This window comes from Tiliqua scincoides, chromosome 1 (assembly GCF_035046505.1).
Source record: "Tiliqua scincoides isolate rTilSci1 chromosome 1, rTilSci1.hap2, whole genome shotgun sequence".
In the NCBI taxonomy this organism is placed as follows: domain Eukaryota; kingdom Metazoa; phylum Chordata; class Lepidosauria; order Squamata; family Scincidae; genus Tiliqua; species Tiliqua scincoides.
In genome coordinates, this window is record NC_089821.1 from 229301678 (window position 1) to 229560502 (window position 258825).

At 43.1% G+C, this 258825-nt stretch overlaps 5 protein-coding genes and 1 non-coding gene across 9 annotated transcripts in view; 2 read left to right on the plus strand and 4 right to left on the minus strand.

Moving 5' to 3' along the window:
* Positions 1-84611: 84611 nt before the first annotated feature.
* Positions 84612-92339, minus strand: TOMM20 (translocase of outer mitochondrial membrane 20). The gene is made up of 5 exons (XM_066616966.1): positions 92095-92339; positions 90694-90740; positions 90184-90265; positions 87425-87567; positions 84612-85000 (listed from the first exon to the last, which is right to left on the minus strand). The coding sequence occupies exons 1-5, from the start codon at positions 92213-92215 to the stop codon at positions 84956-84958; spliced, it is 438 nt and encodes a 145-aa protein (XP_066473063.1). The 5' UTR covers positions 92216-92339; the 3' UTR covers positions 84612-84955.
* On the minus strand, positions 91179-91318 carry LOC136638403 (small nucleolar RNA SNORA14). Its single transcript, XR_010793623.1, has one exon. It is a non-coding gene; the product is annotated as a small nucleolar RNA SNORA14 (small nucleolar RNA).
* A 2755-nt stretch (positions 92340-95094) lies between the features above and the next one.
* Positions 95095-112671, minus strand: RBM34 (RNA binding motif protein 34). Its single transcript, XM_066611456.1, has 11 exons — positions 112570-112671; positions 108952-109123; positions 104715-104854; positions 103862-104084; positions 101641-101700; positions 99272-99315; positions 97219-97302; positions 96978-97041; positions 96848-96890; positions 96321-96439; positions 95095-95428 (listed from the first exon to the last, which is right to left on the minus strand). Exons 1-11 carry the CDS (start codon positions 112602-112604, stop codon positions 95147-95149), a joined length of 1266 nt encoding a protein of 421 aa, XP_066467553.1. The 5' UTR covers positions 112605-112671; the 3' UTR covers positions 95095-95146.
* Positions 112672-116314: 3643 nt separating this feature from the next.
* ARID4B (AT-rich interaction domain 4B) lies at positions 116315-230868 on the minus strand. 2 transcript variants are annotated; one of them, XM_066616978.1, is made up of 24 exons: positions 230610-230868; positions 229692-229757; positions 183057-183167; positions 179989-180054; positions 172513-172603; positions 171581-171660; positions 170949-171040; positions 168567-168705; positions 164857-164936; positions 164105-164178; positions 159824-159969; positions 158608-158680; positions 154976-155070; positions 152899-152996; positions 150718-150970; positions 146438-146601; positions 135712-135957; positions 129088-129172; positions 127417-127609; positions 122595-123788; positions 120208-120318; positions 119223-119438; positions 118654-118800; positions 116315-118051 (listed from the first exon to the last, which is right to left on the minus strand). In XM_066616978.1, the coding sequence occupies exons 2-24, from the start codon at positions 229695-229697 to the stop codon at positions 117921-117923; spliced, it is 3891 nt and encodes a 1296-aa protein (XP_066473075.1). In that variant the 5' UTR covers positions 229698-229757; positions 230610-230868; the 3' UTR covers positions 116315-117920. The 2 variants fall into 2 exon arrangements, with proteins under 2 accessions (XP_066473075.1, XP_066473080.1); XM_066616983.1 differs by lacking the exon at positions 135712-135957.
* Positions 230869-231259: 391 nt separating this feature from the next.
* GGPS1 (geranylgeranyl diphosphate synthase 1) lies at positions 231260-243477 on the plus strand. Its single transcript, XM_066611458.1, has 4 exons — positions 231260-231317; positions 233377-233458; positions 240768-240838; positions 241401-243477. The coding sequence occupies exons 2-4, from the start codon at positions 233389-233391 to the stop codon at positions 242160-242162; spliced, it is 903 nt and encodes a 300-aa protein (XP_066467555.1). The 5' UTR covers positions 231260-231317; positions 233377-233388; the 3' UTR covers positions 242163-243477.
* A 6674-nt stretch (positions 243478-250151) lies between these two features.
* LOC136641323 (geranylgeranyl pyrophosphate synthase) overlaps positions 250152-258825 on the plus strand; it is a 15726-nt gene continuing 7052 nt past the window's right edge. Inside the window, exons 1-2 of one of the 3 annotated variants that reach the window (XM_066617065.1) lie at positions 250152-250169; positions 258497-258581. In XM_066617065.1, the coding sequence (XP_066473162.1) occupies positions 258512-258581 (70 nt within the window). In that variant the 5' untranslated portion in view covers positions 250152-250169; positions 258497-258511. Of the gene's footprint in view, positions 250170-250244; positions 250433-251726; positions 251889-258496; positions 258582-258825 lie in introns of those variants that run through there. The other 2 variants (XM_066617050.1, XM_066617057.1) reach the window with 2 other exon arrangements.

Genomic DNA, 258825 nt, shown 5'->3' on the forward strand with positions numbered 1-258825 from the left:
AATTCTTGTCAGAAAGATGGATTTCACTTTGCTTGAGTACAAATGCAGCCCCAACCCAAAATGAGACTAGTGAAACATTCACATATTAGCCGTACAAGGTTCTGCATGTGTTGCTTCCTCTCATATGCAGAACCAATGCCCCGAGGCCCTGTGTGAATTTCCAGTCAGAATGGCACACCAACAAACTCGCTTCAGACTGGGAGCATTTCCAGGACAGAGTACATGAAGGCCACAATCCTAACCAACTTTTCAGCACTGACATAAGGGCAATGCAGCTCCGAGATAAGGGAACAAACATTGCCTTACCTTGAGGAGGCCTCTGTAACTGCCCCCCAACTGCAGGATACAGCACATGCCCCACTGGCACAGCTATGCCAGTGCTAGAAAGTTGGTTAGATTGCGCCCCAAGTGTAATAAAAATGTACAATTAGTGCATTCAATCAATTTCACTCAAACATGCACACACACATTTCATATATCAAAAAAAGGGCCCTTTTCATCAATAGATACTATTGATGAGGGAGAGTCTGCTTATGGAAACAACTGGCTGAGGTCAAGGGCAAGTTGTAAAAATACATGTATATTTGCAAAGTGTAGATACTTATCCTCTCACCCATACTTGATATTTTTAAAAAATTGCATGTTTCAGGTGTCTAGGAGTCCAGCATTACTAGGAAGGATGAACTGTCAAAAATGCTTTCCAATTGTTCACAATGTCCAGCATGATTATTTCTGGCAGCTGGTTTTGTCATAGCATATATTTTGTCAGCCAATCTTAAGCAAAAGTGCAGCTCAGCCACTTAGAGACCTGTCAACTAGATATAAACTATGCATTTAATGTTTTATAAGTCTGTTCTAGATCTGACCCTTTTCTGCCACACCGCCAGATACCAACAACTGCCCTTCCTCCCTCTTTTGAAGCTGTGACAAGATGACAGGAATTCTCAGGAAAGAGCCATCAATTTAAAACCTCCCTGAGTAGAGGTGGAGTTGTTTTCCTGAAGAACAAACTTTTATGACTTCCTGCCATAGGCAGTGACACTCACACTACCAGCTACACTGTGTGACAGACGTTTTTAAAAATTTACAAATAAATGAGAACAACCTATCCTGCTAATACTTAGAGTTCAACATAGGCATCTTTTAGTAATTTTATACTTCTCTATATTTAAATAATAAGTAGAATTCACCATATTTGCAGTGCTAGTTGTACCAACACATCTAGAAATCTGTCACACTAGAATAACTTACTTCCATATAAGATATTTAAGGTCAGGACATTGGATCATTTTAAGCACTTGCAACCCCATCTTAACCAGGCCTCACATGAACAGAACTGGTGCTCCATCAGCACAAAGCCCAGGCTGCAGGCATGGCAGCCACTGCAAGGCTCATGGGCCAGAACCAGCAGTACAAATGGCTGGAGTCCCAGCACTCACTCCAATGTACCGAGCCCCTGCTGGAGTGGGTAAGTCAATGAAGGGGGCGTTCAGGGGACGATCAGGGCAGGGATTAGGCCCAGTCAGATGCATGTCAAGTATGGGCCAAGGATAGATATCAACAGAAGCAGTCCTGATATCTTATGCTCCTGGCCTGGTCTTGACGTTCTCACTTGTATTTACACCAGCCAAGGAACTGGTGCAGATCTGAGTACGACCATTGGAGTGCAGGCAGCAGCAGAGTAACTGCCTAGCCCAAGGCCAGCCTATATCATGTAGTGGAGGCTGCAGTGGAGGAGGAAAGTAAAGTTTTATTTACTTACCTTTCCCAGCCAGCCTGCTCCCCTACTGGTGCGTGGAATTTGGCAGAGGCTGCATTGGCAGGCCTAAATCCTGCACACCAGTGAGGGATAGCTACTTGTGCCTGTATCCTGTCTCCTCTTTCTGAACCTTCCCCACCTCTTTTCTCTCCTTGACCTTACACCAGCAAAATGACAGGCACAAGTCTGAGAAGCCCCATAGGCAATCGGGGCAACCTACCTAACTTAGCTAAATATGTAAAACATATTTGAATTAAAAATATATATTTTCACTTACTTCCTGCAGGCCGTCTTGTCGCCCCAGCACCACCACAGCATGTACTGTAGCCTCCATTGGCATGGCTGCATGCTCAAATGTGGCCAGGGATGGGACTGGCCTATTAGTCAATTAATAACATGGAAACAAAAAGTGCACTACTCCTCGTGCATTACATCATCTTACTACATCATTACATCATCTCACTACAAACCACCATATCAATCATTTACACTTTTCTAGCACCTTTCCAGATGATGGTTTGGAAGCATTTGGCAGACACTACTGGCAAGCAATTGGCTAAACAGAAAAGTGAAACGAATCTGATGGCATTCAATTGAAAAAAGGAAATAAACTAGTCCTGACAACACAAGAAGTCAAATCTATTACAATGGAATATTGAGCATCAACAGCTCACTCCCTCCTCTCATACCATACTTACGAAAGTTCTGCAACTGGAGATTAATGAGACCCAGATGCCATTTTCTGGCTATTCTTTCACTGAGCAGGGAAAGAGAACAACCTGGTCACAGACTGTTGTTCATTCATTTATTTGAAATACATACCATCCAGTGTCTGTTTCAGGTTTCTGGGAGCTTGGGGCCACCTGTCTGTATGGGTCCCTTAAAGACAGAAGATGGGGCAGCCACCATCCTTTTTACCTACACAGGTAAGTCCTTGGAATCCAATGATTCAGTATCCACTAAGCTGACTTACCACTGATACCGAGGTCTACCTTTAAATGCCTTGTACCAAGGGAAAAAAGCACCAATATATAGTTTCCTACCTTTGCGCTGTTAAATAATTATAATTTCATTCCATTAGATTTCATTATTCACCCCAATTAATGGTTAAATGCAGTATAGCATCTACACCAATGCATTCTGGGATAACAATAGAGGAGCAAGAAACCTGGAAGTGGGTCTTTAAAGCATTTTTCCCCCCACTGATTTGGTATTCACTGATTTTTTTAATCCACTTGAGGTTCCGGAATGGAACCGCAATGGACAACAAGGCACGACCTGTAATTGTGTCACTGGGTAAACGTCATTGTGTTATAGGTGACGAGAGAAGCTGGAGAGTCCTCTTAGTTGCCACCACTGCTAAGGTAATTTCCACAAGCATTTCAGGGACGCTTTCCTTGTCAGTAGCAGTAACTGCTTTTTGGCAGCCCAGAAGTCAGACATGGACCCTTTCGCCAGTGTCAAGTTGGTAAACCCTTTATTCTGGCATTGGGTTACTGTCAGTGCTTTTGGGAATGGAGGATCGACACAGATCTCAGTACGTGTATGACAAAGTATGGTGTGGTTATATGTTGTATGTGATGGGGATAGGATTGGGGCCTTAGGGTCCAATCCAGAATCAATGATGGGCCAGTACAAGTCTCTTGCATTAACCCAACAGTGTCATAAAAGTGGCATAAAGCACTTTCAGTCACGCCACTAATTGAGGAGGGAGGCCTGCCCAAGCCCCACAGGGCCAGCAGAAAAAGTAAGCCCATGCCAGCAGAGTCAGGTGGGCACAGGGGTTTGGGGGGGGTGGGGTAGGCAGGAGGGAGGGAGGCAGGCATTCTGGGGCAGAGAGAGGGTGGTCAATGGGCAGGCCTGTGGATGGGTGGCAGTTGAGCAGGGGGTTCTAGCCCCATTCCCAGGCAGCCTGGAGCAGCTCTGGACTGCCCAGCTTTGCTCCACCTCTTGAGGTGGCACAAATCCAAGTAGCCATATTGGGGCTGCTGTGGTGTTACTCAGGGTAAGGGGAATGCATTCCTGGCTGAGCCACAATCAGCCCAAATCCTGTGTTGGATATGGGGCAGGCCAGCCGGCCTCCCTGTTCCAGTGCAGAATTGGATTGGGCTGCCAATGACATTGCATCGTGTTGGGGAGACGGGGAACCTCAGGAATAGTTTCAGTCAGAGTTGGCCATCCTAACAACAACAACAAAAAATTAGGGTTAGCTCAGAATAAGTGTCCACACTTTTCTTCTATTCTGGAGCACATTTCCCTTCCATCTGAGGTTCACCCATCATTAACAGCAATCTCCATAACTTCAGCAGTCTTTCTATTTATACAAGCTTGGTTCTTCATATATAAATAATCCAAATGGAAACATTAAAAAGCAGCTGGCGCCTCAAGGAATAATGAATAAAAAGCCTGTTTCACAAGCACGACAGCGACTATCTCATACATGTCCACATTTCTCACTGCTCATTCTCTACACTGAAGGATATTTGCATGAAAACAAAGGTTTTGTTTATTAAGTGTTCATCTGTTCCTGCTGTTCATTTCCCAACCTCAAGTCATAATCCCTTGAGTATGACATCACTATCATTTTTTTCTGGACATGATTATGAAGTCACCAAAAGCAGATTAGTACTGCCATTGAGAAGCCGAAAACAAAATTACTTTTAGATACAAATGTTGGCCTCCTGTTATTGCTGTTTTAGTTATGGGTTTAATGGATGAGAGCTATTTTTCTGACTATGTACCCCAAGCCAGTTAGGGGCCATATTAATGTGCATGCAGGCTTCCTTGTGCATCTTGGGCTAGGTAGTTAGAGGAGTTAACATGCACAAATGGGTGCTGTATACTGGTTTTGCTTCTTGATCCAGCTGCTGGAGCTACACACATGGACCCTAAAGGTAGTGGTTCCCAAATTGTGAGCCGTGGCTCCCTGGGGAGTTGCAGAAACCAGCAAGGGGAGCTGTGGAATCCTTGTGAAACCAGCAAGGGGAGCCATGGCTATTGGCCCAGCAGGACAAGGGTCAAAAAAGTTTGGTAATCACTGCCCTAAGGAAAAAAATAAGCAATTGTGCTCAGGAACAAGCAGCGGGTCTGAATATATTTTGCACTCACTCACCCACCAACAAGAAGATGACCACTTGCTGAGGACTGTTCCATGTGCACAGCTCAGGCTGTTGCAAATATGCACAGTTGGATGGGACCAGAGTCCATACAACCTACTGAGTCAAGATTCAACAGTTCGGCTTTAGTGAAGATATCGCTTTGTGCCAGTACATTTCATAATAAAAGAAACATGGAATGTATGCACATGTGGAGTCCATAAAACCATCAAATCTTAAACTGCATAGACTCAATAAACACAGAAAATGTTCCGTAATTTAATTAAATACATTTCCATCACAATGCTCCGAGTGCCTACTCAGAAGTTCAATGGGGCTTACTCCCAGGAAAGTGTGCATCGAGTACAGCCTTAGTCTCTTTCTTGATACAAAATAGTTTGCAGAAGTCTGGAGGTGCCTCTGAGTGTCTTGAAGCTTTTCGAATTCCACTGAATCCCCAACCTTCAGAAAACCATTGACTGAAGGCTATATATAGCAGATGGGTCTGAGATTTCAGCAGAGTTGCATCAGTAGACCAGAGTAGAATTTGGCACCAAATATACACACAGACTTTTATCACAGCACACTGTGCAAAATAATCTGACGGTCTTATTTTACAGGCCTGCTCACCTCTTGGGCCCCTCTTTCCAACTGTGCCTGTGTACACTTGTGCTTCATTCATTACATGCTTGGCAGCCATACTTGTTGGTATATTTAGAGCATCATAAACATCTGCTTGATTCTTACTTGAAGCATGACCTCAGGCTATTTTAAGGGTACAAAAGTATCTGTTTAATACCACTACAAGTAGTGTCACATGGCTATTATACATATGGATATCTACTTTTTTCTTTTTTGAGCTTGAATAGAACAATGTGATTGCAATCTGATAAACTATTGATTAATTAACCCACAATAAGGTTTATTTTATTTATCATACCGGCACCCCATCCTTCCTCTCAAGGGTTAGTTTGCATGTGATGTGGCTCTCAGGTAATTTTCCATTCAGGCATTGCTTGAGGGCTGTTCACATATTCAGTGGTATACATCTGCATACTTTTAGATACAGTCATTGTCCATTACCACTGTCAATAACCTTGGTAGAGTTATTCACATGTTCTGTTCACTGCAGCTACAATCTGTGTACAATGTACATTGATTGCTGATCTGTAAAAATGAGCTCAGTTCACCCAGAACTCACCCAGAACCAGGTGCCCATGTACAGACAGTTGTACCAACATATGAACAGCCCTTCAGAACCAAATCTATTCAGCCGAAATGCTGAATTATGTGCCTTCAGACAATTGTGGGCAGTTCTCTGGGATTACAAAAGCATGCCAATTTCATTTGCAGTGTGCTCATGACAACCAGGGCAGAGGGGGTGGGTCTCAGTTGTACCATGTTTTGCCAGATTCCCAGTCCAAGCTCCACCTGGAGAATTATGCCCACTTTAAGCTAATTAGCTCCCCTTCTTTCCTCAGAAATGACCCTAGTTCTGCCCTGCAGCACTGCTGGACCCCCACCACCAGAGTAGCTCACCTGTTCTTTGATTCACCTGTTCCACCTGCAGAGGCCCTCCTTCCTTCCCCTCTCCTGCCAGCAGCTCCTCCCACTACTATAGCAGCACATTGGTCCTCCACAGGTATTGGGCATGGCAGCCAAACACCAATTTCAGTGTCTCTAGCCGCCTCCAAAGTCCATTAGCAGTTCCAACCACCATTCATGTGGAAGACTTCTGCAAATACAGCTTGTTGGAGATGCTCAGGAATAAACTACCAGTTCATTCCCTGCTTCTTCGAATATACTTCCTACAGTACACCATTCCTTCCACGTGGGCCATAATAGCAGGAGACCCTTGCTGCTTTAGCTGCAAAAGAGTTCTGCAAAATTTTTGAAGACTGGTTGTGCTTCTTTTCATTTTCAAGCTTTTCCTAATTGTTTCCTTTTATATTGGAAACCCACTAGGAACAAGTTATTAATTTTTTCCAGTCACAAAAGCAAGCAACAATGGGCTGATGTTAATCAAATTCCCATTATTCTCAGTCAAGACTCATATAGCAAGGGATTCATCTATTGTAAGCAATGGTGACTTTAGTGATGTCCCTTTACTTGACATGTACAGTTATTTTGACATGGCTCCATAGAGACAAAGCAGTGGCTTGAAGTCAGCTTCATTTTCCATTCTGTATATAGCTGTGGTTAAGTTCTGTCCTGGCTGGAGCTGGGAAAGGCTTTGCTCTGGTTATAATAAAATTTCCAAATCCTTTAGTATTGGGGAGTTTGTGAATTTAGTACACAGACCTCTTTTACATCCAGGTAGCACACACTTATTCATAACAATTCTTTTTAAGCTTTAAAAAAAATAAAATCTATGGCTATGTTCACATGCCAGTTTCCTGTGGTCTAGTTCTCTGTTAGCAAGAAAACAATGGTGACTGTTTTCCTTGGATTCCATATGCAGTCCCGTCACCACACAGCACTTCCTCTGCAATGAGTGTTATTTTACAGGACACTTTTGATTGTCTTGGAGAGATGTTCTTTCAAGAGGGAGAGAGGGAGAGCTATATCAAAGTTGATTGTGTTGGCTGTTTCTGCTTATTTTCTCTAGAGATGTTGCTTTGTAAGCATATCAAATTTCGAATTATGTAAGATTGGGAGACAGACACAAAGCTATTGTTGCCGGCAATTGTATGGCCACCACGTTGGTCAATATCGGCCACAGGGAATGGATGCAACTGAATTAGTTCTTCGTAGGGCTGCTTTGCATGAAATGATTTTCCACAATTGCTGCTTCAGGATCAATATTACTTGCAATGAGCCTGGCCTAATGGCAGCACAAAAGCACCCATGGGCAGTTGCCAAGAGTACTGCTGATGTCCATCCTGCCCTGTGCTGATGACTGGGCCCAGTCAACAAGTGGCAACTACTCTTCTCCCTTCTCATGGTGGTAAATGTGGAGTTTCATTCTCAGTGGGCAAAAAAACATTAATGTATATGCTGCCTACCATATTCCCCCCCATCCTATGTAGTGTTGCAAACACTGTATGGACCATTAGGAACATAGGAAGCTGACCTGTACTGAATCAGACTATTGCCTCATGACATCACCATTACACCATCACCTACATCTACATCAATATCGTCAACACTGACACACTATTTTCAATACTTGGTAGTGGCTCTCCAAGGTTTTAGAAAGGAATTTTTCTCTGCTGTCCCAGGAGATGCTGGCAGTTGAATGGAACCTTCTGCATACAAAGTAGATTCTTAGTAATACGTACCCAAGATCGAAGTCTTCTGAATGATCCAAGGGGTTCTGAAGGCATTTACATTATGTATCACATGTGTCAGCATTTGTCAGCTGGCGACTATTTTTCATGGGAATTTTATGAACTTAGGAGCTGTCACTGATCTAGTGAAAGCTGAGCACTTTTGATTTCCATGGATGTGATTTAGGCTTGTGATTAATTCTCCCACTGGAATCAGTGAGTTTCACATGTCCATAACTTTAATTTGAATGTGTGGCTGGATCATATCCTGCTACCCCAGGCAGTAGCCACACCAAGGAAAATATGAACTGTACTGGCATAATTCATATGAGGATGTATTTGTAGAACAAGGAATTAGCATGAGCCTCACTGAGTACAAAACAATGGAGTAGAATCCTTTGGCTGCCCTCATACTTATCTCTGCCTCCGATTCTGGGTCTGATCACTCCACCCCCCTGTGGCTATCACCACCCCACTGTGCAGATATCCGCCGCCCCCTACTCACCAGAGGCTCACTGAGCCTCGCGCAACCTCCTCCCACGCCAGAGAAACCTCTGTGAGGTTCCCCAGTGCTATAAACTGTGCTTCTGTCAAACCAGAAGCACAGTTTCCGCCCCCATCAGGAGCCTCAGAGAGGCTTCTGCAGGGTCCTCGTGGCCGGCGCCTGGGGCATATGCCCCATCAAACCCTATGGCAGGCATACAACTGCCCCCAGGTAATCAGGTGCAGTACTCTTACATTGGCTACAACTACCTGCTCTTGCAAGGGGCACCATACAGGCTAAAAGCAAAATGCATGCAAAGAAGTCTTGACTTTTTTAAAAATGAAAAGCAGCCTTACAAGGCTGCCATTTTGATTGGAAGAGCACCAGAGGGGCTCTGAAGAGCACTGGAATGGGGGAGACTGGAAAGAGCCAGATGCTAAGAACAGCTGCAAACTACTGCTGTTGCCTGCACCACCAAAGAGGTAATGGGAAAAAAATCAAAGGAAAGGTCACAAATAAGAGGTTTTCCCCAAAACTTTATCAGAAATTCTCACAGAATCTCCAAAATGCCACCCCATTTTAGCCCCCTAAATTTCACTTGCCACCCAAATTCTAAACTGAAAGTTCTTATTCAGTGAGGACTTAAAAACCAGACTGTACACAAACATACAGACATACACCCCCTCACATTACTAAGCCTTGAAGTAGCTGTGCAAATTAAAGGATAAAGCTCCCTTCTCTGTGGAAGACATATGGCACTTTAACATGTGCCCCTAAGCAAAAATGCCTTTGAGCCTCTTTTGCCCTTTGTGCCCCACGTGAGTCCTGCTAATGCAGAAAGGAAAACAGAGGATGGAAACTAAATGTCCAAAATGTAGTGAGAGGAATGCAGGTTTTACGTTTACATAGCAGTTGAGTCCACCTCCTGTGCGTAAATGTCCTTACTGTTTGACATACCCATAAACAATCCCGCCTAGAAATCCAGCCAAACTACTGCTTTGTCAAGGTTTCCTCATCCTGTTAGAATCTGTATCTCAGCAGTGTCTACAACATTGATATGCTATATTTGCATGAGTAAAATTCAACATGGGGTCACCGGTTTTTCCCTCAAGATTTACTGTATGGTCAGTTAGTTCCATGGAAAATTGTGGCATTTGCATCCAGTACTCCAGAGGAGGGAAAATGCTGTGCCTGCTTCATGAGAAAGGAAAACAAAAGAATATGATCAAGGCCTACCTAGGCTAGCATTCTCTCTCCCACAGTTGGTAGCCAGATGCCTCAGGAAATGCAAAGCAGGATCAGAAGGTAATGACCATCCTGTGTTACTTGACTATGGCATTTGGTGTTGCCGCTGAACACTGAGGTTAGCTCAACAGGTCTAGGGAATGCTCTGAATGATGGTGTCGATTTGCTGAAGGTAAACAAATGTAGGTCTGGTCAGCGCCTGGATGGGTGACTGTCTGCCAATCCCACAGAATGGAAGAACAGTGGCTTATAAAGCTGACAAACAGCTTTCACTACCATTGCTAATGTATGTCGATAGACTTGTCCCCCATGAATTAATTCCTAATTTCTTTTTTAAAGCCATCTAAGCTAGTAGCCAGCAGTGCAAATTAACTCCGCATGTTAATTATGTGTTCCATGAAAAAGAATGTATAAAATTATGTTCTGGATGCCCTTCACTATAAAGCAAGGGTCTCGAAACTGTGGCCTTGGGGCCACATCCGCCCGCCACAAGATTTTATCTGGCCTGCAACAACTTAAAATATTTTTTCCCCAGACAGTGCTCAGACAGTTAACACATGCAGTTCCATCTGCTGTAATCCTTTACACATGGCATCAGCCTAGCTAACATTTTCAGTCACCTGGGCAATATACTTTAAGACCCTCAAGTCATAATTATTCAATGTTAATCTTACCCCTGCTGATAAAACAAATTGAGTTTCCACCTGCTGACTTTTCAACAATGCCGTAAAACAATCATGGTGACAAAATAGTGTCATTTTTGCATATGTGTAAACACCCCAAAGGATCAGGAGGAGACAGTGTGCATGCATCACTTACCTCCATCCTATATAAAACTGATTTTTTTCTGCCCACGGAAATGTGTAAAATATATGAAGTGGGCCTCGTACTGAAAAGTTTGGAGTCCCCTGCTGTTAAGTATATTTTTTCTGAGTGCTTCAGGTACTTGGGGTGAGCAGTAGCGATAAGCCTACTCATTAGGCCCAGATTGTTGGGCCAAATTGCATCAACATTGCACTTCGCTGCCTTGAGGAGCAGATTGAAGACAACAACTCTGCTGGCACAGAGGAAGATACAACCTGTCATAATTTGTTTACAGCAAAGAACTCCCATTCACTCCGTGTTGATCAGTGTTTCCATGCGTTGCAGGATAGGGTGGTCAAGCAGCTTTTGTGAGAACTTCACAGTGTAGCAAGTACTTAAATAACTTGGAACAAACCAAGATGCCTGGCAGTAGCAAGGCGATTACCGCGGTAAAGTGACATTAACCATACACTCTAGAGCATGAGGTTCATTTGTACATATCAGTTATAGCCTGGGACAGGCTGACACTCACTTCAATCAAACACTAAAAGGGCAGCTGTTTGCATAGTTATTCCTGAATGCCTTTCTTGCATGAAGTCCAAGAGAATTGTCTGACTCAAGTGCTGGCAAAAATGCAACGTTGTGATTACCACAATGCAGTCTCATTTGCATGGAGGAGACCTGGACAATGCCACAGCTGCAGAGCTGCAATCCAAAGGTGTTCTCTGTCCCTTTACAACTACCCATGAAAATAGCCACCGCTTCTCCTATGTGTTCCTTCCTTGGTCCTTTTGTTAGCACCATGCCTGCTGTAGCAAGAAGGTCTCCAAGTGTGTCTCCACCCTGCAAAGTGTTGGCCCTGTTGTATTTAGCAAGAGAAAAGCAATGGTCCTTATTCACTCCAGCATGGCATCCTGCCTAGTGGATGTTTGCTGGTGTTTCTTCTGCATCTTTTTCGACTGAATCTCTTATCCTTTGGGAATCTCTTTTCTTTTGGGAAAGAGATTCATCCACCCACCCATCCATCTAAGCAAACCACTTTAATGGCAATCCTATACACACTTCTCTGAGAGCAAATCTCATTGAACCCAATGGGACTTACTTCTGAGAAGACATGCGTTGGACTGTAGATAGATAGATAGATAGATAGATAGATAGATAGATAGATAGATAGATAGATAGATAGATGCAGGCTCCAGGTTGTACCTCTGCAGTACAGTATACACCTACCTCACAGAGAGGGTAAGCAAGCATGTCCTTTATAATAATATGCAAGTATTGTTCAATGTCTGAATGGCCAACACGTCATTAACTGTATTAGCTCTTCCTAAATAAGGTAATCCTTTGACTTCAAATCAGCTCTAACAAAATCTACCATAGGTTCTTCTTACATAAACTTATGTAATGCCACACACATACCAGCCTTATTGTACATAATACCTTCAGCTTGACTTTTACCAAGCCAACTTGCTGGGGAGCTTGAAAGTTGTTCTAAATGTGACACTGGAGGTGTGCAAATGCATCTCTGGTGTCTCTCTGTTTTTGCCAAAAACAGCTAAGGGGGCAGTTTGGATTGAGGACACGGTGCAGAGGAAGGGGAAGCTTCTTTAACCCACATCACAGCACTAGTTGTTTCAGCAAAAATAGATGCTGAAGATGCACCATGTCCAGTTTGGCCCTGAATCATTCATCAGTAAATTGAAATGGGGATGAAATTGTAGCTAAATGTTGCTTGTCAATAGCTTGGACAACACACAAATAAAACTTTAAAAGGAAGTCAAAGTAGGGCTGCGTACATTTAAAAAATTGCAGTTTACAGTTCAGAGCACCATTCCTTTTCTCCACTCTCATTTTGCTCTGTTTTAGGCCCGTTTGGCGCCTTTCATTTTAACCTTTGTAAATAAAACATGATTGCTTTTCCTCGGTGTTCACCACCATCTGTGTTGGGGGCAGCAGCAGGAGCGGCAGTAAGCAACTGCCTCCTGATGGTTGCCACCTACTCTCCTGGGGCACAGTGTTATTCTAAGGCAATGTAGTTAAAAAAGATTGGCTGCCTGCATGAAACGATACTGGCTGCCTATGTAGTAGCTGCCCTCGTGGTGGTCTTTGGTTAACTACACTGCTGCAGGACAATGCTGCATCCTTGGGCAATATCGGTCTTCAAGGTAGCATCAGGAGACAGCTGCCATTGTGGCTCCTGCCATCTCCAGCAGGTGTGGCATTGAAAACCAAGGAAAAGTAAGATTTAATAGGTAGGGAAACAAATTGGTAAATGAATGATTATTCTGAATATAAAGACTGTTTGTACTCATCTGTTCAACTTCATGTTCTTTTTGGGACACGTGGAAAATGGGAAAATGGATCCCATAGTTTCATTTTCTTTTATGTTTGCTATAAGTATATGGGCCAAAGGACTGAAACATGTACTTCAGGCAGGGCACGTCTGTTCAGGTGACATAAAGAACCCAAGAAACTGTTTCCTGCTCCAGAGTGAAAGAAAGAGTTGGGCATTTTGTACCAAGTTCAAGCATAGTTTTGTTCAGCATGATCAAATACCAGCATGCTTTGAAGGATATGCACGAACCAGCACAACTCTAGTAATTATGATAAGCCAAAGTATGTACCCCACAGCTCCGCTGCACATCAGAGCACTGCAAGAGTGTGACTGCTATGCAATGCAGAATGTGCACATCAGATAACCCCCAAAGCACTAGCAACCAAAGGAAAATCACTGCTAAGTATGTGCCCCATACTCTCTTACAAGCCCAAAAACAATCCCCCTTTCAGAGAGAGTCAGAGAACTGGATAGATCTCTTCTGTAAGAACCCACCACAACACCCATCCATCCATCTGTCAGAGATTACATATGTAACCGTGATCCCCAAAACATTTGAGACCAAGAACATTTGTCAGCTCTTGAGGAGGAAGGCCCGCATTTGCTTCCTTCACTTACAGGGCATGTTTTATTGCTTAGTCAGCTGTTACAACAGCATGCAAACTTTTTTGGAAGAGCCGTGGTCGAAAATAACTGATCAGTAAGTCAAAAGTGTCAAAGCTGTCTGGGTAGGTGGAGGCACTAACAGGAAAGCAGGAAACCTTGTCTGCAAGTTTAGAGCTTGTGGAAAGGAAATAGTTTCCATCCAACACAGAGATTGTAGACTAACTTTGACAGGAGGGCTCAGTCAAAGCCAAGAGCCATTTTTTTCTCCCCCACTTTAATGATTTCAGCTTGCTGCAGTTTAGCACTCAAGGGAGGAAGTGTGGCTTAGACTACATTTAATGCTTTTGATTGTTCTTACTATCAGCAGTACAGACATGGAGGGAGGGAGGACATGCGTGTGTACATATATAACACCCATTAATGGGTATGCATAAAACAAACACTATGTCTTAGCACAACTAGACCATAAATCTTATCTTGCATTTAGACATGTTTGCTCTGTTTTTAAAATGAGCACATTTACACATCGCACAAACAACCCAGCGGTATCAAACACACCGCCACATGGATTGAATTTCAATGGCAAGCCTCGGTGTTCCTATAAATAACTTTTGCACAAAGGAATTGGAAATCTGTAGCAAGAACATTGTAAGTCACAAAAGAGGCTCAGTCCAAGATTTGATCAGGGCTGAGGGAGGGCACAAAATGCTGCCCCCACCTCCCCATACCTGCAGCACATCAAGGTGTAAAGAACCACCACTGTTTCTGCTGCTTTCCTGCACCTCTGCCTCCCTTATTGCTGCTCATGGGTTGTTCTTCACCTTCTCTTCCTGTGCTCCCTGGATTTAAAAAGGAAACAAGGAACACGGAGAAGGAGCAGAACATATGAAAGAGAGTGGTGGGTGAGTGGAAAAAGACTCCCTCTAAGGTAGGATTCATTTCTGGACTCCTTGTACTAGCACTGCAAACAGGGTAGTAGAGATCTCATATAGCTCTTTCAACCAGCCCTAGACTATATGGATGGGGCAGGGACCAGCATAAGGTCGTAAGAATGTGTTTGGTCCCCTAAGCAAGCCCCACACAAAATTGCACTAACACTATTTAAAATGTGCTACGTTCTGATGTCATCACTTAAATTCCAGGTGCTCAGAGCAGTTCATATAAACTATCCGAACACTTGGAATTTAAGTCCAGCTCCTTTGAATGACTTCCCATGGCTTCATAGAATTGCTATGAGCCCCAGGAATTTGAGTTTTAGAGACATCACCCAGCCTTACATAAGAACATAAGAACATAAGAACAGCCCCACTGGATCAGGCCATAGGCCCATCTAGTCCAGCTTCCTGTATCTCACAGCGGCCCACCAAATGCCCAGGGAGCACACCTGATAACAAGAGACCTCATCCTGGTGCGCTCCCTTGCATCTGGCATTCTGACTTAACCCATTCCTAAAATCAGGAGGTTGCGCATACACATCATGGCTTGTACCCCATAATGGATTTTTCCTCCAGAAACTTGTCCAATCCCCTTTTAAAGGCGTCTAGGCTAGACGCCAGCACCACATCCTGTGGCAAGGAGTTCCACAGACCGACCACGCGCTGAGTAAAGAAATATTTTCTTTTGTCTGTCCTAACCCGCCCAACACTCAATTTTAGTGGATGTCCCCTGGTTCTGGTATTATGTGAGAGTGTAAAGAGCATCTCCCTATCCACTCTGTCCATCCCCTGCATAATTTTGTATGTCTCAATCATGTCCCCCCTCAAGCGTCTCTTTTCTAGGCTGAAGAGGCCCAAACGCCGTAGCCTTTCCTCATAAGGAAGGTGCCCCAGCCCCGTAATCAGCTTAGTCGCTCTCTTTTGCACCTTTTCCATTTCCACTATGTCTTTTTTGAGATGCGGCGACCAGAACTGGACACAATACTCCAGGTGTGGCCTTACCATCGATTTGTACAACGGCATTATAATATTAGCCGTTTTGTTCTCAATACCCTTCCTAATGATCCCAAGCATAGAATTGGCCTTCTTCACTGCCGCCGCACATTGGGTCGACACTTTCATCGACCTGTCCACCACCACCCCAAGATCTCTCTCCTGATCTGTCACAGACAGCTCAGAACCCATCAGCCTATATGTGAAGTTTTGATTTTTTGCCCCAATGTGCATGACTTTACACTTACTGACATTGAAGCGCATCTGCCATTTTGCTGCCCATTCTGCCAGTCTGGAGAGATCCTTCTGGAGCTCCTCACAATCACTTCTGGTCTTTACCACTCGGAAAAGTTTGGTGTCGTCTGCAAACTTAGCCACTTCACTGCTCAACCCTGTCTCCAGGTCATTTATGAAGAGGTTGAAAAGCACCGGTCCCAGGACAGATCCTTGGGGCACACCGCTTTTCACCTCTCTCCATTGTGAAAATTGCCCATTGACACCCACTCTCTGCTTCCTGGCCTCCAACCAGTTCTCAATCCACGAGAGGACCTGTCCTCTAATTCCCTGACTGTGGAGTTTTTTCAGTAGCCTTTGGTGAGGGACCGTGTCAAACGCCTTCTGAAAGTCCAGATATATAATGTCCACGGGTTCTCCCGCATCCACATGCCTGTTGACCTTTTCAAAGAATTCTATAAGGTTTGTGAGGCAAGACTTACCCTTACAGAAGCCATGCTGACTCTCCCTCAGCAAGGCCTGTTCGTCTATGTGTTTTGAGATCCTATCTTTGATGAGGCATTCCACCATCTTACCCGGTATGGATGTTAGGCTGACCGGCCTATAGTTTCCCGGGTCCCCCCTCTTTCCCTTTTTAAAAATAGGTGTGACATTTGCTATCCTCCAATCTTCTGGTACCGTGGCTGTTTTGAGGGACAAGTTGCATACCTTAGTCAAGAGATCTGCAACTTCATTCTTCAATTCCTTAATAACCCTTGGGTGTATGCCATCAGGGCCCGGTGACTTATTGATCTTTAATTTATCAATGAGGTCTGAAACATCTTCTCTTTTAACCTCTATCTGACTTAACTCCTCGGTTAGGCGGGGCCGTTCGGGCAGCGGTATCTGCCCGAGGTCTTCTGCCGTGAAGACAGATGCAAAGAACTCATTTAATTTCTCTGCCATCTCTAAGTCTCCTTTTATCTCCCCTTTCCCTCCCTCACCATCCAGAGGGCCAACCGCTTCTCTGGCGGGTTTCCTGCTTCTAACATATTTGAAGAAGCTTTTATTATTCCCCTTAATGTTGCTGGCCATGCGTTCCTCATAGTCTCGCTTGGCCTCCCCTATCACCTTCTTACATTTCTTTTGCCACAGTTTATGTTCCTTTTTATTCTCTTCATTAGGGCAAGACTTCCATTTACGGAAGGAAGCTTCCTTGCCCTTCACAGCCTCTCTAACTTGGCTGGTTAGCCATGCGGGCACTCTCCTGGATTTAGTGGAACCCTTCTTTCTTTGCGGTATACACCTCTGCTGGGCCTCTATTACTGTTGTTTTAAGCAGCCTCCATGCACTCTGGAGAGATTGGACTCTTTTTACCCTCCCTTTCAACCTCCTTCTAACCAGCCTCCTCATTTGAGGGAAGTCCGCCCGTCGGAAGTCAAGGGTTTTTGTTAGAGATTTGCCTGGTATTCTTCCCCCAACGTGCACGTCAAAACGGATCGCAGCATGATCACTGTTCCCCAATGGCTCAGTAACGTTTACATCTCTAACCAGGTCCTGCGTACCGCACAAAATTAAATCCAGAGTCACCTGTCCTCTGGTGGGCTCCTTGACTAGCTGATCTAAGCCACAGTCATTTAGCACGTCAAGAAATCCGGTTTCCTTATCGTGACCAGAACACAAATTGACCCAGTCAATATGAGGATAATTGAAGTCCCCCATGATTACAACCCTGTCCTTCCTTGTCACCTCCCTGATCTGTTTCCTCATTTCAAGGTCCCCATCCGATTTCTGGTCTGGAGGACGATAGCACGCCCCCAGTATTACATTGCTGCACAAGCCTAGTAATTTAACCCACAGAGATTCTACGGTGGAGTCGGACCCACCTTCAATCTCTACTTTGCTGGATTCTATCCCTTCCTTAACATAAAGGGCCACCCCACCTCCAACACGCCCCTGCCTGTCCCTCCTGTAGAGTTTATAGCCCGGGATTGCGGTATCCCACTGATTCTCCGCATTCCACCAGGTTTCCGTTATGCCCACTATGTCAATATTTTCCCTTGTCACCAGACATTCCAGTTCTCCCACCTTTGCTCGTAGACTTCGGGCATTCGCATAAAAGCATTTATACACGGAATGCCCCAGGATGGGCTGCTTATTCGCTCCTTTGTCCCCGCATCCTCTCATTGTGCCAAACCGTCTATCACATCCCATCACCCTACCTTTCCCAATTTCTTCTCCTACCCTGCCTTTGTCTTGTTGTTCTCTAACCTCCCCATCCTCATCCCATAGGGATGTAGCCTTGTACACCCCCCTGCTCATCTTTTTGACAGTGTGTAGGACGTTTAGAACCTTGATATTTCCTGAGAATCTCAGTACATTTTTTTCTTCATAAAACAAGTTTCTTGTCCTAATGTAAAAATTGTTGTGGGCAACATCTATTTAAGGATCAAAAATGAAAGAAAAGCTTCCAATGACCAAAGATATGTGCCTGGTAACTCCCACCCACGACTTCCTGGTCCTCTGCTCTCTTTCCCCAAGAAGACTGCCCACGTTCAATCCCAGTCTCCTCGCCTTTGTCTGCCTTCATCCCAGGCCTTGCCAAAATGTCTGGGAAAGCCAAGTGTTATAATTGGAATCTGTGGCAAATCTGCAACATGTATTCTAGGCACAGACTATTGGGTTTCTAGACTGATGTTGAATGCTATTCAGTGTGCAGAGAGTAGTCTCCCTATCCTATTTACAACCTGAGTTGCAAATAAGTAACCACAAAGGTGCAGCTCTGTTGAACAATTTCCCATGGTTTCCTAGAACTGATCTAAGCCCTAGAAATCAGAGTTCTAGACACACTGTTGTCACCACACCTGTTTCTGTATTGTCTTGCATCATATTAACTCCCTACACAGCTTGTGTCACTTTGTATCTCTTCCACATATCTTTTTTATGATTACTCCCTTCTGATGCTGTCATTGCAATGCCCTGAGATAACTGCCAAGACAACAACAAACATAAAGAATATCATCTGTTCGCATGAATTTCTGTTTGGCCTTGGTTATCAATCTTAATATTCATTTGGCTGAATGTGGGCACCTACCCTTGATTTCATTTTCTCAAGTTGTCCTGCACATGCCCGATCTCGTCTGATCTCGGAAGCTAAGCAGGGTCAGGCCTGGTTAGTACTTGGATGGGAGACTGCCTGGGACTACTGGGTGCTGTAGGCTTATACCATAGTCTTTCGAGACTGAAGGTTGCCCACCAAGTTGAAGACTGTGCTGCTCTGACCCCGGATACAACAGAAGCATAGAAGGACTTCCGCAACTTGTGGTTTACTTTCCACAATCTTAAAAACATACACACACACACACACACACACACACACACACAGAGACAGAGACAGAGACAGAGAGAGTGTGTCACATCCTGCCCAACATAACCAGCCCCCAATCCAATATCAATGGGGCAGAGGTTTTTGCAGGGGCCACCTGCCAAATGGTTATTTGTGGAAGTCACCCAAAGTGGAAACCTTTGTGGTTATTTTAGCTATTAGCAACTTGTGTTGTAAATAGGACAGGGAGACTGTACTCTCTGCACACTGAAATGCATCCAACATCAGCCCAGAAACCCAATATTCTGTGCCTAGAATACATGTTGCAGATTTGCCACAGACTCCAATTATAACACTTGGTTTTCCCAGACATTTTGGCAAGGCCTGGGATGAAGGCAGATGACAGCAAGGAGACTGGGATCAAGTGTGGGCAGGCTGCTTGGGGAAAGAGCAGCAGAGGATCAGGAAGTCATGGGTGGGAGTTACCTCTTACCAGACACATATCTTTGGTCATTGGAAGCCATTCCTTCATTTTTGATCCCTAAATAAACATTGCCCACAACAATTTTTACCTTAAGACAAGGAGCTTGTTTTATTAAGAAAAAATGTACTTTCTCAGGAAACATCGTCCAGGTTCCAAATCTCCTTCACAGTGACATAAAGAAAAGCAAATGCATGCCATGACTGAGGTTTCCACCCCAAGTATTATTCATAATTTAGATTAAGCAACATGATATACATAGTATCCCATATTCTTTTTGTATTTAATAATACATCGTTCTGGTCAGTCACCTTCATAATGGACAATAACTGTTTTATTTGCCACAAGTTGTTTATCAGCATTTGAGTGAATTTGTGATAACTAAACCAATCCACCAAGTGCTTGCAGATATCATATAAAAACTATATCATCTGGAAATAAACCTATAATCCAGGTATGCCCAATTGCTTATCAGATTCTTCTCTGATCATAGGCACTTAAATTCTGCATTTGTCTTCACAAATCATAAATAAAAGACAGGGTTGCTCTCCACCTGAATAGCATTTTCAAGGTGATTTGAGGTGTAAAGTGGAACGTGTTGTACCTGAGCAGGGGTGTGATATTTATGTCATGGAAAGGATGGTTTTCAAGGAAGCTTCTGAAGGAGGCACAGGAAACCGAGTACTCATCAAGTGGTTAAGAAGTTGTCTTGTTGTGCCTGTTGTCTTGTGCTCCCTGGGGTATTTGGTGGGCGACTGTGAGATACAGGAAGCTGGACTAGGTGGGCCTTTGGCCTGATCCAGCAGGGCTCTTCTTATGTTCTTATGTCCAGCTAAGGTAAACAATGTTCCCTCAAACTCCCCTTGTGGTGACAAGCATCATTTGAATGAATATCTGAAGTGGCATTCTGTTTGTTTCAGAAAACACTGGTCTCTTTTGTGATGCACTGAGTGATTTGAGTATTTAGTGCTGTTGGGTTTTTGTTACTAAAATGTGCATTTATTGTTTTTAAGTTGGTTTGTTGTCATTGTGAAGTATAGTTAGGATGATGCAGGATACAAATCTTTCAACTAAATAAGTAAATGAATCTTTTTTTAGAAAAAATGGAATATCCAAAAGTGTGAATATGCTAATTCTGTTCAGTATAACAAAGTTTAAAACTCACCCACTGATTTGCATTGAGAATGATCTAAAATAAAAATGAAAGAAGGAAACCGAAACTAGCAAAAACAGACATAGGTTTCAAACGAGCCCAGGTATCAACTGCATTTGTTGCAGGGTTTGTATAATATTTATATTTTTAGTATGCATAGAGTTTTTATATTGTTATTTGCGGTTAGTGGTAAGAAGTGGTTTAATTGTGTTATTCTGAACAGGGTGAAGATGATTGTAGTACTGTGCATCTTTTCCATTTAAGACTAACTCTTGACAAACCTGTTGAAAAAGAAAACCACTGCCGCTGGAACTGATGCTATGAGCAATTTTTAAAATGCTGGTTTACAGATTGTCGCTTCAACGATACTTTATTCCACTTGGTTCTTTTAAAATGTGTGTGCATGTGTGGCTATAACTTTATAGCTATATACGAAGCTGTAAGGCAGAGCTATTCAAAATAGGGCATCACAGCGCCCTAGCCTGAAGGCCCTGGCCACTTTCCCCTTAAGGGGCAGCAGCATGGGGAGGCAACTATGCGATCCCCAGGACCGCATCGCTAAGGGGGGTGCAAAACCTTGTTCAGTGCATGTCCAGTTTTGCCGAGGTAAGTGACCAAGACTCCCACTGAATGGCAGATCTGAATACTAATCATGGCCAATACTAAGTCCATGAAGGTCTTGTGTGGATGCCCTAGTTTTAAAAACAACAACATGAGCACAGGGGACATAGAAAAGCAAGGGAATAAATAAATAAAAAAGAAACATTTAAAAAATGGGACACTTTCATCACACAGTATATAATCCCATTCTCTTTCCATTATAAAGGAACCAGTATAGCACAGAGAAGATACTGAAAGAGGAAATCAGCTGGGACAGGCTTTCAGATGTGATACAAGAGCCTTGATTTAATTACTTTTCTAAATAGATAGCAGCAACTTGATTTTCCGAGGGATGAGAGAGGATAAGACTCAATTGCAGCAGTGAGAAATTAATCTCTGAACACATAATCCTGGTCCAAATCAGTCTTGCTTCATGCGCAGGAGACAATGTTTCCACTTCTTCCTTGAGGCATCTGCAGATTGGTTATCCAGAGCTCTTGGCAGAGCTCTTTTTGCTTTGGAGGACTTTCTGTTTGTGCGAGGTGTTTTCTTTGTCCAGGGGTGGGCTGGGAAGGGGCGGTTGACTGGCGTGAGATGAATCCAGCCTGGTGTTCGCTTTCTGTGTCACAGTATTTTCCACTCCTTAGTTCTAGTTCATCATTTCACACCCCCTCCAAAGCTTTTGCAGATAATGAGAACAATAAATGCTTTCCTTTCTGTTGTTATTGTAAAGGGCATGTGACCTTTGGCTGCTTCGAGGCAGAATCCACAGGATGATAATTGTTTTCATGGAAACATGATATTGTGCCAACACTTTTCATCTCCGAGATGCCTAAACTAACTCATGAGCAACTCATCTACCAACAGAATCTGGGAGTAAATTTAAGGAACAAATCTAAGGAACCTTTCAGAGCACTAAAGCTTGTTCACCACAGGCTCTCCCGTGATTTGACAGCAAAGTCCCAGGATGATGAGAAGTTATTCAAACAGAAGAGTGGAGTGGATTGAGGTCATTTTAGTGTTGTGCTACAAGACATAGGACGGCCATTTGCAGTGAGCTTTCTTACTCTGAATGCAGTGTGCCTGTATGCATTGTTGACTTCCCATATCAAAATGTATTCTGTCAACCAACCAATTAAACTTTGCCATGAAGAAAGCACACAAATGATGTGGCATTTAAAAGTGGGAAAAGCATGACTTGTGAATGATGGTAATGCACAGTTTCTGAAGCAGGGGAAGACTTCCGGGTGATCACTGAAGTGCTTGATAACAGTACTTCAGCTTTGATATCAGCTTTACTCTGTTATTGCTCCTCACCTGCCTCTTCTACCCCTAGTTTGAGAAATCCTATATCCCTCCATCAAGCACTCCCTCATTGGATATGTGTGGCTCCTTTTCTCAGAAAAGCCAGAATCATGTTCAAGGGTAATCCTCACCCTACCCTACCCAAAAGACAGGTTCTGAATAAGGCTGCGAGGACTAAGTAGTCTGAGAAATCAGTCCAGAAAGCCCAACTTTTTTAGAACAACAAGAACAAAGTTGTCTAGTCCTCTTGGTTTCAGAGAAAGTCTTGACATTGTGCTAGCACTTTCTCCTTGACAACCAGAGAGGTTTTATGTCTCAGGATATAAGCGGTAAGGGTTTCTGTATGCAGTAATTATCTCGTTTCCTGAATTGCTGCCTTCCCCTGTACGCTTGTTCCTCCCTTCCAACTTTTCAATGTTTTCAACCTCCCTCCCCATCTTAATACCTGACAAAGAGAGAGAACATACTTTAAATGTCAAAAATCCTACTGAATAAAATGAGCCGCAATGTGAGTGTCTAATTTGTATATATTGTTTGACTATTTTTAAGATACCAGGGGGCATAAGTCTTTCTGGACCACCTTGCTGAGGGGGATGAGTAGGCACTGTACCACAGTGGCTACGGTCCTTGAAGAGTAGTTAATGCTTCTAGAAGGTGATGCTGGGGGACTTCTGCTTGATCCCACAGCCATTGGCCTATGATATTCTACAGCGTTTCATTGTGTCCCCCATGCTAGTCAACATCTACATAAATCAACTGAGGGAGATCATCTGGAAGATTTGTCATTGGGTATCACGAATGCACCCACATGCAGATGACACACAACTTTAAGTCCCAAGCTGGACCATCCAAAGGTAGTGGAGGGGAGCAGGGAGAAGCAGAGCTCTAGGATTTCTCCTGCAGCAGCAGCAGCAGTAATGTTATTAGCAGGAGCAGTCAGCTTCTACCTTCTATCCAGAGAACTGAAACAAGAAGAAGAGGCGGGTGGCAAACTGAGAAATTTGCCTAGGCGTGTATGTTAACATCCAGGCCAGTGCTCAAGGGAGTTGGGAGCACTGTAAGTATGTGTAGGGAAGGGGGGAAGCCAGCAATGTGATCCCCAGTATTGCGCTCTGCCTGAAATGGGAGCATTGTGTTGTGTTTTTTTACTTACCTGCAGCCAGCACTTCAGTCCTGAGGAGTCCAGGGGGAGGTCCTGGGGGAGGGGGGTCCCCATACCTGCAAAAGTGTAAACGAAAAAGAAAAAAAGGGCACTTTCATTGCAAAAACTGGAAGTGCCCCCTTTTTTTCTTATTTCTTTAAACACTTTTGCAGGCATGAGGAATCCTGAGGAGAGCTTCTTGGACCCCTCAGATTCCCCAGGACTGCAGCACTGGCTGCAGGTAAGGAAAACCCACCCCTCCCAACCTTGGCAGCAGCACAATCCTGAAGATGAGGTTGCTGCCTTGCCCCCCTCCCCACCCCTTAAAGGGGCATTGGCCAGTATTTTCCCAGCTGGTGGGCTGCACTCCACCAGTTGGGGAACCACTGATCTAGGCCATCATCTTTCCTAAGGGCTACTACCTAAGAGACATTATGCTACATGCTTATTTATTTTCCACTAAGGCTACAATCCTGTGCATATTTACGTGGAAGTAAATTCCACAGTCAGACTGTATATAAGACTTGCTTCTGATTAACATGCATAACTTGGCACTATTTTGGGGGTTTTTTTAATCTCATTTTTTAGTTTTTTACATTTGTTTCAAGCTATTGAAACCCACTCCAAGAATTTGGGAAGAAATGAGTTAGAGTTAATAAAGTATAATAAATTTCAAAGCAGAAATAAGAGGCAGAAGAAAATACTTCAATGAAGAAGTTTGATATTTACCGTATTTTGGTTTTTATTATAGTCTTAGTGAGGCACGACTACGATATGGGGGTGGCAGGTCATGATGCACTCTTTGCTTTAATATTTACCATCACACCATTGGTGTCCTCTCTAGCTGCAGAAGCTTTGGAAGTTCTAAAGCGGTGTTTAGGAGCAGCGAAGGACTGAGTGGAAACTGCAATCAAACTGGGCCAAGACAGAGATTTCCCTGGTCAGGAGTCCCACTGATCCATCAGCATTTTTGCACATGGATTGGCACTCCCCTTGAAGAAGCAAGTTCACAGTTTGGGAGGTACTAATGGTTTTGCCCCTGGGTGTCCAGATGGTGGCTGTGGTTTGGAGTGCTTTGGTCCAGCTTTGATAGGAGAGCGAGCTGCATCCCTGCATGTGCCTGATCTAGTCTGATCTTGGAAGCTAAGCAGGGTCAGGCCTGGTTAGTACTTGGATGGGAGACTACCTTGGAATACCGGGTGCTGTAGGCTTATACCATAGTCTTTCGAGACTGAAGGTTGCCAACCAACCAACCAGCTGCATCCATTTCTATCTTTGAGAGACCTGCCGGAGTCCAATCCTAGGCATATCTACTCAGAAGTAAGTCCCATTTTGGTCAATTGAGCTTACTCCCAGGTAAGTGTGGATAGGATTGCAGCCTTAGGGCCCAATTTTACCCAACTTTCCAGCACCAGGGCAGCCGCAATGCAGCCCAGAAGTAAGGGAACAAATGTTCCCATACCTTGACAAGGTCTCTGTGACTGCCTCCCCACCACAGGATGCAGTGCACACCCCATTGGCATGGCTGCACCGGCACTGGAAAATTGGATAGGATCGGGCCCTTTGTCACTTTAAGACTGAATTACTGCAACATACTATATGTGGTGCTGCCCTTGGAGACCTTTCGGAAATGACCACAGTTCCAAAATGCAGCTGCTCAGCTTCTGACCAGCAAAAGGCTTTATGATCATATTTCACCTCTGCTGTCACAGTAAATTGCTTTCCAGTTTGTTTGCAGGTACAGTTCAAGGTGCTGATTGTCACTGTTAAAGCCCTACATGGCTTAGGACTCAAATACCAAAAGGACTGCCTTCCTCCTTATGAATCTACCATCTGTTGAGATCGGGGAGGGAGGCTTCCAGGCATGTTCCCCTAGCCTTTGAGGCTAGTCTGGGGATGACATATGAGAGGGCCTTCTTGACTGAGGCCTCCACCCTGTGGAATTCCATGCTGCTAAATATGTGTCTGTTCCCTTCCTTGCCAGCATCTCCCCAGAGACCCACAACTCGACATTTTCAACAGGTGTTTCTTGAGTGCGCCTGATTTCTGATCTCTGTTCCCCCTTGGATTGTTTTTGCTGATTTGGTTGTGTTGTTTCTTGCTTCAATAGGATTTCATTTTTTCCCTTGAATTGCATAGATTGTTTTTGGTGACATTTTGTAAGCTGCCTTTCTGGGGTGGGTTATGCAGTTTTTAAAAACGATGATGATGATGATGATGAGACATGGGTGTGAATGGAATAAGACCAATAATGTGGCTAGCTTTGCTGAGAGGATGCATCTCGGGCCCTACATTGGATCGGCAGCCTTGTGACAATTCCTAACGTGGCCAAGATGCATAAAAGAAGAACCATCTGAATAGTGGCATAGCTAGAGAGGGTGCAAAGTTTTGCAGAACACCTCTCAATGGCATGCAAGTGGTTCATCCCCTTCAGAGCCATTCTGAGCGGGAGGAGCAAAATGGAGGTGCATGTCAGTCTGAGCAGATGCCTCCATTTGTTCCTCTGCCCAGAATGGCTGCGAAGGGGAGGGGCCACTTGCATGCCAAGATGAGGCACCCTGCAAAACTTAGTGCTTAGCACCCCGCCTAGCTACACCACTGCATCTGAATGCCACTAACGCTCCAATTCCACTCTAAGTCATAGAAGGTTGCAAAGATTTCTTTGGAAAGAAGTGATTTTTGCAAACAGTTTATTTACCGGACTTTCCAATAATCTGAAAAACAGGTTTTTTCCAGGCTTCCTCACCAAATGGATACACACTTGGAAGGAAAACAAAATACTATAACTGTCTCCTAATGTCATGTGGGATGCTGATGAAAGAAGGTTGGAACCGCCACAAGACATTTAGATGCTCAGGCCTTGAATGACTCATGACCTCATCTGAGTCCTACTTAAGAGCACTTTAGAAGACAGGGTAATTGACTCACAACAATATGATGTAAACTTTGTTTTTCCTTTCTGGAAATGACGACTCCATTTTCCAAAGTGCTTTCCATTCTATTCATGGTGCACTTATGTATTAACTTAGGTTTCTATAAAATTAAATACAGTACTGTCACATGGATCCCTAGCACTCTGCACTCTCGACAATTTTTTTTTGCCTATGTAGGTGTTAGAACAAATGCCTGAATCATTCATTAACCAAAAGCAGCATGGTAGGAGAGAATATAATTGACAAGAAACTCTGTAGATGTGAATTCAACATATTCATAATTCTACTTTTTGGGAATGCCCCGAATTACAAACATTCTGGGATTTAATCGTAGAGAACAATACTAAATTCCAAAGGCCAGATTGAAACAATTGCATCCAAACTTTCGCTTATGAGCCTGTGGCCACCCCAAGCACTCCACACAGTGTGTGTTCTACTCTGGTTTGTGATGGAAGTGTCTAAGGCCTGGAAGCACCCAATGCTATCTATGAAATACCACTGAGACCAGGATACTAGAAGGACCCTTTCCTCCCCCCATAAGAAATAGGCCATCCTTTCAGATCATCTTGACTGACTTGAGACAGACCATCTCTGTGGAGGTGCTGTGAATCTTCCTCCCTCTTGAGCTGAGGTTTGCTCTATCTCTCCTGGTTTTCTCATGACATCTGAAGGGTTTTTTGTTTTGTTCTGTATTCCCTGATCTCCTGTAATGTATTAACTTTTCTATTTAAATGCTAGCTTTTGTTTGTTTTTATGTTGTCTGCTTGTCTATATTTGCATGTCAAATTATTATTTTCAGTTGTTAACCACCTTGGGTATCATGTTTTAGAGGGGAAAGGCGGGGTATATATCTTTTAAAATAAATAAATAAATTGGATAGTGTTATTAGTTTTTAACTGAGCACATTATGAACAGAGTCACCATCTGCTGAGTCAGTGGGCAAAATGAGCATGACATCAAGAGGCTTACTGTGAACGTGTAATCTTCAGTAGTTAAAAACTAAATTGCACAGACCACATCCTACATATGTTATTGATATTGTTATGTGCTTTCACCCCACTTCCCCTAGTGGTGAGAGGTTCCAGGGTGCAGCATTACTGGCTTCCTTTGTAGGAGAGATAACTGGAGGCTTACAGTGTTTGTGTTGTTTCATTTACAAACATAAGGGTGAGCATTGGAATGGAGGTAGAAAGAAGCACATTCCTGCAAGCAACAATGGGCTACATATGTTGTAGGCATCTGTTGAACCTGCTAGGTGCTGCTGCTGTCAGTTCCTTCTCTTAGCTGCCATTTTAGCTTCATATTAAATCACATCTGCCTGTCTTTGTCTGCCTCAAAACACACCCTTCAGTCAGCCCAGCCTGTTGCTCTCTCCCCACCAAAAAGGGGGAGAGGGAAAGATGGACCATCTTATACCCTCCAATGTGACCCCTCCCTCACACAGAGTTTGAGACACATCTCTTGAGACACTTTTAAAGAAAAAAAGCACTCTGTATCCTTCACACCTTTGTGATTTTTTTGTGCTGCCTGACAGCTCTCTAGATGTGAAAAAACAGTTGTTCAGCCAACATAGTTGGAACCCCACACTATCAGCTGATTTCACCATGGTATGGACATATGAAGCAGTCTTATGGACTATTGGCCCATCTAGCCTACCTTAACCAGCACCTGCCTAATCAGGTACCTTTCCCGTCACCAGCTATCTCATCACCAGCCATTGGAGGTCCTTTGACAGGTGGTGCTGGCAACTGAACCTGGGAGCTCCTGTTTGTAAAGCACATGTGCTATCTTTGACCAATGCCCCAGTCCTGATGTGGGATTGTACCCCAGATACACTCAGGGCTATCACTTCAGATTTCAGTAAAGAGATATTAATAGGAAACCAATATTCAGCAGTGGTCATTCAAAAAATGATTATTGGGAAAAAAAACTGGGGAAAAAATTATTGTTAATAGTGTTTGCTGTGATTTTTTTCATTGTCCCCCCCTATACTTCTCAGAACTTAGAGCAGCATTGTCAACATCAGACAAAACTGACACTGTTATTTGAAACAAAGGTATTTGTACCATTAGAATGCAAGTCTGGCACACAGAGTCATACTATACTATGCAACAATCATTACTCAGTGTGTAAAACCAGAGAGCTGATGAGAGACAGAGGGGAGCTGGTGAGGAACAATCATGTGTGCTCTGAACCATTCATAAGGGTTCTCCCCTCCCTAAATACCAACCCCCACAGGTACACTTTCTCTCCCTTTAATACCACCGCATTCACAGCAATTCAGTCTGGATTCTTGAAAGAGAAAAGGACTCAGCAATACAAACTTGGAACTATGTTTCGGTATTCAATCTTTTTTCCCCCCCTCATCATGCTCCACATGTTAAAGCCTAACAGGTTGTCTGACAGTGTCTAATGTATGATGGCTCTGCAGACACCATGCTTGGGACAAACTGCAAATAACTAGCTGGCTGAAACCATGGTGACAGTCATTAGTGTCGTAGTTCTCACACAATCTACTTCCCTTTGAGTTCCACTGCTCAGTGACTGCAAAAGTCATTGTACAATGGGAAAACACAAGGCTGTGTTAATCTAATCTGCATCCGCTGTAAAAGAGTGAAGGAGAGCATTGGCTTCTGAGCTCAAAGTCCTTTTTCCCTGCCTCACAGTGAGTGAATATAAAGTTTAATTTAAAAGAGCCGCAGCTGAAAGAAAATAAAGGGTTTAGCTGCGCTCTTTAGAGGTGGTAGGCCTGCTTAGTGTCTACACGGGAGGAGGGGGTATGGTGCAGGCACAGAACACCTTTCTAGATTCTGTGGGATGCTATTAACAATACTTAAAAGCTATTTTTGGCACTGCATTCTTACTTCTCTTTCACGCAGAGGCCTAAGAAGGAAAGCAATTTAGAGGGTTCTTTGCTTGTATTCATTACTTCTTTTCCTGATCATCTGATGTTCAAAGGGAAAGGAACCATAGCCAGGCAGGTTCTCCTTCCTACATCACCCTCAGGTGACCACACTGATGTCTACAGCTGTTGCTCCCTGTAATGTTTACTGTGCCCCCAGCCAGTCCTCTGCCTTCTCAGCACTGTCACTTCCTTCTCCAGGCCTCAGCCCACAGGATCATATACTGCTGACCTTTTCCCCAGCCAACGTGGTTGCCCCAAAAGGTGCGTACTGTATATCCAGTGGGGGGAGGGGGAGATAAGGAGGCTTGGTATGGGAAAAGGATCTCCTTGGATCCATGCCAGCTCTTAGCTGGCGTAAGTCTGACAAGAAGAAAGGGGCAGGGCACGCCTTGGTGGAGGGGATAGGATTCAGCACATGCCACTGCAGCTGGATCTACCCCTCTCCTGCCACCTCCCCACCCACCCCTGTCCCCACTGCTACCTTACCAGAACTAATGGGTGTGGCAGGGTCCAACAGTGAAGGGCTATGTGGTGACAGTTAAACCAAACTTCTAGTTGTGCTAGTGTGCATTCACATCAGGGGCAGAAGATTCCTGTGGCAATAATTACAAGACCTTAAAATGCACATGTGATTTGGGTCACAGGCAGTATGAAATGAGTCAATTTGACCCAAATCGCCCCTTTTGCATATTCTAGATTTTAGAAATATCTGAAACCAAATAATGTGGCTTCTCCTGTTTTCACTAGAAAATACAATACAACTACTGATGTGCTTTGGTGATTCCATCTCTATATCTTATCTGTGCTAGTTATTTAAAACTGGGAATTTTAGGAAGACTTTTTTCAAACTTCCAAGCTTATTTAATCCCAAAATGGCTGGAAATTTGGATCAATCATTTTGCTTTTGTGTAAAAAAACAACAACTAAGACTTGAAAAGAGACTATTGAAGAAAAATTCTGTTAACTAGAAGTCCCTTAAAGATGCCTGATTTCTTTCTTCTTTTTTTTAAAAGACCTTCAGTGACCAACTTGTACCTCTTTAAGTTCCTTCAGTAGGTTCCCAGCTAACAAAAAGCAGGCAGTAGACTTACTAAGATGCATAGAAACCTTGGGCAGCTCTTTATAAAAAATTTCCTTTTTAACTGCAATTTCCAAGAACTTTAATCCATTTAAACCATAACTTAAAAAAAAAAAGAGGTAGATGAAAAGGGAAACTTTTGATTTCTCATCTCTTCCGAAAGCTCCCTGGCCTGTTTCAGAACTTTGTCATCGTAACTGTTGGGTTTGTGGTTAACAGTACTGCCGTCCCATGATGCTTTGCGTGGTCTAAATCATTATAGTAGTAAGGAAGTAGAATCTCTTAACCACAAAGTCAGTTTCTTTTTTCGAGCCTTTAGTGTTGCTTCACAAGGGCTTTTTTTTTTCTTTTTTTTTTTAAACAAGGCTCTTTCCTGTTTTTGAAACTCAAGCATCTGCATGGTTGGCAGGTTACTCAAATAATCTTATCACTTAAAATAACATGGGCATGAATTTCAAAACTGCTTACTCCACTTGCCCCCTCCCTTTTCCACACATATATCTATTTACTCACAGGGATCCTTATTTACAGTATTCCCTTGCCAACTGCTGACACAGAAGAAACACAAAACCTGGTTACACATTAAGCTTTATTGTTAAAATATTTATGCCAGGTTCTGTCTAAACACTGTTTTCTGACTGACCTTAGGCCAAGGTAAAGCTGAGAAGGAGAACAGGTCCCAGTGCAATCTCAAACTATTATTTCTCATTGCTCTTTTGAACCCCCTCGTCTCTCTTAGCTAGACAGAGACTGTCAAGTTCTTCATGGCATGCAGTTTCATTTTTAGAAAGTGAAATAACACACAACCAGCTCCTTCTAAGGTCACCAGGGAAGGGTTGACTGCGGGGGTGGGGAGCAGAGGCTGTCTCTAGTAAACATCTCAAGAAGACATGAAACTGTCCGTGGTGTGAATCTTGACCTTAAAAAATATATACACTTTGCAAGTCAGGACATGTTTTTTTCCACTTCAGAAGAGAAGGGAGTGGGTGGAAGTCCAAGGATGAAAGTATGCATCGAGTCAATCCAGAAATTAGCTGCAATCTGTCTGTTTTGCACAGCAGCTTTGGAAAAAGCTGCCAAATATAACAACTTTGTTTGATAGACATCTCCTGGCTTAACTCCTGAGCTGGCCAGTAGCCATTTGACATTGCACAACAAATGCCTGCAAAATTAATCATAAACTCTCTGGTTGGAACTTCAAGTGCTGCTTTCCTGGAGTGTCTTGGGTCCAGGCAGGAGTTCTGCCAACAGATTTCAGATGGTGTTTTCTTGAATGACCCCGCCTGTGAGGGCAAAGCGTCACAGAGAAAACCAACTGGCTGAATGCCTTTTGTCCTCCTTTGCTTTGCGTTGAAAACCTTGCGGTACAATTACTCCGTGCAATCCTCCGTGCAAAGAAGACGGCAGATATCTGAACTTCACACTCTCTCAGTCTTGCTTGGGAGAATTAACACTTAGCTCAGGAAGACAGAACATGAGTTCTTAAAAAAGAACTGCTGTTAAAGTGGTTAATGCTTTGCCCACCAAACTTGGTACCAGTGCATTTTAAATAGTTGTCAATGCTCTTGCCATTTTTTAAAGTGATTTTTTTCCAATGACGTGTCAGTAGTGTTGATTGAAACTGGGCTGTTCTGCTCAGTGAACACGCTTGACGAACACACTCGTTCATAAACTCATTTAAATATGTGGGATCAAAATGAAGGGGGCCTGTTTCTTCTCAAGCAAGTATGTCCAGGACTGAGGCTCAAGTGTTCTTTAAAATGAACAACAACCTGCCAACGGGGCATGCACTGCATCTTGTGGTAGGGAGGCAGTTACAGAGGCCTCCTTAAGGTATGGGAACATTTGTTCCCTTACCTCAGAACTGCTTTGTGGCTGCACTGGTGCTGGAAGGTTGAATAGGATTGGGCCCTAAGGGAGATGTGTGGATTTCGCCCTTAACACTTGATTCTGAACACAAAACCAATCACCTTTGGTTAAGTCACATGCCCCTTTGTAATTCTACCTTCAGCATAGCTACGTCTATATAATGTGCAAGACTGCCCTGCTTAAGCAAATGGTTATTTTTCTTGCCAGCCAACTGTGGCCTATCTGGAATTCTTTGCTTTTGGATCAGTTGCCAGAAAAACAGGAGGCAACACTATTTTCTTGCTCTGCTATTTTAAGTAGAAAAAAAAATCTGTCTAGATTATGTGAACAGACCACTACTTTCCACTGAGCCTTGCTGGGCCGCCCACCCCCAAATCTCTCAAAACCCACTGGGTTTCATCCTCAGAGCCCCACCAAAAAGACTTGTCTATCCCCAGTCTCACTCTGGACTCTACCCTAGAGCTTGACATGGGTTGTTGTGAATCTAAGGGCGCAATCCTAACCCCTTACGTCAGTACTTTCCAGCACTGGCATAGCAGTGCCAATGGGACATGTGCTGCATCCTGCAGTTGGGGGTCACACATGCAGACCTCCTCAAATTAAGGAAATGTTTGTTCCCTTACCTCGGAGCTGCATTGCCCTTATGTCAGTGCTGGAAAGCACTGACATAAGGGGTTAGGATTGCACCCTAAAGGAGATAGGAAGCATTTTGTTGATTGAACTAAAGGCACAAGGGACAGTGCCACCCTACAAAGGTCATGGGTGCTGACAAATAGCTTCCCCCCATTACAATTTCATGGTTATTAAAAGTATCATTTTAGGTTCAATATATGATTCTCAAGGCAAAGTTGATTGTGGAGGGGAGAACTTTCTTTGGGGAATTCTTTGAAATTCTTTGGGGAATACATCATAGCCCTGATTGACCCTTTGCTCTGCCTTTGACTTTAGTTCCACTCAGCGTTGCTGTAAGGTGTAGATTTAATCACAGTTGCATCCAAAAAATCATGCGTCCAACAGTCATCAGGAAAGCATCCAATTAAAAACAAATCTAGATTAAGCATTATTCTGAATCACTTTCTCAAGCTTTCCTTTACCACTATAAGGATTGGAAACTAAAACCAGACAGACAGAGAGTTTAAATTTTAATGATAATGCTACATATAGTATAGCCCTCCAAATGTCATCATGGGGAACATACATTTAACCATGCCAAAATGCCAAAATAGGAAAGGCTTGTCACTCCTCAACAGAATCACGGAAAATTATGTTTGTAAAAATGCACATTATGTGAACAAAATAAATCACACAGTGTGATATGAAAAGAGAAAAAGAAATAAAGTACATTTGACACAATAACCAATTTATTGCTTGATGTCTTTTTTTTTGCAACATTTTAAATGAAGTAAGAATTAGATGGAGCACCTTCAGTCAGGAAGCAGCTAGAACTTTGAACTCTGCCATCTGGAGAGTGGAATTTGTGTTTTCATGGCCTCAGGTTACAGGTTAACCTTGCCAAATTGGGTTATTTGTGTAGCTAGCCTGGCCCGCTCAACTTTTTTGTAGACTTTGTCACTGGGAGGATTTCTATAGAGTAGTAAAGCAGAGGAGGTTATTGTTGCCAGGATGTTTGGGGAAGGGGTGGAGGCAGGGAAGGGGGAAAAACATCAAGGCAGTTTCAGCTCATCTAAAATTATCCGTTTTATTTCACGAGAAAAAGGGTTGCAACATTGGCTGGAAATTTTGCCTCACATTGCAAGTCAGCACAGACAGGAAGGCAAAAAGCTCCCAGCTTAACGGCAAAGATCAAGCCAGAGCGTGCTCAGCAGACCAGGCTGAACACGTGATGACAACACAATCCTGTTCCATCTGTTGATGTACTCCTGGTCCCCCTTGGGCACTTTTCCATCTAGCCTTGCAAGCAGCTGGATCAATTTACTCTTGCCTACGGTGCACTGCACAGGCATGGCCTGAATAATTACTCATGGAAATCCCCCTTCTGTTTCAGACCTTTGAAGAAGGAATCAAGTTGCTTTCAAGCTCCAGCAATTAATAGCCTTTTTTGGTGGAGGGGAGAGCAGCACAAACATGAACATTTCAACCCAGCCTGCCTGGCTTCGAGCAAACCAGAGGGGCTGAGGGGGGTTGGAGTTCAGAGTCATAGTATCCACTGCTACAGTGTGGATTTCTCTGACGTCAACAAGCCACTATTACTTGCCCAGTCTCTCTTCCTACTGATTCTTCCCCCACCCCACCCAATCCTATGAAACACAGGGAGGTTAGTTTAGTGACAGGGAAATATTTCAGGCACTTAAGAGAGACTCCACTTCTCTAACAATACAGCTACTGCTTACTCTGCCATAAGGTGACTTAGAAAAAAAAAAGTGAGTCATTTCAAATGGGGGAGGGTGAAAATCATTTGGAAATAGAACATTTGGAACCAACTGTACACATTTCTCCCAGTTGGTATGATTAACTGCTGTGACTAAGGAAACGCTTTTCCTGTGGCTAAGAACACATCCTCATTCTCAGATTTAGCTAGAAACAGTTTATTTGGAGCTATCCCTCTTCGCCATTTCTACTGGTGTCTGGCATAAAGTGTTCAAGATTGGATGTCCTTGGCCACCTGAGACATTTCCTTTCCTTTGGTAGTAATTGTATACAGAACCTAGGACCAGTCAAAGCTCAAACCATCTCACCTTAAATATTTTCTGCACAAGGATGTGCACCACCCCACCAGTCACCGTCTTCTGGCCAGCTCCCTAGTTTAGAAAGGATTGACTGAACCTGGGGAGAAAAAAAGGAAGTCTGTGGAAGAGAGTAGAGTGGTAGTGGCCTAAACCAGTGTTTCTCAACCAGTTGTATGGGTACCACCAGTAGTACTTGAGGTGGTATCTGGTGGTACCCACAGGACTCCTGGATACCTGTTGTCCAGTAGTGAGACCAGGAACACAACACAACAAAGAGTGATAGGAGACTTAGGCTGAGCTTCAAAGCTTGCTTTTCTGCACTCATAAAAGACCTCCCATCTGGTGTTGGTCCTCTTACTGGTGTTAGTCATGTTGCATCTGGCTTCCCGTCCCAGAAGTAACTGGCTATGATGTAATCAACAGCGACTTCTGATAATACTTCGAATAGGTGGACCATGTGAAGTGGTACAATGGAGGACAAACGTTGAGAAACCATCTCTTGGGAGCATCTAGGCCACCACCACTCTACCCACTTCCACATGCACTCTGCAGGTTCAGATGGTGTTCTTTAAACAGGTGAACCTGTTGGAAAATGTGGATGGAAGCAAAGGTGGGGAGGCAAGTCAAGGGGCTGAACTGGCTCTTTCTCTTGACTGTTGCTTTTCAGCATATCCAACAGGGAGAGCAAGGCCAAGAGGCTAAGTGCTTGCTCTCTCTCAACCCAGCTTCTGCTCCTGGCCCAAGCATTTGCTCACTCTGGCAGCCAGCTGAGATGGTGAGTGAGCAGCCTGGCAGAGACAGTGGGTGGCGATGGGGTGCATGCAGGGCATGGCCTGCCAGTCAGTCACCCAAGCTGGCTGCATCACCTCACCCATTAGCATGCCAGCAGTATGCAAACAGTAACACAGGCCAACACGCACTTTGCTTTCTTAAATGTTACACCAATTTCTGGCTATATTTGGGGTGCCAATTCCAAAAATGGCATCCGTTTTGCCCGATCACGTCTAGTTTTGGAGACATGGCATAGCCTCTTTAGTGAATGGTTCAAGCAGCTTCCTCATGAGAAAGCCTACACCATGGCTTCCTAGGGCAAAACAGATAGGGCAAAACAGATGCCATTTTTGGAATCGGCACCCCAAATTCATATCAAACCACCATAAAGTTTGGGAAAAACTTTGCTGACCCTCAATTTTGTAGGCCTGTGTAATCGTTGGCATTTGCATAGTGCTTTCAGGTGTTCAAAGTGCTTCAGCAATATTATCTGTTGCAATTCTGACAGCAGTCCCGCAAAGCAAGTCTTGCTATCCCCATATTGCAACTGGGGAGCTGAGGCTGAGAGGGGATGACTTGCCTAAGGCCATCTAGTAAAATCATAGTTGAGGCATGTTCCAGTTCATAGCTCAGTCTCTTCACCACTATGCTGAGTAACCACTGCACTGTAACACTAACCAGCTCCCACTATATACAGAATAGGATCCAAAAATTGTGGTACTCCCATTCCAATAGACCAGGAGAGCTTTAAGCCCCGTTTTGGTGTTCATTCATGCAGAATGAAAATGCTTAGAGCAGCGTTTTTCAAACTGTGGGTTGGGACCCACTAGGTGGGTCACAAACCAATTTCAGGTAAGTCTCCATTCATTTCAATATTTTATTTTTAATATATTAGACTTGATGCTATTGTGGAATGTGACTGCATTTGGGGAACTGTTACAGATCTGTACTCTTAACGGGCTATTATGTATATGCTTTTAACAGGCTTACTCCTGGGTAAGTGTGGGTAGGATTGCAGCTTAGGATTGTTCAAAATTTCCTACTTGATGATGTCACTTCTGATTATGATATCACTTCCGGTGGGTCCTGCCAGATACTCGTTCTAAAAAGTGGGTCCTGGTGCTAAAAGTTTGAGAACCACTAGAAAGAGGCAACATCACTATAGCAGACTCTAAATTTATGTGGATACATTAGAACATCTGTAGGGAGACCCCAGAACTAGAGCTGTCTGCATAAGAGTTCCCTACAGATTTTCTAATGAATGCATGTAAGTTGGGGGAGCCCCCCCCCCACTCCTTCTATACAAATGAAGGCTTGAAAAGGGCTATAGACTTGTGTTTTTTCTTCCCTGGGGCTGCACCCATTCCTGTGGAGCATGGCAAGCTGCTTTGAAACAAAAATAGTTTGTCATATGAGATAGGGCTCTGCTGTTCAAAAAAAGAAAGGAAAAAATTCCACTGGTCTCTCACAAGCCTGTAGGTGAGCCTCAGAGTAGTATGTTGGATCACAGCCAGTGGAAATAAACCCAAGTTCAAGTGTAACTACAGTGAAATGCTTATACTGTTTGTTTTTTAAATCTATCATTAACATAGTGCCTGTAATGCTTCATGTTCCATAATGCCTCTATGCAAAATAATAAACTGTAGTCATGTAGAGAATATGAGAGTTATATAATGCAACATTAAGGAGATCAACTGAAATCCTGCAAAAGCAAAATTATAAGCAAAATTTTTTAAAAAAATACTGTGTAGGTGAGCATGCATCAGTGATTCTGAAGTTGGAGCATAAGAATTTCCAAACCACTCAGAGTCAGGACAATCAGGGCCAGCTGATCCTCCTGATCTCTCTCATGATATCATCAGTTCAGCATGGCCAGATGTTTTTCCAAGAAAGAAGAAATGCAATTCCTAGGCACAAGCAGAATGCATTTCTCCATCAGCTTGTTGATCAACTCACAGCACAGTGCCAGAGAAAGAAGACAGTTGCCATTGCTCTGACACTCTTCTCACACTCAGGATCAGAGCACTAGGTGAAGCAGCTGAGTAGACAACTGGCTGTGAGAGGTGGTGGGTAGGCATGGAATACAGAGCTCCTTCACCAGTTCACTGCATCCATCTGCCTCAACAGCCCTCATGCATGGGTCAGCCCTAAGTACCCATAGTATGAGGTTCCAGAGGAGCTGCTAGGTGAAGCTCCTTCCTGATTCTGCCCCCTTCCCCAGTGTAGTGTTTGTGGTGGGCTCCATAGTGGTAGATGCACTTCTAGTTGCTGGAATGCTGAATGGTGGTGCTGAATACCAGAAGGGTGCTTCTTTCTTTAATGGGGTTTTTGCTTCCTTGAGTCATTAGTGCTCTCTCCTTATGTGTGTGTGTGTGTGGGGGGGGGGGTTGTTATTATGTCTTCATCCTGCACAACTCCAGATCTAAAATGAGAGCAAAGCAAATAATTAACAATTAAGTTGCCTGTGTTTCATTTCTGTAGATATTACAACATACAGTCATTGTGTACTTCTCCAGTTTGTGAATTATTACCACCACCGTGGTCAGCGTTTACGCCGCCAGCCTTCATCAAATGTTCCTAAGATGGAATCTTCTGTGACCAAACAAAGGTCAGAGTTTCGCCTGTAAATCATCAGAGCCAGCCGAGGAGGGAAATTCAGCTGACAAAGTCATCTGATCTATGCAGCTGTGTACCATTTCTGAACTGGTTCCACCTCTTGTATCTCTTTCAAGTTCAGCATGAAGGCACAGACATCTGCTAGTTCCTGAGTTACAGCACACTTGCATCAGTGGACATACCCAGCCCTGCTCAGCCTAGATGAATTGTTTTCCAAACTTTACATCAACTTCAAGCATCATTCAGCTAGCAGCTGAATCCCCTGAAAGCAGCTGGGAGTTTTGCTACAAACCTGAAGTTGTAATTTCAGCTACCGCTGTGCCCAGGTTGCTTGCATTCTGTGTTTTAAAAAATCATATATCAGGATTCTGTGCCAGAGTAACCCATATTTTGTGCCAAGAAAATATTTTGTTTGTTTTTGCATGATTCACTTTGTTTCCAGTTTGAATTTTGCCTCCAATACCACAATCTGAAGGGTTTTTGTGCTTTTGCAGAATGGTGGACTACACACAGCCCTATGTATCTTCCGCTGCACACTAAAGCTGCATCCAAACTTGATGTTTTGTTTGTATGATCTATTTGCATATCATCCCATGTCATTGGTTTGCACTCAATACCCTGCTTTTCATGTACACGAAAGAGGTGTGACACTCAATGAGAAAGTGCAATTGATCAGGGAAGCAGAGTTGTGCTGTTTCTTTCACAACCATTATTCATTCCTGTACCCTTTAAAAATGTCTTTAATGCTAAACTTACACTGTCACACCCTTTCAGTGTGTTCACCCATAGTGTTGTGCCTATTTACTAAATACATTTGAGCATCGACGAAGCTTGTCTACTTCGTCAGTTCCTTTTCTTCTGCACTGTGAGGCACCCCTCTCCTCTCTACCTCCCCCCACCCTTTATAAGTTATGCATGCCTTTGAAACTATTATTGGTATGCCCGAGTAAAGAAATTATAAAACTGATAATAATAATTTTTTTAAAGCTTGACATTTTCATGATCCCAGAAGTCAGCTGCCACCCATCTTTTTCTCCCCAACACACTGTAGCAAATGCATTTGGCTTGAAAAGAGTCATGGGTTCATTCAGGACTGGTCCATGCATGAGGCCAACTGAAGCAATTGCATCAGGTAGCAGACTGGTGAGGGCACCCATGTCTGTCTGCCTCCTTGCCTTCGCTCCTTCTCCTCCTTGGATTAGAAAAGGAAGAGAGGGATAGAGAACAAGAGAAATGTGGAGCTGAGGAGAATCCAGAACATTGGAGAATCAGAGAAGCAGAGGCTGGCACATCATCAGGTAAAGGGGGCAGCGTTTGACATGGTACCTCAGGCATCAGGAGATCTCCGGCTAGCCCTGAGGTCACTGGTGCAAATTCAGGCTTATTTCTCTAACACCATTGTACTTGGCCTGTCTTTTTAAGGTAGGTTACTTTAGTAGAAAACCATTGTTTCAGCATTCAGCATGCTATGGCTGATGTTTAACTGTGGTCAGCTATATTTTACATGCTTCCACATATTGTTATCTTCCTTGAGATTTCAGCCTGTAAATGTTAATCAAAAAACAAAGAAGTAAATGCACTCAGACTCTCTCCTCCACAGCAGGGCTCTGGGACACCAGCTATTTGCACTTCCTCTTTTTATGCTTCTGCATTTATATACCAAGGGAGAACTTGAACAACAGCCTGTGCTGCTGTTTCCTCATGTGGAGTTTGCACATATTGCCACAGGGACAGTGAGCAAATTGCTCCTTCAAATGTTACCACAGAATTGTCTTCCCCCCGCCCCCACACACACACCCTGAAAGGAAACCTGAGTGTAAGTGTTATACGACCTTTGCTAACAGGGTTCAAATGGTCCCACTTAGAAGAGGGGGTCCCTACAATGTAGCACAACAGAAATGTGTGTCCAGGCATTGTGGTAATGGCCCCCATCCACCCCTTGCCCTCTGCCCTGTTATCCAGTACTGCAACTCATTTGTTCTCAGTGCCTGGTTTGTAAACCTGCGTCACACACACCACAGCCCAGTGAGCCCCATTGTAGTGTGGCTTTGTGCCAATAGTGACTCATTTAATGAGTACAGCATTACTGAATCATCCAGGCTGCTTCCTGCAACATTTCCTTGCAGGTCTCCCATTTAACATACACCTAAGTAGCAGTTGTGTCTGGCTGAGGTTTTTTTCCTCCTCTAAACCATGTAATCCCATGAGAGTTCTCCCATTCATCTTCATTTAGCCTCTGCTGGTTTCGTTTCATTTAGTTTATCCTCTGCAAAGGAGCTGTTGTCCTTGTTGAAGTCCTCTGAATCATCTTCTGTGTATGTACGGCCATCCAATGAACCAGGAAACTACAGCACGCCAAACTTAGAAGCAGCTCAATACAGGCCTGGCCAGACTGTAAAATTCCACTCCTGAGAAACTGTCAATACATCCCAGGCCAGTGGCAAAAGTGTACAGGAGTGCATAGGTAGGGGATATGAGCAAAATGTTAAGATTTTCAACCAAAACATGACACTCACATTAAATACTGACCTCAGAACACCATGGAAGCAATATTAAGCAGCTTGCATCAGGACAGGTGGTGGGGAGAGTGGAAGCTTTGGGGTGCCCTGAGTCTGTCACCACCCTGAGTCTGCAACCGCCCCCTCCCTTCAGCCCACCATAGACAAATACCACATTGATTTGGTCCAGCTCACTAAACATAAGGGAGAATTGATCACCCTCTTCCCTCCACACAGAGTTTAAAGGGAAGGTTCAAGGAAGGCGCACTTTGCTAATCCATCCCCTCACTCTATACAGTACTTATATGGTGTTTAAAGTTTAAAGGGATGCATTCCTTTTAAACTTTAAGCTCCTTGCAAGAACAGAGCATGGTGAGGAGGAGCTCTTTTTCCCCTACTCCAAACTGTTTGGACCTGTGACACTCCCCACACTATGAAAGCAGCATGTGGCTCCTGGAAGTGACTGGTGATTATGTCATTGCTACTGACTTCTGGGATTGAAATGCAGCTGCAGATAGAGGTAAGTTGGCCACAGCGGGTGGGAGGGATTTTCCCGGAACACGAAAACCATGTGCTGCTCTTCCAGCTGCACTGCACCTGCAACTGCTGTTTGGAGTGGCACAGACTCCCTGCCAGGTGACAGGCATCCCATGACACCCTGGCAAATGCCATTAAATGCATCATAATAAACAGTTTGGGAACTACAGCCCTCCTTCCTCCAACACTACTGAAAGAGGGAGGGAAACTGCCATACTCCAACAAACTAGAACCAAAAGCCATTGTTTGAAGCAGTTCCTCAAACTGGTTTGTGCTAACTGGTGTTATGACAATTTCACACTGTGGATTTTCATTCTATTTTGTTTAATACAGGAGTGGCCAACCCACAGCATGCTATGTGCTACTTTTTATTCAGAGAATCTTGAATGTGCCACTCCATCCTAACATTGCTTTTAGTGATTACCACAATAGCTTAATAGAGTGCCCAAATCCAAGTATATCTCCAAGTGCCAGAAGATACAGAGCAAGAAACATGGGAGTGCTGTTGCCTATTTAGAGCTTTCCAAAAATTGCTGACTGCTGATGAGGCCCAAAAGATGACCTGCATGGATCTTTAGTTTGGCCCAGCTGGCTTTGTTCCAAAGTCCATATAATCTGCATTCATTGCCCTTCTGCACAGCCCAGTCCCCCTGTGCCTTCCCACCTTCCTGTCCTCAGAGATGATCTTAGATGGGATCTCTTTGCAGATGATTTACTTAAAGATGGTACCTCTGCCTGGTTGGGCCACCTGGGGTTTGCCAATCTCATTGGACATCTCTGTGCTGCCCTGCTTAGCCCTTGCTGCCTTCTACAGCCTGCCCCTCACTTGTTCAATGCTCCACCCATGCAATGCCCATTGCAGCATTAGAAACTGGGGAGGAGGGTGCCGTGTGAGGCACAGCAAAGAAATCAAGCAAATCATAAACTGCTGTGATGCTTTCTTTGTTGTCATGTAAATGTTTTTCAAAAAGATATATGCTGACATTGTTAGCTGCCACTTAGAAAGTGTTCGCATAGCACTAGTGGCACATGTGCCGCACATTGGCCACCCCTGGTTTAATACTAAGTAACAAATGTTGCTACTTTTTCCAGAAGACCTACAGAACTAGTCACTGCTAAAAGGGAGTAAAAATAAAACATGGTTATATCACCCACACACACACCCTTTAACTTCCTCACTCCCTAACACAGAGGGCAGATGTGTGGCTAGGAACCCCATCTTTACTTACAATTTATTGTCCATTTATTTATTTTATATCTTGACCTTCTTTGTCAGTAATGAACAGGGGGGGGGGGCAAATGATATCAATGCAAAATAAAAGCTACACAGTATCTAAAACCAGCAAAACAACACTGGCAACAACAAAGTTTAAGCCGTTTCTGCCCAATGTTCAATATATGCAACAGGGATCAAATGTGTGACCTGTGGACTGGGCAGAAATGGGTTAAAAATAAAATAAATAATTGCACAAACAGTAGATTACATATATGGCATGTTGCAATGTAACTGGTTTCAAGCCAAAGCAGCTTTTTCTAAAACAAACAAGTTAAAAAAAAAATCTGTCATTTCAAAGTTTACAGCACTGAGCAGATATAACGATGGTGAATTCCCATCTCTTCACCACTATTCCCATCACACAGGAAGTCCTAAAATTGGCTGTAGCCCAAAGTTGCTCATGAGTGTTCACCATGAATGTTTCTAGCTGTCATCCTCATTTCATCACTCGGTATTCCACTGGAAACCAAGCAGCCATAGGAGCGGCACCACAGAAAACAGAGTGCTTAGGAGCTATCACGTCAATACAGAGTCATCTCTGTATTCCAGAGTTCATCTAGGGCATCAGCAGAACCTGCAACCAAATCAGCAGTAAAATTCCCCAGAGCTAACGTGTCAGTCTCTGATGATGGACCTTTCTAATTGGTCACTCCATCTTGCAGAGTTGGGCCATCATCAAACATCTAAACCTGGCCAGGCAATGCTGATGTAGGGGTCAGGAGGCACGTGGGGAAGGGTGAATCAGCAGGTGAGGCTCAACCCAATCTGTCTCCTGGTTTTGTTTTGTAAGACATTTTAAATAATTATTCTCTCCAGCCATGCTCTGAAATCAGAAGTAAGACCAGCCAAAGGCGGGGTGAAGGAGAAGGGAACTACGTCAGAGGGTATTGGCAAGGAATAATTTCCTTGGGCAGCCTGATCCAGTCTTGTGACTGCAGTGCTGGTGGTGGGTGTCATTTCCCAAACAGTAAGTGGGGCCAGTGGGGAGGCTTGTGCAGCCATGTTGACGCTGCTGCAAGAGCACCAGCTGTCAATGGAGAGGAGGTGAGCGCAAGGGGGAATAGCAGAGTGAGGAGGGTGAAAGGAGGGTCTGGGTGAGGCATTTTGAAGCAGGGGAAGGCAAGGGGAGGGTGAAATGGGAGAAGGATTAACCCAGGAGGGAGCGGGACCTCTTCCATTGAATTCTATCTCCATGTCAGGTTTGGAAACCTGACATGGGGCTTCTTGTGCACAAGCTTTTTAGCTGGTACAAACTCAAGAAGACCCATTAAGCAGGCTGGGGCTTTACTCAGGGTAAAGGGACAAAGGTCCCCTTCCTCGCAGGAGTCTTCCAGCCTGCTTGTATCCAGCACAGGATACAGCAGTGGGCAGTTAGCACCGCTTGTCCTGTGCTGGATGGGACTGGGCCCTAAGTTTTATATCGACTGCTGTTTAATCACTGTTTCAAATTGTTGGGTTTTGTTGTTTTGATTTTGTCTGCTTGTCACAATTTATTACATTTGTAAGCTGTCCCGGCAATGCTCTTGAAGGGTGTTATAAAAATCTCTACCTAAAGAAAGCCCTCAGGCTAGGGAGCCATCCTCTCACCTGTTGAAAACTGCCATGCACATGGATGACATGGAATGCATGAACAAATAAGCACATAAATATTAACTAATGGGCGGGCTTAGGCACCTCAGCTGTCTGATAGTCCTCCCCAGCAAGCACTCCTTCCTGTTCCTGTTAGCTCAGCAAACACAACTGCTGATATAACACCTACTTCCACCCCTGCTTCAGCCCCCCCCCAACTCATGCATCAGCTCAGTCAGCAGGAAGGGGCATTCAGAAGTTACACACACTACATAAGTGCCACCATGTGGGCTTTTCTGGTAGTGTCCACCTGGGGCTGCCATGTTCAGAGCAGTCCTGAAAGCTGAGCAAGAAAAGAAAGTGCTTGACGCAAACAGCAGAACTTTCCCGTTGGCCTGAAACTGGCCAAGGAAGAATCTTCTCAGCCTATTTTGATCTTCTTAAGAACTGACTCAGAGGAAGAGTGGCACTTATTGCATAATCAATACTCCTTCCTGGAGCACTCAGGGATTTCCTTGAAGGTGCCCTGTCCAGATGATACTGAGAATTAACTTGATTACTTCTCAAGCTGAAAAGCGCTTTGGCTGACGTTCAGGCTCCTCCACCCGCTCCCGATTCAGCAGCAGGTGTGGCTCTTTTTGTTTCAAGCACGATCAGTGAGGTAATGGCCTGCGGTGCACACAAAGTCTCAATGTGCAACTCATTGGGACAATGCTAAAATGATTTAAACGCAGTTAGTCATCTGTAACTTTTATGAGGCGCTGATCAGCTGTGTGTGACAGAGTGTTCTTTGCCTCCTACCTTCCCTTGGTGATGGGGCCATCCTCTTCAAAGCCAGTGGAGCTGCCTTACATCAGCCAGCTAAGATAGCCAGCCCTCCCTATACCTTCAGATGTGTATTAGAAGCTCTGCTTCACCCAGAAACATGAACTGGAAGTGGTGGGAAAGCCACTTATCATTTTGGAGCCACTTTGATTTTAAGTATGAAAAGGAATGAGAGTCCCTTCCTTCCCCCCTTTCTTTTCTCCCCCACCATCTAAATGCTTTCTGGACACAACTTGCAGGGGAAGAAGACTTCTTTTTATGAAGTGCTATGCATATCTATGGCATTAGAGCTAAATAAATATAAATGCAATTTTACAGATGCTGGAAGACAATGTCTTATTAGGCTAATGTCTTAATAATTGTCCAGGATGATTTTTTTTTTTAATCAATGAGAGCAAATGACATCCTCCTGATAGCTAGGAATTTTTCACCAGCTGTGAAAGAGTGGGGCAGGTGCCTTCCTCCAGCTAGTGAGAGGGGGCAGATAAAGGGTTTGGAGCCAATTTGTAGTTTGAATTTAGAGAGAATGACAGAGAATCATACACTGGAGCTGTGAGTTACCTATAGTTGAAGCACCATGATGTTCTGGGGCACTCCTTGGGAATCGGGGGCAGGGTGGGCAATTTGCTGCCTGCTGGCAGAATTCTGCTTCCTTCCCTGTGCTCTGTTTGTATAATAGTTGTAAAGAAAAGAAATTACAAAGACACTGTAAGGCTCCAGTACTCTGTCACCAAAGGAAACCAAAGCGTTTGGCACTGACCCTCAACTTCTCACTGCTCTCGAAAATGGGGCAGGTATAACACTCATAAGTAGTCCAAGTTAAGTGGTCAGGGTTCAATTCTATCCAATTTTCCAGCACTGATGGAACCATGCCATTCCAACCGGGCACATAGTGCATCCTGTGGTGGTGGAGCAGTCATGGAGGCATCCTCAAAGTAAAGGAATGTTTATTCCCTTCCTTCGGAGCTGCGTTGTGACCTCAATGGCACTGGAAAGTTCCATCTTGCTCTATAACATCTCCATGAAATAATTGAGAGAAATCATCCAGAAATTTGGTCTATGGTGTCCTCAGTTTGCTGATGTCACACAGCTCTGTCTTTTTGAGTCTGAGCCAGGTGAGGTGGCGGAAATGGTGCTGAACCAGTACCAAGAAGCCACAATGGGTTGGATGAGAACCAAGAAACTGAAGCTCATTTGTGACAGGGTGGAGATTTCTGGGTGGGTGGTTTAATGTGTAAGCATTACGGGTGGCATTAACTGTGAAGAAGTCTCTCGTGTGCATAAATGAATGTTGAAAGAGAAACCCAGCCATTTCAAATTTAATGTCAAAAATAACTTGCAGCAGCAGGAACTCTTAGATTCACTCCCAACAGAATGGCTGTGTCTCATGTGGGTGAAACTCAGTTCCTTGTCTTAAAAACAAAACAAAAAAGCATCTCTGAATAAAGTCAGAGGGCAAAAGTTAGTGAAATTCAAGATACTGATATTGAGGTTGGGAAAAAGAGAGAGAGAGAATTTTCTTGTAGCTTTACCTCACAGTCTTCAGTGTCTAATCAAACTAGTTTTGTCTTGTGGTTTATTAATTTGTTAATTTAAAATCTAGCCTGGACAAGGCATATGCAAACATTCACTTGTGAGTCACACTGATGATGCACACAGAAAATAGTAAGGCTGCAGAGGGAGGCCAAAGCATCTTCTGAACAGCAAACATCTGGACATTGAAGTGTCTATGCAAGAATTAGAGTTGTGAAAGGGTGTGGGGGTTTCTGAAAAGGCTAGACATCTGGGTGGGCACCCCAGAGTTGTTGCTTTGATATCAGCTGCTTCCACAGAGGTCACTTTTCTAGAAAAAGTTGCTGGTGGGAACAGCAGATGCTCCGTTTAAGATCTCTGTGGTATGGAATAACTATTATTATCTTTTAAAAGCATGGCCTAAATTATGGTCCTCTAGTTCCAACTTGGGCTTTCGACAATGATGTTTTTCATCTTCTGGTTTTATAACACCAGCATAACTCAGCAACAGAATGGCAAGAAGAGTAGGATCTTAAAAGCTGGAAGCAATCCATGGGTCACCCGGCCCAACCCCTGCTGTAAGACAAGAGATGCTAGACTGAAAGTCTTCCTGACAGATAGCCATATAACTGTCAAAGTTACCAGTAGACAGGCTGAGGCCTGACTGCATAAGACAGATGGGTTCATTATCAGAGGGGTAGCACCTGGACTCCAGTGGCTGAAATTTAGAAGAATCCAAGAGAAGGCAGGCATTCCAGGGTACAAGAGTCAGACTTGATCTGAGAGCAATGGGACATTCCAGTCCTTGGGAGCTACAGGGCCCAATGCAAAATATTTTCTGCAGGGCCCCCACCCCTCACAGGGACCCCACCCACTGGGACAAGCAGCAGTGGAGAGCCCAGGGCTGATGGCACCCCATGCAAAGCGTGGTACCCAAAAATAGGTGGCAGTGACATAATGATGTTACTGCCAACTGCTTCTAGGGAGCCAATGAAGTCAGATTCATTTTGAAGGGAATCAGATTTCCTTATATCTTTTAACCAGCATCTACACTAAATCCTGGATAATGGTGCCAGTATAATACATCATGTATCGGTTTCTAGAGCAGTAGCTCATAATGATTCACAATATTTCTAGTTTCTTTCTTGCCTGTGCAAGGCACAGTATTAAAATCCACAAAATAAAAATCATCATAAAATTCATCATTATGCTCTATCATATAGTAATTGCATGGTGTTCACTAGTATAAACCAGTGGTTCTCAAACTTTTTAGCATCAGGACCCGCTTTTTAGAATGACTGTCTGTTAGGACCCAGTGGAAGTGATGTCATGGCCAGAAATGACATCATAAATTTAGGCTTCAACCCTAAACCAAAGGTGCCATTACAAAGCACGCTCACGCTGTTATTTTGCATTGCTCAGAATTCAAACATTCCGGCTCGGGAGTCAAAGCGGAACACAGACTTGGATCTTTCTCCAACCACACGGCCCTCCCTACTGTCCAACGCCCCATATTCCCACCTAATCCAGGGCAAAGATCACCATGATTCTCTCCCACCAGAAGCCCACCCTGCTCAACAGCATGGTACCTTCTATTTTTAGCTCTGTGTTTTCAGTGGCGGCTGAGATAGCCATTGCAACACACCCGAAATCTGCTCCTAGTGGGTCCCAACTAGGACCCTCCTAGTGGGTCCCAACCAACAGTTGGGAAATGCTGGGATAAATAATCTCACAAGGATTACAACTTGAACCAACATGCATACAGCCCAAATTGGAAGGACATTTCCTGTGTCCTTGCTTAACCAGAATTTATCAGTTGCCGACAAACCCAGCTACAAAGTTTATACATGATTTCAGCTCTACTGAAATCCAGTGATGTTTATGGAACTAATGACATTATATGTGAATATATGCAAATAATCTCTGATGCTTTTAATTATTCTTTTAAAAAGAAGCAGCTTTGAGAAAGGGGAATTTACCATAGGCATAGAAGCAGAAGGGAGGAAAGGGTGCTCAATTTGTTTCCTGCCCCTCTGCTGTTTCTCTGCTCTAAATCCCTCCCGGCAGCTTTCCTCTCCCCGTGGGTTTTCAAGGCATGCTTTCCCCAGCAATACTATTCTTTAAATTTCCTATATTCAGGCTGTGTTTTTTTTAAAAAGACATCAGTTGCACAAATTTGCGTATACCATGCAGTTAGCCCCTATACAGTCATCATGTTGTTCTTTGATGCCAGTCACTCATCCACAACATTTGATGTTCTGTCTCCTTTCTCTAGAGAAAGGGGACAACACTCAAAAATGTAGGAGGCACAGAAGAAGACCTTCCAATGTGTCCAAACTAGGGTCCCAATTAAACTGCTAAATATTCAGCAGTTTTTTAAAAAAGTCTTCCAAACCTCTCTGATCACAAACATGTACATCAGTCAGTCTGTCTGTTGCACTTTTAAAAAAACACATAGGCTACAATCCTATACACACTTTCCTGGGAGTAAGCCCAATTGAATAGCATGTGACTTCTGAGTAGACATGCATAGGATTGTACCCATAGGTATTTAAAATATACCAATCATATCTAGAGCATAGCAAATTATGTGAAATAAACTAAGGAGATAAGAAAAATAAGTTTTAAAACTTCTGTTGTTTTAATCAGTGAAAGTCGCATTAAAGCAGGCGTGCATATTTATAAAGTGAGCCACAAATATAATGCTTACATTGCACAATCCTGTGCCAATATCTGGAATCTTTTGTTGATGGAGAGAAGAGAGGAACAAAGAGATTTTATCAAGCTTTTATTTGCGGGTACAAACCTTTGATCAATAATAAATGAAACATAAGAACCTTCCCAAAATGCTGGGACTGACACTTATGCACAGTGACTGAGGCAAACACCGAGTGCTGATTCATGATGCAGCTTGCTTCATTTGCCAAAAAATGTATATAACTTCAGAAGCAGCAAGCAGTAGTTTGCAGGCAAGGGATACAAGTGCATTTTTGTGCTCCCCCCCCCCCCAAAAACAGTCAAGATGCAAAATCACACTGAAAGATTCAGAGATAAGTGTAGATTTCCCAATCAAATTCATGAAAGATACAGCTTTGTGGAATGTGTTTCTTCCATGCAGTGCTATAAAGCTGCAAAAACTGTGAAATTATCCTGGCTGGCCCAACTATTCAATGAATGGTCCATGTAACCATTCAAGGAGCCACAAGGCAATCAATTGGAAATATCATTATTGCTGTTGCCAAGTGTTTTCTACGCAGCTGTTGCCTCCTTCAAATATACAATACTTCAGCCCAAACCTCACCAACCTCAGGGAACACCAACTTCAGCCCAAACCTCAGGGAAATACTGTTCCCTGAATTGCAATGTTTAAGCTACTGTTGGATACTTTCACCCACCACACCCAGGTCACTTTGAAAATGGTTGACATAAATGGATCTTTCCATTGCTTAGCAACTATAATTGGATTACCATCTTCCACCAGACTAAGCAAAGTGGCCAGTCTAGCCAGGGATTAAGCATGGGGTCAGCAATAAAGTGACAGATAAGGGGAAAATGAGAAGAACCAGGCAAGAAGAAGTAGATCTGGTTCAAAAGAGAACATAAGAACAGCCCTGCTGGATCAGGCCATAGGCCCATCTAGTCCAGCTTCCTGTATCTCACAGTGGCCCACCAAATGCTTCAAGGACCTCACAAGACAACAAGATACCTGAATCCTGGTGCCACTCCCTTGCATCTGGAATTCTTTGTGGTAGTAGTAAAAGAAGAAGTAGCCTACTTCTAAAACCAGGAGGTTGCACATATCCATCATGGCTTGTAACGTGTGATGGACTTTTCTTTCAGAAATCTGTCCAATCCTCTTTCAAAGGCAACTAGGCCAGACACCATCACCACATCCTATGGCAAGAAGTTCCACAGATTACTATAGATACTCGCCTATAAGTCAAGAAATTTCTGCCAATTAATTCAGTGTAAATCCTCACGTCAGGGGTCAGAGCTGTTCAGGCAGCCAGGAGAAGCCCAGATGAGAGCAAGAGCAGAGATAATTAAGGGCTATTAGTCCCCAGGGCTTTAGAGGCCAGGCTGCCTACAGGGAGAAAAGGTTTTCCTTCTCCTGGGCTGTCTGATCACCCTCCCTATAACACGCAGTGTACACTCTATCAGCAGCCTTGCCTGCTATGGGCTCCTGTGGGAGAGGATTGGACCCTAAGAACCTAATTCTGGCTGTCTAGGTCTGAGATGGGAAATGTACATGCATGGTGCATGAGGGACTGTAAGATGAATGGATATTTCTTCATTTGCATCTGCTCTCCATTTTTCATTTTTCAGTTTAGTTTACTATTATTATGATTCAAAGACTGCTACAGGCAGAATGGCAAGCTTTCCCTCACCTGTCATTTTCACTCTTTCATTCTGCTGCACATTCACAATGTTGGTCATCCTCTTGTTTCCATTCATTTCCCCAGCAGCCCATGATTCAAGGCCAAGACAAGAATGCAAAGTTCTACAACAAACAGAACTTCCTTTCTACCCAACCACAGGGCCCTTGAAAAGTGGAATGACACATACACTACTATGGATCCTCTGTTTGACCAGAATCCCTTTACATTGGGCCTACAATTCCTAAGATCACTTCTGCCCAGGGCCAGCCTATACATGAAGCAGGCCGATGTGGTTTGAGTCAGTGGTGGGTAGTGAGGAGTGGTGGATTTGGAGTGCCATTTCATCCCAAGTCTGCTGCTGCCTCCCTCTAGTTCACCACAGACATGTGCCATATTGATCCATTCCTTCTTCCCTAAAAGTGAGTAGGAATTGGATTATCCACTTCCCTCTGTCCTCGCACAGGGTTTGAATTCTAAAGGGAACACATCTTTTTAAACTTTAAACCCTGTGTGAGAGCTTTGCTGTCCCTCTCCTCACTCTTCCCTCACATGGCATTTAAAGTTTAAAGTGACACATCCCCTTTAAACCTGGAGCAAGTGGAAGGGTCATGAAGTGCTTTGTCCATGCACACCATTTAAAAGGATTCATTCCCTTTAAACTTAAACTTTGAAGTCCCGTGTAAGGATGGAGCATAGTGAAGCAGTAAGGGGCTTTGGGGGTTGGAGTGTGCATGTTCAAGTGTGTGCACCCCACCAAAAGCAGCAGTGGTGAGTAAGGAGCAACAGTGTGCCATGGACCTGGTTGGGCCCTCTCTGCTTCTGCCTTTCACACTTTCAGGTAGACAGTGAAACTCAGGGAGGCAAAATTAACAGCATTTGCTCCACTTCCCACACCTTCAATGCAAAAGTCTTCACGTATAGAGGCTATATGAGGCAATGAACCAGGATGATTCATATGATAACAGCAATTTCAAGCATTCAGGTTCCCAAGAGGAGCAAGCAGCAGTATATGAGCACGAACTTGGTGTGGAAATAGATGTAGATGGATAATAGCATATCCCTACCCTTGTAATATAAGGATATCATTGAGCTACATTTCTCAATATAACCAAGTTACTAAATGTGATTGTGTTGAAATAATCAGAAAATAATATAACTTATTAACATACTAGTGCAATAATAGTCCATTCAGATTCCTGTCACCATCCCCGCTTAATCAAGTTGACTGAATAGTTACAGATTTACAGATTCAGACACCTTTATTAGGCATTATTGAAAATACAAACAAAGAACATACAGAAGTGCATAAGTATAATGTGGCAGACTACAAATGACACCTATAAACCAAGCACTTCAACAAGTAGGGGCATGCTTCAGATTAGTCGCCACAATTTGTAAGATAAATTTAGCTGAGAAACAATGTCAAAATCAGAGGAGGTTAATAAAAATTGCAGTATAGCAAAACCCACAGCGAGGGAGTTAAGGTGAAATTGGAGGGCCAGACTGAATAGTTAGATGACAAATACTTTCACAGACATTAGACTTGGTAGTTACCACTCATAAAAGGGGGAAGAGGATTAAACCAATTGTAATTCCCATAGCAAGTCACTTGTGAGAAATAAACATTCAATTTTCAAAGAAGAGTCATGCAATGGGTGTGTAGAGGAATGTTCCTTTATCAAACATCATATCCCACGAGGAGTTCTCCGGTTAAATTGAGTAGCATGGGGATTGCCTGAGCTGGTTGGAAAACAAGCCAAATCAGCCTCAGCTGGAAATAAGTGCTTCTAGATCTCCCAGAGTCAAGACTTAATGGAAGGCAAGACACAATCACTATGATGAAGTCACTAATGTTGTTGTTATACAAATCTTTAGGCAGCAGTTTAAGATCTGAAGGGGTGAAAGTTATAGGCATGAGAAAGCTGATATTTATTGCTATGACACTCAGGGAATGGAAAGAAACCCTTGTGTAAAATATGAATGGTTGCTGCTGCCAAGAAATGTATCATTGCTTTGGTTTAAAAAAAAAGAAAAGATTATTCAACTTCTCAACCATGGAGAAAAACGATTTAAGAGATACAACATATGGAAAGGGTAGCTATAAACTTGAAACAGCAGCCTTCACTTCTGAAGATCATGTCCACCTCAAAATTCAACCTGGTTTCCTTGTCATGCCTTTGCCCGAAGGAACCCTGGATTCTTGTTCAGTGAAGGGAACCAGCAATCTTTTTTGCAGGATCTCAGGACTGTCCCAAAACTACAACTCTCAAGTTCCCTTGAGAAAGCCATGTTACCATCAATGCAGTGTTTAGCTCTGCACACTTATTTTTTGTAGCTGAAGTATTAACCGTGGGGAGGTTTTCAGATGTGAGGTGATTGGGGCTTTAACCCGTTCCCTCTGCCATCGTCCTGATCCAGATTGGACTCTTGCACAATCACTTTTCCATCAGTAGGAAAGCTTCTGGATCATGATCATGGCAGAGGGTTAAAGCCCCCTCTCCACACCATGGTCTCAATCCTGATTCGCCACCTCCTCATAAAAAGCAGACATGGCCAAATTCTTTGTTTCATGTAATGTGTAGCTTGGCCCTTGCAATGCTTGTATACAGTTTCTCTGCGGCCACACAACAAACCTCTTGTCCCTCAAAGGAGGCCCAAGGGCTCTGCCACTGTGCAGAAAGCTTTAACCAAATGCCTCTGGCTCCACTCCAGCACATACGGCAAGAGGCCTCGAGACCACAAGCATTTTTGCATTTTGAACCCTTCCTTTTCTTTGTGGTGTGGTTCAGCAATGCATTCTAGGCTGCAAGAAAGCTGGCGTGTTGGACCTTGTTCTTGCTTGACACACTGGTAACTCCCCAGCTGTTGGAGATGTACCAACACTTCCTGCCAGGAACCTTTTCCTTATCAAGAATGTGACCTGATTATACCTTGTATACATTCCAAGGGAAGTATGAGACATCTCTGCTTCTCAGTGCTGGAGAAGGATCGTCACAGTATTACGATTTCTGTGCTGAGATTAAGTTCCTCAGCTCTTCACAGAAATATATAGTTTATATGTCCAAAGCAGTAGCTTCTGCCTGAACACCACTGCAGTTAATGTAGCCGTTTCCTTGGGTATTCCGGTCAGGATAGGGGGCTGCTGGTTGTGTACAGGAAAGGATAAAAGAGAAACCTTGGCCTTCATTTCATTCTAACCTACTTAGAGCCCAAAGATGGCTCATTGCGCTTGCTAACTCATCCTGTGCCTGTTGCCATGGCAACACTGCAATACGCCATGCAAGGCTGTAGCTCACGGATTATCACTGCTGAGGCTCTTTGAGAAAGAGGCACACAAACACACTTGATGAGTCACGAGAGAGATAATAAGGGAAACAAAACCAAGCATCGATTATAGCGAGGCCATTTTCCTGATGCTTTAACAGTAATAAATTAATGGCTTTTCAGCAAGACTCAATTGCCCTGCCTTTTGCTGCACATTTTTGAAACAAGAAATCATTTTTGAAAAACATTCAGAAAAAAAAAATTTCATCTTTAAATCTATCCTTGGTAGTAGATGAAATGCTTACTATTTTACTAAAGGAAGACTATTGAAATTAGACCCTCTCAAGCACATTGGGCCAAACACATTGGAGATAGGCCATAATCAGTACTTTGCCTGTGTGGTTATCTTGAAGTGTTTCTTCCATATAGGTGTAATTTACACTCAAAGGTAGGTATTAGGGATCATTTATTGTGCCCATACCTAATCCTATCCTGTCAACTCACCCTAAAACCCCTAAATCAAAGGCAACAATACTCAGTATTTTTATAGCACATTTCAATGGTTCATTCAAATAACTTCACATAACTGCAGATCTGTCCATATAATTGTTGTGGTGAAAATCCTGGGTTTCCTCCTATTTTTCTGCACATTTTTACCTAGTTTAGTCCCTCCTATCACCTGGGAGGCTCCCATTGTGTGTCAGAATTCTCCAGTGACTGCTAAACCATTGGAATATAATCATCTTTGTTCTGTTGTTGTTGTTGTTGTTGCTGTTGTTGACAATCTCTTTGGACTAGTAAACAAAGTATATGCCTTTCTGCAGCCCAATGAACCTTGAAACATTCCTTATGTCTGAGTGGAAAAATCAAGAGCTTAGATGACTCTCCCCTCCAGCATCCAGATTCATAGGTAAGGCCTGGTTAATGTCCTGAGGTTGTATGAAGTAAGGCCATGCACCCACCTTTACACATTTGCCCTAATATGACATCTGATGCTTTGATGGGAATTGTAAACCCACCTGGCTAAGGGTGGATGCAAGCCCCAAAATCGTCATCTGTGTATATAGTATCATCAGTGTTTTATTTTACATTCAACTTCCATTGCAATCAGAGGCAGCTCACCTCTGAAACCAAGAGCTTACACATACCAGAACCTGTTCTCACTTGCTGCCCAAAGCATGGAGGTCAGAAATCATGACCCATTCCCCTTCACATATGGACTGAACATGTGGACAGGAACATGAGAAGGGAATTCTGGAATAGCTTAACATAAAAACAAAAGAAGAGCCATGCTGGATCAGATCAAAGGCCCATCTAGTCCAGCTTCCTGTATCTCACAGTGGCCCACCAAATGCCCCAGGGAGCACACAAGACAACAGACACAATCTGTGTCCTGGTGCCCTCCCCTGCATCTGGCAATCACAGGCAATCAGAGCTTGCTCCAGTTTGCATTGAATTGGCCAAATTTATTCATTCATCCCTTAAAGAAAAGTGTTATCCCATCTTCCCCCAGTCAGTTTTCCGCATAATCTACAGACATTGTTAAAAATACAAAATATAAAACCAAAATGCAATTCTCAATTTTAGCAAAAACTTAAACCCAGAGCATAGCAGCAGCCCAATCAAACAGCAAAGAAAGCATAAAAAGAAAAGCAGGTGCTCATGTTCTCTCACTAATGGCTTTGGAGAACAAAATAGTTTTCATCTAGTGCCCCAAGGATAACAATGATGAAGTGGATTCCTGAAAAATATGCCTTAGGCAGAGCATTCTGTAGTCAGGGCACCATCATATGTTACTCAGGCAGGCTATTAGAGAAGACAGTGTGGATCCTCCTGACATACAAGGTCAAGGCTGGCCTTAGGAGCTGCAGGGTCCAATGCAAAGCATTTCTGTAGGGGGCAGGGGAGGCTACTCACCAGAATGAGTGGCAGCAGTGAGCCCAGGGCTGATGGCACCCCACACATAGCAGGGCACCCAGAAGCAGGTGACGGTGATGTGATGAGATCACTGCCAACTGTTTCCGGGCAGCAATTTCAAGCCAATTGACCCAGGGCAGACGGGAGAGCCATCCAGCAGCAACGCTCCGCTCACCGCACTCTTCTCGCAATGCCTCGGCATAGAAAATTCCTTGCTAGAGCTTCAGCTACAAGGCAAGGTGCTGGCTGCTGCAGCTGTGAGCACTCCACTTGCTGCCCCAATGCAGGGCCCCTCCAGGCATGGGGCCCAATTTGGTCAAACTGGTCAAATCGCCCTAAGGCCAGCCCTGTACAAGGCAAGTTATTTGAAGGAACACCAACACTATTTGGGACATTTCAACCATCTCACAAAAACCCTTACAGAGCTGGGAGACTGAACATGTGGACAGGAACATGAGAAGAGAGTTCTGGAATAGCTTAACATAAGAACATAAGAAGAGCCCTGCTGGATCGGACCAAAGGCCCATCTAGTCCAGCTTCCTGTATCTCACAGGGGGACTCACTGGCATGGTTGACACACCATTTTGCACAAGCAACTATAATCCAAGTGGTTCCCAGGCAGTTTGGGTTGTATCCTAAGAATGTGAAGTGAAAGAAGTTCCATTTGTGAAAGGGGGCAATGGTAGTTTTCACTAATCTCCTATTTTCTCTGCAGCCTCCTGCACTCCCCAGATATGCACCTAAGGATTAGGGGACCTTTAGGAGCAGATTTTTGGAGGATACAGAGGGCTACATAGGAAAGGGAAATGGCAAAATCACCAAGCTCTGTTTTGCAAATGGAACTTCTTCCAATAAGAGAAGAATCCTGTCGATACCTGTACACCTTATCGGTTTCTGGGCAGCAAGCATGCCACATCATGCCATAGCTGCAGGATCCAAGGAGGGCGATAGCCATTTTACTTGGTTGGCAGCAGAACAGATGAATAACTGTGATACTGAAATAGAACCTGCTGTTTAAACAATAATTTAATGCTTAATACAAAGATGGCCACCCTAAACCTTCTTACTAGTGGGAATCCAGTGGGACTGGCTTCTGCATAAGCATGTTTAAATTTTGGCACACTTTTTGAGCACTTCCCTTGATCAAAACATCCTACACTGTCCAAAGAAGCAGATTATAACTGTGACTTCAAGAAAAAGCTACAAGTAGGATTTCTGTAGGAATGTTAGGTACGCTGTGAATGAAGGATGAGGACTTAAAATCTTTAGCTTTCCATTTAAATTACATTTTTTTAAAAAATTGTTAAGATAGCTTCATGATAAAGATCTTAATGTGTCATTCACTACCATACAGTCTTTCCAAATGGAAGCTGTTACATAGCCGGTTAGGCCGGGCAATTTGAAACTAACTACAGTGTCGTTTCTAGAATAATCTGTAAGGCTTCATTTAATGCAAGTTGCACAATTGCACAAAGGCAGATAAGGAAACCAGACTTACAGAAAGAATTATAGAGAAAAAAGAGGTAAGTCTGGCATTTGAGAATCTGGCTTGAGTGCGTGTGCATGTGTGAAATACATTGTTGACACCTTTGTTATGGACAAATAAGATTTATGCACTACAAGTAATGAGCAACTTGCAAACTCCTGTGTTACACAAGGTGCCTGTAGGGAAAATATAATTTGAATAGTGTTCATGATCTGCCCCAAAATGGGTGTGTTGGGTTTTCTCTGTCCCAGATCTTAGTAGTGCCTCAAGCAAAGAGTTGCTAAAATTATCTGTCCCAGGATCAGGAGGGTTGTTTGCCATGTGTTACTAGACATTTCCTCCTTTCTCTATACTTCTAGCTTGGATTTTTATTAAATGCTGGCCACCAATAGGCAGGTGCATTAAGGATGCTTAGTCCTTGGGTGAAGTGCTGTTCTGTTAATGTATCTGACAGAAAGAGGGTTGAGGTGGAAAAAATGTGAGAGGAATAAATATGAAGAAAGGTCTGGTAGAGAGGAATGGCAGAAATGGACAGTTGTGAGGTATCAGGGATAGGGTCCAGAAACAAGAAGACATATTTCTCCACTGAAATCGAACATTTTGCTGTTCAAAGAACAAGTCTACACTCAAGGGGAGAGAAAATAATTCCTTTTCCAGACAGATGCCATAAGGGTCCTTATATTTGCTTCTCTATGACATATTTTATAGGACCTTGCTTTTTCATTATTATATCTCTAAATACAGGTTAATTTTTTATTAGAGAATGTTTCAATTTTACTAGCAGAAAAATGACTGGGTAGAGAATACAAGATTCTGGAACACGGCTACATACACTGAGAAAGTATTGTCAGTCACAAGCACAGAACATTCGAGCCTTACTACAGCCAAACTTGCCCAGCAACCAACACGTGACTGAAAAAGTGACAACTCCAATTTGCATGGGCAGAGCAAGTTGTTCTAGATAACCTCAAGCCAAGGCTGTCCAGCTATAGCATAATCATTCTTAACTCACCCTCCCACAGCTTATCACAACATTCTTTAAAAGCAAAGCAACAAGCGTCCTGTGGAGGTGTGAGAATCTCCACCTACCTAAATACTAGGCTGGAAACAACTGAGAAACCATTGTTCATGGTTTCCAGCCTAGTATTTACAATTAAGTGTCCTCTCTAGTCATTGTAGAGGAGAAAATTCATAAGGACCAGATTGGATGAGTAGAAGCAGAATCCCATCAGTGGCAGGTTTAAAATAAAATAAAATAAAAAATAAGTAATTGTAACTATCACCTGGGAGGAAGGCTACAGCTAAAAATTCTATGGCTGCAATCCTATACACTCTTTCCTGGGAGTAAGCCCCGCTGAATACAGTGGGAATTACTTCTAAGTAAACATACACAGGATTGTGCTGTAATGCCACACTCCTAAACATACTTATCTGGGAGTAAGCCTTATTGAATACAGTGGTATGTACTTCTGAATCAAGGTGACCAGATACAATGGAGGACAGAGTGCCTATACCTTTAACCATGGTAGAGAAGAGGGAATTTTGGCAGGTGCAGCTCAAAATGGAAGGGTTTGAAAAGCTGCACCTGCCAAAATTCTCTCTTCTATACAATTAAAGGTATAGGCATTCTGTCCTCCATTGCATCTGGTTACCCTGTTCTGAGTAAACATCTGTAGGACTGCACTGCAGCCCAGGGTGTTATTTCACTGGATGTAGCAAATGAATTGTGTTCATATACTCAACAATCAGGTTGCAGTTTTGAGGCTATTCCAAGGGATTACTAATACCTGTACTATACTAAAAAAAGAAATCTGCATGTAAGCCTAACACTCATATATTCCATCAATAAGCAGTTGGCCTTATTAATGGAGTGTGTCTCCATTCTCTGGCCTGGCACTCTGCATATGGACTGGATCAATCTCCACAGTTTCTTGTGAGTTTCTCTATCTTGTGCAAAGGCCTATATGATGTTGTTCTGTTGTCTTTTATGCAGTCTGCGTTGCTATATTTTTGTATAATTTTTGATTTGGTTTTAATGTTTTATTATGAATTGTTAGCCCCTTTGGGAATTTCAAGATGGGAAGGTAGGACATAAGTATTTTAAATAATATAACAAAAATAAATAATATTGGTAATGGACAGAAGTTGTATGTGGGCTAAAGACAAGTGTATATCAGTGGCACCTTTCTAGGCAAATTCTAACGCTGTTGCCAGTTCTGACACTAACTGAGGTTTATGACAACAAAATACATGACTAATTCTATGTATTCATAAGTTATGATGACAGATAAGATTTTGCCACACACCTAGGTTGTCAGATAGAGGAATTTTTGTAAGTGGTTCCATACATTCATTCCTCTGTGGACACATCATTCCTGTACCAGTGCATATGGCTGGTAAGGCTTTCTTGACTTGTGATGATGATCTACTACAACAGATTCCTTTGTCCCTTCTTTCAGACAGTTTACCATTCTTTGATTAGAGCCTCTAAGCAACCTCTCTGTTGTGAGTCTATAGTAGCACACTGCTGAGATTTTCTCAGAAAACTGAAGCAAACATGACCATATAACATAGTGGGTGTGCATATCAAACACCCACTATTTAAGTAATTAAAGGAAGCTATTACAAGGGCATCTCACTTACCGCCAACTCTAGTTCTTTACCTACTTGTGCAATAATGGGTGTTTGCAGACAAAAAAAAAAAAAGCCTTCTTTACCTAATGCTATTCAACCCCTGTTCTAATTCTGTTCTAATCATGCAAATGTAGTCCTATTAGTGGATTCCCTTTTTCAGAAGTCCTTTCAGAAACATCAGCTGTTCCTTCCCTAGGGCATCCTCCACTCCTGCTGCTCCAGGGGAACCTCAAGAGAGTCGAGACTTTCTATGTGGACATTGTCCCACCATTGTTCCTGCTCTATAGGGAGCAGAAAAGTGTCCACTCCTTAACTAGGATTCCCATCAGTCACTGCTGCTTGCCCACATCACTTTCCCACTCTATTGTTTTTCCATGGCAAAGCACCTGTGCCATTATTTCTATAATGTCCATCCCCCTTTGCAGTGGCCATAGAAATACTAACTGCCCTATAAGGAGGAGGAGAAAAGAGGCAAGCAAGGCATATTCTGCTGGCAAAGGAGGGCACCAGGATGCAGGTCTCTTGTTTTGTATCTGGTGGCCACTGTGAGATACAGCAAGCTGGACTAGATGGGCCTTTGGCCTGATCCAGCATGGCTCTTCTTATGTTCTTATGTGTCGTCCCTCCCACCAATATTTTTCTGTTGCAAATATTTCCTATTGTTTGATTTTATGTAGGCTACTCTGGGAGGCTTGTTGACTGATGGGTGGGGTATAAATGCTTTAAATAAATAATAATAAATACTGCTCTGTATAGACAGAATTCAAAAATAGGATAAACTGACATGGGGGGCTATCAATTATCATTAACTTTTGCACTGAGTCCAATGGGGGCCTGGCTGCAGAGGGGAAGGGAGGAAAGCCTTGTCAGTTCCATCAGAAACAGTGTTCCAGCCAGTACTGAAGCAAGGCTCAGCATAGCCTCCCTTTAATCTCTTCTGTCCTGCTACATTTTCAAGGCAGAACAAATTGAGATAAAGAGGTCTGTCATGTTGCCTTATTTTGTCTTGAAACTGTAGCAGGACTTGCTACAGTGAAGGTCAAGACTTGAGGCGATGGGGCAATAGCTCAATGGGAAAGAACGTGCTTTGCATGCCACAGGTTCGGTAGCACCTGGCAGCACCTCCAGGTAGGGCTGAGAATCCCCCAGCTTCAAATCCTGGAGAGCTTTTGCCAGTAGACCAGTGTTTCTCACACTGTGGGTCAGGACCTGTTGGAGGAAATTAAAATAGTTTCCTCTTTGGAATGGGGGGAAGCAGAGTAGCTTAAGCAGCAGACCCCTCCCCCCTTTTGGGTATCATCCCAGGTAATCTCCCTCACCCAACTGACTGCTAATCAATAAAAAGACAAAGAGGCAATGGCTTGTTAAAGTTGCAAAGAAGTTATTTACTAACAGTTTCATTGAGTATATATTTACAGCATCTGATTAGGATCAGAGGTTCAATTAATACTTAGGGATAGCAAGGCCCTAGAGCTGCCTCGTGCTCAAGATGGCGTGGGCAGCAGAGCCCTGGTGTGCACATCTTAACAAGTCGGTGATCAGAGGACAAAGAGGAGGTGCTCAGAGGAGAAGGGAAGGATAAAGGGTTAGGGCCACACCCCACAAGGATCACAGAGTGAACAGATAGAAAGGTCAGGGTCACTGTACCATTGTTTGACTCCTTTTTAGACAGCATCCTGCCCCCTCTGGACAGCAGACGGAGTTGCACCAACTCCAACAGGACCCACTAGGTGGGTCTCCATTCATTTCAATATTTTATTTTTAATGTATTAGACTTGATTAGGTCTGTGACTGCATTTGGAGAAATGTTATAAACCTGTACTTTTGACAAGCTACTGTGTATATTATTTTAACAATGATAGTAAATGGGACTTGGTAAATGTGGGTAGATTTGCAGCCTAGGATTGTTAAAAATATTCCTGCTTGATGATGTCACTTCTGGTCATGGCATCACTTCTGGTGGGTCCTGACAGATTCTCATTCTAAAAAGTGAGTCCCGCGGCTAAATGTGTGAGCACCACTGCAGTAGACGATACATTGGTCTGATTCTGTAGAAGACAGCTTTACCTATATACGGTATATGTATTCAAGTACTGTAGCAGAGGTTTGTCATTTTGGAAGAGGAAATGGTGGAGGACAACCAAGCATATTCCAAGCCACACCTGAGACAACAGCACAACATCAGTGAAATGGCTTGCACTACCATTGTGACAGAAGTCTTCCGAATAATTACAAAAATAGCACTTTAAAAACTTGGGGAAAATGGAAATGCAATAGTTTGGGAGAACATCAACTATCAGGGTAGGGAGAGCACATGAGCAATTGACAACCATATCAGCGGAAAAAGGAAAATGTGGAAGCACCCTATATGACAGTCATTGAATAGTGGTTGTAATAATGATGGGGTTTATTAAACACTAATAATAATAATAAAGGTATTTCTATACTGCCTTTCTTGGTCCTCAGATTTCTCCTCGGATTTTATTCAAGGCGGTTTACATAGGCAGGCTAATTAAATCCCTGAAGGGATTTTTACAATTTGAAAGAAGGTTCTATTTTTCAAGAAACCACAACATTCAGATGTTTCTTTCTGATCTGGTCACAACATTCTGGCCTCCATCCTCCCACGTTCAGAGCAGATGGAATAACTCGGCTCAGCTTGTCAGCTGCTTCAAGGTCGCACGGTGCCAGCGGCCTCGAACTGGTGACCTGAGGATGTTATCTTCAGGCAAATGGAGGCTCTACCCTCTAGACCAGACCTCCTGCCCACTATCACAATAATGTTAAAACAATACATCAAGGATCAATGAATAAAAATTGTAGCATGTACCACTTCCCCCTTGAAATGATACCATGAGAGTAGATACCCTCTTGTTCACTTATTTATCTCATTGGTTTTAATTGGTTTTAATTGGTCCCTGTACAGAGTCACAGATCAGCCAAAAATATGCAGAGAGGTTTTGTTTTTGTTTTTTTACTTACTGGCTGCTCAGTGTGGTCTAAAAGCATTCCACAAAAGTGGCTAGTAATTGAAGGCTTTTGGAAGAAACATTTCTAGATGTGTGGGGGACATCAGGAAAACAATGTAGCTATATTCACCCAATGATCTGATAAAGATAGTTAAAGCAGATACTTTTGTAGATAGCTCTTATGACTAAAGTAAATGGAACAGGTAAAAGAGGTACTATCTGTTAAGGTTAGCTTAGTGCTCTCATAATTTGTGGTGTTCTCATAGCAGGACACCTGGGAGACGTGAGGAGGACAAAGTGGAGTGAATGTGCCTGTCCTGCCTGGAAGACTAAAGCAATTGATGCCACACTGAGCTAAAGTTTAAAAGCTGTGGTGTATTTTGGGGCCTGCAGGGAGCAAATTACAGAATATAGCCAAGCAGAACTCCAAAGTGCCGGATGTTGAAATGAAGCACAGTTTCTCCTTTATCACTATTTTCCCTCTCTGAAGGACAACTTCTACATTTCAATAACACGGGAGCTGAGCTCTTGCCGTGAATCTAAAGATTTGTTAAAACAGCATGTTGGATACATGTTTCTACAAGCCAATCGCTGGAGAGACTCTGAGATAAAGAAGAAGCAGCAGAAGAGATGTCAGTTCCTGTAGTTGCTGAGATTAGGCTCTACCTGGGAAGACTGGATTGGCAAACCAAGGATTTGCCAGATTTGCTAGCAGTTCTGCTCCATCCATTTTCTCTACTTAGCTACAGGAGCTGACTGCAATATTTTTGCCAACACACAAATAGCCATTCAAAGTGGAGTCTTTGACTCTCCATAGCTTCAAAACTACACAACAAATTTTCCCTAGACAAATAGAAAGACGGATCTTTGAAAGCTGGAAAGCACTGACATAAGGGGTTAGGACTGTACCCCAAGATAGTGAAGAGTCTGGAAACTGTCCTGTGAGGAATAATGAAAAGAGCTTGATATGTTTATCCTGGAGAAGTCTAAGGCAAGATATGATAGCCTTCAACTACCTGAAGAGCTGTCACACAGAATAAGGGGATGACTTACTTTGTGTGGTCCCTCAGGGCAGAATTAAAATCAGTAGGTAGAAACTACAGATTTAGGCTAGACATGAGGAGGAAATTCTTAATTGTTGGAGTTTCCAGCACTAGAACAGTCAGCCTTGTGCAGCTGTGGGCTTTCCCTCACTAGAGGTTTTCAAGCAGTGGCTGGATGGCCATCTGTCAAGGATGCTGTAGTCAACTACACTGAGCAAGGAGCTGGACTAGATGACTTCCAAGATTCTTTCCTACTCAAATATTCTGTGATTCTAAGTGCAAGATTTCCTCAGTATTCTAATTTCCAGCACATCAGTTAAATGGATGTTCTACTTTTGGATGAAACTTGGGACAATATGTGCTATCTGGAGAACTGGATGGTTTTGTTCTGGTGTCATGAATTTGGATTCAATAAGATTTGGATTTCACAAGCACTTTCATCAGCTTTGATTTGTCTCTGATTTGTAGCCAAAGCCAGGATCTAATTTACACAAGGCCTAGAATCTTGATCATCACTAAGATAAGAACATAAGAACAGCTGGATCAGGCCATAGGCTGGATCAGGCCCACTGGATCAGGCCATAGGCCCATCTAGTCCAGCTTCCTGTATCTCACAGTGGCCCACCAAATGCCCCAGGGAGCACACCAGATAACAAGAGACCTGCATCCTGGTGCCCTCCCTTGCATCTGACATAGCCCATTTCTAAAATCAGGAGGTTGCACATACAAATCATGGCTTGTAACCCGTAATGGATTTTTCCTCCAGAAACTTATCCAATCCTCTTTTAAAGGCATCTAGGCCAGATGCCGTCACCACATCCTGTGGCAAGGAGTACCACAGACCAACCACACACTGAGTAAAGAAATATTTTCTTTTGTCTGTCCTAACCCTCCCAACACTCAATTTTAGTGGATGTCCCCTGGTTCTGGTGTTATGTGAGAGTGTAAAGAGCATCTCTCTACCCACTTTATCCTTTCCATGCATAATTTTGTATGTCTCAATCATGTCCCCCCTCAGGCGCCTCTTTTCTAGGCTGAAGAGGCCCAAACGCCATAGCCTTTCCTCATAAGGAAGGTGCCCCAGCCCAGTAATCATTTTTAAAGATTTTAAAGATAAAGATAAAGATTTGTGAACTCTAATAAGCCTGCCACTCACTCACTTTATTACTCACCCCCACACTTTGAAAGGGAAATATGGAGAATGAAGGGTTCTATACAAATAGAACAATATCTGTAAAAACCTCATTTGCTACCTATGTGCTGCCTACTCACAGTTGTAACATTGACAGCGCAATCCTAATCCCCCCCCCCCCAAGCTGGCAGTTCCGGCCGTTGCGAATGTGATGTAAAGCAGTTTTGCACCTACTCAGGAGGAGGCGAGGCCAGCGCATGTCCGTGCACCAACCTGGTTGCATCAGAGTCACACAGGGACAGGATAAGTTTGCATGGGCAGCATACCTCTGGTGCAGGGATTTGGGGAGGACATGGGAAGGGCGTTCCAGGGGGCATTCTGGGGCAGGGGAGGGCAGGTGGCAGGCAAGTCAGTGGGTAGACCAGGCTCCAGTGGGGGGGTCCAGTGAGGGAAACAGGATCTGACACTTGGGTTGGAACTTGACCCTGCTCCCGAGCAGCCTGACAGTTACATGGGCTACTCAAATCTGTGCTACCAATTTTGGTGGCTCAGATCAAGTAACCCCAAAGGGCTGCCTAGGGAGTTGCTTGGGGTAAAGGGAAATGATTTCTCTTACTCCAAGTTGCGCCCTAGCCGGCCCCAAACCTGCACTGGATACAGCACAGACCAGCTAGCCTGCCTGTTTCAGCCATTTTCACAATGGAGAGAGGTGAAAAGCGGCGTGCCCCAAGGATCTGTCCTGGGACCGGTGCTTTTCAACCTCTTCATAAATGACCTGGAGACAGGGTTGAGCAGTGAAGTGGCTAAGTTTGCAGACGACACCAAACTTTTCCGAGTGGTGAAGACCAGAAGTGATTGTGAGGAGCTCCAGAAGGATCTCTCCAGACTGGCAGAATGGGCAGCAAAATGGCAGATGCGCTTCAATGTCAGTAAGTGTAAAGTCATGCACATTGGGGCAAAAAATCAAAACTTTAGATATAGGCTGATGGGTTCTGAGCTGTCTGTGACAGATCAGGAGAGAGATCTTGGGGTGGTGGTGGACAGGTCGATGAAAGTGTCGACCCAATGTGCAGCAGCAGTGAAGAAGGCCAATTCTATGCTTGGGATCATTAGGAAGGGTATTGAGAACAAAACGGCTAGTATTATAATGCCATTGTACAAATCTGTGGCAAGGCCACACCTGGAGTATTGTGTCCAGTTCTGGTCGCCGCATCTCAAAAAAGACATAGTGGAAATGGAAAAGGTGCAAAAGAGAGCGACTAAGATGATTACTGGGCTGGGGCACCTTCCTTATGAGAAAAGGCTACGGCGTTTGGGCCTCTTCAGCCTAGAAAAGAGACGCCTGAGGGGGGACATGATTGAGACATACAAAATTATGCAGGGGATGGACAGAGTGGATAGGGAGATGCTCTTTACACTCTCACATAATACCAGAACCAGGGGACATCCACTAAAATTGAGTGTTGGGCGGGTTAGGACAGACAAAAGAAAATATTTCTTTACTCAGCATGTGGTAGGTCTGTGAAACTCCTTGCCACAGGATGTGGTGCTGGCGTCTAGTCTAGATGCCTTTAAAAGGGGATTGGACAAGTTTCTGGAGGAAAAATCCATTATGGGGTACAAGCCATGATGTGTATGCACAACCTCCTGATTTTAGAAATGGGTTATGTCAGAATGCCAGATGCAAGGGAGGGCACCAGGATGAGGTCTCTTGTTATCTGGTGTGCTCCCTGGGGCATTTGGTGGGCTGCTGTGAGATACAGGAGGCTGGACTGGGTGGGCCTATGGCCTGATCCAGTGGGGCTGTTCTTATGTTCTTACTGATTTCACCTGCAATGCCACATTGAAATAGGTTAGGTATTTATACAGTGTCATTATCTTACCTCTGAGCTACCTATTCAGAGTTGTAACATACAACCAATTAAAGATCAGACATCTAACGGTCAGACTATTGTATGACCAGGGACTGTGGCAGGGGAAAGGTTATAAATTAGGGTCAGACTTGACAGTTAGGACTTGAACACTTGATTTTTCTAGCATATTCAGGAGACTGGATCCCGAATGGGATTGCAGCAAGGGGAGCAAGCTTTAACCCTTCCCTCCCACCATGGTCTTGACCCAGATCAGGAGCCCCCATGGCTGCTGTTTGCCCCAGGAGAAAAGCTGCCTTTGGTTCCAATAGGAGCATTCCTCTTAATGGAAATATCAGCTGGGAAGGGCCCAATTTGGATCAGGACTGTGGTGAGGGCAAAATGTTAAATCTCACTTTCCCCCAGTTCCAATCAACATTGCCCCCCTCCAAGCATGCTAGTTATGTTAGAAAAGTCAAGCATGCAGGCTGAAATCACTCAGTAGGCATATAGTACAAACCAAATTCTCTAGGTGGATTGCTGTCCCCTGTCCCCCCCCATTATGAATGATGCAATCTGCTTAACAGCCTGTTCATCAAAGAATCTAGATGAGGAGAGAAAAATAATCCAAAATGTGGAGAATATAAGCTGTGGGGTTTCCCCTGCAGTATGAAGGTTTCCTGGTCTAAACTTTGACTCAGAAGAACATTGTTGCACCCTGGAATTCAGAAACAGCTTTCTTTGCCCTTCAGCCACATTGCAAAGGAGGTTAGTGGTACAGGTTTGGACTCAGCAATGGTTGGGGGAAAAAAAATCTCTGCATATAACCCTGCAGGAAGGATTACAGCTGTCTGCCTGTCACACAATTCAGTCTACTTTCTGTGATTCTGTCTGTACAATTGAGAGAGTGAAAGGTGCATTCAAAGAACCGAGTATATGCAAAGTAGTACCCGTGTTCCACAAAGCATACAGAATGGAATCTCCTCTAGGAAATGAGAATCCTCCATCCTCTGCAGCATGTTTTTAAGGCCAACCATTTTATCGCATATAGCTGTACCATGCTTCTTACCCTGTCCAGTGCTGTCTTGCCAGGCTGTCCTCCTTCTAATGAGAATCATTTTCAGGATTGTGAAATGCAGGGCATGACAATCCACCTAGAGAAATGAGGCTGCATACAGATCTATATAGTTAGAGTGGCCAAGCCACTGTGGAAGCAGGTTGCCCTGCTGCCATCACTCCCAGGAGAAAGGGGATCAGCTGCTTCCCAGCAGAAACAGCTGCGAACAGTGTTGACTGGCTAGGGGTTAGACTTGTGACACTACACTACACTCCTCTCCTCCCCAGAGCAGCTTTTCAGCTTAAAAAAATAAGAAAGAAAAGGGAAAAAAGAAAATACTGTTCTGTTGTTCCTCTCAAGAAAAGAAGCTACCTAACAAATGTCAGCATGCAGGCTTATCAGATAAGCATCATCTATGCTGCTGCTTTGCCTGAGCATCAAAGATCAGGCCCTCTTCCAGTAGTGTGGCTATAGTGGGTGGCACAGTAAGTATTGCAGGTGCCGCAACATGCCATATAAGCAACTGTGTTGCTGTTGCTGCCCAGAATGGCTCCAACAGTGAGTGGGAGGGGCTGTTTACATGACGCATTGTGGCACCTGCAATACTTACCATGCTGCCACCCCTGTTAGCAGCATTACCCTCTATTACCCTCTTCCCCCAAATTAGTGCAGGTAGCAGACTATAACCAATATTCTTTCGTAAGGCACTGTAGATGCATGAAGTTTCTCTTTCAAGGGATTGAGTGCTGTACTAGTACTGTGGGCTTCATATGGTCTTGTTTTTGGCATGTTTATATTAGTGCAAAAATCTGAGCACAGCAGGGGATGTGAATAAAACCTGGTACCTTTTTCAGAGGTGAAAATGGTGGCTCCTTACCATGCTGAGACAAAGGAGGGCAGCAGCAAATATTGTTGTTGTGTTGTTGTTCTTATTATTATTAACAACAGTATATACCACTTTTCAACAAAACATTCACAAAGCGATTTACAGAGAAAATCGAATAACTAAATGTTCCCTATCCCAAAAGAGCTCGCAATCTAAAAACGGTAAATGTATTGAATGATTAAAAATACCAACTATGCTTTGATGATGTGTTGTCATCTTCAAGGGCAAGTTCTACAAGATCTCCTGTATCAGAGACATGCAAGGTGCTGGACATTTTTATTCATTTGGCATAAGTTTGAGTTTCAAGTCTCTTTTTTATTTACTTACTATTTATCTCATACACTCCACACTGGTCCAACAGTTAACTTCCATTGCAATGTCAATGATCAGGGACAAAGGAGTGCACTGGTGTTCCTGGAGGGGGAAAACACTAAGTTTTTCAGCTACCAGAAGGCTGGTGAAAAGCAGCCCCTCCCCCTTGCCTTCAGAGCCATTTGGAGTAGGGAGAGAGAAGTGAAAGCTCCGAATGGCTCTGAAAGCCAGAGAGAGGGGACACTTTACACCAGCATTCAGGCTCCTGAAAAACTGAGTTTTTGCCCCCCGTCCAGGAATGCCAGTGAAGGAGAGATCAGCATGTATTGAAGTACTGGATGCAGTGCAAGTGTAATATGAATATAATCAGATAATCAGTCAAAGATTTGCCTTCACATTAAAATGTTTTGCCTTTCTGGCTTCAGGATCGTAGGTCTGGCTCCAATGTAGCTCTCAGTGGCATAGCTAATGATTGTGTAGCCCGGTGCCAAGCTCACAATGGTGCCCTGGAAGTGATGTCACAACCGGAAGTGACATCACACCCAGGCTTTTTAAAAAGTGAAAATTGGGAGGCACCCACCTCCTCCCCCCAGCAGTTCACCACCCACTTGCGCTGCTGCTTCCCCCCAGTCAGTGGCATAGCTAAGGAATCTATCTATCTGCTATGTGGGGTCAGATTTTGTAGCCCCCCCCCGCATGACAAAATCAAATTTAATTAAGTAAATAAATAAAAAGTTAATGGTTCCATGCTGTGTCATAACAACATCTCGGCACTCAGAACAAACAGTCTCATAGGTCCCTTTGGAGTAAAGCAAAGCCACTTTTTGTCCACAGCAGTTGTGTTTTCATTTTCTGGTTAATTGGCCATAATGTTTGATAGAAAACAGCTATTCCAGTGCAGTTTGTTTCATTGCATTCTGCATTAAATTACCTTTCCAATGATAGATAACACGATATACATACCAAGATTTTCACAATTTTGGTCACTAGTGTCAAGCTCAGCTTGCTGCCCCCCTAAAGCTTGATGCCTGGTGCAACTGCTACCCCCTGTACCCCCTTAGCTACGCCACTGGTAGCACGCATCTTGCCACTTTCCTCACATAATGTTTGCCACTCTGAGCTGATTCATCAGACTATTTGCAGTTATATGGGGTTTATGCAGTTACATCTGCAGTCCCTAGCTGATGCTTGGTGAGCAGGTTGTCCTCTCAAGCAAAACACTGCTGTAGGTGCCACTGGAATCCAATCCATGTGTCAGTCATGTGTCCCAGCCAGCAGAACTACTAAACTATGACCACACCCAAATAATCACATTTTCTTTGCCTTAATTGTTTTAAAGTCACACTCCCTGCCTTAGGTTGCAATCCTATATTTACCTAGAAGTAAGTACTATTGAAATAAATGAAATTTACTTTTAAGTAGCCATGCATAGGATTGTACTGTAAATCCCTCTACTCTCTCCCACATATGCCCTATTGATGGAATGCTCTTTTCTCTAAGGCACTCTGGTCTTTGCCATGCTGGAAAGAGGCCAGGTGACTTGAAAATATTTAAGTTCAGTTCATGATTTGATGCGATGGACCACATAGTCCTCTTTCTGCCAAGTAAGGAATCTGAAAAAAGCAAAACAGTAGGTTTGCTTCCAGGGCAAGAAAAGCATGGCAAGGAACATGTTTGGCATTTTGGATACAATAATTACCACTAGAAGACTTGGATCAGAGTATAGAACTAACATCCAGTTTGAAGTTCAAGCATCTAAGAATGAGACTGTACCAAATAACTACCCTGGTATCCACTCTTCCGCTAAAAAGCTCAGGGAAGCTTACATGGGGTTGCTTATTCTACATTATGAATACTGTACAACAATCCTCTCTAAGCTAAGGGCCCAGTTCTATCCAACTTTCCATGCTGAGGTAGCTGTGCCAATACGGCAGGGCTTTTCAGACTGGGGCGTTGCAATGCTGCAGCCTGTGGGCACTGGCCTGTTTCCCCTTAAGGGCCGGGGGCACCCAGGAGGCAGGGAGGAGGCAGCAGCATGATCCCCAGGATCGTGCCTCTCAGGGGGGTTGCAGGGGCTTGGACACACTTACCAGAGTCTCCTGCAGCCTTCCAGGGGTGCAGAGAACCCTTTACAGCTGTCCGCAAGGCTCTCCAAAGCTTCACAAGTGAAAGTGGAGTGATCGCACTCCACTTCTGCACTCTGCTAAACCAGCAGTGGAGTTGAAACCCAATGCTTCACTTTTGAAGCATTGGGGAGCCCTGTGGACAGTCATGCATGGCTCTCCGCACCCCCGGAAAGCTGCGGAAGGCTCTCGTAAGTGCACCCAAGCCCCTACAGCCCTCCTGAGAAGTGCGATCCTGGGGATCGCGCCGCTGCCTTCCTCCTGCTCCCCCTGCCTCCCCCCCGCCCCTGCAAGAACTTACTGCAGCTCTCAAACTCCTTGGAAGTTTGAAAACCACAGCAATAGGGTGTGCACTGCATCCTGTAGTGGTGGGGCAATCACAGAGGCCTCCTCAAGATAAGGGAATGTTTGTTTCCTTTCCTCAGAGCTGCATTACAGTTGCATTGGTGCTGGAAAGTTGGATAGGATTGGGCCCAAAGTTATGCAGAGATAATGACTAACCAAAGTAAGCTTTGTGATTGAGCAGGAATTTGAACTCAGATCTCCCTAGTTCTCCTTTGTAGCTAATGAAACTTGTGTAAGAGAAGAAGTCTGCACTTCTTTGAATTGGGTGCACCCAGGTCTTTGAATTGAAGTTTGTTCGGATTTTTAGTGGAAGACAATTCCTGGTGGAAGTTATCCCTATTCTTAGTAAATCTTGGTAAAAAATGAAACTAGCCTATTCCTTTGACAATACTGATCCTGAGTTTTATTTTTATTCAAGTTTTATTTTGGAAAGAAAGAAAGAAAGAAAGAAAGAAAGAAAGAAAGAAAGAAAGAAAGAAAGAAAGAAAGAAAGAAAGAAAGAAAGAAAGAAAGAAAGAAAGAAAGAAAGAAAGAAAGAAAGAAAGAAAGAAAGACAGACATCAGGCACTTGATGAGTTCAAAGTAGCTCAAATGTCAATAATAGTCCCCATAGCAAGTTAGGATAGTTATGAACAGGAAATTTCCCTGTTACTAATTATGAAAGAAAACAAATTTGTAGATAAATCATAAAAAGAGAAGAGGCTTGTATTGTTGCAAATGTTGCAGATGGACGGCTCCTGGGGGTATATTTAGTACTCCAGTGCCACAGCATGACAAGAGAAAATCCTGATTGCAGAGCCTAATAACACACTACCCAACACTCATCCAGTAATATCTAATATTCTTGCTTCCGGCTCAGATTTTCTGTAAGTCACTGAATACAGTCAGTATGAAAGTAACTCTCTTCTCAAAGTCTGTTTTTAAGAGTCCAGCTGGGCACAGTTCATACAAAAAGATCTTTGAAAAATCTGTCACATTGTCTTAAAAGGCAGGGCTTCTGTAGAAACAGAATTAATATTGTAATTGTATGCACATGTGTAGTGGGTGGGGGAAAATGCAGGGGAGGGAGTTATTTATAAGTAAACATTTAGAGGATTGGGCAGCATTTCCCCCATCTGGTCCGCTCCACCCCATCCCAAAGGTAGTTTAAATGAAAAGACATCAGAGGCAGTTTGCCAATGTGTCCAATGGGCAACTGTGCTGGATGAGTAAAAATATAAAAGAATGACTTGCTCATAGGATGGGAAAGGAGTAGGGAGTGGAAGAGGTAATTCTGTCTTCATATTGAATCACCTGGAAATGGGCCCTTATGAGCCACATATACAGATGCACAGTGATTGAGTCTGCCATCGCAATCTTTTTTTTTTGGCTGGCTGCCTGCCTGCTTATGTGGAGCAAGTGACCCTACCCAAACCAGGCTATATTAGCCACCACCGACTCCCATGATGTCATGAACCCAGGAACTAATACTAGGAAAGATGCTGAAAACTGGCTTTGAAAACCAATTTTCCAAAAATATAACATACGCAGCCAATATTCATTAGCTTTGTTTGTTTCCTCACCATTGGGGAAGACAAGACTAATTCTGAAATGAGATTTCATTCTGGCAGGGAAAGGGGTAAACATCTCCAGCAATTACATGGAGTTGGAGTCTTTAATCATACTCATTATAAGCAGAACACCCATTAATTTCACTGTATTTATTCCCAATTTTGCAGCATGCAATAGCACCTCATCTTCCACACTTTTGATTGAAAACTGATAGGCGCCAACCTCTTCGTACAGTTGAGAACTCAAACAATGTTGAAATTAGGGTTCCTGGCCTTTGTTTCTACCTACCCCACTATAAGGTATTCTGTGGTATGCCAGATGGAACCACATTCTGAACTATGAAAGATTAAAGAGATAATTATAGGTGCAGCTCACAGAGAAAACTCCTTTTATTTCAGAATTAACCGGGAAGGAGATGAGGTGGCAGCTGTCGTATTGTCATAGTCTTCACTCCAAGTTTGTCTCCTGCATCCAAAACACAGCAAACAGATTGAAGCTGGTGTTCTGCCAGTTCACGACAGTCACCCCTAGTGGTTGGAGGTCAATATTTTCCTTTACCAAGCCTGTAAGCCAGCTCAGCTGTCACTGGTCCATCTGTAAAGTGATTTTAGCTTTTAAAAAAAACCCACACACATGTTCCTTCTTGGGTTTCTGTGTAGTTGCATGGCATGGCAATGGTCATCTCACCATTGTGGCCACAGGTTATCATCAGGTGAACATCATTCTGTGATGCAGGTGAATTGTGTGATTTCCCATGATGCTTTGCTGGTGTTCTGTGTCCCATGATGATTCAAGGAGGAAAGGTTTTTTTTTTTCCTGAACACTATCATATTTTGCCAATACCTTGGACTCAATCACTTCTTTCCATGTTAAAAGCTGCCTGCTTTTTATATGATTCAGGACACAAGCCTAACCAGGTCTACTCAGAAGTAAGTCCTATTTTGTTCAATGGGGCTTACTCTCCAGGAAAGTATAGTTAGGATTGCAGCCTCAATCTGCCAGATGTGAACATTTTAAGTGACTGTCATGCCACTTAAGCCCATACTAAAGAGGCTTGTGGGGTGTAAGTGGCATTTGTTGCAAATTATATTACTGAATCAAATTATACTGGCAGGGTAATTCCAAAACCTATGAAGGCTGGTCTGGAATCCCAATGTGTGGGAAGAGGAGTTTCTTCTGCCTTAGTAGTATCAAACTACTTTTCAGTAGTATCACCCTTTCAAGAAGAGAAGGACGAGTCAGATTACTATCAAAAGCTGGAAAGCTGACTGAAAAATATTGCTTCTGGCACTATGAGACTTCCATATTGATTCAATTATTTAATGTGTTTAAGGGAGGCTGTTCCATGTTCAGATTCTCCAGTAACCTCACTTCCTCTCCTGGCAAGGGTTCTTCTAGGAGGCTTCTTATTTTTCCGAGGTCTGCAGCTGGGTCACCTCTTGGCAAAGTGATGGTGCCCTGAGTTGCAACATGCAGTATTGAACATAACCTTGCTTGCAATGCTGGCAAGCCAGACCACATCCCCACTTGGTTCAGTGGGAACTGTTTACCTAGAAGGACTGCCCAGTTAGCCCCTAAATAACTAATTTGACCCAGGATGACAGCCCATTGCTGCTCACTCAGCAAGCTTGCCAGCACAAGGCTGCTTTTCCCCAAGTCAGAGCCTCTAAAAGGACGATGACTTGGCTCCGGCATATCAGATTACTTTGCTCTTACAGTTACATTTTAACTGAGAAAGTTTAACAACTATGACTTATGGACTTCTACAATTGGCAGAAGAAAAATGAGCAGAGGAAGTAATGGAAAAAAACCCACAAGCAAGGCCATTCCATGCTCTGCACAAATTCTGGGCTCTTTGTCCAATTTGTGAGGGGGGGGGAGGGGGATTGTGGAAAATATTTTCCAGATACACAGGCCTGGCCTCACGAAGTACTTATTTATGCCAAGTTTATAAAAAGCAGCTGCGGACGGGGTTGAATGAACGGATTACACTGCTGTCTGCCTTCCAGAATGTGCTTTCGTTCACACCCTGTCCCTGAGAGAAAGGCTGATTTCTCAAACCTCCATAAATTCACTTATACACACTTAAAATGGGGGGGGGGGAGAACATCTCTCCTGCTTAGTCAGAGGGGTGTGTGTGTGAGAGATACTGTGTAATAATAATAGCTATTCCTGTATGAGAAACAGTCAACAAAATACAATATGTAAAGAGTTGTCAACTTTTGAGACTAATAGCCCAATCCTAGGCATGTCTACTCAGAAGTAAGTCCCATTCAAGTCAATGGGACTTATTACCAGGTCAGTGTGAATAGGTTTGCAGACTAAGGGGCCAATCCTATCCAACTTTCCAGCACCAGTGCAGCCGTAATGCAGCCCTAAGGTAAGGGAACAAATGTTCCCATATCCTGAGGAGGCCTTTGTGACTGTCTCCTCACCACACGATGCAGGGCATGCCCCATTGGCACAGCTGCACAGGCACTGGAAAATTGGATAGGGTTGAGCCCTAAATGCCCAATCCTATCCAACTTTCTAGCACTGATACAACTTATAGTGCAGCCCTGAGGTAAGGGAACAAACATTACTTTGAGGAGGCCACCGTGACTGCCCCTGCCACTGCATGATGCCACACACACCCCATTGGCATGGCCGCATCAGCACTGGAAAGTTGGATAGGATTGGGCCCTAAGCTTGATGCATAGAAATTAAGCAGAAAACCTGGTTTTATCACTTTAACGCCACACTGGAAAAATTCCCCAGCAAGGAAGTTAGCAGCCTTAGGGCGCAATCCTAACCCCTTATGTCAGTGCTTTCCAGCATTGACATAAGGGCCATGCAGCTCTGAGGTAAGGGAACAAACATTCCCTTACTTTGAGGCCTACTTGAGTGACACCCAACTGCACAATGCAGCACATGTCCCTTTGGCACAGCTATGCCAGTGCTGGAAAGAACTGATTCTTTTCCTTTCAATGCTCTTTGCTTGGCCCACATTTTGATCCACTGTGAGCTTTAGGAATTAATAGATTTTCAGGGCAATTATTTTAATACTGAACTTGGGCCTGGCTGTCCATCGTCAAAGCTAGTAAAGCTGCAATGTTCCTCTTCCTGTTTGCAGTTCACACTGTGAACATCTGCTATAGGCCACAGGCTCAGCCATGCATCCTCTGAGATTTATTTCAGTTTTGGATACCTAACACATCCACCCTGACTCCTGGCCCAAGTTGCAGTAGTATGGCTACTGCATCGAACAGGAGCAGATGTCAGAATGGTCCCTCCAACAGACCAGGTTCCCTTTCTAATTTTGATAACTATAATGTGTTGATGTAAGCCCAAGGAGATGATCTGCTGGGAGGATTTCATTGACTTGAATCTGTTTGGAATGGGGCAATGCCTGGGAAGAAGGGAAAGAAGGAAAGGGGGGTGAGCATCAAGAGGTTTGAATGTGGCAATCTATGTTATTGTTACTGAAAACAAAGCGACCCTCTGTTCTGCCTAGTGCATTCCGGTGCTTCAATGGATTTGGATCAGAAGTGGGTGGGGTTGTTGGCATCCTTCAGTCTCGGAAGACTATGGTATCGCGCTCTGAATGGTGGTTCTGGAACAGAGTGTCCTCTCCAGTGCGCGAAGCCTGGATAAAGTAGGTATGGAGGATAGACTGTTTCCCATGCAGTCAATCCCCCCTCTCCATGACTGTGTTCAGCCATGAACTGCCTCAGGGACTCCGGCTCCGTATTTTGCCTCGAGGTTGACTCCTGAAGCCTTTTCCATAACTGGATGTAGCCACAAGGCAGTGGAGGTTTGGGATCAGAGTTTTCCTTCTCTCAGATGAGCTGCCTTCCCAGGCTAACGAGTCCCATCTACCCGGTGGCTGTTTAGTCGCCTCTTACAAAAAGTACAGCCAAACTGAGGGCCTATTCTTATCCCCAGTCCCCAGTGGGTGGGGTGTGGTGTCAAAAATCCTCAGTCAGGTTCTAGTACTGTATAACCTTTGCAGAAGGCAAACTGTGGAATTTCCCCCAGGGGTCTGGTCAGTGGAAACATAACTTTACATCTCAATAGTGACTTGTCAGAGATTGATCAATCTGCTGGGCAGCTTAAAAGTCTTGCAAATATTGCAGCTATGTTAAAAAGGCAAAAGAATGACTCCTACAGAGTAGGAGACCAGACTGAGGATTGCAGGATATGGATTTGAACTCCACAGCTTTGACTCTCTTAGAACAACAACATGAACATGCCAAGAAAGCCAGCATTGCATCAGAAATATCGGCCAGGACAATATTTCCTGGCAATTGTTTGAGAAAAGCTTTTCTGAGAACTAATCGCTCCTCTGGGGGTTGCATTTACCTGTTTTTGAAGAGGGAGTAAGAAGAAATTCTGAGCCTCCGTTTCCTACAGTAAGACAAAAAAACTGGGATGGCTCCAAAAGTACTGCTATACTGGTCTACCAACCCTTCCCCCCTTCTTTTGATAGAGAATTGTGTGAAATAAGTTGTGGGAGAAAGATACAGAAGAAAAAAAAAATCCCTATAGTCTTACAGGAAGGGGGGGGTGTTTCTCTAACTGCCAGAGTGCCACATTGCCATCTAGTGGCAACAGTAGAAAAAAACAACAGAAGTTTGCTGCTTCAGACTTTATTACTACAGTATATTATTTATATATCCCTTTTCAACAAAAAGTCATTCATATAGTAGTTCGCATTGCAAAATAAATAAGTAAATGGTTCCCAGTCCCCAAAGGGCTCACAGCCTAAAAGGAGATGCAGAAGCGACACCAGCAACAGCCACTGGAAAAGACATCAAGCTGGAATAGAGGGACCTTTGCTTTCTCCCTACTAAATGTAAGAGAAGCACCACGTTAAAAGGTGCCTCTTTGCCCAGTTAGCAGGCATTAAGTAATCTCAGTTCTTAATGTGGACATAATTCCTCCCCCCCAAGAAAATGTTTGAAAGTGCTTTTCTTGGGAGAACATATGTTTGCTGTGACCCTTGTTTAATGATTGAGTCTAAATTATAACTTGACATCATCTTGGCTTGATGCATGTGCACTCCAGTTGTTTCTACACTGATGTAGCACTATCATGGCAATCTCTGAGATGCCTAGCTACTTACAGGAAAAAGGACAGTTTCTGCCATTATTTATGTTGCCTCAGATGGCTGCATTGCTTGTTCTCCATGACCTGCACAGGGATAAAGATCTCAAATGTGAGGGAAAACCAATGTTGCATATCCAATTACTGCTCTTTTGTTGTCTGGCTGTTTTTAGAACAGGCTCAGTAAACAAAAGTAGTGAAACAGGTAGACTTTTCTATTTTTAGACTTCTAGAGATGCTATAGGGTTTTTATTCTATTTTCAGTTGTGCCCTTGTTGCTTATAGAGAGTGCAGGTTGCACTGATTATGATAAAACTATTATAGAAAAAAATACTGATATAATTGATCACTTTTTTAAAAATGCAACAGCTAATGCACAAGGCCCTGAATGGTCCAGGCCTGGTATCCATAGAAGTATCTTCTCCCTTATGAAATGCCACATGTATTGCAGAAGAGTTTTCTATTGCAGTCCTCAAATTGTGCAATCCCTACCAAGAGAGAGGCTTGCTCCAGTCCAACATTATGGGCAAAGACATTGTTTCAGCGGTCTTTTAACTAGCCTTCACCTAGCTTGCTTAACTTCAATAATTAGATTGTGAACAAAGAATCAGGTTTATTTTATGGATTTGTGCTTAGATTAATCACGTTGCTTTGATCTCGTTGAATTGGGAATTTGATCACGTTGAATTGGGAAAAGCTATTAAGGAAGCTTGATGCAGACCTGAAAAGATACTTCTTCCCATTAGTTTCTGCTCTCCCACAATTATTCTCCCTCCTGCCATTTGGAGATCTACCTATTGGGCACAATAGTCATTAAAGCAATACTCACCCATGCAAGGTAGACCTGTCTGCAGTTTCCATACATGTGTTTAGGAAGCAATGGCAACAGATGAACCAGAATGCCTGCCATTCAGTATCCAACAAGGCTGTGCTCCTCATTACCTTCATTGATGCACAGTGTGAGTTTACCTTATCTTGCCACTGCAACTACATCTTTGCCTTGTGTGAGGCTCAGTAATCGTTGAAGTATACTTGTCAAGCCAATACTTTCTCTTCTACCTGCAGGGAAAGCATTGGGACCATGAATGCTCTGCCTACCTCTATTTCAGTGGTATTCAAACATGACGGCCCAGCCTGAGGGTCCTGGTCCCTTTTCCCTTAAGGGGCGGGGGCAGCCAGGAGGCAGGGAGGCAGCAGCGGCGCAATCCCCAGGATCGCACCACTCAGGGGGGCTGTAGGGGCTTGGTGCACTTGCCCAAGCCTCCTGCAGCCCCCTGGGGGTGCGGGAAGCCCTGCGCGACCTTCAGCAGGGCTCCCCAGGTCAGGGAAGATGACAGCGAAGCGATCGCGCCCCGCTCCGTTAAACCCAGAAGCGGTACGTGATCACCCCACTTCCCCTTTTGACCGGGCTGCACCCTCCAGTCCCTGCAGCAGCCATCGCTGGCTGCGGGGAGCTGGACGCGAGCACCTGCAGGGCTCCCTGGGTCAGGGAAAGTGAGAGTGGGGCGATCGCGCTCTGCCTCCGGGTTTAGCGGAGTGTGGTGCCATAGCTCCGCTGTCACCTTCCCTGACCCGGGGAGCCCTGCCGAAGGTCACGCAAGGCTCTCCGCACCCCCGGGGGACTGTAGGGGGCTTGGGCAAGTGGACCAAGCCCCTGCAGCCCCCGAGCAGCGCGATCCTGGGGATCGCGCCACTGCCTTCCCCCCGCCCCCGCAAAGACTTACTGTGGGATTCAAACTCCCTGTGAGTTTGAAAACCGCAGCTCTATTTTATGGATGCTTAATGGTGGGGTGACAAAGGAGGTGAAGGGGCCCTGCCTTGAGGCATGGTCACTCCCTGCCTTGCTTACCCATGTAAGATGCTTGTCTTTGAGGCCCTATTGTACCAGTGAAATTGGGATTCCAAGTGGGTCCTGAGACAAGGTCCTTAATGGAGTTCTAAGAAAACAAGCTTATAATCTGTCCTTCTACATTTGGGGCTAGTTTTGGTGTTTGGTGAAGATTTCCCCAAAGTCCTCAGCTGTGTGCCTGCAAAACAGTTCAGTGTAGTCTCACCCAACACACCTTAACATGGACTTCCTGACAAGGGATACAAAGGCAATAAGAACACAGATGTGCCATGACTGGTGGCAAAACATCTCTTTCGCATATTGTCAACAGCCATGTTATAAAACAAGCTCCCGCTGAAAGAACGTAGTGGCTCATTTTTTTCCCCTTTTAGGAATAATACAGTTTACGTTCATGGAAGTTCCCAATTTTAGACAACCTGTCTTTTTATTTACATTAAATTCTCACAGTTGCAGAGCACCCACCTTCACTATCTACCACTACAGAAATATTAAGAGATGGAGGGGATGGTTAAAAAACACATGCATGAAGGTCCCAGATTCAATCCTTGGCATATTCAGGTAGAACTGGAAGAGTGTCATCTTAAACCATTGCACTGACACCAGATAAGACAGTTTCATACGTTCATCATTTGTAACAAACCTTACCCTTGCAAATAAAAGTGCAAGATGTACACAAATTAAACACACAGAAGTTAATACCTTTTCACTGTATGGATTCCCAAACTTTGTTGGCAGGCTGGACACCACTGCCAAAGGACCAGATAAAAAAAAATCAGTGTGGTTTTAAATCCCCTTTTGAAAATGACCAGATTGGAAAATGAGAAACCAGTCCTATACAATCCTGGAAAATTGATAGAATTCGGATTAGGGTACATATTCTGAAGTACAGTGGTGCCTCGCATAACGAAATTAATCCGTTCCGCAAGTCCTTTCGTTGTGCGAGTTTTTCATTTTGCGAAGCGCGTTTTCCCATAGGAATGCATTGAAATTTAATTAATGTGTTCCTATGGGCAAGAAAAGTCAGAACAAAGTCAAATTTGGTTTACAAAGTGTTTATTAAGTGCTCTTTAAAGGCATACATACTGTACTGAGGATTTCAAAAACGGGGGGATGCTGAGTGGGGAGCTTGATTCCAATACAAGTGGGGGGGGAGAGCAGATCTCTATACAGACCAGTGCAAAAACAGGGGAAAGGTGTGGGGGAGGGAAGATCTCTAAATAGACATCACAGCAAGACCAGTGCAAAACCCCTTGCACACAGAACCAACAGATGGAAGTTGGGGGGGGGGGGCAGATCTCCATACATACCAGTGCAAAAACAGGGGAAAGGTAAGTCAGCCCCAGTAGAGTCAATGGGGCTCACTCCAGGGATGCGTGGACGGGAGAGAAGCCTCCCTGGGCTCAATCCCTGGGCTCCTTCCCTAGGCTCACTCCCTGGGCTCACTCCCTAGGCCAGTGATGGCTAACCTTTTAGAGACCGAGTGCCCAAACTGCAATGCAAAACCCACTTTTTTATCACAAAGTGCCAACACGGCTTACTTTCCTAGGAGTAAGCTTCATTGACTCTAATGGGGCTTACTTCTGAGTAGACATGCACAGGTGCAGGCTCCAATCCCAGGCACTCTTTCCTGGGAGTAAGCCTCATCCACTGTAATGGGGCTTACTTCTGAGTAGATATGCACAGGAGTGGGCTCCAAGGCTGCAATCCCAGCCACTCTTTCCTGGGAGTAAGCCTCATCAACTCTACTGGGGCTTACTTCTGAGTAGACACGCACAGGAGCAGACTCCAATCCAAGCTTGCAGAATGGGCAAAATTCAAAACGGAAACAAATGCAGGGCAGGTGGGGGTGAAGGGAGAGGAGGAGCAGACTCCAATCCCAGGCACCCTTTCCTGGGAATAAGCCTCATCCACTGTAATAGGGTTTACTACGGAGTAGACACGCACAGCAGTAGCTCCAAGGCTGCAATCCCAGGCACTCTTTCCTGGGAGTAAGCCTCATTGACTCTAATGGGGCTTACTTCTGAGTAGACACGCACAGGAGCACTCCAATCCAAGCTTGCAGAATGGGCAAAATTCAAAACGAAAACAAATGTGGGGCAGGTGGGGGTGAAGGGTGAGGAGGGCAGTGAGCACAGGGGGCGGAGGGAAGCAACCCGCCCTCCCAACACATAGGGGCTTGGAAAAAGCCTCAGTTTCCTTTAAAGGGACACGCCGCTTCAGCGCCCCTCCCCAGGCTGCCTGGTTCAGCGCTGTGTGCCAACAGAGACAGCGCTGCTGTGTGCCCTATCTGGCACGCGTGCCACAGGTTCGCCACCACTGCCCTAGGCTCACTCCCTGGGCTCACTCCCTAGGATGGGATGAGAGAGAGGCTGGGGTGCTCCAGGCTTGGGGGGGGGAGAGGCTGCGATGCTCCAGGCTTGGTGAGAGAGAGAGGGCTGTGATGTTCCAGGCTTGCGGGGGGGGGGGCACAAAAACAGGCCGGAGCAAGAACGAGCAACCCCTGACAGGCACACAGGAGCCTGCCCTATGAGTAAGTGAGTGAGTGAGGGGTGGTGAAGAGAGCATAAGTGTGTGTGTGAGAGGGAGGGAGGGATGCTGACTGACCCGCTACTGTGCGAGGAAACCCCAAGAACTCATCATCCTTCCTTAGGGTGAATGTGAGCATAAACCAGCATGACGATCCTCCCCCTTCCTTAGGGTGAATGTGAGCATAAACTGGCATGAAGATCCCCCCCTTAAGACAAACCAAAACCAAAACAAAAAAAATTCGTTATGCGAAGCATAAGTCATAAAAATTCATTGTGTGAGTTACCAAACTTCGCGAACCGCTTTCGTTATGCAGGTTTTTCGGTGTGCGGGGCATTCGTTATGCGAGGCATCACTGTACTTCAAATCAATATGCCATGCCTGCAGAAGAGTCAGCAGATGTTAAAACCCATTTCTGCCCAAGGTTGCATATATGCAACAGGGGCCAAATGTGTACATCTGTGGGTCAGACAGATGGATTAACAGCTTCCAATCACTAGCTTCCTAAGAAACATTTAAGCAGCAGAAAAATAGGTAATTGCACCTGTATGACCAGTTAAACCCCGAGCCATCAAGCTTTTATTAAACATAATTGGCATCACATTCAACATGCACCCTATAATATGTATTAAAGACACTTGGGCCTCATTGGCTCACTTGGGTAGCAAAACTGTCTGGGTACTCCTGCAATATCAGATCCATTCTGGCATACAGAGTTCCTTCAGGAAAAACATGACATGTCAGTTGAAGGAAGTTAACTAAAAAGAGACAAGATTCTTGTAATGAGATGTACATACAAGAAGTGGGATGGTTCTTTTTTTGAAGGGGGAAGAAAAAAGATGGAAGGAGCAAGATGATGCACAGAGAATAAATACTGTGAAGAATACAGAGGTCTCCAGTGTGGAAAACAGAAGAAAAGGAAAATCAAAGAGATGGTGCAGAAAGAGGTTAACGAACTATGTGATGCTACAAGAGAACAAGAGGGGTGTGCAGAGAAAGGCAGGATTAACTGAGAGGAATTGATAATCCTGTGCTAGTGCACAGAAGGCACACAACACTTGTGCAGAAAGTGGGCGTTCTGAGAAACTGACATTAAAGGACAAAAGGAACAGCTGACAAAAGAAACAAAAACATTTTCCTTTGTCTACCTCAGTAGTGTGGCCATGTTAATAAACATATTTAAAAGCAGCCCTTGGTTGCCTGAGTTTGTGCACAATAGTGGTAGAGAGTTACCGATATGCTGTTCTGCATTTACAGTAACAACTTCCGCCTTTTCATGTTTCTACTCATGCTTTCCACATTACTAAATTGAAAATAATCCTGGGGAGCTGTCAGGACATGCTGATATAACTTCACTAAAAAAAACTTCATATTTGAGCACATACACAGGAGCGCAGATAAAACTTTATTGTCTTAGCTTTGTTCTCAAAAAAGAGCATGGGGTATTCTTATGTTGTTTTACATTGGTAACAAATGACATTAGTGACACTTTTGATAACGCAACATGGTGTATTTATAAAATGAATTTATCAAAATACACTTTGCACTAGGATAATAAATAAAGTTCAGCCAAACCAACCTACTCAAAGTTAATTTTAACTTTGGTAGATTCAAATGTGGTATACAGTCCATTATAACTACTATGCTTGCTCCTTCACCCCACCCCCCACCCCAAATGATGCTCAACTTTTGGGCTAAGGAAACAATAGTTTTTCCTGCTGTGATTTCTCATTCAACGTCGTCTTCGGTCAAGCACTGTGCAGTTACAATTCTCTGAAAAAGAAAATATTGGAACAACTTTAGAACAGTGTTATGAATGGCATAACTCCTTGCTGGATGAATTATTAAGATCAGTTGCCACTTGCAAAATTAAATTTAGATTCCCAACACCACTGCAATAAAAAGTTTGAAAGCAGCAAGTAGGCACTAAGAATGAGGACTATCTAGCAAACCAATATGAAATATTTGGTCAAGCCAACACTGGGAAAGCACTACTTACCTTAAATCCTCTAACCACTCTTAGAAATATTGTTGTTGTTGGCTTGAAACTATCTGAACATGGCAGAGTACAAGATTAATGGAATTTAAAAAAAAAAAATACCAGGAAGGCTTAGTTATATTAAGCCAGACATGAAATCCAGAGCAGACTGTTTTCTGCACCAGCACAGAATTTTCCAAATTCTGACAACTGCCACAGAACCTTGAGGATCCCACATTTTTTTATTTTGTCTTCTTTTAAAAAGTACCTTAAGTTCTTACTGTTAAAGAGATGTTTGAAAGTTTCAGGCAGTGGCTCCAAATAAAAAACTCCTTTGATCAAATAAAGGATTGCACTCTTCCATTCTGCTCTGAACCAGTTTCAAAAGTTCTCTGATTTCAGGGTTTCAGCAGTGACTTATCAACAAGCATTTTCAAAAGCATGGTTATGCACCCTGTTGCCTGCATAAATCTTACCATGTGCTCAAGAGCAGCTAAATGCCATCAGCACATTGACAACACCTCATGCCAAGTTTCCAATCAATTTCTTCCAGCAGCTTCACGCAGATGTTTCAGATTAAGGGGAAACAAGATGGAACCTATCACACCCCCTAGGATTGATTCCCTAGGATGGAGCAGTCACTTCCGAGCACAACATCCCAGCCCCTGTCTGACAATCAAGAGTGGAACCACTGCAAAGCAGTGCTTCCAATACCCAGAAAGGTACCATGGCTGATGGTATCAAGAGCAGTCTGAAAGGCATAGAAACATCAAGAGGATCATATTGCCACTATCTTTTGGCATAAGGGAAATCAAGGTAACTTCCATCTGAAAACTGGATCAAAACATGTATTACCACTTTGTCCAAGAATACTGAGTCATTCAGTTATTATGTAAAGTTTGGGCTATGCAAGAAGAGCCACCCCTGCCCATCACTCACCATTCTGTGAAGGTCACCACTCACTTTGCTCTGAAAACTAGAATTGTTCCCAGCATGCTCTTTTTTAAGGAGCCCCTGCATGGAGGAAGGAGCAAGATCACTGCATTTTGATTCTCTAAGCACAGTGATCAGGCCCCTTGCCTTCCTGGAGGAGGATGGAGCAAAGTGAGACATAGTACCGGAACACTATTGCAAAGCATTTGTAATGTCATATAAGAAGTTTTAACTATTTCTCCACAAACGAAACACCACAGTAATTCAATGCTTAAATTCTCACAGCAGTGTCTACAGTTGAGCTCTTTGTGTGCAGCCTCTTAATTTGGAAACTCACAGAAGTTGGACAGACTAGTATATTACAAACACTGTCAATTTCTAGTTCACTTCAGAAATACTAAAAATATTAACAGATACCAATGTGTAATGAATACCTTGTCGTCACTGTCCTCCCCCTTTTTCTTCTGGAGCTCCCAGAAGTTGCTGTCCAGGTTCAGCAACGTAAAAAGCTGCTGGGACATCCTTTATAAGCAGCCTTTGCCTAAAACTCCAATATCTAGCTCATGTGCATTTGTAGACTGCGGAACTTCTTCCACATCTGGAGAACTGAGATTGGCATGTGCTTACTTAGTGGGCAGTCAAACCTGTTCATCTACATCAAAGGGTGGGATGGAGTGACCTAGGTGGATTCCAGTCCTTTAATCAGGTAACTTGATTTGCACAACTTGCCAAAGTTGCCATTAACTTGCTAGTTAATGACTCCCTTCCTATAAGGTACCATTTCACACCAAGAATGCAGTATTCCCTCTCATGGCTCAGGCCTTCTAAAAAAATAAACTGAACTCTGTACATCTAGTTCATAGCTATACCCACTGCTTAGACACTAACATTCCACTGCTCCAAGCAGTTTGACCTCCACAAATGTTACCACCGATGAACTTATTTGGCACCAAGGACTGCAAGAAGAAATGCAACTGGCACAAAAGCTGCGCATTCTGGACTTTCTGGAAAATGCCAGCAGTGTAGCAAAAGCACTACTTGTCAAATTCCAATCAGAGAACCTTCCTCATTTCAACATCAAAAGCAACTACTGACATGGCAAATTATCTCCTCCCTTGGCATAGAACATACATTAAAATAAATCATGTGCACAGGTTGGCAATCTAACTTGAGAGCAGCTCTGCTAAACTTAGTAAGAATTCTGGGGAAAAAATGTATAGGATTATGATGTAAATAACCTTGACAAAGCCTAAATCTACTTCAGTGTAAAATAAAGCGTTTTGTACCTGACTAATTGTTGGAAGTTTAGTGAGCAGCATCTGAAAAACTGGTGGTGGAAGAGTCTGCTGAAGAACTTGTAGTAATTGCTGTGGTTGCCCACACACAGCAATGGCATTTGTCAAATGATCAACACCTTTTTCATATTCACCTGTTCAAAAATAAAATACATCAAATTGCATGTTGCAAACTTGTGCAGCATAGATTTGGAAGCACAAATGATATCCAACTTTCATCTCCAATAACAACACATTTCAACAAACGAGGTCAATGTCCCCAAGTCATTTCCTTCCTCATAAACTGGTCACAGAAAGAAGCCACTCAAAGAAGAGGTTGTTAGCTTGGAAACTGCAAGTTTCACTTGTTGTCCTGCTTCCGATAGTGAAACTTGCTTTTACAATTTCAACTTTCTTTGAAAACCATACACCAATACAAAGGGAGGTTTGAAAGATACCTCCGCAGTTAGCAATTCTGTGGATAAAACTGCTTACATCCAACACGACAGATTCCACATTGTAAAGATTGGAGGATGAACCCCTTGAACTTGCTTATTCAACTATTCTGGAGTCTTTTAATCTTGAACAGCATGAGGATGTAGACAGGATTCTTGGGAAGGTACAGTTGGCTACATGCACAGCTGATCCTTGCCCATCTTGTCTAATAAATTCCTAGGAGATTGGTGGTGGGGTACAGGACTAGACAAGCAGGATGATTAATTTGATGTGGAAAAGGTGTGGTTAATCATGTCTTGAAAAGTCAGTGGTCTACCCTCTTCGGACCCCACTGCACCAGACTTTATCAGTCAGTCTCTAATTTTCTGTTTTGGGACAATATATTCATATATATATATGGATGTCCCAACTGCAATGGTATATGGATGAGATTAACTTCTTAGACCCTTTACAATCTGATATTTGGATGGTATCCAAAACAAAGAGCCTTGGACAATGTAGTAGACAACATATATATAAAACTAGGCAGAGACAGTGCATCTTTATTGGGTCTGCTGACCCTTTAAGCAGCTTTCAATACCATTGATAATGGTGTCCTTCCTGCACCATTTTACCGGGTTGAGTCTTGAGAGCGAGGTATAATGGCTGCTCCATTATTTCTTGGAAGGCCAAATCCAACAGGTGATACCAGGAGTCCCATGCTTAACATGGACCTACTGGGTTCAATACTACATGACCTATAGCAGCGTTTCTCAAACTGTGGGTCAGTACCCACTAGATTGATCACAAGCCAATTTCAGGTGGGTCCCCATTCATTTCAATATTTTATTTTTAATATATTAGACATGATGCTACCATGGTATGCGACTGCATTTGGGGAAATGTTACAGACCTACACCTTTAACAGCTACTCTGTATATGCTTTTAACATTGATAGTCAATGGGACTTCCTACTGGGTAAGTTTGGGTAGGATTGCAACCTAGGATTGTTAAAAATTGTCCTGCTAATGATGTCACTTCTGGTCATGACATCATTTCCAGTGATCCTGACAAGATTTTCATTCTAAAAAGTGGGTCCCGGTGCTAAATGTGAGAGAACTACTGACCTATATAGTTAACATCTACATGAAACCACTGAGAGAGATTTTCTGGGTGCCACAAGTATGCAGATGACACCCAGCTCTACATCTCCCTTCCATATGATGCTGGAGAGGCTATGGAAATCCTGAATAATTATTAGGGGTCAGTAATGAGGATCAACAAGCTAAAATTAAAACCAGTTAAGACAGAAGTGTTATTTGCCAAAAGACCAGAGATCCAGATAATGGATTGTCAGATTTTTGTGAAAGAGGCTACACTCCCCTTGAAGGACTAAGTTTGCAGTTTGGGGATGTTCCTGCATGACCAGGTTATGGTTGTATCTTGGGACATATTTTCCATCTAAAGGTGTGTTCAAATTCCATCCTTTCCTTCTCAAATCAGTCTTGGTTATGATTAATTTTGATATAACCAATGTGTGCGTAGACTACTTCAATTTGCTCTACGTGGAACTGGCCTTGAAGAATACAAACAGGTGCAGAATGTTGTCACATGATTCTTGGCTGGTGCCAGGCAGTACGTTTTTGTCACTCCATTATTATTGCTATTATGCAGGTTGCCAATCCATTTCCAGGTGCAATTCAAAGTGCTGGTTGTTATCTTTAAAGCCCTGAATAGTTTAGGATGAGGTCACCTAGAGGACCATCTCTGTCCATATGAAACAACCAGTCCTCTTGACATCTTCCAGAAGGGCCTTCCTCTGTTCCATCAGCAGTGAAAGCTAGTGATAACAAGCTGGTGATAAGAAGAGAGAAGGGTCTTCTCTATAGTGGTACCTTGTTTGTAGCATGCAAGAATTCATAACAGTGGAAATCAGAATGGCTCCCCCTTTGCTATCTCTCCACAGCAGTTGAAAACCAAACCCTTTTAAGGTCGTACTTGTGGTTAGGGTTTGTTTTTTTTGGTTTAATTCTGTTAAGGTTGGTGCACTTGTGTATTTATATGTTTCGTTATATACCAATTATTTCTTCATAAGATTAGGGGATAGGTCTATTTTTCTTTTAATGTTGCCTTCTATACGTTTAAGTTGGCTGTAAGCCACTTCAGGCACCTATGATTGGAGGAAGAAAGAAGGGATAAGCATTCTTTAAATTAAGGACATATATATTCAATTTGATTATTGCGGAAGCTTCTAAGGATATAATTTAAATAATTAATGATCTTAGTACTGAAATGCCCTTTATTTCTCCCTCAAATTTAGAGAAATATGCTACAACCTTGTGCAAGTAATTCTTCACCAAGCTGTATTTCTTCAAGGAAGAACTTCTGAACTGCTTCAGCATCTTTTAGATCAGGCAACTGTAACAAAACATGTATCCAATTAGAAATCACAGTACATACTTTTGGATGTGAAACTGAAAAATATTTACTTCCCTTATGGCTTATAAAACTGAGCTGACCAAGAAGACAGAATACACGAGGGAGGGGGAATCACATTTTGGTTTTTCAATAGTGAAATTGTTACAATATGGCAAGAAGTTAATGCCCCCAGACCACAACCTATCTCATCATTTATGAAAGAACACATATGAACATTTACAATTGCTAAATAAATGTATTGCACAGCTTTATTTCTGAGGCATATTTGGGAAGATATCCAAAATACTTACTAGAAAAGGTTGTTAGCATGATAAATTCAAGCCGAAGCCCATTTTGAAGAGAATTCTGTATCGCAGATAAAATACAGCACAGTAAAAATTGAACTAAATGTTAAATGGTATTGATACCTTTGAAAGTCCTGCTCTCTCTTTGGCAAGCTTCTGTTTCTTCCTTCCTAAGGATTAAAACATACACACACTGAATATATATGTTCTATAATAATTTCTAGACTTGTATTTGATAAATGTATCAATTTTCAAATTACAGTGCTTAATGTACCCACAACTGATTTTGGACCAGAAAAACACTTGATTATGCTATGAAATGTATAATCAAAGTTAAAAATCACACAGGCAAATGCCTCATTTACAGATCCGTTTTACATCTGGATAAGTAAGAACCAACAGAGACTGGTCTCTGCATACAGATAAATTATTCACAAGAACTTATGAAAAATTTAGGGAGCTGATTTCCTCAATAGTTACACTGCTTGGATAAGTTTCTGAAAATTGTTGGAGTGGAAACGGTTACCAGCTCACATCTGAGAACTAGTTTATAGATTTTTTAACAAGTTTATACAGGTATATAAATAAAGATTATATCAAAGTACATGAGTGTTTGTTGTAGAGGTGAAATAATACAGAACCATGAGAGAACGTTCTGCATTTTGGATAGCTCTACATGTTTCTCTTGCATTCATCCTTATCCTGGAAGTTATAACAGCAATACTACCAGAAGGGTTTGAGAATGCATCAGGTGAAACAGTGATTAGTTAAGGAGAACTTGGAAATTTAGGGCACAAACAAAAACGATCCATGAGCTGCTGGAGATCTTTGGCAGAGTGGGTAGTGACAGCTGCATCGTCGGCAAAGAGGAAGTCACGCAGACATTTCAGCTGGACTTTGCTCTCAGTCTGGGCCTGCTATGGGGGCACTATTATAGCCACTGAGGTTTGAGCGCTTGGTGAGGCTTTTTTTCTTTAGGTGGGCCCTGATGCTGAAGTTTGGGAAGCACCGTTCACACATATGCGCAAACCACTCCTCACATGTATGTGCAGGCATGTTCTCTGGATACACATGCAATGTGGGTATGCAAGAAACAGGTCTCTGCCGCTGCAGGAATTGTGCAGCAACTATACAACTCCTGCAATGGCAGAGACCTGTTTGTTGCATGCACACAATATATGTGCACGTGTATCCAGAGAACAAGCCTGCACACGTGTGCGGGGAGCAGAGTCGAAGACGTGACAGGCAGGACGCCTCTTGCACGGGGGAGCGCTTGAGGACAGCCCTGGGGGGAAGTGCTCGTCTCTCCCTCACACGGAGCGGGGCCTTTGGGGCTGCCCCACAACCGTAGGTGCTTCTGCGTAAGAAGGCAGTACCCTCTCGGACTGGAGCCTGCTGCGTCGCCAGAGAACCCTCTGCGGCTGGGGGGCGGGGCGGGGGGCACGTGCCAGAAACTCAGCGACCGTTAACGGTCGTCCAGAAGGGAGGGGCGCCTCGCGCGCGAGAAGCGGCCACGAGACTCACGTTCCCGCAGGCGATTCTTGAAATTGGGGTCGCTCCGCCGCTTGCGGTCGAAGTAGATACAGTAGCCGATGAAGAGGGCCCCGCAGAGGCCCGCGGCGATGGCGCTGGTCTTGCCTACCATGGTCTCGCCCTGTGCCTCACAGGCACCTTGGAGCCGAAGCGGAAGACCCGGCCCACCGCTCCACACGCACGCTTCAGCATGCGCCTAGACGCGTCATCGAGCGGCGACAACAAACCGACGCGGTTGAACGCGGCGAGCGCCGGAAGGGAAGCGGGCACGCGCAGCCCGCCTCCTGCTTCCACTGCGCATGCGCGCGGTCCGATTCTTCACCTGTCGCCGCCTTGTCTGCATTGAGCATGCGTGTTGTGCGCACGCGGCCCTCTGCTTCCTGTGCAGGAAATGGAACGTCCGTTCAGCCGGTCTGTGCAGCGCATCTGCTGATGAGCTGCGCGACGTAAGCGCCCCCCCCATTGCATTCCTAGGGCTGCAATCCCGTGCTCACTTTCCTGGGAGTAAGCCCCATTGAGCACAATGGGACTTACTTCTGAGTAGACGTGCATAGGATTGTGCTGTCGCTGAATTTCCTGGGATACTGCAGTGCTTCGTGCGACAACGACCAGTCTTGGAAAGGAGGAAGGGCAACTGCATGGTATAGTCCTGTCTGTACTGTGGTGGCATTGCAGCCCCACCAGAGACAAAGGGTGACCTAGTGGTTTGGGAGGTGGATTCAGACGGGAAGATCCAGGTTCGAATCCCCCCTCAGCCTTGAAGCTCCTGGGCGACCTTGGGCCAGTCACTCAGCCTCACCTACCTCACAGGGTTGTTGTGAGGACACAGGAGGGGAGCAGCTGTGTGCAGCAGCCTGAGCTCTTTGGAGGAAGGGCGGTGTGAAAATAAATAAATACACACTTGAAATACAACTATATACCTTCAAAAGGTGGGTAGCTAATCTCCCTGAGGCCGGCAGTGCCACAGCTGCGGTTGGAGAGAAGACGAACGCTTGCAGCACAACTGACCTGAGAATGAATTTTGCATTCACTTCTAAGGTCTCTCTAAAACAGTGATTTTCAACCACTGTGCTGCGGCACACTGGTGTGCTACAGACACTTGGGAGAGGTTCATTTATTATTAGGGCCACTGGGGGGGTGTTAGCCCCTTTACCAGCAGCATGGTGTGCCCTGACAGTTTTAGCAGCTTGTCAGTGTGCGCTGAGCTGAAAAAGTTTGAAAATCTCTGCTCTAAAAGCACTTCCAGAACAAATAAATTAAAAGACTGCTCGCATGGCTAACATTTTCAAAAGAGCAGTGTAGGAACAAGGAAGGTGCTGCAATTTGGCACTAGCTTCCTATGGCCCTCTATTCAGCATAACTCTTCCTTCTCTATAGCTTACTGTAACTTCCCAAGCTTATTAAGGCTGCTCACTTAGCAACACCAGCTATGAAGCAAAAGTACACAGAGAAATGTTCAGTTGCTTCATAGTATTTCCACAGCTGAGTGTACTCTGGAAGTACAAAAGGAGCAAAGAATGAGTTGGAGATTAGTGTGAGCACAAACCGTGCTTGGGATGCATTGCCTCAGATACAGCCAAACATATAGGGGTTGTTGAGCCTGCAATATCCCGTAAAAGTTTGGCAGATAGAGGGATTTTCTTTTCCCTCTCACATACCAGAACCAGGGAGCTTCCACTAAAATTGAGTGTCAGGGGAGTTAGAACAGACAAAACATTTCTTTACCAAGTGTATATTCTGTTGAACTCCTTGGCACAGGATATTGTGACAACACGTGGCCTATCTAGGCGCCTATGTAGGCAACATGTGGCATCTGCCTTTAAAAGAGGATTGGACAGCTTTCTGGAAGAAGAGTCCATCACAGGTTACAAGCCATGATGGGTATATAAAATGCAAACTCTTGGTTCTAGAAGTAGGCTACCCTAGACTACCAGATGCAAGGGAGTAGTAATAGGATGCAGGTCTCTTGTCTTATGCTCGCTGAGGGCCCAATCCTATCCAACTTTCCACAGCCAATGCAGCCTCGAAGTAAGGGAACAAATGTTCCCTTACCTTGAAGAACCCCGTGACTGCTCTGCCACTGCAGGATGCAGCGCATGCCACATTGACACAGCTGCATCAGTGCTGGAATATTGGATAGGATTGGGCTCTGAGTCATCTAGTGGGCCATTGTGAGATACAGGAAGCTGGACTAAATGGGCCTTATTTTGGCTAAGATCAAGCGAAACATTCTCTGTTAATCTAGTGGGGCTCCTGATGTCTTTAAAACATAGTACACAAAACTCAATGCAGTATTCCAAGTGAGATTATTAAAGCTTGTGGTCCGTTAGTCTACCTTGATCCTTTTTCATGTGCTTGTGGCAAGCCTGGCCTCTCCCAACTTGCTTATGTGTCTGGTTTATTTGTATCTATTTTGTATTTGTTTCCACTGAACTTCATTTTGTTGGTATGAATCCAATGACTAAGCCTGTCAAAGCTATTTGATTCTTGGTGCTGTCTTCCAGAGTGTTAGCTACCCCATTCCCCAGCTTTGTGTTATCCAAAAAGTTGATGAATATCCCCTCTATTTTCTCATCATCCTTTATTGTGAGGTAGGGGAAAATATGTATATCACTAAAAGTTTCTTGGAGGAAAGTCTCATGGCATGCATCTCCTCAACCCTCAACTCCAGGATTCTTCATACAAGCTGTTTGAACAGGCCAATTCCACCTTTCACCTGCCTACATTTTCATCTTTTTGTTTTGTTTTGGAAAGCAACTAATATTCTCAGTTCAGAGAACCCTAATCATTCCATAGGTTCTGGAAACCTAGACAATTTTAGTTTTTTTCCTTTTAATTTACAAATGTTTATATGTCTTCATACTTAGAGCGTCCCCAAAACACATAGACCCATTATCTGAGCTTTGGGTGGCCCAATTCATCTCCATGCTAACAAGCAACTGACTACCCAAGTTTGCTGTTGGAGAGAATGAGTTAAGTAGACTGTTACACAATCCATTTTATTTTTTAAAAAAAAATCCACATTTTGCAGTGTATTATGATTTCACTTGTGTTTTTTCAGTTTTTTCTTCATGTTTTTTGATTTTGCTTTTTTGCTCGTTTTCCCTGGAACTGCTTTTTCACCAGCAAAAGAGGTACTGGAGTTTCCTTTGGCATTTTTCAGTGAAGCAACTTTTTTGTACTTCAGCCCACCAGAGTTCTTTACATTCTTGTTTAAGCTTTTCTGTTCTAATTTTTCCTTCTCAACAGACCGTCGCACTCTGAGCTTTCTTCCTTTCAGATCAGAGTTGTTTAGTTTCAGAGCAAGGTGTACAGCATCTGTATTCTTTAAAGTTAATGAGAGTATAATAAATATAAACGGCAACACCTAAAATTAGACATTCAACTTTGACTACAATCACTTATGTTTGTCACACTGTACCACTTGCCAGTGATATATTTTTCTACAGTCAGTATGTGATATACTCATATTTTAAATATAGCTGGGTTAACTCACAGTGCACAGTTATCATGCCTGAGCAAGCACCAGAAGCCAGCTCTAGTTGGGAAGTCCAATTCAATAAACTCCAGGACACCTACTCTTAAAAGGAATTTTTGAACTGCAATTCTGGTTAATAATTAAACACAACAGAACAACTTAATGAAGTGTCAGTTAATAAGCTGCCCACCTGCCACACAGCCCCTCCCAAACCAGACAGGGCTCCTTTTGCAGCACTGCTTCCTTGTCCTTCCTTCCTCACATGGGTCCTCTAGGAATAGGGATTTCTAACCTTTCTCCTCATGATGGCACTGCAAAGGAAGTCAAGACTCTTCTGTAGGACCTGCTTGTGAGGATGGAAGATGAAGCTGCACTGCAGATGGAGACCCCTTTGGTATGCAATGGTGAGGGGCTTTGTTAAGTATGGTAAAAGCCAGCATATTTGGTTAACCTGCAACTCTCATTCCCTATGGATGCCAGTTAACAAATCTTTTACTGTATCTATCATCCTCGTATGAAGCCGCACAAAAATACTGTAAATAGCACATATAGTGCTCCAATGTACTTCAAGTCACTCTTATTTCTGCACAGCTTCTTCTATGTACATTGAAATACAATGGGTCATGACATCAGTCTTTGTGCACCTTTGAGTCAGACATCAATATGCTATGCATTAAATGCAGTATAAATGCAGTATCATGTTGTTTTCATTCTAGGTATGTAATAAAAGTTAATTTACCTCAAACAAAACATAACCAAACCCTTTGCCAATGCCTGTGTTCCGATCCCTCACAATTCGTACACCGATAACATTTCCACAGTCGGAGAAGTGCTTTCTTACGGTGTCATCATCAATTTCTGTAAACAGTTTTAAAAAGCATGCTGGTGAACAATTAGACCATTATTTAGGGTGTGTGGATCAAAATTCAAAACATTCTCATTTAAGATTTAAATAGAAAAAGGTTCCAACCTTTTAACCGCCTGCAGAAACTACTTTCACTTTTGAACACGAACAAAAATATTCTTGATAAATTCACAATTCATAATGACAATGTCTGACAGTTTGCAACAAAACAAAAAGGTCTTGATTTATATAAAATTAATATTTTTAAAAATACAGTACATATTTAAGTACATTGCTAATACTCTAGAAACCATCCAAATACATTTGTCTGCAGAAGAAACTGGATTTTACAAAACCTTCTGAAACAGTACTCTTACGCTAAACTAGTCTCTGTAGAGAAGAGTTCATGAAGATCTACTTACCATAAGGAAGGTTTCCCACAAATACAGACTTCTTGTTATCATGCTGTTAAACAAGCAAAGAACAACTGTGTCAGCAGCCTTAAGAAAAATATGGGAAGAAGTATCTTTCAACTTTATTTGAATTACTTACACAAGTGGATTTTGAAGCAAGGTCAACTCTGATGTGGAATCCACTGGCAAATTCTGATCCATTACTATTGAAGCCATAACAGGAACAAGGCATCAGAAGAAATAATTGCTATCATATTTAGGTTGTGCACTGCATTATTTCATAAAAATGTTAACACAATGTAACATTTGCATGCTTTCAGTTGTGTATAATCAGACACACAGTCATATGATTACTGAAAAAGTGATTCAAACCTACATACCGTTTTAAGGCATTATTAGCAGCATGTTCTTCCTTGAAAACAATATATGCGTTAACATACTTCATATTAGGATGTATCTTTCGCCTGAAGAAAAAAAACAAGTTTTTTCCATATTTTAGGCTGAAAACAGTCTAATTTTTACACATTTTTCACGCAAGGTGAACTCATAACTGAACAGATTTTTGAACTTACAGCATTATTCTCAACACGTTTACTTGTGCACGTTCTACTGCATACATTGTTATTTAGAAGGTATATAAAGAATTGTACTTTTCTTTTCCCAATGACTCGACCCCACTGTTAACAGTAATATACTGTACACCCTTTACTTTTTTTATCTTCACCCCTCCCCTCCAAGAGCATGCAGGGTCAGTCTCTTCTAGTATTACTGCATCAATACTCTGACTCAGTTGATATACAGCACAATTGGGCTGAGCTGAAGTGGACAGTGATCCCTTCTGCTCTTTCTTGGGGCATCTTAAGCCATTTCTACCCAACGTTGCATTTACACAACAGAGACCAAATGTGTACACCCGAGGGCTGGGCAAAAATGGCTTAAGAGGACTTTATCTCCCACAAAAGCTGTGCCAGTACAAGTTCTATATAATAGTAAGGGACTGAATATAAAGGACTTTCTGCCTTTCAATAAAGGCAAAATTTGAGTTGCTATTAGACTACAGCAGCTATAGTGCAAATTGCTACTCTGCCTTTTCTACTGATCTGTGAATTCCAGAGAGAGCTTAATTCCACTGGGGTCCAGGACAGTTGAGAGTTCACTGTATCTTTAGAAAAGTGCACTGCTGAAAGTGGTTATACATGTTTTCATATTTATGTACAGGTGCAGCCTATTTATCCACGGATTTTTTTATCTGCAGATTTGTCTCAACTCCAATGGGGTGGGGGTACTGAATGTCACACACCCCTTTGCCTCCTTTGCCCTACGCTGGCGTCTTAAAACACTGCAAAACACTGCAAAAAGGCTCCGCCTCACCCAGGCAGGGAATAGCCCTGGTGCCCTGGAAGAGGTTCCCCTTGCAAAGGAACAGTAACATTCCTGGAGCTCCTGAGCCAGCCGAGGCTGAAGAGGGGAAGGGGGGCAAGAACCTCTGTAGCCAGAACACATGCAGCAAGGTGAAGGTGGAGCTCGCTCTCACACACACACAAACACACACACAGGGGCAGGTGCTGTAGCAACAGAGGGGATTGCTTTAAAAAACTGAGGGAGTGTTTGCTGAATTTCTCCCCCCCCCCCCCATGGTGCAGGCTATCACAAAACCTTTCCACCAAGAAAAGCATGCTATTTACAGCCCAATCCTCTCCACACTTTCATGGGAGTAAGCCCCATTGACTGGATTGGGGCTTACTTCCGAGCAGAAATGCATAGGGCTGGACTCTGAAAAGCTCAGCATCCCACCTGTGAAAGAAGCCCGGCAGCTGGCAACAGGGGGGAGGCAGGAGGGGTGATTGCTTTAAAAAACCCAGGGAGTGTTTGCTGAATTCCGATCTCCCGAGATGATGGAGGCTCTTGGGAAGCCTTGGAGAGACAGGTGAGGGTGAGCAAAGAGCCGAACTACAAGTCTCAGAATGCTCCAGGGCAGAGGAGTTTCCATGATGGTGGTTGGAAGGTGTTGCAGGAGCAGCGAGGAGGAGAAGAACCTGCAGCGCTGTTGGGAGGCCGCTTGGGACACAGAGGCTTCCCAAGTAAGTTCACCATTCCAACTGTGAAAGAAGCAGGACAGCTGGCAACAGGAGGGCTGAGTATGGACGGGAGGGGAGGGAATTGAGAACAGCTGCCTTAGTTTCCTTCCAACCGGAAGTGTCAGGCTGCAGCCTATTTGCACTATGGGCTATAACTCTATGGACTCAGCACACTCTATGGACTCAGTTTTTTGTTAATTGTGCCAAGTCATGGAACAGAATTAACACGGATAAATAGGCTCTACCTGTATTATAAACATTTTCTACTGGAAATGGAACTGATTAACAAAATGAGAGAAAGTTAAATTGCCTTTTTTCTTATCAAAAATGAACACACAGAAATTATGTAACTTACTTTATGGCTGCCATTCTTCTGGACAGAGTATCCTCATCTGGAATCTTAAGGGAAAATAAAACAAAAACAGAAAAGTTAGTTGGGAGGACTGATTCAGCTTTATGCACATTATAAACATTTTAACGTGCCAGTGCACTGTTAAAAAAAAAAAGGATAGTGCTGTTTCCAATATTGCTAGTACCCACTTCACTGTGCAAAAACAACTGAACACACTTAAGAGAACAGATTAGAAATCAAAGATGTTAACAGCCCAATCCTATGGGCTTGTACCTCCTTTTGGCTGCTAGGCACTCTGGCAGTGAGCAAGGTAGCAAGAGGGGGTGGATCCAGCAGCAGTGGTGCACACTGGATCTTATCCCCTCTGTGGGCAACCTCCCTGTTCTTCTCTCCTTGGACTTGAGCCAGTCTTACTGATGGTTCAGGGTGGCTAGGTTACATTTCCACAGATTTGTTTGCCAGGGACAAGGGTCCTTGTTCAACACAAAAGCTTTTTTGTGTCGAGGTATGCTCCAAAGCCCAGCATGATACAAGATATCTAGTTTTCTTCCACCAAATTGTCTGGCGTGCACAGAAAACACAGGGGAGAGGAGTCAGTAGCAACCACAAATTGACTCAGCCAATATTTGTGAACCCTGAGGTAAATGTTCACCTCGATGCACCACCCCCACTGCAGTATTTTCTCTCCTTTTGCTTCTCCACCTTCCCATCCCTTGTCACATCATTGCGGCAATGTTACCACTGCCTGTTGTGGCCTTTTTAATGCCATAACAAGCAATGGGGGGGGGGGAAGCTGGAAGAAAATTGCTACCTGTTTGCTTGCTGAGGGCCAACAGCTATCCTTCTGACATAAGCAAAACTACATGTCTAAATTATGCTGGTTTAGGCCAATTTACACAACCAGACTAGGGCAATAAGTATGTGGGTGAGCTGAACCAGGTTAGTTTGGAATGCAGTGTAGTGTTTTTTGTAATTGTGTAACCTTTTATTCAGTGTGCAACACTATGCTTGTTTGGTGCACCATTGGCAAATCCACTTATAGCAGCCTTGCACAGACTGAACAGTAAGCTGAATTACTCAGGCATTCTCTTGGTTACTTATATCTAGTTTTGCAAAACCTGCTAGATCAGTGATTCCCAAAGTCCTCCTTAGGAGGAGAAAACCATTTGCTGGGATGGGACTGCAGCAACACAATCTCCATGATTGCGCTGCTGCTGGAGAGGAGAGGAGGATTTTCACTTACCTCCAGCCAGCACTGGAGTCCTGGGAGGTCTGGCAAGCCATCCTGAGGGCTCCTCAAGCCTCTGTAAGTATGAAAAATAGGAAAAAAATGGGCACTTCTGGTTTTCAGAACAAAACCAGAAATGCCAATTTTTTTTCTCTTTTTAACAGGCTTACAGAGGCTTGGGAAGCCCTGGGGAGGGCTCCCCAGATCCTCCAGACTTCCCAGGACTCCAGTGCTGGCTGAAGCAAAGTGAAAAACCCCCTCCCCTCCCTGGCAACAGCATAATTCTGGGGATTCTGTTACTGCCTTTCCCCCCTCCCTGCTCCTTAAAGTGACATAGCCCATTGCTTCCCTGGCTGGTGGTTTACGACTTGCTGGTTTGGGAACCACTGTGCCAGAGACTGGTTTTGTCATATCACACTTCTAGAGTTCATCTTTGGAACAGGATGGGCAACAGCTCTAAAGCTGAAGAATTTCTAATCTACACCATCTACACTTGTCAATTGTGTTACAGAAAACATTTTTTCCTAGAACAGTTTCTATTCTCTCCTGATGAGAAATTTCCAGCCATAAGACTGTGTATTCATCAGCCCCTTTCAACAGGGGTAGCTGTATGAAAACACAGCACCCCACAGGGAAAAGCAGAAGCAGTTGCTATTGTCCTGCATTTAGCACAACTCTGCCTCTGTCTAGAACAGGGATCTGCAACCCACAGCCAGAACTAGCATGTCAACCAAAGTTATCTGGCCCACAAGCCGAAGTCTGGCCTGTGCGGCTTTGTCTCCCGCTCAGTTTGCTGTGCACCCAACAAGGAATGGCAGCGTTGCCTGTTCAGGCTTGTGGAATCCTTGTGCCACCACACATCACAGGGACTCTTCAAGCCTGGTGGGAGACTCCCCTATTCCCCACCTGGCATACAGAAAACTGGGTGGGCAGCAAAGCCACTCAAGCTGAGCTCCATGTGGGCTGCTTCCAGGTACGTGACAATCTGGAAGTTCAGAGGTGACATGATGACATCACTGCTGAATGTCTGGCCCCTTTAAAGAAAAAGGTTGCAGGCCCCTCTTCTAGAGAATGGAGGCTTTCTTCCAATGAAACTTGAACAGCTACTATTAGAAAAACTGTAACAACCACAAAAGAAACATACCAATGAGCGGAAGCGAACAGATTCAATTTGTCCATATTCTTTGAAAAACACGATCAGCATCTAAAACAGATATTTTGTTCACTTTATTAATGCAAATATGAGTGATAACGAAGCCACAACAACTGCACCCAAACAGTTTGTAAAACTCTGTGTCTTTTTTATTCTTAATGCTATAAACTAACATGTTCCAAAAACTTAGTATGTTTCATGAAGAGAAATAATATTAAAAACTAAAAGTGGAACTTGAAAATCTGGCTTCTCTAAAGCTGAATTATACTACCATATTTTTCGCTCCATAAGATGCACTTTTCCCCCCCAAAAAAGTGGGGGGAAAAGTGTGTGCATCTTATGGAGCGAATACTGCAAAAAAAACCCCCCACAAAACTCTGCCCCGGCCCCGCCCCCTGCCCGCTCTACTCTACTCTTCTGCTCTACTTCCCCAGGCAGTCAGAGGCTGAGCTGGCGGGGGCTCCTGCCTTCCCTCAGCACCTGCGCAGACTGTAGCAGCGCCGGATGGAGCGCGAGGGCGATGAGCAGGGCTCCAAGGCACTGCAGCCCGCCAGAGCTTGAGCCTGGCAAGCCTGTGTGTCTACTCAGAAGTAAGTCGCAGAGTCACTGGGGCTCACTCCCAGGAAAGCGTGGGTGGGGTGGCAGTCTCACTGAGCAAGCCCGCATGTCTACTCAGAAGTAAGTCTCAGAGTCAGTGGGGCTCACTCCCAGGAAAGCGTGGGTGGCGTGGCAGTCTTGCTGCCCAATCCTGTGCATGCCTACTCTGAAGTAAGTCCCATTAGAGTCAGGGGGGCTTACTCCCAGGAAAGCCTCTCTCTCCCCCCCTCCAAGCCTGGAGCATCACAGCCTCTCTTTCCCCCCACCCCAAGCCTGGAGCATCACAACTTCTCTGTAACACAAACACTTTCCCCCCTCTCTCACACACACAGGCTGCCCCCTTCTCTTACACACACAGATGCTCTGCCCCCCCCACACACTCAGACAGCAGGGGAGGGGCGCTTTCACTCACCTCATCCAGCATCTAAATGTAAGCCCCCCCCCATCACAAAGAAAAAACTGTCTCCTTGGTCAGAATGCCAGTGTTTGCTTATTGCACAAGCCCCAGGTAAGGCTCGGTTCTCACCATAAATCCAGAGGTTTGTTGTGTCTTGAGAATTCAAGTTGTGGTTGGATTTTCCACTTGTTCATTTGTAATGTATTGTATGGGAACTGGCGAGGAGGTAGATGTGGTGTCAGCAGTGGCCCCTTTAAGGGTAAGGCCTGGGCATCCAGCAGAGTGTGCTGCACAGCTGCAGCCACTGGAAGGCAATAGGGCCCTCGGGGATATAAGGAGTACCTGAGGCAGAAAGGGTTTGTGGGTTTTGAAGGAGTGCAGGTTGGAGGTAGGAGAGGAGACTGACTTCATTGAAGTTGGAATCTGACTGTGGCTTGTGACTAGACTTGGGTACCCTGACGGATTTGACTGACCTACTGTACCTGGAACCTGACCTTGGACTGTAATTTGGCTTATTGGCTCTGGATTCTGATTTGGCAACTCTGATTGATGGGACTTATTTACTTGGCATCTGTGGACTGGAACTGGACTCACTTTTGCTTGCTGCACTGGTGAGTTGCACAAGGGGGACTGATCAGCCTTAATCGGGCACAAGGCCCAGTGGATTGGAATTTGGCAGAACATCATTGTAGCAGAAAGATAATGTGATCCCCTATTTGTGTGCACCTGCTTTTGTGAGCTTTAAAAATTCTGAGTTCTTGGGGTTTCCAGAAAACTAGAGTACCCAAACCTTTAAGTATCTCCATTTGTTAATGACGGTGATAATGGTTCTTAATGCCACTGTTGACTGCTGTTCACTTTACATGGTTCAAATGTTATTCTGTTATAGTTTATTAAATATTTTATTACACTATTTGGTTCAGAATATTTTTTTCCTGTTTTCCTCCTCTAAAAACTAGGTGCGTCTTATGGAGCGAAAAATACGGTATATAGTCAAGATGTAAAGGGGAAAAATGCTGTAAGCGGATAAAATCAATATCACTACATTTAAATTTAGATGCAGATTACCAAACAGCAGCCTGTTCCTAAGCAAATTTACTCATATGAATATCTCACATATCAATATTTATTCCTGAAAAGTGTGTTTGAGATCTTAGGCCTCCCCCCAGCTATTTGTTTTAACTGCCTAGGTTCAGATCCCTAAATTAAAGCACTTACCTGCGCTGTACAACTAACAGGTAAATTTCCCACAAAAATAGTCCTTTTATTTTTTAACTTTTCCTCAGCCCGGTTGACTTGTACTTTCTTCTGTTTTATTCTAGCATCTTCATCTGAAGCTAACAGATGTTTGGTCAACTGAGATGGTCTATTTTTCAACTTCTGTTTGATCTGTGTTTCTTTTTCCTCCTCTTCTTCATCTGCTTGATCCAAAGCACGCTCCCTTGATGAACAATGAAACATTGCAGTCAAACTATTAACAGGGTTTCCCCCTAAAAAAAAAAATCTATATAATTGACCTATCCACTGAAGTAACAAAACATCTACTGTTATAGAAGCGTAAATGAAAAGTAAATTAAAATATTGTACCACAATGAGAGTTGTTCATGAGCCACATTCAGTTAACAAACCTCTCAAATAAAAAAATGCATAAACAGATTACGAACACATTATACTCTTCATTTTTGTAGGTCTCTAACAATGCAATCGATACATGTGTGATCAGAAATGTCCCATTGAGTTCAATGGAACTTACTATCACGGAAATGTACATAAGACACTAACCTGTTCTGATTGAACATGGAGCTAATTTACATTTGTAACTACTATAACAAATATGTTTGTTAATAATGCACACAGATAGCAGAAAATTGAAAATGAGAATAAAGCAGTAAGACTTTGCTCATGCTGTTCTTCTAAAAACTCTAACCTCTCTCATCCACATCTCATAAATGAGGCTGGCTTTATAAAATTTAGGATGCAATCCTACACACACTTAACTGGAAATATGTCTATTAAAAATCAGCGCAATTTACTTTACAGTATATATTCCTAGGATTGTGCAGTTACTTACCTGCTTGCCACTCTTTCCTCTGCTAGAGAGAGATCCTTCTTTTTAGCTTTCTTCATTTTTTTCAGAGAGTTACTTTCAGTACAGGAACTCTGAACTTCAGTGACTGTTTCCACTTCTGCATGCTTGCGCTTCTTATTTTCCTTTTAGAAAGAAGAAAACTTATTTTAAACAGTTTGATTACATATGGTCAAATGAAAAAATAGCCTGTAAAATAGGGACAACTTCTGTTTAATGACTCCCTCCAAAGATATAGTTGTTATAAAAAAAATTATCCTAAACAACTTCTCATATTTCAGCTCCAATACATTTCCGTATAGCTCTTAAAGCATTCATGGCAACAGCTTAATTGTCTCACATTTTTGAGAAGAAGCCTGTGTTGTAATAGGTTATGATCCTGGAATTGGAGACAAACACTAAAATGACTTCAAGCACATGAACATAATAAGAACATAAGAACAGCTCCACTGGATCAGGCCATAAGCCCATCTAGTCCAGCTTCCTGTATCTCACAGCAGCCCACCAAATGCCCCAGGGAGCACACCAGATAACAAGAGACCTCATCCTGCTGCCCTCCCTTGCATCTGGCCTTCTGACATAGCCCATTTCTAAAATCGGGAGGTTGCGCATAAACATCATGGCTTGTACCCCGTAATGGATTTTTCCTCCAGAAACTTGTCCAATTCCCTTTAAAAGGCGTCCAGGCCAGATGCTGTCACCACATCCTGTGGCAAGGAGTTCCACAGACCAACCGCATACTGAGTGAAGAAATATTTTCTCTTGTGTGTCTTAACCCTCCCAACACTCAATTTTAATGGATGTCCCCTGGTTCTGGTGTTATGTGAGAATGTAAAGAGCATCCCTCTATCCACTCTGTCCATCCCCTGCATAATTTTGTATGTCTCAATCATGTCCCCCCTCAGGCGTCTCTTTTCTAGGCTGAAAAGGCTCAAATGCCGTAGCCTTTCCTCATATGGAAGGTGCCCCAGCCCAGTAAGCATCTTAGTCGCTCTCTTCTGTACCTTTTCCATTTCCACTATGTCTTTTTTGAGATGCGGCGACCAGAACTGGATGCAATACACCAGGTGTGGCCTTACCATAGATTTGTACAATGGCAGTATAATATGCCGTTGTAAAATGGCAGCACAACGTTTTGTTCTCAATATCTTTCCTAATGATCCCAAGCATAGAATTGGCCTTCTTCATTGCCGCTGCACAATGGGTCGACATGGTTTGTTTTCTTATTGTGAAAAGTATTTTAAACAGTACAATAACTGATGTGACAATAACAAATAACAAGATAAGTTTAAAATTATCTTTAGATGAGAGCTGACAAGTCTTCAGTTTGCCTATTTGCTAACTGAATAAGAGGCACTTTTCCAAGTGGGGGGTGCTCTTTTTTTTTTAGTAGGGGGAGAATAACTGGCCCTCCTTGCCCCAGCTGTGTCCTTTCTGGTGGCTGTCTGCTGGTGTTCTTTTGCATCTTTTTAGATTGTGAGCCCTTTTGGGACAGGGAGCCATTAATTATTTTATTTTCTCTGTAAACCGCTTTGTGGACTTTTGTTGAAAAGTGGTATATAAATACTGTTAATAATAATAATATTTCATATGAGCTAAGCACCAACTCAAGTGACACCACTGCATAATGGGAGTTGTTGCCCATGGACTAAAAATGGAAACAACTCTCATGCTATTTCATTAAACTATGAAATTAGGTAAAGGCATAACTAGGGCGGAGCCTGAGGGGCACCTGCCCCAAGTGCTATGCCAAGGGGAGTGCATGACTACCCCTCAGGCTGCGCCCTAGTTATGGAGGAGACACTGGCGGCTTCTTGACCCTGTTCCTTCTCAGGGGAGCCTCCACAGGAGAAGGAATGGAGGGGGCATGAAGCTGCAAGCAGTATAAAGCAGTCACTTCTGGTTTCTCCCTGGAGGAGGCACTAGCTGCTTTGCACCCTTTTCCTGTGGAGGCTCCCCCTTGAAGGGGGCACCCCTTCAAAGGGGAGCATCCACAGGAGAAGGAATGGGGTGGTGCAAAACCACTAGTGCCTCTTCCTCTGAGGAGAACCCAGAAGTGATGTCATGATGTAATGTTGTGTCATCAATGCCCTGGGCATTGGGACAGTGTGTTATGCCTTTGAAGTGATGTCTCAAAGAGAAGTGCCAAAGGGATCGTTGCATTACACAGAAAATTCAAAGTTGTGTTTGTCAATCGTACAATTTCAGACACCATGTCAGTAGAGACAGCATTTTTTAAAAGAAAAATCCATTTCTGAATAACGTTTTTCCATTCACAAACTGGAAGGTATAAAACAGCAATTGTCAACAAGGAATTTTTGAAGGTTCTGACGACAATTTTTGTTAGTGCTAAATTATGTGCTGCCGCTCCGTAAAAACGTCTTAAGGTCTGCCGATGACAGGGGCCAAATATATTATAACAGCACTTTGTTACATCATTCAAAGCCTGTAAAAACAATCACAAGACTTCATGGCATTAAAGACTTATCAGCAGGGTATGGCTGCAGCTTTATTTAGATTAATACGTCTTAGTATTAGATCTATGCTCTTTGGCCTGCATTACCACAAAGAGATGTATAATTGTAAACAAGCATAGTGTGAAAAATTAGACTACCATAATAAAATCATCTGTTCTTTTTCAGTGACTATACATGGATACCTAACATCCTATAAAGAATACAACATCCTTGTATCCTATAACATGGATACAAATCATGTCATGAAAACTTGTTATGCCAATGAAATAAGCATTGTAAGCATCTGACAGACTCAAATACAGGTTTGGTGGGCTGTATTCAAGTTGTTGGGTTATATGATGTACAGCAGTGTTTCTCAAACTGAGGGTCGGGACCCACTAAGTAGGTTGTGAGCCAATTTCAGGTGGGTCCCCATTCATTTCAATATTTTATTTTTATTAGACTTGATGCTACCCTGGTATGTGACCGCATTTGGGTAAATGTTACAAACCTGGACTTTAAACAAGCTACTATGTATATTCTTTTAACAATGCTAATAAATGGGACTTAATCCTGGGAAAGTGTGGGTAGGATTGCAGCCTCGAATTGTTAAAACTTTTCCTGCTTGATGATGTCACTTCCGGTCATTACATCACTTGTGGTGGGTCCTGACAGATTCTCATTCTAAAAAGTGGGTCCTGGTACTAAATGTGTGAGAACCACTGTTGTACAGGTTTACGCACAGAAACATTTCCAATTACAACCAAGCTTGTAAACCATGCAACTTGAGGATAAAATGATCAATAAGTGATCCACCTTGGGATCCAGTGTGTGGCAGGTATGAATGCTAATTCCATGCTTGGGATCATTAAAAAAAGGATTGAGAATAAAACTGCAAATATTATTATGCCATTGTATAAATCGATGGCACGGCCGCATTTGGAGTATAGGCTTCCCCCCCCATATCTTCAGAGAATGTGTTCCTGGCCCTATCTTGGATATAGGAGAACCGTATCTCTGTGTCCCCCTGCACAGGACATGGGTAATGGGTTGCCTGCACCCATTTCCTTTGTTTATGTTATTTATACTCATGCAAAGGAATTGTTACTTGCTTTAACTAGACACTATAAGCAGAAGGTTTATAGCAAGGCAAGCAGGCAAGCAATGTGCAGGTAGAGGGGACAACTCAGTGAACTTGCTTCCTGTTAATGTTAGCTGAGTCATCCCCTCTAGCTGCAAGTTGCCTACCTGCTTGTCTTGCTACAGGTTGATCACCCCTTATCTAGACTTCCAAAATAGGGAACTTTTTTGAGTGCCAACATGACTTTTTAAAACTTTTTTGTCTAAATAAAATAAACCGTGCTTAATGCACAAACCTTGTTTTATGCACAAAATTATTTGAAATATTGTATAAAACTACCTTCAGGCAATGTGTATAAGAGGTGGATATGAAACATACATGAATTTATTTATTTATTTAAAAAACAGTAAATGAGTGGGCCTGTTTAACCTTGGGGGTTACTAACATTTACCATTTCACCAACATTCTTCACCAATATTCAACATTTGTCTAAAACAGTTGGATAAATTATGGGAATCCACCAATTGAACCATTTAAGAGCCACTTGTAGGTTCCAATCTTAAGATGTGACCATTCTTTAGCCCTCGGCTCTCCCCTAACAATCTGATCACAAGGCTCCAATGACTCAGAGCTGGGGACTGAATTTGCCATCTTTTGGCTGGCCTAGGAAAAGAACTGTACTTACCCTTGGCACAGCAACATACACTGGCTGTGTTTCAACTGCAGGAGCACTGAAAAGTTGCCCCAGAACACTTGTACCACATGCTGTGGGCTTATTTTGATACAGGCTGTTGGCCACTTGCCCCACGATATAATCTTCACTCGGTGAAGGTAAAGCATCTTTCTTCTGTGCCTTGCTATAAACGATATAAAGTTAACCATCAGTCATTTAACACCACTGGCAATTTTATACAAACACTTTTATGTGGAAAGTTCTGCAATGCAACAAACTCAAGTGACCAATTGTAACATCTAGAAAATTTCAGACATTTCCAAAAATACATCAATGTGAAATGGCATTTTCAGAATGCTGCACTTTTACAGTGTTTTATTGAGGTGTCTACTGCATTCTGCGGTGGTGGGGCAGTCAGGGAGGGAACATCTATTTGCTTTTCTTGGGTAAGGTAAGGGAACATCTATTTGCTTTTCTTGGGGCTACATTGTGGCTACATCAGCACTGGAAAGTTGAACAGGATTAGACCCTATGACAGTATATTTTTCCTTCTTCTCACTGTTGCATTAAGTTCATTTGTTTTTGTTTCAAAAAGAAACATCCAGGAAGTCACCAACTTTCCAGCCACAGAAAGATTGGGAATCTGTGAAACTTAGATAAAAAGCCAGTTCGACAATTTCTACTCACCAAAGTGACCCTGATTAGTCCCAGTCTCCCTCCCAACCTTGAGGCAGGCAGTGGGGGGGGGGGGGGAATCATTTCTGTAATTGCACAGTATTTCAGACAATACTGCTTCCTTCCCAACATACACAGAAACTAGCCTTGGCCCCTCTTTCTGGAGCCAGAGAAGAGATCTGGGGTTGATCGGCTGCTCTGCATCAAGTCCCAGACTTCCTTTTCAGCTGAAACTAGGGAGAGGGGAGAATTGTGCCGGACTCATAAGAACAGCCCCACTGGATCAGGCCATAGGCCCATCTAGTCCAGCTTCCTGTATCTCACAGCGGCCCACCAAATGCCCCAGGGAGCACACCAGATAACAAGAGACCTGCATCCTGGTGCCTTCCCTTGCAATGACATTCTGACACAGCCCGTTTCTAAAATCAGGAGGTTGCACATACACATCATGGCTTGTAACCCGTAATGGATTTTTCCTCCAGAAACTTGTCCAATCCCCTTTTAAAGGAATCCAGGCCAGACACCATCACCACATCCTGCAGCAAGGAGTTCCACAGACCGACCACACGCTAAGTAAAGAAATATTTTCTTTTGTCTGTCCTAACTCTCCCAACAGGCATCTGTTTTCTAGGCTGAAGAGGCCCAAACGCCGTAGCCTTTCCTCATAAGGAAGGGTTCCCCAGCCCAGTAATCATCTTAGTTGCCCTCTTTTGCACCTCTTCCATTTCCAATATGTCCTTTTTGAGATGTGGCAACCAGAACTGGACACAATACTCCAGGTGTGGCCTTACCATAGATTTGTACAATGGCATTATAATATTAGCTGTTTTGTCCTGAGGCTACCCCTGGGGGCTGGGGATAAGAATAGGCCCTCAGTTTGGCTGTACTTGTCGTAAGAAGCGATTTAACAGCCACCAGGTAGATGGGACTCGTCAGCCTGGGAAGGCAGCTCATCTAAGAGAAGGAAAACTCTGATCCCAAACCTCCACTGCCTTGTGGCTACATCCAGTTATGGAAAAGGCTTCAGGAGTCAACCTCGAGGTAAAATCCGGAGCCTGAGTCCCTGAGGCAGTTCATAGCTGGCAACTCCTGCGACGCCGCTGGAACCAACCGTATTGGCCTCTGCCTTTCCATTGGACCATTTCAGCGACGTGGAGAGGGGGGATTTGCTGCATGGGTAACAGCCTATCCTCCATATCTGCTTTACCCAGGCTTCGCGCACTGGAGAGGACACTCTGTTCCAGAACCACCATTCAGAGCGTGACACCATAGTCTTCCAAGACTGAAGGATGCCAATGACTGTCCTGAGGACCTCCAAAATGTAGCACAAATGAGGGAACAATCCCCAATCTCATCCCCAGCTCAAGGCTTGGGAGCAAAGGCTTGTCCTTGATCTACCTTGCATTTCAGAAACATAGCATTAGGTCAGGAACAAGGTTTCATCCCTTGAAGAAGTGGCAGAGTCCCGTTGATCACAAATCATTTTCGCTACCATGACCGGAACAGCATTTTGTACATTAAGTATAATAGAAACTACAAATATTAGAAATCATCTTCATGTTCATTTCTAAGCAGCTACAGGTTATCCAATAATGTATTTGTCTTTAGACAAAAGTTGTGCAAATCTATCATAACTATAGAGAAACCACAGAGGCAGGGCTGGCTCAAGACTTCTGGGCACCTCACCACCACCACATTAAGTACCAACCTTTGATCCTTCCACTTCTTGGAATGGAAAAGGAAGAGAATGATGGAACAGAAGAGAAAGAGAGGAAAGTAGTGAACTAGCTACACTAACCTCCGTCACCCTCTTCCTTCTCCAATCCAGAGAGAGGGAAGGAGGGCCTCTGAGAGGAATTTTATCAGGGGGTATAAAATTTCTTTTGGGTCCCTTCCCAAAGGGGGGGACAACAGATTGGGGGAGGGTTGCAATGGTGGCGGGCAGAATATAGGTGAAACAGGGTGGCGACATTCAGAATAGTCTTTGGAGTCCAGGTCTACTGGACAGCCCGATGCAGAGCCCAGATCTACCTGCCCAAGTGGTGTCAACTAGTGGATTCAGCAATACAGAAAACCAAACAAACGTCAAAGACTCTCTAAAACCTTTTAAATATAGAAGATCATTGCAGAAAATTAGCATCGTATTAAGGTTCACAGTAGAGTGGAAAGTGTCCTTTGTGTATAAAAGCCTACTTCTGCAGCTGTGTCCCTGAGCTCCTCTACACTCGTTTGTGGCAAGTGTGGCTTGTTTGAAACAAGCCAAAGAGGCCAGTTTCGCCCCAGATTTCATTTACCACTGTGATAAGTGGCACGTCAGCATTCCTTAGCCTGGTGCATGTGGCTTGTGGCAGCAGCCACTACCAAGCCCCCAGTAATGCCCCCAGCATCCCACATGGGCAGCAAGTCCAGGCGAGATAGGAAAATGTAAGGCCCCAGGAAATTTCTGGATCCTGGGTCCCCTTTTTGACCCTGGGCCCAGGTACAAAGTACCCCCTTCTCATGTGCCCCGGTGCGGGGGGCATTGCAGACATTGGGGTGGATGGGCTGGGCACCCCCTGATCTGCTGCTTGATGTCACCACCTGAGTTGCCTTCCAGCCCTGGAGAAAGGAAGGGAGAACCCCCACTTTGGGATGCCAGATTCCCTCCTTTCGGTCAGCCTTGAAGCTCTGCTGCATTTAATGTTCCAGGACTCAGGCACTTGAAAATGTGAGAAGCAATTCTAAAGACAAGAGGAACTCTGGGCACGTGCAGAGCGCCCCCCTAGCACAACCAGGGAGCCCCACGAGGGGGAATTCCAGGCAAAGGGCGAGACTTCTGGACTCCAGCAGCACCACTGTGGAAAGAGCGCATGCGCGGTGCGGCAGCCAAGCGAGGACGGGAGGGAGCGGGAATAGAACGCGATCAGCATTCCGGATTGGGGGGGGTAGGCGGAAAGAGCCAACAGCCAGACTTACCCTGGCCGGACCTTGCCCGCCTTCTTGGACTTCATCTTCTCCAGAGAAAGGTCCCGCAGCGGCTCGCACTCTGCCGAATACCACCTGGTCTCCAGCGGGCCCGCCCTTCCGCCTCGAAGTCCCGCCCACGTTGCTTTCGTCTCGGGCGCGCTCTTGCTCCAGCAGCGCTGCGGTCAGTGGGAGCAGCTCAGGAGCGCCCTCTGGTGGGGACCGGCCGGAGCACAAGCTGGAGGAGCCTGCACAGACCCATCACTGCTTCTGACATGTGCTCCAGTGGCAGGGGGTTCCACAGACGCTGAGGAAAGAATATTTGCCTGCACAGGGTTAGGATATGGTGGTAATTGCTCTGGGAGCAGTGCAGTTGATGTGCTATCCAAATAGCAGTGGGCTGTGTATATTATAAAATTGAATCTATTTAGAAATTCCAAAGAGCTTTTCTATGCTCTCATCTTATTGTGCAAAACATGTGCTGTTCTTACACTTGAGGATACTTGAGGACACTTGAGTTTCCCCTCCTCAGCTTCTGCATATGTTGTGGGTAAATTCTGTTCTCCCAGTATCCCAATACCAATATTTTGTCATTGGAAACATGATCTCACTTTCAGGTGGTTCTGCTTTTGATGACTGGACCTATATGGTTCTCTTGCTCAGGTCTGTCTACAGTGCTGCAACATGCAGACTCAGGAAAGACTCATGCTTTACTCAGTTGTTCAGGATCTAAACGTCTTTCCTTGAGGTTGTTGTGAAGGATCCAGAACTCTTTCCTGAAGGCTGAAGTTGCAGGAACATTTTATTTAATAACCCACACTGTTTTACTACAGGGAAAATGCCATTTCCCCTTTCACTGCTGGTTGTATGACTATTACAGATCCCTGTTAGAGAGAATGCTCATGAGATCACTGATGAGGAGTGACATGGCTGCCCACTCCCCAGTGCCAGCTTTATTTTAGGATTCTTTTTGAAGTTCAGGGAAGCACTCTCTATCTCCCTAATGTACCATCTCAAAACTACTGAAGAGTGGTGCCAACTACTCTTTCACCCTCCTGCCAGGTCAGCATCTTCTCTTTATTTTAAACAAACATGGTTTAGGGCTGTGTCCTTCTCTGGTCTAACACAAATATTCCTGGAGTTATTACTGATACAATTTCCCCTGTGCTTGGCAAGGTATTTCCCTTCTACTCTGTCTCATTAAGTTGTATTTGCAGAAGGATCACACAAAAGCCAGTGGCCCAATCCTACCCAACTTTCCAGTGCTGATGCAGCTGTGCCAACAGGATGTGCTCAGCATCCTGTGGTGGGGAGGCAGTCACGGACGCCTCCTCGATATAAGGGAACATTTGTTTCCTTACCTCGGGGCTGCACCATGGCTGCATCAGTGTCAGAAAGCTGGATAGGATTGGGCCCTAAGCCTGTGGGGCACATTTCATATAACTGCGCACAGACAAGCCTTTATCATTCCTATGTTCTCTACAGCATTTGTGTTTACTTTCAAGTAGAAATAGAGCATACAAGGGGACCCCAACTTACATTCAATCTGTAAACATTCGATTTACAAAGGTGCTTGATCAGGGCTTTGAAGCAGGCACAACTGTGAAGACATTCACAAAACAAACAACAGAAGCTCTTTAGAGACAACTGAAGCAGCTCAATAACTTTGAAAATTGTGACCCTCCTTGCGGTGGCAACAGGGAAAAACAACTTCTCAAAAAACACGGAAAATCTGGGGACTCTTGGGTGCAGCAGATGAAGGAAGCAGCCACCTAGTTGGACACAGAGATATTGCAAGGTGGGGGGGGGGAGCATTAATATTGTATGAGAAAAAGCTGGCCCTGAATGGAGGCAACTGCAACAGCAGAACAAGACTCAGCCACCTTTTACCACTACCAAGCAGGAAATGGGGAAGGGTTAAAGCTGAGTTTGATCAAGGCCCCCTACAGCTGCCATTTACTCACTTTAAAAAACAAACACACAGAGAAAATCTTACCATCTTAGAACCCAATCCTATGCATTATAGTCCCATTATAGTCAATGTGGCTTCCTCCCAGAAAGGTATGGTTAGAATTACTGTCTCAATCTTACAGTTCAATTATGATTAATATGACTAAAAATTAGGACCAAAAGAACATTCTTTTGATGCCACTCTTCTGTGATGTAATTGCTTTGACCCAGCAGCCCCCTCCCCCTCTTGTTGTACTTTTGCCCACAGGCAAGTCTTTGGGATCACACTTTGGGATCAAATTACAGACATCTGAGTTATGGTCAGCTGCATTGGTGCTTTGGGGAAGACCTTGTATGACCTTCAGTGGTGCTTTCACGTAGGTGTGATTGTATTGAGCTGTCAAGGACTGGATATTTCGACTGAAATATGTTTAGACCTCTGGAACCTAACTTGTACTTTGGTTACTTCTTGAAGAACATGAGGGGGCACTGCAGTAAAATAATTGCCTCATCAGCAGGATTCTAAGGTTCTTGCAACAAAACGTGGAAGTGGATTCCTATTGAGGGGCCTGACGTAGGATGAGATGCAGACCACACCACCTACTTGTAGTATGCAAAAAATATGCCACATGAAAAGCATCTGCTGAAGCAATGCCATTTTCGAGATCATTACTTCTTTAAAATATTTGAAAAACATACAGCTAAGCAAGTACATCTAAAGGGGCAAACCAGTGTCAATCATGTTGGGGTAGTCCAGGCACCCACAAATCTACTCTCCAGGGATAAGTGTTCCTGGGCAAGAAAGATGTCCAGCAACACACATCTCCTCCCCAAACCCTTGCTTGTGCTGCTATCTAGAAAAGGATAAGAAGCAGCAGGAGTCACTTCCTGTTTCTTGGCTTTCCTATTCCTCATCACAAATGAGGAGAGTATGAGCAATACGAATTGGTTAGAAGCACAAATAATGTAAGCCAAATCAATATTTGAGAACCATGAAGCAGCCTTATTGATCTCAATGGAAACAACACATCCCTAGATTAAATTTACTTGAATTTGTTTCAGAGGTATACAGGTCCAGCCTTGTTATACATGGATTTTTATACACGGATTTGACTCAATGGCCCCCTGCAAATGAGAAGGAATGTGCTGAACCCTGGAGAAGGGGGAAAATGCACCCCTTTAAAATCACAGTTTAAAAAACTGCTTTTTACTGTTGCAGAGAGACAGTCATACAAGTGATTACAGGTATAAGTATCCACAGATTTTTCTATCTCAAAGCTGATGAGAAGGGCCCTTTAAGTAGAAGGAAAACAGTCATTTAATAATGCCAGAGAGGGCAACCTGCTGACAATCCATCAGTCATTCTCTCTGCAGGCTTGGCTTCTCCCTTCCACCTGAGCATGTGAAAGAAGGCTGAATGGCAGCGATTATCACCTTTCTCCCTTGCTGGGGCTCCTGGTGAAGGGAGGGATTGCTGCCTCCTAGTGAAGCCTAAGCTCCTGGAAAGAGACTGATTAACTCTGTGTGCATTACAAAGGTCATCAAGGCTGTTTTTAAATCACCAGAGAAAAGCGGCTTTGTTTTTTAAATGGATTTGCTTTAGTGCGTTTTTTTGCCATCCACTGTGTGTTCTTGGAAGGAAACCCTCAAAATCCTGGAACCGAATGAGTTCCTAATGAGACTCAACCTGTAGTTACAAAATAATTTGTCCCAGTATTACAATTGTTATGTATTAGCTAAGCTGGGGTTCTGGCTGATGTCCATGCATATCCTGTCTTAATTAAACTTTTAGAAACAGAATCCAGTATTCACAAACTATGGCATTTTATTTCAGAGGCCTTTGCTTACATTTGTACAATATATTACATAATTCCATTGTCTGCAGAACCTAATATATATTTGTATAGCTTTTCTCCATATGCCTTTCCTTCAATGTTTGTCAGCAATTTTTTTACAGTCCTGTACATATCTGAATAGCTTGAAACCATTTTCAATAAAATCAGTTACCTTAAGCACACACTACTAAGACTGAAAATGCTTTTCTTAGAAAAGTCGAAGGTAAAGATTCTGACACTCTAGCATCTACAAACAGAATGTTTGAAATTCTTACATGTTGTATTGCCAGAAAAAAAAGAAAAAACATGCCAGCCCCTGTAAGCCCAGCCAAAAAAAGTACACAGAACTACAATTAAAACAGTAAAACAATCTGTACAATAAAGTACTGTGTATTAACAGTGCCAGGTATTAAATAGCTTGAATGAATACTTCCGCAATATACAAATGTCTTACAAAGGTGTGTAATTAAATACAAGTGCCAAACAAGAGAGGGCCTGGGATTCATACAATATAAGATCAACAGAAGTGGAACAGCTGAGTTGATTTCGGATTCTGTACAAGGCATTTTTAAAAAGATAGATCTACCACTCAGCTATTTATATTCTAAACAACTATCTTTTTGTGGCAATGTTCTTCTCAGCAACCACAAATTATATTAACACCTTCTTGAAGATCTCTCAGTTGTAGCTCATAATAAAATAAGCATTACAAATGAAATTTGTTGCTTTAAACAGAAAAGAAACGTTTACAAGAAAACGCAAAAATAGAAGTGTTATAATTCATTATGAATAAATATACACTTTAAACTGGCTAAATACAATCTTTATACATTAAGATTTAATACAGTTTGTTAGCCATTTTCTTCCTTTTTCACAATGTATTTTTATCAAAATTAAAAAAAATACTGATTCATAGAAAAATGGCAAAGTACAGTAGTTTCATTCCAATTTATGGGTTATTAAAAACCCATAGGAACCTATTTAGCCTAATTCAAACCTGTAAACATTAGTCAGCCTTTTAAACAGAATCCTTATATTTGGTTATCAGGTCTGATGAGAAATATCCTATTAATGGGAGGTTTGGAATTAAATTACATGTGCTTGAGTTGTACAGTTATAGCCACCAAAAGGCGACTCAGTTAAAAACAATTATCTTGTAAAAATGAAAATAGGTTCATTTTTCCTAAATAATGGAAAAATATCAAACGCTCCAGCTTTAACAAAATACCAGGGAATATGTGAACAATAAGCCATTTTAACACATTACTTGAGCTTAACTCAACCACTGAACGCTTACCAGATTGATTCTACAGGCAGTGAACAGCCTCCATTTGCCACAGTGGAAGGCCTTCAATTCATTCAACATATAATTCCCGGACGAGTTGGAAACAATTATTGCTTGAGGAAAAGCAGTTTGTTGTACTTTTTCTTCATAAAAAGTGCACTTAAGTGCAAAGTTAGCTTGTCAAGAAACTTTTAAATACAAAATAGTGCTTGTCTGAAGTTTGTGCCACTGTGCAGTATAAAAAGTGGCTCTCAGCAGCCAGTAAGTGCAAAGTGCTTAGGCAAGTCTTGCTGTCACCTGCACTCGACTGACATTCCATTTTGTGATGAACTTGACATAGGTGGATCTGCTAAACTTAACATAACTGCCGCTGTAATGGAACTGGAGGAAGGTGATGAAGATGATGACGATGTGGTTGCAGCACCTGGAAGGCGGAATAAAAAAGAAACAGATGGTTACCAAAATCAAATAAAAGCTGGGACATTCTATTTTGCAAAGAGCTTCAAAGTATTTTTCTAGTTGCCGATTGTATTTTTAATGTATGTTGTTTATTAATCTTACAGAATTTTACTGTTGCTTTGATCCACACAAACTGACAAACAGTATAGCTGTCCCTCAGTTTCTGCGGGGGTTCAGTGCCGATACTGATTAAATACCAATATTAGCAAACACAGGACTCCCTTTTAAAAATGTTTTTAAAAAGTAAAAATCAGAAAGAAAATAGCTTTTCCCTACCTTCATGCTGCAAAACTATAGTTTGCAGGACAGTTTTCTGTGTTCCTGTAAGCCACTTCTGGGTTATACAACCCTCTCCCTTGGCCCTGGCTTGCCCAAAATGCATCACAATGCATTTCCCCAATGAAAATGAATCACATTTAATTCCATCTAATTAAGGATCAGAGTGCACAAGTCATCCAAGGTTCACCAAACAGAAACTAATCTTCAGAGAGAATCACGCCAGCCTTAAAATTCTGACCTCATTGGCACCATTAAACTTTGAGGACAAGGTCTAACTACTGTACTTACTTTCTCGCTCTTTTTTCTTCAGCCGTTTTCTTCTTCTGTCAATGGAAGCTACTTCAGATTTTAAAGACAAGTAATGCTTTCTGATTTCTTGCAGCTTTTCCTGAAGGACTGCGATGCGCTCTCCACTGCTCATATTTTCCAAGTCAGCTGTGTGAAAACATTTGTTATTTTAGCTAAAGTTATCATTCTTCCTCTTTATGAAGAAAAAACAAGGGATACAAAATGGATGCACAGGGAAGCAACAAAGAAGTGCACAACATTATACAATTTCCAGACCTGATACTTTCATAAAGTCAAATTTTGCATCAAAACTTCAATTCTGACATTCAGATTTTTACTAATAACTGGAGATAAGCCTGGAGATCAAGCTTCTGCCTTTAATGCTTGCAAAGTCAAATAAAGTGTACTTAAAATATGTAAAATGTAATTTTAATTTACATTATTTTAATGTAAATTATTTACATTATTTAAAATGTAAATAAAATATGTAGCCAATTCATCTAACTCTTGGACTTTCAAGCAAGTGCACATATAAGATTACAGGCATAACAATGGGAATCCACACTTACACATCTGAAAACTCCATTTGTAAAGTTTTGGCAAGCGATTATTCTGTTCCTTGAGATCTGAATCCTTCTCTCCATTTTTTCCACATTTCCCTGGAGACTGTGTTCTTGCTGGAGATTTGGTATGCTGAGACTTCATTCCTGTAGAAACTGATTTTGCTGGCTGAGATTTGGCAATACTTTCCCCAGCAGAAAGTTCCTCACTATCACTGCTGTTTGCTGAAGAAACACACAAAAATATATTATATACATTTAGTTTATTCTTCAAATTTTTTTCCTATCAGGAGGAGCATTCCCTCTTTAGAAGAAAACTCATCTCAGTTCAGACAATCAGCTAGCTATCCTCTAATAAAAACAAGATGGCAGACTTCAATATGAAAGCAAAAGCTTACACATGTTTCTGCACAGATAAGGGAGAATGTATCCCTGCTAGAGCGCTGGGGGGGGGGGGGAGAGAGCACTGCAGTCACACAATCTTCTATGCACTTGGCAAGCCTTCCAAACCATCTATGAAAACTGTTCTTCGGATGTTGAATTCTCTGTACAGTTCTCTATACATGCCTTAGTCTTCATGTAAAAAGGTATTTATTTTAAAACATTTATACCCCACTTTTCTCCCCAAAGGTGATCCATGGATTCCACTGTGAATTAAATAGTTTTCAGCAAAAACCAGGCCCAAGACTGACACAACAAGATATTTTAAAGCATCATTTGATTCAACTGGAATAGCTACAGTTAACTACTCAAGTGAAACATATAGAACTTCTAATATGTACAGAATGTCTACGATGTTATAAACATTGGGCTGGATCTGACATTTTTATCCCATGAGTGGAATGAGATGTCATTCATGAAAAGAAAGCGATATTCCTGAAACACCGTCTTCTGTTAATGGAAGTTCACAGAGTGAAAATATTGGAGCCAACGCATTATCACTTAATAATGTTATGAGTGTAAGTTTTGCTTTGGACTTAGTTGCCATACTTACCACTTTTGCTCTTCTTTTTGTTGTTCACAACAGACGTTTTGTGACTTCTTTTCTGCTTTTTTGTGGAACTTCCTCCCTGGACTTCTTTAAGCCTTTTCTGGCCTGCACAAACTTTAATAATAGCAAGAACAAGGTATTATACAAAAAATATATTTAAGATACCAGAGGCAACGTATGAAAATGAATTATTTTTCACATTTCATGATATTATCAACTTCCTAATTCAGTCCTAGCTCCCCAAAATAGAGAGGTCAAGACCCAAAGGAAGGCCAATTGCACATCAGAGAAAGCTACAAGCACGACACAAGCTTTGGGTGGTATTTCTCACCCAGCTCTCACTACTAAAGAGACTTCCAAAGACACTGAATTGACATTGTTCAGCTTAAAAAGGAATCTTTCTTCTAAAACAGTGGAACTAATGTGACAAAATTACTAGGAAACTACAGCTGTGTGTGTAGTCCTCCCCTACATACACATATCCCTTTTTAAAAATCCCAACCATAGAAAATATTATTTTTAGCTATTCTGCATTAAACAAAGACGGCAATGAGTAATTCATTAAAACGCAGAAAAGAATGAACAAAAAGCACATTAAGATTGCAATCCTATGCCAGTTTGCCTGAATACAATGGTACTTGTTTCAGAATACACATGCATAGGATTGCTCTGAAAGTTACGTTAAAAAAAAATTAACACATCAAGTGATATACTGTTCACATGACGAGAACAAAAGAGTAATGATCACTTTAAATTTAGAAATTCATTAGGAAGATGTGAGAAACATTCAACACTGCTGTAATAAAAAGCCTGCCAGGCTAAGGATAAAACTAACATAGGTCAATGTCACAACCATGACATCACTGTCTTATGATAGCAATAAGAACACTCAACCAAGCTTGTACATTTCTGTCAGCTTCATACATTTTCAACTTTTAATCTAAGTCTGCAATTCTATACACCATTTCCTAGGAGTAAGCCCAACTGAATACAATGGGACTTCTAAGCAGACATGCATAGGCTTGCACTGCAAATTTAAGACGCTTCTACATGTACATTAGGGCGCAATCCCAACCAACTTTCTAGCACTGGCACAGCGGTTCCAGTGGGGCATCTGCTGCATCCTGCAGTTGGGGGGCAGTCACAGAGGCCTCCTCAAGGTAAGGCAATGTTTGTTCCCTTACCTTAGAGTTGAATTTCCCTTACCTTGGTGCTGGAACGTTGATTAGGATTGTGCCCTTTACCTACATGTCTTCACAAGTCAAGTAAAACTATTTATTTTGAGCCAAAGATAATATGAAAGGAGATAAGGCCTAGGAAAGGAACAAAAATAGATGTGTGTGCAGCAATTCAGGATTGGTTAGAAGTTGACTACTGGGAAAAGATGATTATTAATAATAATAATTTATATAGCTCTGAGTGTGCCAAGTGCTTAATATATTTTATCAAGATGTTATTCCTATAACAATCCTACAATTATCCCCATATTACATCAAGGCTGATGATGGAGGAATTTGCTTAAGACCACCACCCTAGTGAGTTCATGGCAAAGGTGAGATTTGAAACAGAGAAGCCCTGATTCATAGCTCACACAATGTTATATCAACTCTGAATGAACAGTCTGATCAGCCCTGGCCAAAGTTCTGGCACTGCATGAGGCAGTGCCTCTCTGCTTGCCTGCACCAAACTGTTCCTAAGTGGTGGCAAGTGGCACCTTTTTTTCCTCTCTTTCCTTCAGCACCCACAGAGGAAGAGGTAGGTTGCTGCTGGCCTGATTCTATTCTCTCTTAGCAAGTGGAAAGTAGATCAGAGAACCTACTGAAGTGGGTCAATAGGTGGCAGGCTGGAAGGAGGTGGTGGGCAGGGTGCTGGGCACCCCCTTCAACTTTCAGTTTGTGTCATAAGTGGGTCAGTCCTGAATCTGATTCCCTTTTCAGTGAGCTGCATAATTTAGCGAAAGATAGAAATACTGTTCAGTAGCTAGTACTGTGTTGAAATTACTTGAAATGATTTTGCTGGATACTTCATTCTCATGAATAATTCTATCTACTAACTAGATCTTAGTCATTAAAGTGCATTCTTGGGATAACTTTTGGGGGGGGGGAATTTTGTGAGTTCTGAACCAATCAGTGAACTTACATCTGAAACCGAACACACTTCAGTATTATTATAAAGGTTTGAACAGTTCTCATTTCAACATCTCTGAAAATAGAAAAGAAGAGGCATTCTTTCAATTGCCAAACAAACCAACAACTGTATTCTGATTTCGGAACAGTACACCTTCCACAAAGGTGTATCATCCTTCAAATAAGAGAGAAACAACAATACATGAATACTGTAACCACATAATTTAGGGTAGAAATATATGCTAAATGGTACAATGTTTATACCTTTTTCAGTGTGTTCTGGTTGATTGCTGCTGCTGGAGCTAACGCTAGCATCAAACCCCGTAGGAGATATATTTCCTTCGGACTGAAGATCTTGAAGTTCCCCTACAACACTGTCCACCTCAATCGTGCTATCCGTTTCACTCTTAATACTTCGTACCTCTTCTTGATTTGGTGCCAATGTCTCAGTGCCAGATACACTGAACTGATGTCTGCTGGATTCCGCTACAGTTACAGATGGGGGTGACTCGGGTGTAGTGGGAGGGGTGTTTAGTACAGAGTTACTGCCACTACTTGGAAATTCAACTTTCTTGTCATTCATTTCAACTGGTTTCTCCTCGACAGATTTAGTATCTGTGCTGAGTGGCAAAGGTCCTTCACCTTTAGAACTGCACAAAGATGTTTCCTCTTCTACAAGAGTCTGCAGATGCTCTTCAGGTGCAGCATCCTCTGGAGAAGCATGTGGTGGAGAAGCTGCAGCTTCCGTGTCAGAGTCTGAAAAAAGTTCCTTGAGCGTTTTTTTAGGCCACTGCCCCTGAATACTTGACCATACATCTTTCCGATCCTTAGCTCTGGTATTTTGAAGCCTTTCATCAGAATTACTTAAAAGTTTTACTCTCTTCTCTGCTACTTCAGAGAAACCTGTATAAAAAGCATTTGTCCGCAAAGATTTTCTTTTGTCATCTAATCCATTGTATTTTTTAGTTGGCGATATCTTTAATTTATTCTTTACTTCATCTTCATCTGAGGAGCTGTTGCTACTGTTTTCCAAGCTAAGTGTGTCTTTGCCATTTGATTTTTCATCCTTAATATTAGGTGATCCAGTTTTTAAACATTCCTCTGTGCCACAGTACCTTCGTTTACTACGTTTTACTGGTGTTTTTGTTTTATCTGCTGCCTCCTTTTTGACCTCTTTCCTCTTCTTGGTGGCTTCATTCTCTCCTTCATAATCAGTATCATCAGATAATTCACCCAGTTCTTTCCGCAGTCTTTCTGGAGATTTGGAAATTGACTTGGATGTCACGGTGCCTGCAAAGGGTTTAGCATCTTCTAGAAAGGCTGAAGTGTTCTGCTCCTTTGGACAGAGTTCATTATCATCTTGGCTCACAGCCTCATCTTGAGGTTCCTCCTTAACAGTATTATATACACCTGAAGCACTTGGGTCATCACCCTGCTCACTGTCAGAGCTTTCAGAAGCTATAGGAAAAAAAGACACGAACAAATCACTGCACCAGTCACATTTCCAGATATACAGCACTTATATTAGATTTCAACTCCTTTATGGTCATATACCTGTCAAAAACATAAATCAAACAAAGAAAAAAAAAGGCAGGCTTCTTCTGATCAAATGCATTTTAAAAAAATAGCTACAGCTACAGCCACAGCTACACTGAAAGCAAGTCTTGCTTATTTACAATTATCTGTGACAAAATACTTCTGGGAAATTATTCTAAGAAACTTTCATAGTATTTTTGAAATCTAAAGTGCTTCAGGCCCTGATTCAGGCAATCTCTTACAGCACTGATCAGCTGCTGAATAGAATGAGGTAGCTATATTCCACCTTCAGCATGCGACTGGTGCTGTAAAAGTAGATAGTGCTGATCACAAGATTGGTAACACTTGAGATCTATGGTTGCCCCCTCTAACAGCAGCTTTTTACATATGCCAGATGTGATCCAGAAGGGTGACCCCTTGGCAGAAACTGTTCTGCTCAAAGTCTGCACTTGCCACATGCAATAAGGTTAATGTCCATATTTATTCATGTGTTCAAAAATATGAATTGTAATAATAAAGTAAAGGTTTAAAGCACTGTTTCTCAAACTGTGGGTTGGGACTCACTAGATGGGTCACGAGCCAATTTCAGGTGGGTCCCTATTCATTTCAATATTTTATTTTTAATATATTATACTTGATGCTACCATGGTATGTGACTGCATTTGGGGAAACGTGACAGACCTGTACTTTGAACAAGCTACTATGCATATTCTTTTAACAATGATAGTAAATAGGACTTACTCCTGGGTTCGTGTGGGTAGGATTGCAGCCTAGGATTGTTTAAATCATAGGATTGTTGTTCCTGCCTGATGATGTCACTTCCACTCATGACATCATTTCCAGTAGGTCCTGACATTCTCATTCTAAAAAAGTGATCCTAGTGCTAAATGTGTAAGAACCAGTAGTTTAAACTATTAAAACCTAACTTTATACTTCCTGTTATTCAATAGAGCTAAAAATACAATATGTTCAATACAAAGAATTTCAGATTAATGCTTGTGTTTGTTGTCTTCAAAGGGATGCATTATTTCTGGTATAATTCTGAATATTGCTATACCATCCCTATCGAACAGTGTGATCCTATGAATGTCTATTTGGAAGTAATTTCCACTGAAATGAATGGAACTTACTCCCAAGTACACATGTATAGAATTGCAGCCTTAAAGTCACTGAGAATATCACATCTGACATCTAGACTGAAAATAAATGAATGAGGCAACCTTTACAGGTGTAGGAGCTCAGCTCGAATGTGAAAGCTCTTGTGCTTGTAAAAAGAAAAAAGAAAAAGGTTGAATCATGGCATATGTCTGCACATAGTCAAACACAATACATAGATTCTGACATTTATCAGTATGTGGATTATTTCAGTTGAGTAAAAAAACTTATTTTCAAGCATTTGAGATAACTAGATGATCTGCAAGACCACAGATGAAAGAGATGCAAAGGAAAATACACTGAAGCAAAAGAAAATGAGGATGATTCTAGAAGAATTTATCAAACAAATGGCCTTAAAGAGGAACTACATTATTTTTTTGGAGGATAAATGCCACATCCAGGGTTACGTAGGAGGAGCAGAGTCAAAAAAGGGAGAACGAAGTTCCCCACCCCCAAAAAAGTTGTGCAGAGTACTTCTGTTTTGAAAAATAACAAATTGATATTGTACAGGACCATGCCTAGGATTCAAGAACTCTCATGCCTGGAATTCAAAGAATTTTACAACTAGTTCTATGTTCCAAGGGTCTTCAGACTTTATCTTCTTGCACAGCACTCTACTATGTCATCTGGCAAACAGCTTTGGAAATTGAGGGGACTTGCATGAAGGCCAGTTGTTAAACAACAGAGGGCCAAATCCTATCCAACTTTCCAGCCCAGGTGTAGTCATGCCAATGGGGTGCGTGCTGAATCTTGTGGTGGGAGGGTAGTTATGAAGACTTCCACAAGGTAAGAAAACATTTGTTCCCTTGCCTTGGGGCTGCACAGTAGCTACACTGGTACTGGAAAGTTGAATAGGATTGGGCCCACAGTCAAGAATTCTTCTGGGCACACAAACTCTTGGACTTGCATAAAACAGCTATTTGGATTCTGATCCTAAGTCAGGAATCCAATAATTGGCTTAGGATGGAATAGAGTCACCAAGGTGTGAGGATGTGATTCAGTACGAATTTTAAATAAGAGATCAGAGCTGTATTTATATTGCTATACATAAAAAATAAAACAGATTTGTAAAAAGATAGGAATAGATGAATGTGGAATGGTAGAAAAAGACCAAAAAAACTCTCCAAGGAGAGAACAAGGAGGCCACAGACAATGTGTCAAACAAATGAGGAAAGAGGAAAAGTATACATTCTGAAATCAAAAGTACTGGTAACACACAGACAAATAAGCATTCATTTTAATAAGAACAAATCATGGATGAGAATTTTAAAGCTGTGCGGAACAGCGAAGTCAGACTACAGCATGGTTATGAAACAGAAAAGCTATGGCACACCAGAGAAAGTAGTCCTTTCTTCCAGGATGATGAAAAGGTCTTCCAGGCAGCTATATTTCAACAGACCAGATCTGACACAATAGTTTCTTCATGCACTATAATTCTAAAGATTTACACTAGGGTGATGGAAGCCTGCTTGTTAGTAATATCTGGACACAAAAGCAAAGCAGAATTGAGCAGAAATTTTGCTCAATTTAAACTTTGGATCCACCAATGACACGTAAATGTGCAAAAGAGAACTTGGAGAACAGGCATCTGCTTCAAAAGGGGAAAAGGTAGAATCTTTCTTCTGGAGTTCAAGTTCTCTTTAACTCTTACATTTCATGGATAAACCCAATATAAAAGATGAATTCACTGTAAAATACATGAGACACAGAGTACAGAAAAAACTGCAACTACAAAAAATAATACTTAGTTTATTGTCTATTATTGTATGAAAAATATAATAGAGAATAAGCTGGTGTTATTTTTTGAAGCAAAAATCCTTGTGTTTCCCCTCATTCTGCCTATTTTTCCTCTATTTTTAAAATAATTTTTCAGCCTCCAAAGTTTTCTGTAATGGTTTAGTATCTGAGCAGCTGGGACATCTGCCAGTAGTAGTTTTGTCCTTTTGACTTCAGCACCATAATCGAAGGGCCATGTGGTATCCCAAACAAGGCTTACATGAATTCTGTCTCTTCATATTTAGAATACCCCAGAGACAAATCTCCCACTGAGACTGGCATGTGCCCAGTGATTAGGCAGTCAAGTTCATCTGGCTACGTCAGGGCTTTCCAAACCCCAGCCCGGAGGCTGGATCCAGGGTTTGGGGAAAGCTCTCTGTTCCCTGAGCGCAGCTTACCGTTCCACCTCTGCTCTGTGTGTATTCTGAGTAGATCTGGGCACTGGAACGCTCTGGACAGTCGTATCTGCCTGGACATCCTATTGACAGCCTTCTGGGACACTGGGCAACAGAGGCGACTGCCCAGAGGATCCCAGTGTCCAGATCTACTCAGAATACACATAGCTCTTTCATACTGATTAAACAGTCATACAACAAATTAGAAAGTCTGTGTACATTACCCTGCAGTCCATTAAGGATAGATGTAATTTCTAAAGATTTATTTGGAGCTGGTTCAGAGGTTTTGGTATCAGTGCTATCTGGTCTGGATGCCATCTCAGATGATATACTGGCATGAAAAGGTGGTTTTGATGAGCGTCGCAATTTAAACGTTTTAGGAGAATACTTCTCATCTTTCTCTTTGTCAGTTTTATTCTAGTTTAAAAGACAAAAACAAATATATATATATTGTTAATTAACCTATAAATTTGTCTCATATCAGAGTTAACATTCTGGACAAATAAAATGGCAACATAATGTACATGAGAGAAAATCTAATGGAACTGTTCCCTAGGGGAGAAAAAACTAAGACTCATTAACATAATGTTGACTTAGAAAAATAATGCATTGTTGTAAACAAAAAAAACCCCTTCACACTCACGTTTATGTTGTACAAGGACATTCACAACTCTTTTGTCCTGTAGCATCCTTTCAATTCCTGGCTCATATATATCCTATGCCTACCTTTGAGGTGTGTGCTACAGAACACACTACTAAAAAACCAACACCGCAGATAGAGATTATTCAAATTTTAAAATAAGTCATTTAAGATGCCTACTGTTTTCCCTCATGCTGTAAAAAACATGGGAAACGTCTTCACAAGTCTTTATTTGTGAGAATAAATGAGTAGGAAGATGTATGCCACCCTGAATGTCTTAAAGCAGGGTGGAGACTGTGGAGCCTGTCAGCATGTATGAAAGTTTGAGAAGGGGTCGTAGGACCCATAATAAAATGGCTGCCAAATGGAGCCAGGCCCATTACATGAGTATTTAAATGTTCTCTTTGATTAAAGGCCAAGCTAATTTTAGTTTTGCTATCAAATTTTAATTGCAACCTACCCTAATTAGCACTTGTCATCACATCAGATTCAGCTTATCGGGCTTTCCAGAGGCATCTGACCAGCTGCTGTTGGAAGCAGGCCTGACTCCCCTTGGCAGCCATTTTGTGAGTCCCTGCCACCCCTTCTCAAAATTCCACAAATACCCACAAGTTCCACAAGGTTGAGAATCCCAGCTTTAAGGAGTTTAAGGTGGCACACATAGTTCTTCACCCCTCCCATGTATCTTCACAACAACCTGTGAGGCAAGTAAGATAGAGACAGTGACTGATCCATGACTGCCCGCTGAGCTTAATCATTGAATGCCATTTTGAACTTAGCTCTTCACAGTCCTTGTCTGACATTTTTAATTCAAAGTATTTCAATGCTGTTCCCATTAAAATCCGTGGCCTACAATGCCCATCAGGGAGTTCACTGATTTTGCAGAGGCAATTTTCAGTTTAGCGTATCACACAAGAAAGTGAACCAAGTCACTTTCTTTAAATTTAAGGAGCCTAACAAGAATTAAAAAAATCCATACAAAACAGGTCACTCATGTAAGTCAGTCACACCTCAATGACTCCCTTTATTGGGAGGGGGGAATTTCAGAATTTAAAATATATGCAAAACCATTTTCTTAAATAGGTAAACTAAGCCACAACATAAATGAAACAGTCAGCTCAATCCTATCCAGTGGTGGTGAAGCAGGGCCATGTAGCCTGCGCTGTATCCAGCACTGGCAAGCAGCAGCCTGGAGGTCTCCTCAAGATGTCAATTTTCCACTCCCTATGTAAATAAAATTCAGAAGGAGACCAACCTTTATTTTCTTTCGATGCTTTATTTTGGGCACATTTTTGTCAGCTGGTCTCACTATTTTGTCTGCTTTTATCCATTCATCATACCTAAGAGGAAATAATAATGGAGAACAAGTTCATATAAAAAGTATATTATTTTTGTCATCACACAGCAGTAATGCTATTAACAAAAATAAATTCTGGGTACCATACTTATAGTGCAATCCTAACCATATCTGTTCAATGTATCCAATGGAGCTTACTCCCAAATAAAAGTGCTTAGGATTGCATTCCCAGTCACGCACCATTCATTCAAGGACCTTGAGACCTTACAGTTAGATACTTACTATGCATGCATTTTCTGCAATCACTATGCTGCACAGACTCAGTGAAAACTATGAGTTGTGCAGGAAGCAGTCTATAGGACTTAAAAGAGGCTACTTTGTATATTATGCTGCAACAAACCTAGATTTGCTACCAAATGTACAGCCAATCCTGGAACTTGTCAGAGAGTACCTGTTTGCAAACATGTATTTACAGTGTCTACATTTTACATGCATATATAGGTGGGGCGTCCATATCCACAGATTGTTCATTCACAAATCTGGCTCAACACAGATTCCCCAGACTTGGCCCAACCTGAGCACTCTGAAGGCAACTGAAGTTGTGTTGCCTCTGGAGGGCTTTCTGAACCCCACAGAGGCTACATGTGTCTACCTGTGGCTTCTGTGGGCTTCAGAGTGGCCTGTAGGGCTGATAAGATGCAACTTCAGGGCCAACAAGATGCAAAGTGACGTTTTTATGCCTTTTAAGGCATTCTGAGGACCAGGGAGGGCTTCTCCAGACCTCAGAATGCCTTAAAAGGCATAAAAACATCCACTTCCAGTTTTTGTAAGGAAACTGGATGTTGTGACTTTTTGACCCCAAAGCCATTCTGAAGCCTATAGAGGCCGCAGGAGCACACGTATGGCATCTGTCAGTTTCAGAAAGCCCCCTGGAGGCGACCAGAGCCGTGTTCACCTTTGGAGCTTTTAAAGGGCCTGAAATAGCAGATTTCATTATCCATGGCTTTCAGTATTTGCAGGGGCCTGAGAATAGATACCCTGCAGATCCCGAGGTCCCACCTGTACCAAGAAATACATGAAGTAGCCCTGTGCAGAGGCTGAAGTAAAAATGTGGTTGTGCTAACTGGTTCCCAAGCTCAGTATCAATTTAAAGACAATTCAGCAAAGAAAGCATCAGAATTCTAAACTTAAATATACAAATAGTGAAAGGTCATGTTAGATCAAAAGGGTTGTAACGTGTCCTTGGAGTCTCTTGAGAAAACACTGAAATCTAGCTAGGTATACAATTTAAGAAGGAATGGCAGATAAAAGCATGTGGGACAGATGGAATTTACTTACACTGCAAAGAAATATGTAATGGATTGCATCCAAACTTTTATCTCCATTCAGGGAAGAAGTTTTTGTTCATGGAAGGAGAGCTGCACTCACGGAAAGACCACTTTATTCTCCTTCCATGAACAGAAAATTCTTCTGTGAGGGGAACATATTTTATAAAAGTGTTCCTGGCTGTGAGGGAAAGTAGGGTCTGGCTCCATTACTCTTCCTCCTGCAAGCATCAAGGAACAGGTAAATTCAAGGTAAGTTGATTTCCTTCCATGATTGTGACAGCCATAGGAGACCAGACAGCAGCGGATCCAGTCCTCAGTAAGTCAAGCTTCTTCTCACCAGCAGTTATAGCACTGTCTTTTGGTTTAGGCTAACTGCCTTTCACTTCTTAGGTGGAAGTTTCCTGCCCTGTATTGCCTCCCTGTGCTTTTGTTTGAATTGTTTCTAAGATCCTTTCCAATCAAGTCAAATATTTCCTACAGCTGATACCTTTAGACTCAGCCATCAAGTAATTCTCCAATAGGTGGACACATCTACCTCACTGTAGCCCAAATCCCAAGGCTCTGGTTCAGCATTTCTTAACATCCGTCTTCTGCAATACCACTTTGCATAGTCCACTTATTGGAATTACCACTGAAACAACTGGTGGTGATGTCATCACCAGTTCCTTCTGGATTGGGAGGCCAGATGCAATGTGACAAACACCGGTAAGAGGTTGAAGATGGGAGGGCTTTTTCGAGTTAATGAAAAGCACGTCCTAGAGCTGTGCTTGCCAAGCTGAGCCTTCCTACTACTGCCTGTTGTGCTGCTGGTGTTGTTGCCCAGTGGCAGAAGTTTGGGGGTCCTGTGTATGCCACTAGACACCACCACAAGTACCACCAGTGCTATGAGTATCACTGGTTGAGAAATGCTGCTCTAATTAGATTGGTCAAGCATGTTGAAGGTGGATTAAGGTAAAGAGAATTGGCCAGGGAGAGTGACTGCTTTCCCCGTGTCCCTCTTCCATTTCCAGGGCAACCTGTTTTTGCTCCCCCACCCCAAGTCCACACAGCTGCTGCCACTGCTCCACTCAGGCAATGGACAGAGTGATGGGGTTGCAGACAACAGCCACAATACTAAACATGGGTGTAGATTCTGGAGTCTAGTATGCGTCCAGAATCTCCTGGACACTGCAGCTAGATTCACAGCTATTCTAATCAGCCAGGAGCGTATGTGCCTCTGCTCTTCCTGAATCCACTGCCTGCTCATGTGTGCCCATGCGCACTCCTCCTACGGAGGGCATGTAGGTAATGAGCAAGCATGCTTCCAGCCCTCCTTCCCTTTCTTTACAAAGCACTATGCAGCTTCCTCAGTTTGCACCTCTTTGGATTGAAATGAACTGGCACAGAGGATGCTGGGAACCTGGGAGTGCTAGAGGGGAAAGGAGGCTGCCACCACTGTATTCTTCTTCTGACTTGCACCCAGCAAGTGTCCAGTAGAGTAACAGGCTGGAGAGGATAGTAGACAGATATACAGGAGGCTCATCTGTTCAATTTCTCTCCACATGAACATTTCAGGTGGCCTGATGATTGGACCACCCCTATGATCAGCAAAAAGGAAAGCCAAGTGGCAACTCCACTCATGTTGATTATTGCCATAACTAAGATTCAGGGAACAAGTCTGTGATCTTGAAAAACCAGGAAAACCTAACATCATAAAGTTAGGAAGACTGTTCGCGTGCATGCTTTTAACATAACTCATATAAACAAGAACAAATATTAAAACATCAGAAAAAAAATCTAAACCTTACTGCATGCATTAATAAAATATCCACCAGAATTTTCAGTCATATTTGTTGCACTCAAAAGCGGGGGTGGGGAATGGAATGATGTTTAAAATGGGATGCACAAGTGAGTGCTCATTGTTAATGATGGGAAGCACTCACAGTTTGAAACAAGAACTCTTTCTCCACAGGAAGAGAGACTGGGACACAACCCACTACTCACAGTATTAAACACTAACACTGTACTAGTGAATGCATATTCACTGCACCAAACTAAAGACGAGCATATTTCAAAAAAGTGAATTTATTATTATTTTTATTTTATTAATTTATACCCAGCCTTTTTGCCCAAAGAGCACACAAGGCGGCTTACAAACAATTTAAAATACAACATTAAAAAAATCATTAAAACAATTTACAATAATTAAAAATCTAAAAAACAAACAAACCCCGTGGATTCTCATATAAAAAAGCAAGAACGCCAGCCAGCCTGTCAACAATTAAAAGCTTTTTGAAATAAAAAGGTCTTCAGTCCACGCCAAAATGTTAGCAACGAGGGAGCAGTTCTCAATTCTAAGGGGAGAGTATTCCACAGTTCAGGGGCCACCACCGAGAAGGCCCTCTTCCTGGCCGCCACCCCTCTCACATCTCTTAGTGGTGGCACAGTCAAAAGGGCCCCCCCCCCAGATGATCTAAGAGCATGGGCAGGATTGTAGGGAAGGAGGCAGTCCCTCAAATACCCCAGACCTGAGCCATAAAGGGCTTTAAAAGTCAAAACTAGCAGCTTGAATTGGGCCCGGAACAGAACCGGCAGCCAGTGTCGCCGCCGAAGCAGCGGCTCGACAGAGTCAAACTGACATGCCCCAGCAACCACAAGAGCAGCCGCATTCTGTACTAGTTGTAATTTCCGGACTGTCTTCAAAGGCAGCCCCACGTAGAGCGCATTGCAATAATCTACTCTAGATGTCACTAGGTTAAAGAAATCTTTGAATCAAAACTATTTTCTCTTTCTGATACCTTCAGGAGAGCAAGGTCAATGAACAGACTAGAAATTCCTAGCTGTCTTTTCCTTCACAGCTATTCCAATCACTAAATAGAGAATATACTTTTTGCTGCTGCTGGCACATCCTAAAAGGACCACATGCATCTCTAAGCATTCCGAAATTCATGATCACTCAGATTATGGATGGTGTACTATATCCACTACCTCTTCAGTCACAGATACTGTGTGAACTTAATTCTGACAATACAAACCTGACAATGCCTTGATCTGATTAGAATCAATTCAGGCTTACTGGTCTAAAAGAACTATGAAAATATCAATATACAATAAGCTCAAATTGTGTAGTCTGTCCAAAGTAAAAACAAAAAACCAACAATGAAATGGCTATAGTCATGATTCTTCATCCTAACAAATTACTAGATTAGAATGATTATACAAATCTGTACGATGACAGACCATGCATTCCATATTATTAGTCAAGGTACATAGCCTATCTCAATGTATTCTAGATGCATGGGGGGAAGAAAGGGGCACACAACAATGTATTTTCATCATACAACTACCTGCCCTTGGAAGACAATGAGAAAATAGAGGGAGCAGCAAAAGTTGTTGGAAGGTGTTCTGATTCCCCAGATGTCCCTTGGCATGGATACCACTACAAACCTCTTGCTCCTCTAAAGGCACCCACATGGTGTTCCCCACCATCACTACTACCACATTAGAATACATGGCAAAGTTTTGCTCCAAGCCCTTGGAGTTCGGAATCTGAGCCTGAAATGCCCAATTTATAGATTTAGGATTATATTACTTGTAGGAACTACGCCAGTGCCCACTGAGAGAGGAAATGTAAGCTATAATCACCTGTCTCTACAATACTGAGAAACTTGATGCATTACTGAGTACAACATTTCTTACAATAACACTCCAGTTAAACATGTCCTCCTAAACTCAAATACTTAAATAGCAAATTGTGTGAACAATGAGAACTTAGAATATTATTCTACTCTTCACCTTTAAGAGCTAGAGTTTCAAGCAGGAATAAATTTAAAGTTCAGGGGGAAACACACAAAATATAATTAAGACTTAATGGTCCCAAAGTGCTCACAATTCTGCTACTTCAACCTCCAAACTTCAATATATTGTAGATTCAATCACCACACTTTCTCCCCTTATATTGACCTATAAACTAAATTGAAAACTCAATTAGTATCATACAAAGTCTTCACTTGAAGCAAGTGAACTTTGCACCGCTCGGCTCCTATCAACGTCTTCTTAATTCTAGAGAAAAACGAGAACACTGCTTGAATAGACTAAGTTGTCTAATTGCACACCCCTTTCAAAAGTTCTAAGTGGGATGAAACCAAAGGCAAAAAACCGAAGTTCTTTGTGGCAACATGAAAGTCGCATGCTGTATTTGTGCTTTCTAAAAACAAATGCAAAATTCAACATTTTGTTCGCTCAATTGTGAAAACAGAAAAGGTAGCATGGCAAGGTTTTCCCGACTATGACTCATGCTGACTGACTCTGCCAGAACTAGAGAAGTCTAACATGGCCTCTCACCCTTCAACCTTCTTAGAGAAAGAGTACTATAAAAAGTAAGATCCAAATGGTAAGCAAAAATGATAAGCAGTTCACAGGAGTATTAAGGAGAATGTAAAGTTGGTCACAAAAGCCTTTGCAAAGAACATTTTCCTAAGAATCTCAGGATACAGCGATATGGGAACCACATAAAGCAGAAAACTTAATTAAAGGCATACAGACTACAAAAGTACCACTAATAAATATTAAAATCACAATTTCCCCAAAAATATTAATTATAGCCACAAGCCATAATAGAAAGATACAAACAATAATAAGTCAAGATGAATCCTCTTCAGAAGCACAAAGTAACATGAAGCCAACAGAAAGGCAATTGTTTACTGCCCATTAAGATGCACATAAGGACTAAGATGCAAGTAAAGACTCTGTAAAGACTCTGTAAAGATCAGTAAAGAAACTGATCATGTGGTCTAATGCGGGAAGAGAAATATGGATCTTGCATGCAATTGTCCAGAAAGAAATTTGCATTTCCAAATGAAATCTCACTTCATGTCCACTTCTTGGTAAATTATATGTTTGTTTTCCATGCTACACTTTAAGCAATGTCAGAGATCTATCTGCAATTTGCTCGACATGACATGACTGAGCAAAATTAACAGACAAGGGACCTACGTTATTATTATTATTATTTATTTATTCCACTATGATATTTCACTGTCAGGAAGTAAATTTTTAAAAGCTGAGGCAGAAGTCTGAACAAGATTTCCTTCTCTTGATCTACAGGCTACTGATTGCTAAGGATATATTCTATAATATAAATAATTTTATACAGTACAATGATCTTCATAGAGAAGCAATATTGAAAAAGTTCAATATTCACTGTGTTTTAAAATACACAAGTGTATTTTAGAAGTATTTTTAAGGAAGTAATCACTAGCTAAATCTCAATTACCTCACATTCCATCCGCAGTAGTGCACCAAGTAAAGGACTTCTCCACCTTCAATATCAGAATCTTTAATACTAGCTTCATACATTTTTTGATTTTTCCCTCGTCCATACCGCACTTGTACTTTCATGCCTGGTGGATAACATTCAAATTCTTCTTCCTCATTGTTGCCACTGTTGCCATCTTCCTCTTCTTCCTCCTCCTCTTCTGCTTCTTCTTCATCTTCCTCTTCTTCCTTAATGGTGCCATCGCTTGAAAGGTTTAAAAAATGTCAGTTAATAATAAAAATACTTGGGAAAAGTGTTCAGTGCCAAATGGCGTATACTGAATAATATTGTGGATGCACAGAGGATGAAGAACAGCAGGCTCCATATATATATATATATGCATATATATGAAATCCCTTAAAGATGAGAATTTTCTTATTAGTATTGTCAACTGACAAGAAAATAGCCAAGCAACCAGAATCAGTGACAGAAAGATGCTTCAAAGCTAACAGAAGATTTAAAAGATGACTTGATTTAATGAGAAATGTCTACTGCTATCTATGAAGACTAAGGATGTACCTATGAGCCAAGAAGGTATTGGAGTTGACTACTCTAGATATTTCAGCTTCCCCCCTCCATCTTGGGCCCATATTTCTCACTATAGTTACATAATTTTGCATGAATTTTTCACTGTGTGCTTTACACGTGACTAGTCTTCAAAGACTTTACTGGATAAATGTGTGATTTTGTTACAGGTGGTTAACTGGTAAAGGACTGCTTCAAAAGCAGATATTCTTAGCCTACTAAGGACTGGATCCAAAGAACTGAGCAACTAATTTCATACATCCAAGGAAGTGCCTTCTGTTCAAAGGAAACAGTAAAAAATCTCACAACCAGGTCCTTGGGCAAACCTATAGTAGTTCTTTGGGTCCTGCCTGATACATAGAAATATTTATGTAGTAGTAAAAGTTTTCAAAATTATACCTCAATCCAACACTTTAATCACATGCTTTAAGAAATTTAAAACTGATTTCATTTTGAGAGTACCTCTTCAGAAATATTGGGCAGAAGATTTTTGTCAAGTTTCCTATGGAATCTGGCCTAGTGTTCTGAAGGGGCAGGCACCCCAAATTAGAGCCTAGCCAGGATCTGAAGAGGAGACAAGCTGTACAAGAGAGAACCGCATGTGCAGCTGAAGCATTACTTTTTGTTTTGGTCACAGCAGTTTCAGCTGCAGAACAGACAAGGCTTTCTTCAGTGTAAAAAGCACTTTATCACTCAACAGTGGACACTGTTACAACAAGAAAAGACTGCAAAGCTCCAGCTATGCCTACAATTCTCTCTCACATTATGCATGCCCATTCTTTGAATGCCAGCCCTAACAATTATAAACTGGAGGCAGGAATGTATCTAGTTCATTGTATATAGCTAGAAAACATTTATAACTGAACACTATTTAGAGAAAATCTTAAAACCACACCATTTTTTAAAAATAGGTTAACAACTATATGGAGAGAGATGCTCTGCTTGAAATATAAAAATTCAAACTTTAATTTTTAATATTTAGTATAAACAAAAAGAAATGCAATTTTATTTTTCCTTAGTTGTTTTATAATATAGATTCATTAACATTCAGGTGCTTCTCTCACATAAATGGGATCAACCTACCAGAAAGGCCACACTAAATCTTAACATATAGCCTATTCAGTATATATCTGAGTTGAAGTTAACAAAGAGATGACCTATTTCAATATGTATTATGGCCTTTGGCTCCAGTCCAGAAAGTTTCTTTCAGCAGTGCCAAAGGGATTTTAAGCTTTTTTTTTTTTTTAAAAAAGAACTTTTCCCCCCAAACTGTATCCCATATTCCAAATATTATGGGCACAATAAAATCACCATTTCAAAACGGGTTTGCTGTGCAGCATGAGGGTGCAGTGGGAAAAGCATAAAGAGGACTATACCGTTAAAAATCATACTGGCAAACGCTATTGAATGTGCAGAATTAATCATGTTATTGTGCATGTGGGCAACTACTGGAAGTTATGAAAACTTCCTTTAGCTAAAAGGGCCCTGTGAACAGCTTCTAGATTGCAGCATCCCTCTCCTATCATCCAATCAAGTTTACATCATTCTATCAAGTTTACATCATCAGTGCTTTCAGGTTCCTACAAGCCAACTTATTAAACATAAGGCAACACTGATGATGGAGATCTTATTAAACAGATATGTCTAAGCAGTCAACTTGTATACTTTTTTTTTCGTATTTTCCTATTATGAAATCTTCACTGTTTAAATCACAGGAAGGCAAAATGCAGCCAGTGTGTCTCCCATTAGCTTCTCCTCAGTTCTCTTTTCTTTTGAAAGCAGGTTTCTAGCCTTCAATTGTTGCAAAGAAAAGCTTGAAAAAATTATAGAAATGTGAAAGACTCAGACTAAAAAGCACATAAAATTATCCTTAAATCCTCAGATCAGGCAGTAACATCTTCTTGAAGCAAACACCAGGATGTATAAGAAAGTTATAGCAGAGATCATTTTATATTTAAAAATGCTGAAGAGTGATTTGAAATCACAGATGGAAGATATAAAGATGCAACCAAGTCAAGGATATTCAGGGAACAGGAGAATGGTCAAGAATACATGCCTGTTTGGGTTTCCAATAGATCTGTATGTTTTGTAGATTTGTAATATGAAGATCATAGCATTTTATTCTCAGACTGAAAATCTTGTCGTACAGATAAGAAGCAAAGCACTGAACACCACGAAGCAGAAGTCCTTAGATAAAAGGAAGCCAGGGTAGACCCGTATGCTGTGGAAAAGCCTTACATGCCATGTGTGCGTACAGGCAAAAGCTGGATTTTTTTTGTATTCCAACTGTGGTATACTAATAGAAAAACTTTATGCAAAGCAGATGATACCTATAGGCTTTTAAATATGTTTCACAAAGCTGCAATAATATGAAGATTTAGGCTAAATGGTAGTACAAAAATGGTAGTATTGAATAGTGGACACCTGAAAGTCCACAGCATTAGAGCTCTACCGACAAGGTAAAATGAGGATGCAAGCTATTCCCAAATGTAAACTACCTCAAGCAATTTAACAATGTCCCAAAGAGCAGGAGTGTCCACCTTTAGAAAGAAAAAATAAAAGAAACCAGCCAACACCTACATTGAAATGCATATTGGAAACTGATAATACTTAATGATAATAAAGTAAATACTGTTAAAAGGCCAACCTAAGAGAAGTAACACTCAACATACCCAATATCAATTGCACTAGATCCAAATTTAGCGTAAATTCCCTTTGTCAATTCAAAACTACCTTGTTACATCTACAGTAGTGGCTTTCCCCCAGTAATGCATAAGACTGAGGGTCCAACCCTATCCAACTTTTCAGCTTTAATGCAGTGATGGGGGGCAGTTATGGGGGCCTTTTCAAGATAAAGGAATGTTTGTTTCCTTTGTGGTTACGTCGGCTTTGTAAAGGTGGAAAGGATTGGGCCCTAAATCATATAATTTCTTTCCTTACAAACACTTTTTGCAAGTCTCCACAGACACAACCCAGAGAAAGTTTAGCCCGCTTAACTTCTATATAAATCAATGGGTCTTAAGCCCATGGTTCAATACTTAAGCCTCTGTTATTTCACTATATCAATGATACATTAAAAATATATCTGTTACTTGCATTTTATCCCAAATCTCTTGAAAATGTCATTCATGCTGTAATCCTATACACACTTACAGGGGAGTAATTTCCACTGAATTTAATAAGACGACTTCTGAGCTGACATGCATCGGATTGCACCCTAAGTCTCCCATGAAGATTCTTCAGTACATACCAAGTACTTTATACTCAATGACAATATTAGGTAGAAATGAATGGAACTCTATCAGCATAAGTGATCAAGTAGACTGTTCCATTTGTTGTTGCCCCTTAAAGTATTAATCTTAGAGTGTTCTATAAAATGTTGCTATACAAATATTTTCCTAATGAAAATTCCTTACAATCATAACAAAAGTGAAGGATTACTTTCAAGCAGGTATTTGTTTTGAGTAAATATTTCGAAACTACATATTTCCACAATTAAATGCTATTTTAGAATTGTTTAAATTATTCTTTTAATAGACAATTACAATAAACCCTGGGTCTCTGCACTGTTCAAAATGTCCTCCTTAATTTATATTCAGTCATTACATGATAATTCCAAAAGCTTTTAAAAGCATAACTATATCATTTTTCCAAATAACTCAAAAGCTACATAGACAGAAGAGATAGCTCTATTATCTTTTGTTCTTTCATCTGAAAATAATACTTATATGATTAACATTAAGACTGTTTTTGCATCTGTGCATAAACCTCAGTGCATTTAAATCAAACCCTGTGGTTTGATGCAAACATAAACTTAAAGCACAATTCTGTAAACACAAAACGATGAAACAAACTGGTTCAAAATTCTGTTGCTCATTTTTCCTAAGCTCCACATGAACGGATTTAACCTTATTACATGCTTAGAGCATAATTCCAACTCTCTGTGTTTGATATGTTAAAATGTACAGGTTCCATTTGACTGGGACCTGTGTTACCACATACAAAAAGTACACTGCATGAAATCTAAATCAGCTATCTGCCTCTCTGCCTAGGACAGCCAAGCAATTAAGCAGTCCAGTGGTAAAGTGAACATTTCTACTCTCCCTCTGTTTCCCACAATGAGCAACAAACAGCAATGAGCAATGCATGTGGCTCTTAAGCATGTAGGGCCAGAAGACAGATTCACTAGCACAGGCTGCACTACAGTGTTCAGTTATAATAGCCCTGGAGAAAAGCAGTCATGCTGTGGAGGGTTTAAGTGCCATCTCTCTCTGCATTAAAATCAGGGGGGAGGGGCTCATAGCCACAGGGCGCAATCCTAATGCCTTATGCCAGTGCTTTCCAGCACTGACATAAGGGCAGTGCAGCTCTGAGGTAAGGGAACAAACATTCCCTTACTTTGAGGAAGCCTCCGTGAGTGACACCCAACTGCAGGATGCAGCACATATCCCATTGGCACCACTATGCCTGTGCTGGAAAGCACTGACATAAGGGGTTAGGATTACACCCGCAATTGTACAACAATGTGTTTCAACAGGAAGTGTAACATTCCACTTGTAGTAAGTTTGTACCACAAAGAGTGACAGGAACCATAGGTGGGAAAACATTGTGTTGTGCTATGACAACAGGCAGGAGAGATGCAAGCAACATTCAGGCAGGTGGGCAGAGAAGGCAACTACCCTCAAACAGTTCTCTAAAAGCCATTTTAAATGGTTTTTGAAATACATCACCCTACTGAAAACATATTAATCTCATCAGACTGAAAAAACCTACAGACAACCTAATATGCAAAATACATATTACTCTTTCCTGAAGTACAGGGTGGAAGCAATGCCTGCTCTTTAAAATCATGGGTTTTAAAATCACTGGTCATCTGCCTCTGAAACTTTCCTTCCTCAGAATGAATTCCCCTTCCTTTCTATTATCAGGCCCAACTACATCTGCACAGACACTTAACCACGGTTAATACTCTGCAAACTCAGCCTTCTGAAGTGCGTCTGAAGTCCCAGGTTAAAAGGAAATCTGATTAAAAGGGAATCTGGTTAAAAGGGAATCTGGTTAGGGGAAAGCTGATAAGTGAAGGAAAGGCAGAATCTGGACCAAAGACAGGAGCTCATGTTCCCAAGATTTACATGCAATTAGCAGACTATGATTTGCAGGGAAACAACATTACATCAGATCTGGTCCTAAAAGTAATATTGAAGAATGAACACCATTAATAAGTTTCCTATACTTTTAAAATATTGCCCATAAAATAAGAGAAAACATATTCACAATTATACCAAAAATGATTCAATCACTTTTTAGGAACTGAACATCCTTCAAAAGCTGTGAGGAATGGTGGTAGCGGGGACAGCAGGTGGAGCAACTCCAACAATTTTTATTTTGTATGAACTAGTTAACTCCAGTAAAATGATTTCCTTTGATGCAAACATACCATGACTAATCTCCACAATGAAGTACTTATGAAAGGATTATAGCGATATAGTGCTTAATAGATACTTTTAAAATCCCTATTATGTTTCATAGTTTTCAATTATGCTTTGTAGAGTTGTTCCTAACATTAGCTTTAGCAAATTGTCAACCGTAAATTTTAACGTCTCAATCTGTGTCCAAGCAGTACAACACCACATGAATCACAGGCACAAGGCACACATTTTACAAAGATTTAGAAGACAGTTCTCTAGGACAATAGGGTACCTGCCACTAAACTTTACAGTTTATGAGTCACAAACATTAAGGTTCAAGACAATATGTGAATAAACTCACTGCTTTTTTGACTGAAGAAGAAAATTGAGATAATGAAGATCTGATATGTTAGAAACTAACATATATTAATGAATAATAAAAGTGGCAAACCATCCAGAACACAAGCATTAGATACATAATATACACACTATTTCAAAACCATCTGTAATTGTTGTTGTTGGCAACTGTCAGTCTCGAAAGACTATGGTATCGCGCTCTGAATGGTGGTTCTGGCACAGCATCTAGTGTGGCTGAAAAGGCCAATTCGGGAGTGACAATCCCTTCCACACTGGGAGCAAGTGTAGTGTGTCCCCGGTCTTTCTCCCTGGCTATGGGCCTTCCTTTCTTTGCCCCAGTCTGTTGGCAAAGTGTCTCTTCAAACTGGGAAAGGCCATGCTGCACAGCCTGCCTCCAAGCAGAACGCTCAGAGGCCAAGGTTTCCCATCTGTTGAGATTCATTCCTAAGGCTTTCAGATCCCTCTTGCAAATATCCTTGTAGCGCAGCTGTGGTCTACCCGTAGGGCGCTTTCCCTGCACAAGTTCTCCATAGAGGAGATCCTTTGGGATCCAACCATCACCCATTCTCACGACATGACCAAGCCAACGCAGGCGTCTCTGTTTCAGCAGTGTATACACGCTGGGGATTCCAGCTCGTTCCAGGACTGTGTTGTTTGGAACTTTGTCCTGCCAGGTGATACCAAGGATGCATTGGAAGCAGCACATGTGGAAAGCATTCAGCTTCTTCTCCTATTGCGAGCGAAGAGTCCATGACTTGCTGCAGTACAGAAGTGTACTCAAGACACAAGTTCTGTAGACCTGGATCTTGGAATGTTCCGTCATTCTTGTTGGACCAGACTCTCTTTGTGGGTCTGGAAAATGTGGTAGCTGCTTTACCAATGTGTTTGATTAGCTCAGTATCCAGAGAAAGAGTGTCGGAGATTGTTGAGCCAAGGCACACAAAGTCATGGACAACCTCCAGTACAACATAATACAACGTAATACAACATAATACAGTAAGGTATATGGTTATATTTCTAGATAATCAAAACAATAGAATCACTATTTCAAAAAAGGTGACTTTGTATCTCATCCTAATAAATGTTCTTCATTACAACTAGATTCAGTTATAACCAAAGCTCTCTTTGCTAACTTAACAAGCTATACTGACCAAAGGGATACCAGCAATAGTAAAATCGTGGGCATCCATGGTACTGAGGAAGGGGATCCAAAAGGCCAGGAAACTAATGAAAGCCTCACACAATTCTATAGCAGCTGCCTAAGCTGGTGCAGTGGATTTGCTTAAAAATGTTAAGTCAGGTTTTTTTTGTTTTGTTTTGCTTACTCTCCCTTAATTTTGATGAATAAAGGAACTATACAAAAAGATCTATATTTTATATCATTGTACCCTAGATTTTAAAATTCCATATAGATTTTAATAGGACACATTTTAAAAGACATTTTAATGGAACACATATATAAGTTTGCATGTAGATATGAAAGACCAACCAAGGTCAAGGTTAACTTTAATCATTTGTTATGAGTACCTTTAAAATATTTATGGACTACAGGACCCTGTTGCAATCTTGACTGAATGGCAGTCATGGAACTGCAGCAGCACAATGGCTAACATGTTGCTGTATACAGCAAGGCTATAGCTTCAAAGACAAATTACTAAGTTACAAAAGTGATTTGCTATAGGCTGTTAACTGTATCAGGAGTAAACAATTTTCTCTTCCAGGTAGCAACACTCATAAACCATAAAACCCCTGAATAATTATATTCAGTGACAAACAGAAGTGCTTTAAAGACGGTTGTTTGTCTTTGCAAGATGGAAGAACAAATGAATGGAAGAATTGATGCACATGGATAAGAAACTTATCACTGAGACTCAAATAAAAAAGTTTAAATGTTCAATGGCAAAAGTTGTTTGAAACCATGAAGGTTAGGAACGTACTTCAAAAAAATATGATAGCTGGAACTCCCAAAATTCCAACATGACAGCATATACTGTAAACAACCACATGGAAAGGGTGTGTGTGTGTGTGAGTGTCAACATTAGGCCTTGAGCCACTGTGTTCTGATAACATTCTGAGGATCTATCCAACTGAATGCAATAAAAAGGAATGTACTGACTGCTACATTTTAATGGGACACTGTAGTGCAGCCATTTTCAACCACTGTGCTATGGCGCATAGGTGTGCTGCGAATGGTCCCCAGGTGTGCCACGGAAATTTGGGAAAGGGTCATTTATAAGTAGGGCCACTGGGGGGGTGAGCCCCCCCTTGGCAGCACAGTGTGTCTTGTCAATTGTTCAAAAACTGATGGTGTGCCTTGACCATTTTAGTGCCCTGCCAGTGTGCTGTGAGATGAAAAGGGTTGAAAATCACTGCTGGAGTGGATTACTTACAGTTGTACCTTCAGTCAAGATATTTAAGTGAAAGAAAGCCCAGAGCATGTGCAAGAAAAGACAGCATGCATATTTATACTTTAAAGACTTTTTGGGGCAGATTTCTAAGGTGCTCCTCAGAGATCCTTTTTCCCTATAATATCTATGGATATCCAAGGCATGCTTCTTCACTCACTTTCTTGAACACTTCCGTTTACCCTAGTCTCATCACATTCCAAACAGCTCCTCAGTACCACCAAACACCAAACAAAAGGCACCAGTAACCATAGAAACAACCTTTGCACTGAACTAATGCTATAGATAATTCTCACCACAGGCAAACACGCAGAGCTAAGAGAAACCCATACTATAGATGTAATCTGAGATGTGTACTAAGAACAATGAAATCTGAACTTAAAAGGCTTTCAGTCACCCTAAAAAAAAGTGTGAAAAGTAGATCCACAATAAAAAAAGTACACAAACCTCAATATGAAAAAAAATAATCAACTCTGCTTGATAGCAAAACTTGAAAGCACAGTGGGCTACTTTCAACATATTATACATATATTTTGCATGTTTTAAAAAAGGAGCGTACATTTATAAAACTGACTGATTAATCACCTTTCCCCCTGAAAGGGACCCACAGAATCATGCATGTCTGAGTGCCAACTATTCAGACAGACTCCAGGACCAAGGCCAGTCACATACATACAATATCCAGATCATAGATATTTCTGAATTCATTTCAGTTAAGTAATCTGGACAGAGATTTTTAAAGCCAACTAGCAAAATCAAGGGAGGATTGGAAGATTTATACATTGTTACAACAAAGTAGCAATATCAGTTCTGTAGATGCTGCCACCTTATCATGGGAATGAAATACAGCAGGAAAATTACACTCCTTCTGGTGGATACCAATTGTGCCAAGTCACTTAAACTTTGTTGATACTTCTATTACTTATTCTATCTGAAGTTATTTGGCAGTTATCCGCAGGTATCCATATTTTGCATTTGCCCTAATTCATTTCCTTTTAACCTATTCTGCACAATTCCTCTGGCTCCAGCTTATATTCTTCTCATACCCAAGATCCCCCAAATTCAAAAATTTCTTTGTAACTTTGCAAACTCTATGCCATAACCCATACTATGGTTCAACAATGTTATCCTGGCCAAAGTCAGAAACTGCCACTGTGTCCACCTCTCACTGGGAGATAGGGCCAGTGGCACTGCAGTCAACAGGGTGGTATTGCTACAGGAGCTGCACAGAAACAGTTTGTGTACTCCCTGAGGATGGGGAAACGCAACTTAGCTGCTGTGTCAGTGGTGATGCCACATCCAGAGGTAGAAGAAGGGGACTGGGACAATGAAAGAGTGATTGAGTGGTAGTGCCAGCTGTCAAGAATAAAATATTACCACAGAACAAGGATGAGGAGGCTGGACTGGGAGCAAAGGGAGCATGCCTGTTACCCTGTTTGCAGAGGGGCATGAGATGCAAATCCTCAGTTTTGAGGATGACGACTAGGGTACAACCCCAAACCCCTCCCCTCCCAAATTTGAGCCCAGGGAGGTATTAGATTCTGCTTGTTCACTGTCCCAGTCCATGTCTGGGCCAGTTAAGAATCTGTCCACTTTCCTACCCCTCAGGGGTCATCCTTGCTTCTTGGGAATCCCAGGTGCCCCACAATCCTCTCCTCTCATTTTCCAGTTCCCAAAGGTTTCTAGTTCTGACTGATTTGAATTCCCTATCCACTCTTTTCCGTGTTCTCCCTCCAGACATTCCTGATATCTTCTACCACCACTAAAGCAAGGTTACATGTCAACTAGACAGATAGACAAATAGTTTCCAGAAGGAGCTCCTAACAATGAGTGTGTCCTGATTGGAAATGTTAAACACGATCTAATATTAGAATAGATCATGAAGACAGTTGCTTTTTATTTTAAAACTTTCAATGATCACAATCAAACTGATCTGGAACCAAGTACTGTTTCCCACATGCAGTTAAACTGAAAATAAAGGACCCTTACTTTGATTTTTCTCTCTCTTCAGTCTCTGAACTGGTGTTCTCATTTTCCAAGTCTTTACTCTTCTCATCCTCATTACGTTCCATATTGGCTTGATCATCTGTTTTCATTATTTTGAATTCCTTTTCCTGGTCAGATTGACATTCTTGAAAACCCTTTTTGTTTCCCTAAGAGAAATAAATACATTGCAAGAATAATTTAAACACAGAAAGCAGAGCATTTACTTTTAAGTACAGTCTTCCCTCATTTTACGCAAGGGTTGTGTTCCAGAGTCAGCACAATGCTAAAATTGTGTTCAGGTGTGCATTCCTTGGTAGGGATAAATTCTCCAATCTCTGTTGTTAAGCAATTCTATAGTTATGAGAATATTCAGCCTGTTGCATTACATACTAGTCAATTTCACTCCATTAAATTACACAGATGCTATAAATGCATTCAGTCACTAAATGGGGCTGAATGTTATGGAATGTAATTTCTATTACAGTCATTCCCATCTAGTGGCTGATTGCAGCATAGTGCCTATAGCATATATTTACCTAATGCAGGGGTGGCAAACCCTGTGGGAAGCCCCCAGTCTCCAATGAGACTCTGGCCCTCCAGAGACTTGCTGGAGCCCATGCTTGCCCGACACAAGTGCTCTCCGCATGAGGGTGACTGTTCGACCTCTCGCGTGAGCTGTGGGATGAGGGCTCCCTCCACTGCTTGCTGTTTCACATTTGTGATGCAGCAGCGGCAGCGAAGGAAAGGCCAGCCTTGCTTTGTGCAAGGCCTTTTATAGGCCTTGAGCTATTGTAAGACCCTCATTCGTTCATATAAGTTCCATCTCTAATATATTCATTTATGTAAATTTATTCAAATTTGAAATGTTAATTCTTTTTTCCCTCTTGAGTTTTTTCGGCGAGGCCTGAAGACCCTGCTCTTTAAACAAGCCTTCTGATTCCATGGCCTTTTTAACACTTTTATACATCTTTTAGTTTCTTTTTGACAGACTGGATTCCTCTATGATTTTGCTGTTTTATGCTCTTTTTATTCTGACTTTATTCTGACTACTGTTTTTATGGCCTCTGTTAATGTGTTTTTAATATGTTTTTATCTGTGTTAAATCATGCTTTTTAAAATTGTTTTTTACATGTTGTAAGCCGCCCTGGGTCCCTTTCAGGGAGAAGGGCGGGATACAAATAAAGTTGTATTATTATTATTATTATTATTATTATTATTATTATTATTATTATTATTATTATTATTTCCCCGGCCCCGACACAGTGTCAGAGAGATGTGGCCCTCCTAACAAAATGACCTAATGGAATGAAATTGACTAGCACAGGAGTGTCAAAGTCATTTTATGCCAGGGGCCACACTGGACTTAAGGCACCTTAAGCTGGGCTCCTGACACCTCCAGAGGGTATTCTGAGGGCCAGGGAGGCCATGTGCCACCTCCCCAGCCCTGTGAATGTTGTTCTGAGGCCTGAGAAGGCTTTAAAATGCTACTTCCCCAGCCCTGGTTTTCAAAAAAAACTGGAAGTGGTGTTTAAGTTTTACTATTTAAGTTTACTTAAGTAGAACATTTTAGTGTTTAAACTGTTCTCCTTTGACTTTCTGGTTTGTTTCTTGGTTTCCTGACAGCTTGCCAGAATTCACACAACAGAATTCATGTAAGCCAACTGGGCATAAGATGAGAGGAAACTATATCTGTTCACAGAAAGGCATCACAACCTGTCATTTTAGGAAACAAGCAAGTGCACCTCCCCAGAAGCAGATCTATTAGATCTTCTAGTAAGGAAGAGGATAGCAGCCTAACGTCTGCCAGAGGACCTCCTTGCATGAAGGACTGCAATCTAGGTGACCAGAGATGTAAAACTGTTTGAATTTTTGAAGCCATGATGAAAAAAAAAATAATCATGTTTTACAAGGGAAAAAAAATGACATTTTGGGAAGAATTGAATGATATACAATACTTACTTTCTAATCAAACCTCAAAGTTATTCTACCAGCTTATACACAAGAAATGTATTAGGTGAACCACAGCACATCAAACTCTACTATTCGGTATATTTCTGAATGCCTCTTATAACAAATAATAAAACTAAATATAAATTATAAATATACCCAGAATTATATCTAAACTTTGAAACACTATGCTTAGAAATGTAATGCTTAGAATTTCTATGCTTGGAAACAGCAGCTTCATACTTCAGATTTACCATGTAGGAACAAGAAATTCCTATTTTTAACAAAAACAGATTTTTTAAAAATCATTTTAAAAATGACAGAAAATAAACATCTCTAACCAATAGCAACAAATGTGGAAATTCACTTAAACTTGATGGTAATATTGAACTCCCCAACAATATATCATCGTATCCACAATAAGGCTATAATCCAGGGCTTTTCAAACTGGGGCGCTGCGACACATCAGCCTGTGGGCCCTGGCCTCTGCTCCCTTAAAGGATGGGGGCAGGGAAGAGGCAGGGAGGAGGCAGTGGTGCAATTCCCAGGATCCCCAGGATCGCGCCACTCAGGGGGCTGCAGGGGCTTCGGTGCACTTACCAGAACCTCCTGCAGAGACCATCTGTAGGGCTCCCCGATACTTTAGAAGTGAAAGTGGAGCGATCGTGCTCCACTTCCACTAAACTGGAAGTGGAGAGCAATCGCTCCACTTTCGCTTTTGCAGCTTCGGGGAGCCCTGCTGATGGTCATGCAGGGCTCCCTGCACCCCTGGGAGGCTGCAGGAGGCTCTGGTAAGTACAGCCAAGCCCCTGCAGCCCCATGAGCTGCGCGATCCTGGGGACCATGCTGCTGCCTTCCCCCACCCCCGCCGCCTCCCCCTGCCTCAGCAAGGACTTACAGCGATTTCAAACTCCCGGAGAGTTTGAAAACCGCTGCTCTAATCCAATGCACACTATCCAAGTGAGTAAACCTCACTGAACACAGTGGGGCATGCTTCCAAGTAATTATGCACAGTATTGGGCTGCAAGTGTCATGGAAATGAACCCACATTTATTTATTTATAACCCACTCTATTCCCCTACATAATAAATACCTAAAAATACAGACATGTGCAAATACAATCAAGAAACAAGCTAACATGTGAAAGATGTGAGAAGTATGTGTCAGTTTATGAAAATCTTTCATTTTCTGAAGTCCACAAAGCCTAAAATGAAAGTTCTGAACCTGAAACTATGGATCCATCAGCTATCATTCTGATTCAGGAAATAAATCTGAGTTATACTGGGTTGTATCTGATGTTCAGTTACGTTTCTAAATCATGCCTAACTAAACCTAGGATACAAGCCATTAAGATTTTTAAACACTTATCACTGTATTCAACTGATGAAGAAAATGGAGCAATTTGAGGCAAATGAGGAGCCAAGCTATGTTCTACAGAGGTCTTGACTCCATGCTACAGGGGCCATATGACTGGCAGACTCAGACTGTATGCCCAGATCAAATACCTGAATATGTTCTGAGTTCTACAACATTTGAAAGTGCTTTCTGAATATCAAGAGCCCTAAATATGCTGTTTAGCTATCTAGTTAAATATGATAGCAATGCCATCCTTGCTAACATTATTACCATAGAATTTTGGATCCAACACATCGTTGGTAGCAAACTGGACGTAACAAAAGCATTTTAAAACACTGCTTTGAGAAGAGTTTCAATCATCACTCACAAAATATTTTAATTTTTTTTTCAGAATATGGGCAAAAAGTAGACCTCCCCCCCCGCCCCCGCCCCGGAAAAGTTTCCACAGTTTTGCTTCAGGCCTTCACAGCTGAATACAAAGCTGCAGCCAGTAGCCCTTCTTCATACTGGAGCTGCTTGTGCGGAACCCTCTGGTCTGTGGCAGACTAGAGCCTTCCTCATCAGTAGATCAACATGCAAGCACCTAGCATGGTGCTTTTTCTTGAATAATGGCTATGCCACTGAACATATATGGTATGTTCGGCACAAGGATAGTGAGAAAGGAACAGCCTTCCAAGTGAATCTGGACCACAATAGGCTGTGATCCCATATACAATAGGAGAAATGTAGTCAACAAATAATACCTAAATGATAGAATAAGGTTACAACCCTATACACACTCACCTGGAAGTAAGTCCCATTGAACTCAATGGGACTTATTTCTGAGTAGACATGCATAGGCTTGTACTGTAAGACACAGTGTTGACAGATAACAGATGATGTTAACAGATGCAGTACCAAACATGACTTCAGCTTCTACACAGAACTTCAATAAAATAAAAAGATACATTTTGCAATCCACAGAATGTTACAGCTCTTACCGAAGAGGAGGATTTATCATTTTCTTTCTTTTCATTTTCATTCTCAGTTGTTTTTATTTGTTGCTTCATGACTGCTATGATGTCTTTTTCTTCAGTTTCTACCTTTATTTCTTTTACATGTTGTTCAACTTCATCATTCTTTTTCACATCTTTTTCATGGTCTTTACAGGACTTGCTTGCTACTTTCTCTGGCAATGCCATTTTAAATTCAATATTAGCTGATGTGCAGTACTCTTCAAAACCATAAAGGTATCTAAGAGAAGACAGCAACATACAAAGGTCAATTTTCCAATCAGTTGAATCACTGACATTCTTTACAACTACCAAAAAAGTTAACTTGCTTTATAAATATGTGAAAAAGGTTAACAGACAACAACTGACATATTTTTAGATATTTAGAAGCATTTTTAGATCATATACAGCACAGTGTATTTATTGTTTATGGATTATAGTTCATAGTATAGATTGCTGATGGTTTATTAATATTTTTTGCATTTTTATGTATCTTATTAATACCATGTATTTTTTTTCCTTCTTTCCCTCTTTTTTGTGTTTGTTCTATTTTGTTGTATTTTTTTCTTTCACTAATAAAGGGAGGGAAAAAAACTAGCTTTATAAATATTTTAAAGACAGTTGAATTAAGTCTAGTCAGCCAAGTACAGTGGAAGTTCAGAAATAAAATTTATGAACTTCCAAACAAAATTTTTAAAAAGGCTTACTGGTACTTTCTGGGCTTCCACAAAAATAGCCTTATGAGGAAAGGTTACAGCGTTTGGGCCTCTTCAGCCTAGAAAAGAGGCGCCTCAAGGAGTACATGATTGAGATATACAAAATTATGCAGGGGATGGACAGGGTGGATAGAGAGATGCTCTTTACACTCTCACACAACACCAGAACCAGGGGACATCTGCTAAAATTGAGTGTTGGGAGAGTTAGAACAGACAAAAGAAAATAATTCTTTACTCAGCGTGTGGTCCGTCTGTGGAACTCCTTGCCACAGGATGTGGTGATGGCGACTGGCCTGGACGCCTTTAAAAGGGGATTGGACAAGTTTCTGGAGGAAAAATCCATTACGGGTTACAAGCCATGATGTGCATGTACAACCTCCTGATTTTAGAAATGGGCTATGTCAGAATGCCAGATGCAAGGGAGGGCACCAGAATGAGGTCTCTTGTTATCTGGTGTGCTCCCTGGGGCATTTGGTGGGCCGCTGTGAGATACAGGAAGCTGGACTAGATGGGCCTATGGCCTGATCCAGAGGGGCTGTTCTTAGGAGACTTGATCTGAATACTTAGCTACAACATATGGCATAACATAGCCAAAATGCAGAAAGACACCACAATTAAGATTATTATCTTTAAAAAGAGAAAAACCAACATCTATTTTGAGATAATTTCTTTTACACCAACTTGAACATAAATTTATTCACTGATTTCATTAGGCTCTTCAGATAAATATACTTATAGCCCAAGAAAGGATAGCACTGGGCCATTAGTACGGCAACTTTAAATTTAGTACAGTTGTGGAAATGTGTATATATTATTATTATTATTATTATTATTATTATTATTATTATTATTATTATTATTATTATTATTATTATTATTAACAACAGTGTTTATATACCGCTTTTCAACAAAAAGTTCACAAAGCGGTTTACAGAAAAAAATCAAATAACTAATGGCTCCTTGTCCCAAAAGGGTTCACAATCTAAAAAGATGCAACACCAGCAGACAGCCACTAGAAAAGGCACTGCTGGGGTGAGATGGGCCAGTTACTCTCCCCCTGCTAAATAAAAGAGGAGCACCCACTTGAAAAAGTGCCTCTTAACCAGTTAGCAGGGGTATAGATTTTTATAATATTAGATGGAATTTAGAATTTTGGCACAGCAGCCTGTCATCGCTGGAAGCTCCTCCCATGAACAGAACAGGTACACTCACACAAGAGGTCCTTGGGAAAGCAAAAGGGATCTTTTCTGATCATGAAAAGAACTTCTGCCAATTGCAAACCACTCCATCAAAGATATGGCCATCACCCATTGAAGTGAAAGATGTATTTCACAGTCTCCTTTGTAGGACAAAACATATATATTCTTTTATTAAAACAGAACACATATGGTACACTTTTTAAAGCTGAGACTGATCAGTCCACCCAAAAGGTCATACATACAGATTTACTTACTTTTTGTAAGCACATTTAACATTATATCCAGCAGCAGAGTTTAAAACAGGGATCCCCAGATCCTGATACACTTGCTTCCAGACTGCTCCACTTTCAATCTATAGAACAGAATGAAAATTGTTTCCTCATTCAGTACCAATCACTAAATAAACAAAATTTAAAGCATCTAAATTTTGGAAGGGAGGATATTCAGATGTACAATGCTGCCATCACATATACAGTAGTATTGTGTTTCATTCCATACTACAGTTCCATTTCTAATACTTTCATACCTGTACCCACATATCTTGAACATGTGCTCTGACCACACACCTAGCTCACCTAGCATACATAATGGGCTGAGCTGTATCCTAAAAGTAGGACAATCACAATGGACCAAGTGCAAGTTATCTTTCTTCACCCCTCCTCCCTACAGCAGCTCCTTGAATCCCTTGAAAAGCCACTCTTGAAGGGTGGGAGATCTTCAAGGTTTGGGAATCATAGTAGAGGCTGTTGTAGGAGAGAGAAATTTCAAGAAATCAGGCCCAGGGATCTTCTGCATGTTGAGCAGTGCAGGCAGCTTCCATCTCAGTGATGTTGCTGTCCCCCTGCACATACAGGGGGGAGGACCTGTATGAAGCCTTCCCCCAGACTTCATACAGGTCCTCCAACCTTCAGGGGAAGTTTGAGGACATAGAGGAACAGACAGGGATACAGTCTTCTGTGACCTTACATGAAGTTCTTAGTATACAAACTACAGAATTTAGCACTGTATAGATTGCCACTGCTGAAAAGCATGAGATGCCTCTGTAATAACTCTTGGCTCTTCATTTCAGACTAGCTCTATGAAAATTAGGCTAAGAGCTTACTTGTAGCAATACTAATATAATACAGTAGCAGAGTAGCACTTTAGCATCTGTTTTATACTTCACTTACTGATCAGTTTACTGCTTAGAGAATTACCACCTTCCTGTGAGTTTGCTTCATATATGACACAAACAGCATGGTGTATGGTGGAGATGCAAATGTGTATATGCCATTGCACGCAGAGTAAGTCACTCCCATTTTTAAACACAAAAACAGGTGATATTCTTCCCCTGAAGGCTGCTTTCAATTTGCAGATTATCTCCATAGATATCATGGTCAAATCTATCACTGAGTGAGTTATATGACCATTAACAGCCATTTAATCCTGCTACCGCAAAGTCTTGCATATTAAAAATCAGGATACTACTTTTTACCCTAACACAATCCAAAAACTAAATATATGGTTCTACCAAAACTAAATATATGGTTCTTTTAAGTACTGTATTTTCAGTAAAATTTCTATGCAGTCTTGGGGCAAGTGATTTGCATTAACACATGCACAAAATTACCAGAACGCTAGGAAGATGGCACAGCTGCATGTAACCACTTTGGGAGCTATACGTAATCTACACTATTTTATTATTAACAGCAAGAATTAAGAAAAATTAAACCCAGAAATTACTTGTTCAGAAAGTTGCAGCTGTGTTCTACGAATTAAAACAAAGGATGTATCAGAGGTGCATTCTGTCAGCTACTTGTTTAATGAATATAAATGACAGAACCAGGAATTTCTTTTCATATCTTACAGATTAATTACATAACACAGCACAAGGCATTGTCTCCATATTTTCAAGGCCAACTTTGCTATCATAAGAACAAAAACTTTCTTTTTAAAATAAACTAAAAACGAATGTTTATATTCTCAGGAAGTTAAATTCTGCATGCACCACCAAATTCTGAGCTTCTGCTATGCTCACAGGAAATCAAAGAACAGAGGCAACTCAACAACTTGTTTCAAAACTGCTTTGAAACAAGAACCATAACTTTATAACGTGGACACTGAAGAATGTATACCCAGCACAGAAAAGACACTCAATTTACGATTCAAATACAATAAAATGCTTTTTAAAGAAAATGAAAACAAAACATGGAAAGCACTCTCAGAATTGCAAAAATAACATGCAAAAGAGCTCTAAATGTTCCTCTGTTTTCTTTACATAACTATTTTCATTTTTATTTTAGAGTTGCATATTAACTATGACATTTTTCTATCCTGATTTATTGTACTCACATTATCAAATCCTCCAAGCTTATGTACCAGTCTGAATAATTTGAAGAGATTCAAGTTTCTGTATCCAAGTACAGGTCGTTTATTAATAGGAGTCCCTGTGAAAGAAAGTACTTTGAAGCGGGGGTTTTCCGCAAGGCAAAGACAAAGACAATATTGAAGGCAACGCACGTAAATATGTTCAGAGTTTTAACAGCACAGATTATATAGCACATATATACTGCACAGCCCAATCTTACACTCCTTTACTCAAAAATCTAACTTTGCAGTGGAGCTTACTCCCAGGTAAGTGACCAAATTTGGATTTATTTTCAGATACTTTCAATCTGGCCTATGATTGGGCAGCTGAACAAATGGCATTATGGGACAACAGAATATATTGAATATACTGTACACAGTGGTTTCACCTTATCTACAAGCTTGGCATCTGCAGATCTGAGCATCCACGGATCCTTAGCCCACATGTTCCTCAGAAGGCCTCCAAGATGTGACCAGAAGCTACTTCTGTTTCGCTCTGATGACTTCTGCTCACGTCTGAAAGGGGTTCTGAGGCACAAGGAGGCCACACACGGCCTCCCTGAACCTTAGAACACCTCTGGACATCATCAAAAGTCACCACCATGAACTAGAAGTGGTTTCTGGTCACGTCTGAGAGGACTTCTGAAGAAGCTGAGAGCCCAGCGCAATCTCCAGAGAGCCAGATGTGGCCTCCGGGTGAGTAACTGCAGCAATATGCCAGTGCCCCACAGTTTCCAGTATCCTCTGATTTTGGTATTTGCAGGGGATCCTGAAATGGATCCCACATGGACAGGGAGAGCCCATAGCACATAGAATATACTAAAATAGTATTTGTCCTGTAATAATGTTTATCTTCAGGGTTGCACACCCTGTAAACCACCAAGTCAAACACGAACTACTAGCCTTTTTTGGCAGCCACCTTGGGGTTGATAAACTTCTTGATTTGCTGCCTATCTGAGACTGTAAAGCACTTGGCTTTACAATAGTACATTACATTTACTACATAGTACTTTACTACAGTACATAGCTGGTGGGTCACAAGTTGAGTAGGGTAACTCTTATTTTTATTTTCTTTTACAATATTCATAACCTGCCTAACTTTCCAAATGGAAAACTCAAGGTGGCTTACATCCAACAAAATACAGAACAAAACAAATCAAGAAGAAAAAAATAAGCAAATCAACAACTGACTACAAAACTCACAAAAATCATAACCAGATAAAAACAAAGGTACCAGAAACAACAAAATAAGACCAAGTTGTAAACTAAAAAGCAGATACTAAGAACTAAAGTCTTGCTTAAAAAGAAAAGATTTCAAGGCCCTGTAAAATACTAGCACAAAGGGGTGGTCCTGATCTCATATGAGAGGAAGTTCCACAGACTGGGCGCAACAACAGAGAACACAGAGAACAGAGAACAATTTTCACAACTGAGAGAGGTGAAAAGCGGTGTGCCCCAAGGATCTGTCCTGGGACTAGTGCTTTTCAACCTGTTCAAAAATGACCTGGAGACAGGGTTGAGCAGCGAGGTGGCTAAATTTGCAGATGACACCAAGCTTTTCCGAGTGGTGAAGACCAGAAGCGATTGTGAGGAGCTCCAGAAGGATCTCTCCAAACTGGCAGAATGGGCAGCAAAATGGCAGATGCGTTTCAAAGTCAGTAAGTGTAAAGTCGTGCACATTGGGGGAAAAAATCAAAACTTTAGATATAGGCTGATGGGTTCTGAGCTGTCTGTGACAGATCAGGAGAGGGATCTTGGGGTGGTGGTAGACAGCTTGATAAAAGTGTCAACCCAATGTGCAGCAGCAGTAAAGAAGGCCAATTCTATGCTGGGGATCATTAGAAAAGGTATTGAGAACAAAACGGCTAATATTATAATGCTGTAGTACAAATCGATGGTAAGGCCACACTTGGAGTATTGTGGCCAGTTCTAGTCACCACATCTCAAAAAGGACATAGTGGAAATGAAAAAGGTGCAAAAGAGAGCGACTAAAATTATTACTGTGCTGGGGCACCTTCCTTATGAGGAAAGGCTACAGCATTTGGGCCTCTTCAGCCTAGAAAAGAGGCGCCTCAGGGGGGACATGATTGAGACATACAAAATTATGCAGGGGATGGACACAGTGGATACAGAGATGCTCTTTACCCTCTAACACAACACCAGAACCAGGGGACATCCACTAAAATTGAGAGTTAGAACAGACAAAAGAAAATGTTTCTTTACTCAGCGTGTAGTTGGTCTGTGGAATTCTTTGCCACATCATGTGGTGATGGCATCTGTCCTAGATGCCTTTTAAAGGGGATTAGACATGTTTCTGCAGGAAAAATCCATTACGGGTTACAAGACATAATGGGTATGTGCAACCTCCTGATTTTAGAAATGGGCTACGTCAGAATGCCAGATGTAAGGGAGGGCACCAGAATGCAGGACTCCTGTTGTCTCGTGTGCTCCCTGAAGCATTTGGTGGGCCATTGTGAGATACAGGAAGCTGGGCTAGATGGGCCTATTACCTGATCCAGCAGGGCTGTTCTTATGTTCTTAACACCCCATCACAAATTACCATCAACTGCACTTCCATGGACAAAGGCACCTACAACAGGGCCTCCTGAAATAACCTCAAAGGACAGGTAGACAGTCCTTCATGGTTGTAAGTCCCAGACCATCAAGACTTTTCTGAGACAAAATTAGTACTTTGAGGCCTTTTCAGCCACACTAGACGCTGTTCCAGAACCAACATTCAGAGCGCGATACCATAGTCTTTCGAGACTGAAGGTTGCCAACATATATCAGGAAATGTATAGGCAGATAGTGCAGTTGGTATAACAAGGTCATGACATGGTCTTAATTCTTGGGACCAGCCAGCAACCTGGCAACTGCATTCTGTACAAATTGAAGTTTCTGAACTATCTTCATGGACAGCCCCACATACAGCTTGTTAGAGAAATCCAATCTAAATATTGCCTATGCATGTCTGACCATCACAAAGTCTGGCCAGAGGGGGGTGCAGCTGTCGCACCACCGGAAGCTGAGTAAAACGCTCTTGGTCATAACGATCACCAGTCTATCCAAGAGTAGAGCAGAGTCCAAGGGCATCCTCAAGCTGCAAACATTTAACCCACATACATTCAAAATGGCTTTAATATACAGGTCAGTCCTTGGCATTCTCAGTAGTTCCATTCTTGGAATTCCCACGAATGCCAAAAACCACAGATAATGAAATCTGCAGTCCAACCTCTTTTCTGAGCCATGGGGTGGTCATGTGCAGCCTGCCCACACCTCAGAATGGCTGCCAAAGCCTTTTAGCAGGCACTTTCGTTTTTTGCAAAAACTGGAAGTGTTTGCAAGAACGCTCTGGCAGGCATTCTGAGGTGCAGGGAGGCTGCGCATGACCTCCCTGTAACTCAAAAGACCTTCTGGATGTGACCAAGGCCCACAGATAGTAAGTCAAATAGACCAAGGCCCATAGATACAGTCAAATTCATTTTGAATGCTATAAAGGCATGCATTGTATTACTCATGAATAAAGTTCATTTTATATATACAAAAGTAACCCAGGGCTGCACCACCTTTTAGTACAATTAGATAGTGCATTATGTTTAAAAATAATGAAGACTCACCTCTGTCTTCCATGAATTTATATAACTGTTGTAGAAAGTTCTCTCTTTCTTCTGGAAAGGGTTCTATTTCTTCCTAATTGAAATACAATAAGAAAAAAAAGCATAACTTAAATAAAAGTATGATGTTTTAAAGTTCAATCGTATCCAAATCCCTCCCAATAAAGGTACATGCTGCATCCAATGGTGGGTGAGGACAGTTGCTGAGGACTCCTCAGGGTAAGGTAACATTTGTTCCCTTACCCAGGAGAAAGCCTCCATTTTCTCTACGAGTCTCCATACTTCTGTGCCAACTATTTTGGCTGGTGCAGAACCAAGGAGGGAGAGGAAATGGGAGATCAAAGGGGATAAGATATGGGAGCATGCAAGTGCCACTGATCCTATCTCCTCCTGTTCTGGCCCCTACCCCTTCTACCATCCACTCCCACCACTGCCTTATCTGGCAATGGTGGATGGTATCTTCATGGCCACCTGGAACTGAACCCACCAGCAGTGCAGAATAAACACAATGCATGCTGGATCCAGGCTCTTCTATCTGGATCCTGATGCTTCCACCAGTGGAATGCATGTTCCACTGGCAGACCTTTTCCAGTAGGACTGTAAGTAGAATTGTGGAGAAGGAGTGCATGTGGTTGCCTAGACTGTGACATAGGTCAGAGAATCCAGTAGTAGTATGTCTGTTTTATCTTGAAGAACTTCACATTCATTGAGCACAATCTTTGCTGCAAAATATAGGGGCTTTATCTCCTAACCATGATTCGTATCTGTGCGTATGTGCCCGCACAAGGAAAGTCTACGCTAAAGATAATGTGATGTAGCGAAGTAATAGAAGCTGTGATATCCACTCTGCTGATGAAGCTGTGTAATTCAACAGTCAATATATTCCTTTTAGGAAAAAGTTCTAACATGACCTACTATTACAATGATAATATTGTAATATTGTAATATTTATATACTATATATTTATAGAATATTTATATACTTTTTTTTAACAAGAAGTAGTTCACAAAGCAGTTTCCATAACTAAACAAATCACTAAATGGTTCTCTATCCCCCAAAGGACTCACAATCTAAAAAAGATGCAGAAGTGACACCAGCAGCAGCCACTGGGAAAGTTACCATGTTGGGGTTGAGAGGAAGATATATTGCGAAATATCAGAGGAGACCACTTTAAAAAATGCCTCTTTTGCCCAATTCACCGAGTTAATAGTATACTTGCCTCTTCTTCACTGCTCTTATCTTCTTTTTCTTTTTCATCTTCTTCCTCCTCTTCTGCTTCACTGCTGGAGCTTTCTTCTTTCAATTCAGTTTTCCAGTTACTGGGAACAGTTCTGTTTTCTCTGAATTCTAGGGCTTGATCAAAAGCTGTAAAATTGAGTTAAATTTATGTTATGCCTGCTCCAATATTTAACAGATTTTGTCAGTTCATATAATACATTTATTTATCCTGATAATCTGTCTAGTTTTGAGCCATAAGGGAGAGGGTTGGCCATGCTTTCCTAGATCACTCAGTTCTCTTGCTACTGCTTGTTTTTGCTTTGATGTAAGTCGCAACCCTAGATTTGGGGACTATTTTTCAAATCAGAGAGAGAGAGAGAGAGAGGCTTCTCAATTATCTGATCAGTTCCCTCACTCCAGTGGTGGTAGGGGAGCTCTACTAAATCCCCACATTCTCACTGGTTGGTCTGGGGGTGAGGGAAATGGGAAAGCAAGGCAGGAAGGTTGTTGTTGCTTGGTGCTATGCCTGCTTTACCCTCTGCATGGGCTCTCTTCCACCTTAACGTCCACCACCTACAGCTGTTGTTTTCCCTTGTGTCTATTTCTAGATCATAAACCCCTGGGGCAGGGAACAGTCCTCCCATTCTGTGTTAAGTGTCTCATACGTAGATGGTAACAGCTAAATAAGCTTCTATTCTGGAGAACTTGAAGTAGCAAATTGTAGTTAGCATTCCAATTTAAGAATTACAAGACATGCTAGGCTGCCACTGGTGTTGCTCTTAGGTGAATGTGCCAATGTAGTGGAAGCAAGCTGGATTGGTTGGCACACTAGGTAGCTGCTGATTTGACAGCAGCTACCCATTTGAAATTGCGTGTCATCTTTGCTTGGAGTACTTCCACTTTAAACTGCAAGCAGAGGAACTGATGAATGGGACTGTTATTGTACCTGTTCAGATTGCACTCAATACAACTCTGGGGATTTCTCTTTCTTTTGTGGGAAGGAGAAGGAATGAAGAAATTTGGATGAGAATTGACTGATCTGGAGATATGCATGGGAAATAACTGTTAAACATAAGAACATAAGAACAGCCCCACTGGATCAGGCCATAGGCCCATCTAGTCCAGCTTCCTGTATCTCACAGCAGCCCACCAAATGCCCCAGGGAGCACACCAGATAACAAGAGACCTCATCCTGGTGCCCTCCCTTTTATCTGGCATTCTGACATAACCCATTTCTAAAATCAGGAGGTTGCGCATATACACATCATGGCTTGTACCCCATAATGGATTTTTCCTCCAGAAACTTGTCCAATCCCCTTTTAAAGGCATCTAGGCTAGACGCCAGCACCACATCCTGTGGCAAGGAGTTCCACAGACGGACCACACGCTGAGTAAAGAAATATTTTCTTTTGTCTGTCCTAACCCGCCCAACACTCAATTTTAGTGGATGTCCCCTGGTTCTGGTATTATGTGAGAGTGTAAAGAGCATCCCCCTATCCACTCTGTCCATCCCCTGCATAATTTTGTATGTCTCAATCATGTCCCCCCTCAGGCGTCTCTTTTCTAGGCTGAAGAGGCCCAAACGCCGTAGCCTTTCTTCATAAGGAAGGTGCCCCAGCCCCGTAATCATCTTAGTCGCTCTCTTTTACACCTTTTCCATTTCCACTATGTCTTTTTTGAGATGCGGCGACCAGAACTGGACACAATACTCCAGGTGTGGCCTTACCATAGATTTGTACAACGGCATTATAATACTAGCCGTTTTGTTCTCAATACCCTTCCTAATGATCCCAAGAATAGAATTGGCCTTCTTCACTGCCGCCGCACATTGGGTCGACACTTTCATCGACCTGTCCACCACCACCCCAAGATCTCTCTCCTGATCTGTCACAGACAGCTCAGAACCCATCAGCCTATATCTAAAGTTTTGATTTTTTGCCCCAATGTGCATGACTTTACACTTACTGACATTGAAGCGCATCTGCCATTTTGCTGCCCATTCTGCCAGTCTGGAGAGATCCTTCTGGAGCTCCTCACAATCACTTCTGGTCTTCACCACTCGGAAAAGTTTGGTGTCGTCTGCAAACTTTGCCACCTCACTGCTCAACCCTGTCTCCAGGTCATTTATAAAGAGTTTGAAAAGCACCGGTCCCAGGACAGATCCTTGGGGCACACCGCTTTTCACCTCTCTCCATTGTGAAAATTGCCCATTGACACCCACTCTTTGCTTCCTGGCCTCCAACCAGTTCTCAATCCATGAGAGGACCTGTCCTCTAATTCCCTGACTGTGGAGTTTTTTCAGTAGCCTTTGGTGAGGGACCATGTCAAACGCCTTCTGAAAGTCCAGATATATAATGTCCACGGGTTCTCCCACATCCACATGCCTGTTGACCTTTCCAAAGAATTCTATAAGGTTCGTGAGGCAAGACTTACCCTTACAGAAGCCATGCTGATTCTCCCTCAGCAAGGCCTGTTCATCTATGTGTTTTGAGATCCTATCTTTGATGAGGCATTCCACCATCTTACCCGGTATGGATGTTAGTCTGACCGGCCTATAGTTCCCCGGGTCCCCCCTCTTTCCCTTTTTAAAAATAGGCATGACATTTGCTATCCTCCAATCTTCTGGCACCGTGGCCGTTTTGAGGGACAAGTTGCATACCTTAGTCAAGAGATCTGCAACTTCATTCTTCAATTCCTTGATAACTCTTGGGTGGATGCCATCAGGGCCCGGTGACTTATTGATCTTTAATTTAACAATGAGGTCTGAAACATCTTCTCTTTTAACCTCTATCTGACTTAAGTCCTCGGACCAGAACTGGACACAATACTCCAGGTGTGGCCTTATCATAGATTTGTACAACGGCATTATAATACTAGCCGTTTTGTTCTCAATACCCTTGCTAATGATCCCAAGCATAGAATTGGCCTTCTTCACTGCCGCTGCACATTGGGTCGATACTTTCATCGACCTGTCCACCACCACCCCAAGATCTCTCTCCTGATCTGTCACAGACAGCTCAGAACCCATCAGCCTATATCTAAAGTTTTGACTTTTTGCCCCAATGTGCATGACTGTTTGGGGTCAGGCATATTAATTGGAACTGATTTGTGGGGATTTGGGTTGGAAGTGAGTTTCAGAAAGTTTACCAATTAAAAAGGAAATTGATTTGAAGTTCATCCTTGCTGCACTTCTCCTCCCTCTGGGTCATCCCAAAGGGGCAGATCCATGTTGCCTATGGTATGGAGTAAGACAAGACTTGGCTGGATCTGGCCCTTGGGTGAAGAGGACCAAATCAAAAAATGATGTTTAAAGAAGGTGCTTAATTCAATGTACTTTAGTATGGCAATTACAAGCCCTCTAAATAAGGAATAGTCCACCATGAGATTTTTCTCAGAGAGACCAAAAGAGCTTCAGAGGTACAGCTAATGCGACAGCTTCCCATTTTCAGCCTCTCTCATATGTTTGATGCCACCTGAGGCATGCAGGTCTGCTTCCACCCCACAGGGAGAAGGGGAAGAAGGCTCTTATCTTTTTCTCTTCCAAATCTGGTATTCTTCTCTCTCCCCCACCCCTTTTCCTGCTATTCCTCCCCCACCCAAGCTCTTCCACCTCTTTCTCATTTCTCTCTCTTCGTCAGCTTGGTTGGCTTGCTTCTTCTCCCTCTCTTCACAAGTGCTCTTTCTTTCTCTTTCCTCCACACATTTGCCTTCTTTGTTCTCTCTTCTTCTCCTTGCTTCTCCCTACTCCCCTTTGTCTTCCTTGCGCTGGTCTCATTTCCTCCTTCCTTCAGTTGCTGACAGCTGCTTGGCTACCAGTGTTTTCTGGGCAGGTGGTGCCAAACAATGACATTATTGCTCCACTGCCCATTGGGGTGAAGCCAGGCCTCAAGACTCCCCATCGCCATGCAGGGCAATGGAGTCCACAACCCATTTCCTCTATCTTGTACTCAGTTTGTGGTTCAGCAAGTTATATCTCTCAGGCTCATTAGTTTGCCTTCTGTTTGTCTCCAGCATCTAATATTCAGAGGTATACCATCTTTGAACATGGAGGTTCAATTTTGCTTGACAAAGGTGGAGATTGCTGGAATGAAATAGGTAGGACAAGCTTTGGGTGGACTGAACCATGAGAAGGTGAGGTGGGTATGGCTTAGTAGACTGATGGGACTTGTAGCATCAATACTTTTGGTGACACAGTTGCTTACAGTACTATATTACACTAATTTCTAGCCAATCATAACTAAACGAGAAATGCTTTCTCATTGTTATTTCAAGCTGCTCTTACCTTGTTTTAATGTAGAATCTGGCTTTGGTGAAGAGTCACTAATTTCTCGGACGTCTTTCCTTGGTACCGAAGAACTAAAAGAATATTGATATAGCAATTTTTAAACAAACTTCAAACACATAAATATTTAAAATATTTGCATTTCAAATATAAATTTATGTTAATAAAGCATTCCTTCTTTTCTCTTATTAACTATCTGTGGACAAAATATCAACCATAGCTCAGTGGGCAAGCTCATGCTTTGCACGCAAAAGGTCTCAAGTTCAATTCGTGGCATCTCCAGTTAAAGAATGAGGTAATGTCAGGATCAGATAAAGGGAAAGATCACAGTCTGAGGTCCTGGAGTACAGTTGCCCATTAAAGTAGGGAATACTGGGCCAGATGGAACAATGGTCCGACTCCTTAGGAGACAGCTTAATATGTTCATGCATTCACTACCAGCCAAAAAGGAATAATGATATTTTGAAGAAACAATAGATGCAGATCACTAGAACCACAAAACAAATTTCCACACAGAATAGGATGTGCAACCAATACCTTTCCCCCTTCTTTATCAACATGTAGCATGCACCCCTATATCTGCCATTATGGATAGCCACAACTACATAATTTCCAATGATACTTGAGGATTTGTATTTTCTTTAATTCAGAGACTAAGATTTTTGTTTTTACAAATGTAAGTTTGTTTTCAATTTTCTTCTACATTTTAAGAAACAGCTTGCATGTATTTTATACTGAGTATTTTTACTCACAATTTGCCATCCTTGAAAGAACGAACAAGAATATTATCCTTTTTCACTGCAATTTCATCACTACAGTCAGGACAAACCACCTGCAAAAAAAGAAAGAATGGAAATATTTAAATATCTTATAATGGTATCAAGTATTTATGTAAAAAAATTCACCAGAGATGTTTGTTGTTCATATCCCAGAATCTTACAAATCTGGTCTGTTAACCATACACATCACAAAGATTCTTCCTCTTAATTTTCTGCAAATTGCAGAGAAATCAATAAGCGGAAGGGGGTCTTTCACCAAGCCACACATGAAAAACAGAACTCTGCCCCTTCCAAGTCTTCTCACTGGGGAAGAAATGGGGAAGAGGAGGGTTTAAGGGACCAATCCTAGTCAAATTTCCAGCACCACTGCAGCTGCAGTGCAGACCCGAGGCAAAGGAACAAATGTTCCCTTACCTTGTGGAGGCCTCCAAAACTATCCTCTCACCACAGGACACCCCATTTGCATGGCTACACCAGTAGCCTACACCAGAAATCCTATCCGATTTCAACCCAAGTCTTTCATTTTGCATGGACTATGGAGAGGACTCGTATCTTCTCTGAAATGCTTAATGAGCGAAAAATCCCCTCTCCTTGTCTGAATTCATGGATGCACAAAGGACTTGGGGAGGGAAGGGGCCTTTTCTCTCTCTTAGTTTGAGTTTCAGAGAAGGCACTTCATGCTTCATGTCCCTCATACTGCTTCCTGTTCCCCAATACCAAGTTCAAAACAAAAGTAGATGAAGTATCTTGCCGTTTCTGAATCTCCAAAACCCAGAACAATATACGACACAATTTTTCCTTTCTTCACAATGCTCTGTGGGTTGGATCCAGACACTGGTTTAGCTCCAAAGATGTGCTTGGACATGCCCAGTGAAATCTTTTCACTTCTTTGTTTTGACAGATAGATCCTCACGCTTAAGCAGTTTGTGATATGGAATGCAGATCTGTCATTCAAAAGGAAGAAGTCAAAGATTTTGCTAGGCATGCCCAAGCACATCTTGGGATACTGTAATATCTGATTATTGAACTATGCCAAAATGTGTAAATTCTCTCTATACCTGACCTCAGAAAGCATTCAAATTGCTATTTTTTGCAATATATAATTTTCTATGATATATCAATTGAACCAATACTTAAATTATATTCCCTATTTAAAAATCAGATCCTGGTTTCTGAGACCTTCATCTGTGTAATTTTAGCTTTCAGTCATATTAGAGGTGGAGCCTATTTATCCACGTTAGTTCCATTTCGTGACTCAGTGTGATTAACAAAAAACAAGTTGTGCTAAATCCCACAGAGTTATGCAAATAGGCTGCAGACTGACACTTCTGGATGGAAGGAAACTAAGGCAGCTGTTATCAATCCCCTCCCCTCCGTACTCAGCTCTCCCACTTCTGTCCTGCTTCTTTCAGAGGTGGGAGGAGTCCTTTTAAGAGTCCAGTCCTATGCCTGCTATGAGTCCAATCCTATGCCTTACTCAGAAGTAAGCCTCACTGTAGTCAATGGGGCTTACTCCCAGGAAAGTGTGGATTGTTTTGTTTGTGTTGGCTGGAGCAGGACAGCCTGCACCATGGGGGGGGGGAGAATTAGGCAAACACTCCCTGGGATTTTTAAAGCAATTCCCTCTCTTCCCCCTCCTGCCTCCTTCTCTGTTCTCAGCCTTCCCCTTTGCCAGTTGTCCCTGCTTCTTTTACAGGTGGGATGCTGACCTTCTGAGAGTCCAGTCCTATGTGTTTCTACTCAGAAGTAAGTCCCATGCTAGTCAATGGTGCTTACTCCCAGGAAAGCGTGGAGAGGATTGTAGCCTTGCTGGGCTGTTTTGTTTTGTAGGCTGGAGCCTGCACCATTGGGAGGGGGGAATTCAGCACACACTCCCTGGGTTTTTTAAAGCAATCCCCTCTGTTGCTACTGCAGCTGCCCGTGTGTGTGTGTGTGTGTGTGTGTGTGTGTGTGAGAGAGAGAGAGAGAGAGAGAGAGAGAGAGAGAGAGAGAGAGAGAGAGAGAGAGAGACTTTGCTGCACTTGCTCTGGCTGCAGAGGTTTTCTGCCCCCCCCTTCCCCTCTTCAGCCTCTTTGCTGGCTCAGGTGCTCCAGGAGTCTTACTGTTCCTTAGCAAGGGGAGCCTCTTCCATGTCTCCAGGGCTATTTCCCTGCCTGAGCCTTTTTGCAGTGTTTTGCCTAGAAAAGGAGCTAGATGCCGGCAAAGGGGGCAAAGGTGTGTGTGACTTTCAGTTCCCCCACCCCATTCTTGTTGAGACAAATCTGCAGATAAAAAATCTATGGATAAGTAGGCTGCACCTGTATTGTGTTATGCCTTTCTACTAAGCTGCAGTCATCCATTAAAAGTCCTAACTTTATGACGCTTATTTCTAGAACATAATCATAGTACTCTGGTATTTTATTGTGCAAACAATTTTTTTATTTGTAGCTTAGCCATTTTTTATTCTAAAGAATTTTATTGTGACTAATTAATGTAGCATAATCATCTAGCAGCAATAATTCTACAAATAATAAAACAGTTACTCATAACTATCTTTTTTTAAAAAAATAATCAGGAAAAGACCTGAAAAATTTCAGTCACCATTGATGGCTTAAAACTGGGACTGGTAAAAAGCTGAACAATTGCCACCTGTGATTACTCGAGCAACTGTAGGGAAGAAGCTTCTTGCCATTATGCCTCTCACTCTCTCTTCTCCCAGGCACTGGAGTACCAGAAGGGGGGTCAGGGAGAGGCAAATGCCATGGGGTGCCACCCCTGCCACCAGTATTTCCCCTCTTAATGTCCCTATACAAGGCATTAGAAGACCTTCTGGGGGCCGGGGAAGGCTGTGCGCGGCCTCCTCAGTCCCCAGAAGATCTTCTGAGGTCCCCGGAAGGCCTAAAAGGGTCACTTCCAGTTTCTCTGAAAACTCGTAACATTTTTAGGCCCAGGGGATGGCATTTCGTGGCCCTGGTCCTAGGTTGCACAGGGGCCAGGATTGCAATTGCTTTCAAAACCCTAACAGAATAACATAGATCAATCAGACATAGTGCCTCTCCCTTTACCACTTATTAGCATTGCACTTCCTGCTACAACTGCTAAGAACTTAAGAGCCTCCTGGATCAGAGCAAGAGTGCATCTAGTCCAGTATCCTGTTTCCAACAATGGCCAGATAGATTCTTCTGGGCAGCCAATTTAAGCTGAGCCTAGTCACATTTGAAATGCAGGACACAAAACTAGCCCAGCCTTCTAGCAGGAACATACTTTACTAACGAAGAAACACAATCACCCCCATTGAAAGCCCTTGATAGCCAGAAAATGTGCACTGTCTCTTTAAAAAAGACAAGCCACAGGCTAGAACTGAAACCAAAAGAAGCTTCTTTCTGTGAGGCTCTTGCCAGGGCATGTTTCTCAGTTAGTAGAATGCAGGAGGAATTGCTAATAATAGATAAGTGCTGGTTTTGGTAAAACAAGGTCTGATTGCATATTATTTTTCACTAACTTCACAATAATGTGACCTTGCAGTTTTCACGACTAAATTTTTTTGACACCACCTGTTATATTATAGTGGGGTTTTTACTGTATTTTGATATTTTATACATTCCTATACATATATTCCAATCTTACTTGCTCTGTGTGATAGTTCTGACTGCAATTAATGATTTCTGGGGTTCTCATAAACAATATAAAAAACTATTACTTACCAAGGCTGGAAACCAGAGATTTTTCTTTTTATCCACATTTACAGACTCTACGCACACAACTTTTCCTAATAATTCATCAGTTTGTTTCCTGTCATCTTCATCTTCGTCACTTGAGGAAGAGGAAGATTCTTCCTCTGGGCTACAAGACAGTTGCAAATAAATCATTGTCTACGGCCATACTACTTTATAGCTGAGAATACCAATGTAATACCGTAAATTAAAATGATAATAATAACCTGAAGTATGGATAATATTTATTTGAAATGGTTACGGAAGAGAAGTGCTGTTTATATTAATTAAAAAATTAACAAAAATACTCTCTAAGTATGCTATAAAAATGTTACAGCTGTTTTGGGTACCTTTCGGGGAGAAAGGAAGACTATACACCTAATTAATTAATTAATTAATTAATTAATTAATTAATTAATTAATTAATTAATTAATTAATATTTTTCCCCCATGGTGGATCCTACCAGAATAGAATGGCAGGTTATAAATTTCTTAAATTGAATAAAATAAACAAATTAGGAAACTCAATCAAGTGACCAACTGAGCTACACCAGTGGCATATGACCCAGGCAGCTAACCTACAAAAAGCACAGCATGCGTGGGTGTGGTCATCATATGGACAAGCCTAGATAAGAGGTTAGAAAGGGGAAATTTCACAGTGAACGTCATATGGTGCTAGGGGAGGAGCTCCAACCCGGAATGATGAGTTTAAGCACTTCAGTCAAATGAGGGTAGAGATGCCAGTGAGGTGACTTGATTTCCTATTCTGAAGTCAAATGCTGCACAACTACCAAATAAGGAGGTGAGACGTTTAGGGAAGGAAATCTTTTGGGAGAGTGTAACATTCATTTAATTTAAAAATGTAAGAACTTTCCACTTCCCTTCATTACTTATACACACTCTATTACGTTCAGCTATCATGTAATTAGGGTGCAAGAGCTCCTGAAATAATTATTTAAAGCCTTCAGTGGCACACAAGTCCTCTTTGTACAGTATGAAAGTACCTCCACAATGTAACATACAATGTTTCACAATGCGTGCAAGCGGGCCAGTGAGTCCTGCCCTGGCACTGCCATACTACATGACCTGCCCCTTGCTCTTTCTGAAAACTGTGACTGTTTGAACAGACAAAAATCATAAGAACAATCTCTTCCTGTGGACAAGGTTTGTCTCTTTAGACCAGGAGTTCTTAACCTTTTATGATTACAGACCCCCAATGGACTGCCTAATATATCCCCATACTCCTGTCACTAAACTGTCGAAATCATCATCATCAGCGGTTCTATTAGGTACCAATTTGACTTCAAAAGATGTCAATAGTTTGGTTTTACTTTACATATAGATATTTAGGAACAGAATGCCTCAATTTCTATTGATAATGGTGGTAGTTAATAATCTAATCTAACAACAACTTTTTTTCAATTGTTCAGAGATCGATTCCCATATCCCCATCATTTGGTTCCCATACCCACAAGGGGTATGCAGACCCCCAGTTAAGAACCCCTGCTTTAGACAAACGCTGCCCAGGGAGAGAGTGGGTAGTGATATGGAATGTATCAGCAGTAGGCGGTGGGGTTTGCTGGTGCACTCCCAGCATTGTGAAAAGTCTACATAGCTTCATAAGGTCAGACCTGAATAGGCAGCAGCCAACATGACATCTTGTGATAGCAAATTTTGTAAGTCAATCATGCATGCGTAAAGAAATCTTGTTTTTGAAAAGGATTCTGAATCTACTGCTGATAACTTTCCCTGGGTTACTCCATGTTTGAGTATTATGATGGCCTTGAGTTTCTAATGCATGTGCAGGTCTTCCCTTGTACATAGTAGTAGATAGAGCTGAGCTTAGATGATTTTCAAAGGGGATTATGCCAATTCATGGATCAAGCTTGTCTACCAGGGGTGAGAGACCATGAGTGAAATAGAATACCCAAGTGCAGAGGTAGTATGCTGCTGAACGTTCACATGCATTGGAAGGGCATTATCTTCATGCTGTGTTTGTGGGCTACCCAGAAGCTCGTGGCTAGTCTCTGTTGGAAACCAGATGCTTGACAAGGTGTACTTCTGGTTTGATTCCACAAGCCTCTTCTTATTTGATGCTTAGGCACAAGAGCTCAGTGCTGACCTCTCCCTACTTCCTTCTCAACTTTGTCTGCAGTGAAAATGCTCTTGGATACTGCAAGGGAAGTCATAAGGTCAGCAGGCCTTATGAAAAGAATATGAATCCACAAAAGGATTTCATATAAGCTCCTGTTATTTAACATATGAATGTTTTTTTCCTATTTATATTATTTCTTTTTAATAGTACAAACTACAAATAACCTCTTGAAAACTAAGATAGTAACAAATCAGAGAACAGTGACGAGTAAAACTTACATATGATTAGATCTCCTTCCTCTGTTGGTTTTCTTTCCTATGACAGGGGTCCCAAAATGTTCAGGGTTGGTAAGTGGGAGCTGATCTAGTGTCTGTTGACAAAAGCATTATAAGAATTACTATCTGAATCCACCCCCCAAACAAGAGACAAAATTTAATATATTAAATAGGAAAGTGAACCTGTGGAATAGATTTTGCCACTTGCATAACTCAAACATGGCAGAATGCATACAAAGAGAAATCAGCCCTGAAGTTAATTACCCAGACAAGGTCAAGAATTCAGTATATTTTCTTGCACCATAACACTGAATTCTACTCCTTGCTACCAATACAACCCATTACCAGGAATATTGGGGGCATCCTAACACATTTATTTTTCAGAATAACTCTTGATCTAAACAAAATTTATATCTTTGGAGCATTTGAGTGTTAACTAGACTAGAGGACTAAAAGCTTTGGAAGTAGTTTCTAAAGCATTAGCCAATTAAAAGTTCAAACCTCCCCCCCCCCCATTTTAAAACATATAAACAATAGCTTAGAAAATGTATATCCCTGCAGCCATTCCAGCTTCCTGAAATTAGTTCAAGTATGTATCTAAATGCTCTGTTTCTCATTTAATCACAAATACTTACTTCACTTTCAGCAAAATGTCTCTCTCCTTTCAGGCAAAGTGAAGAGCGTCTAAGAGTTTTTTCATCTCCATCGTCAAATACTGATGCCAAAGGTGAAAGGAAACACAGATAAATAATAATTAAGGATTCCATTAAGTACACTTGTTATAAGTACATAACAAAACTTAACTTACTGCATTATCGTATACATCTGATGCTGCTCTGTGTTCTGTAGAATTTACTCTCAGATAATTGTGTGTATTGAGTACTGCCCATGACTAACTCTGCTTTGGATTATACCCAAAATGCTCCAAAGATGGATGCATATTCATAGCAATAGCATATAACTTAAAACAAATACATTTTAGGGCATAATCCAAATTGTTTCCTAGGCAGGCGCAAGTCCTGGTGCAAGTCCTTGGATGTCGAGGTAGGCCGGTGCATGTTGGTGCGTCGGCCTCAGGAGGCCGAATCTGGCCTTGCTGCTCCCTCCCAGGCAACCCTGACTAGCACCAGGTTACTTGGATCTGCGCCACCTCTTTAGGTGGTGCAGATCCAAGTAGCCCCATTTGGGCTGCTACCACACAACACTTGGTAAGATAAAGTTCTTTTAATTCAGGGCTGCACTGTGGCTGCCTCAGTGCTGGAAAGTTGGATAGGAATGCACCCTTAGAAATGGTATGGTTTAACCACACAAAGGTAGGAAACATGATTTTGGCACCTTTTTCTTCTTGTTAAAGGCGTTTAAATGAGATCCCAGAAATCTGCTGGCATCCATGGTGAGTCAAATCCACAGATGCTGGATCCATGGATACCAAGATCCCATTGTATTTCAAAATCAAGGACATTCCCAATAAATATTTTAAAAGGTCTGAATTTCACTGATTATGGAAGATCATACATTTTTCTGACAATTTTTGGACTGAAGAGAAACGCAGTTAAAGTTTCCTTACCTACAGTGTACCAACTAGCATCTGTTAATTTGTTGATGACAGCCTCCTGGTAAGTTCCATCTGGATTCTTTACTTCCACCACAGTTCCTACCTAAAATACAAAAGCTGCTTAGTGGATTTTCCAAGGAGGTAGAAAACACTGAACATTTCAATTTGATTCTGTTAAACTCAATTTCTATTACTGTAATCAAATCTCATTAACAGAGCATAGCGTGTAGCAGGATTTTTTAAAAAAATAGCTGGACAAACCCAAAGAGTACTTGGGGGAAAGTTTGAAAACTGGAGATATTATTTATTAATATTATTAAAATATTTCTTTATTCATTTCTTTATTCAGCCTTTAAAAGGGGATTGGACAAGTTTCTGGAGGAAAAATCCATTACAGGTTACAAGCCATGATGAGTATGTGCAACCTCCTGATTTTAGAAATGGGCTATGTCAGAACGCCAATGCAAGGAAGGGCACCAGGATGCAGGTCTCTTGTTATCAGGTGTGCTCCCTGGGGCATTTGGTGGGCCGCTGTGAGATACAGGAAGCTGGACTAGATGGGCCTATGGTCTGATCAAGTGGGGCTGTTCTTATGAGACTTCTCTGGAGGAAACTGACTTCAAAAAATGCATTTTTTCCAAATTAAATTTGCGGATACTGGATCTAAAATTAGCCACATTAAAGTACTCTGACATTTTGAGTGTTTTATTTATCAATCTATCTATTTATATCACACCTTTCCCATGCCGAAGCAAATGCCCAAGGTTTAGCCAATGCCCAGGGTTTTAAGCATCACCCATCTTTGCAAGATAATAGATTTGTAAGATTCGACTGGATGATCTTGATTATCTCAGGGTGTGTCTGTGTGATTTCACTTTTCAGATACAGTATTGATTTCTATTGAAATGTCTTTTAGAACTATGAATAGAATCATTTTATAATTCCACTGAGTAACTCAGCTGAGGATCCCCCAATGTTCAGAAGTGGTCTTTGGCACACAAGGAGCTGAAAAGCCCTGAAAAGACATAATACTGCATGCAGCTCCTTGAATTCTAGTCTATACTGTTCGCAGTGGTGTAGCACTGAATCAGATATAGGTACTTGATAAATTTGAAAACATTCTGAATTCAGGTGTTCAAATACACCAATATGGCATTAAACATACTATATGCAATACAGAGACAGAATGGAAATCGAAAAGGTTAAGAATGTCCAGGTGAAGAGATCAAAAGAGAAAGGTTGTAGGATCAGCACTGCACTGATTAAATTTGCCATACGTCACTTGCTGAATTGCGTTTTCAACTTTTACCCAAAATTATCCCCAAAAACACTTTTGCAGAAATGCTGACCTGCCTAGTACCACCTTTGACTACCAGCAGATGGTGAACAAGAGCTAACTGTCAAAGACATTTGCCAGAATAGGTGTCTAAAACAAAAATTAGATAAACTTCATAGATCTGTGACCCAAAAGTCAGAACTAGTATGCATTGCTATTTCAGCTCCATGGCATCTTAACAAAGATTAAAAGAGAAAAGATGTCTTATCATTATGAAATGTTAGAATTTCTGAAAAGGTGATATCATCCATTTCTTCTCTAAAGCTTTATTTTAAATTTTCTTAGGCAATCAATATCTTTCTGCAGTATAGACACTGTGTAAATTACTAGATTGGCCATTGGTGGGTTTTACACATTAGGGTAAGGAAAACAGCAAGTGAGACATACACCATTACAGTAAAGCTAAACAGACACACCTGCTTCATTTACAAACAACTTATGCCCACAAAATTCATTTTTGTGATACAGGGTGAAACCCCCCACATTACATTATACATTTTTCAAAGACTCCATCCATCACATGGTGCAAACAGGTGGAAAGCTTCACAAGCTCAACTTGAGAAAGAGGGTGCTAACCTCTGGACTATGAGGTGCCTAGTCAATGTAGGACTGACACTTAGCAGAAGACTCGGTAAACTACTTACTATTTGAGACTAAACTAAACATGAGATAAAAGTTAGAGCACAATCCAATGCATGTTTACTCAGAAGTAAGTTTCATTAAGTTCAATGGAACTTGTATGTTTGTATGCCTTTATGTGATTTAAGCAGCAGCAGCCGCCACTGAAATGATACGGTTGGTGGAACTGCTGCCTGCTGTTGTGGGGGGGGGATTGGATAGGGAATCCCTGTCCTTAATAAACATCTGGAACTATTGGTAGAGGTTGAGGAGCTGCAGTCAGCAATGTGCAGATGTGCAGTTGCTGACTAGTTAGATGTCCCTGATATTTTTCACAAACCATGTATTTGCATGGCACTGGTTGTGATGCCCCTATCTTGTTTCCATTGACACCCCCCAGTGCATACAGGTCACAGTGCGAATGCTGTCTTCCCTTCAATTGTTCTGCAGCATCAGCTGGCAATTCTGACTCCCAAACTGCTTCACAAGTTTAAGTAAATTTTGCCAACAGCTGAGGGTGTGAGCAAGGTGCCTAGCTCCATGAAGAGAGATGTGGCCATTATGTTTACTAACATCCTCAGACTGTCCTGAATATTAATACGGAAGTATTTTTATATTTTATAAAAGTAATAAAATCATTGATTCATGACAGAGATAGTTTATAAAGCTATTAAAAACCCTATTTGCAGGTTAGTAGCGTCCCAAGAGGGGGTAAGGGTGCTACGTTTTGCAAAGTGCCTCAACATGCTTTGTACGTTGCCCCCCTTTTTTGTTGAAGCTATTCCAAGCAGCAAGAGCAATCTGGGGGCGTCTCCTACTTGTTGCTCTCGCTGCCTGGAATGGCTCCAATGGCAAGGGGGAGAGGCAACATGAATGGTACATTTAGGCACCCTGCAAAACCTAGCACCCTGCCCCCCCCCGGATGCTATTGATGAAGGCATGTAATTCTTAATGTAGTGACTATCTGCTGCAAACAAAGTATGAAGCGCTCTAGAGAGAACGTATATGAAATCAAAGTTCCTAAATTACAGAAGCACATACTTAAGACATGCCTGTTGTTAGAGGAACAGAAAATTCATATGGATTTTTTTGGAATGATTTTTGAGAATGAACTGCTCGACTCTGGGTATCTCAAATAAAATAAAATATTATGAAATTCATAAGAGTTTCTATTCTGAAACATTTTCCTTTCCAAATGAGTAACTTTCCAAAGCAGTTACGTAAGGAAAAATAAATTGCTTCAGGAATCACCAGGCACTCTGTTCCTAAATATATTTATAAGAAAGACTAATCAATGTTAAGGTGACTTGTAGGTAAGAGTTGTTAAGGTGACTTGCTCCCAGTGTGGAAGGGATTGTCACTCCCAAACTGGCCTTTTCAACCACACTAGACACTGTTCCAGAACCACCTTTCTGAGCGCGATACCATAGTCTTTCGAGACTGAAGGTTGCCAACAACAAGGTTAGAGTGCTTAGGATGTTGTTCTGGCAGCACAATCTTATGCATGTTTACTCAGAAATAAGTCCCATTGTGTTCAGCAGCATTTACTCCTAGGAAAGTGTGCACAGAATTGTCTCCACAGGCTAGAATTCAAAGAACTATGAAAGTAGCTTCATGAGCTGCAAAAGGGCTTGAGATTTGACTAACCTAAAAAGTAGATCTCCATGCCACATAGCAAAGTGCTCTTCAAATGTGAGGGGGTTTAGAAGTAGTTGTGATAAGGGCTGGGGACCAACTGTTCAAAGATGTAAAAAAAGTTGAACATTTGACAATAACATTCATATAGGCTCCTACAAGCCTCTTACATGAGTAAATCTTTGAATTCTGGCTTGAAGACTGAAACTTTGAAGATTATCCTAGGCCTAAGGGGTTAGGCGCAATCCTAAACCCTTATGTCAGTGCTTTCCGGCACTGGCATAGCGGTGCCAATGGGACATGTGCTGCATCCTGCAGTTGGGTGTCACTCATGGAGGCCTCCTCAAAGTAAGGGAATGTTTGTTCCCTTACCTCAGAGCTGCATCACCCTTATATCAGTGCTGGAAAGCACTGACATAAGGGGTTAGGATTGTGCCATACGTGTCTTTCTGGTGCTGCAGTTTTGTTTTGTTTTTGTCACTAGAAAGAGCTATAGCAAGACACTATACAGAACAGCAGCTGGGATCCAAATAGCACAGTACGTGAATAGAAGGCATTTTCATACGCACTTAGGGGTGAATGGGAGTTCACCAACTCATCCACATACTATATGCCGGTGGTAGCTAACCTATGGCACGCATGCGCACCGTCGCCCCAGCTGCCAGGCGCGAGCCTCTAGGAGGCTCCTCGCATCTGCCCGAGGAGCCAGTGCAGCCACAAAGCCAGCCTCTTCGTGCTCGGCAGCAGCCGGGGCAAAGAAGGGAGGGGCAAGGCCAAGGGGGGAAGGAACGGACAGCAGGGGGAAGAGGTAGATGGGGTGAGCTGACGTCAAAGACCCAGGTGTGCTCCCAAAGTGCCCCATCTAGCCAGGCCACCCAGGAAGGAAGAAGGCTGAGAGGCTCTGTGAGAGGATGTTTCTCACATCATCCACCCCTGTGCCTAGCAGCCCAATGTGAGCACTTCCTCTCTCCCTGTCTGGGGCTTTGGGACACCTGCCCTGCATGTGGTGCTGGTCCTGACTTACTAAGAAGTAAGTCTCATTAAAGTCATTGGGGCTTGCTCCCAGGAAAGCGTGGCTAGGATTGCAGCCTGAGAGCCCAATCCTATGCATGTCTACTCAGGAGTCAATTCCTTTATAGGCAATGGGGCTTGCTCCCAGGAAAGCATAGCTAGGATTGCAGCCTGAGAGCCCACTCCTGTGCATGTCTACTCAGAAGTAAGTCCATTGTAGTCAGTGGGGCTTACTCCCAGGAAAGTGAGAGTAGGATTGCGCCTGAGGGTGCAGCACGGACATTCCCATGGCGGGGTCGGAGAGGAGTTAGGTTGGAGGGGAGCATAGCTCACAGAGTGGCCTAGCTGGAGGAGAGCAGAGCTGGAGGGGAGTAGAGCATTCTGGCCACAGCGTGGGCTTTGCACATGCTGCTGGCCCTGCTTTGTTGCCCGCTGGAGGCTTATCTGTAAGAACGTCACACAAAACTAATTTTTATATGATCTTAAAGGTAAACCACAGAATTGCTTCTCCAATCCTATTGGAAAAGAAGTGCATGCAGAATTTCACATAGCTGTGAGCATGAAATACAGCATGATGCAGCTATCCAACTAGGATACTGCTAGCTTAATAAAAGAATAAATGCAATCTTGCACAGTATTACTATTATTGACAGTATTTATATTTCACTTTTCTAACTGTTTCCTGTCCCTAAGGGGCTCTCAATGTAAAAAGAAGCAAAAGAACACCCGCAGACAGCCACCAGAAAAGACACTGCTGGGGTGCAGAAGACCAGTTACTCTCCCCCTGCTCAATAAAAGAGGACCCACTTACCCAGCATGTAATCGCCCAGCGTGTACACAGTGAGCACAATTGCCCAGCATGTAATTAACCTGTGGAACTCCTTGCCACAGGATGTGGTGATGGCATCTAACCTAGATACCTTTAAGAGGGGATTGGACAAATTTCTGGAGGAAAAGTCAATTACGGGTTACTAGCCCTGATGGGTATGTGCTACCTCCTTATTATAGATGTGGGCCACTGTGAGATACAAGAGCTGGACTAGATGGGCCATTGTCCTGATCCAGTGGGCTCTTCTTATGTTCTTATGTTCCTATGTTCCAGCCGCTCATATAGCCATCCAGCCATCCAGCCAGCACTCTACACTGCACAGCACAGGCTGAGGGAAGCAGCACAAAGATGTTAATGTACAATTTGTTTTTTCTAAACTAAAACCTCAGTATTCAGGTTAAATTGCCGTGTTGGCACTTTGCGATAAATAAGTGGGTTTTGGGTTGCAATTTGGGCACTTGGTCTCTAAAAGGTTCACCATCACTGCTAAACACTATTCTGTAGGTCGTGTGACCCTCAGCAATGAACATTTCTGGAGTGCAGGAAGCAAGAGAGGCTACAGCACAAAGGGTCAAGAGAGTCTTGGTGCATATTCAGAACATTATGTGTCCTTCCTTTGGATCCCAGCCAAATGTTTTCAAAAACTATTCTAGTCACCACACGTACTGTGCCAGAGATAAATTATCACTTTCTAAATTCTACATATTAAAACAGCCCAGCCCAATTTTAATATTGTACACACTACATTGCATCCTACTTAACACATTTTCATAGTCCAGGAGGAAATTTTTACACTGGATATTTGTGTTGCCTCATAATTACATCCAACCTTCTGAACTATTACTGCAAGTATATTGATTTCAAGTATATTGAAAATGGGCAATTTTCACAATGGAGAGAGGTGAAAAGCGGTGTGCCCCAAGGATCTGTCCTGGGACCGGTGCTTTTCAACCTCTTCATAAATGACCTGGAGACAGGGTTGAGCAGTGAAGTGGCAAAGTTTGCAGACGACACCAAACTTTTCCGAGTGGTGAAGACCAGAAGTGATTGTGAGGAGCTCCAGAAGGATCTCTCCAGACTGGCAGAATGGGCAGCAAAATGGCAGATGCGCTTCAATGTCAGTAAGTGTAAAGTCATGCACATTGGGGCAAAAAATCAAAACTTTAGATATAGGCTGATGGGTTCTGAGCTGTCTGTGACAGATCAGGAGAGAGATCTTGGGGTGGTGGTGGACAGGTCGATGAAAGTGTCGACCCAATGTGCGGCAGCAGTGAAGAAGGCCAATTCTATGCTTGGGATCATTAGGACGGGTACTGAGAACAAAACGGCTAGTATTATAATGCCGTTGTACAAATCTATGGTAAGGCCACACCTGGAGTATTGTGTCCAGTTCTGGTCGCCGCATCTCAAAAAAGACATAGTGGAAATGGAAAAGGTGCAAAAGAGAGCGACTAAGATGATTACGGGGCTGGGGCACCTTCCTTATGAGGAAAGGCTACAGCGTTTGGGCCTCTTCAACCTAGAAAAGAGACGCTTGAGGGGGGACATGATTGAGACATACAAAATTATGCAGGGAATGGACAGAGTGGATAGGGAGATGCTCTTTACACTCTCACATAATACCAGAACCAGGGGACATCCACTAAAATTGAGTGTTGGGTGGGTTAGGACAGACAAAAGAAAATATTTCTTTACTCAGCGTGTGGTCGGTCTGTGGAACTCCTTGCCACAGGATGTGGTGCTGGCGTCTAGCCTAGACGCCTTTAAAAGGGGATTGGACAAGTTTCTGGAGGAAAAATCCATTATGGGGTACAAGCCATGATGTGTATGCGCAACACTCTGATTTTAGAAATGGGTTAAGTCAGAATGCCAGATGTAGGGGAGGGCACCAGGATGAGGTCTCTTGTTATCTGGTGTGCTCCCTGGGGCATTTGGTGGGCCGCTGTGAGATACAGGAAGCTGAACTAGATGGGCCTATGGCCTGATCCAGTGGGGCTGTTCTTATGTTCTTATGATTTTCAAGGAACTACTTATTTTCTTGTCTAAACAAATATATTACCTTTAAAGGGCCTTTTATGTGATCATCCTGAACTTCCACAGTTGATGAGTCATGCCTAAATGTTACCTAGAACACAAAATTCAATGGACAGTTAAAGCAGTACCAGTATAAATAAATATAACAACCTAATTCTCATCTTGAGTTTAAGGAGTCTGCAGTAGCTGCAGATTATTTGGATGGCCAAATACTATCCAACTTTCCAGTACCGGTGCAGCTGCAATGCAGCCCTGAGGTTCAAATATTCCCATAGCTTCAGGTGGTCTTGTGAATGCCTCTGGAAAACTGGATAGGATTGGGCCCTATGTCATTAGACTAGCAGTCAAAGAATATGCAGAATGCTCTCCTTGGGAAAGCGGTGCGAGTAAGGAACACAAGTGACTGCCACAATCAAGGCAATTCAAATAATTTCACGTTCTAATTGTCTGATTTGGGTGTATTTGCAGCATCTATGGGATTCTTCCAAAAGTAAGCAAGGCACATGGCAGTTAATTATCTCCTTTTTTTGTGGCTGAATGGATACCTTTCTCCCAATACACACAAGGTTCTACCACGAAGTTTTGGTAGAAATCTTATGTGTATGGTTCTCAAATTCCACTCCTGCCAATGCTGGTTTTAAGGCATACTACTGCCAATATTGCTGCCACCAGGTAGATTCTGCAAACATGCCAACATCTGCATGATGGAATGAGGCACACATATTTTAAATTATGTGGAAGAGCACTAAGCCCTCACACTCTGCAGAGCTGGAAAAAGAACGGCTTATATGGAACTGATGGATGAAATATTTCAGGATTGTAGAAAACTTATATCAAAATATGTAAAGTACAGATGAATAAAAAAACCACATCTCATATTAAGCAAATGTTATGAAATAATTTTACTTGGCAAAAAACCTAATTTATTTGCTGCTTGCCTAATTGGATGTTTTGTTTTTAAAACTACACATTTTTGAAATGCGATTAATGATCACATTAATGATCGTTTTGATTAACCAATTCATGCTTTTAAGCTTTGGTAACTATGGTTACATTCCTGAACAAACTTGAGATAAAGAGTAAAATGCAAAAGGTTTCAAAACAGACAACAGACAAATTATTATTGCAAATAATATTTGCAATAGGGGTTAATTAAAAAAAAAAACCCTCTGAAAACTTCTCCTGGACAAGCTTCTTTGCAATAAATAGGATTTGAGCAAAAACATGTGTTTATGTATGCAGTTAAATGCTGAAGACCCAACTCTGCAACTAGGGCCTAAAAAGAGAAATGTATTAACAGCTTGCTATCACACAAAACAGCATGCACCTACATTAAACAATAGCTTTTCTTTCATCATGAATTTTCTTCATTTCCAAATGTAGAGTGGTACAATTAAACTTAGCATGGATACAGAAACAACAACAGCCCTGTGAGGTGGAGGGGAGGAGGAAAGGAAGTCAACAGGGTGAAGATCCCCCATTGCCAAGAGTAAAAGATTAAGTCAAAAGTATATGCCTGCTCTACAAGGAGGATGGTAATGTTGTCAGTGGCTAAGGAGAGAATGTGAGGGGAGTAGGACTTGAGGAAAAGACAAGAATTTCAGTTTTGGACGTAGTCAGCTTCAGATGAGAATGAAGCTTTCAAGCTGAAGTATCAGGCAGGCAGGGAGCATTATGGAGAATTGGTGGGCCACTGTGAGATACAGGAAGCTGGACTAGATGGGCCTATGGCCTGATCCAGTGGGGCTGTTCTTATGTTCTTATGGATTAGATGATGGGAGAAACTTTGGGGTAAAGTGGCATAGCTGGCTATTGTGCATGTGTGGGTGATGTTGAATGCCACCGGATTTGATGACACTATGTAAAGAGAGAACAACAAGGATTCAAAAACAGAGCACTGAGGGACTCCAACAGAGAGAGAAAAAGAGGGCAAGGAACAACCATCCATAGAAACAATGCAGCCATGAGATCTAGAAAGTTGAAAATCAGAAGAGACTGTTTGATTTGGCAGTAATGAGACCACTGATGATGTTGGGGGAAGGCATCTGCAAGGGAGTGCAATGGGTAAAGTCAGATTGTTGGCGGGGTCAAGAGCAGGATTGGTGGTGAGAAATCAAGGTAGCGGGGAACAGGGATAGTTGTAGAAGTTTGGAGGCAAAACTGAAGAAGGGAGATTGACTTGCAGAGGATGGGAAGAGGGATGACTTTTTAAGAATAGAGGAGACAGTGGTGTTTATGAATACAAAAAGACAAGAAGAGAGGGGCAGGTTGATGAGTAGGAGAAGACAGATGACTATGGGGAGATGGCAACCAGGAGTCAACATGGTACAAGATCAAGGGGGCAAGTGTAGGGATTCAGTGAAGATGACAGGCAGCCGTCCTGTTAAGTGAGGTAGAGAAAAAGAAGAAAGGGTTGAGGAAGGAGGTGGGAGGGCTGGAAGAGTCTGGAAGACACAGGAGGCAAGATGCGAATGGATAGTTTGTTGGTTCTGAAGAAGGAAGCAAAGTATTAATTGGGCAGAGCAGAGAATGAGGAGAGGAAGGGAGGAGCATCCCTTAGCAGGGAATCAAAGGTAGCAAAAGGCACCATGAGCTGGTATAGAGAGGCCTGTAGCACTGTTTAGCTTTGTAGATGGCAAATGAAAAGGAGGAGAGAATGCATTTATAGTGGATATAGAAAGCCAACTGATTTGTTTGCCTCCATAGGCATAATGTTGGCATTCTCCATAGGCAGAATATTGATATGGTGGACTATGAGCAAAGTTGAAGGCGATGTGATGAACAGGTTGGGAGAACACCATAGTAGAAAGGTTGGAGAATGAGACAAGATTAAGCACAACTACCTTTTGGAGCTTCTATAAAATAAACCACTAGCATGCTATTACTGCTTAGTTTTGTCTCCACTCCACCCTGTTATAGGCTGTTACAAATCCTCAGCTGCAAGCTGGGTAATCTATGGAGCAGGAAAGAGTTTGTCTCTCAGGTCTAATAAAGAAATTATCCTGTTCACGCCCCTCAGAATGCAACACTGGAAGGCATGTACACTGGAGAAGCAAGTACATAATTTTTAAAAAATATATATACGTAACATACCTTGACTTTTACCAGTCTTTTTGCTGTCTTGATCTTGGCCTCACAGAAGGCCCCTCTATATTTAGCACTCACATCAGTACCCACTGTCAAGTATGGAGGCTCATCAAGGGCCTAGAAGGGACAAAAGGGAACACAACTGACTTTTTAATCTCCTTCCTTCCAGACAATTGTATCACACATAGTCAGTCAGTCATTTCAAAAACAGTAACATTACACTTAAAAAAGTTAGCCATGCAGTACTATTTCCTGGTCCTAGGAGACACCATATTTATTTCTATTAAAACTGAGAATAATCAAGCTACTGATCCTTATCATGCTGAAAGCAATTAAAATACAAATCGGAAAAATGAATAGAACATGATGAAGAATTTAATAAAAAGAGACTTTTGAGAAAAATAATAACAGTATTGATATCTCCTAACTTAATGTATGGGGGGCCCATATCGGTCTGCTGATCCCACCCCCAGGCACCCCTCTGCTCTCAGCTCTGGAGGGTCTTCTTCGCCTGACAGTAAAAAAAGTTACTTTCGGTTTTACTGTGAAGTCAGAAGTGACTTTTTAATGCTTTATTCTTCTAGAATTGTTTCTACCATTGCCCTTCTGTTTTTCTCTGGAAACATACTGGGTACTCTAGTCTCACTGCTCTTTCCTTAACACATAATTGGGCCTACAAATAAATCTCTAGCAATAGCCAAATGGTGACAGACAGAAGACATGCAATTTTCTGTCAGCTTCTCATATCAGAAGAACATTTCATTTTAACTGTCATGCAAAAGAGAATGTTTTTTGACATGTTTCTATATGGCCCACCGTTTCATAACCAGAACATTCATCTTGCAATCTAACAGGGCTACCAGATCCCAGATTCAAAAAAGATTAACATTATAGATTTCCAGATTTCTAAAGAAATAATCAGATTGTTCACATCATTTGAGAGTGTTTCACTTCAAAAGAAATCCTGATAAGCCTGACCAGGCTCTGCTACAAATTCATTGTAGAATTCTGCAATATGGATGATATTAGTTCTGAAACTCACAAAAATTTCATATGGGGGAAAAGAGGGATAGGGTGGAGAGGAGGAAATTTCCAACTCCGTCTCCATCCCAATTCACACTTCTTTGCCCAATCCAATTAAGGATCACAGGCCTAAAATCAGATACAATATATCATTCCAGAGTTGGTAGAGAAGAACAACCAATTTACCCCACTGTCCTTTAAGCAGCATTTAATATACTGAAGTAGGCATTATATTAATGACCCAATCCTATAGGCCCATTACAAGAGTGCTGCACAGAGAAGCTGCCAGTTGCTCCAAGGGCTCTCTGATGGTTCACCTCTATCTTGCCAAAGTAAGAACGATGGCAAGGAGAGGCATTCCTGGGTGGACTAGGGGGAGGGAAGGAGGTGTGTCTGGGAGAGAGAGGGTATATCCCATCACAAGTGACACACCTTTCTCTCCTTGGTCTTGCATTAGCCATATAGCTGGTGTTGGTCCTAGGAGACCCACATGCAATTGAGGGGCTTACATAGATGCAAGGGAAAATATTTTCCTGTGCCTCTTCCAAGCTTCCTGATTCACACCCCCACAGCATACAATGCTGCCTATTTTGACACACCTGCATGCTATAGCGTGGGGGAAGATTAGATTGGACAGTAAAACAAGGTCCAAGCTTTGGGCACGGGGTACTCTGTCTCAGTGAAGGCTTAGACTAAGTGATCCATTTGGTCTCTCCTGATATCCCCCCGAAGGAGTCCGTGCCAGTGCTTCGCTGCTGCACCAAAGCTCTGAGGCACTTACGGAGGTATGGTGATGATGTCATACACCATTGTCAGACTTCGGGGAACACCAAGCCCTGAACTGTGTTGACTTCAGCTTCACAGAACTTTCAGCTGCATGGCCACACAACTTAAAGGGAACACTGGTCTCTCCTAATTCTATAATTTCTTCTCCCCAAAATATTCCAAGAATAGACAAAACACACTCTAGGCAACACAAAAATTCTCTTTTCTTACTGGCAAGAACTAAGGTAGTGGTTCCCAAACTTTTTAGCACCAGGACCCACTTTTTAAAATGACACTCTATTGGGTCTCATCTAGGTTTACCAGACTTTTTAAAAAAGAAGATCTAGAAAGAAATAATATTTATAAGTAATAACCAGAACAAAAGACCTTCAAACATTTATGTCCCTATATTTACATAAGCTTGCAAACTGCAGGAGCTGAGCTCTTTGCAGGGTAATTAGCAGCTACAGTATCCGATTTCTGAATAGCCTCACTGCTTGAAGCAATTAGTTATCTGATCACCCTTTGGCGACTCACCAAAAATTAGGTCGTAATCCACCAGAGGGTCCCAACCCACAGTTTGGGAACCACTGAACTATTCAGCATGGTAAAGCAATTGTTCCTACTCATCTCAGTACAGTATTCTTTTCCATGACTGCTTGCTTCTGTCTCTGTTGTCACTGTGACACTATAAACCTTTTTGGAACAAGGAATAATTATTTCATTTACTTTACTATGCTTTGTGAACTTTTTTTAACAGTAGTATATATTCTCAATAACTCTGTAGTCTTAGAGATTTAAAAAAAAAACAGTCCTATCATAAAATTTGATTTAAGTCTAAAGAGCTGCACACATTTTGAATACTTATCAATCTGAACAAAGTTTCAACTGGATGTATCAGTGCACTTCTTAAAGTTAACAGTAATTGGAGATCCTGTTATCCTATCCCCCTTATAGAGTGAAATTAAAGAGTGAAATGTTAGCATCTTCTAAAAAGAGCAAGAGTTAGGTTCCACCCTTTCCTTTCCTTTAAGTTCCTAACTTAGGGCCCAATCCTAACCAATTTTCCAGGGCTGGTACAGCTGTGCCAATAGGGCATGCACTGCATCTTGTGGTGGGACAGCAGTCACAGAGGCCTCCTTAAGGTATGGGAATATTTGTTTCCTTACCTTGGGGCTGCATTGCTGCTGCACCAGTGCTGGAAAATTGGATAGGATTGGGCCCTTAGTGTTGTACTAGATGTCGGGGTCCCTCTTCACCCCAGGATCCCCGACTTACCGGGGGAGGAGAGCCACAGGGTGAGATGGCCCTAGGGGACCAGGAGGCCCTTTCCTCCGCAATGCCCCCTAGGCCGGGCCTCAGCCCGAGAGAAGCAGCGCCCCTTGATGACATCACCAAGAGATGGTGTGAGCTGCTGGGGCCAAGAGGCAAGGGAGGAGCCAACCCGAACCAGGTGGCGCAGCAACCACCAGGGGGCCAAACTCTGGGGAGGGACCAGTCAGCGGGGTTGCCCTACATCAGGAGGGGGGCCAGGACCAAAAGCCAGGGTCCTGAGGCAAGTCTTTGTGTAAGGGAGACACGGTCAGGTGAGGCCCAGGGCTGGGCCCCTTTAACAGGGAGGCATTGTCAACCCTCTCAGTAGGAAGAGGAGGGGCCAGGGAAGGGAGGCAGTCCCATAAGAGGCAAGAGGCCTGTGATGAAAAAGCAGCACAGAGCTGGAGGCAAGGCAGGAGGCTGTGCAACCAACAGCTCCTGCCCAGGACTCAAGACAGGTCAGCCAAGGCAGGGAGAAGGACCAGGGTGCCTTAACCCCCTTCCCCTGACCAAATCTGAGGCCTCTCATTGGGGTGCCCTGACCGCACACCCCGACACTACAATAAAGAAACATGCTTGTCTGAGAAAGACTATTAATTCTTTCTAACTAATTAACAGTCTTTCTTTCTAGAACCCAGGTTTCTATATGAAAATGATAATAAAAAAAATATAGTTACAGCAACTTAAGGAAAAACTGACATTGGTGTAGAACAGTAGTTCTCAAACTTTTTAGCACCAGGACCCACTTTTTTAGAATGACAATCTATCAGGACCCACTGGAAAATGATATCATTAACCTGGAAAGTAATGTCATGGCTGGAAGTAACATCATCAAGCAGGAAAAATTTAACACCGCAACAAAATCAAATCTCAATCAAAAATCAAAATCAAACTTTACAATAAGTTTAAAAATTTAATTAAAATAAAGAAAAACCCTCCTAAGCAGTTGCTGATCTGTTTATAAAAATTCCCCAAACATCTCAAAGGCTCTACTCCTATTCACACTTACCCTGGAATAAGCCCCATTGACCATCATTGTTAAAATGCATATATATAGTAGCCTGTTAAAAGTACAAATCTGCAACATTTCACCAAACATAGTCACATGCCAAGTTGCATTAAGTGTAATATATTAAAAATATAATACACATTGAAATGAATGGGGACCCACCTGAAACTGGCTTGTGACCCACCTAGTAGGTCCCAACCTACAGCTTGAGAAACACTGGTGTAGAAAAAGAGGACTAGCAGCAAAATACTATAATAGAGAATGTTTCGCATGATCTTAGCCAAAAGGTTGAGAAAATACACTATTTTCCAGCAAATGATGACACTACTAATCAGGACCAAAACAAAAACAAAGATCCAGAAACTTCTTAATATCTATGGCAGCAAACACATTCCTTTTTAAGAAGTTTTCTTCAAACTCAAAAGCCAGGAGATAAGATTTTTTGCAGATTTGTGATACCTTTAACAGAACATTATACCGTACTCCAAAGCCAAACATTATTATGGATCTTTTAAAATTCCATAATAGAATGAGAAGAGGAGAGTCAGACTATGCAGTTGAACTCAAAAAGCTGAGTACTGCTCATTTGGTAATGTTCCAGATACGCTGAGAGATTTGTTTATGAAATAAATGAGAAAAAAAATTCAAAGGCAGTCACTGGCATAAGGAAATCTGATCTGGGCAAAAACTGCAGAGCTGGTTAAAATATAATAAAATAAAAAATAAAATAAAACAGGTATAAATAAAATAAAATAATAAAATAAAACAGGTATAAAATCGACAACAGCTATAAAAATCATTAAGACGACACCTAAAAGATTTACATCTAGAAAACGAGACTCACATGAATGTAAAAAATAAAGACAAAGCCCGCCACAAAAGCTTCAGACTTTGAAAAAGTACATTCAATGTGAACACGTTTACTCAGCTGCAGTTTGTAAGCACAGTGTCCCACTGACCACAGAGATCTAAAAACTGGACACTTGGCCAAAAAGCGTATAAGGAGATAACAGTCAAAACAGCAAGGCCATGAGAGTGATTTCAACTATGCTGCAGCAAAAGGAAGAAAGCAGAAGCTTGTTGCCTAAACAAAGTGAAAGGATAGAAGAGGCTGCCCACACTGTATAACAAAAGAAAAGGTGGAGTTGTGCAAAGTTACTGTAGAGTAAGCAAGCTGCATGGATATCAATCCAGGGGCCTCCAAATAAAACTTTTCAATAAAGAGAATTAGGTCTGAACTCAACTGAAAAAGACAAAAATAAATGTGCAAACTTGTACAAGGACAAGTTGTACCCATTTCTGTGAAATTTAAATGACAACAAAAGGATTCACAAACACTACTAATCAAAGAGAAAGGACCAAGTAGAACTTAGCTGAAAGAATTCAGACTGGATTGGAAGAAACATATAAGTTAGAGCAGAAGAAAATGCCAACAATAAAATATATCCAAGGCTCATACTGCAGTGCTCCAAGAAGGGTTAGATAAACCTGATTATAACCAAGCTTTATATTCAAAAGTGGAGCCAGCTAAAGTATCTCAAGGCCACACCTGTCCCTATGACCGAAGAGAAATGAGTGAAACTAAACTGGACAGTCTCACTGTACTATTTCCCCTATGGAGATGTTGCTGGCATCCTTCAGTCTCAGAAGACTATGGTATCGTGCTCTGAATGGTGGTTCTGGAACAGAGTGTCCTCTCCAGTGCGCGAAGCCTGGGTAAAGTAGATATGGAGGATAGACTGTTTCCCATGCAGCAAATTCCCCCTCTCCACGTTGCTGAAATGGTCCAATGGAAAGGCAGAGGCCAATATGGTTGGTTCCAGCGGCGTCGCAGGAGTTGCCAGATTCCTGGAGTAAAGGTAAGCATTGATAATATGCTCATTCACTAACAAAAATTCTCTCTCTTAACACTTGAGAAGATACTTTAAAGACTAGAAGAAGCAGGACAATACTTTAAAAAAAAAAGGTTCTTTTTCATGAACCCAGAAGTACAGTACTATACTTGAATTATAGGATTGAAAAAATCCATCCTATGGCAGTGAAACTCAGAACTACTGAAAAAGCACCTGCACCACAAAACACAAAGACTATGTTAACCACAAACTGGAATTAATATAAATTTGTTGTCTGAAGGAGACTAATAAATGGCTGCAGCCAAACCTTTTCCTGACTGGATCACTGAGTGGAGGAAAACTGATTGAACATAAACCCCTGGACCTCGTGAATCAGAATTTCTGACATTAATATCAGAAACAACTATGCTTGAAAATGAACAGAAGGAACATTTAATATCTTGTTGTTATTCACAATGTGTAGACTAAGGGCCCAATCCTACCCAATTTTCCAGTGCCAGTGCAGCCATGCCAATGGGGCGTGTGCTGCATCCTGCGGTGGGGAGGCAGTCATAGAGTCCTCCTCAAGATAAGGGAACATTTGCTCTCTTTCCTTGGGCCTGCATCAGCACTGGAAATTTGGGCCCTCAGGCATCAGAATGCAGAAATCCTCTATGGCTATTTCATTTGCAATAACTTGCAGCATGATTTATTTCTGCATCTAGATTCTGCAAAATGTACATGCACAGTCTTTATGCAAAACTAAGACACAATTAAAACAGGACAACTTTCCTATAGACCTTCCATATAGGAAATTCATGCAAACTATAGTAAATAGTAACAGGAGACGCATTTAATGATGCCTCTGTGCTCCCATCAACATATGCACACACAGTAAAAGAGAGACGGCACATGCATGGACAAATGAGAATATAGGCATGCTCCCATATCCACAGGGGGTTCCGTTCTTGAACCCCTGCAGATAGCAGAAACCATGGATACAGGCAAATACCCATCCCCGCGATCCGGGGACCCTCTCCAGAGGCCTCCTAATGAGGCACTGAAAACATCACTTCCGATTTCTCTGTGAAACCAAAAGTCATATTATTTGCACTTCCAAGTTCAATATGAACTTGGCAAAGGCCGGGGATGGACGTCCTCTGCTGGGCTCAGACTCGCCTCCAGAAGTGAAGGGAGTGGAGCTGCCATTGCCTCCAAGAGGAGGGGGGGTCACACAGGTCGTTGCATGCTGAGGGGCCCTGGAGCCAACCCACGGATGAGTGAAACTGCAGATACAAGATCCAAGGTTATGGGGGCCCCCCCGTATTCTATATGTCAGTGTTTCTCAAACTGTAGGTCGGGACCCACTACATGGGTCATGAACCAAATTCAGGTGGGTCCCCATTCATTTCAATACTTTATTTTTAATATTTTAGACTTGATACTACCATGGTATGTGACTGCATTTGGAGAAATGTTACAGACCTGTACTTTTAACAAGCTACTATGTATATTCTTTTAATTGGTAGTAAATGGGACTTACTCCAGGGTAAGTATGGGTAGGATTGCAGCCTAGGATTGTTTTAAAATTTTTCTGCTTGATGATGTCAGTTCCGGTCATGACATGACTTCCTGATCCTGACAGATTCTCATTCTAAAAAGTGGGTCCCAGTGCTAAATGTGTGAGAACCATTGCTATATGTGCATTTTGCACACCATTTCCTTCCTAGACATGCTAATTATAATCTACAATTATAGCAGTCTTAAGAAGTGATTACACTTGTGTGCTCACCAGAGGCCAGTAGCAATGGTCCTCAAAAAAGCAGTCTTCAAGCAAATAGCACCTGCTTCATCCTCCATCGTCAGCAGTTACCACTATTAGGCAACTTCACCACTTTAACAATCAAGTTTTTGTTTTAGTTGTTATACAGATTCCAAGTGAGATGTTTTGGCAAGGTGAAAAATGTTTTAAAATAAGTTACAAAATGTTTGGGGGGGAATTGATGTCTGTCATGGTGAGTGGGAGACAGTGTTTTTCTATTGTGGATTTTGGTAAGTTTTTGCTGCCTTTTAATTAGTTTAATTTAAATTTGATTGTTTTATGAACCTTCTTGTTGTTTTTATCTGATGGTAAGCTGCCTTGGGTTGCCCTAGGCAGGAAAGGTTTCGTAAAAATGTTTTAAATACAAAATAAAATATGCACATTGCTTAAAAAATTCGACCAGGCTATTTTCATATGTGAACATGGAATACACTTGAAAAAATAATGGCAGATGTGCAGAGTAATCTTTTGTATTTACTAAGAAATGTCCCGCTCTACTAAATGCTTAAGACTGCAATTATATGAATACAATCTATACAGTATTTGTTATGCAATATATTCTGCTACAGTTCAGTACAACTTTTATATTAGCGTTTAATGTCATCACTTTTATCAAAATGTGAGAATTATTAGTTTTTTGAAAGGTGTTTCTAGTTCCGCAATTGCACAAAAAAATGAATATCAACAGAGAGATAAAAGCTTGAATTTACAGAAAATTATATTTCAAAATCCGAAGTGAAGTGCATGAGCTGGAAAACTGGGGATTAATAGCACCAAGATTCTTGGTAATTCCAACTGGCTGAAAAATTCAACTGGTGTGAAGGAGCTTGACACATTTCAACATGCCAGGAATTGTTTCTACAAATGAAATTCTCCCAAAAAACACACAGTTGAAGACATGCTGCTTATGGAAACAAACAAATGCTGCTAGACAAACAATAACTATCTCTTCTGTTGGAATACTATCAGTCTTTGGAGAATCCGAAATGGTTTCATTTGATATACAATATGTACAGAAAACTCTTTTTGACCATTAAGATCAGATAGCTTCACTGATTGAACAAGAACGCAATGCATCCTAAGAACTAACATGGTATCATATCACAGGTCACTGTATTGAGCAAGTTGTTTAAATGTGAACACCATACTTAGAGTACGCACTATCCCCTATCTGTAAGGGGTAGATAAGGAAACAAGTGTAGCTCCACATTTACAAATCAAAATTAAAAAAAAAAAATACTGGGGCCTTTGTACTGTAGTTCTGCCAGTTTTTGTCACATTTTTGTGAATGACCTGAAAATAAACTTCAGAAGGGAAAAAACAAGACACTGGTGAAGATGAAGAAATGTTCCCTTTTTTCTCCCTTTTCATTTCCACCCTGCTTCACTAGTCCTATTAAGAGGATCCTTATACAAAAACTGCCTTGCTGGGCATAAATCATGGCAGAGTGATGTAGTTCCATGCCACACATGTCACTACATAAGCTATGTTCCCTTGCTAGGGCTTAATGGCTCTGGATGCTAGACTGGTGACTGAATTGGGTTAAGCTGGGTGCGGAAGGTAGGAAGTAGTACTGGGTGAGGACAGGATTCCAAATAATTTGGCCACTTCATCAATGTCCCGAACTCCACTGCTTTCCCTATGCCCCTGGTCCTGTCCCCTCCTTTTCTTACTCTCTTGCTTCCATGGCAAGAGCAAGAGGAGGGTCAAGCCTACAGCAACTGTGGCCTGTACAATTCTGTCTTAAGATACACAGAAGCATGATCAAGACACATGACAGGACATACCTCTGTTATGTTCTTGCCTTTGCATAGCTAATACAGCCTGTACGCAACTAAACTAGAAGATCATTCCATGTTGAGGGCTACTTTGTACATTACTTTCTGACACAGAGATTCAAATTCCTCAGAAAAATGAAAATGAAAGAAACATCTACAGAAGTTACTACAGTCAGCCTGCATCTAACATGAGGGTTACATTCCAGAGTCAATTCATAAAGCTAAAATTGCTTATACTCAAAATTAAGCTTGAAAATCCTTTACAAAATAAAAACACATGTTGTTGCTTTAAAAGTTACAAGAGGTGGGTAGGAACCAACTGAGGACACAGCAGGTTTATTCTCCAGTCTCAGGTTTACTCTCAGGCACCAGTATTTAGTAAGTGAAAGTCTTTTCATTTGCTATAATGATACTGTATATACTTTATGCTTGAATAAACATTTATAAGTTAGTTTGCATGTGCGTGCACCAAGACCTAAGAATATGGTACTTTTGGACTAGACAAAGACATTCCCGCCCCCTTCTCCATCTGCAGTATACTCGATTGGCATTTAAGTAAAAAAACTGTGGTATGCATAAAACTAATCACATTAAAGCAATCCTATACATCAGAGGTTCTCAAACTTTGAGGGAGCTTTACTCCCTCAGGAAGTTCTTGTGGGGGAGGGGCTAGGGCAGCAATGCAACCCCCAGGATCACGTCGCAAAGGGGGACGCTTTGCACTTACTTCAAGAAGGCAGGGCTGCAGCAGGCTGCAGGAGGTGCGGGGAGCCCTGTGCAGCACTCCCTAAGGCATGGAAGTGCTTTGTGCCCACTTTTAGCAAACATTCCAAGCCTCGGAGAGCACTGCGCAGGACTCCCCATACCTCCTGCAACCTGCTGCAGCCCTGCCTTCTTGAAGTAAGTGCAAAGCACCCCCCTCACCCTCCTTAGCGAGGTGATCCCCAGGGTTGTGTCACTGCCTCCCTCCCCTTCCCCCACCCCTTAAAGGGACAGAGGAAGCATTACACAAACTGGTGGGTCATGACTGACCAGTTTGAGAACCACTGCTATACACTCTTTCTTGGGAGCAAGTTCTTTGAACTTGGTGGGATTTACTTCTGAATCAACATGCATAGGATTGGGCTGTAAGAAACATTTTGTCTACACAGAAAAAAATACAATGAATCTTTATGTGCAAGTTCTAAGCCAAGAGATATGAAAACCAATCTCCAGTGCAAAGTTAGGATTTCCCCCCCCCTCTCATTTAAAATAAAGTACAACAGAACCATTTTTTGTCCTTCTTTCTAAAACAGCTCAGTGAATGTTGGCCAACATGGTAATCTTCTTAACCCATGCATGTTTGTTAGGACTTAACAAGCAACAGAAGACAGCAAAAATAACTGCATCTGCTTCTTACATGTTCACATAGTTTGCAGCTTAGGGTTCCTCTTAAAAAAGAAACCTGAGGAACAGAAGAAGAACTCATAAATAAATTTTAAAAATTAAGAGCTGAGGATACTTTAAAATCAAAAACTTTTCAATTTTTCAACTCATCATTTCCCTACAGCAGTGTACCTTTTAACATTTTCTTTTTTCCTCAAGGATAAACAATGTGAAAGAATCAAATTCATGATAAAACTATTTTCTTACACAGTAGACTATCGTGCATAGTTTTCACACTATTTCATGCCCCCCATTTTGTTATTCCTTATTCTTAAGTCATGCCCGATAGACAGGATGAGATTGATCCTAAACCTCCTTGTTGAAGTGAAGCACAGTGACATGCCAGCATTATAAAAAATTATGCCAGCTTAGCAATACCCCTCCGGTGGTGGGAGCCTGCAAACTCTACCATTACAAGATGGGAAACTGGTTATAGTTTCCCAAACTGGTGAAGAGGGAAAAGCAGGTCTTAAGTAAGAATCTTTTGCTCACTCATCTTGCCTTCAAAAATGGCATAACATACACTTGCAAAAGATGTGGCATAAGTTATAAGACCCTCCCAGAGAGATTCACAGCCCAATCCTTTCTGGGAGTAAGCCCCACTGAATCTAATGGGACTTACTTCTAAGTAGACATGATAGGATTGGGCTGTCAGATGATGGTTTCCTTCCCCACCCACATTTCCTTCTTCTCTGCCCACACAGCCACAATGGGGGATATGAGTCTGACTAGCTCTGCAGCCAATCAGAGTTAGCGATACATAAGCCCTAGTGAGGAAACATATGTTTCACAAACCAGGATATCTGGCATGGGGATAACACATCTGTGATATCATATGTAAAAATGAGGAACACATAAGTGGTGATTTTGTTGTTTGGGCAAAATAAAACCTCTATATAAAGTGTTCCCTTATTAAACACTTAACGCTAGGAAGAAGAAAAATAAATGAAGGACAAATGAATAACACTTGTATTCTAATCCCTCACAGGTGCCTTGCCTCACTCACAAGGCACTTCCTCCATACCTGCAACTGGGACAGCAAGCAAAAAATACATAGGTAAGACATGGAGGGAGAGTTGGCAGCAAGGGGAAATCATATTTTGATGTAGAACATCTGTACTTGATTCCCCCCAAGAGATGGGTGCATAAAGAATTCAAACAGTGATGGCTACAGAGCACCTCCCACCCACTTTTCAAGTATGGGAGATATAAGGGTGGACCATGAAGCAGTATTTACTCAAACTTGGCAATTGTGCCACATGGGGGCACAGGGTAAGGATGTATTGTACATGAAGTATGGAGCAGAACAAACTACAGTATAGAGTTCTAGTCTAACTCCCTGCAGTAGATGGGTGAGTACCATTTCAGTGCTTACTGTCTTTTCCAATAGGTGAAGCTTAAGGAGACTGCTTATGGGATAATCAGCGGTAAACATTTACTGTTGGCAGCAGAATACTTAAAAGATAAGCAGTAACTTTTTGGAGGCAACATTCACATATTCCAAGGCTTGGACTTGAGCTGCCATCATCTCCTGTTGTCCTTGCACTGCTTCCCCCCCCAAGTTACAGGGCATCTTATGGTGGTACATGTTGTAAACTTGGAATTGCTGCTTTACTTCTTCCTTGTCTGTAGGGCTCCAAACCCTCTTCCAAGCAAAATTCTGGTTTCTCTTACTTATGCAACTATAGAAATATGAGCAGTAATGGGAGAAATCCAAATTTAACCATGCGGTGGAAATTGCTTCTCTAGAGCTTTTTCTGACAATGTGTTGCACATGGAGTGGGGTTGTATACTGAGTTGGGTGAGTTATGAGGTTGCTCAACCATGACTGTGCTAATGCTTTCTATGCATTGGGAATATGGGGGTATTGTTGGTGCACAGTGTTGTAATTAGTGAATGGTGCTGAAATTGCTAGTGATGCTGTGGAAGAGAGTGTCACTACATTAGCATTGGGATTCGACAGTACTTGTTCTGCTATTCACTTAAGTGTTCATTCAGCACAGGATCACAACTCTGTTATACTAATACTGACTCTGGCACAGCTGTAAGAATACCAAGGCCACAAGACTGCACTACCCTACTCTTACATGGCAATCTAGTTCATAACATTTACATAGTACCAGCAGGTAATTTCTTTTCATCAATAATTGCCATTTTGAGCATGATGCCAAGTAACTCACAATCCAATCATACACACTGCCTCAGGAGTGATAAACCCCAGAAGGGGAACACAACTCTCATATCAAGATGTGTGAACTACATTATTCTGTTTCTTGTTTTTTGACCAAGGAACATGTAAATGAGAACTGGATATTAGGAACATTTATTAAAGAAAACATGTTCCACAACCAACAAACAGTCAACAGCTTGGGGAAAAAACAGTAAAACAAAAATACAACAACAAGCAAATGAAAAAAATTGGCATTATAGGTTCCTAGCCTAGGGATTCCAAATACAAATGACCACAGGAAAACTCCATTGATGCAACTGGGCTACAAGAAAAACCACATGGGTAAGGAAGGGATGGAGTTTGGGTTGGAGTTGCTCATAGGGACCATGCCTCGAAGGATATCCACTTAAGCCGTCTCAAGAAAAGGGATGGGGCTGCAGATAATTCAATGCCCATGACTGCAGGGTGTTGTGCCCTCCATTTTGACAACGTAGTGAAGTTGTATTCTCTGTTAACAAGTCTCAATAGATCAGGAGTTTTCAACTGCCGTGCTGCAACACACTGGAGTGCTACAAATGGTCTGCAAGTGTGCTGTGGGAGTTTTGGGAGAGTCACTTACTAGAACCATTAGATAATTTGAGCCCCCCACCAACAGCATGGTGGGCCTTGCCAAAAATACTGATGGTGTGCCTTGACAATTTTAATACAGTGTACTGTGAGATGAAAAAGGTAGAAAATAACTGCACTAGATTGTAGCAGAGTCTCCCACACCAGGGGCACAGGGCACATTTATGTAGAAAGAGAGCACTTGTTCACCAACAGCTTTTATTCACTTGCTAGTCCTTGCTAGCAATCAGAGGAACTATGGCATTTGTTGTGTTCCAGCAGTCAACCATTCAGCAAGGACAGGTGTGGATGTCCCCATCTACAGTGCCACATAGAGATGAGCAGCAGTAACTCCAATAAGCAACAGTTATGGGACTGCCAGCTTTTTGTTTGCAGGGCTCCTGTGTTTTTCCAGAATTCATGACAATACTAAAGGTGTTCGTTTCTGGTGAGTAAGATAGGATTACAGCCTAAGTCTTACTGAACACAGTGGGCTTGCTTCTGAGTAAAGTGAATAAAACAGTTTTCAAACACCTCTTAAAGTAACAGACACAGAGCTATCCAGTATGGAAATGCAGTGAAGAAGAAAGCTGCATCTGTTGCTCCTGGCTGTCACACAGCTTTCAAAGGTACGGAGGCATGCAGGAAAAACAAAACACACACAAAAAATTGGCTAGCCTCTCCCTCTGTGAATCTGTCACAACTTGCTTTACCACTAATGCTTTTAATAAACCCCGACCTTTTCTGTTTTCTTCCTCTGTTCTGATGATTAGCAGATGATCCCTCTCATCCACTTGTAACTCATCTCAGCTGTCTGAATAGTAGTAGGTCAAAAAACAACATGCAGGCTAAGGGATCCTAGCAGCACCAAGTGTGTGGTGAATTCAACACTGTGTAAACCAACCAAATGAAGCTGAGGAAGGCATGGATAAGCCAGCAATTATCTGAGGACTACTGATTTGTATACCAGTCACTGGGATTAGCTATCACATTGTTCTGTTTTAGGTGTGTATGATTTGGGTTTTTCCAATTCCTTCTCTTAGAAATCAACATGAGCAGGCTCATGCTTTGAACCTCTTATATATGAGATGTGTGCTTTTCACTCAGTTACTGTTCCCCATAGGGTTTCTTTTACTATAGATTTATAAGACTGGGATCTTTGATGCGTGGGCTTTTATCTCCCTTTTTTGATCTAGAATTATTAATAATAATTACAGCATTTGTATACCACCCTTCTCATACTCTCACAACACATTGTGAGAGTCTTACAGACGCAAGGTGGTTCACATAGACAGGCTATACTAAACTCATCTTTATTACAAATACGTTTTTACAATAATTCTATGAACACTCATAGAACCGTAACTTTTGGTAGCAGGCTCCTCAAAGAGGCTCTGTTAATTATGCAACACTTTTTCAAACAGTAGTTCTTATTGCAGTTTAAATAGCAAAAAAAGAATCAGAAAATTATTCTCTGTGCCAAAGCGACTTTCTACCTAAAAAGAAATGCAAGGGAGACACTAGCCAACAGCCACAGGGAGAGACTCCAAGCTGGAATGAATAGAGATCACTGCTCTCTCGGCTAAATAAGAAAGCCACAACCTTTCAAAAGGTGCCTCTTGCCCTGATGGCAGGGGCACCTCTCCTTCTCCTAGTGGCTCCCTGTGTTGCCCTCACACATACTCACATTTCATATGTTCTCAGCACTGTCTGTGTGGAAGCTCTGGACTTTAGGGGTGGTGGTGCCTAGTACACTGTGCACAACCCTCCTAATCACTTCAATATGCATGATTTCCCAGGCAAAAATGTTTGTTTTTCTACTGGCCAGGGAACTTGAGTACTTGTCTGAAATACTGCTGTAGGAGTAGGCTGTTGTGCTTCTGATTGCAACTGTGCTGGCAGGAGGTGCTACAGATTCTTCCTAGCTGCATGCTTGTGTATGGGAGGGTGTGACCTGTTATGTGATATCATCTTGGTATTGCTACCATTGTTACTTCTATGCCTTAAAAGGGGCCTCCTGTGAATGAGTAATAGTGGGATACCATCAGTAAGCAACTTACAGGATTAATGGGTAGTGACGAGCTTTTAGGGATACATGGATAGGAGCTATTACTAAACTGAGTTTGACATTCGGTTAGGGGAGCAAGCAGTTACACCAGTGCAATTAATGGCGACCACTTTTTCTGGATTATAGAACTGCCCTGTTAGTTTCACTTTCTTCAACTGCCTTCTCATATACATATGGCACAAAACCAGCCATAGGTAAGCACCTCTATCAGCATGAGGGAGGCCTGGTGACTAAGTATCCTGGTGAAAAAGGATCAAGGTAAACAAGTGAGTTAAGCATCCTTGTGTGAGAAGGCACATTCTTCTGTACCTGATGTGTTAACAAGGAACAGCACTGATAGGAGATGAATCCTAAGGAGTTACAATTCTGTAGAAATTTGCAGACTTTTGGTTGTGCTGAAGCCATTTAAGTTTGATCTGGCTGCAGTAAGCCTAAGACTAATTCCAAACTTGAAGATGGGGAAGTTAGTACAATATATAAAGCAAAAAGGGCCACTGTGTAGGTTGAGGGAGAGATGGGTCAGGTTAGAAACTGCAGCAAACACTTAAAATCAGTGTGCAGGTTCAGAAGAAGGATAAATTGCAGGCAATAATAAAATGCACAGCAGTCACACTAAGGAAAAAATTATAGAGGCACTAAGCTGCTGTGGGTGCCCTTTGGGAGAAAAGTGGAACAAAAATTGAATGAATAAGCTTGTAGACAATTTGACTGCACATGAGACAGAAGATAAAGGGGGATTTATGAACTGGTGCCAGACTTGCAAATACCAAGGTTACCTATCCATAATTGCTAGCTAAAATGTTGTAGAGATTGGGGGGGGGGCAAGGGTGCAAAGGTCAACAAACTCCTTTGCAAAGTCAGGGTGAAAGGCAGAAAAGAGTTTGAAAAGCAAACCCAACAGGGCTAGGCAGTAGCCTGGACTAGTTCCAAGGAGAAGTCAGGCAAGAGAGCCAAAACTGCTTTCCTGGGGAAAGGGGTGTGTAGGGAAGCATTTCAACAAGTGCTTGAGTGATGGCTTACAAAAGGATGGCTGCTCAGAGAGCACGAGAACAGACTTTTGGTTGTCTGCAGGGAAGGAGAGACAGGCTGGAAAGGAAGAGAGCAATCCAATACTTGCCCTAGGTGCCAGCTGGCACAACAGTCCTTGGGTTGCAGAGGGAATGGAGGTGTTTGATGCAGTATCAGTGGGTAAATGAGGGACCTACATGTGGGCACCAATGAACAAACTCTGCACAAGAACCAACAAACAAAAAATACAAGGGGTTTGTGACCCACTTCTTTAATATCCTAAACTTGCATAGGATCTTTTGTGGGGTAAGCTCATCCTTTCATTTGAGTATTGAAGGCCCTTGATTGCTCATCCCTGGTTTGAGATGGGTGGTACTTTTTTTGCACCCTGCCAACGGTATAGCCACAAACTCTTGGTTTGCTTTGGATTCTAGGGCTTCAGTTAACATGCTGCTTTTGATTAGATTTAGTGAGAAAAGCTAGGGTTGGAGATTTCTCTTTTGTGGGGGAAGGAGATTAAAGGGGGACATAGCTGAGACTTACATAAATATACATGATATGGCTAGAAAAGTGTTTCTCCCTCTTTCAAATATCTAGGACCAGAGGTCACATTCAATCAAACTGACTAGCAGGAGATTTAGCATTGGCAAAAGGAAATACTTCTTCACAAAGTAATTTCCCTGAGGAATTTATTGCCGCTGGATGTGATGACCACTAGCTGGCATGCTTTAAAAGGGGGTTGGTCAAATTATCTAGGCAGGTCTGCCAATGACAACTGGCTATGACATACCTCAAAGTTCAGTGGGAATATGCCTGTAAATACCAGCTGCAGGGAAGGAACGGCAGGAGACCAAGTTCCCTTTTTTCTTGGTGGGCTTCCCAGAGGCAACTGGTGGACCACTGAGTGAGGCCAAATGCTAGAGTGGATGAGCATTTGGCCCAAACTAAACTAACATGTCTCATGCTCACCTGTAAATTTCACTCTTTTCAAGGGTAGAGGTGAACACATGCCTAAGGTCCAGTGAAGATGTAATTTTGCTTTTCTGTAATCCATGGCTTGCAAGCAGAAGTTAGTCTCCAGAACAAACGTGTCTCCTCTTAAATTATTTAGCATTACAATTGTATCAACTCTTTCCATGGCTGTGCTAAAGCCTTGTAAAATCAGGTTTTGAAAGCAGTTTGAAGTGAGTTTGCTAACTTTGATCAACAACAGTAACCATTAACACAGGCCAACACACATTTTGCTTCCTTAAACGTTACACCAATTCCTGGGTATATTTGGGGTGCTGATTCCAAAAATCGCATCCGCTTTGCCCTATCAAGTCTAGTTTTGGAGACATGGCATAGCCTCATTAGTGAATGGTTCAAGCAGCTTCCTCGTGAGGAAGCATACACCATGGCTTCCTGGTGCGTCAGTCTGCGTCACTGCGTGATTGCTCCACTTTCACTTTCTGCAGGCTGGAGGGCCCTGCAGATGCTCGCATGGGGCTGCTTGCACCCCAGGAAGGCTGCTGCAAGGACTGGTGAGTGCATCCCAGTCCCTGCAGCCACCCCCCAGCAATGCAACTCATTGCTGCCTTCCCCCCTGCCCACACTGCCTCCCTCCCCTCCCCTGCAAGCACTTACTTCGGCTTTCAAAATCCCAAAGAGTTTGAAAACTGCAGCTTTAGTCTCTTGGTACTTGCTTCCCAGGTCGGCAACTAGTTTTCCTGGAGGGCCATGAGGAAAAGCAAGTGAGGAGTTGTGCGAAGTACTTCCAACTTGCACCCGCTAAAGTGCCCTGCCACAAATTATGCTCCTCCAGATGCCACTTTTTCCACACATCTTTTGTCTTTAGGTTGGTAACTGTGTAGCCAGGTGGAAGCTTCCTAAGGATCTGGATTTGGTTCATGGGCCTACTGCTGAGCTGTAAACTGGCCTGAGTAATTTTTGTACCTGCAGGATTTTGCTATGGGCTTCAGAACTTTCAGTTGGAGCTGACTAGATACTTCTAACTAACAAGTAGAAGTATAGTATATTCTTCCATAGGAAAGAAAAACGAAATAAAGTTCGCTTTATGCCTCAAATGAAATTTCTTCTTGAAACTACTAGTATCTGAATATTAGTGGGAGCAGAGGCGAAGACAACCTGTTTCAAACCTGTATACACAAGTATACAATTAAATATGGATACATGAAATCTCTTAAATCGGTTGAACTGTACATATTCTAAATATGAACTTCTCACAAATGCGTAAAGACTCATTGTGATATCTGCTGTTTTATTCAGTTTTTAATAAGTCCAAATATTGAATTTGCTTCTCCTGAGCTACACACACACAATATAGATATATATGGAAGAACTTTTTGTATCAAGACATAGAATAAGCCTGCAGCATGACCCCCATAGTCAAAACGTAACTCTGCAAGTCTATACAAAGATTTGCTTGTCTAAGAACAAGACTAGCAGCACAATCCTATGCATGTCTACTCAGAAGTAAACTCCATTGAGTTAAGTGGAACTTATCAGGTAAGCTCATACAGTATAGGATTGCAACCTTAATTTTCCACTGCTGTCATTTCTTCTTTGTTCATGCCTCTTAGAGCAGGGGTGTCAAACTCATTTCATACAGAGGACCAAAGTTAGCATTCAGGGCTCCAGCTGAGGGCCGGATGTGATGTCATTAAACAGAAAGTGACATTAAGCAGCTAATGGCCAGAAATCGGACCCTGTTCTTATATAAAAACTCATTAACTGCATATGACAAAAGAGAAAAATCACAAATCTTGATCATAGGTCAACATTTGGGAAGGCCCAATTTTCATGTGGGCTGCCATTTCAGCTGTAACACCTCAGCAGCTGAGAGCCTGAGGGCCGGATAAAAAGCTTCGGGCCACATCCTGGGCCTTATGTTTGACACCCCTGTCTTAGAGATTATGGTCTAGCATTCCATAACTCGTCTAGCATACCATAACTCTTCTACCACTGCCATCCATGCACCACTGATTACTAGGATGAGTCATCTGGCAATCATTGCCAAGCCTTTATTATTGACGATGAGGAGATATTGCATGCCTTTCTGCCATTATGAGGAAAAGGGAACATAGTTTCCCATAGGGAAGCTAATATTTCTGAGAGTAGAAGGAATATACACATTTTAGCCTGAAATTCATTGTCTATTGTAGACTCTACAATAACCTGTAAGAGAACTCTCAATTTATGAGCTCCACCTAAATTACCCAGGAACCACATTTTCTTCACAAGCTCAGTTTTGCGACATCTAGGGCCCACTCCTATCCAACTTCCCAGCACTGATGCTGCTATACCTTTTGATAGAACACAGACATTTCAACACAGTTTTTCTATTGCATTCTGCTGTAAATTACATATTGAATGGTATATAACATGAAAGTATTATTCCTACAAATGTAATTTTAGCTAGTGGTGTCACACTAGTGGTGTCACTCTCCTGTATGTGTCACCCAGTGCAGCCTGCACCCCCGCCCCACTAGCGATGCCATTGCTCCCTACAACCTTAACGTGAATGCTAAAGGGGCAGTTCTGTGAAAACATTTTAGTTCTTTGACTGACTTGTCTGTCATAGGGCGCAATCCTAACCCCTTATGTCAACGCTTTCTAGCACTGACATAGCGTTGCCAATGGGACATGTGCTGCATCCTGCAGTTGAGTGTCACGGAGGCCTCCTCAAGGTAAGGGAATATTTGTTCCCTTACCTCAGAGCTGCATTGCCCTTATGTCAGGGAAAGCTGGAAAGCACTGACATAAGGGGTTAGGATTGCGCCCATAGTCTCTGATTTCAGTGAACCTACTGGCAGGCAAAGTTAGGTTTACCTTACAAAGTTCTATTTATAGGGAAAGTAAGCTGAAAGCTACGAGTTTAGGTGTATATTGGGTACAACATATTTTGTAAAAGAGTTTTTTTCTTTGTGAGGAACAAACTTAAACTAAGCTATATTGCATGTAGTATATGTGTTACTGGATGACTTCAGTATTATTAAAGTTCTTTTTCTCCTCCAGAGGATATTACTCTTTTGCTGAAGATCCCTTCAAGAGCTATTGCTGTGATTAGAGAGATCCTTCATTAGGTATTTGCAAATAAGACTGAAACATGTTTATTACATAATTTTATAATAGGAAGTTTTGCAATTTCTTCCAGAATGTTTATACTAGATAACAGGAAACTGGTAAATCATTTACAAAATTTTCCAAAATCCAACTAGCTGTTAATTATTTGGATCAGCAAACTTATGAAACAGGAAAATGTCTAGATTTTTCCTGACATATCTGAAGGAATAGGTGCAATATCTGATAATTTGCACAATTTAAGAGAACTGCAATTTGTTCCAAGGAATGAAGATACAGGCTGAGTCAGGGTTCCATCCCCAGAACTCACATGGATGGCAAAAATCACATTAAAGCAAATCCATTTAAAAAACAGTGTCCCTTTGCTAAGTGATTTAAAAACAGCCTTGCTGATCTTTGTGTGATGCAAGACAGAATCATTAGGCAGACAATCCAACAATCAGTCTCTCTCCAGGTGCTTAGAAAGGCTTCACTCCCAGCCAACTACCACCCAGTGTGAAACACTGGGGGGGAAAGCAAAGTGATTCTTTCTTTCATGTGCTGAAGGGGAAAGGAGGAGTTACTTGCCTTGGAGTAAAACTGCTCTACATGCCTGGAGAGAGAATGATTGATGGATTGTCAGCCGGCTGGCCTATCTAGGCTATTAACAAGGCTATTGTTAAATGACTTTTTGCCTTTAATTTAAAGCGCCCTTCTCAATGTGTTGAGATAAAACTGCAGGTGAGAAATCTGTGGATAATTAGGTTATACCTACTGCTTATGGGTATGAAAATCTATTTGGAGGGAATTATGCAAACTTGGGCAGGAGGGGAAAAAAGGTACAAAGGAAGGCAAGTAAGGGATGGAAAGACAGCTCCCACCATTATTTTCATGGATGATTTGAACTGTGCAAGCAGATTTCAAAGTTGTTCCTTTCAGTTAGTCCTGCAGATCACTAGATGCAGGTGATCAAATTATAGTACCAAATGTCTGAATAGGTCATATAAGTAATCTTAAATAAAATACTACAGCAGTGGGATAATTAACTTTTTGTAACTTTCTTCTCATCACGTTGGACATAATTTGGACACTTATTAGGATGGAAAGAAAAAAAATTACAATCAAATATACAATGATAATAAATTCATATCTGAATCAAAGGATCATTAAAAAATTAACAGCTTTACTTCTCTATTTCCAGCATGGAAAAAATGTTCCATTCTGGAACCACCAGTGGATAAAAAAAAATCAGTGGATACCAAATCAGTGGGAAAATAGCTTTAAAGATCCACTTCCAGGTTTTTTTGCTTCTCCACTGTCACCCTGGAATGCATTAGTATAGATGCTATATTGCATTCGGTCACTAGATGGGGTGAATAAGAGAATCTAGTGGAATGAAATTATAATTATTTAATAGTGCGAAGGTGGAAAATTGTATTTTGGTGCTATTTGCCTTGTTACAAGGCATTTAAAGGGGGACCTCAGTATCAGTGGTGAGTCAAATCAGTGGATACTGAGGTCCTGCCTGTAACCATGGATAGGAAGCGTTTCTAATAAAATGAAATGATTGTGGAATGGATCAGTTGCCAAGATTAAATTTTTATTCCAGAAGGTTCCAAAACACATTATCACTAAAGAAAGTTAAATAAGGATATTTAAATAAATAAATGTGTTCTCTGAAAATACTAAAAATAATATTTATTTAAACATGTTATATGCTCCCTCCCACTAGGGGACTAAGGGCCCAATCCTATCCAATTTTTCAGTGCTGGTGCAGCTGTGCCAGTGGGGTGTGCACTGCATCCTTTAGTCTGGAGGTAGTAACAGAGGCCTCCTCAAGATAAGGAAGTGTTTGAGGTTGTATTTCGGTGCTGAAAAGTTTGATAGGACTGGGCCCTAAGGCTGCAATCCTATACACACTTACCTAGGCATAGGTCACACCAAGCTCAATTGGCCTGAATAAACATGCATAGGATTGAGCTATCAAAGCAACTTAAGGAAGCAATTAAACTGTCATTACAAATCATATAATAAAAAGCTAACAGTAGCAATAAGCCACTTTAACCAAAGCAAACAATTAAAAGTTACAGCAACTAAATCATGAGAGCTCAGGAAATGCCTGCTAGGAGACCTGACTTCAGAGAAAAACCAACAGGAATGAGGCCAATGTGCACTGCAAGGCTGCAATCCTGTACACAGTTACCCAAGAGCGTCTTAGGAGTGTCTCACTGAATACAAAAGGACTTACTTCTCTCTCTCTCTCTCTCTCTCTCTCTCTCACACACACACACACACACACACACACACACACACACAGAGGACTGTACTGGAAGTGATAGGTATTTCCAGGAAAAAAGCACCAGGGCATGCAAGAAAGTTTCCCTTCCAGATGGGTAGATTTGTATGGAGGAAGATAGTCCTTCAAGGAGGACTGTTCCTAGAAAAATGCAACTCAAGCAGTGCGTGCCGGAGTATACACACGCGCGCATGTGTGTGCACATAGTCATAAAAACTAAATGCTTTAAAGCTGACTCTTCTGCAGGGGAAATGATAGTCACTTTTTATGTATTTATCAAGGAAACATATTTGATACTAATTCCCTTGTGCCACAAATGAAAACAATGTTGTTTAAGAACATAAGAACAGCCCCACTGGATCAGGCCATAGGCCCATCTAGTCCAGCTTCCTGTATCTCACAGCGGCCCACCAAATGCCCCAGGGAGCACCCCAGATAACAAGAGACCTCATCCTGGTGCCCTCCCTTGCATCTGGCATTCTGACATAAACCATTTCTAAAATCAGGAGGTTGCGCATACACATCATGGCTTGTACCCCATAATGGATTTTTCCTCCAGAAACTTGTCCAATCCCCTTTTAAAGGCGTCTAGGCTAGACGCCAGCACCACATCCTGTGGCAAGGAGTTCCACAGACCAACCACACGCTGAGTAAAGAAATATTTTCTTTTGTCTGTCCTAACCCGCCCAACACTCAATTTTAGTGGATGTCCCCTGGTTCTGGTATTATGTGAGAGTGTAAAGAGCACCTCCCTATCCACTCTGTCCATTCCCTGCATAATTTTGTATGTCTCAATCATGTCCCCCCTCAGGCGTCTCTTTTCTAGGCTGAAGAGGCCCAAACGCCGTAGCCTTTCCTCGTAAGGAAGGTGCCCCAGTCCCGTAATCATCTTAGTCGCTCTCTTTTGCACCTTCTCCAGTTCCACTATGTCTTTTTTGAGATGCGGCGACCAGAACTGGACACAATACTCCAGGTGTGGCCTTACCATAGATTTGTACAACGGCATTATAATACTAGCCGTTTTGTTCTCAATACCCTTCCTAATGATCCCAAGAATAGAATTGGCCTTCTTCACTGCCGCCGCACATTGGGTTGATACTTTCATCGACCTGTCCACCACCACCCCAAGATCTCTCTCCTGATCTGTCACAGACAGCTCAGAACCCATCAGCCTATATCTAAAGTTTTGATTTTTTGCCCCAATGTGCATGACTTTACACTTACTGACATTGAAGCGCATCTGCCATTTTGCTGCCCATTCTGCCAGTCTGGAGAGATCCTTCTGGAGCTCCTCACAATCACTTCTGGTCTTCACCACTCGGAAAAGTTTGGTGTCGTCTGCAAACTTAGCCACTTCACTGCTCAACCCTGTCTCCAGGTCATTTATGAAGAGGTTGAAAAGCACCAGTCCCAGGACAGATCCTTGGGGCACACCACTTTTCACCTCTCTCCATTGTGAAAATTGCCCATTGACACCCACTCTCTGCTTCCTGGCCTCCAACCAGTTCTCAATCCATGAGAGGACCTGTCCTCTAATTCCCTGATTGTGGAGTTTTTTCAGTAGCCTTTGGTTAGGGACCGTGTCAAACGCTTTCTGAAAGTCCAGATATATAATGTCCACGGGTTCTCCCGCATCCACTTGCCTGTTGACCTTTTCAAAGAATTCTATAAGGTTCGTGAGGCAAGACTTACCCTTACAGAAGCCATGCTGACTCTCCCTCAGCAAGGCCTGTTTGTCTATGTGTTTTGAGATCCTATCTTTGATGAGGCATTCCACCATCTTACCCGGTATAGATGTTAGGCTGACCGGCCTATAGTTTCCCGGGTCCCCCCTCTTTCCCTTTTTAAAAATAGGCGTGACATTTGCTATCCTCCAATCTTCTGGCACTGTGGCCGTTTTGAGGGACAAATTGCATACCTTAGGCAAGAGATCTGCAACTTCATTCTTCAATTCCTTAATAACCCTTGGGTGGATGCCATCAGGGCCCGGTGACTTATTGATCTTTAATTTATCAATGAGGTCTGAAACATCTTCTCTTTTAACCTCTATCTGACTTAACTCCTCGGTTAGGAGGGGCCGTTCGGGCAGCGTTATCTGCCCGAGGTCTTCTGCCATGAAGACAGATGCAAAGAACTCATTTAATTTCTCCGCCATCTCTAAGTCTCCTTTTATCTCCCCTTTCCCTCCCTCACCATCCAGAGGGCCAACCGCTTCTCTGGCGGGTTTCCTGCTTCTAACATATTTGAAGCTTTTATTATTCCCCTTAATGTTGCTGGCCATGCGTTCCTCATAGTCTCGCTTGGTCTCCAGTATCACCTTCTTACATTTCTTTTGCCACAGTTTATGTTCCTTTTTATTCTCCTCATTAGGGTAAGACTTCCATTTACGGAAGGAAGCTTCCTTGCCCTTCACAGCCTCTCTAACTTGGCTGGTTAGCCATACAGGCACCCTCCTGGATTTAGTGGAACCCTTCTTTCTTTGCGGTATACACCTCTGCTGGGCCTCTATTACTGTTGTTTTAAATAGCCTCCATGCACTCTGGAGAGATTGGACTCTTTTTACCCTCCCTTTCAACCTCCTTCTAACCAGCCTCCTCATTTGAGGGAAGTCCGCCCGTCGGAAGTCAAGGGTTTTTGTGAGAGATTTGCTTGGTATTCTTCCCCCAACGTGCACGTCAAAACGGATCGCAGCATGATCACTGTTCCCCAATGGCTCAGTAACGTTTATATCTCTAACCAGGTCCTGCATGCCGCACAATATTAAATCCAGAGTCACCTGTCCTCTGGTGGGCTCCGTGACTAGCTGCTCTAAGCCACAGTCATTTAGCACGTCAAGAAATCTGGTTTCCTTACCGTGACCAGAACACAAATTGACCCAGTCAATATGAGGATAATTGAAGTCCCCCATGATTACAACCCTGTCCCTCCTTGTCACCTCCCTGATCTGTTTCCTCATTTCAAGGTCCCCATCCGATTTCTGGTCTGGAGGACGATAGCACGCTCCCAATATTACATCGCTGCACAAGCCTGGTAATTTAACCCACAGAGATTCTGCGGTGGAGTCGGACCCACCTTCAATCTCTACTTTGCTGGATTCTATCCCTTCCTTAACATAAAGGGCCACCCCACCTCCAACACGCCCCTGCCTGTCCCTCCTGTAGAGTTTGAGCAGTCCATCATTCAGAGCCCAATCCTATGCATGTCTACTCAGATGTAAGTTCCATTATAGTCAATGGGACTTACTCCCATGTAAGTAGGGATAGGACTGTAGCCTCAGCATACTAGTGGGGCAAAAGCAAAATAGGAAGAAAATAAATAGCCCAATCATGTCTACTCAGAAATAAGTTCCAGTGAACTCAATGGAACTTACTCCTACAATAGTGTGCATAGTATTGTAGCCTTGTTATCTTGTTATCTGGTGTGCTCCCTGAGGCATTTGGTGGGCCGCTGTGAGATACAGGAAGCTGGACTAGATGGGCCTATGGCCTGATCCAGTGGGGCTGTTCTTATGTTCTAAAGATCTTACTACAATCATACTATAACTGTGGGCTACCAAGTTAGATTGCCCCAGCTGCTGCTTGGGGGTAAATGGCTTTTGCAAAGCTCCCTCTCCTCCTTTCACACACACACACACACACACACACCCCAGTACTGGGGCCTTGTGGGAGGGCCCTCACTCTCAATGCTTCTGTTGGTCTCCTCTGGCGGCAGCAGCTGCTGATTTCAACTAGGGGGATGCTGAAGGCCTGATTCTAAGCTGTGGCCATCCTAGTTGCCCTTCAGGTCCTGAAAGCCTGCTGCAAATACTCACTTTGGCCTAGAGAGTAGGGGGGACTCACATGGAACCTCACTGCTCCTTACGGATGGAAGTTGATGCTGGCTGTCCTACTGCTGTCTTCTCTTGGTATCTACTCTCATGCGGGTGGGGAATGAGTTTGCAGCACTGTGTGAAGGCTCACTACACAGGGTTAGGAACAACATGGATAGCAGTAAGATGATGCCTGTAGCTCCCAGGGGTCTCCAGCTCCCTGCTCAAGTGCCACATGAGGCAGAGTCAGAGTGTTCCCATTAGGTATTTAGAGGGGAATTTTAAAATGGCATCTTGGAAAAAAATGTACTGCACACATAGAGCTCAGGATGGCCACCCAAATAGCGCTATCTAAGGGATGGACCTGATTCTAAACTGTAACAAACACTCTGAATCACTCCTAGAAAGAAAACTTGTAACCACAGCTAGAACAGAGGTGAATCATAGACATGAGGTAGATGTCTCATGCCTTAGACATGACGAAGGCAAGAGGGTCTTCATGAGGTAATTAAACAATATACTGGTTTAGAGCAAACTGTAAACTTTATATGGAAAAAATTCAGAACAGGGCTATACCCCATATTACTGAAATATCTCCTACAGACAAAGATAAAATAAAAGGGATAGGGCATACTGTTTTGGAAACACATGGTTGTATTCTAACCTTTGATGGAGAGCAGTTCCACCACTAGAAGCTGCTCCCCCATGCTGAAGGAGTGTTGCAGTCTTGGGAGAACCTGAAGATGGAGCAGTGCTCTGCCGAAAGTTATAAAATATATCAAATTTTATCTAAACCAGGGGTGTCAAACATAAGGCACAGGGGCTGGATGCGGCCCGCAGAAGCTTTTTATCTGGCCCTCAGCTTATTATACTGAGTCTCACTGCTGAAAGGGTGGCCCACATGATAATTGGGCTCCCCCATATCTTAAAATATGATCAAGATTTGTGTATTTTCTCTTCTGTCAATTGCAGCTAATGAGTTTCTACACAAGAACAGTGTGCTTATTTCTGGTTTTGACCTGTTTAATGACATCACTTCCTGCCAAATTACATAATCACTTCCAGCCCTCAGCAGGCATCATGAATGATATGTATGAAATGGGTTTGACACCCCTGATCTAAACTATTACCAGACACAGGGATAAAGTTCAAGACATTTGAGCCCCAGGTTCCAATTCCAGGCATCACAATTTAGGAAAGACACAGCCAAACTGAAGCAGATTCAGAGAAGGGAAACAAAGATTGTCAGGGGGCCTAGAAAACTATCCTATGAGGGAACTCAGTATAAAAAAATTAATAAGTCTGATTTAAAATAATATTTCTTAATTTAAAATTTTTATCCAAAGTGGCACAAAATTAACTAGTGGCAATAAGTGGCACTTATTAACTTGTTTTTAGTTAACTGAAGTGGGGACTTGTACTTATGCTGATTCAGGCTATGCTTGTATAAAGCTAAGCTACTGGTTTTGCATACATGTTTTTTTCACTGTCTCAACCAATGCCTGCATCAATTGATTAAAACTGCAGAAACTCACTGTAGTTGCCATATATTTGTTCACCTTTTAGGCACCACAAAACTGTTATTTACGAAACTAGCAGTGATGCTGCATTCCATGAATGGCATGCATGACCTAAAAGGTTGATGCCAAAACATGGAATAAGGGGTAGTTGGCCTTGATGTCTACCTATAGTGGCATTAACCCACTTCTGCTCAGCCCACAGATGTACACATTTGATTCCTGTTGCGCATATGCAATGTTGGATAGAAATGGCTTAAAACAAAATAATGAATAGCAGGGAAATATCTGAAGTCTTCTTTCTCTGTAATCAGAGACTTAAACATGAGGTAAGATAATGGAATTTAAAGGGAGAAACTTTGCTCTTGTTAGGAGAAGTTAAAAAGAACTGAAGACAGTTATAGTAAAGTTTGCACAAAGTTGCCTGGAGGCAGTTGGGATTTGGATGAGGGCAAACAAGCTGAAATTAAATCAGAGGTCATCCTGGTGCAGAAATCCACGATGCGGGTGCTGGACTATCACCCTGCTCTGAATGGGGTTGCACTCCCCCTGAAAGAGAAGGTTTGCAGCTCCTCCTAGATGTCGGGTGTGGCCAAGAGCGCCTTTATCCAGCTGCGGCCGTACCTGTCTCGGGCGGATCTGGCTATGGTGGCCCATGCCATGGTGACATCAAGATTAGATTACTGTAATGTGCTCTACGTGGGTCTGCCACTGAAGACGGTCTGGAAGCTACAGCCAGTACAGAATGCGGCGGCTCGTGTAGTTGCTGGAGGTTAGTGGTTTGACTCTGTCACATTGCTGCTCTGGTGGCTGCACTGGATGCCGATTCGTTTCCAGGCTGAATTCAAGGTGCTGGTTTTGACCTTTAAAGCCCTAAGTGGCTTGGGACCAGCATATCTGAGAGACTGCCTTCTTCAGTATAGTCCGGTCTGTTGTCTGAGGTCATCAGAAGGGGCCCTGTTGGTTGTGCCATCATGGAGAGAGGTAAGCGGGATGGTGGCCAGAAACAGGGCCTTCTCGGTGGTGCCATCTGCACTATGGAATTCCCTCCCCTTTGAATTGAGGACAGCTTACTCATTAACTTTTTGGCAGGACCTGAAGACTTTATTTATGAAATTCTTCGAGGTCTTGTGTACCTTGGCTCAACGATCTCCGACACTCTTTCTCTCGATACCGAGCTAAACAAGCGCATCGGTAAAACAGCTACCATGTTCTCCAGACTCACAAAGAGTCTGATCCAACAAGAAGCTGACCGAACATACCAAGATCCAGGTCTACAGAGCTTGCGTTCTGAGTACACTTCTGTACTGCAGCGAGTCATGGACTCTTCGCTCACAACAGGAGAGGAAACTGAACGCTTTCCACGCCTCCGACGCATTCTCAGCATCACCTGGCAGGACAAAGTTCCAAACAACACAGTCCTGGAACGTGCTGGAATCCCTAGCATGTATGCACTGCTGAAACAGAGACGCCTGCGTTGGCTTGGTCATGTTGTGAGAATGGATGATAGCCGGATCCCAAAGGATCTCCTCTATGGAGAACTCGTGCAAGGAAAGCGCCCTGCAGGTAGACCACAGCTGCGATACAAGCACATCTGCAAGAGGGATCTAAAGGCCTTAGGAGTGGACCTCAACAGGTGGGAAACCCTGGCCTCTGAGCGGCCCGCTTGGAGGCAGGCTGTGCAGCATGGCCTTTCCCAGTTTGAAGAGACACTTGGCCAACTGCCTCCTTCGAGGCAGACCCTCAAAGGAAGAAAGAAGGAAGGCCCATAGCCAGGGAGACAGACCAGGGAAAGACTGCACTTGCTCCCAGTGTGGAAGGGATTGTCACTCCCGAATTGGCCTTTTCAGCCACACTAGACACTGTTCCAGAACCATCATTCAGAGCGGGATACCATAGTCTTTCGAGACTGAAGGTTGCCAACACACGAGGTCTTACAAGGGTTGCTTTTATAAATTGTCTTTTACTGTGCATTTGTATTTGCTGCTTGATGTGTGTTTTTAATGTTTATTTGTATTTTACCTTGTATTGTATTTTAATCTTGATCGTTAGCTGCCTTGGGTGCCCTTTGGGGAGAAAGGCTGAATATAAATCAATACATAATAATACATAAGTTAAAAAATCAGAAGAACAAAAATAGATCATCATGAGGAAAATGAAAGACCAGATAAGTTTTAATAATTTCTTAAACTAGGAGCTAAGAAATATTTAAAGGGAAAGAACTGCCCACATGAGGGGCTACAAGATAAAAGGGTACAGATAAGGAGTTACTCAAGTGGCATGATCTAACCGCCAAATATTCAATTAGTGCTAGAAATAGGACACACACTTGTCAGGGGCTACAAGAACTTGACTTGCTTACAAGCAGAGTTATTATTACTACCATTGAAAGAAAATTTAATATAGTGCTTTACAGAAAAAAGGCAGAATTTACAGAAAACTATTACATAGCCCAATCCTATTTTAAGGGCTAGATGCTTGAGCATGTGACATGAAGAGAAGGCAGGACTCAGGCCGCAGTGGACAGTGAGCCTAGGCAGTTTTCGAGTTGAGATTTTTGTCTGCATGGCACCATTGAGCACTGACAAAAGGAAGAAGCTGTAGGATGATCTGTCAGATCTTCAATCAAACATCAGCATACTAAAGAAGTCATGTGACTAGGTCTGATTCAACTCATGTTAACCTCTCTGACTGTTCTCTGTACCTTATCTCCACTTAAGCTGTAAAAGTCAAGTGTGTTAGTAGACTCTTGCACATGTCCAAGTGTCCTGCACCAAGATAATGCTTTCAGTCAACACACTGGGTGTTAAGGCAAGGCTGAAGCACATGATACATCCACTTTGCTGCAGCTAAGCAGTTGTTGGTCTGGTCAGTGCCTGTATGGGTGACGACTTAATAACCCATGTAAGTGCCTTGAGTGGACAGATAGAAGAAAGGCAGGGTATCAACACAGGGAGGTCTAATAAACACAGAGATGTAGAGGCTGTTGCTGTGCAATTTGATAGTGTTGTGGGCTATCAGTTGCGCCATCTAACAACTTGTACAGCTCACATATGCCAGAAGGGGCAGGGAGTGAAGATTTATCTTTCATACATGCACGGGCACACAGAACACTGACACAATGTTGTACTCCAAAAAATGTGAGTAACAAGTAAGAACACAGCTCTGTGTACAATATACAGTTGAATAAGACATCTATCCCCAACAGTCAGAGGAGGTTGAACAACCGTGGGCGCAATCCTAACCCCTTATGTCAGCACTGACATAAGAGCAATGCAGCTCTGAGGTAAGGGAACAAACATTCCCTTACTTTCAGGAGGCCTCCGTGAGTGACACCCAACTGCAGGATGCAGCACATGTCCCATTGGCAACGCTATATCAGTGCTGGAAAGCACTGACATAAGGGGTTAGGATTGCGCCCTGTCCTGTTTAAATGAGCCTGGATCATGGGACAAGGATAGTCCCAGAAGCCAGGTTTCCAATATCTTACAAGTGAGACAGAAGGCCACAACCACAAATAGTTCAAAGGCAGACATGCAATTTGAAGCAAACTGAAGGTTTAAGGACATGAGGAATAGACCTCTTTCCTTCAGAAGCCCACTAGCTTGAAAGTCAATGGATGCAGAACCATGCTTGGTTCTTCAGCCATTGACTCTGGCAGCATGTTGCGGAGGAGATGCGACTGTGATACCCTTGCAAGCTTCTGAGAAGGATAGATTTGCATCCTCTAGTCATGGAGGGGATGCTGAATACAATCCCAGGATGTATCACTTGCTTAGGAGGTTCTGAAGTAAGCGCTTCTATGTTGTAGGAGGGAATTCCCCTGAATCCTAACATTATCTGTCTCATTCCCAAGTGCAGGGGTCTTTACCCAGGACCATGACAAGAACAGGGTTACACAAGGTCAAGGACAATCGACATCACTCTGTTCTAACATTTTTGGAAAAGTAAGCACAGAAAAGGGCAAGAACAGAATTTGACAGCAGGCCTCTGGTGTCTCATACTGAGTAAAAGACCATTGAACAATTTAGCCCAATTCCTTCTACTCCAACTAGCAGTAGCTTTGAAAAGTCCTGGGCAGAGGCTTTTCATATCTCCACTTCCTGAGAACTGGAACCCTCCTCCTGTGGAGCCCTGACAATACTCTATAACTTTCAGTGTCAGGTAAAAAAATGACTGTTCAGGAAAGCCTATGATGCTGGCTAAGTTTCATTACTGTGAACAAATGTTAACTGCGTAGCAACTGCTGTGCCGGCCCAGAGTGTCACAAACATACTGTATGTTTGCAGCTACTCTAGAGCAGGCTGGGCTGCTGTGGAGGCCCGTGTTGGCTCGGCAGCACCAGATTCATTTCTCGCACCAGGTGGTACAGGTAAGTTCGCACTGGACAGCACAGGGTTGGAAGCGGGCAATTTGGAGGCAGGGAGAGAGAGTGTGTGTTTTTGGGTGGGGAAGGGTGGAATGGGCCAGGATCAGCAGAGCAGGCCTCCACCATATTCTAACCCCCTTCCTGGCCTGCCCGGAGTTAAATTGGTTTTCCTGAATTTGCAAAAACTGGCACATAATCAAGAAGCCCCAAAGGAACGGCTGCAGTTTTAGTCAGGGTAAGGGGAAATATATTTCCTTACCCTGAGGTGACCTCCAGCCACTTGTGTTGGACACAGCAACACTGTTTCATATTCTATCTCCACTGAGATGAGATTAGTGTCTGCTACGAGTCACATTATTCCTTCTTTTTAATAACCTCAATCAGTTGCAAACCAAAAATGTGTTACAAGATCCTACTTCAACTAGTAATGGCAGGGTATAATATTAATAACCCATAATTAACTCTTCATAAACTCCATTGTGCCACTGTTAATTAATAGAGAAGAAGTTAGGGACCAGTTTCCTATCAGGCCCCTGGGGCATTCCTTTGTGTCTTCCTTAAAATCATAGCATACACTGTCAGAAGTGAAGTATGCATGGATCACTTCTTAATAGTTCTGTGTCTCTTACTGGCCATTTGCAGAGTTGGAATACTAGGGTCATACCCATCAAGGTAATTCTTAGTTCTGCTTAAGCAGAACAGAAATGCTAGAGGTGAGTCATGACTACAGGGGCAATGACCCTGATATTATGTCAGGAAACTTCAACAAGCACTGAGACGTAGCCAACCTTGCCCAGACTTAAGCAAGCAGATGCTTTTAATGAACAGGAAAAACAAAACAAAAAATCTGTTCCTCATTTAACCTTACAAAGCAACAAGTACAGCAGCAGAACAAATTCCAACAACTCTTAATTCCAGTTTGAAAGAGGTTAAACTAAAAGAGGTTAACAAACTATAAGGACTCTATACCTATTCAGTTATCTGCTAAAATTTGTAAAAGGCATTATTTTATGAACTAATACTCATAGGCCTGCGTTGGCTTGGTCATGTCGTGAGAATGGGCGATGGTCAAAACCCAAAGGATCTCCTCTATGGAGAACTTGTGCAGGGAAAGCGCCCTACGGGTAGACCACAGCTGCACTACAATGATATCTGCAAGAGGGATCTGAAAGCCTTAGGAATGAGCCACAACAGATGGGAAAACTTGGCCTCTGAGCATTCTGCTTGGAGGCAGGCTGTGCAGCATGGCCTTTCCCACTTTGACAACAGACTGAGGCAAAGAAGGAAGGCCCATAGCCAGGGAGACAGACCAGGGACATGCTACACTTGCTCCCAGTGTGGAAGGGATTGTCACTCCCGAATCGGCCATTTCAGCCACACTAGACGCTGTGCCAGAACCACCATTCAGAGCATGATACCATAGTCTTCCGAGACTGAAGGTTGCCAATAACTCATAGTCCAGGTTAAGCAATGGAACCAGAATTTGTGAATTGGGAACACAGTATCACGTGTACCCTCCCCTACCAACCCCTTCTGCTCAAATTCAGTTTTAAAGGTGAGACGGTTGAAATAAGCTTGTCTGTGCAAGTTCTTTGATGCACTTAGAAAAACATGATTAAAACTGAGTTTTCCAAGTGAGATTAGGAACATAACCCTGGCTGAACTGAATCTGAGTAACAAATCTAACAGTTAACAGGTGAAGGAGAGGGGAGCAGATTTGCATACAAAAAGGAGACAGGAATTGCTTGTGAACGTGCAGGAACCCTGCAAGCCACAAGGAAGCCCACAGGGATACAGTATTGCACATGCAAAATAGGGTAACACTCTTTGCTGTTGGGATTCCACAGTCCCCCTTTCTCAACCACCTCCCCACCACCTTTCCCTGCTCACTATGGGACTTCACGTGGCCCTGGACTCCCTTGCCTTTGGCAAGGCACCTGGAAAAGACAGCATCCCTGCTGAAGTCCTAAAATGCTGCAAAGAGATCATCGTCACTGAGCTGCATGAAATCCTCTGTCTCTGCTGGAGAGAAGGTGGAGTACCTCAAGACATGAGGGATGCAAACATCATCACGCTGTACAAGAACAAAGGTGACAGGGGTGACTGCAACAACTACCGCGGCATCTCTCTCCTTAGCGTTGTAGGAAAGCTGTTTGCCCGAGTTGTACTAAAGAGGCTCCAGGTACTTGCAGAGAGTGTCTATCCAGAATCGCAGTGTGGATTCCGAGCCAACAGGTCCACCACTGATATGGTATTCTCCCTTAGACAACTGCAGGAGAAATGCAGGGAACAACGACAGCCACTCTTTATAGCCTTCATAGATCTCACAAAGGCTTTCGACCTGGTCAGCAGAGATGGCCTCTTCAAGATTCTCCCCAAGATTGGATGTCCACCCAGGCTCCTCAGCATCATCAGATCTTTCCACAAGGACATGAAGGGCACTGTTGTCTTCGATGGCTCCACATCAGACCCTTTTGACATCCGAAGTGGAGTGAAGCAGGGCTGTGTTCTTGCACCAACCTTGTTTGGGATTTTCTTTGCTGTCCTGCTGAAGCAGGCCTTTGGAACTGCAACAGAAGGCATCTATCTCCGGACCAGATCAGACGGAAAGCTCTTCAACCTCTCCAGACTGAGAGCAAAATCCAAAGTCCAGCTGAAATGTCTGCGTGACTTCCTCTTTGCCGACGATGCAGCTGTCACTACCCACTCTGCCAAAGATCTCCAGCAGCTCATGGATCGTTTTAGCAAGGCCTGCCAAGATTTTGGACTGACAATCAGCCTGAAGAAAACACAGGTCATGGTTCAGGATGTGGACTCACCTCCCTGCATTACAATCTCTGAGCATGAACTGGAGGTTGTCCATGATTTTGTGTACCTTGGCTCAACGATCTCCAACACTCATTCTCTCGATACCGAGCTAAACAAGCGCATCGGTAAAGCAGCTACCACGTTTTCCAGACTCACAAAGAGAGTCTGGTCCAACAAGAAGCTGACGGAACATACCAAGATCCAGGTCTACAGAGCTTGCGTCCTGAGTACACTTCTGTACTGCAGCGAGTCATGGACTCTTCGCTCACAACAGGAGAGGAAACTGAGCGCTTTCCACATGCGCTGCCTCCGATGCATCCTCGGCATCACCTGGCAGGACAAAGTTCCAAACAACACAGTCCTGGAACGTGCTGGAATCCCTAGCATGTATTCACTGCTGAAACAGAGACGCCTGCGTTGGCTTGGTCATGTTGTGAGAATGGATGATGGCCGGATCCCAAAGGATCTCCTCTATGGAGAACTCGTGCAAGGAAAGCGCCCTACAGGCAGACCACAGCTGCGATACAAGGACATCTGCAAGAGGGATCTGAAGGCCTTAGGGATGGACCTCAACAAGTGGGAAACCCTGGCCTCTGAGCGGCCCGCTTGGAGGCAGGCTGTGCAGCATGGCCTTTCCCAGTTTGAAGAGACACTTTGCCAACAGTCTGAGGCTAAGAGGCAAAGAAGGAAGGCCCATAGCCAGGGAGACAGACCAGGGACAGACTGCACTTGCTCCCGGTGTGGAAGGGATTGTCACTCCCGGATTGGCCTTTTCAGCCACACTAGACGCTGTGCCAGAACCACCTTTCAGAGCGCGATACCATAGTCTTTCGAGACTGAAGGTTCCCAATACAATAAATGGGACAAAATGAGCATCCTGCTTGCTGCAACAAGAAAAGCATAGGGTGTGCATCAGGAGCGTATATGAAAAGTTGTGGTTACATAATCCTTTGTAGTTGCAAATAGTTAATGAGAAAGGATCTACCCTCAGGCTGCCCTTAATCACCAGTATAAATTTGTGGTCACAATGACCCTACAGTTCCAACCTCCTCTGAAGTGCAACACAAGGTCAGGAGGAGGAAGGAGACTCATCCATGTTGAGGCACAGCATGCCTGCAGAGACAATTCTCTGTAGCTCCACACTCAAGGGATAGGAGTGGGATTCGACCTGCCAGGAGGACTTATTTCCTGATTAAACCTGCATAGTAAACAGAATTGCATAAATTCACCTACTTACTCATCAGTTCCATTTCCAGCAAAAGCCCCCCTCAAAAAACCAACCATTAGGCCAGAGTTAGTGTCAGGAGTTAGCTAAGTGGGATAATGGCCAGGGCCCAACATCAGTCAAAGGTCCATGACTGAGACTTGAAGCCCTGCCTAGTGCTTGCCTTCTTGCAGTGAAAAAGAAAAAAAATGGAACTGCCAAGGAGTGCTTTAAATAAGCCTCTCTCAAACCCTTGGTGACCGGGGTCGCAGTAGTCCTGGGGTTTCATTTTTTCTTAAGCAATACTGTAATGCCCTTGTTGCCATACATCTGTGATGCAATGACCTGGTGGAGGCATTGCATTCTTGGTAAAACAAACAAAACCCAATAGCAGTCACTGAAAGATACTCTATGCAGCTTTTATCCCTACCACCAGATAAATCTCCAGTAGACCTTAAGGGGCTACTAAGACACTTGACCTGGTGCCCCCACAAATTTGGAACCGTCTCTGACAACTGTTATTCCTTTCCTTCTTCAAAATCTCCATGGAGGAAAAGTGAGGTGATTTCCTCCTGGACTTTGGCAGGAAGGGATGGTAGTGCTTATATCTGCCCAGCAAGGGAGAGAGAGAGGTGGTGTCTCTCCTGTGAGCTGCTACAAGTACCTGTAGCAAGGCACTGCTTTAGTCACCACCAAATCCAACAAAAATGGGGAATCTTTTCTTCCACAAATTATCAGGATGGGTTTTTTCTTTCCCCCCTGGATTTTTCTGAAGCACTGTTTCTGTATTCTATGACAGCTAAGCACATGAACAAACCTCTTTATCTTTCCCAGTTCTCTGAACATACTACAAGCCCTCAAAAAGGGCAGGTGTGGCAACCACAAAGAGTGGTTGGGTAGTAAGCCATCTGGCACCATCAACTATAATGTCCTTCTGTTTCTGTTGGCTTTGTTGGGGCTTGGAGACACTGTTTTGCAGGATTTCTGCTCCTTCTTGGCTGAGAGGTCCCAGAAGGTGGTGCTGGAGGACTCCTGCACAGTACTCTAGTCTATGACTTGCAGGGTGCCACAAGATTTTCTCAAACACTCCTTACTCCACAAAAACATTGGGAAAGGGATCTGGGGGATTGGAGGAGGGTGCCAGACACTTCTATCTTCCCTTTCCACCATGTTTTCTGAAGTGCTGCTTCTGTATTCTACAACAGCCAAGCACATGAGCAAATATCTTTATCCTTCCCAAGCTCTCTGTACATGCATCACATTCTGAGGGAACCAGCAAGGTCCTGAAATGCTGTCTGGAAGTGGTAGGAAACTGGATTAGGGCTGATAAACTGAAATTAAATCTGACTGGAAATCCATAACTAAGATGCTAGCCTGTTCTGACTGAGGTTAAACATCCTCTGCAGGAACAGGTGAGCAGCTTGGAAATCTCTCTATATGCATAGCTACTCCTGAAGACTCTGGCCTCTGAGCAGCCCGCTTGGAGGCAGGCTGTGCAGCATGGCCTTTCCCAGTGTGAAGAGACACTTGGCCAACAGACTGAGGCAAAGAAGGAAGGCCCATAGCCAGGGACACGGACCAGGGACAGACTGCACTTGCTCCCGGTGTGGAAGGGATTGTCACTCCCGAATTGGCCTTTTCAGCCACACTAGACGCTGTCCCAGAACCACGATTCAGAGCGCAATACCATAGACTTTCGAGACTGAAGGTTGCCAACAACTCCTGAAGATAGGAAGGTGGCAGCTATGGCCAGGAGTTTTTGCCCAGCTTTCGTTGGTGTATCAGCTGCAGCCATACTTGAGTCAGACAGACCTGGCCATGGTGGTCCATGCCTTAATGACATCTTGATTAGACTACTATAATGTATGCTATATGTGACTGCCCTTAGAGATGGTTCAGAAACAACAAGTACAGCAAAATGCCCTGGCTCATGTGGTTGCTGAGACTTGGGAGTTTGAATCTGTTGACCGTACTGGCTGCCAATTTGTTTCTAGGCCCAACTCAAGGAGCTCGTGTTAACCTTTAAAGCCATTTACAGCTTGTGACCAAGGTACCTCAGAGACTGTCTGCTTCTATATATTCCACCCTAACGCCTAAGGTCATCTGAGATGTTTCTTTCAAGAAATGATACTCTCATAACCAACAATGTATTTCTTAGATCAGTCAACCTCTCATAAGTATTTCACTTCTTGTCTCCTCAGGTTCTAGTTTCTGTCCTCCTGGAAAAGCATTCTTATCTGAAGCCTGTATGCCGCACAGCTGGCTAGAAAAGTGCAGCACCACTAAATTCTTAACTAGCTTATGACACATTGTCTGCAAGAACAATTGAGTGTTCAACCAATGCATGCTGCAGCGAGAAAGTAAAAAGCACTAAAGTATACTAATAATATTTCACTTCAGATCATTCTATGGAAACATAACAAATCGCTGATAAGGCTTATATTATAAAAGACAATCCTGTAAATAATTACAGACCCTCTTAATCATTGCAAGACCAAAAAATATGAGCACAACAGCAGTGAGGGAGCATCACTAAAAATGGAGAGATGGAAGTGAGAGGAAGACAGATGTGTACTCAGAATGGGTGTTGGCATACTCTCTTCTCAAGCAGGTGTAAATAGCAGCTTCCTTCCTAGTATATTATTTGCTTCTATACAGTATATAGTTTGCTCTTAGAGCAAATAGAAAGTGAGAGGGAAACTTTTTCATGAACTGCAACATGGGGAGAAACAGTAACACACACAGAGTCCTGATTCAGCTCAATCTCCTTTGCAGCTGCTGTTTTTTAAACAATGGAAAGACAGTGACATGTTTGACACAACATTTAGTTTGACACTTAGGCTCCAACCCTGTACACACCTACTCAAGAGTAAGCACCACTGACTTCAATGAGATTTCATTCAACGTAAACATTACAGAATTGCAGCCAGACATTTTGCACAATACATTTCCAAAACGCATCACTTATGTGTCACACACAACCAACAGTATATATGTTTTGTCATGTGTGACACATAGCATCAACTGCCCAAATCTGCTACCAGTTGTGACTTACTACTGGGTATTCATGTGGTTAAAAAAAGGCACACTTGTGATCATACACACACACAGTATGCCTACAATTTCCTATACAAAAATTTATACTCAAAGAAATTCACCATGTGTGAACAAGCCTTTGTCCTGAGTGACCATCTTAAAACATTCACAGAGATTCTAAAAATTGTTAGGTTTCCCTCCATTTTCAAAAAAACCTACAGTTTAAACCTTTTTTTGAAGAATATTATTTTATAAATAGTCACACATCTTTTTGCTTTATTACCAAGGTATGTCAAGTAGATTGCATTACAAGTCAACAGCAAGAGTATGTGTCAGTTTCCAGGCTCCTTTCCCTATATATTTCTAAAGACAGATGAACTATATCATTGACCATAACCAGTGCTTTTTTTGTAAAAGAAAAGGTGCAGGAACTTACAACTTGTTAATCTTTTTATTTATTTATTTTATTTATTTATATTTAAACCATTTTTTATTGGAGAAATAAAATATTTTTTTTATGTGCTTCCCCCTAAAGATGAACTTACTTCTGAGTAGACATGCATAGGATTGGGCTGTCAATCTCCACATCCCCTTCCCCCTAGCTACTTTTTCTACACACGGGGAAAAATACTGTACAGGTGCACTTGTAGCATGTAGTATGTGGTGTGGCACTACTTCGAGGAGAAGAAGCAGTGAATGGATTCCGAAAAATGGCTTACATGAGTTCTATGTAGTAAAATTACACTAAGCAACTGTGGGAGTAAGAACAAAAAAGGAATTCTTACACGAGAGGGGTCCTTAGGTGCACATAGAAACAGCTACTTTTGCAAACAAGTGATTAAATATGGTTTAATTCAGGTATCAGAATACTCTTTGTCTTTGGGAAGGCACTTGGCATGCAAATGTATGTTCTCTACTGCCCTGAGCAGCTGCTGTGCATTGCTGGAGAGGAGCTGCAAACGCTGGCTGGTGGAGGGCATGCTTGTGGGGGAAGGATGAGGAGGATCTCTGGCAAGGCTGGACAGCACGTTGTACACATGTAGAATCCCTTTTCACCTGCCCTTAGCATGTGAAAATGTGTGCAGATATATATCTCAGGCAGGATTAAGAGCCCAATCCTAGGTATGTCTACTCTGAAGTAAGTCTCATTCTAGTCAATGGAGCTTACTCCCAGGAAAGTGCCTAGGATTACAGCCTAAGAGCCTAATCCTATGCATGTCTACTCAGAAGTCAGCCCCATTAGAGTCAATGAGGCTTCCTCCCAGGAAGGTGTGGAGAGGACTGCAGCCTCAGAGCCAAAGCCTATGGCTGTCTACTCAGAAGTCAGTCCCACTAGAGGTAGTGGGGCTTCCTCCCAGGAAGGTATGGAGAGGACTGCAGCCTCAGAGCCCTTCCTCTGCCTGTCTACTCAGGCTGCAAGGCTATGACACTTTCCCAGGAGTAAGCCCCATTGAGCACAATGGAACTTACTTCTGAGTAGACATGCCTAGGCTTGGGCTCTCAGGCTGCAAGGCTATGCACCCTTTCCCAGGAGCAAGCCCCATTGAGCACAATAAGACTTACTTCTGAGTAGACACGCCTAGGCTCATGCTGCAGATTGGCACGGGGGCTGCACTAGCCAGCTTCCTTCCCCTCCTCCTCCGCCAGGCCAGTACCTGGGCATTCCGTGGGTGCCGCAGCCCGTCTCCTTGGCTGGCTTGCTGGCTGGCTGGCTGTCCTCCTCCTCGGCGCGTGTCCCACGCGCCCTCCACCGGCTTGGAAGCTGCGCAGGGAAGCAGAACGCAGGGGGAGGGGAGGCGGGCTGGGCTCAGGTGAGAGCTTGGGGATGGGGCAGGAGGGGGTCATTGTGTGGTCAGGCAGGGGCCAGGCGCCTGCCCACCCTGCACCCCCCAGCACCCACCCAGCGAATGCCTCTGTTTTGCTCCCCCCCTCCTAGAATGCCTCAGAAGGGGAGGGGCCCCTGCAAAAAGGTGCCAGAACTCCGTCCCCCCGCGTTCCATTAGAAAAAAAGCCCTGACCATAACTATTAACAGAAAGGTGTGGATAAATCTGGTAGACATTAATCTACCTACACTGTATTGGCTGAATTCTAGACAGTTACGTATACAAGTTGAGTATCTGTTATCCAAACTGTTTGGGACAGGAAGGTGTTTGGATTGTGGATTTGTCTGGATTTCAGAATAATTGCACGAATATAATGAGAAATGCTTCCTTTTGCTCTTTTCACTGTTACCCACATGGGTGTCTGCTGGACTCTGACAATTTCCAACAAAGTCTGCACAGGTCCACACCACAGAGCAGGGAATAAAACTTACAGCCTTTATGTGCACTACATGCAGGAATAAGCACAAGACCTTCTAGTGTTCACAAGTCTTGGACAAAAGTGTCCAGATTTCAGAATAGTCCAGATTTTGGATGTCTGAACAGGGGATAATCTGCCTGTACTAACTAAAAATTAATAACATCTTGACAAAAAGGGCAATGACTTAAGGCTGCTGTTTTTATCAACAGCCTCCTATGCTGAAATATAGTTTGACTATATTGTTCTGGTATCAGAAAAGTGCATTCTGCATATTCATCAGCAAAGAAAAGGATTGAAATACTCAGAAAACCTTGCAAGAGTGACTATTTGTGAAAACCAAGAGAAAATATGTAAGAATTCCATACAACATAATTATCTATGGCAGTTCATGCTTTCTCCTAAAATAGTTCACTTTATTGATCTCTAGTTATCATGACCACTAAGTGATTAAGGGCGCAATCCTATCTTGTGCTGGAACAGGCAAGCCAAGAGGCTTGCATTGCATCTAGCACAGGATAGGTGCCCAAAGTGGCTCAACCACAGGTAAGCTCAACCACAGGCCCCTATGGGTCTCCTTGGACTTGCTCCACCTCGTGAGGTGGCACAAGTCCGAGAGACCTGAAGCCGCTCCACGCTGCTCGGGAACGGGTTTGGGATCCGACATAACAGCTGGATCCCAGCCCCACCTCCCGCTCCCCCGCCTGCCCCAGAACCTCCCTCTGCGCACCCTCCCCCTGCCCTAGAACACCTCCCTCCTACCTGCCTCCTCCTCCCCCCCCATCCCTGCGTTGGCCAAGCTCAGCCAACACAACTTAGCTGGAGGAAGATGCCACAGAGGCTGGATTTAGCCTCTGTGCGTTGGTGTAGGTTCCTTCTGACGAGGTTCTAACGTGCTTTACAACATGTTTGCAACCCTCCTAGGCAAGGGACCTGGGACATGCGCCAGCCTAATTTGCAGTTAGGATTGTGCTGCACAGTGGGCAAGTGCATCTTTAACACCTACTTAAAAACATATTATTTCAGGATTCTTACACCACCATAACTGTGTAGTTTTAGTTTCTATGTTTAACATTCATTTACACAAAGGGACTAATTGTCTTGAATTCACATACATGCTCTAAGGGAATATCAATGCACCTTATTAATAATATCAACTTACTAAGTCATAAGTAGCAACATGAATTTTTGTTTTTACATACTTCAGGATTCTAAGATCACAATGTGCTCTATTCAAGGGAGGGAAATTATATTTATCCTCCAGTTACTGATAAGGGACTACAGCACAGAAAAGTCACTTGTGCAAGTTAAAACAGCAAGCTGGGAACAAAAGTCGAGTTTCCAGACCAATAGCCTTGAACATTAGCCAGCTAAGACAACACTGCTTCCTTCACTTGAAGGAATGGCAACTAGGCCCACTGTTTAGAACTTAGGGCATTGTTCTATAATTAATTTCATCTCCACATAGATGAGTCTATAGAGTTCATTCAACCAATTAAAAATTTCACTGCGTACACTCATATGTTTAAGCACTACATTCCGCATCACCTTACAGATCAGGTTTATTTTACTAATATAATTACAACAGTAGGGGAAAAGAATGCCCTAACCTTGTTTTCTCTCATTTTATTACTTTGGTTATACAGTCTAAACCTTGTGATGCCATTACAGAAGCACAATATAAAGCAATTCTTTTCTAGAAATCCAGAAGCAAAGTTCTAAACTGTGCATTAGTAGTTTACAAATAAAACAGTTTAAATTTGGGAAGGATGCAATGGAGAAAGAAGCAGTAGAAAGCATACACAGAACACGGGTAGTAACTTCTTCCATAGTACAAGACATAAAGGAACATCTTGATGAGTCACAGGAGTGACACTGCTACAGGGTTGACTAGAACTTGACTAGCCAAGCTCCTTATTCTTTCTGTTGGGCACATGCATCCCAGCTGTTACTCAAAGTTTAGATATGAAGCAGAATGAGAACTGAAGCAACATGTGGAATTATCCTCTCCAAACTGATGTCGGAAGAAAAAAATGAATGAACTATCCCTCTCTCTCTCCCCCTTCATGCTATGAGTGACAAGGATTGAAGCATTACTGCAATGAAGACACCATCTTCTACCAAGTCCTCCTCTCTTTAAAGTGGGAAAAGTTTTGTGCCCACTTATTTTATATCAAAGCTGTGGATTGACAAGAGATCAGAAGTGTCACTTCTCACTATCTCATCACTCCGACAATCTACAAACGAATTAGAAATATTCCAAATAGGTTCATTTCATTCATTAAAAAACAAACTTCTTTATAAAGGACTGACATATTTCAATTCTTATAGTACAAAACTATGAACATTTCCTTAGCAGTGAACTTCATTGAACAATGTTGGATGCTTCCGAGTAAACATATACAGTCCTCTAGTTTTACTTGTTAAAAATCACTGGTAACACAGGCCAACACATATTTTGCTTCCTTAAACGTTACACCAATTCCTGCATATATTTGGGGGGCAGATTCAAAAAATGACATCCATTTTGCCCTATCACGTCTAGTTTTGGAGACATGGCATAGCCTCTTTAGTGAATGGTTCAAGCAGCTTCTTCATGAGGAACCATTCACTAAAGAGGCTATGCCATGTCTCCAAAACTAGACATGACAGGGCAAAACGGATGCCATTTTTTGAATCGGCACCCCAAATTCATATCAATCCACCATAAAGTTTGGGAAAAACTTTTCTGACCCTAAATTTTGTAGGCCTATGTAATTGCAAAAGAAGTAAGCAAGCAAGCAGCCTATAGAAGTCATTCTCAAAATTCTACTTTTTACACCTCTTAATATTTATATTAAAATGCTAAACAGCCAAGTAGACAAATTTCAAAAGAATACCAATTTTCACTTCCTGTACACACCATAAGCAATTAAGAAAAGTGCTTCAGAATTATCCAACTCTTCACAATACGAAACACAAACACAGATTTACAATTGCTGCATAGCAAAAAACTGCATTACAACACTTCTTTCTACTGACACCAGCCTCTCCATAACAGTGTGACTGCATAAATAATATGATTACAGCAGAAATGAATATTTCATCACAAATCACTCATCCAAATTTATTCCTGAATTTGCATATATGCAACAAGAATATGATTTGTATATATATTTTTTGAAATGAGCATTCTCCGTACTGAAAATTTCCAAAAGTTGCTTTCACTTCACAATCTTAGTGTAAAATACAGGTTTTGATAAATTAACTCAGGACTTATTCCTTCAGGAGAAAGACAATTACTGTATTTTCAGCAACTGAAAAGAGGCTCACAATGAAGTTCATGTCCTGAAAACTACCACCTTAAATATATAAAATATCCAATCTCGTTATTCCCAGTGTTTTTAGTACAACAAATGCATAATGGTAGATATCTAAAGACCTAACTCAACAGATGAAGTAGCATACAATATTTAACAACAAAGATGGAAGACAGCACACACCAGACAAGTATTCTGCAATTTTCCTTTTCCAGCTATTCAGGAAGTGCCCTGAACAGCTTTAGAGAGCTTGGAAGCCTAATTTATATCTCAACATAAGAAGCACGTGATGAGTGGCTGGTTGGCTCTGGCTGCTCAGATGATAATGATCGAACCCAGTTCTATGTTCACAGACTGTGCCCATTTTAAAGTAAGGAACGCAGTAAGGATATTCCTTCCATCACAGCTGCAGACCCCCTGCTGTCAGCACCCTTCAGTTAATAGGCACATGCCATCCAATAATGAAAAAAATGCTTTAAAGAAAAAATCTTTCTGCATCTTGAGGCTACAGCCTGCCTGCCTGCCTTCCTTCCTTCCACACTGCAGGCACTTCCAGCGGCTCAGAATCTGGTTGAATTAAAAGCAATCTGGACCAGAAAGCAAATTAGGAGCACAAGCCTATGCATGTCTACTCAGAAGTAAGTCCCATTATAGCCAATGGGGCTTACTTCCAGGTAAGTGTGGATAGGATTGTAGCCCGACAGTCCAAGTCTATCCACACTTTCCTGAGAGTAAGCCCCATTGACTCCACTGGGGCTTACTTCTGAGTAGACACGCCTAGGAACGGGCTCCCTTCATCGTTTCACCCGCAAGCACAGAGCTTCAAGGAGCTTCCCCCTCCCATTCATACTTCCCCACTGGAAGCAGCAGATGCCCCTATTCTTCTGCCTAGCCACGGACGCGGGCCGGGCAGCCATGTCCTGACTCCCTCCGCTGCAAGAAAAGGGAACTCCATCCATCGAGGGCAGGAAGAGTTTGATCCGAGCAGCCCGGGGGAGAAAACAGACCCCCATCCTCGTAAGGGGCGGGGGAGGACTCCGGTCCTCACAGCCAGGGAGAGGGAGGAAGCGAGACGAGGCGCAGCAGACCCTCCGCCGCCCCCGCCCGCCCGCGAGCGGCTTACCTTCATGCTGAACCGGGGCTGCAGCAGAGGCCCCCGAAAGGCGCGGAGCAGCTGCCGATGCTGGACCTGAAGGGAAAGCAGAGCACCGACTGAGCCTCCTTCTCGCGAGGGGAGGGCTCTGCAGGCACCCCCGATGTCCCCCCGCCGAGCCCCCTCCCCTTCGCCCCACGGCAGCCGCTCCCTCGCACACCGCGGCCGCCCGGCTCCCCCCACTCCTCGCTCGCCGCCTTTGACGCCATTTCTGTCAGAGGAGGAGAAACTTGCCACAACAACAACCGCTTCCCGACCGCCCCCTCCCCCCCCGCTCTCCAAGCCCCTCTCCGGCTCCAGCCTTTCTCCGCCGCTCGCTGGGAGTGGCTCCCCCCACACCGAGGGGGAGGCAGGTTGCGGGGCGTCCGTCCAGCCCGCTCGCCCAGGCAGGCGGCGGCACACGCTCCTGCGGGAGGGAGGCTCTCCATTGTGCGAGGTCGAGGAGCGGGGACGGGGCTGCTCGGCTCGGCTGCCCGCCCTCAGCGTCCCGTGCAGCCCCTCGGCCTCTCGCCCCGATCCCCCCACGAGCCTGCCTCCCCCCCCCCGGACTCCGCGAAAGGAGTTTCAGCAACAGCCGCAGCTTTCTGCCCAGGAGCCGGGCGGCGATCGAGGAGGCCGACGGGAGAGGCGGCGAGGAGCCCCGCTCACTCCTGCTCGTCATCCACAAGCGGCCCCGGGACCCCTCCGCCGAGGCTGAAGGACTCGCAGTCGGGGCGGGGGGCGGCGAGTCCCGCCGCAGCCTCCACAAGGAGAAAAACAAGCAGCCAGCAGCGCCGCGCTCTCGCACTCCGCCTCTCCGCGGCCCTGCGAGAGGCTCCAGCCGCCACCCGGGAGCCCCTGGCCACTCGCCCCCGCCGCGGCCGGGGAGCTCCTCGCCGGGCTGCGTACCTTTGTTCCACGGCTGTCGCTCGCCCGCCCGCTCGCTCGCTGGTCCCCCAACCTGCGGGGGGAGGGGGATGGAGCCTCCTCCCTACGCAGCGGGACTCGATCGTTCCCCGGATCCCGGCTCTGCCCGCGCGAGACCCGCCGGTCCTGCTCCGGGGATAGGCGCGGCGCCCACCCTGCAAGCGCGGCCGATCCCTCGGTCCGAACCCGCTGGCGGCAGCGGCGGCGGCCACAGCAGAGGCTCCGCTACGCTCCGAGCTACGCGATCCCCTCCCCCGGCTGCGGCGTGACTGACAGCTCAAAGCCCACACTCGCCCCGCCCCGCGCGCCCGCCATTGGCCCGCCGCTCGCAGGGCCCGCCCCCCGCCCAACGCCCGAAGCCTCTCCGGCAGAAACACTGATGTAATTCTCACTCCAGTTCTATGGAAACAGGACTCGGCGCCGCGCGGGCTTCTGGGAAGCGAGGTCTTCCGCCCTCCCCGAGGGTGCAGGCTGCCGGGACGCCGAACTACCGCTCCCAGGATGCGCCGGGAGGCAGAGGGGCCGGAGGAAGGGGGCGGAGTCCGCGCCTGCGCCGACGGGCTTCGGTGGCGCATTTCTCCCCTATCAGGCGAAGGTGGCGACTGAGGCGGAAGGGGGCGGGGCCTGGTGTGGCGCCGCGGGCTGGCCGGGCTTCTCCGGGGCAGCGAGCGAGGAGGCGCCGCTGTGGAGGTTCGTGCCGCGGAAGGGGGGGCTTCTGCCCCCGCTGGGCGGGGGTGTGGGGCCCTTCCCCTCTGGGTGTGTGCCTCCGAGGCTCCGCCCTCGCTGCCGCTCGCTATAAGGATGGGGCGCCGGCCGGGGGAAGGCTGAAGCGAGAGCTCCTCTGCTGTCACCGCCGCCTCCGCCTCAGGTGCCTTGGGGAGAAGGGGGCCGGCGGTCGGTGTGTGTGAGCCGCACAGGCTGTCGTGGGACTTACTCCTGAGTAGCCCCTTTGTCTCTGAGGGGACTTACGCCTGAGTAGGCAGGCGTGGGGTGGGCTCTTAGGCAGCAGTCCTCCCCGCACTTACCTGGGAGTAAGCCCATTGCCTGTGAGGGGACTTACTCCTGAGTAGACAGGCGTAGGCTGCTGTCCTCCCTGCACTTACCTGGGAGTAAGCCCATTGCCTGTGAGGGGACTTACTCCTGAGTAGACAGGCGTGGGGTGGGCTCTTGGGCTGCAGTCCTTGCTGCACTTACCTAGGAGTAAGCCCACTGATTCTGACAGGACTTACTCCTGAGTAGAGAGGCGTAGGTTAGGTTCTTGGGCTGCAGTCCCCTCCGCGCTTACCTGGGAGTAAGCCCATTGGCTATGAAAGCAATTACTTCTGAGTAGACAGGCGCAGGTTTGGGCTCTTGGGAAGTTCTCCTTGTGCAAGTCCAGTCAAGAAAGGGGTTTGTTTTCTCATCTCTGAGTTCTCCTGAGACAAGGAGCCATTTATGTATTTGGTTCTGTCTGTGAACTGCTTTGTGAACCATTTTGGTGGAAAGCAGCATATAAATTCTGAGGGGGAGGATATGTGTGTGCAGGAGTTGTATTGTGAATGCAGGTGAGAGTGTCAGCTTGATTCCCTTGGGTTTCAAGTGGGGCTGCTATCCATCCTGGTGCAGGGGAATGTGCCTCTGGTTTGGTGGGTGTAAGCGCCTCAGTTTTGTGTTCTCAGAGTGTCCAGTGTTGTCCTAAAATATGGACAGGATGTTCATTTTGGGGTGTTCACTACTGCCTGAGGGTCAGTGTTGGCTGCTTACTGTGTGGCAGTTCTTTAGTCTGGGACACCTGCCCCAAGTGCTCTAGTACTGCAGATAATGCAGAAGACTGTAATGGGAAGAGGCAGTAGAAGCTGCTTTTATTTATGTTGTATGTAGGAAGATAACAAAGGGTTGTCAGTCTTTTTGTGTTCTAGAGGGGGCTGGGGAAGATGAAGTCCTACTCAACTAGGCTTACACACTACTATAAGCAGCAAAAGAACAGCAATGATTAAACTGCCAGTGTTAAAATTGAGTTAGCTTGTCATAGGATTTGATTTTAAAGGGAAAAGGCTGTTAATATCCTTGTTAAGGTACACTATAAGAATTGGTCATACCTGAGTATAATTTAAGATGTGCCTCATATATGTGTGCCTGGTAGCCCTCTAGTATGCCATGCAACATGCTGATCTGGGTAGTTCAAGCAAAAACTGCTTGCTGCAACTTTTTGTATGCCTTGCTAATTTCCAAGTAGGAAAAACATAAAGAAGTATATCTGGAAAATATTTCTCCTGGTTTTGGTACTACAGTTGCTGTGTTGTCTGAGGTAGGAGGTCTGGTCTAGAGGGTAGAGCCTCCGTTAGCCAGTTCAAGGACCGGCTGAGAATGGTGAGACCTTGAAGCAGCTGACAGGCCGAGCTGAGTGATTCCACCTGCTCTTGGTGTGAGCAAGAAGTGTCTTGGCTGCCCTCCATGTGAGAGATGGAGCTGCTTGTCAGCCTGCCTGGGAGAACTGGAGGCCAGAAGTGAGACCAAATCAGGAAGATCCATTCTGAAATGTTGTTGGTTCCTGAAAGACAGAATCTCTATGATTGTAAAAAATCCCCTTGAGGGATTTAGAAATGCCTGCCTATGTAAACCGCCTTGAATAAAGTCAGAGTAATCTGATGACCGGAAAGGCGGTATATAAATATCTAGTTAGTTAGTTAGTATGTGCACTAGGTTATTTAAATTGCCTTGCATCTAAGTACAGTACTTTTTTTCTCTAAAAAAGTTTTCTCCTTTTTAGAAACTTAACAAAATGGAAGATGTAGAAGGGTCATCTAATAAAACTTTCATGGAGCCATGCCATTATCTACTTCAACTACCAGGTAACTTTTCATAATTTGAGTTCTACTAGTGTCTGAAAGTAGATTGGTCTGGAAATCCTGTTGGTCTACTAGGCCTTGTAGTTTTTCGGTTTGAAACCTGGGGTCAGCATCCTGGCCTATTTCCTATATCAGCCTTTTAACTGCCTATTTCTACCTGACTGTTGCATGCAGAATGCTGTTTGCTGAAGAGAAGGAATAGGTGTCTTGGGCTGCAATCATGTGCAAACCTAGCTCATGGAAAACAGTGGGGCTTAAGTCTAAGTAAATGAGTTTAGGATTGCTAAATTGGTTTTCTTTGTCATAGGTCAACCAGCTTTGTACAAAATTTGTCTGTTACTATCCAGGAAACAATCTTACTTTCTCTCCATTTCAGTTAGCTTATTTGAAAAGTCTCTTGATACTAATGTAGATTTGCACATGTGCCCGTCTACTGGTGCCTGCCTCAATTTTTGTTTGGAAACTTGTTATCAGAAGAAAACATTGTTACTTAAAACCAAGATGAGGCTGCCCCTTGGAACTTTCATTTGTCTTGAAAAAGGGAAATACATGCTATTCCCCCCCCCATAGAGGAAGTAAATATTACCTTAATCTTGCAACAGTGTATTTTTCTGGATAATTAGGGAGAAAGAGCGTAGCTGCTTTTCCTATTAAACTGCTGAAGCATGTTGTCCCATATATAATTGTCACATTGCAGGCATGTCTCCTCCTGTATCCACAGATTCCATACCTGCAGTTCAACCCCCTATCTTGCAAATGACTTACTCCCAGTGATTGCAGCCCTCCTGTTGCTGTCACTTGTGTCTTGCTGGCTCTTTGCTGTCTGCAAATGCTAACAGGAAGTGCTCACAGGAGGCAAGTTGGAGGGCTGAAAAAGAATGTAATACTCATGAGCTTGGACTTGCATTCTTTTTCAGCCCACCAACTTACTATTGCTTCCTGTTAGCATTTGCAGACAGCAAAAAGCCAACAAGACACTGGTGATAGCAACAGGAGGGCTGCAATCATATGCAGATAAGTCATTTGTACAGTGGGGGGATTTTTAAACTGCTTTTGTAAGGTTTGCTGCTATCTGTGGTTTTTGGTATCTGTGGTGGCAGCTGGAACTTATCCCCCACAGTTACTGGGCGGGAGATGCCTGTATTTAGATCATTTAAGGTATTAAGTTCACCATTGTTTGAAATAAGTTCTAGTTTGGTCAAACTCTCTTGTAGTTCAACACTTGGCTTCCAGTGGTGGTTAACAGTTGGCTCCAGTTTAAACTTCCAGCTTGTAAGCACTTCCTTGGTATTGCCATAATTGGACAGTGATGAATGTGGCTAGGTTATGGTAGCACAGACAGTGTTACATGCACTGCTGCTGTAAGGATTGTGGTATAGTATTTGCAAGCTGGAAGGAAAGCACTCATCACTGCTGTCATGTATCTAAAAGGAAAAAGTGAACTACAGTCCCAACTTGAATGGAACTCTGCCAATACCACTGGTTGACTTTCTTCCATTTTGTCTTTTTTGATCAGATTGACATAAGAATCTTGTCTCATGTGAAAACTAACCTCACTTTCTTGTTAAAGAGCAATCTACAGATTGAAAGGCAAGACTCTCCACTGTCATCTATCTTGCAGAACTGAAAGTCTTATTCCTTGCACATGTCTCCACCTATTTTTCTTCAATTTGCTATATGCTATTATTTCTTTCAGTTATACTTTAGGCATTCCCCTGTCCCTTTGCTCTCTTTATCCATTTTCATCCTCCTTAATCTTATCCAAAAGATATGTGACTTCTTAACTCATTCTTCACCATTACAGTTTGAAAAACTAGTTGCTTTTCTTCCAGTTGCTTTTCTTCTCCAACATCCATATTTATTTTTCACATTTTTATATCACCCTTCAAGGAGCTCAGGGTTGTGTACATAGTTCTTCCCCTCTTTTTGTTCTCACAACAGCCCTGTGAGGTAGGTGAGACTGAGAAATTGAGAGAGACTGAGATCACCCAAGAAGCTTCACGGCTGAGTGGAGATTTGAACCTGGATTTTTCAGGTCTAAATCCATCTCCCAAACCACTACAACATGCTGGCTCTCAAAGTATAGAACTGTGCATGCTCTCTCTTTATACATATAATTTTCTGCTCTAGATCTTGCACAGGTTGGCCATCCCTTATCCAGAATTTGGAAATGCAGAACTTCTTTGGAGCACCAAAAAAATAAAATCACAAACTGTTTCATGCACAAAATTATTAAAAATATTGTATAAAATTATCTTTAGGCCACGTGTGTAGAGGGTATGAAACATAAATGAATTATGTGTTTAGACTTGGGCCCCATCCTCAAGCTGTCTCATCATGTATATGCAGGCATGTGCCCTTATCTGCAGGAGTTCTGTTCCGGAACCTACTGTGGATAGCCAAAACTGCGGATAAGGGCCTGAACCTTCTGGTCGAGGGGAGCTTTATAAAGCATTAAAAATGTGACTTCTGGTTTTTCTGTGAAACCAGAAGTCACATATTTTCAGCTCTATAGCTCAGTCTGAGCCTGGCAGAGGCCATGGATGGATGCCCATGCCCTCTGCTAAGCTCAGAAAGCTCTGAACTCTGGAGGCAAGGGGGGGGCATGGACCCAATCCCCAGATAACTGAATCCACAGATATGGGGGCCCCCTGTATTCCACAATACAAAAAATCCGATATCCAAAATGCTTCTGGTCCCAAGCACTTTGGGTAAGGGATGGCCAACCTGTACTTGCTCAATTTGCTTTCTGTATGTTGGTTACAATATTTAATCTTGTAAATATTATCTCATTTATGTTTAGTCTGTTTTTTGTATTGAATACAAGTTTTTTCTGTATTATCTCTATCAACAAAGCACAACCAATTTATTTCCTTCCCAACTAATTGAATGCCCAAGTACTCTAGTTGATTCTTTGATGTCTCTTGTATATGTTTAACTGTACAGGGCACATTAAGCGCCCTTCATGGACCCTCTTATACAATTTAGCTGTTTTATTTTTATTTCTGGGTTTTGTGCAATATAATGCAATGCTATTTTCTAACAAAGGCATTTTCCAGGTGAATAAATGCTATGTCTGCTTCTCTGCTGTATGTCTCCTCTCTTCTTATACCTATACTATATTACACAATAAACTTAAACTGCAGAAAGGGAAAAAGTACAGATTCTGTTCCAGGAAACATACCAGTAATAGACATATACTTGTTAAAAAGCTCTGAAATTGGAAAGTTGTGTGATAGAATTAGAAATGGCACAAAAGGAGTAGTTACTTAGATTAAAAATTTCTCTTGCACCTTTCTACTGCCAAAGGGCCACCAGAGCAGCTTACAATAGATATCAAGACCTTAGTAACGAAAATATTGTATAAAAATATTGGTGTGGCAGACAATAAAAACAATGTTTAAAATAAAATAGTATTGGATGTTACAATTGGATGTTATAATTACTAATAGAAATAGTATTGGATGTTACAATGAGCAAAAAGCTAATTGGAAGGAATGGATCCTTACTCTTTTATAGTCTCAAGGGAAGAACCATCTGTACTGGCCAGGGAAGGACATTTAGGTGCCTTGCCACTTCTGTGAAGGCCCTGCATCTTGCTCCTGCTGTTTGTACTTAGTTGAGATGTGGTAACTGAAAATAAGACCTCAGATGTGTAACAAAGTACATTGGATGAGATCCATGAGAGAAGGCACTCCTTTTAATTATCCAGGTCCTAAGCAGTGTAGGACTTGAAAGAAAACCACTAGCGTCTTGAATTGGGCCTGAAAGCATACTGACAACCTGAGCATTTGATGAGATGGCAGTAGTAGCCAACAGGACCTAGGCTGCTGCATTCTATGCCAATTGAAGCTTCCGGACCATTTTCAAAGATAGTTCCATACAGAGTGTATTAAACTAATCTAAACGTAGTGAAACAGTTCCCACTAAGCTGTATGGCCATGCAGCTCAATGCCAAGCTTTGTGTAGCATTTAGCTTGGCAACACTGACAATGATGCTGATGTTTGGAGTACCTAATTCCTGCATTGCAATGCAGCACAGCAGCAAAAGGGGTTCCTGAAATAGCACAGACCCTTTATGGGGAACACTGTTATGCCAAATCTGTTTTCTTTACGAATGGATACAAACATACTGTTTGTTGCAGCTCACACCTGGTTTTCCAAGTTCAGGGCCAGATCCAAGAAGACTCCTAAAATGTGACCCTGATCCTTCAAAGGGAGTGTAGCTTCTATCTAGAATAGGCGGTGTACTTTGCATTCTGAATCAGCTATCCTATAGGTCAGGATCACCTCTGTCTTTCCTTAATTGATTGCAGTTCATTAAACTGCATCCAGTCCTTCACTGCAGCTAAGCACCAGTATAAAACATGCATCAGCTCCCTGAAGTCAGATGGAAAACAGTCAAAGAAAGCTGTGTTGTCCACATACTGATAATAATATGAGTAGTACAAGACATTCCCTTAGGATAATTTAAATCTATGGTAAGGCCACACCTGGAGTATTGTGTCCAGTTCTGGTCGCCACATCTCAAAAAAGACATTGTGGAAATGGAAAAGGTGCAAAAGAGAGTGACTAAGATGATTACGGGGCTGGGGCACCTTCCTTATGAGGAAAGGCTACGGCGTTTGGGCCTCTTCAGCCTAGAAAAGAGACGCCTGAGGGGGGACATGATTGAGACATACAAAATTATGCATGGGGAGGATAAAGCGGATAGGGAGATGCTCTTTACACTCTCACATAATACCAGAACCAGGGGACATCCACTAAAATTGAGTGTTGGGCGGGTTAGGACAGACAAAAGAAAATATTTCTTTACTCAGCATGTGGTTGGTCTGTGGAACTCCTTGCCACAGGATGTGGTGCTGGCGTCTAGCCTAGACGCCTTTAAAAGGGGATTGGACAAGTTTCTGGAGGAAAAATCCATTATGGGGTACAAGCCATGATGTGTATGTGCAACCTCCTGATTTTAGAAATGGGTTATGTCAGAATGCCAGATGCAAGGGAGGGCACCAGCATGAGGTCTCTTGTTATCTGGTGTGCTCCCTGGGGCATTTGGTGGGCCACTGTGAGATACAGGAAGCTGGACTAGATGGGCCTATGGCCTGATCCAGTGGAGCTGTTCTTATGTTCTTATGTTCTTAAATATCTTCAATGTTTTTCCAGAGGCTACATATTTATGTTTCTTCATAGTTTTTATCAGGAACTATATCTGCTGCTTTAATAAATTCTGTAGAGGATAAATTCATTATTGAGCCAGGCTTAAGCAAGATGGGGAGAGATGCGCTTTTCTGAGGTCTGGCCCAGACTGCAATGTCATTGTTGGGAAGAAAACTAAGGCTAAACTGTAAATCATTTTTGAGGATTCCTATGAACTTGCAAGGGCTTTTAGACAAGTGGTGTCCTCGCAGCCTGGTTTCCTGGTAGCACTGGAGAAATACATGCCTTATTGGGGAAAGGATGATAGTGTAAGGACTCTACATCATAATGCATGTGAAGTGCTTTGCACATGCAAAGACCATACAGTAGGGTCTGGTTTTCGATGCAAATTAGACAGAAACATAGCTTCCTTTGGTTCCCTTGATTTAGCTAAATAAGATATATTGATCCTTCAGTTTTTCAAAGCAAAGCCTGTCTATAACCTCCTTTGCATAATACAGTAACAATGGTAGTAGATTATAGTAATTTCATTATGGAGACAGGGTCCAATCCTGTCCAATTTGTAGCACTTATACAGTGGAGGGGGCAGTCATGGAGGTCACCTCAAGGTAAGGGAACATTTATTCCCTGAAGGGGTGCATTGCACTGCACGAGTGCTTGAAAGTTGGATGAGATTGGTCCCCAAGTCTCTGGCAGCTGATAATGAAGAAAAGCTGTTGCATGCTGTGCAGAAAATGTAATTTCATATTTAAAATAGAAACTGCTTTCTACATATGGGATGGTATGTATTGGATGGCTTTGTGACGGTGTGTATGGTGGGGTTATTCTAGTGCCAGAAATTTGTAATGGATAAGTGATGTTTAGGCCTTTTGAAGGGGTCTGAATTTGGTAATGAGCAGAACTTGGATAAGGAAGATGCTGCATAACTCAGAGCCGAATCCTGTGGTAGTAGCTCTTTATAGGAGTGGAAGGGATTGTTGTCTAAGGGTGACAGGTAAGGCTCCTAGTCGTCACTTGTTATTCCACTGTTCAGAATTCATACTATGGTGCATTTAAATCCTGGAGTTTAGTTTGAGAATATTTGATATTCATAAATAGAAAATGCAATACAGGAAATGCTGATCACTCTCTAGTACTCTTGGGTTATCCAAATAAAAATACACTAGCCATATTCAGTAAACCATAACAGTAAGCCATGGTTTCCCTGTTATGAGAATGAATTTTGTTCTGAGCCCTTTGCGCACAGAGAAAGCCACTGAGAGCTTTCCTTTTAGGTGTGAACAAAACTGTAGTTCCATATTTACGTATAAACTCTGTGGCTTAGTATTCAAATCATAGTAAGTATAACAAACCAGCCTGTACAAATAAACATGGATGACAATTTCAAAAACGCTTGCAAGAAATTAACTGCTGAGCCTCACTGTCTTATTTAATTTGTGAATTTATCTTAAGCAATGATGTGACCTCTTAGAAGTAATGAGAATGTGAATATTTTGACAGTCGAGTCATCTTGAGACTGGCTTATTGTGATACAGTGTATATGGGATGGGCCATGAAAAAATACAGAAACTTCAGCTGGCATAGAATACTGCAGTGTGCCTGCTCAGTGAAGCTGGTCCATTGAACCATGTAATACTAATATTGCTTCAGCTACATGGGCTGTCAGTTTGTTTATGGGTTTAATTCAAGAACGGGGTAGTCTGATTGCAGCCTCATTTCTGAGCATACCAAATTAAGATCACACCCTAATATTTTAATACTATAATCCACTTATATCTCCAAAAGAGTTTTAGGATTAGCTGTGTTAGAACTGAAAAGATGGTAACATTGTGAGCAACATGAAACGTGGTTTGTTAGGCTTCTTAAATCCCTGGGGCATCTGCCTCAGTTCAGTATGTCCTGGTGCAGAGGCATAAAAAGCATTCCAAAATACTCAACCCCAACAAGCCCAAACAGCATGTATTTATGGTATCCCCATATTATGGAAATCTCTTTAAAAATTTTTGATGATGGGGAAAGTACATTGTGTTCCAAAACTTCAGTAACTTTCAAAACACTCCTGAATTCCTAATGAAGTATTACGTTTATCAGAGGAATAGCTCTGGCTTTGAATTCTGTGCTTTTTCCAAATAGCAATGCCTCTTTTTAATTATAGGTAAGCAAGTCAGAACCAAACTCTATCAAGCTTTTAATCACTGGCTGAACGTTCCTGAAGATAAACTACGCGTAAGTTGTGTTCTTCGCTTATCTTGACTTATTTCATTGCAAGTATCATATGTATCTCTTTAAACAGCAGTTGTGTAGTAATATAGAAGGGACAAAACTAAAAGTAATGTTAAAATGCATCATTGGTCCCAATGTATTTAGGTCTTTACTAAATGGTTTTGGGATGGGGGTGTCTGTCTGGATCAGGACTATGGCATTGGGGAGTTTAATTCCTGTCCCAAGTTGAAGAGGATCTGCTGATCCCTGATGAAGCTCCCATTCATCCCATGAAGAAAGATCCCATTGGTGCCACTGTCTGGGGGGGGGTGCTCAAGGAGGGGCCACAAGAAAGTTTTCCTAATTAACATTCAGACTCGTATAGACACAGGTGGGTGTTTATGCAGCTGATCCACAAATGACACCCACTGGGATAAGTGACCCCAAGCCCTTTGGTTAAAAGGCTTCTGAAGGATGCACAGTCTATTCTCAGGATATGCAAAGTGAAAGCTAGCTAGTTACCTTGGTAGCAACAATAGTGGCATAAAGTGAAATGCAGAACACTAACTGTGGATTTCTTTATCAGGTTATCATTGAAATAACAGATATGTTGCACAATGCCAGTTTACTTATCGATGACATAGAAGACAATTCAAAGCTCCAACGAGGTTTTCCAGTGGCCCACAGCATCTATGGAATACCATCCGTAATAAACTGTGCAAACTTTGTGTATTTCCTTGGCCTGGAAAAAGTCCTAACACTTGATCATTCCGAAGCTGTAGGAGTGTTCACTCGCCAGTTGCTGGAACTCCATAAGGGCCAAGGTTTGGATATTTATTGGAGGGATACATATACCTGTCCTACAGAAGCAGAGTACAGAGCCATGGTCCTGCAAAAGACAGGTGGCCTTTTTGGATTAGCTGTGGGCCTCATGCAGTTGTTCTCCAGTTGTAAAAAAGATTTAAAACCACTGCTCAACACTCTTGGGCTCTTCTTCCAAATTAGAGACGACTATGCAAACTTGCACTCCAAAGAATACAGCGAGAACAAAAGTTTTTGTGAAGACTTGACTGAAGGGAAGTTCTCCTTCCCAACTATCCATGCCATATGGTCCAGGCCAGAAAGCACACAGGTGCAAAATATTCTGCGACAGAAGACAGAAAACGTGGACATAAAAAAGTATTGTGTGCATTACCTTGAGAATGTAGGTTCCTTTGAATACACTCAGAAAACATTAAAAGAACTGGAGGCTGAAGCGTATAAACAAATTGAAGCACTTGGAGGAAACCCTGATCTTGTAGCATTAGTTGAACATTTGAGCAAAATGTTCAAGGACAATGGAAACTGAGCAGTTGCCAATAATTGTTTGAAAATGAATTGCTAGGATTAAAGTTTACAGTATTCTGCCATTGCTGTACGAACTGTTCTCAACCATCTTAAGGGGAGTTGTTGGGTTTTGTATGTAGTCAAATGATCTTTTGGGCTTCTTGCTTTCACCTGCTTATGCAATACTGCATAGTGCTAGAGGCATCCATTAAATAAAGCTACCAAAGTTTACTCCAAGTACTTTGATCTATAATCCGGTTTAAATGAGGATTTATTTTGGTTTTGACCACAAGGTAAATTTTAAGAAATAACTACACGATATTCTAGCTCTAACACTTTATTAAATTTGCTTTTAATTGGTTCTGGTTTGCCTAGACATGTATATGCAACACTTTCTCATTTCCTTTCCCTTAACTATAGAATAATGGATTGGTGTATGCTTCAACATGAAGTATTTGAGTAGGATGGGAAGGGTGGGATTAATTTTTATCTTTCTATACTTCTATAGCTGTAGGAACTACTCTCAGGTACATTTTAAGGAGAAATGTGGCATTTGGTATGTGGTCTAAAGCAGTGTTTCTCAATCAGTGGTACTCATACCACCAGCGGTACTTGTGGTGGTATCTGGTGGTATGCATGACATGCCCCCAGACCCCTGCTGCTTGACAGCAAGATCAGAAATGCAATAGAACATACTGTGCTAAGAGGCTTGGTGGGCAGAGCTCTGCATGCACTTTTTGTACACATGAAAAACCATCCCAGGTGCCCTGAGCCTTACTTGTGTGCCCGTTGCATCTGACCTCCCAATCCAAAAGTAACTGGCAATGACTTCATCATGTTATTTCCGTTGGTATTTCCCACAGGTGAACCATGCAAAGTGGTACAGCAGGGGACAAACATTGAGAAATGCTTGTCTAAAGATCGTCTTGCATGTGTCCTGCTTATGCCAAATTTCTTAATGCTACAAATGTCCATTAAAATAAAATTAACAGATTGTACTTTGACCATTTGTAATCCCTGTAATTTAGTTGTGGATTTGTTTTAGTTCAGAGTATAAAAGACATCACATTTAGCCCCTACACAGGCTTTGCCAAATACACCAAATGCATAATTTGTTGCCAACTTACAACTTTCTCCAAGTATTCACTTGGTTAAGTAGGGACATTTGTGGTGGTTATATGATGGCAGGTATTAATATTCATAAACAAACTCTGTATGCAGAAATTTTGCTTGAGTGATTCTTTGAAGTGATTTGAAGACAGTGATGCTTATAATTTTTACAAATGAACTTTTTAATGTTAAGATGTTTCCCAATAATTCACAATAAATGATGCAGTACCCTGTTTTAGTCTGAGTATTTACATAGTGCATCTGATGTTAAAGGTCTTAGGCTGCAATCCTATCCACACTTTCCTGGGAGTAAGCTCCATTGACTCTGATGGGACTTACTTCTTAGTAGGCAGGCATAAGATTGGGCTCTTACTCCCTAACTAAGGACTATGTCATGAACCACAAATGACAATTATGGAAAAATGCAACATTAACTCACTGATACTAGTTTGATTTTATTCTCTATAACAGCATATACTGAACACAGAATAACTGGACAAAAATGGCAGTGACAATATCATATCACCCCTCCCCCCATCTTAGATGATAAAGCAAAAGGATAGATTAAAGCTAAAAACAACTTTAATGTAAAATACAGGTTTTGATACAACATTTAACTGTGGAATTATGGTTTGAGATTACTTTCAGGAGCAGAAAAGAGACTCGTGAGGAAGTTTATGTACTGAAAACTAACACCTTAAATATATGAAATACAGTATCTGATTTTGTTACTCCTCGTGTTTCCAGTACAGCAGCTGTCTAAAACTGTAGATATCTCAAGACCTGACAGACAGATGGAGCAGCGTACACTATTTAGTAACAAAATAGACTGGAGGACCCACCAGTCAAGTATTTTGCAGTCTTCCTTTTCAAGCTATTCAGGAAGTGCCCTGAACAACGTTGGAGAGCTTGGAAGCCTGATTTATATCTGAACCCAAGAAGCATAGGATGAGTGGCTGGCACTGGCTGTTCAAATGACAATGATGGAATCCTGCTTAAGATAAGAGTAAGAGTAAGTGAGTAAGAGCCCAAGGGTCAGGCACTTAAATCAAAGTTGAAAGTTAGCTGCACCTAAAGTAGCACCTAATCGAAGGAAGGGAGGAGGATAAAGTGGAAAGCAGGTTTTTCTACTTTGTTTTAAATTAACCCTATACTTAACCCAAGTTAAACTTAATCTAAGTTAGAACATAGCCTAAACAGTTCAGTAAATTGGGACACAGGATCTAGAAAGCAATAAATAATTAAACTCAAATACAGACTAGCTTGAGGTTACAAAACAGTCCAGCCTAAGAGAACAAAACTAGGAGGGAAAGAACCTAGTAAGGGCCAATTCCCAACCACCCAGGCAGAGTCCATTTTAGAATTTCAGCATCACCACTTTAGGAGGTGATAAGAGCCCCATTAGGCTAATCCAAGCACTCCATTCAGGAGCCTGCAGAGTAGGTTACACCCATCAGCAGCCTTTTGTCTTCCTGAGCTTTTGTAAACTCACCTGGGAAGACCAGCCCCCCTTTCAATCAGGAAGGAAGGAGGGAGGAGGAACCAGCCAGGAGTATAAAGCTAGGCCTGCCATCACGCGAGGCTCTCTCCAGATGCATTGCCAGGTAAACTGAGAGTTTAGCATCTGGGCGAGTTCAGCAGCAGGGCGAGGAGGCCAGGGCCCCATACACTGCCCTTCCTCTTCCCTTGAGAAGAGGGCTGCTATCCAGTGTAGGGTTTTTAAAAGGACCCCTAAATAAAACAACAACAAAAAAAAAGCTATGCAGTCAGACAGCCAGCAGCAGGATGGGGGCTATCCAGAGTTCTGCATTGAGTGCCACATGTATGATTATATGCTTCTGGGGCATAAGTCATGGGTGTGTCCTCGGTGCAAGGAGCTCCAGGGTCTCAGGGAACGCATCCGCTCCCTTGAAGCCTTGGTGGCCGACCTGGAGAAGCGCAGACAGGCAGAGGAGGACGGTGGGGAGACTTCCGGGGACGATCAGGCTTCGTCCCAACCTCAGGCGTGCAGCTCCTCAGCTGCCCGGGTGGGAAGTCTCGGGACTGGAGGACATCATCCTGGAGAGGAGGGAAACAATCCCCTAGGGAGGACCCCTTCTCCAGGGGGTGGGCCCGTATCCGAACGCACTTGGGATACTCCTCGGCGGGAGGGGGGTTGGGGGCTTCTTGTAGTGGGGGATTCGATTATTAGAAACATAGAGAGGGGGGTTTGCGACGGATGTGAGGACCGCATGGTGACTTGCCTGCCTGGTGCGAAGGTTGCGGACATCACTTCTCGTCTAGACAGGCTAGTAGACAGTGCTGGGGGAGAGCTAGCAGCTGTGGTGCATGTCGGCACCAACGACGTGGGCAAGTGTAGCTGGGAGGTCCTAGAGGCCAAATTTAGGCTTTTAGGCAGGAAGCTGAAAGCCAGGACCTCAAAGGTAGCGTTCTCTGAAGTGCTACCTGTTCCACGCGCAGGGCCAGCTAGGCAGGCGGAGATCAGGGGTCTCAATGCGTGGATGAGACGGTGGTGTAGGGAGGAGGGGTTTAGATTCGTTAGGCACTGGGGAACGTTTTGGGACAAGCGGGGCCTGTATAAGAGGGACGGGCTCCACTTGAACCAGAATGGAACCAAACCGCCGGCACATAACATTAAAAAGGTGGCAGAGCAGCTTTTAAACTGATCCATGGGGGAAGGCCGACAGGAGCCGAGGGGCATCCGGTTCGGGACTCCTCATCCCTATGGGATGAGGATGGAGAGGTTAGAGAACAACAAGACAAAGGCAGAGTAAGAGAAGAAATTGGGAAAGGTAGCGTGATGAGATGTGATAGACGGTTTGGCACAATGAGAGGATGCAGAGACAAAGGAGCAAATAAGCAGCCCATCCTGGGGCATTCCGTGTACAAATGCTTTTATGCAAATGCCTGAAGTATCTGAGCAAAGATGGGAGAACTGGAATGTCTGGTGACAAGGGAAAACATTGACATAGTGGGCATAACGGAAACCTGGTGGAATGCGGAGAATCAGTGGGATACCACAATCCCGGGCTATAAACTCTACAGGAGGGACAGGCAGGGGCGTGTTGGAGGTGGGGTGGCCGTTTATGTTAAGGAAGGGATAGAATCCAGCAAAGTAGAGATTGAAGGTGGGTCCGACTCCACCGCAGAATCTCTGTGGGTTAAATTACCAGGCTTGTGCAGCGATGTAATATTGGGAGCGTGCTATCGTCCTCCAGACCAGAAATCGGATGGGGACCTTGAAATGAGGAAACAGATCAGGGAGGTGACAAGGAGGGACAGGGTTGTAATCATGGGGGACTTCAATTATCCTCATATTGACTGGGTCAATTTGTGTTCTGGTCACGGTAAGGAAACCGGATTTCTTGACGTGCTAAATGACTGTGGCTTAGAGCAGCTAGTCACGGAGCCCACCAGAGGACAGGTGACTCTGGATTTAATATTGTGCGGCATGCAGGACCTGGTTAGAGATGTAAACGTTACTGAGCCATTGGGGAACAGTGATCATGCTGCGATCCGTTTTGACGTGCACGTTGGGGGAAGAATACCAGGCAAATCTCTCACAAAAACCCTTGACTTCCGACGGGCGGACCTCCCTCAAATGAGGAGGCTGGTTAGAAGGAGGTTGAAAGGGAGGGTAAAAAGAGTCCAATCTCTTCAGAGTGCATGGAGGTTGCTTAAAACAACAGTAATAGAGGCCCAGCAGAGGTGTATACCGCAAAGAAAGAAGGGTTCCACTAAATCCAGAAGGGTGCCTGTATGGCTAACCAGCCAAGTTAGAGAGGCTGTGAAAGGCAAGGAAGCTTCCTTCCGTAAATGGAAGTCTTGCCCTAATGAGGAGAATAAAAAGGAACATAAACTGTGGCAAAAGAAATGTAAGAAGGTGATACGGGAGGCCAAGCGAGACTATGAGGAACACATGGCCGGCAACATTAAGGGGAATAATAAAAGCTTCTTCAAATATGTTAGAAGCAGGAAACCCGCCAGAGAAGCGGTTGGCCCTCTGGATGGTGAGGGAGGGAAAGGGGAGATAAAAGGAGACTTAGAGATGGCAGAGAAATTAAATGAGTTCTTTGCATCTGTCTTCATGGCAGAAGACCTCGGGCAGATACCGCTGCCCGAACGGCCCCTCCTAACCGAGGAGTTAAGTCAGATAGAGGTTAAAAGAGAAGATGTTTCAGACCTCATTGATAAATTAAAGATCAATAAGTCACCGGGCCCTGATGGCATCCACCCAAGAGTTATTAAGGAATTGAAGAATGAAGTTGCAGATTTCTTGACTAAGGTATGCAACTTGTCCCTCAAAACGGCCACGGTGCCAGAAGATTGGAGGATAGCAAATGTCACGCCTATTTTTAAAAAGGGAAAGAGGGGGGACCCGGGAAACTATAGGCTGGTTAGCCTAACATCCATACCGGGTAAGATGGTGGAATGCCTCATCAAAGATAGGATGTCAAAACACATAGACGAATAGGCCTTGCTGAGGGAGAGTCAGCAATGGCTTCTGTAAGGGTAAGTCTTGCCTCACAAACCTTATAGAATTCTTTGAAAAGGTCAACAGGCATGTGGATATGGGAGAACCCGTGGACATTATATATCTGGACTTTCAGAAGGCGTTTGACACGGTCCCTCACCAAAGGCTACTGAAAAAACTCCACAGTCAGGGAATTAGAGGACAGGTCCTCTCCTGGATTGAGAACTGGTTGGAGGCCAGGAAGCAGAGAGTGGGTGTCAATGGGCAATTTTCACAATGGAGAGAGGTGAAAAGCGGTGTGCCCCAAGGATCTGTCCTGGGACCGGTGCTTTTCAACCTCTTCATAAATGACCTGGAGACAGGGTTGAGCAGTGAAGTGGCTAAGTTTGCAGACGACACCAAACTTTTCCAAGTGTTGAAGACCAGAAGTGATTGTGAGGAGCTCCAGAAGGATCTCTCCAGACTGGCAGAATGGGCAGCAAAATGGCAGATGCGCTTCAATGTCAGTAAGTGTAAAGTCATGCACATTGGGGCAAAAAATCAAAACTTTAGATATAGGCTGATGGGTTCTGAGCTGTCTGTGACAGATCAGGAGAGAGATCTTGGGGTGGTGGTGGACAGGTCGATGAAAGTATCAACCCAATGTGCGGCGGCAGTGAAGAAGGCCAATTCTATGCTTGGGATCATTAGGAAAGGGTATTGAGAACAAAACGGCTAGTATTATAATGCCGTTGTACAAATCTATGGTAAGGCCACACCTGGAGTACTGTGTCCAGTTCTGGTCGCCGTATCTCAAAAAAGACATAGTGGAAATGGAAAAGGTGCAAAAGAGAGCGACTAAGATGATTACGGGGCTGGGGCACCTTCCTTATGAGGAAAGGCTGCGGTGTTTGGGCCTCTTCAGCCTAGAAAAGAGACGCCTGAGGGGGGACATGATTGAGACATACAAAATTATGCAGGGGATGGACAGAGTGGATAGGGGGATGCTCTTTACACATAATACCAGAACCAGGGGACATCCACTAAAGTTGAGTGTTGGGCAGGTTAGGACAGACAAAAGAAAATATTTCTTTACTCAGCGTGTGGTTGGTCTGTGGAACTCCTTGCCACAGGATGTGGTGCTGGCGTCTAGCCTAGACGCCTTTAAAAGGGGATTGGACAAGTTTCTGGAGGAAAAATCCATTATGGGGTACAAGCCATGATGTGTATGCGCAACCTCCTGATTTTAGAAATGGGTTATGTCAGAATGTCAGATGCAAGGGAGGGCACCAGGATGAGGTCTCTTGTTACCTGGAGTGCTCCCTGGGGCATTTGGTGGGCCGCTGTGAGATACAGGAAGGTGGACTAGATGGGCCTATGGCCTGATCCAGTAGGGCTGTTCTTATGTTCTTATGCTTCTATGTTCACACACTGTGCCTATTTTACACTCAGGAACATAGTAGTAGTGGAAACTTTTAGCACCAGGACCCACTTTTTTTAGAATGAGAATCTGACAGGACCCACCAGAAGTGATGTCATGACTGCAAGGACATCATCAAGCAAGAAAATGTTTAACAATCCTAGGCTGCAATCCCCCCAACATACCCAAGAGTAAGCCCCATTGACTATCATTGTTAAAAGCATATACAGAGTAGCCTGTTAAAAGTACAGAGCTGTAACATTTCCCCAGATGCAGTCACATATAATATAGAATCAAGTCTAACATATTAAAAATATAATATTGAAATGAATGGGGATCCATCTGAAATTGATTCGCGACCCACCTAGTGGGTCCCGACCCTCATTTTGAGAGACACTGCAGTAAGAATGTTCCTTCCATCCCAGTTGCTAAGGGGGGTGGAGCCTCTTCCCAACGCAGCGGGACTATGCAAGCTTTGCTGGGAGTAAGTCCCATAGACTAGAATGGGACTTACTTCTGAGTAGACATGCATAGGAGTGGGCTGAATCCGCTCCCCGGATCCCGGCATGCCCGCGCGAGACCCGCCGGCCCTGCTCCGGGGAGGGGAGAGGCGCGGCGCCCACCCTGCAAGCGCGGCCGATCCCTCGGTCCGAACTCGCTGGCGGCGGCGGCGGCCACAGCAGAGGAACCGCACCGCTCCGAGCTGCGCGCTCCCCTCCGTCGGCCGCGGCGTGACTGACAGCTCAAAGCCCACACTCGCCCCGCCTCGCACACCCGCCATTGGCCCGCCGCGCGCAGGGCCCGCCCCCCGCCTCTCCTGCAGAAACACTGATGTAATTCTCACTCCAGTTCTATGGAAACAGGACTCGGCGCCGCGCGGGCTTCTGGGAAGCGAGGTCTTCCGCCCTCCCCGTGGGTGCAGGCTGCGGGGACACCGAACTTCCACTCCCAGGATGCGCCGGGAGGCAGAGGGGCCGGAGGAAGGGGGCGGAGTCCGCGCCTGCGCCGACGGGCCTCGGTGGCGTATTTCTCCCCATCAGGCGAAGGTGGTGCCTGAGGCGGAAGGGGACTGGGGCTGGCCGGGCTTCTCGGGGGCAGCGGCCGAGAAGGCAGCGGCAGCGGTGGAGGTTCGTGCCGCGAGAGGGGGGGCTCCTGGGCCGTGCTCCTGCCCCCACCGGGCGGGGATGTGGGGCCCTCCCCCTCTGGGTGTGCGCCTCCGAGGCTCCGCCCTCGCTGCCGCTCGCTATAAGGACGGGGCGCCGGCTGGGGGGAGGCTGAAGCGAGAGCTCCTCTGCTGTCACGGCCTCAGGTGCCTGGGGGAGAAGGGGGCAGGTGCTGGAGGGGGCGGTCGGTCGGTCGGTGTGTGTGAGAGCGAGCCGCACAGGCTGTCGTGCGACTTACTCCTGAGTAGCCCCATTGCCTCTGAGGGGAGTTACTCCAGAGTAGACAGGCGTGGGGTGGGCTCTTAGGTGGCAGTCCTTTCTGCAGTTACCTGGGAGTAAGCCCATTGACTGATGGGACTTACTTCTGAGTAGACATGTCTAGGCTTGGGCTCTTAGGTGGCAATCCTCTCCACACTTACCTGGTTGTAAGCTCATTGGCTATGAAAGGACTAACCTCTGATTAGACAGTTGTAGGGTTGGGTGTTTTGTCTGATTCTGTTTATTTGATTGTTTCTGGCAATTTTCTAAAGACTGTAGTAGCTGTTGTGATAAAAGGACTATTCTTGCTTAAATGTTTTATTAGAATAACGAGATCGCGCAAGGTTTGACACTAAGGTGAGTCAGACTTCTCATTAAATTGTAGTCAGCATAGTGTTTCAATGTCTATTTCCCAATCTAGTAAGATGACTTAATAGCTTGAAAATCTAGTTCAGGGTTGATACTCTTACCTACCTTTGGTTAAGGGAACATGCTTAGTTTAACAGTGTTTTGCAGGTTTATTCTGTTAATCATGCTTGAATATTGGTTTCTTGTGAATTCAGGAGAGGCCATATTTTATGGTTGTGGGAATGCTAGAGTACTGCAGGGTGGGAAACAACTGTTTGATGGTATAAAAGATGAGAAGAATACCTGGTATGTGGTGTTCTGCACTGTGTATGGCTGCCCTAGTATTGGAAATGTTGTATGGTTGTGACAAAATGTAATAGGTCTGGCTGCAAATGAATTCTATGCATGTGGGCTGTTCATTCTCTTTAAACCCTACTAAATTGGATGATCTGAAACCAGTTTTGGTCTATGTATGTGGCATCCAGTACATACTTGTACTGGGGGCTGGGGATAAGAATAGGCCCTCAGTTTGGCTGTACTTGTCGTAAGAGGCGACTAAATAGCCACCGGGTAGATGGGGCTCGTCAGCCTGGGAAAGCAGCTCATCTGAGAGAAGGAAAACTCTGATCCCAAACCTCCACTGCCTTGTGGCTACATCCAGTTATGGAAAAGGCTTCAAGAGTCAACCTCGAGGCAAAATCCGGAGCCGGAGTCCCTGAGGCAGTTCATGGCTGAACACAGTCACGTTCTGGCAACTCCTGCGACGCTGCTGGAACCGGCCGTATTGGCCTCTGCCTTTCCATTGGACCATTTCAGCGACGTGGAGAGGGGGGATTTGCTGCATGGGTAACAGCCCATCCTCCATACCTACTTTACCCAGGCTTCGCGCACTGGAGAGGACACTCTGTTCCAGAGTCACCATTCAGAGCGTGACACCATGGTCTTCCGGGACTGAAGGATGCCAACTCAACATACTTGTTGAATACCAACCATATAGTTAAGCATTCATTTATAGTTCAGCACAATTGTAGGTGTGTCGTTTTATCAGAGCATCTGTGAAGCTGTTGGGAAATGGTTTCAAATTGACTGGCAAAGGTCAATGAGCTATCTGGTCATGCAACAGGATGTCTGCCGACTATGCAGTGTGGTATGGGGCTATGTTTCTACTGAAGCCTCTGTATTTAAATTGCAGGAGATTTAATCGTTTCCATTGTGAAGCAATAAAACAGAGGGAGGACAGTTTATGGGAAATCCACAGAAAGATGGGGCTAGGCCAGGGATCGGCAACCTGTGGCTCTTTCAGCTGTCTGCTGCAGCTCCTCCCGGTGAAAGTGGCAAAGAGTGTGACAGGAGACACCTGTGTTGGGAGGGCAAGCTGCTTCCCTCCACCCCCTGAGCTCACTGCCCTCCTCTCCCTTCACCCCCACCTGCCCCACATTGGTTTCCCTTTTCAATTTTGCCTGCTCTGCAGGCTTAAGCTCCCTGTTTTTCCCTTCCCCAACTCTCCAGCAGGACACCCTCCTCCTCAGCCATTGCGAGCCCTTGCAGCCCGCCTTTCCCTGAGCAGGTCCCCACTCAGTGCAAGGAGAGGCTTTTCCTCCACAGCTGAGGAGACAACCTGTGTGTCTACTCAGTATTAAGCCCCATTGCAGTGGATGAAGCTTACTCCCAGGAAAGGGTGCCTTTGATGGCAGCCTTGGAGCCTGCTCAAGGCCAAGCGCAAGGACGGGTGAGTGGGAGCCTGCGCAGGTCTGTTCTCGAGCAAGCCCCTATGTAGTCCCTGGGCTACTACCAGGAAGGTGTGGAGGGCTGTAGCCTCAGCCTCCTCCTGTGCAGGTCTACTCACAAGTAGTCAGTGAGGCTTCCTCCCAGGAAAGTGTGGAGAGGACTGCAACCTGAGAGCTCCAACCAACTTGTCTGCTCAGAAGTCCCATTGTAGTCAATGGGGCTTACTCCCAGGATAGTGTGGAGAGGGTTGCAGCCTGAGTGAGGGAGGGCAGGCAGACAGGGCAGAAGCTGACCTGTGGCTGCCCCCCCCCCACCTTCCCCCCCAGCTCTGGCTTCTTCTCTTCCCCACCTCTGGAGTCTGTGTCCTTTTTTCCTTCCAGCAGGGTGCCTCTAGAAGGTGGGGGGAGTTCTTTAGAATCCATGTAAGATAAGCAGATGTCATAACTGCCATATGTATTGGAATCCTGGAAGATCTGATGAGGAGGAGGAGGTAGATGTGGTGTCAGCAGTGGCCCCTTTAAGGGTAAGGCCTGGGCATCCAGCAGAGTGTGCTATACAGCTGCAGCCACTTGAAGACAATAGGGCCCTCAGGATATAAGGAGCACCTGAGGCAGGAAGGGGGGTGTGGGTTGGAGAGGAGACTGACTTGCCTTATTGACTTGGATACTCTGACTGATTTGACTGACTTACTTTGGAATCTGATCTTGGACTGTGACTTGGGACTCTGCCCTGGATACTCTGACTGACTTTGTGACTAATGGACTGCTGGAGACACTGGAGTTTGGTGTGTGGCTGCTGTGCCCAAGACCTGCTGAGGACCAAGGGTCTGCTATAGTGGCGGGAGGCTGCTGGCAGGAGAGGGGACCTCTGCAGGTTGAACAGGCGAACTACCCTGGAGGTGGGGTCCAGCAGGTGTGCAAGGCAAAACCAGGGTCATCTGTTGAGGGAAAGAAGGGTAGCTAAGTGAGCATAATTCTCCAGGCAGAGAATGGCCTTGTAATCATGCAAAACACCATAGAGGACCAGGCATCTGAAAACACAGGACAAGAATGTATGACAAAACTAACTAAAAGCTACAAGAGGAGCTACATTATAAAAATGGGACCTATAAGAGCATAAAGGTAAAAAAACAACTATATATGCAGTGTTATCTTCATTTTAGATGTCAAAAGGGTTTTGTGGCTCCTGAGGTTTTTTCCTCCGGGAAAACTGATCCAAATGGCTCTTTGAGCGTTTAAGGTTGCTGACCCCTGGGCTAGGCAATCCCTGGGAATACGTTCCTTAACCAGAAACAGCTGGGGAATGAGAGGTTCTGTTGGTATAGGACAGGGGTCGGCAACCTTAAACACTCAAAGAGCCATTTGGACCCATTTTCCAGAGGAAAAAAAACCTTGGGAGCCACAAAACCCTTTTGACACCTAAAATGAAGATAACACTGCATATATAGTTTTTTTTACCTTTATGCTCTTATAGGTCCCATTTTTATAAAGTAGCCCCCTCTTGTAGCTTTTAGTTTTTGTCATACATTCTTGTCCTGTGTTTTCAGACACCTGGTCCTCTATGGTGTTTTGCCTGGTTCCAAGGCCATTCTCTGCCTGGAGAATTATGCCCACTTTAAGCAAATTAGCTCCCCTTTCCCCCAACAAATGACCCTGGTTCTGCCCTGCAGTCCTGCTGGACCCCACCTCCAGGGTAGCTCCCCTGTTCAACCTGCAGAGGTCCTCTCTCCTGCCAGCAGCCTCCCACCACTACAGCAGACCCTGGATCGTCAGCAGGTCTTGGGCACAGCAGCTGCACTTCAAACTCCAGTGTCTCTAGCAGTCCCTTAGTCACAAAGTCAGTCAGAGTATCCAAGTCAAAGTCCAAAGTCAATAAGCTAGGTCAGATTCCAAAGTCAACCTGCATTCCTTCTACAACCCACAAACCCTTCCTGCCTCAGGTGCTCTTATATCCCTGAGGGCCCTATGCCTTCAAGTGGCTGCAGCTGTGCAGCACACTCTGCTGGATGCCCAGGCCTTACCCTCAAAGGGGCCACTGCTGACACCACATCTACCTACTCACCAGATCTTCCTAGATTCCAATACAAGTGGGGGGGGAGCAGATCTCTATACAGACCAGTGCAAAAACAGGCAGAAGGTTGGGGGGGAGGGAAGATCTCTATATAGATATCACAGCAAGAGCATTGCAAAACCCCTTGCACACAGAACCAACACATGGAAGTTGGGGGGGGGGGGCAGATCGCCATCCATACCAGTGCAAAAACAGGGGAAAGGTGTGGGAGAGGGAAGATCTCTATATAGACATCACAGCAAGACCAGTGTAAAACCCCTTGCACCCAGAACCAACAGATGGAAGTTGGGGGGGGGGCAGATCTCCATACATACCAGTGCAAAAATAGGGGGGAAGGTAAGTCAGCCCCAGTAGAGTCAACAGGGCTTCATCCCAGGGATGCATGGACAGGAGTGCAGCCTGTGAGTGGCTCATCTCCCTGTCTACTCAGAAGTCAGCCCAGTAGAGTCAACGGGGCTCACTCCCAGGGGAGTGCATATATAGTTTGTGCTCCCCTCTTGTAGGTCACAGTTATATAATACACTTCCCTCTTCTAGGTCCCACTAAAAATCAGGTCTAGACCCACAGTTGGAGAACAACTGTTTTAAATTGTGCACAGGTGAACTGCTTGTGAAGGATACTGTCATTTACTTCTGTACTTCTGTAAATGCCTTTCCACACAATACTACCTCTGAACAAGACCACTTAGTACTACTTAACACTGTTCACAAAGGTGCTCCTGAACAAACAAGCTTAGCGTTCAAAATTGCATAAAATAAAAGGCATACTAACAGTGATTACATCCCAACCATGAAATATGCTTTGGTGCACATATACAGTATGTTACACATACAGTATACAAACATATACAGAATACCATATGGTGCAGGGGGGGGGTCTCCAAACCCCTTTCAAGTTTCCAAGTGAAGGAAATGGGGCAGTGAGAGTGTGAGTGAGTGACCGGGGGATGCTGAGTGGGGAACTTGAAGGCTGTAATCCTGTGCACACTTTCCTGGGAGCAAGCACAATGGGACTTACTTTTGAGGCGACGCGCACAGGATTGTGCCCTAAGCTTGGGAGGAGGGCAGAGCAGCTGCACTGAATTGCTTGCTTTTGCCTTGGCTCCGTGGGGTCAGGTTCGTTTATGCACCCTCTCCTACACGGGCAGGCGGCTGGTGCTGCGGCTTGGGCGGCAGGGAACGTGCGGCGGCGGTGCGGGCTCTTTGGGCAGGAGCTGCTCCGCCAGCCATTCATGCCCTCTCCTATGGGGCGCAGCCGCAGGAGGTGAGGGAGCTACGCCTGTGCGCTCAGGCTGGTGAGCAGCGGCAGCTTCACGGGAGGGGCGTGCCCCTCCCCCACAGCTTGGCCCCGCAGGGAGCCGCAGGAGAAGGCTGAAAGAGCCGCTTGCGGCTCCAGAATGGCAAGTTGCCGACCCAGGTATAGGATGAGTGAAAATGTAAGTTCTAAAACAATGAGATTATGGTATGTATTGGCAACCTTCAGTCTCGAAAGACTATGGTATCGCGCTCTGAAAGGTGGTTCTGGCACAGCGTCTAGTGTGGCTGAAAAGGCCAATCCGGGAGTGACAATCCCTTCCACACCGGGAGCAAGTGCAGTCTGTCCCTGGTCTGTCTCCCTGGCTATGGGCCTTCCTTCTTTGCCTCTTAGCCTCAGACTGTTGGCAAAGTGTCTCTTCAAACTGGGAAAGGCCATGCTGCACAGCCTGCCTCCAAGCGGGCCGCTCAGAGGCCAGGGTTTCCCACTTGTTGAGGTCCATCCCTAAGGCCTTCAGATCCCTCTTGCAGATGTCCTTGTATCGCAGCTGTGGTCTACCTGTAGGGCGCTTTCCTTGCACCAGTTCTCCATAGAGGAGATCCTTTGGGATCCGGCCATCATCCATTCTCACGACATGACCAAGCCAACGCAGGCGTCTCTGTTTCAGCAGTGAATACATGCTAGGGATTCCAGCACGTTCCAGGACTGTGTTGTTTGGAACTTTGTCCTGCCAGGTGATGCCGAGGATGCGTTGGAGGCAGCGCATGTGGAAAGCGCTCAGTTTCCTCTCCTGTTGTGAGCGAAGAGTCCATGACTCGCTGCAGTACAGAAGTGTACTCAGGACGCAAGCTCTGTAGACCTGGATCTTGGTTTGTTCCGTCAGCTTCTTGTTGGACCAGACTCTCTTTGTGAGTCTGGAAAACGTGGTAGCTGCTTTACCGATGCGCTTGTTTAGCTCGGTATCGAGAGAATGAGTGTCGGAGATCGTTGAGCCAAGGTACACAAAGTCATGGACAACCTCCAGTTCATGCTCAGAGATTGTAATGCAGGGAGGTGAGTCCACATCCTGAACCATGACCTGTGTTTTCTTCAGGCTGATTGTCAGTCCAAAATCTTGGCAGGCCTTGCTAAAACGATCCATGAGCTGCTGGAGATCTTTGGCAGAGTGGGTAGTGACAGCTGCATCGTCGGCAAAGAGGAAGTCACGCAGACATTTCAGCTGGACTTTGGATTTTGCTCTCAGTCTGGAGAGGTTGAAGAGCTTTCTGTCTGATCTGGTCCGGAGATAGATGCCTTCTGTTGCAGTTCCAAAGGCCTGCTTCAGCAGGACAGCGAAGAAAATCCCAAACAAGGTTGGTGCAAGAACACAGCCCTGCTTCACTCCGCTTCGGATGTCAAAAGGGTCTGATGTGGAGCCATCGAAGACAACAGTGCCCTTCATGTCCTTGTGGAAAGATCTGATGATGCTGAGGAGCCTGGGTGGACATCCAATCTTGGGGAGAATCTTGAAGAGGCCGTCTCTGCTGACCAGGTCGAAAGCCTTTGTGAGATCTATGAAGGCTATAAAGAGTGGCTGTCATTGTTCCCTGCATTTCTCCTGCAGTTGTCTAAGGGAGAATACCATATCAGTGGTGGACCTGTTGGCTCGGAATCCACACTGCGATTCTGGATAGACGCTCTCTGCAAGTACCTGGAGCCTCTTCAGTACAACTCGGGCAAACAGCTTTCCTACAACGCTAAGGAGAGAGATGCCGCGGTAGTTGTTGCAGTCACCCCTGTCACCTTTGTTCTTGTACAGCGTGATGATGTTTGCATCCCTCATGTCTTGAGGTACTCCACCTTCTCTCCAGCAGAGACAGAGGATTTCATGCAGCTCAGTGACGATGATCTCTTTGCAGATTATGGTAGACTGTGCTATTTTGAAACAATTTTGAAACTATTTTGAAGCTATTTTGAAACAATTGGAGATGTACGTTAAAGTATGTTAAGAAGTTTTCACAGTAGTATGTGTAATATGACTGTCTAGAGAAATTTCTGAAAGGGAAGGCAGTTATGTAAAGATAATAATTAAGGAGTAATTGAAAGACTAGCAACAAATTGCCATAGCCTCCACTTTATCACCTTCATGTTGGCGTGCAGACTGCGTGGCTTTAGCTTCCATGTTTTGATTTCCCCCATATGCAGTATTCCATGGTGAGAGCTGTACAGGCATCAAGAGCTGTGATCCGCAAACTTAGCACTGGGGCCCATTTTTTAAATGACATCCTACCAGAACCTACCTACCTTTACGAGTCTTTTAAAAAAGGTGATCTGGAAAGTAATATTTTATTTACAAGTAATATTTATTTGCACAAAAACTTATGTATCTAGCCTTGGGGTTAGAGGTAACTGTCTGATCTTTCCATCACCTGTGTTTTCATTGGAGGCTCTGCAGGACCCACCAGAAATTGGGTCATGACTCAGAGTTTAAGAAACACTGCTGCATTAGAAGTTACTTAAATTGTTTTGTGTGCAAGTACTTTCTTTAAAAAAACTTAACCTTTCCTTTTCAGAAACTTAATTTAAAAATGGATCCTGTTGAAGAGCCATCTAAAAGAATTTTGTTGGAGCCATACAACTATCTACTTCAACTACCAGGTACCATTTCATTTTTTTTACTCTACAAATGTCTGAAAATTGAGTTTTGTGTGGCAACCCTGTCAGGTCTACTAGGTCTCATAGTTTTTCAGCTGGAAGCATAGGGTCAGTGCCTTGTTTCCTGTATCGGCCTTCTAATTCTTCCAGTTACTACTTGACTGTTGCATGTTATAGTCCTTTTTGTTGGCTGAAGAGAAAGTATAGATGTCTTTAGCCCTTTAGATAGGAAGAAAAGTCCCACTGT

Excerpts from the sequence above, each read along its gene's own strand:
- ARID4B (XM_066616978.1), bottom strand. Across the intron at positions 168,706-170,948 it reads GGAAGGAGATCTAATCATAT|CCCAGAGGAAGAATCTTCCT; the intron begins GTAAGTTTTACT and ends ACTGTCTTGTAG. Across the intron at positions 152,997-154,975 it reads AGCTTGGAGGATTTGATAAT|ATTGAAAGTGGAGCAGTCTG; the intron begins GTGAGTACAATA and ends TCTGTTCTATAG.
- TOMM20 (XM_066616966.1), bottom strand. The coding sequence starts at position 92,215 with ATGGTAGGCAAGACCAGCGCCATCGCCGCGGGCCTCTGCGGGGCCCTC. Across the intron at positions 90,741-92,094 it reads CAAGAATCGCCTGCGGGAAC|GAAGGAAGAAACAGAAGCTT; the intron begins GTGAGTCTCGTG and ends TTTAATCCTTAG. Across the intron at positions 90,266-90,693 it reads AGAGAGCAGGACTTTCAAAG|TTGCCTGATCTAAAAGATGC; the intron begins GTATCAATACCA and ends GTTTTGTTACAG.
- GGPS1 (XM_066611458.1), top strand. The coding sequence starts at position 233,389 with ATGGAAGATGTAGAAGGGTCATCTAATAAAACTTTCATGGAGCCATGC. Across the intron at positions 233,459-240,767 it reads TTATCTACTTCAACTACCAG|GTAAGCAAGTCAGAACCAAA; the intron begins GTAACTTTTCAT and ends TTTTAATTATAG. Across the intron at positions 240,839-241,400 it reads TTCCTGAAGATAAACTACGC|GTTATCATTGAAATAACAGA; the intron begins GTAAGTTGTGTT and ends TTTCTTTATCAG.
- RBM34 (XM_066611456.1), bottom strand. The coding sequence starts at position 112,604 with ATGAAGTCCAAGAAGGCGGGCAAGGTCCGGCCAGG. Across the intron at positions 109,124-112,569 it reads GCGGGCAAGGTCCGGCCAGG|CAAGGCACAGAAGAAAGATG; the intron begins GTAAGTCTGGCT and ends TATCGTTTATAG. Across the intron at positions 96,440-96,847 it reads TGTGGGAAACCTTCCTTATG|AAATTGATGATGACACCGTA; the intron begins GTAAGTAGATCT and ends AACTGTTTACAG.